We start from the raw sequence: 288,358 nt of genomic DNA, 5'->3' as shown, positions 1-288,358 counted from the left end.
TTCCCCAAGCCAGAATACTGGAGTGGGTAACCTTTCCCTTTTTCAGGGGATCTTCCCAACCCAGGGTTCGAACCCAGGTCTCCTGCACTGCAGGTGGATTCTCTACCAGCTGAGCCACAATTGCAATGCAACTCAGCAATTTCACTGCTAGATATCTATGCAAGAGCTACTAAAAATATATATCCACCCAAATACTCACGGGTATATTAATTACTCATAAAAGTTAGTTGCTAAGAGAATAGATATTAAATGTTCTAATCATGAGGAAAAAAAAATAGAATAAAAGCAGTGACTGTGTATGGTGATGAATGTTAACTAGACTTACAGTGATGATCTCACAATATATACATACATTGAATCATGATGTTAAACAACTGAGACTAATATAATGTTATGTCAGTTACATCTCAATAAAAATGCTGAAAAACAACCCAAATGTGTGCCAACTTCTGAATGAATAAGCTAAATATTATATTGAATATATTTTTAATTGCTTTCTGTTAATAAAGAATAACAAAAGAATGATATTTGTCGCTGTTCAGTCACTCAGTTGTGCTCTACTCTCTTTGTGATCCCATGTACACCAGATTTTCCTGCCCTTCACTATCTCCAAGAGTTTGCTCAAACTCATGTCCGTTGAGTCAGTGATACCATACAACCATCTCAACCTCTGTCACCCCCTTCTCCTCTTGAATTCAATCTTTCCCAGAATCAGGGTTTTTTCCAATTAGTTGACTCTTTGCATCAGGTGGCCAAAGTATTGGAGCTGATATATACACGAAAAATCCTCAAAATCTGAATTCTAAGCAAAAGAAACCAATCACAAAAGACAATATCTAGTAGCGTTCTATTTTTATGGGTGTAGAAATTGAATGTGTAGAGACAGGTTAATCATTGCCTGAGTCTGGAATTGTCGTTGAGATTCGCAGCCTTTTTTTGGAAATGTAGAGGAGATAAAATAGGATCCTGTTGGTGGTTCAATAGCTGTATACACTAGCAAATTTATTAGATTATCTATTTGCAATGCCTGAATTCTATGAGGGATAAATTATATCATGATAAATGTGTTTCAGAAGATTTTGTGAATGTTAGAGACTTTCTTTTTTAAGTTTTGCTACATGTTTATGTTCATATTTTCTTTCTCTCTCTCTCTCTCTCTCTCTCTGTGTGTGTGTGAGAGAGATCTTTTAAGTTCCATTCTGCGAGAAGTCACTGAAATATTGCGTTTCTCAGTCTTGTTGGAAAGGAGCAATTAGTCAAAATAAAAGCTCAGCATATATCTGGGTATGCCCCAAAGGATTCCTCAGTCAAAACTGTGAAACTGATGTCAATGAGTGTTCAACAAAACCATGTCAGACTGTTACTGAATGCATTGATATTGTAATGGTAAATATGAATCTAACATACAAAGAAATGGTTTTAAAATATATTTCAACATTACTAAACTGTTTGAAGAGTATGAATAAAGTTCTAATTAATGTATTGTAAATTTTGAACTCAGGAACATTAGAAAATCTACCTAAGTCGGATATTTTCATTTTTCCCGTTTTAAATATAAACCCTAAACTCAAAAACACACTTCAATTTCATTTTATATTATTCTGACAGAATCCTCCCTTATGAACAATGTGCTTTCATAAAGTTTTCATTCTTAGTTATTTAAAATATTTTCTTCATTATCCAGTTATTTTATATTGTATATATTTTAACATTTTAACTTTTTTTTTTTCTTATTGGAGGCTAACTGTGGTGTTGGAGAAGACTCTTGAGAGACCCTTGTACTGCAAGGAGATCCAATCAGTCCATTCTAAAGGAGATCAATCCTGGGTGTTCATTGGAAGGACTGATGCTAAAGCTGAAACTCTAATACTTTGGCAACCTCATGCAATGAGTTGATTCACTGGAAAGGACTCTGACGCTGGGAAAGGTTGGGGGCGGGAGGAGAAGGGGACGACAGAGAATGAGATGGCTGGATGGCATCACTGACTCTGTGGACATGAGTTTAAGTGAACTCCGGGAGTTGGTGAAGGACAGGGAGGCCTGGCGTGCTGTGATTCATGGGGTCACAAAGAGTTGGACACGACTGAGCGACTGAATTGAACTGAACTGAACTGAATTATTTTACAATATTATATTGGTTGGTTTTGCCATACATTGACATGAATCCGCCCCGGGTGTGCATGAGTTCTTCCTCCCGAATCCCCCTCCCACCTCCCTCCTCCCCTTATCCTCCCTCTGGCTCATCCCCGCATACCAGACCCGAGCATCCTGTAACATGCATCGACCCTGAACTGGCGATTGGTTTCACATATGAAAATATACATGTTTCAATTTCATTCTCCCAAACCATCCCACCCTCACGCTCTCCCAGAGTCCCAAACACTGTTCTATGCATCTGTGTCTCTTTTGTTGTCTTGTATACAGGGTTATCGTTTGCATCTTTCTAAATTCCTTATATATGTGTTAGTATACTTTATTGGTGTTTTTCTTTCTGGCTTGCTTCACTCTCTGGCTCTCGTTTCATCCACCTCATTAGAACTGGTTCAAATGTGTTCTTTTTAATGGCTGAGTAATACTCCATTGTGTATATGTACCAAATGCTCAACATCCCTCATAATCAGAGAAATGCAAATCAAAACCACAATGAGATACCATTTCACACCAGTCAGAATGGCTGCTATCCAAAAGTCTATATGCAATAAATGCTGGAGAGGGTGTGGAGAGAAGGGAACCCTCTTACACTGTTGATGGGAATGCAAACTAGTACAACCACTATGGAGAACAGTGTGGAGATTTCTCAAAAAGCTGAAAATAGAACTGTCATATGATCCAGCAATCACACTCCTGGGCATACACACCAAGGAAACCAGAATTGAAAGAGACACATGTACTCCAATACTGTTTATAATAGCCAGGACATGGAAGCAAACTAGATGTCCATCTGCAGATGAATGGATAACATTAATGCTCAAATAGGACTAGAGAGTGATTTAGGAGTTCCCACAAATGACTATCTTCATTTTAGCAATCATATCTGAATTCATAATACAAATTCATATTCATGCCTTAAGAACTGCCTCAGCCACACATGCAGTAATTGATCCTGGCTGTTCAATAGGTCCTCAGCTGGAACTATCAGCCAGAGTCATAAATATAACTCCTTTCTATGACTTGGCTCTATCCTAGCATGATGGCTGGGTACTAACCATCCTCAGATGATTAGACACTCTATGGCCTTTTTAAACCTAGGTTTAAAAGTCACAGAGCAAAAAACATAAAAAATAAAAAGTAAAATAAAAGTCACAGAGCATAGTTTCCCATCTTTGCATCTTGCTTACACTGCATGGGGGAATTATTACTCCCCAACCCTCTATTAGGGGAATTTTGAAATAAGATATTAATAAGAGCATGTGACACAGAAAATAATGTTGGGATATTTGGAAAACAGAATCTTCTACATTGGTGCACTGAGAACTTCTATTACATATTTTTGAAAATAATGTCCACCACTCCACTCCTCACTTAAGAATACTTTCATTATATTTGAGATATATACAATTTTTAAAAAAATAAATAAATTTTAATTTTTTTCACATGTGTATGTGTTCACCAGTAGTACAAGCAAGTTTCATAAGCAACTTCAGACAGCACAGGAGTCATTTCCTTGGAAGACTAATGCCACAAGCATAAAATATGGAAAATACTGCGATTTCATATATAATTAGCTAAATTACTACTCTTAAACAAAAATACATCAATTTTAAATCCTGTTGACAAAAATAAAGCAATGTTCTGTTTTAAGCTTAACATTTTAGTGGCTTATAATATTTCCAGCTAAATTAGAAAACTCTTAATATGTTTTTAAATTGTTGTGGAATTGATTTTAAATAAATGCTTGATAAATTCTCAATCATTATTTGGGCATAACTCCTAAAATGTCTATTTTGTTTTATAATGAGGATTTTTGGATAGCTGAATGTTTGTGGATGTGTCTGATGATAAAAGTAAAATGCTTTCAAGAGGCTTGCTTTAAAGAACAGTATTGCATAGGAACCTAGAATGTTAGGTCTATGAATCAAGGTAAATGGACATGCTCAAGCAGGAAATGACAAAAAAAAAAAAATGATATCTTTAGGAACTTGTAGACTAAAATGAACAGGAATAGGTGAATTTAATTCAGATAACCATTTTAGGTACTACCTTGGGCAAGAATCCCATAGAAGAAATGGGGTAAGCCTCATAGCCAAAAGAGTCAGAAATGCAGTACTTGGAACCTCAAAAAGAACAGAATGTTCCTTCATTTCCAAGGAAAACTAGTCAAAATCACAGTAAACCGTCTACACCACAACCACTTATGCTGAAGAAGCTGAAGCTGATCACTTTTATAAAGACCTACTATACCTCCTTTGACTGTGTGGATCACAATAAACTGTGGAACATTCTGAAAGAGATGGGAATGCCAGACCACCTGACCTGCCTCTTGAGAAACCTGTATGCAGGTCAGGAAGCAACAGTTAGAAATGGACATGGAACAACAGACTGGTTCCAAATATGAAAAGGAGTACGTCAAGGCTGTATATTGTTACCCTGCTTATTTAACTTATATGCAGAGTACATCATGAGGAACGCTGGGCTGGAAGTAGCACAAGGTGGAATCAGGATTGCCAGGAGAAATATCAATAACCTCAGATATGCAGATGACACCACAGAAAGTGAGGAGAAACTAAAAAGCCTCTTGATGAAAGTGAAAGAGGAGAGTGAAAAGGTTGGCTTGAAGCTCAACATTCAGAAAACGAAGATCATGGCATCTGGTCCCATCACTTCATGGGAAATAGATGGGGAAAGAGTGGAAACAGTGTCAGCCTTTATTTTTTTGGGCTTCAAAATCACTGCAGATGCTGATTGCAGCCATGAAACTAAAAGACACTTACTCCTTGGAAGGAAAGTTATGACCAACCTAGATAGTGTATTAAAAAGAACAGACATTACTTTGCCAACCAAGGTCCGTCTAGTCAAGGCTATGGTTTTTCCAGTGGTCACATATGGATGTGAGAGTTGGACTGTGAGGAAAGCTAATCGCTGAATAATAGATGCTTTTGAACTGTGGTTTTTGAGAAGACTCTTGAGACTCCCTTGGACTGCAAGGAGATCCAACCAGTCCATTCTAAAGGAGATCAATCCTGGGTGTTCATTGGAAGGACTGATTCTAAAGCTGAAACTCCAATACTTTTGCCACTTCATGCAAAGAGTTGACTCACTAGAAAAGACTCTGATGCTGGGAGGGATTCGGGGCAGGAGAAGGGGATGACAGAGAATGAGATGGCTCTATGGCATCACCAACTCGATGGACATGAGTTTGAGTGAACTCCAGGAGTTGGTGATGGACAAGGAGGTCTGGTGTGCTGTGATTCATGGGGTCTCAAAGAGTCGGACATGACTGAGCAACTGAGCTGAGCTATACCTTCCAGAACTAACACCAAAACAAAAAATATCCTATTCATCATAGTGGATTGGAATGCAAAAGTAGGAAGTCAAGAGATACCTGGAGTAATAGGCAAGTTTGGCTTTGGAGTACAGAACAAAGCAGGGCAAAGTCTAACAGAATTCTACTAAGAGAACACACTGGTCATACCAAATACCTTTTCTCAGCAGCACAAGAGATGCTTTTTTGCATGGACATCACCAAATGGTCAATATAAAAATCAGATTGATTACATTCTTTATAGCCAAAGACGGAGATGCTCTATACCATCAGGAAAAACAAGTTCTGTGGTTGACTGTGGCTCAGTTCATCAACTGGTTATAGAAAAATTCAGGCTTAAACTAAAGAAAGCAGTAAAACCAATTTTTCAGTCTGATTCAATGGAAAAAAAAATAAATGAAAAGACTTTATGGTTATACAGCTGACGTGAGAAACAGATTCAAGGTATTAGATCTAGTAAACAGAGTGCTTGAACAACTATGGACAGAGGTTGATTATATTGTATAGGTGGCAGTGAACAAAACCATCCCCCCAAAAAAAAATAAATGCAAGAATACAAATTGGTTTTCTGAGGAGGTTTTACAAACAGCTGAGGAAAAAAGAGATGTGAAAAGCAAGAGAGAACGGGAAAGATGAATAGCAAATAGAGACAAGAAGGCTTTCTTCAATGAACAATGCAAATAATTAAAGGAAAACAACAGAAAAGGAAAGACTAGAGATCTCTTCAAGAAAACTCGAGATACCAAAGGAATACTTCATGCAAAGATGAGCACAATAAAGGACAGAAACAGTAAAAACCTAATAGAAGCAGAAAAGATCAAGAAGATATGGCAAAAATACACAGATAATCTGTACAGAAAAAATCGTAATGACCTGGATAACTAAAATGGTGTGGTTACTCACCCAGAGTCATACATTCTGGAGTGTGAAGTCAAGTGGGCTTTAGGAAGCACTCCTGGCAATAAAGCTAGTGGAGGTGATGGAATCCTATCAGAGCTATTTAAAATCTTAAAAAAGAAATGATGCTATTTAAGAGTTGCACTCAATATGTCAGTCGATTTGGAAAAGCCACAAGTGGTCATAGGAATGGAAAAGATCAATATTCATCCCAATTCCAAAGAAAAGCAGTACTAAAGAATATTCTAACCAATGGATAATTGCACTCATCTCCCATGCTAGTAATGTTATACTAGAAATCCTTCAAGCTAGGCTTCAGCAGTATGTGAACAAATAACTTCCACATGTTTCAGCTAGGTTTAATAAATCAGATGAACCAGAATTCAAATTGACAACATTTTCTGGGACATAGAGAACGAAAGGGAATTCCATAGAAAATATATACTTCTGTTTCATTGACCATACTGAAGTCTTTAACTCTGTGGATCATAACAAACAGTGGAAAACCCTTAAAGAGATGGGAATACAAGACCATCTTACCTCTCTCCTGAGAAACCTGTATACTGGTCAAGAAGCAACAGTTAAAATCTTATATAGAACAACTGACTGGTTAAAAATTGAGACAGGAGTACCACAAGGCTGTATATTGTCACCCTGTTTGTTTAACTTACATGCAGAGCACATCATGTGAAATGCGAGGCCAGATGAATTGCAAGCTAGAATCAAGACTGCTAAGAGAAATATCAGCAACCTCACATATGGAGATGATACTACTCTAATGGCAGAAAGTGAAGAGGAATTAAAGAGCCTCTTGATTAGAGTGAAAGAGGAGAGTGAAAAATCCAGCTTAAAACTCAATATTGAAAAAACTAGACTATGGCATACTATCCCATTACGTCATGGCAAATAGAAGGGGAAAATTGGAAGCAGTGGCAGATTTCACTGCAGATGGTGAGTGCAGCCATGAAATTAAAAGACAACTGCTTCTTGGCGGTAAATCACTGACAAAACTAGACAGTATATTACAAAGCAAAGACATTGCTTTGCTGACAAAGGTCTTTATAGTCAAGGCTATATATGTTTCCAGTAGTCATTTAAGAATGAGAAATTTTGACCATAAAGAAGGCAGAGTGCCAAAGAATTGATGCTTTCAAGGCAGAGTGCCAAGAAGACTCTTCAGAGTCCCTTGAACAGCAATGAGATCAAACAAGTCAATCCTAGAGGAAATCAACCTTGAAGACTCACTGGAAGGACTGATACTGAAGCTGAAACTCCAGTACTTTGGTCATTTGATGAGAAGAGTCGACAACCTGGAAAACACCCTGATGCTTGGAAAGATTGAAGGCAGAAAGGGAAGAGGGCAACAGAGGCTAAGATGGTTGGATGGCATCACCGATTCAACAGACATAAACTTGGGCAAACTCTGGGAGATGTTGAGAGATAGGGAGGCCTGGCAAGCTGCAGTCCATGGAGTTCCAAATAATCAGACTATACTTGGCCACTGAACAGACACAAACACACAAGGAAGAGACAATTTAAGTACCTATAATATTATTTCTACTGTACATATACAATGTTACCATTATATTTTGAAATTACAGTCCCATTATCTCTTCTTTCAATCCACAGACCTAAGATGACAGTTTTCCTTTAGGCTGTTTAAATGAAGTTTTAGGAAACAGTTCTTTACTAAAGATTTACTAAAAATTACTGATTTGTAAATTAACAGAAGTGACCTTGTTATCCGGGCCTATTATATTAGACCATTTTAAATAGCTTCATAGACAATTTTCCACATCATTAAGAAGCACAATTTGTAGTCTTCACACTTTCTTGACTTTTATCTGGCTGCTAAAAGTGAGATCTGTTGGACATTACTGAAGGGCAGTAAACAGGCTCAAAATTTTCAGAATATTCATAGAAGTAGAAAATTGGAAGTTGTAATATAAGAAAACATTAAAAATATATGAAAAGAAGCTTGCACACATGTCACAGATGTCTTCACATTTACAGATGTGCAGTCGACTATATTTTCATCACAGGAATCTAAATGCAAAGTTTCAAAAACATAATCAGTTCAGTCAGTTCAGTCACTTAGTCGTGTCTGACTCTTTGCGACCCCATGAACCACAGCACGCCAGGCCTCCCTGTCCATCACCAACTCCCGGAGTTCACTCAAACTCATGTCCACAGAGTCGGTGATGCCATCCAGCCATCTCATTCTCTGTCGTCCCTGTCTCCTCCTACCCCCAATCCCTCCTAGCATCAGACTCTTTTCCAGTGAGTCAACTCGTCGCATGAGGTGGCCAAAGTATTGGAGTTTCAGCTTTAGCATAAGTCCTTCCAATGAACACCCAGGATTGATCTCCTTTAGAATGGACTGGTTGGATTTCCTTGCAATCCAAGGGACTCTCAAGAGTCTTCTCCAGCACCACAGTTCAAAAGCATCAATTCTATGGTGATCAGCTTTCTTCACAGTCCAACTCTCACATCCATACATGACCACGGGAAAAACCATAGCCTTGACTAGACGGAAAGATGGAGAAGCTCTATACAGTTAGCAAAAACAAGACCAGGAGCTGGCTGTGGCTCAGATCATGAACTCCTTATTGCCAAATTCAGACTAAAATTGAAGAAAGTAGGGAAAACCATTACACCATTCAGATATGACCTAAATCAAATCCCTTATGATTATACAGTGGAAGTAAGAAATAGATTTAAGGGTCTAGATCTGATAGATAGAGTGCCTGACGAACTCTGGACGGAGGTTCGTGACATTGCACAGGAGACAGGGACCAAGATCATCCCCATGAAAAAGAAATGCAAAAAAGCAAAATGGCTGTCTGAGGAGGCCTTACAAATAGCTGTGAAAAGAAGAGAAGCAAAAAGCAAAGGAGGAAAGGAAAGATATAAGCATCTGAATGCAGAGTTCCAAAGAATAGCAAGGAGAGATAAGAAAGCCTTCCTCAGCAATCAATGCAAAGAAATAGAGGAAAACAACAGAATAGGAAAAACAAGAGATCTTTTAAAGAAAATTAGAGATATCAAGGGAACATTTCATGCAAAAACATACTAAACGGTTAAAATTTGACATTTTCAAAAGAGAGTAAAGAGAAACCTCATTACTATATCAATATCTTAAAAGATCCAAACCATTAAGTCAAATTTGATTATAAAGTCAGTCTTATATTAACTTACCAATAAATCTAACCATTATCCCTTTAACAAGATTCTCTTTTCTTTTTTTAATTTATTTATTTTAATTGGAGGCTAATTACTTTACATTATTGTATTGGCTTTGCCATATATTTACAAGAATGTGCCCTGGGTGTACATGTGTTCCCCATCCTGAACCCCCCTCCCACCTCCCTCCCCATCCCATCCCTCTGGTTCATCTCAGTACACCAGCCCTGAGCATCCTGTTTCACTTTTCAATTTAAAATTCTAGTTTCGAGAATTTTAGGGCTAGTATATTTTTGATTCAAATTAGATAAGTAATCAACTTTTTAAAGTATGGATAACATTATATAAATATGGGCTTCTCTGGTGGCTCAGGTGGTAGATAATCTACCTGCATTGCAGGAGAGCTGAGTTTGATGCCTGGATTGGGAAGATCCCCTGGAGAAAGGAATGTCTACCCACTCCAGTAATCTTGCTTGGGAAATCCCATGGACAGAGGAGTCTGCAGGCTATAGTTATGGGGTCACAAAGAGTAGGTAACACTTTCAGTTTCATATAAATATAGGCACTTATGCATTTGTATATGTTTATTTTACTTTTTATCAAATATAATGCTTTGCTGGCTTATTATTATATGTATTCTAGTTGTCTAGAAGGATCTGTTTTAAACTTTATCATCAAATGGAAAACTAGATAGCTAGAGACATTACCATTCTTTAATTTATTGGAATATTATTAATTAATGTATGTAATTTTAAAATAATGGAACTTGTTTTTGAATCCTTTGTAAAGCAAGATTTAGATAAGATGAATGTTCAGTTCAGTTCAATTCATTTGCTCAGTCATGTCCAACTCTTTGCAACCCCATGAACCGCAGCACACCAGGCCTCCCTGTCCATCACCATCTCCCGGAGTCCACCCAAATGCATGTCCATTTTGTTGGTGATGTCATCCAACCATCTCATCCTCCTGACCCTTCTCCTCCTGCCCTCAATCTTTCCCAGCATTAGGGTTTTTCCAATGAGTCAACTCAGAAATTCAAATTGGGTCTCCTTATGTTGGATGAAATAGATCACTAAGTAACTAGTTGTAATAACTGAAATAAATTTAGTTATGAATTTAATATGAGCCCCTATATGTATTCTAATTATGGATGTAGCCCTCATTCTTTAAAATTTACACTAATCACAATATATATTGTACTTGGCTTGAATTGTACTTAATTAAAAATATTGTCTGCCCCTTTGGTTAAATTAGACTAATGATTAAAATGAGAACAGAATATAAGAAAAGTGACAGGATAGTAAAAATACAACTTTTTCAACAAGGCAGAAGTAATACAGTCTAATTTGAATGATGAATGAAAACCAGGGTCTCAGATATAAATAATAATGTAGCGAACAAAAAGTTTCCAGCCCCCAAATTTTCACACCCTCAATCTCATCATTGATAAAGTTGCTAACTCCGACTCAGATGAAGGAATGGTGATAGAATCAGCATAAACTAATAAAACATGAAGTTAAAATAATAAAAAAAAAAAGTCTTAAAACTATTTTTATTTTCTAAAAGGAGATTAAGACAATTGCTGAAAATAATAAGAAAAATAAAATCCCTTTGACTTGAATGCTTTTAATTAAAAATGTAACTGTGCATTGCTGCTTTAGAAAGAATGTGTTTCTGGAACAGTAATTCTCATGGTAGTTGTACCAGACTTTAGCTCCATTAGAATCTCCTGAAACACTGTTTAAACACGAATAGTTGTTCCCTGACCCTAGAGATTCCCATTCAGGAAGTTTGGGGTACATTTCTACGAAATCCTCCTGAGATGCTGAACTGAGCTCCAACAGCATTATAGCAGAGAATCCTCCCACAGTTTCCCCCTACTTTATCCACACATCTCAACCTAAGATTTTACTCTTCTGTTATGAATCCAGGCTAAACGTAGTGGGTTGGGGAAGTACTAAAATGAAGAGAGAAGCACTATCAGTTTCTCGGCCTGAAAATATGGACTATGTCTAATTTTTTTTTTTTTTTTAATTCTTATAGTTAGATTTGGAGAAGGAAACGGTAACCCACTCCAGTATTCTTGCCTGGAGAATCCCATGGACGGAGAAGCCTGGTAGGCTACAGTCCACGGGGTCGCATAGAGTCGGACACGACTGAGCGACGGAACGGAACGGAACGGAACGGATAGTTAGATTAGAGATAAAACTACCTCCTTCAGAAAGGTATTAAAAAATTAGTTACAGGAATTTATTTAGCATGTAATCACCACAAAGAAACTGACAGGAAGTGTTGGTTTCTTGGTCCTGTCGCTCTTTGCAACTCCACGGACTGTAACCCTCTAGGCTCCTTTGTCCATGGGATTCTCCAGGCAAGAATACTGGATTTGGTTTAGTTCAATCACTCACTCGTGTCCGACTCCTTGTGACCCCATGAACCACAGCATGCCAGGCCTCCCTGTCCATCACCAACTCTTGGAGTCTACTCAAACTCATGTCCATTGAGTCGGTAATGCCATCCAACCTTTATCCAACCTCTATCGTCCACTGTCGTCCCTTTTTCCTCCTACCCTTAAACTTTCCCAGAATCAGGGTCTTTTCAAATCAGTCAGCTCTTCGCATTGGGTGGCCAAAGTATTAAGAGTTTCAGCTTCAATATCAGTCCTTCCAATGAACACACAAGACTCATTTCCTTTAAGATGGACTGGTTGGATCTCCTTGCAATCCAAGGAACTCTCAAGAGTCTTCTCCAACACCACACTTTAAAAGCACAAATTATTTGGTGCTCACATTTCTTTGTAGTCCAACTCTCACATCCACACATGACTACTGGAAAAAACAAGCCTTGACTAGACGCCCTTTGTACTGAATGAGGAATTCCCCAGGTCGGTAGGTGCCCAGTATGCTACTGGAGCTCAGTGGAGAAATAACTATAGAAGGAATAAAGGGATGGAGCAAAAGCAAAACCAATACCCAGTTGTGGATGTGACCAATGATAGAAACAAGGTTCGGTGCTGTAAAGAGCAATATTGCATAGGAACCTGGAATGTTAGGTCCATGAATCACGGCAAATTGGAAGTGGTCAAACAGGAGATGGCAAGAGTGAACGTCGACATTCTAGGAATCAGTGAATTAAAATGGACTGGAATGGGTGAATTTAACTCGGATGACCATTATATCTACTACTGTGGGCAGGAATCCCTTAGAAGCAATGGAGTAGCCATCATGGTCAACAAAAGAGTCCGAAATGCAGTACTTGGATGCAATCTTAAAAATGACAGAATGATTTCTGTTCGTTTCCAAGGCAAACCATTAAATATTACAGTAATCCAGGCCTATGCCCCAACCAGTAATGCTGAAGAAGCCGAAGTTAATCGGTTCTATGAAGACCTACAAGACCTTTTAGAACTAACACCCAAAAAAGATGTCTTTTCATTATAGGGTACTGGAATGCAAAAGTAGGAAGTCAAGAAACACCTGGAGTAACTGGCAAATTTGGCCTTGGAGCACGAAATGAAGCAGGGCAAAGGCTAATAGAGTTTTGTCAAGAGAATGCACTGGTCATAGAAAACACCCTCTTCCAGCAACACAAGAGAAGACTCTACACATGGACATCACCAGATGGTCAACACCGAAATCAGATTGATTATATTCTTTGCAACCAAAGATGGAGAAGCTGTATACAGTTAGCGAAAACAAGACCAGGAGCTGACTGTGGCTCAGATCATGAACTCCTTATTGCCAAATTCAGACTAAAATTGAAGAAAGTAGGGAAAACCACTAGACCATTCAGATATGACCTCAATCAAATCCCTTATGATTATATAGTGGAAGTGAGAAATAGATTTAAGGGACTAGATCTGATTGATAGAGTGCCTGATGAACTCTGGACGGAGGTTCGTGACATTGTACAGGAGACAGGGACCAAGACCATCCCCATGGAAAAGAAATGCAAAAGAGCGAAATGGCTGTCTGAGGAGGCCTTACAAATAGCTGTAAAAAGAAGAGAGGCGAAAAGCAAAGGAGAAAAGGAAAGATATAAGCATCTGAATGCAGAATTCCAAAGAATAGCAAGGAGAGATAAGAAAGCCTTCCTCAGTGATCTATGCAAAGAAATAGAGGAAAACAACAGAATAGGAAAAACAAGAGACCTCTTCAAGAAAATTAGAGATTCCAAGGGAACATTTCATGCAAAGATGGGCGCGATAAAGGACAGAAATGGTATGGACCTAACAGAAGCAGAAGATATTAAGAAGAGGTGGCAGGAATACACAGAAGAACTGTTCAAAAAAGATCTTCACGACCAAGATAGTCACGATAATGTGATCACCGACCTAGAGCCAGACATCTTGGAATGTGAAGTCAAGTGGGCCTTAGAAAGCATCACTACGAACAAAGCTAGTGGAGGTGATGGAATTCCAGTGGAGCTATTTCAAGTCTTGAAAGATGAGGCTGTGAAAGTGCTACACTCAATATGCCAGCAGATTTGGAAAACTCAGCAGTGGCCACAGGACTGGAAGAGGTCAGTCTTCATTCCAATCCCAAAGAAAGGCAATGCCAAAGAATGTTCAAACTACTGCACAATTGCACTCATCTCACACGCTAGTAAAGTCATGCTCAAAATTCTCCAAGCCAGGCTTCAGCAGTATGTAAACCGTGAACTCCCAGATGTTCAAGAAGGTTTTAGAAAAGGCAGAGGCACCAGAGATCAAATTGCCAACATCCGCTGGATCATGGAGAAAGCAAGAGAGTTTCAGAAAAACATCTATTTCTGCTTCATTGACTATGCCAAAGCCTTTGACTGTGTGGATCACAATAAACTGTGGAACATTCTGAAAGAGATGGGAATCCCAGACCACCTGACCTGCCTCTTGAGAAACCTGTATGCAGGTCAGGAAGCAACAGTCAGAACTGGACATGGAACAACCGACTGGTTCCAAATAGGAAAAGGTGTACGTCAAGGTTGTATATTGTCACCTTGCTTATTTAACTTATATGCAGAGTACATCATGAGGAACCCTGCGCTGGAAGAAGCACAAGCTGGAATCAAGATTGCTGGGAGAAATATCAATAACCTCAGATATGCAGATGACACCACCCTTATGGCAGAAAGTGAAGAGGAACTCAAAGGCCTCTTGATGAAAGTGAAAGAGGAGAGTGAAAAGGTTGGCTTGAAGCTCAACATTCAGAAAACAAAGATCATGGCATCTGGTCCCATCACTTCATGGGAAATAAATGGAAAAACAGTGGAAACAGTGTCAGACTTTGGTTTTTTGGGCTCCAAAATCACTGCAGATGCTGATTGCAGCCATGAAATTAAAAGACGCTTGCTCCTTGGAAGGAAAGTTATGACCAACCTTGATAGTATATTAAAAAGCAGAGACATTACTTTGCCAACAAAGGTCCGTCTAGTCAAGGCTATGGTATTTCCCGTGGTCATGTATGGATGTGAGAGTTGGACTGTGAAGAAAGCTGATCGCCGAAGAATCGATGCTTTTGAACTGTGGTGCTGGAGAAGACTCTTGAGAGTCCCTTATACTGCAAGGAGATCCAACCAATCCATTCTAAAAGAGATCAATCCTGGGTGTTCATTGGAGGGACTGATGCTAAAGCTGAAACTCCAATACTTTGGCCACCTCATGCGACGAGTTTACTCACTGGAAAAGACTCTGATGCTGGGAAAGGTTGGGGGCGGGAGGAGAAGGGGAAGACGGAGAATGAGATGGCTGGATGGCATCACCGACTCTGTGGACATGAGTTTGAGTGTATTCCGGGAGTTGGTGATGGACAGGGAGGCCTGGCGTGCTGTGATTCATGGCTTCGCGGAGAGTCAGACACGACTAAGCGACTGAACTGAACTGAACTGAACTGACTAGACGCACCTTTGTTGTAAAGTAGTGTCTCTGCTTTTTAATATGCTGTCTAGGTTGGTCATAACTTTCCTTCCAAGGAGTAAGTGTCATTTAATTTCCTGGCTGCAATCACCATTTGTAGTTATTTTGGAACCCCCAAAAATAAAGACAGCCATTGTTTCCCCATCTATTTGCCATGAAGTGATAGGACCATATGCCATGATATTCTTTTCTGAATGTTGAGCTTTAAGCCAACATTTTCACTCTTTCACTTTCATCAAGAGGCTCTTTAGTTCTTCGTCAATCTCTCCCATAAGGGTGGTGTCGTCTGCATATCTGAGGTTATCAATATTTGTCCCAGCAATCTTGATTCCAGCTTGTGCTTCATCCAGCCCTACGTTTCTCATTATGTACACTATGTATAAGTTAAATAAGCAGGGTGACAATATACAGCCTTGATGTACTCCTTTTCCTATTTGGAACCAGTCTGTTGTTACATGTCCAGTTCTAACTGTTTCTTCCTGACCTACATATAGTTTTCTTAAGAGGCAGGTCAGGAGGTCTGGTATTTCCACCTCTTTCAGAATTTTCCACGGTTTATTTTGATCTATACATTCAAAGGCTTTGTCATATTCAATAAAGCTGAAATAGATGTTTTCCTGAAACTCTCTTGCTTTTTCAATGATACAGAGGGTGTTGGCAATTTGATCTCTGGTTCCTCTGCCTTTTCTAAAACCAACTTGAACATCTGGAAGTTCATGGTTCACGTATTGCTGAAGCCTGGCTTGGAGAATTTTGAGTATAACTTTACTAGCGTGTGAGATGAGTGCAATTGTGTCAGTAATTTGAGCATATTTTGGCATTCCCTTTCTTTGGGATTGGAATGAAAACTGACATTTTATAGTCCTGTGGCCACTGCTGAGTTTTCCAGATTTGCTGTCATAATGAGTACAGCACTCTCAAAGCATCATCTTTTAGGATTTGAAATAGCTCAACTGGAATTCCATCACTTTCACTAGCTTTCTTCATAGTGATGCTTCCTAAGGCCCACTTGACTTCACATTCCAGGATGTCTGACTCTAGGCGACTGGATATGGTAGCCATTTCCTTCTCCAGGGGATCTTCCTAACCCAGAGATCTAACCCAAATCTCCTGCACTGTAGGCAGATACTTTACCATCTAATCCATCAGGGAAGAGTTCATTAGCTCATAGGGGAAGCAAGGGAATTCCAGGAAAACATCTGCTTCCTTGACTATGCTAAGTGTTTGTGTGTATCATAACAAGCTGTGTAAAATTCTTAAAAAGTTAGGGATAACAGATCACCTTACCTGTTTCCTATAAACCTGTATACAGGTTAAGAAAAAGCAATTAGAACTGGACTTGGAACAACAAACTGGTTCAAATTTGGGAAAGGAATGCGACAAGACTTTATATTGTCATCCTGCTCATTTAACACATATACAGAGTACATCATGAGCAATGCTGGGTGGCATGGATCACAAGCTGGAATCAAGATTGTCAGGAGAAATACCAATAACCTCAGATATGCAGATGACACCACTCTGATGGCAGAAAGTGAAGAGGAACTAAAGAGTCTCTTGATGAGGGTGAAAGAGGAGAGTGAAAAAGCTGGCTTAAAGCTCAACATTCACAAAACAAAGATCATGGCATTCTGTCCCATTACTTCATGGCAAACAGAAAGGCAAAAAGCGAAAGCAGTGACAGATTTTGTTTTCTTTGGCTCCATAATCAGTGCAGATGGTGACTGCAAACATGTAATTAAAAGACACTTGTTCTTTGGAAGAAAAGCTATGAAAAACCTAGACAGCCTATTAAAAAGCAGAGACATCACTTTGCCAATAAAGGTCCATATAGTCCAAACTATGACTTTTCCAGTAGTCATATACAGATGTGAGAGTTGGACTATAAAGCTAAGCCATGAAGAATCGACCCTTTAGAACTGTGGTGCTGGAGAAGACTTTCGAGAGTCCTTTGGACTGCAAAGAGATCAAATCAGTCAATTCTAAAGGAGATCAACCCTGGATATTCATTGGAAGGACTGATACTGAAGCTGGAGCTCCAGTAGTTTGGAACCTAATGTGAAGAACCAACTCATTGGAAAAGATTCTGATGCTGGGAACGAGTGAAGGCAAAAGAAGAAGTTGGTGATAGAGGATGAGATGGTTAGATAGTATCACCAACTCAATGGACATGAATCTGAACAAATTCTATGAGATAGTGAAGGACAAGAGAACCTGGCATGCTGTAGTCTATGGAATCACAAAGTCAGACACAACTTAGCTACTGAAAAACAAATAGCTACATTGACCACAAACAACCCAGTAAAAGAAAGTAGTTGATTGTTACTGGTTCCTACAAATTGGAGCCAGTGTGACACAGGTGGTATGGGTTGTAAAAAGACTTCCTTCGTGGTCTGGCAGTTGAGACTCCATACTTCCACGGCAGGAGATGTGAGTTTGTGTTTGATCCCTGGTCAGAGAACTAAGCGAAGAAGGCAATGGCAAGCCACTCCACTACTCTTGCCTAGAAAATCCCATGAATGGAGGAGCCTGGTAGGATTCAGTCCATGGGTTCGCTAAGGGTCGGACACGACTGAGCGATTTCACTTTCACTTTTCACTTTCACACATTGGAGAAGGAAATGGCAACCCACTCCAGTGTTCTTGCCTGGAGAATCCCAGGGACGGGGGGGCCTGGTGGGCTTCCGTCTATGGGGTCACACAGAGTCGGACACAACTGAAGTGACTTAGCAGCAGCAGCGGCAGAGAACTAAGATCCTGCCTGTTGCACAGCATGATCAAAATAAATAATAATAATTGACATTTTGGAGTCATTGGACAAGTAGAACACTACTTTGATTATTCCTTGAAGTTACTGAGGGATGTTTTGTTTGAAAGGGCTAATAATTTAAAAATAAGATTAGTTTATGACCTACAGTAATTGCAGAAAATGAGAGAAGTTATTTATAAGAAAACTTTAAGAGTTTCTCTTAATACTAAAAGTCTCTTCTACAGTAGTCCAAAAGAGAAACATAAAATAGACCACTTGCCATTCCCTCAAGAAGTTTACATTTAAGAAGGTAGATGTTGCTTTGAGAAATCTTTTTGACTCCTTTTCCTAGACTGGGATAGTCTTGAATGATCCAAGGGAAGAAATTAGGACACCTGCTAGGAAGCTACTGTATAATACAGACTAGAGATGGTGGTGACAACCACTGCTGCTAGGAAGACATGTGATGAGGGTTTTAAGTAACTAATTTGAAGTAATTTTCTAAAGAAGATCCAGTGTTTTGATAAAGGACTAGATGTGAATCGAGAGATAAAAAGAAACCTAAGTAACTCTAAGCTTTTTGTTCCATTGCAAAGTTGGAATATAATTTCCTAACGAGAAAATATGCAAAAAGAGAAGCATGGTTGGGAAAGGTGGAGTTTGGTTGTTAACTGTGATGCCTAATGTAGGCAAGAATAAGTGTGAGGTGGGAATTCAGAAGTGTCAATTTCCATCCTGGAGGAGACTCTGGGCTTCTTATATACATCTCAAAGCCAGAAACATAGTAATGCCATTTAAAACCAGGAAACTAAATGAGATTATCTTGGTATGAGTCTGTATTAGGAAACGAGAGATTTTCACACTGAGACCTTGGACACTCTTATATTTAAGGGTAACTAAATTATTGGAATATAAACCTGAAAATTAGGAGTCAGTGAATTGAGTCATAAATATCATCATGGACACTATAAAGTACTATAAGAATGCTAAGTCAATGCTAGACTATCTCAAAATATGTGGCTAGATATATTTAGAGAAAAACAAGCTGATTTTTGCAAAAGGAAATTGAAAATGATGATTTCTTTGGAAAGAATGGTTTGATAGAATGATGAGAAAAATATTAATTATGCTCAAAATGGAAGAAAAGAAATGGGCATTTCCTATAATGGAGTGGTGGCTAAAGGAAGTTTAAAATTCACTATTTATTAGTTTATTATTCACTTCTAAATAATAGAATAGATTGGATGGGATGTCGTAGGAGTTGGCTTAGCTAGGATGAGAACCATCTTATCAATTATAATAGGAGGAAAAGTAGAATATTTGTGTCAATTTAAATGTTTTAACATGTGGTGTTGAATCATTTGGAAAGTGTCTTTCATTTGTTTTTATTTTGCAAGCAAAATAAGAACTAAAGTGAGAAGAAAAGATGTAAAATAGTTATTCATATGAATGGGAGGGAAATAGAGTATATTACTGAAATGTAATAATAGATATATCCTTGAAGTTAATGAAATGAATTTAAAGAGAGTTCAGTCTGCAGTAAAGTGTAGCATGCTCAAACCATGTGTAGTTATTCATAGGCTCACATGAAATAGCTTGTATGTTGAATTAAACTACAGCTGGGTCTTCACCAAGCTGCAATAATGGAGGGAAAAAGACAAGTGATTTTAAGGTATATGCAACAAGTCAGTATAGAAATGGGCCATGCCATCTAATTCAGTAAGTAAAGAAGTGAATATATGATGGGACCAGAAGATATTGAAGAGCTGGTAGGCCAATGGATTGTGTAGTTTAAGAATTGCCTTCAATGTGCTAAAAGGATTGAGCTGAAAAAGAATGAGTCTGTCAATGGAAGTACCACATGATGCTTGAAATTAAGATTGTGGAAGGAATGGCACTAGGTATGATGTATGGTATGTAGAATACTGCAGTGGGAGTAGTTTGGAAAGTTAGGATGAAATTCAGATCTTGAGTCACGATGGTCTCCTCCTCTGAGAAGTGAACTATGCAGATGTTGAAATAACTCAGTAAAATTGGGATTGTATTAGAGAAAAATATGTGATAGTCCAGGTGTCAAATGCTGAAAAACTAGACTGAGAGGGAATCACCAGGAGAGTTAGCTGTGGATCCTACAGGAAGTAATATGAGTAGCACCATCTTCAAATTATTGAGATGTTTAAGGAGGAGGATGGGGCACTATCTGCAAGTCACATGAGGAAAAGGAGGACACCTGCTAACAGTCACAACTGATGTGAGTGGGGAGTGAGAGAGAACAGCCATCACATGAGATTATGTTAAAAAAAAAAAAGTGTTTATGAGTCTATTTCTGTTTTGACAGTTAATTCTTTTGTATCATTTTTCAGATTGCACATATAAATGATATCACATGATCTTTGACTTACTATGTGTGACAATCTGTTTATAAAGTTAGGATGAAGATTTAGATACCTGTTTCTGCAAATAGCATTATTTCATTTTTCTTATGATTGCATAATATTTCATTGTATATATGTACAATATCTTCTTCATCCATTCCTCTGTCAGTGGACATTTAGGTTGCTTCCATGTCTTGGCTATTGTAAACAGTGCTGCAATGAACACTGGGATGGATGATGGTTGAGTCCCTAAGTCACGTCCAACTCTTGTGACCCCATGGACTATAGCCTGTCACGTTCCTCTGTCCATAGGATTTCCCAGGCAAGAATACTGGAGTAGGTTGCCATTTCCTTCTTCAGGGGATCTCTCCAACTCTGGAATTGAACCCAGGTGTCCTGCATTGCAGTCAGATTCTTTACCAACCAAGCTACAAGGGATCAGGGTGCATATATCTTTTCAAATGATGGTTTTCTCCTGATATATGCCCAGGAGTGGGATTGTTGTGTCATATGGCAGCTCTGATACTGAAGCTCCAGTAAACTGGTCATATGATGTGAACATCTGACTCATTGGAAAAGACCCTGATGCTGGGAAAGATTGAGGGCAGAAGGAGAAGTGGGCATCAGAGGAAGAGATAGCTGGATGGCATCACCAACGCAATGGACATGAACTTGGGCAAACTTTGGGAAATGGTGAGGTACAGGGAGGCCTGGCATGCTGCAGTCTTTGGGGTTGCAGAGTCAGATATAACTGGGCAACTGAACAGCAGCAACAATAACATGGTAGTTCTATTTTTAGCTTTAAGGAACCTCCATTGTGTTCTACATAGTGGCTGTACCATATTCTCACCCACAGTGTAGGAGGGTTCTCTTTTCTCCACAACCTCTCTAGCATTTATCGTTTGTAGATTTTTGATGTGATTATTCTGAGTGGTGGAGATGATATCTCATTGTAATTTTTATTTGTATTTCTCTAATAATCAGTGATATCAAGCATCTTTTCATATGTTTATTAGCTATCTTTATGTTTTTGGAGGAATATCTGTTTAGGTCTTCTTCCCATTTTTTGATTGGCTCATTTGTTTATCTGGTATTGATCTGTTTGAGCTGCTGAATCACTTGGTTGTATATTTGAAAAATAACATAACAATGCAAATTAACTATGCTTCAATTAAATACACACACACACACACACACACACACACACACGGCTTAAAGATGACACAAAGCTTAAAAAAAATGATTAGAGGAAAGATCCACATAGTGAGGAGTGAGCTGGATAGGCGTCTGGCTTCTTTAGGTACCTGTGGTAGATGATGATAAGAGGTTCTCCTTGATGACCTAGGAGGTGGCTCCTAGTGGGACAATTACAAGTGCTGGCACTGAGTTAGTGGTGTGAGGGTTTGTCAGAAGCTCATTGTACAACCCAGGACCTGCTTCAAAGGCAGTGCTGAAGCTGCAGGTCTCTGTGACCCCGCTCCATGTATATGAGAGGCAAGGTTCAGGATTGCAGAGTCCAGCTGTAGTGAGGCCTTTCAAGGTCTGGGCCTACTCTCTGAAGGAGATGCAGGGCAGTGAAGGTAACAGTACCTTGCTCTGACAAGAAGGAGTCTACGTTCTCCTTTACACATAAGAGAAGGGAGTGCTTGTGTCACCAGGCCACACAAGGGCTTTGAAGACTGTCATGACTCACATTTCTGATATTGCTATCATGTACAATCTCACAATCACACCCATGGGAGGATAAATGTAGATACATACACACACTTATCTATTTTAATATTTAAAAGATGCAATGCCTCTAATGTCTAATGTAAAGACGATCACATTCTGAATATTCAGAATGAAATGAGAAAACACAAATCAGGAAAGAGATGGTAATGAAACCATGTAGTGTCTTTCTCTTATGCTATTATTTTTTCCAATCTCAAAATCAATTGCTTAAAAATATTTATTGAGAGTTATCTTTGTAAAAGATACCATAAACTAGATGTTAGGAAAATAAGTATTTTTTTAATCAGTAATTAGCTATATGGAAATATTTTTGCTTTTTAAAATTTTCATTTTCTCTACTCAAATTCTAAGACATTTCATGGGGTAGAAATATTTTATTTCATTCTCTTAACCTTTTTCTGTTTGTTTTTCCTACCCAAAGTTGCAATTATAGCTTTCCCCCCTTAAGAATCAATTCAGTGTATTAACATACTTTTTATTTTTTTCTTCTCAAGTTAGTTTCAGCCTTTCCTTTGTGTGATAGCTCACCATCTCAGCCATGGGTGGTGTTAGGGCTTTCAATGTCTGTCATGAGTAAACTTAATTAAGCATTGTGACTTTAAAATAGAACACCGTACCACAAAAGTGTATAGATCAACATATTTCCATTAAAAAAGTAATAAAGTTATATTTTCACATTAATATTGAAAAGTTATTTTAAAAATAGCAATTACATTTGGATAAGAAATTTGTTGATTAATGGAAAGATTCCACTTGGTCATTCATTTTTTTTTTTTTATTTGAAGGCTAATTACTTTACATTATTGTATTGGTTTTGCCATACACTGACATGATTCTGCCCCGGGTGTACATGTGTTCCCCATCTTAACTAACAGGACACTTCAATCTCTTTAAGTTAGTTATCTAAAAAACAAGGTTAGTTGATTATCTAAAAGAATTCTCTTTCCTTGGAATCAATAGCCATGTTTATAGGCTAGCTTTTCCTTTGAACAAGTATTTCTGAAATTTAACATGGAAGAAAGTTTGCTAAAGTTTAAAAATTCAGATTATGGCTACAAACTCTATTACAATTGAAAACACCTGGGACACTGTTGACATTTCATCAAGAGCATTTTTTATTTTATTTTATTTTTTTACTTTACATTATTGTATTGGTTTTGCCATACATTGACATGAATCTGCCCCAGGTGTACATGTGATCTGCATCCTGAACCCCCCCTCCCACTTCCCTCCCCATCCCATCCCTCTGGGTCATCCCAGTACATCAGCCCCGAGCATTCTGTATCATGCATTTAACCTGGACTGGTGATCCATTTCACATATGATAATATACATGTTTCAATGCCATACTCAGTTAATATCATTTTCTATTTCCAAAGACTGTTATGGTTGACATAAGTTGCATATAAACCTGGACCCCTAAGTGCTTCAATTTGAGAATATATTTACAGTTTCTATTAGTCCTGAACCTGTTCATTCCCTTGTGAATAATAACTAATAAAACATAATGACAGAAGTCACTACAGAAGTACATACATAAAGATTGAATTCGCATCAAGTAACCTCAAAGTCTTCCAGCTCATACCTGATCAAATGGATTTATCCCCACACTGCTATGTGCAGCCTCTAACACTTCAGTGTCCACTGCTCTCAACTATGCCCTTGAGATCTCCTCTGTCAGCAGCAAATACTCCAACACCATGCTGTTTGTATACCTCCCTTTCTTTCTCAGACTGAAGTCTGAGTACGTGGAATCCTCCTTGGTGGCGCTAACCATTCGCCCACAATCCATGAACATCTGGTGAGGGAGGGTGTGGATAGCTTTGCCCTGGTTGCGGTGCCCAGATTATTCTTCCCCATGGAAAGTCTGCCATCTTGAGAACATGACTATACCATAGGCTATTCTCTCCGTAATGGTATTGCTCTCTCCAGGCTCTTTTCAAGCATCTCCTCTTCTCTCACAGCATCTCCATCCCCCACTGTGTCTCTAGCATCTGGCCTGTGTCCTTTTCTCAACCACAATCGTCATCTTTTTTTGTTTTTTCTTGACCAGCAGCTCGATTTTTTTAATTTATTTTTTAATTTATTTTAATTGGAGGCTAATTACTTTACATTATTGTGTTGGTTTTTCCATACATTGATATGTATCTGCCCCGGGTGTTCATGTGTTCCCCATCTTGAACCCCTAATTGACAGTCCAGGTTCAATTGTCATCTTTCTCGATGATCTCAGTGTCTATCTTCTTAATCTACCCACCTGGTTGCTTAACATTTTTTAACAAATTTTATCTCCATATTTCTCTTCCTTTATGTTCTGTTGGATTGAAATCATGAAACCCGCTTACTCCTATATCCTACCAGGTTAACCTGCATCCATTTTCATCCCTATCTAGTATGGCAACTCACACTTAATATACTCCATAACAATGATTGATATTTCAATCCCTGGATAAACCTGCTTTTCTGTAAGCATTCTTTACTTGATCTTTGATTTATCTCTCTAAAAGTATAGTTCTGGTCTATCAGTAAATATTTTAATTTTGGTGTATGTATATATAATGGATATAAACACTTTTATCATTATGAAGTTAACTCTCTTGGTAAAACCACCAGAATTTCTCATCTGGGAAGTTCATCAGCATCCCATTTTACCTCTTTGATTTGACTCTCCATTCAAGTGTATGTGGGTGGTGAATGAAAGCTTCATTGAGAAAGCTTGTGTTTGGACACTGATTTGAGTGAGGTGATGGAACTGGCAAATATTTACAGAATAGTGTCCATTCACTTCAGTTCAGTTCAGTTCAGTCGCTCAGTCGTGTCTGACTCTCCGCGACCCCATGAATCACAGCACGCCAGGCCTCCCTGTCCATCAGTTCACTCAAACTCATGTCCACAGAATCGGTGATGCCATCCAGCCATCTCATTCTCTGTCGTCCCCTTCTCCTCCCGCCCCCAATCTTTCCCAGCATCAGAGTCTTTTCCAATGAGTCAACTCGTCGCATGAGGTGGCCAAAGTATTGGAGTTTCAGCTTTAGCATCAGTCCTTCCAATGAACACCCAGGATTGTTCACCTTTAGAATGGACTGGTTGGATCTCCTTGCAGTCCAAGGGACTCTCAAGAGTCTTCTCCAACACCACAGTTCAAAAGCATCGATTCTTCGGCGATCAGCTTTCTTCACAGTCCAACTGTCACATCCATTCATGACCACTGGAAAAACCATAGCCTTGACTAGACGGACCTTTGTTGGCAAAGTAATGTCTCTGCTTTTTAATATACTATAATAGTGTCCATAGCAGAGGGAATACTGACTGCAAATTCCCCTGGCCTGCTCATATCATACTAATGAGGTTAGTAGAACTGATCTGCAGGAGAGGAGGGGGTAGTGAGGATGGAGAGAAACCTGGAGATGAAGACAGTGCTGACCATGCCTAACGTTTTGAGGTCTTTGAATTTTACTCTATGTTAAATACAAAGTATTGCAGTATTGCTGGCAAATGAGAGACAGTGTATTGCTTATACTTTAAAATTACACTTTGGTTGTTGTGTTGAAGAGAAACTGTAGGGAAACAGATGCAAAGAGGCCACTTAGGACGCAGTGTAGTATTCCAACTTACTATCAGTTTGAACCTGGATGAGACATGGTAAGAAGTGATTGAATTTTGGATGTATTCTTAAAATTGAATTAAGAGAATATATATATATTTATGCTGGACTGAGTTAAGGAGAAATTAGTAAATAGATGACTCTATAGCTTTTGGTTGAACAAGTAGAAAACAGAGCTGTTATCATTAGATGATAAAATCTGTGGATAAAGGAAATTTATTTTTCCTTCCTTAATCCTATTTTCTCACAAGAGAGTGTATTTGTGATAAAATCATGTTGTCCCTTGGTACTCTCTTTAAATGGGTTCTTATTATATTTAAATAAAATCTAAAATGTTTTAAATGCTTAGAAGACTAGACACATTTTGCATCATTTCCTACAATGATCCCTTTGATTACTCAATTCCTGTCACTTTGGTCTTCAAGAAGTTCCTTGAATACCTTAAGCATCTGCTTCTGCCTATTTTCTATCTAAAGAAAATTTCTCCTAGAAACCACACCAACTCAATATTCATTCATTCAAGGTTTACTGAAATAACATCTCCTCAAAGATATATTTCCTGTTGATTTTAATAAGCATTCCTTAAATAGACATTATTGCAAAAACAGTCAAAGCAAATAGGTGTTTGGGGTATCAAAAGATTACCGTTCGTGTTTGTTTGCTTTTTTAATATTGATGTACTTTACAGCATTGTGTTAATTCTGTTGTTCAGCAAAATGACTCAAAGTGACTCAGTTGTACACATTAACACTTTAATATTTTAATGCTAATTTTCTATATTCTAAGATTGAAGTATATCCTGTTAATTTTAATGACCACACCTAGAGACTTTTTTGTCTAATAACTTTGTTTTAATGATTGAAGAACTATGAAATATGAATCATTTATGTTGAGATCCAGTGACAGAGTTGTCCAGTTGTCCAGCCCTGAAAAAAAAAATAATGTAATAAAAACCTCCTCCAAGTTTTAAACAAATGATAAGAATATTTCTAGAAAACAAAGTCAGGGAAAATAATTTTTAGTTACTTTATGAATTTCTCCTTTCCACTTCCTAGAATAGCATTAAGTTTGAAACAACTGTTTCAGTAGCTGGAAAATGTTAAGCAAAGATATAATAAGTATCCAAAAGTGACATTGCTTTTGAAGCATATTGTCTTTGAAGCTAGCTCTTTAAAATGTCAAATAATGTTTCATTTTCAAGTTTTTATTTGTTTATAGAATGGAGGATTTATTATTTTAATGCATTGCTTTAAGAGTTTTCTGTCAATCATTTGTTATAATAGAATTGAACATTTATTTTTTAATTTTATCAAATTTATAATCTATTTGATATTTTGAAAAATATATATTTAAAAACTTGTATTTGAAGTTTATTAAATATTTGTTCACTGGCTTTATTTTATTTTGTGAGTTTTCCATACTTTTAAAATAAGCACTAATAAACACCAATGTTTCTAAAATACAAGAAGCATTTACTAAAATGTGGGTTATAAAATTTTACTCTAGAATGGCTATCATTATTCTAATTTGTTCAATGCTGTGACCCAACAGAACCCGACACTTCTCTAAAATCAGTAGCATATTGAACAAAGTTTGGGATACTCTGTTCCAGAAATGACCTAAAGCTAATTGTCCCATAAATATTAACCTAATTGACAAAATGCAACCCAATAATGGAGATACATTTAAGGCAGTTATATAAACTTATTTTAAGAAAAAAAAAATGTGAGGATAAAAGGGGCTTTTTTTTCCTAGCTAGATTTTCCACTAATATGTTTTATTTCCTTTATCTTTATTTTCTTTCTTTATGTGTATCTTTTCAGTTCATCTCTGCTTTTCTATGCATTATCTCCCATTTTACCACTAAAAACGATGCCATAAATATTTTTATTACAATTATTTACATACCTCTCACCCTTCAGTTTCATGAAATATTTCATCTTTCCTAACACCATTATGTTTATTACAAAATAGTAGTTTAAATAAAATATAACTATAGTTTGGATGTTCTTGTGAAAAATAGCAGCTCTAGAAAGAGTAAAAGCAATATGTAAAGAAGAAACAATAATCAAATTGTAGACTATTTCTCTGAGTTAGGGCAACAGTCTGCATATTGAAAAGGCTCTCTATCGAAACTAAATTGATACATAGAGAAATATCTGTCAAGCTTCAAGGCACACGTGACAATATACTTACAAAAGAAAAAGTGATCAGAGCAGTATCACATGGTTTATTTGAAATACTGGTAGCTTCAAACAGTGGAAGTTCATTGATAGCCTCAGAAAGCATGTAGAGTACCCATAGATCAAGAGAAAATATTACCATCTCCAATATTGTACCAACTACTGTTTATTTGTTGGTGAGAGAAATATTGGTATGCAGGCAAACTGTTGATACTAAGAAATATATATATTACCCAGGTAATCTAGTTGAAGAAAACAATAAAAAACAAATATGCTTACTAAAGATACACTGTATAAGAATCAGTTGAGTTCAGTTCAGTTGTTCGGTCATGTCCAAATCTTTGCAGTTCCACGGACTGCAGCACACCAGGCTCCCGGTCCATCACCAACTCCTGGAGTTTGCTCAGACTCAAGTCCATTGAGTGGGAGATGCCTTCAAACAATCTCATCCTCTGTCATCCCTTTCTCCTCTTGCCTTCAATCTTTCCCACCATCAGGGTCTTTTCTAATGAATCAGTACTTCACATCAGATGACCAAACTATTGAAGCTTCAGCTTCAGCAATAGTCCTTCCAATGAATATTCAGAATGTATTTCTTTTAAGATGGACTGGTTGGATCTCCTTGCAGTCCAAGAGACTCTCAAGTGTCTTCTCCAAAGTTCAAAAGCATCAATACTTAGGTGCTCAGGTTTCTTTATGGTCCAACTCTCATATCTATACATGAATATTGGAAAATCATACCTTTGACTAGATAGACGTTTGTTGGAGAAATAATGCCTCTGTTTTTAATATGCTGTCTGAAAAATGAAAGTTGCTCAGTCCCCTTTGACTCTTTGCAACCCGATGACCTATACAGTCCATGGAATTCTCCAGCCCAGAATACTGGAGTGGGAATTTGTTCCCTTCTCCAAGTGATCTTCCCAACACAGGGATTGAACCCAGGTCTCCCACATTGCAGGTGGGTTCTTTACCAGCTAAGCCACCAAGGAAGCCCAAGAATACTGGAATGGGTAGCCTATCCCTTCTTCAGTAGATCTTCCCAACCCAGGAATTGGACTGAGGTCTCCTACATTGCAGGTGGATTCTTTATCAACTGAGCTATCAGGGAAGCCCCAGTATGCTGTCTAGGTTGGTCATAGCTTTTCTTCCAAGGAGCAAGTATTTTTTAATTTCATGGCTGCAAATACCATTGGCAGTGATTTTGGAGTCCATAAAAATAGTCTGTCACTATTTCCATTGTTTCCCTAGCTATTTGCCATGAATTGATGGGATCCGATGCCATGATCTTTGTTTTATGAATGTTGAGTTTTAAGCCAGATTTTTCACTCTCCTCTTTCACTTTTACCGAGAGGCTCTTTAGTTCCTCTTCGCTTTCTGCCATAAGGGTGGTGTCATCTGCGTATCTGAGGTTACTGGCATTTCTTACAGCAATCTTGATTCCAACTCGTGTTTCATTCACCCCAGCATTTTGCGTGATGTATTCTGCATAATCGGGCTTCCCTGGTGGCTCAGAGGTTAAAGCGTCTGCCTCCAGTGCGGGAGACCCGGGTTCGATCCTTGGGTCGGGAAGATCCACTGGAGAAGGAAACGGTAACCCACTCCAGTGTTCTTGCCTGGAGAATCCCATGGACGGAGAAGCCTGGTAGGCTACAGTCCATGGGGTCGCATAGAGTCGGACACGACTGCGCGACGGAACGGAACGGATTCTGCATAAAAGTTAAATAAGCAGCGTGACAATAGTAGAGCCTTGATATATTTCTTTCCCATTTTTGAACCAGTCCATTGTTCCATGTCTGGTTTTAACTTTTGCTTCTTGACCTGCTTACAGGATTCATAGCAGACAGGTTAGGTGGTCTGACATTACCATCTCTTAAAGAATTCTCCACAGTTTGCTATCCACATAGTCAAAGGCTTTAGTGTAGTCAGTAAAGCAGAAGCAGATGTTCTGGAATTCTCTTGCTTTTTCTATGATCCAACAGATGTTGGCAATTTGATCTCTGGTTCCTCTGCCTTTTCTAAATCCAGCTTGAACATCTGAATTTTTCAGTCCACATACTTCTGAAGTCTAGCATGGAGAATTTTGAGCATGACTTTGCTAGCATATGAAATGAGTGCAATTGTGCAATAGTTTGAACAAACGCAGCAGTGGCCATAGGACAGGAAAAGGTCACTTTTCACTCCAGTTAAAAAGAAGAGCAATGCCAAAGGATGTTCAAATTACAGCACATTGGCCAGGGAGCTATTTTTAACTGTTCTTCTCTCTTCCCCAGTAACATATTACCCACCTAACCTTGCTAACTTAACTTCTGATGTCATACATTTTTTTTTTCCTTTTTATAATCTTTACGGAGTTCTGCACTAAAGAATACTGGAGTGGGGTGCCTTTTTTTTTCCCAGTGGACCACATTTTGTCAGAAGCCTTCACTATGAACCATCTGTCATGGGTGGCCCTTCATGGCATGACTGATAGCGTCACTGAGTTATGAAATCTCCTTCAACACAAGACTGTGATCTAGGAGTTTAGTTAGTCTTGGCCAATTTAATTCATTCAAGTGTAAAACAAACAGTGAGGTCTGATAGCCATAACTCAAACTAATTTTAGGATTTTCTGGTGCTTCCCCCTTTCTGTCATCCACATCCCAAGGAGGAAAAGGTTAAAATGATCCCTTTCATAGCAAAACGGTATTTGGTATGATTTCTGGATCTCTGATTAGTTCCTCAGGATAAGAAAATCAAGGTAAGGATACCTTAACAAATTTGATCAGTGGAGTAGCAGAATACAATACATTTAGAGTTAAAGATACTTAACTTTAATAACTGCTCCAAAACTAGTCATATTATCAAAGCAACTAACTTCACTGAGTATGTTTCCTCATTTATTATATATTATACTGGCAATAATAAATGTCACACAAGAATTATGAAGATTGAGTTGGAAAATAATAATTTATAAAAGTAATTAACCTAGTGGCTGACAAAAAAAGTGAAATTGCTAAAAAAAAAAAAAAAGTATGGTTACTCATGATAGAGATGAAGCACTGCTTCAGTACTCAAGGTGAGAGTGCAAAACTGAGCATCAAACAGCAGGACAAGTGAAGTACTAAAGTTTTTTCTGACGTAGTTTTACTGGACTGTGTCGCTGTGGTCTTTGATTCTTTCTTTATGAATTTATTCTCTACGCTTAGCAAATTTAACATAATGGATATATAGTTTAACTAATTTTATTATCAAATCAACTAATAACAACTGAAAACAAATCTTATTGTGGGTCTTAATTTGTAAATGTTTAGAGAGATGCATTATCATTTGATTCGGTGCCTCATTCACATGACAACAGAAATTTACTAAATGTGATTTAAATGACAGAGAATGAGATGGCTGGATGGCATCACCGACTCAATGGAGGTGACTTTGAGTGAATTCCCAGGAGTTGGTGACGGACAGGGAGGCCTGGCATGCTGTGATTCATGGGGTCGCGGAGTGTCCGACACGACTGAGCGACTGAACTGAACTGAACTGAACTAAATAAGATTGAGGACAAAGAAACCCTGTATGCATTCTTTAGCATGTTATTCATTACAGCTGAAGCACTGCCGTGGACTTCAATCAAGATTCATTTCCTAAGTTTCTCATTCTTTAGATAGTGGTGCCATTGGCTATCAATTCCAGAGTCCTTCACCTGGCCTACATTGACTGTGGCAACCCCCACACATTTCCCCACTGAGAGCCAGTGCGAGGGTTGGGCTGGCCTTGCGGGTCTTAATATGCTTGCAAGACACACCTCAGGAACAACCATCAAGGAACTTAGGTAAAATAAAGCGTGATAGTATTCATAGGGCATGGAGACTAAACAGCATGGAGAACTCTGTGCCAGGGTGGCAGAGAGAGGCACGGAGTTTTTGTCTTCTTAGAACTGTACATGGAACAACAGACTTGTTCCAAATAGGAAAAGGAGTACTTCAAGGTTGTATATTGTCACTGTGCTTATTTAACTTATATGCACAGTACATCATGAGGAACGCTGGGCTGGAAGAAGCACAAGGTGGAATCAAGATTGTCAAGAGAAATATCAATAACCTCGGATATACAGATGACACCACCCTTATGGCAGAAAGTGAAGAGGAACTAAAAAGCCTCTTGATGAAAGTGAAAGAGGAGCGTGAAAAAGTTGACTTGAAGCTCTACATTCAGAAAACGAAGATCATGGCATCTGGTCCCATCACTTCATGGGAAAGAGATGGGGAAACAGTGGAAACAGTGTCAGACTTTATTTTGGGGGGATCCAAAATCACTGCTGATGCGAATTGCAGCCATGAAATTAAGAAGCTTACTCTTTGGGAGGAAAGTTATGACCAACCTAGGTAGCATATTAAAAAGCAGAGACATTACTTTGCCAACCAAGGTCCGCCTAGTCAAGGTTATGGTTTTTCCAGTGGTCATGTATGGATGTGAGAGTTGGACTGTGAAGAAAGCTGATCACCGAAGAGTTGATGCTTTTGAAATGTGGTGTTGGAGAAGACTTGAGAGTCCCTTGGACTGCAAGGAGATCCAACCAGTCCATTCTAAAGGAGATGGGTCCTGGGTGTTCATTGCGAGGACTGATGCTAAAGCTGAAACTCCAATACTTTGGCCACCTCATGCGACGAGTTGACTTACTGGAAAAGACTCTGATGCTGAGAGGGATTGGGGGCAGGAGAAGAAAGGGACGACAGAGAATGAGATGGCTGGATGGCATCACCGACTCGATGGACATGAGTTTGAGTGAACTCCGGGAATTGGTGATTGACAGGGAGGCCTGTCGTACTGTGATTCATGGTGTTGCAAAGAGTCGGACATGACTGAGTGACTGAACTGAACTCGTGTTGTAGGTGAGACCTAGGATTTCTGAGGGTCACTTACTATTGGTGAATTTAAAACGTGACAATTGGCATTAAAGAGCATGAATGGTAAGGTCAGAAGTTGGGGTTACTCAACAGTTCAGTTACCCAAGTCATTCAAGTGCTCTAAAGGGGGACTCCACGGGACGGTGGGGAGTGGGCCATTGCCTTTCTAGTTCCGGGTAGACTCACACAGCAACTATGTGTTTATTCCAAATACACATTTTCAGTGGATGCCATAGCAACCAAAAGCTTGATGTCAAGCACTTAGTTTACACTATAAAAGGCTAAATGTGAAGCACTGACATTACAAGATTGCTTAAATAAAAATGCAAATATGACAACTGACAAAGAAGCAAAGCTTTATAATTAGCCTATCTATGATCATACATTGTCCACTATAGCTATTTGCACTATGTCTAGAATTCCAGTATGTCATCATTACCTCCTGATAACATATCATCAGTAAAGAATGAGCTCAGTTGCTCAGTAGTGTCCAGCACTTTACAACCCCATGGACTGTAGCCTGTCAGGATCCTCTTTCCATGGAATTTTACAGGAATGAATGCTGGACTGGTTTGCCATTTCCTCCTCCAATAGAATGACTCTGCTGAACATTTAAAACCTCTTCTGTCATTTGTTTTTCATGTTTCAATAAGAGTTTCACTTATTCCAGTAGTTTCCTAAAACCCATATTTTATTTTATTATTATTTAACAATAATATTATTAAATAATAAGATGGTTGGATGGCATCACCGACTCAATGGGCATTAGTTTGAGCAAACTCCAGGAGTTGGTGATGTACAGGGAAGCCTGGCCTGCTGCAGTCCATGGGGTTGCACAGAGTTGGACATGACTGAATGAATGAACTGACCTAATTATTAAATATCTTTAGTCCAAGCTTGATTTTACTCTTACCTCTCAAAATATAATATTAAGATCACTCAGGAAAATATAGTTTATTCAAATACCCTCTAAAAGATAAAATTTTTCTCCTTTGTTAAGAAACACAATTATGCATGGAGAAAATCAATGCATGGACAAAATCAATCAATGATTGAAAACATCATGTGACAATAACTGTTTTGTTGGATTTAAGACGCCATTATTATTTTGAGTAGCCTGTTAATAGAATTCTGTGAAAATATTTAGATTGCAGGTTTTCTCAGTTACCCTTTTGTTAAAGTTGTATGCCAAGATTTACTCGAAAAAAACTGTGAGAAAGTAATTTACCACTGCAGACTGTTCACCATCAACTGTCTGAATGAAAGATGGTGTTTCAACATAATTGGAAGATTCAGAGTAAGTAATTTAATACGTGGGAAAGTAATTTAGCAAGTCAAAATACAACAGCTTCTGGCAATCTCTAGTTCAAATGCTTGTATTAATATAAGCTAGAAAAATGTATCCTTTTCTGTATATTTAAACATGAGTTTAAAAATTTAGTAATAAGAAAATTTTAAGTCATAAGATTTATGTTGGGAGGGCATCATTGAATCTTTTAGGCCCTGTTTTTATTATAAAATAAATATATATCTAGTTGAATATTGATGATATCTCTTCTTATATACAATCACAATGACTAATGCCTCAAGCTCTTGAACAAGCTGGGGAATAAAGTTAGCCTGGTAGTTTTTAGGGCATAAAACATATTATTTGGGGGTATAGTTTTTGAAATGACTTTAAAACCACAGAGTATGTGTGCTACATTAGTTAGGCATACCCTACAACTCAGAAGTTCCATTTTTAGTTAGGTCTGTTGGAGAAATAATCAAATTTGTACTAATAGAGATGCATAAAAATTTTCACTCCAAATGTAGATCAAACGAAAGCCTATGGATAAGAATGGATCAATTTGTCATAGCATAATCATATCACAGAATAGTAAAGAATGATCAAAATAGTGGTCAGGTTTTAAAACTTAAAGGATTTCCCAGGTAAGACGGTGGTAAAGAATGTGCCTGTCAATGCAGGAGATATAGGACATGCAGGTTCAGTCCCTTTGCCTGGAAGGTCCCCTAGAGGAGGAAATTATTATTAAAATTATATACAATGTAATAATAATTAATTAATTTTTAGGCACACCAATAAATCCATATTTGCTATGATCACAATAATCTATAGTAAAATTGTGAACACACCCATGGAAGTTATTTATACTCACTGGCTTTACTAGAAAGACAGCTTAGAGGGATAGGTTGGGGAGTGAAATGGGGCAGTAGGAAATTCCAATGTGTCTTTAATGGTTTATTTTTTTAAAGTTAACATTTGGTGAATAAAGATTACAAGATCTTGTTTATTTTATTAATTTTTCTGCTTTTCTCTATTATAAATTATTTCAATAAAATATCTTGAAAAACATGTGAAAAACATCTTTCACATCTTGAAAAACATGTGAAATCAACTTATGAATGGAGCATGGACACATTTATATGTGTACTTGTACAAACATGTACTAAATATAATAATGTTACTATATAACAATATATAGCATAAGAGTATAATATTTAGTTAACATCTATAATACATTTAACATGATACTGTACAATTTATGATTATTAACTCAATTAATCTTCACACAAATCCCATTTCATTTTATAAACATAGTGAAAAATAAAATTAAATTGGATTTATGTTTTGAATATCTCCTAAAGTTAGCATTCATCAATAGAGATGGATGCAGGGAGGTATGAAAGTACTCTGACTACAGAACTCTTACTTGCAAGCACTACACATATCTATATTCAGTATGTACACCTGGGGCAGATTCATGTCAATGTATGGCAAAAACAATACAATAATGTAAAGTAATTAGCCTCCAATTAAAATAAATAAATTTTTAAAAAAGAATATATCACCATTTCTTTTTCCTTTAAAATGTATCTACACTTTCCTTAGACAATTAGGTAATTGTCTAATTGAAATGCTTCTACCACTTCAGTTTGAATTTGGTTCATACGATCCTATTTATGTTTTATATTTTGGTTCCTGTTTTAGTTCAGGAGAGATTCTGAGTATTTATCCCTGACGTTTGTAAGTTTTTCTTCCTCAACCACCAACTTTCTCTGGGAGATCTCACCTTTTCTAATGCCTCAACAATTATTGGTACATTCCCGTTCCCGATCAGTCGCTCAGTCGTGTCCGACTCTTTGCGACCCCGTGGACTGTAGCCTACCAGGCTTCTCCGTCCATGGGCTTCTCCAGGCAAGAATACTGGAGTGGGTTACCATTTCCTTCTCCAGGGGATCTTCCCGACCCAGGGATCGAACCCGGGTTTCCCGCACTGGAGGCAGACGCGTTAACCTCTGAGACTGTAAATCCAATTTGAACTTTTCCTTTAAGAAATTTAACTGTACTTTTCATCACCTTGCAGTCTTTGCTTTATTTTTTTTCTTCAGTAATTTTACTTTAAATATAGTGATTCAATTCGATAAAATATTTGCAAGAAAGAAATATTAGCAATCTTCCCATGCAGTTGAAATTTAGATGATGATGAGGCTAATATGTATAACATTATAGTAATATTCAAACTTATACTTTTCCATATCCATTAATGATCCAGCTTTTAGTTGTACTGAGTTTTGAAATAATATATATTTAAATTAATTTAACATTAAATTTGACACACATTTATAAATACATTGATCAGATTATATAATAGATACATATGGTGGGATCAGAATTATTTTAATATATTTAATTTCAATATATTAGAGAAGAAATATATATAAATGCATTTTGTTATTATAATAATTTTGGAATTCTATAACTGACATTTTTTTTCTGCTTTGGTGATTGCAGCTTTGGAATATGTCCAATTTCAGAGTATTTGATGAGTTATAATATTTTAAGAAAATATATGAACTATTCCCCTTCTTATTTAGAATAAATGAATATATTCCTGCACTCAATATGCCAGCATATTTGGCAAACTCAGCACTGGTCACAGGACTGGAAAAGGTCAGTTTTCAAACCAATCCCAAACAAAGGCAATGACAAACTACCACAAGGATGTTCAAGGAATACTGGTGGAATGTTATTAATAAATTTGCAGTGTAAGGAAATATTAAAGATAAAGGATATCATTTCAACATAACTAATCAAGGAAAAGTATATATTTAGTAACAGAACTTCAAGGACATGCACAGAAATTGATAGATCACAAAGGAGAACAAGCAAAACTGTGACTGTAGTTCAGATCTGAATCATTTTCTTTCAGTAGTTGCTCGAACACATGTTGAAAAATTTTGGATACACAAGGTCTGAATGACAGTCAAAATCCACTCATCTACTGTCACAATACAATCAACCCACAGCTGAGGATCGTTATTTTTCTCAACACCAGACAGGATGCCCACCCAGATGGACTATATCCTTGGGCATAAACAAGTTTCAATACATTAAAAGTTTGAAATTGCAAATATAGTTTCTGACCACAGGTTTTAAAAAATGTGAAAAATCACCAATATTTCTAAAATTTAAAATCTTCTTGTAACTATCACAGGGTACAAATTTAAAAGTCACAAAGGAAATCATAAAATATCTCAAATATTATGTAAGACAATAGCTTTATTCAGGTTTTTTTATACGAGACAGCAAAAAAGACACAGATGTATAAAACAGTCTTTTGGACTCTGTGGGAGAGGGCGAGGGTAGGATGATTTGGGAGAATGACATTGAAATATGTATATTATCATGTGTGAAATGAATCGCCAGTCTACATTTGATGCATGATAAAGGATGCTCGGATCTGGTGTACTGAGATTAACAAGAGGGGTGGGATGGGGAGGGAGGTGGGAGGGGGGTTCAAGATGGGGAACACATATACATCCGGGGCAGATTCATGTCAATGTATGGCAAAACGAACACAATAATGTAAAGTAATTAGCCTCCAATTAAAATAAATAAAGAAAGAAAGAAACATTTACTCAGAAAAAAAATAAAATAAATTTATTCACTTTATTTTCGTTCTGTAAGGTGGATCTAGTAGTGCTTAGCTGTCCTTACTTTAATTTGAAACTATATTTTTTAGACTGTATTGTGACAGCTGTCATACCACCATGCGTTAAAAAACGTATCAAAATTGATGAATTTTTGTCTAGCCGTTTTAATATTAGAGATGGAAAAAAAGCAACATTTTGGGCATATCGTGTTTACTATTTCAAGAAAGGTAGAAATGCAACTGAAACACACACACACATACACACACACACACACACACACACAAAGATTTCTGCAGTGTGTGGAGAAGGTTCTGTGACTGATTGAATGTGTCACGTGTTTTGTGAAGTTTCTTGACAGAGATTTCTCACTGGACAATGTTCCATGGTCGGGTAGCTTGAAGCTGATAGCAACGAATCCAGATATTAAATGAGAACAATCAATGTTATATCCCAAAGGAGATTGCTGACATACTCAGGATAGCCAAATCACTTGTTGAAAATTATTTGCCTCAGTTTGGTTATGTTTATTGTTTTGATGTTTGGGTTTCACATAAATTAAGTGAAAAAAAACTTCTTTACCATATTTCTCCATTAAATTCTCTTCCTAAACATAACAAAAACATTTCATTTTCCTGTGACAGTCTAGAGAGGCAGAATGGAGTGGGAGGTGAGAGGGAGGCTTAAGAGAGAGGGGGCATACATTTACCTATGGCTAATTCATGCTGAAGTATGGCAGAAACCAACACAACAATGTAAAACAATCATCCTCAAATTAAAAATAAATGAATCTAAACAAACAAGCAAAGACAAAGCAAACCATGATGGGAGATAAAGAATAGATGCTGTATAATAATGTGGGATGGAAGAGATCATGGTTCAGGTGAAATGAATCACCACCAACTACACCAAAAGCTGATCTTCATCCAAAGAAGGTGATTTTCTGTGTATAGTGCAGTTGGAAGGGTGTCCTCTACTATGAGCTCCTTCCAGAAAACCAAACAACTAATTTCAACAAGTATTGCCCCAAAATAGACCAACTGAAAGCAGGACTTGAAAAATTTCTGGAATTAGTCAACAGGAAATGCATAATCTTCCAGCAGGATAAAGCAAGACTATATGTTTCCTTGTTGATCAGGCAAAACCTGTTACAACTTGGCTGGGGAGTTCTGATTCATCAATTGTATTCATTAGACATTATAATTTTTGATGTCTGTTTATCTTATCTTTTCAAAAATTCTCTTAATGGAAAAAAATTCAAGTCTTTGGAAGACTGGGAAAGGAACCTGGAACAGTTTTTTGCTCAAAAAGTTTAAAAAAGAAAAAAAATAAAGTTGGAATTATGAAGTCTCCTGAAAAAAATGGCAGGAGGTAATGGAACAAATGGAGAAGGAAATGGCAACCCATTCTAGTATTCTTGCCTGGAGAATCCCATGGACAGAGGAGACTGGTGGGCTGCTGTCCATGGGGTCGCAAAGAGTCGGACACGACTGAAGAGGCTTAGCATCAGCAGCAGTAGTGGAACAAATCAATGAATATGTTGTTCAATAAAGTTATTGGTGAAAATTAAAACTGTGTCTTTTATTTTTACTTAAAAAACTGAAGGAAATGTTAGACCAACCCAATATGTGATAAAAATCACTTAATATAAAAGTGGGTGTGATGCTGCTAAATTTGTACTCATATGGGGTTTTAAAAATACTTTAATTCTTATATTAAAAAAGAAAAAAAGAAATTTAATTGTATTCTAGTCTTCTGCCATTTGAAGCTCTAAATGCAATACAATAAACATAATGCAACTAGAAAGTGCAATATATTAAGATAGATACATAAATTAGGGAATTAGTAACCAACCTCAAATTTAATTAATAAAGACAATATTTGTGTATTCAAAAGATTGACAAAATGTGTAAATCAGTCACAACTTGATGAGAGAAAGTGAGAGTGCAGAAATCACCAAGATCAAGAACATGAAAGCACGATGATAGATTCTACAGAGATTAAATAATGGCATAACATTATGAAAATGTTTATATATATATTTTGTTGACAACTCAGAATGAAAATTTCTTGAAAAAACAAAAAAGCTTACAGAAGCAAAAGAAGGGAGAAACAATCTTAATAGTCTAGTCCCATATCAAATTAATAAAACATACAGTAATAAACTGTCCTTCTTAGAAAGCTCCCAGACTAGATGCTTCAGGGGTGACATATATCAAATATTTAAAAAAGAAATAGTTAATTATACACAAACTACTTCAATAATAGCAATAATAATATCAATATAGGAGGAAAGAATAAATCACTCATTTTTATGAGGCTACATTAAACCTGATGCTAAATTATGATAGTGATAACGAAATAAAAATACAGTCTCATTATTTTAATAGAATTCATTATTATGAATAGTTTTTATTTATTGGGTATAGTTAAGTTATACTGTTATATTAGTTTCTGTTGTACAACAATGTGAATCAGCCGTATGTATACATGTATTCCCTCCCTTGTAGACCTCCCTCCCACCCCCATTCCACCCCCTACACCATCACAGAGCACTTAGCTGAGCTCCCTATGCTATACAATAACTTTCCACTAGACACTTGCTTCACACATGATAGTGTATATATGTCAATCCCAATCTCCCAATATATCTGATCCACTCTCCTTCCCATCCTATTTCCAGACATCCATTCTCTGTGTCAAAGCATCCTTTATTAATATATGAATATAAATATTTAGCAATAATTTGAATATAGAAGTAGATCAAAATGTCTCAAGCCCAAGAAAGAGTTTTCCGAAGGATGCAATATTTATTAAGAAACCTAAATCAATTACTATATTTCACCATCTAACGGATTACAAAAGAAAAATTCTATGATCTTCTAATTACCTTCAGAAAAAAAAATTGACAAAACTTACCAACCATTCATGACACAAACTCAGTAAACTAGGAATGAAAGAGAACTTCAGTTTGATAGAGGCTACCTAAAAAATCTAAAGGTAACTTCAAATGTACAGGTGAAAGTCTTTTTGCTTTCCCCTTAAAGTTGACAAAGATATGCACAATTCAAAATGTTACTAGAAATAGTTATCCTTCCAATAAAGTAAATGAAAGAAATAAAGATACAAAAAAATAGCTGTAAAGAGGAGTTGATTTACATATCTTTTTATTCATTAAAATCTATCAATAGAAAAGATATATTTAAACAGAGAGTGGGGGGGATCACGGGAAAATGGCTGAGGAATAGGATGGGGCAGCCACTTTCTCCCCCACAAAATCAACAAAAGAACATTTGATCGCTGAGTAAATCCCACAAAAAAACTTCTGAATACTGGCAGAGGACATCAGGCACTCAGAAAAGCAGCCCATAGTCGACAAAAGGAGGTAGGAAATAGATAAAAAGAGAGACAAAAGAGGGAGGGACGGAGCGCCTTCCCGGGAAGGGAGGCTTAAAAAAAAAGAGAGAGAGGGAAGTTTCCAAACACCTGGAAACACTGGCGAGTGGGACCTCAGAGGGCCGCATAACTGGGAGACAAAAGACATAAATAATTAAAGCTCATAGACTAAGTGCCCAGAGGAAACTCTCAGCGGAGAAGCAGCACAGACGCCCACACCCCTCACTAGCGGGCGGGGGCTGGGCAGCTGCGCTTAGAGGGAGAACCGGCGGCGAAGTTAGAGGGCGAATGGCTATGCGCTTAGAGGGAAAACCTGCAGCGGCATTAGAGGGAGAACGGCTGTGAGCTTAGAGGGAGAACTGGTGGCTGTGCTTAGAGGGAGAACCGGGCTTGAATGCCCGAGGGCAGACTGAGGGCTCGAACTTAAGATACCAGAGCAGAGGTTGCAGCTGAAGGGCGAGAGGGCTGGGAAAGCCTGCGAAAAGCTCCAAGCCTGCCCCGCCCACAGAACCTGGCGCTGAGTGGAGCAAGCCGGCAGCGGGCGGCCCAGCCCCCAGCCGCCACTGACGCCAGAGGGAAGGGCAGCCCGCGCCTGGGTGGGGGCAGCCACGGCCCCAGAGAGGCTTCCCGTGCCAAGCTGCAGGCAGGCTTCCTTGCTGGCCAGGACTTCTTGGGTTCAGGCCGGTTGATATCCGCCTGAGAAAGTGCGTCGGTTGTACTCCCAGAAAACCGAGCGTCAGGGACCGGAAAGGTGATAAGTCGCAGCGACCGCGCTCACCAAACGCCTGGTCACCTGAACTGCTAGAACCGGGGAAGGCACAAAACGCAGGCCCAGCCAAGTCTGCGCCTTTGTCGAGTACCTGAGGACCTGAACCTGAGCCGCTCAGACCTGGGAAGTGAATGCAACCCAGCGCCAGCCGTGGACAGCGCGCAGCAGAGCAAACTAAAGCCTAAGAAGCATAAACAGGGAAAGCACAAACGCCTCGAGCAGGAGCATTCCCAGTGTAGCCGAGACACCGCGAGCACTCCCCACAGATGCCAGGGATATTTGTTAGCTGTTCCTCCCTCCCCATAGCAGGACTGAATAGGAGAGCCGTGGGCGGGGGGGGGGGGGGAAGTGTCCACCACCGCATCCTGGTGTCAGGATGGGAATTAGACACTAAGGAGACCAGAAAACAGAAGAGATTTTTCAACAGAAGGAACTTCCTTGGAAGTAACAGAGGGAGAAGCCTTGAGCCTCCTGCAAGAATAAGACTGAAAACCAGAGGCAGAGGCTTAAGGCCAAATCCTGAGAACACCAGAGATCTCCTGTTCCGGAGAACATTAATTGATAGGTACTCATCAAATGCCTCCATACATACACTGAAACCAGGCACTACCCAAGGGTCAACAAGTTTCAGTGAAAGACATACTACGCAAGCTATCCAGCAACACAGGAGAATAGCACTGAGCTTCAATATACAGGCTGCCCAAAGCCACCCCAAACCCACTGATATCTCAGACTCATTACTGGACACTTCCTTGAACTACAGAGAGAAGAAATCCAGCTCCACCCACCAGACGATCGACTCAAGCTTCCCTAACCAGGGAACCTTGACAAGTCACCCATCCAACCCCACACAAAACGAGTTAACTACGTAATAAAGAGAACTCCACAAACTGTCAGAAGACAGAAAGGCCACCCTGAACACAGCAATATAAGCAAGATGAAGAGGCAGAGAAATACCCAACAAGTAAAGGAACAGGATAAATGCCCACCAACACAAACAAAAGAGGAAGATATAGGGAACCTACTTGATAAAGAATTTCAAATTTTAATTGTGAAAATGATTCAAAATCTGGAAAGCAAAATGGAGTTACAGATAAATAAACTGGAGAAAAGGATGGAGAAGATGGAAGAAGTGTTCAATAAGGAATTAGAGGAAATAAAAAAGAGTCAATATACAATGAATAATACAATAGATGAGATCAGAAACACTCTTGAGGGCATAAACAGTAGAATAACGGAGGCAGAAGACAGGATAAGCGAGCTAGAAGATAGAATTGTAGAAAAAAATGAAACAGAGACAGAAAAAGAAAAAAGAATTTTAAAAAATGAGGACAATATTAGAGACATATGGGACAATATTAAACGCCCCAACATTCGAATCATAGGAGTCCCCGAAGAAGAAGACAAAAAGGAAGACCATGAGAGAATACTTGAGGAGATAATAGTTGAAAATTTCCCTAAAATGGGGAAGGAAATAATCACCCAAGTCCAAGAAACACAGAGAGTCCCTAACAGGATAAACCCAAGGCGAAATACCCCAAGGCACATATTAATCAAATTAACAAAGCTCAAACACAAAGAAAAAATATTAACAGCAGCAAGGGAAAAACAACAAATAACACACAAGGGGATCCACATAAGAATAACAGCTGATCTTTCAGCACAAACTCTACAGGCCAGGAGGGAATGGCAAGACATACTTAAAGTGATGAAAGAAAACAACCTACAGCCCAGATTACTGTACCCAGCAAGGATCTCCTTCAAATATGAAGGAGAAATCAAAAGCTTTACAGACAAGAGAAAGTTGAGAGAATTCAGCATCACCAAACCAGCTCTCCAACAAATACTAAAGGATCTTCTCTAGACTGGAAACACAGAAAGGGAATATAAACTTGAACCCAAAACAATAAAGAAAATGGCAACGGGATCATACTTATCAATAATAACCTTAAACGTAAATGGGTTGAATGCCCCAACCAAAAGACAAAGGCTGGCTGAATGTATACAAAAACAAGACCCCCATATACGTTGTCTACAAGAGACCCACCTCAAATCGAGGGACACATACGGACTGAAAGTGAAGGGCTGGAAAAATATATTCCACGCAAATAGAGACCAAAAGAAAGCAGGAGTAGCAATACTCATATCAGATAAAATAAATTTTAAAACAAAGGCTGTGAAAAGAGACAAAGAAGGAAACTACATAATGATCAAAGGATCAATCCAAGAAGAAGATGTAACAATTATAAGTATTTATGCACCCAACATAGGAGCACTGCAATATGTAAGACAATTACTAACAAGTATGAAAGGGGAAATTAACAATAACACAATAATAGTGGGAGACTTTAATACCCCACTTAGATCTATGGATAGATCAACTAAACAGAAAATTAACAAGGAAACACAAACTTTAAATGATACAATGGGCCTGTTAGACCTAATAGATATCTATAGGACATTTCACCCCAAAACAATGAATTTCACCTTTTTCTCAAGTGCACACGGAACATTTTCCAAGATAGATCACATCCTGGGCCATAAATCTAGCCTTGGTAAATTCAAAAAAATTGAAATCTTTCCAAGCATCTTTTCTGACCACAATGCAGTAAGATTATATCTCAATTACAGGAGAAAAACTATTAAAAATGCCAACATATGGAGGCTGAACAACACGCTGCTGAATAATGAACAAATCATCGAAGAAATCAAAAGAGAAATCAAAATATGCATAGAAATGAATGAAAATGAAAACACAACAACCCAAAACCTCTGGGACACTGTAAAAGCAGTGCTAAAGGGGATGTTCATAGCAATAGAGGCACACCTCAAGAAACAAGAAAAAAGTCAACTAAATAACCTAACTCTACATCTAAAGAAACTAGAAAAGGAAGAAATGAAGAACCCCAGGGTTAGCAGAAGGAAAGAAATCGTAAAAATTAGGGCAGAGATAAATGCAAAAGAAACAAAAGAGACCATAGCAAAAATCAACAAAGCCAAAACTGGTTCTTTGAGAAGGGAAATAAAATTGACAAACTACTATCCAGACTCATCAAGAAACAAAGGGAGAAGAACAAAATCAATAAAATTAGAAATGAAAATGGAGAGATCACAACTGACAATACAGAAATACAAAGGATTATTAGAGAATACTATCAGCAATTATATGGCAATAAAATGAATAACTTGGACGAAATGGACAAATTCCTAGAAAAGTACACCTTACCAAAACTGAACCAGGAAGAAATAGAAAATCTGAACAGACCCATCACAAGCACGGAAATAGAGGAAGTAATCGAAAAGCTTCCAGCAAACAAAAGCCCAGGTCCAGGGGGCTTCACAGCTGAATTCTACCAAAACTTTAGTGAAGAGCTAACACCTATTCTACTCAAACTCTTCCAGAAAATTGCTGAGGAAGGAAAACTTCCAAACACATTTTATGAGGCCACCATCACCCTAATCCCAAAACCTGGTAAAGACCCCACAAAAAAAGAAAACTGCAGGCCAATATTACTGATGAACATAGATACAAAAATCCTTAACAAAATTCTAGCAATCAGAATCCAACAACACATTAAGAAGATCATACATCATGACCAAGTGGGCTTTATCCCAGGAATGCAAGGATTCTTCAATATCTGCAAATCAATCAACGTAATACACCACATCAACAAACTGAAAAATAAAAATCATATGATTATCTCAGTAGATGCAGAGAAAGCCTTTGACAAAATACAACATCCATTTATGATAAAAACTCTCCAGAAAGTGGGAATAGAAGGGACATATCTCAACATAATAAAAGCTATATACGACAAACCCACAGCAAACATTATCCTCAATGGTGAAAAACTGAAAGCATTTCCCCTAAAGTCAGGAACAAAACAAGGGTGCCCACTCTCACCACTACTATTCAATATAGTTCTGGAAGTTTTGGCTACAGCAATCAGAGCAGAAAAATACATAAAGTGGAAAAGAAGAAGTAAAATTTTCACTGTTCGCTGATGACATGATCCTCTACACAGGAAACCCTAAAGACTCTACCAGAAAACTACTAGAGATAATCAATGAATACAGTAAAGTTGCAGGATATAAAATCAACACACAGAAATCCCTTGCATTCCTATACAGTAATAATAAGAAAATAGAGAAATTAAGGAAACTATTCCATTCATTGTTGCAATGAAAAGAATTAAATACTTAGGAATATATCTACCTAGGGAAACAAAAGGCTTGTACTTAGAAAACTATAAAACACTAGTGAAAGTAATCAAAGAGGACATTAATAAATGGAGAAATATACCGTGTTTGTGGATTGGAAGAATAAATATTGTGAAAGTGAGTATACTACCCAAAGTAATTTATACATTCAATGCAATCCCTATCAAGCTACCAACTATATTTTTCACAGAACCAGAACAAATAATCTCACAATTTGTATGGAAATACAAAAAACCTAGAATATCCAAAGCAATCTTGAAGAAGAAAAATGGAACTGGAGGAATTAACCTGCTAGACTTCAGGCTCTACAACAAAGCCACAGTCATCAAGACAGTATGGTACTGGCATAAAGACAGAAATATAGATCAATGGAACAAAATAGAAAGCCCAGAAGTAAACCCACGCACCTATGGACAACTTATCTTCGACAAAGGAGGCAAGAATATAAAATGGACAAAAGACAGTCTCTTTAACAAGTGGTGCTGGGAAAACTGGTCAGCCACTTGTAAAAGAATGAAACTAGAACACTTCCTAACACCATATACCAAAATAAACTCAAAATGGATTAGAGAGCTAAATGTGAGACCAGATACTATAAAACTCCTAGAGGAGAAGGTAGGCAAAACACTCTCCGACATAAATCACAGCAGGATCCTCCATGACCCACCTCCCAGAATATTGGAAATAAAAGCAAAAATAAACAAATGGGACCTAATTAAAATCAAAAGCTTCTGCACAGCAAAGGAAACTCTAAGCAAGGTGAAAAGACACTCTTCAGAATGGGAGAAAATAATAACAAATGAAGCAACTAAAATATACAAGCAGCTTCTGCAGCTCAATTCTAGAAAACTAAGTGACCCAATCAAAAAATGGGCCAAAGAACTAAACAGACATTTCTCCAAAGAAGACATAAAGATGGCTAACAAACAGATGAAAAAATGCTCAGCATCCCTCATAATCAGACAAATGCAAATCAAAACCACAATGAGATACCACTTCACACCAGTCAGAAAGACTGATATCCAAAAGTCTACATGCAATAAATGCTGGAGAGGGTGTGGAGGAAAGGGAACCCTCTTACACTGTTGGTGGGAATGCAAACTGGTACAACCACTATGGAGAACAGTGTGGAGATTCCTCAAAAAACTGGAAATAGAATTGCCATATGATCCAGCAATCGCACTCCTGGGCATACACACCGAGGAAACCAGAATTGAAAGAGACACATGTACTCCAATGTTCATTGCAGCACTGTTTATAATAGCGAGGACATGGAAGCAACCTAGATGTCCTTCTGCAGATGAATGGATAAGAAAGCTTTGTTACATACACACAATGGAATATTTTTCAGCCATCAAAAAGAATGCATTTGAATCAGTTTTAATGAGGTGGATGAAATTGGAACCAATTATACAGAGTGAAGTAAGCCAGAAAGAAAAACATCAATACAGTATACTAACGTATATATATGGAATTTAGAAAGATGGTAACCTGAACCCTGTATACGAGACTGCAAAAGAGACATAGGCATATAGAACCGTCTTTGGGACTCTGTGGGAGAGGGTGAAGGTGGGATGATTGGGGAGAACGGCATTGTAGCGGGTATATTATCATAAGTGGCCAGTCCATGTTTGATGCATGATACAGGATGCTTGGGGCTGGTGCACGGGGATGACATGGAGGGAGGATATGGGGAAGAGGGTGGTGGGAGGGGGGTTCAAGAAAGAGAACACATGTACACCAGGGCCGGATTCATGTCAATGTATGGCAAAACCAACCAGTATATTAATGTAAGGTAATTTGCCTCCAATAAAATAAATTAAAAATAAATAAATAAACAGAGAGTGCTTTTAGAAAAGGCAGAGGAACCAGAGATCAAATTGCCAACATCCGTTGGATCATGGAGAAAGCAAGAGATCCAGAAAAAAATCTATTTCTACTTCATTGACTATGCCAAAGCCTTTGACTGCGTGGATCACAACAAACCTTGGAAAATTCTGAAAGAGATGGGAATATCAGACCACCTCACCTGACTCTTGAGAAACCTCTATGCAGGTCAGGAAGCAAGAGTTAGAACTGGACATGGAACAACAGACTGGTTCCAAATAGGAAAAGGAGTACGTCAAAGTTGTATATTGTCAACCTGATTATTTTACTTATATGCATAGTACTAGGAGCTGATTGTGGCCCAGATCATGAACTCCTTATTGCCAAATTCAGACTTAAATTGAAGAAAGCAGGGAAAAACACTAGACCATTCAGATACGACCTAAATCAAATTCCTTATGATTATACAGTGAAAGTAACAAATAGATTTAAGGGACTAGATCTGATAGATAGAGTGCCTGATGAAATATGGATGGAGGTTCACGACATTGTACAGGAGACAGGGACCAAGACCGTACCCATGGAAAATAAATGCAAAAGAGCAAAATGGCTGTCTGAGGAGGCCTTAAGAATAGCTGTGAAAAGAAGAGAAGCGAAAAGCAAAGGAGAAAAGGAAAGATATAAGCATCTGAATGCAGAGTTCCAAAGAATAGCAAGGAGAGATAAGAAAGTCTTCCTCAGTGATCACTGCAAAGAAATAAAGGAAAACGGAATAGGAAAAACAAGAGATCTTTTCAAGAAAATTAGAGATTCCAAGGGAACATATCATGCAAAGATGGGCTAGATAAAGGACAGAAATGGTATGGACCTAACAGAAGCAGAAGATATTAAGAAGAGGTGGCAAGAATACACAGAAGAACTGTACAAAAGAGATCTTCACAACGAAGATGATCACGATGGCGTCATCACTCACCTGGAGCCAGACATCTTGGAATGTGAAGTTAAGTGGGCCTTAGAGAGCAACACTACGAACAAAGCTAGCGAAGGTGATGGAATTTCAATGGGCTATTTCAAAACATGAAAGATGATGCTGTGAAAGTGCTGCACTCAATATGCCAGCAAATTTGGAAAACTCAGCAATGGCCACAGGACTGGAAAATTTCAGGCTTCATTCCAATCCCAAAGAAAGGTAATGCCAAAGAATGCTCAAACTACCGCACATTTGCACTCATCTCACACGCTAGTAAAGTCATGCTCAAAATTCTCCAAGCCAGGCTTCAGCAATATGTGAACCGTGAACTTCCAGATGTTCAAGCAGGTTTTAGAAAAGGCGGAGGCACCAGAGATCAAATTGGCAACATCTGCTGAATCATGGAGAAAGCAAGAGAGTTCTAGAAACACCTTTAACTGTGTGGATCACAATAAACTGTGGAAAATTCTGAAAGAGATGGGAATACCAGACCACCTGATCTGCCTCTTGAGAAACCTGTATGCAGGTCAGGAACCAACAGTTAGAACTGGTCATGGAACAACAGACTGGTTCCAAATAGGAAAAGGAGTACGTCAAGCTTGTATATTGTCACCCTGCTTATTTAACTTATATGCAGAATACATCATGAGGAACGCTGGGCTTGAAGAAGCACAAGCTGGAATCAAGATTTCTGGGAGAAATATCAATAACCTCAGATATGCAGTTGACACCACCCTTATGGCAGAAAGTGAAGAGGAAATAAAAAGCCACTTGATGAAAGTGAAAGAGGAGAGTGAAAATGTTGGCTTGAAGCTCAACATTCAGAAAACGAAGATCATGGCATCTGGTCCCATCGCTTCATGGGAAATAGATGGGTAACAGTGGAAGCATTGTCACACTTTATTTTTTTGGGCTCCAAAATCATTGCAGAAGCTGATTGCAGCCAGGAAATTAAAAGGCGCCTACTCCTTGGAAGGAAAGTTATTACCAACCTAGATAGCATATTAAAAAGCAGAGACATTACTTTGCCAACCAAGGTCCGCCTAGTCAAGGCTATGGTTTTTCCTGTGGTGTTGTATGGATGTGAGAGTTGGACTGTGAAGAAAGCTGATCACCGAATATTGATGCTTTTGAACTGTGGTGCTGGAGAAGACTCTTGAGAGTCCCTTGGACTGCAAGGAGATCCAACCAGTCCATTCTAAGGGAGATCAATCTTGGGTGTTCATTGGAAGGACTGATGCTAAAGCTGAAACTCCAATACTTTGGCCACCTCATGCAAGAGTTGACTCATTGGAAAAGACCCTGATGCTGGAAGGGATTGTGGACCGGAAGAGAAGGGGACGACAGAGAATGAAATGACTGGATGACATCACTGACTCAATGGACATGGGTTTGAGTGAACTCTGGGAGTTTGTGATGGACAGGAAGGCCTGGTGTGCTGTGATTCTTGGGGTCGCAAAGTGTCGGACACGACTGAGGGACTGAACTGAACTGAACTGAAAAATATATATATTTTTTAAGCTCCTAGGGAATAAAAAACAAGCTGGGGACAAAAAGAAAAAAAAAATAATAATACTCATGGTCTTGCACTCAGCAGTGATACAAAATCAATTGATTGTGATATCAGGTGGCCTCAACTGGCAGCAGCTTGAGGCAAGAATTCAGTCCCCCAGCCAGAGATGGCAGTCAGCACACGCAGTGGGAGCACTGAATTCTAGCCACTAGACCACCAGAAATAAATTTCTACAAAAAGATGGAAACCAGTGAAGCAAACACAGTGTTTATTAAGAGGAAAAAAAAGTACATGTGGATAGACACAGGGGTGAGCTCAGAGAAACTTTCTCCTTCATGGTAGTTTGAATCACTTTTATGCAGCATTTCCTTCAGGTTTCCTTTGGCCAATTATCTTGCTTTGCCTGATTCTGGTTCCATATTTGGTTTATCTCAGCATCCTCTCCGGTTTGTGCACACATCTCTTAGCCAAGATGGTTCTAGTTAAGAGGTCTATGGGTAGGTTGACATCATTCCTTTTTTAACCTCCAAGGAGTCTTTTTGCACCTTTATAGTTAGGAGGTTTTCTTGAGAATGAGAAATGTGTATTCTCTTTATCTCTCACCTGGGCAGGGCTCAGTTTCTCTCCCCTCCTGTTATTGTCTTTATCTTGGAGCATCTGTCCATGGGAGAAAAACTCCAGCTGCTCAGCCTGGTGCCCATCTATCCTGTTTCAAATGGACTTCATCAAGTTTACAACTTCTGCTCAACAAAACACGGAAAATGACAATCATACACAAAGATGATCAAACTAAATTTATGTTAAAATGAAATACTATCTAAGTGCTTATTGTTTACATGAGGCAATCTGAATCCTTTACTGAAATAAAATGAAGGAAAAAATATACCGGTGAAATATCAATCAAAAAACTGATCATGCCTATATTAATTTAGGGCTTCCCTGGTGGCTCAGTGGTAAAGAATCCGCATATTATGCAGAAGGCACAGGAGATGCAGATTTAATCCCTGAATTGGGAAGATCTCCCAGAGAAGGAATTTGCAATTCACTACAGTACTTTTGCCTGGAGAATTCCGGGGATAGAGGAGTCTGACAGGCTATGCTTCATAGGATCACAAAGAGTTGGACATGACTGAAAAGAGTAAGCATGCTTACATGCATATTAATTTAATGCAAAACAGATTTTAAAGCATAAATAAGAATTTATGATTTTTAATACAATTATCAATAGAGGAAAATATGAAAACTATAAACTTGCACATACTTTCTTAAGATATTTATTTACATATGTATATACCTCTCACATCCATACATGACCACGGGAAAAACCATAGCCTTGACTAGACGGACCTTTGTTGACAAAGTAATGTCTCTGCTTTTTAATATACTTACTATCAAGATTGGTCATAACTTTCCTTCCAAGGAGTAAGCCTCTTTTAATTTCATGGCTGCAATCAGCATCTGCAGTGATTTTGGAGCCCAAAAAAATAGTCTGACACTGTTTCCACTGTTTTTCCATCTATTCCCATGAACTGATGGGACCAGATGCCATGATCTTTGTTTTCTGAATGTTGAGCTTCAAGCCAACCTTTTCATTCTCCTCTTTCACTTTCATCAAGAGGCTTTTGAGTTCCTCTTCACTTTCTACCATAAAGGTAGTGTCATCTGACTCACTGGAAGACTGATGCTGGGAAAGGTTGGGGATGGGAGAAGGGACAACAGAGAATGAGATGGCTGGATGGCATCACCGACTCGATGGACATGAGTTTGAGTGAACTCCGGGAGTTGGTGATGGACAGGGAGGCCTGGCGTGTTGTGATTCATGGGGTCACGGAGAGTCTGACATGACTGAGTGACTGAACTGAACTGATACATATTAATATATATATATATATATATAATATATAGGTTGATACTTAAGGAGAAATGCAAGTCTAGCCCTAGGCCAAAACTCTATACATGACCTCAAACTTATCACTAGAGGATTAGGGGGAATTTCTTGGCAGACTTCCTAGGGGAAATGGCAAACCCTGTACTGGGTGCCCAGCCAGTGCCCCTCAGTTGCCGGGAAGGAATTGTAGTCGACATTCAGTCATGTCCCAAATTCCTCTCAGTCAGGCTCACATGCATTTTCTTGCCATTCCAAACCCCTTTCTTTGAGGGGCATGGGGCTCTCAGCTGAGACAATACCAGGAGCCTCCAGGGAGACCTCCTTATTGAGGGGCCTTGGCTGAAAGTTTTCCTGCACACTGACAATACTTCTCCACTCCCAGCCCAGCTTTCACTCTCTCCATCAAGTCCAATAAAAGTCAAAGGCTTTTGCTCAGGATCTTTGATATCCTTTCCATGCCACATGGAAGAAAGAGACAGAGTTTTCATATGAAAACTTGGAAAATAGGACTTGATATAAAACCACTGCATGACAATTTAATAGGATATGCCCAAGGTTTTCAACCCATAAACATTCAAAATCTAGAAAAAACTGAAGAAAACAAAATTATATAAAATATGTGAGAAATATTCACTGTTTTGTTATTTACTTTAGAATAAAAGTAATCAAATTAAGTGAAAAAATTGCTAAAAATTATAATGTACACTTATAATAGAAAACACGTCCAATATAAGCTATACTTTTGAAATATTTTGTGATTTTTGAAAAATGCTCAAATAGAATGTTTATTAAAACCATCTGTATTAGTTTAACTAGAATGCGTTTATATATATATATATATATATATATATATATATATATATATATATACACACACACACATTTATATGATATTAACATATTGTTTTTGAACTTTCTGGCTTGTGGGAAAGGTCAGCAATTGAAGCAGATTTTCTCCTACAGCACTCATCCTCCAGATTGCTCAGACATCAGGAGAGCTTGTGTATCAGGCAGCGTAAAGAACAAGAGACAGTGTGAGTCATCTGGCACAAGGTGATATAGCTTCTGATGTCTTCCATTTCTATAATCATTTAGGAAATTATAATACTTCAATAAACATAAAATTTCCCTGAATATATTTGAATTGCTTTTATGGAAATAGTGAATTATTTGAGGTTGGTGACCTGCATGATCCAGGTACAAATTAGTATAGATAGGGACAGAGAAGCAGAGAACGAAATAGTAATATGAGAAATTTTGAGGATTCACAGAGAGGTTCTGGGTTAGGCCTGGATCTAAGGAAAGACCAAAGATTGATCAGAGTTTTCATGACCAGTGGGTTCTGGATGATATTTGCTTTATATAGATGTGTATGTAGTCTAAAATGAAGTAAACCAACAGTTTGACAGTGGTAAACTCCAATTGCTTCCCAGGTAGCTCAGCTATTCAAGAATCTGCCTGCAATGGAGCAGACCCTTGTTGCATTCCTGGCTCAGGAAGATCCCCTGGAGTAGGGAATGGCTACAAACTCCATTATTCTGGCCTAGAGAATACTATACAGTCCACGGGGTCACAAAGAGTCAGACATAACTGAGTAACTTTCAGTTTCACTTTTCAAACTCCATTTAATCATATTGGACTAAAATTATAATCAGAAAAAAAATTCTTTTAAATATTCATTCAATTGAATTAATATAAAACATATCCCATAATGACTTAAATATTAAGAAGTTTATATTAAATAGAGCAGGCTGAATAATATTAGGGGAGAAAAACCCTGTAGGTCAGAACATTAATAGTTCTAAGCCATGCTCTTTATCATGAGTTAAATTTTTCTATTTTCAATTCATTTTCTTTCTAATTGAAGTGGCATAGCATGTTGAATTTTCTTATTGAATATGTGATGAAGAATTTCTAATTGAGTACTTCACAATATCAACTGCATTCTCAGTATTAATAATATAAATGCCCTCATGATAAAACAATTGTTACTTCTTGATTGAGTCAGATTTCTAATAATCACTATGTATGATTAAATCATTGAAGAAATTATTAGCTCATGGCAAAAAAAATCTTACTGTAATTTTTTGTGTATAAAAATAAATGACAGCCAGCCACTAAATTTAGAAGTTTGATTGATATGCACACTATAAAGTAAAAATATAGGCACTTTGCAATTATATACTGCTTACATTGCCTCACAGCAATGACTCAGAATTTTTTTTCCTTAGAGTTCAGTGATTTACTAGTAACCTTAACCTTATTTTTAATAGTCAATGCACATAGAAGCAAATTTTTTGGTTTGTGTCTATCAAATACTTTATAACTTCATGATGCTATGACAGAATTGTTGGTTGTTGCTTGTTATATTAATACCATTAAAGAAAATGTCCCAGAGCTTCATATGCAACCTTTTGTTTCTCTTCTTTTACAACCATTTCAAGAGTACATATAGAAGAAAACAATGTATGTTTTATCTCATCCATGTGTGGGTCTTTATAAGGCTTCACTGGCAAACCATCAACAACAACAAAATTAAACTTTGACTGGTTTAACTTTACCATCTGTATTATTTTTTCTCTTCTACTCTATTTATTAGTTGTTTTTTTTTAAACAATTATTTTCAACAAGGGTGACATGCAAATTTGCATTGAAAGGTATAAATCTCAAATTAAAATTAAATTAGTATAAATTTTATCTGGGATAGAATTTAGAATTCTAAAATTTGGTTTCAACAACAAAAAGTCTAAACAGAATCTCTTTTCATCTTTCTCTCTCTGTCTTTCTCTATCACACACACACACAAATAGAAGAATGTGAAAGCTCACATAATTACACTTCCCTGGGCAAGGGCAGGTAAATGTTTAATCAGAGGCTCAATTAATCTTATTTTTTCTAGCTCCCTCTAAAGCACAACGGTGATATCTTTGAAGTCCCTCGAAGAACTGCAACACGTTTTGCTTCAAGACCTTTGAATTGAACATTTTGACCTAAATGTCTTGTTTGTGTAGTTTTCCATTCTGTTAGGCCTTTGCTCAAATGCTTACCTTCAGTGATACCTTTTCTAGATACCCAATTTAATATGTTGGCATTTTCCCTAGCCATATTTGTAACCTCCTTTTTCTGTGACTTCTATTAATAGCTGTTGACATCCAACTTCCCAGACAACAAGAGTCCTTCATATCTCTCATTTGTCATCTGTCAGACAAGATTAGGGTGAGATGTAAGCTCTATGAAGGCCTATCTCCTTGTCTCTTTGTGTAGGACTAAGTTTCTCCCTAAAAAGGTAGGAAAGTTTCAGCAAAGACAAGTCAGGCCAACTGGAGTGGATCAAACCTCTTTGAAAAGTTTCTATAAAGGAAAAGCCTAGATACCATAAACTAACAGGAAACATTTCTCTTCATAATGTAGTAGTCAAAGCTAGCCTGACCTGAGATTGAAAGAAAGATGCATTTGGTGAAAGGAGAAAGAATTATGTGAAAAATAAAATAGCTACCAATAATTTGTATAATTAGTTAAATCTCTCAGTCATATCTGACTTTGTGTGACACCATGGGCTGCAGCTTGCAAGGTTTTACCATCACCAATACCTGGAGCTTGCTCAAACTCATGTCCATTGAGTCAGTGGTGCCATCAAACCATCTCGTCCTCTGTTATCCGCTTCTCCTCCTGCCTTTAATCTTTCCAAGCATCAGGAAACTGACTCTTTTCCAATGAGTCAGTTCTTCCCATCAGGTGGCCAATGTGTTGGCTTTTCAGTTTCAGCATCAGTCCTTCCAATGAATATTCATGACGGATTTCCTTTAGGATTGACTGGCTTGATCTCTTTTCAGTCCAAGGGTCTGTCAAGAGTCTTCTCCAATACCACATTTTAATTCTTCCACATTCGGCTTACTACTAGACAAAGTTTTGACTAGACAGACCTTTGTCAGAAAATAATGTCTCTGCTTTTTCATATGTTGTCTAAGTTGGTCCTGGCTTTTCTTCTAAGGAGCAAGCATCTTTTAATTCCATGGCTGCCGTCATCATCTGAAGTAATTTTGGAGTCCCCGAAAATAAAAGCTGTTACTGTTTCAATTGTTTAACCATCTACTTGTCATGAAGTGATGGGACCAGATGCCATGATCTTAGTTTTTTGAAAGTTGAGTTTTAAGCCAACTTTTTCACTCTCCTCTTTCACTTTCATCAAGAGGCTATTTAGTTCTTCTTCACTTTCTGCCATAAGGGTGGTGTCATTTGCATATCTGAGATTATTGATATTTCTCCTGGCAATCTTGATTCCAGCTTGTACTTCATCTAGCCCAACATTTTGTATGATGTACTCTGTATACAGGTTAAAAGCAGGATGACAATATACAGCCTTGACAGACTCCTTTCCCAATTTGCAACCTGTCCATTGTTCCATGTCCAGTTCTAAATGTTGCTTCTTGACCTGCATGCAGATTTCTAGGAGGCAGGTAATGTGTTCTGGTATTCCCATCTCTTTAAGAATTTTCCACAATTTATTGTGAGTCACACAGCCAAAGGCACTGGCATAGTCAATAAAGCAGAGTAGATGTTTTTTCTGGAACTCTTGCTTTTTCTATGATCCAACGGATGTTGGCAATTTGATCTTTGGTTACTCTACCTTTTCTAAATCCAGCTTGAACATCTGGAAGTTCTCAGTTCACTTACTGTGGAAGCCTAACTTGGAGAATTTTGATCATTGCTTTACTAGTGTGTGAAGTGAGTGCAAGTGTAAGGTAGTTTGAGTATTCTTTGGTATTGCCTCCCTCTGAGATTGGAGTGAAAATTTTCCTATCCAGTCCTTTGGCCACTGCTGAGTCTCCAAATTTGCTGGCATATTGACCAAAAAAAATTAACAGCATCATTTTTTTAGGATTTGAAATAACTGGAATTCCATTACCTCCATCCATAATTCTACAAGCATTTTGTTAATCAAGTCTAATCCCTTGAATCTATTTGTCACTTCCACTGTATAATTGTAAGGGATTTGATTTAGATCATACCTGAATGATCTCATGGTTTTCCCTATTTTCTTAAATTTAAGTCTGAATCTTGCAATAATGAGTTCATGATCTGGGCCACAGTTAGTTCCCAGTCTTGTTTTTGCTGACTGTTTAGAGCTTTTCCATCTTTGACTGCAAAGAGTGTAATTAATCTTACTTCAGTATTGACCATCTGGTGACATCTATGTGTAGAGTATCCCTTGTGTTGTTGAAACAGGGTGTTTGCTATGACCTGTTCATTCTCTTAGCAAATCTCTGTTAGCCTTTTTCCTTCTTCATTTTGTACTCCAAGGCCAAACTTGCCTGTTACTCCAGTTATCTCTTGACTTCCTACATTTGCGTTCAAGTCACCTATGATGAAAATAACACCATTTTTTTGGTGTTAGTTCTAGAAGGTCTTGTAGATCATCATACAACTGTTCAATTTCAGCTTCTCCAGCATTAGTATTTGGGGCACAGTCTTGGATTACTGTGATATTGAATGGTTTACCTTGGAAATGAATAGAGATTATTGTGTCATTTTTGAGATTGCCCCTAAGTACTGCATTTTGGACTCTCTTTTTGACTATGAGGGCTGCTCCATTTATTCTAAGGAATTTTCCCCACAGTAGTAGATATAACAGTCATCGGAACTAAATTTGCCCATTCCCGTCCATTTCAGTTCACTGATTCCTAAAATGTCGATGTTTACTCTTGCCATCTCCTGTCTGACCACTTCCAATTTGCCTTGATTCACAGACCTAATATTCCAGGTTCTTATGCAACATTGCTTTTTACATCATTGGACTTTACTTCCATCACCAGTCACATCCACAAATGAGCACTGTTTTCACTTTGGCTGCATCTCTTCATTCTTTCTGCAGTTATTTCTCCACTCTTCTCCAGTAGCATATTGGGCACCTACCAACCTGGGGAGTTCATCTTTCAGTGTCCTATCTTTTTTGCCTTTTCATCTGTACATGGGGTTCTCAAGGCAAGAATGCTGAAGTGGTTAGTCATTCCCTTCTTCAGTAGACCACATTTTGACAGAACTCTCCACCAAAGTCCATCCATCTTGGGTGGCCCTACATGGTATGGTTCATAGTTTCATTGCGTTAGACAAGGCTGTGATCCATGTTATCAGTTTGGTTAGTTTCCTGTCATTGTAGTTTTCATTCTGTATGTAAAATATTATAGAAGTCAATATATCAAAGAAAGAAATATGAGATAGGCTAAGTACGATATGAAAATTCAAAATATTAATTTATACAAATAAAAAAAAAATACAAAATTTAAAATTTGCACTGTGCTCCGGCACTAATTACAAAATAAGCAAAAAGGTAAAATCATTTTTATTGGCCCAAGAATCACATTCCTAGCTTTCAAACGTGCTTGCTGATTATTCCCTCCATCAGATAAACACACTTAAAATTTCATTCCTGATCAGTTCTCAGAGAAACTCTCCTCATTTTTAACGACTGAATGAGTGGTTGTCATAATTTATACGGAGACGTCCAGACATCTGTGGGAAAGAACATTTAAGATCAAAACCGAAAGATCTCCAGAGGAACTAAATGTGATGTTCCCACTCAGGAGGTACTTATCAATATCTAGGGACCTTTTGGTTGTCACAAACAGAGATTAAGACTGCTATTGATGTCTGGTGTATAGAGGCCAGGTTTTCTGTTGATCATTCTGCAATGCACATGACAATCTCCTTCAAGAAAGAAATGTCGCGTCCAAAATACCTATTTTGCTGTGGCTGAGATGCCTGCCTCAGAGGGAGTTTAGGATGTGGAGAGTGGAAAATAATAAAACTTGTGCAGAGAAAAAAGAGAAACTTCATGAAAGTTTCAGTAATCTCTAACTTAAAAAGAGAAACTTCTGTCTCACACTGCTGCTGCTGCTGTAGTTAAGTTGCTTCAGTCGTGTCCAACTTTGTGCGGCCCCATAGACAGCAGCCCACAAGACTCCTCCATCCCTGGGATTCTCCAGGCAAGAACACTTGCGTGGATTGCCATTTCCTTCTCCAATGCATTAAAGTGAAAAGTGAAAGTGAAGTTGTTCAGTTTGTCCGAGTCTTCACTACCCTGTGGACTCTGGTCTAGCAGGCTCCTCCATCCATGGGATTTTCCAGGCAAGAGTTCTGGAGTGGGTTGACATTTCCTTCTCCTTCTGTCTCACACTAGCAGATCCATAACATATGATACATTCCAGATTAAAAGCCTTTTCAGTTGGAGGAGATTTGGTTAAGCCAAGATTGTTTTCTTACTATTTCCCTTCCTTTGATGGGAACAAACTAGGTACTGTTGTTTCAGAAGAGGAATACATACTGCTTGATCAACAACTCTGCTTCTCAGTCCTTCCCTCTGAAATACTCAGATTCAATTTATGTTATTGGATATTTAGCTGAAAATTTCGTAGCAGCTGTGTGAGTGCTCTAAGAAAGTTTTTTCTTCTTTGTTTTTTAACTACGGGGAGCATGAGTAGGATTCCGGTAATGACCAATAAGGGGAAAAAAAATCTAAAAATGATTTATGTATAATCAATCACTTTGCTGTGCACCTGAAACTAACATAACATTGTAAATCAACTATACTCCAATATTTTAAAATGAGTTAAAGTAGATTTAAAAAATCATAAAAAAGCTAAATTAAACAGTCATTAATAACCACTTGCAGTAGCTTTTGAAATGCCATTTAATTAGGATTCACTGACTTTATTTTTCTGTGCTCCAAAATCACTGCAGATGGTGATTGCAGCCATGAAATTAAAAGATGTTTACTCTTTCGAAGGAAAGTTATGACCAATCTAGATAGCATATTAAAAAGCAGAGACATTACTGTGCCAACAAGGGTCGGTCTAGTCAAGGCTATGGTTTTTCCAGTGGTCATGTATGGATGTGAGAGTTGGACTATAAAGAAAACTGAGTGCAGAAGAATTGATGCTTTTGAACTGCTGTGTTGGAGAAGACTCTTGAGAGTCCCTTGGACTGCAAGGAGATCCAACCAGTCCATCCTAAAGGAGACGAATCCTGGGTGTTAACTGGAAGGACTGCTGTTGAAGTTGAAACTCCAGGACTTTGGCTACCTCATGCGACGAGTTGACTCACTGGAAAAGACTTTGATGCTGGGAGTGATTGGGGGCGGGAGGAGACAGAGACGACAGAGAATGAGATGGCTGGATGGCATCACCGACTCGATGGACATGAGTTTGAGTGAACTCCGGGAGTCGGGGATGGACAGGGAGGCCTGGCATGCTGTGGTTCATGGGGTCGCAAAGAGTTGGACACAACTGAATGACTGAACTGAACTGATATATATATATATATATATATATATATATATATATGTGACAAGGTCCTACTCTACATCACAGAAACTATAGTCAATATCCTATGATAAACCATAGTGTAAAATAATATATATATATACATATACATATGATTTATCATAGGATAAATGATAAATTGTCTTTTATTCTTCTTATATATAATAGTTTGTATCCCAAACCTCAATACATCCCTCGCACATCTCTCTTCCTCCTTGGAAGCCACAAGTCTTTACTTTTATGTTTTCGAGTTTGTTTCACAGATAAGTCCAAATGTGTGCTATTTTAGATTCCATATGTAAACGATACCATATAGTGTTTCTCTTTTCCTGACTTATTTCACTTAGTATGATAAACTTTAGGTTAGACATATTTCTTGATGGCTTCTGAATCTCCTTCATTAGTCATATAATGTATCTTGCTCTTGTTCAAATTCTTGCCAGGGAAGATTCTTGACTCTTGCCTAAAATGATTTTTGATAGAGAGTATCAACCCCTCACTAGGTTTTAGCTTTTAAATCCTTTACATCAGTGTATGTTACTTCTTTATTTTAGTTCTTCAATATGTGTTAATCATTTGAATCACTGACAATTCGCTTTGACTCAGAAGAAATTTTTCAAAAAAAAAAATATTTTCTAGATTTCATGTTTATATATTTTTCAAACGGTTTTATTCCTCTAAGGTTGTTAATCACACAAAGTGTTAGAAACTCTTTGATTATCAGGTTCATATAGTATTATCTGGGTGCTCTTGACCTTGCTCTCGTAGACAGCAAATAGTAAAAAAGCAACAAATGATTCCAATTTAGGAAGATTTATAGAAATTAAAGTTACCACACAGCTCCTATTATTTGTCAATAAATTTGGATACAGGAAATTTACATGTGTCACGAAAGTAGTCCTAGAACAAAAATTGAAAATTCAAAAATTAGTGTTTATGTCCATGACACATGTACATGCAGGTGTTAATTAATTGGTATAAAATGAGTAGTAATTTGTAACTAATCATAGTCATATCAGTTAGTAGGAAAATTTGAGAGATTTAAATGATGAATATATTCAAAAAGTTCTTCTCTCACACTTATGAAATTTGACTTGACTTTATTTCATACTATTAACCATTTACAAGAACAAGAATGGAGAAGCTATTAAGCATATATTTTATCATTTCTCTTGCTTATTTTCAGCACAATTTTTATATCAAGTGAAACAGTAGGTTAAAATAACTTTATCAGAAGTGACTGTTTGATTCATTTAAATTAGTGTAATTTCTGTGGATGGTTGAAATGTTCAAATTTAAAAGAACCAAATATAATGTGTCTCCATTAATAATGAAAAGAAATTAAGCAGAGAAAATCATGCTTGAAGACATCTTTACAGTTTATAAGTTGCCTCTTAAAAATCAAGGAGAAATCACTGGTGAAACTATTCTCTAAAGTTATATGAATCTAAATAAGATACACCTATATGCACTAACTCTTTATCATGAACATTTTGGATCTTTAAAATAGTTACTTTCCTCCCAAAATGTTCATGATAAAGAGTTAGTGCATATAGGTGTATCAGAAGTAGATGTTAAATAAACTGAAAGCATAAATTTCATGAATGGTTTCTGGGGATCCAAAGTATGGTTATCTAGATAACAGCACCCAAAATATCTCTTGCCTTAAGCCCAAGATCCTACAATTTTCACCTTATTTGGAAAAAGGGACTTTGGAGATGTGACTGAGAAGAGGATCTTAATATAAGTATAATATCCTTAATTATCCAGATAAGCCTAATTTAAACACAGAGATCCTTAAAAGAGGGCAACAGAGGGAGTCAGGGATAGACAAAGTAACATGATGACAGACAGAAATTTGAGTGATATTTTTGAAGATGCAGGAAAAGTCCTCAGAGCCCTACTAAAACTTGACTTGATCCTAGTAGGACAGGTTTCATATATCTGAATTCCGGAAAAATTAAGGAATCTATGTTTTAAACAACTAAGACTATAGTAAATAAATAATAATAATAATAAAAGATTATAGTAATTTACTGCAGCAGCAATAGAAGGTAAACACATAGAAATTTCAAGAAACTTTATTTAACACACAAAAATAAATGTACTAGGTGAAATTGATTAGAAAAACTCTTTGAGCCATATCACTCAAAGTTCAGGTATATTAATTAGTGTCCATCTATGATGACGAATGCTTGTTTTCTCAGACTGCAGAGAAAGTAAGAGACAGAAAGACAGATTCAGATGCTTAATCATATTTAAGTAGACTTAAATAGAGTATGTATATATTCTATCTTCTTTTCTCAGCTCTTTATCATCATTTCTGACATAAATCTGTGATTGGGCAGAAAAGGCAATAAGAATTTCAGGCAGATGGTGGCCACTACAGAAATGTACTATAAAAATTGGAATGTCAGTGTTTTGTTGGTTGTTGCCATTGTATTTTGAATAAGTTTACTGTCAGCAAATCTGTTTTATCTTTTCATCTGTTATGAAAACCAAGAAATGAATTTACTTCACTGATTCTTTGTCAATAACCAAATTTCCTAACCGGGTATCACCTGAGTTCTAACTCCATTTATATTTGTAGTTTGCATTCACAAAATCAGTATGTCTTTTTTGCAAGCATTTCATCTCAACTTGCAAAATTCTGACAATGGCTGAGACTCTTAAAATCAGGTGCAAAGTTTAATTACATAGTTGTACCCAAAGGTGTGATATTACTTAATTAAATTTTCATGCAAAGAAAATTAAAATTACTCCTTCCATTTAAACAATAAATCAGGTAATGTAAAATAAATCCCAGTTTTAAAAAATTAGGTGCCTTTCTTCTTCTTACTCCACAACATTCTAGTAGGCCAATCACATACTTTTAATAAACATTTTCAATTGCTTTAACAATGACGTTAAGAGCTCAGTGGTGTCATCCAGGGCAAATGAGCTAAACTTCAAGTGATTCTAATTGACCTAAATGAGCACATTGTCTTGAATTTCCTCATTTTCTCCTGATATAAAAAGTAGATAAAAGAAACACCAGAAGGGACTATAAAGTTACCTAGAATCATCCCCAAATAGAATGCTGTCATAAAGAATTTTGGGATTTTTAATATGGTTCAACTTGGTCTCTTTTATGAGGATTGCTGCTGCTGCTAAATAACTTCAGTCGTGTCCAACTCTGTGCGACCGCATAGACGGCAGCCCACCAGGAGTAACAGGCAAATTTGGCCTTGGAGCACGGAATGAAGCAGGGCAAAGGCTAATAGAGTTTTGTCAAGATATCGCACTGGTCATAGCAAACAACCACTTCCAACAACACAAGATAAGACTCTACATATGGACATCACCAGATGGTCAACATCGAAATCAGATTGATTATATTCTTTGCAGCCAAAGAGGGAGAAGCTGTATACAGTTAAAAAAACAAGACCAGGAGAGGACTGTGGCTCAGATCATGAACACCTTATTGCCGATTTCAGACTTAAATGGAAGAATGTAGGGAAAACCACTAGACCATTCAGATATGACCTAAATCAAATCCCTTATGATTATACAGTGGAAGTGAGAAATAGATTTAAGGGACTAGATTTGATAGATAGAGTGCCTGATGATCTCTGGACGGAAGTTTGTGACATTGTACAGGAGAGAGGGACCAAGACCATCCCCATGGAAAAGAATTGCAAAAAAGCAAAATGGCTCTATGAGGAGGCCTTACAAATAGCTGTGAAAAGACAGGAAGTGAAAAGCAAAGGAGCAAAGGAAAGATATAAGCATCTGAATGCAGAGTTTCAAAGAATAGCAAGGAGAGATAAGAAAGCCATCCTCAGCATCAATGCAAAGATTAGAGGAAAACAACAGAATGGGAAAGACTAGAGATCTCTTCAAGAAAATTAGAGATACCAAGGGAACATTTCATGCAAAGATGGGCTCGATAAAGGACAGAAATGGTATGGACCTAACAGAAGCAGAAGATATTAAGAAGAGGTGGCAAGAATACACAGAAGAACAGTACAAAAAAAGATCTTCACTACCAAGATAGTCACGATAACGTGATCACTGACCTAGAGCCAGACATCTTGGAATGTGAAGTCAAGTGGGCCTTAGAGAGCATCACTACGAACAAAGCTAGTGGAGGTGATGGAATTCCAGTTGAGCTATTTCAAATCCTGCAAGATGATGCTGTGAAAGGGCTGCACTCAATATGACAGCAAATTTGGAAAACTCAGCAGTGGCCACAGGACTGGAAAAGGTCCGTCTTTATTCCAATCCCAAAGAAAGGCAATGCCAAAGAATGCTCAAACTACTGCACAATTGCACTCATCTCACACGTTAGTAAAGTCATGCTCAAAATTCTCCAAGCCAGGCTTCAGCAATACGTGAACCGTGAACTCCCAGATGTTCAAGCAGGTTTTAGAAAAGGCAGAGGCACCCGAGATCAAATTGCCAACATCCGCTGGATCATGGCGAAAGCAAGAGAGTTCCAGAAAAACATCTATTTCTGCTTCATTGACTATGCCAAAGCCTTTGACTGTGTGGATCACAATAAACTGTGGAAAATTCTGATAGTGATGTGAATACCAGACCACCTGACCTGCCTCTTGAGAAACGTGTATGCAGGTCAGGAAGCAACAGTCAGAACTGGACATGGAACAACAGACTGGTTCCAAATAGGAAAAGGATTACGTCAAGGCTGTATATTGTCACCTTGCTTATTTAACTTATATGCAGAGTACATCATGAGGAACGCTGGGCTGGAAGAAGCACGAGCTGGAATCAAGATTGCCGGGAGAAATATCAATAACCTCAGATACGCAGATGACAGTACCCTTATGGCAGAAAGTGAAGAGGAACTCAAAAGCCTCTTGATGAAAGTGAAAGAGGAGAGTGAAAAGCTTGGCTTGAAGCTCAACATTCAGAAAACAAAGATCATGGCATCTGGTCCCATCACTTCATGGGAAATAGATGGAAAAACAGTGGAAACAGTGTCAGCCTTTATTTTGGGGGCTCCAAAATCACTGCAGATGCTGATTTCAGCCATGAAATTAAAAGACGCTTACTCCTTGGAATGTAAGTTATGACCAACCTTGATAGTATATTAAAAAGCAGAGATATTACTTTGCCAACCAAGTTCCGTCTAGTCAAGGCTATGGTTTTTTCCGTGGTCATATATGGATGTGAGAGTTGGACTGTGAAGAAAGCTGATCGCCGAAGAATTGATGCTTTTGAACTGTGGTGCTGGAGAAGACTCTTGAGAGTCCCTTGTACTGCAAGGAGATCCAACCAGACCATTTTAAAGGAGATCAATCCTGGGTGTACATTGGAAGGTCTGATGCTAAAGCTGAAACTCCAATACTTTGGCCACCTCATGAGACGAGTTTACTCACTGGAAAAGACTCTGATGCTGGGAAAGTTTGGGGGCGTGTGGAGAAGGGGACGACAGAGAATGAGATGGCTGGATGGCATCACTGACTCTGTGGACATGAGTTTGAGTGAACTCCGGGAGTTGGTGATGGACAGGGAGGATTGGCGTGCTGAGATTCATGGTGTCGCAGAGAGTCAGACACGACTGAGCGACTGAACTGAACTGAACTTAACTGCGTGATTGTTCTTTCACTAGGAAAAGTGAAATTTAGCTATAGCAAAAGAAACAAACAAAAAACATTGAGTAATTATGTTATCTTGACAAATAAAACTGAAGCTATTTAATAAACTAATTATTTTATATGAAATTTTACCCTATTTCAAGAAGTTTACACAACAAATTTGAATAAGAATGCTGGATTTCCACACTCATTTATTTGATCAGATGTACGACAAATGAATGTTATCTAGTCCATGAAAAAAAAAAAAAAAAAAGCACGAAGATATCCACTTTAAAAAGGAAGAGTTTTAAGATTATTGTAAATGGTAAGGATAATCATTTCTCCTCTCTCTAAGACTATCAAATACCTTTCTGAAACTGAGTAAAATTTAGCTGTCAAGGATATAAAATGTATAAGACACAACCACTTGGTTTAGTATAATGCAAAGACATTTTTGGGGCTTCTCGTCTGGCTCAGTTGGTAAAGAATCTGCCTACAACACAGTAGTCCGCCTGCAATGCAGGAGAGCCAGGTTCAATTCCTAGGTCCGGAAGATCCCCTGGAGAAGGAAATGGCAATCCACTCCAGTATTCTTACCTGGAAAATCCCACGGACAGAGGAGCCTGGCAGATTACAGTCCACAGGGTTGCAAGAGTCTAACACAACTTAGCGACTAAACCACCACCACCAAAGACATTTTTAAACTGGCAGATGGAAGTTGATTTAGAAGTGAACCGTCATACCTATTTAATACTTTGAGACTAATTTGATTCACTGTTTGTATAAAAATGAGTAACCCCACTCTTTGAAGAATTTCCATGCCTTTTTAAATTTTCCTTATTTATTTAAAGGAATGGTAAGAGTTTAACAATAGACATTGTATTAAAGAAAGAGAAACAAAGTCTGTTAAATGAATAAATACAAAAGTCAATTGGAAGATATTATGCTTCATTCATACTCATTTAAATAATTGATACTGAATAATATTAACAAAATTCATACACTATAAACTTATACATTAAAGTTTTTGACATGTATTCACTTCAGTTCAGTTCAGTCCCTCAGTCATATCCGACTCCTTGCCACCCCATGAATCACAGCATACCAGGCCTCCCTGTCCATCACCAACTCCCGAAGTTCACTCAAACTCATGTCCATCGAGTTGGTGATGCCATCCATTCATCTCATTCTCTGTCGGCCCCGTCTCCTCCTGCCCCCAATCCCTCCCAGCATCAGAGTCTTTTCCAGTTAAATTAAAAAAAAAATTAATGTATAAAATTGATGCTTTATAAATTTTAACCTAACGTATTCATTAACTGTTTGGATCACAACCAAAATTTGAAAATTCATACGTGCAAAATTCATAAAGAGATGGGAATACCAGACCACCTTAACGTTCTCCTGAGAAAACTGTACACAAATCAAGAAGCAACAGTTAGAAGCAGACATGGGGGAAAAAAAAAAAACTGGTTGAAATTTAGGAAAGGAGCATGTCAAGGCTGCATATTATCACCTTGCTTATTTTAGAGTGTATCATGTGAAATGCCAGATTGGATGAATCATAATCTAGAATCAAGATTGTTAGGAGAAATATCCATAACCTCAGATGCAAAGATGACCCCACTCTATTGGAAGAAATTTGAGAGGAACTAAAGAGCCTTTTGATGAAGGGAAAACAAGAGAGTAATCAAGCTGGCTTAAAATTCAAGCCTTTAATTAAAATTAATTAATTAATTTTTAAAATGTAATTAGCCTAGAATTAAAATAAATTTAAAAAAACAAAAAAAAAGTTAAAAAATAATAAAAATAAACAACATTCAGGAAAAAAAAAAAAGACCATGGCATCCAGTCCATTACTTCACAGCAAGTAAGTGAAAAAAAAAAAAAAAGGAAACAGTGACAGATTTTACTTTCTTTGACTCCGAAATCTCTGTGGATGATGACTATAGCCATGAAGTTAAAAGGAGCTTGCTCCTTGGAAGGAAAGCTATGGCAAACCTAGACTGTGTATTTAAAAGCAGAGACATTACTTTGTCAACAAATGTCTCTATAGTCAAAGTTATAAAAAGTTCCAGTAGTCACATATGGATGTGAGAATTGGACCATAAAGAAGGTTGAGCACCAAAGAAATGATGCTTTGAAATTGTGGCACTAGAGAAGACTTTTGAGAGTCCCTTGAACTGCAAGGAGAAAAAATTTGTCAACCATAAAGGATATCAACTTTGAATATACATTGGAAGGACTGATGCTGAAGATGAAGCTTTAATACTTTGGCCACCTGATATAAGAGTCAACTCATTGGAAAAGACACTGATGTTGAGAAGATTGAAGAAGGAAAGAGGAAAACGGGGCAACAGAGGAACTCAAAGATACATGCTTTGAGCAAATTCTAGAAGATAGTGAGAGACAGGGAAACCTGGTATGCTGCAAACACTGAGTGACTGAACTGAAACAATTGTAAATTAAATTATATGCTTGCAATATGTATATATTAAATACATATTTATACAAAATAAATATACATTTATTTAATTTAATATATGTATATATATATATACTATTTATAAATTAGATTTTTTCTAACTCTCAAATAGGAATTTTTATGGCTTTCAGTTCAGTTCAGTCACTCAGTCGTGTCCGACTCTTTGCGACCTCAAGAATGACAGCATGCCAGGCGTCCCTGTCCATCATCAACTCCCGGAGTTCACCCAAACCCATGTCCATCGAGTCAGTGATGCCATCCAGCCATCTCATTCTCTGTCGTCCCCATCTCCTCCCACCTCCAATCCCTCCTAGCATCAGACTTTTTCCAGGGAGTCAATTCGTCGTATGAGGTGGCCAAAGTATTGGAGTTTCAGCTTTAGCATCAGATATTCCAATGAACACCCAGGACTGATCTCCTTTAGAATGGACTGGTTGGATCTCCTTGCATTCCAAGGGACTCTCAAGAGTCTTCTCCAACACCACAGTTCAAAAGCATCAATTCTTCGGCGATCAGCTTTCTCCACAGTCCAACTCTCACATCCATACACGACCACGGGAAAAACCATAGCCTTGACTAGACGGACCTTTGTTGGCAAAGTAATGTCTATGCTCTTTAATATGCTATCTAGGTTGGTCATAACTTTCCTTCCAAGGAGTAAGCATCTTTTAATTTCATGGCTGCAATCAGCATCTGCAGTGATTTTGGAGCCCAAAAAATAAAGTCTGACAATATCTCCACTGTTTCCCCATCTATTTCCCATGAAGTGATGGGACCAGATGCCATGATCTTCGTTTTCTGAATGTTGAGCTTCAAGTCAACCTTTTCACTCTCCTCTTTCACTTTCATCAAGAGGCTTTTTAGTTCCTCTTCACTTTCTGCCATAAGGGTGGTGTCATCTGCATATCTGAGGTTATTAATATTTCTCCCGGAAATCTGGATCCTAGGTTGTGCTTCTTCCAACCCAGCGTTCCTCATGATGTACCCTGCATATAAGTTAAATAAGCAGGGTGACAATATACAACCTTGATGTACTCCTTTTCCTATTTGGAACCAGTCTGTTGTTCTATGTCCAGTTTTAACTGTTGCTTCCTGACCTGCATACAGGTTTGTCAAGAGGCAGGTTAGGTGGTCTGGTATTCATATCCCTTCAGAATTTTCCACAGTTTATTGTGACCCACACAGTCAAAGGCTTTGGCATAGTCAATGAAGCAGAAATAGATGTTTTTTTCTGGAACTCTCTTGCTTTCTCCATGATCCAGCGGATATTGGCAGTTTGATCTCTGGTTCCTCTGCCTTTTCTAAAACCTGCTTGAACATCTGGAAGTTCACCGTTCACGTATTGCTGAAGCCTATCTTGGAGAATTTTGAGCATGACTTTACTAGCATGTGAGATGAGTGGAATTGTGCAGTAGTTTGAGCATTCTTTGGCATTGCCTTTCTTAGGGATTGGAATGAAGACTGACCTTTTCCAGTCCTGTGGCCATTGCTGAGTTTTCCAAATTTGCTGTCATATTGAGTGCAGCCCTTTCACAGCATCATCTTACAGGATTTGAAATAGCTCAACTGGAATTTCATCACCTCCACTAGCTTTGTTCGTAGTTATGCTCTCTAAGGCCCACTTGACTTCACATTCCAAGATGTCTGGCTTCAGGTGAGTGATGACGCCATCGTGATTATCTTCATCATGAAAATCTTTTTTGTACAATTCCTCTGTGTATTCTTGCCACTTCTTCTTAATATCTTCTGCTTCTGTTAGGTCCATACCATTTCTGTCCTTTATTGAGCCCATTTTTGCATGAAATGTTCCCTTGATATCTTTAATTTTCTTGAAAAGATCTCTTGTTTTTCTTATTCTGTTGTTTTCCTCTATTTTTTTGCATTGATCTCTGAGGAAGGCTTTCTTATCTCTCCTTGCTTTTCTTTGGAAATCTGTGTTCAGATGCTTATATCTTTCCTTTTCTCCTTTGCTTTTCGCTTCTTTTCTTTTCACCGTTATTTGTAAGGCCTCCTCAGACAGCCATTTTGCTTTTTTTGCATTTCTTTTCCATGAGGGTGGTCTTGGTCCCTATATTCTGTACAATGTCACGAAGCTCCATCCAGAGTTCAACAGGCACTCTATCAATTAGATCTAGTCCCTTAAATCTATTTTTTACTTCCACTTTATAATCATAAAGGATTTGATTTAGGTCATATATGAATGGTCTAGTGGTTTTCCCTACTTTCTTAAATTTAAGTCTGAATTTGGCAATAAGGTATTCATGATCTGAGCCACTGTCAGCTCCCAGTCTTGCTTTTGCTGACTATAGAACTTCTCCATCTTTGGCTGCAAAAAATATAATCAATCTGATTTCGGTGTTGACCATCTGGTGATGTCCACGTGTAGAGCCTTCTCTCGTGTTGTTGGAAGAGGGTGTTTGCGATGACCAGTGCGTTCTCGTGGCAAAACTCTATTAGCCTTTGCCCTGTTTCATTCTGTGCTACAAGGACAAATTTGCCTGTTACTCCAGGTGTTTCTTGACTTCCCAATTTTGCATTCCAGTCCCCTATAATGAGAAGGACATCGTTTTTGGGCGTTAGTTCTAAAAGGTCTTGTAAGTCTTCATAGAACCATTCAACGTCAGCTTCTTCAGCATTACTGTTTGGGGCATAGACTTGGATTACTGTAATATTGAATGGTTTGCCTTGGAAATGAACAGAATTCATTCTGTCCTTTTTGAGATTTCATCCAAGTACTGCATTTTGGACTCTTTTGTTGACCATGACTGCTTCTCCATTTCTTCTAAGGGATTCCTGCCCACAGTAGTAGATATAATGGTCATCTGAGTTAAATTCACCCATTCCAGTCCATTTTAGTTCACTGATTCCTAGAATGTCGACGTTCACTCTTGTCATCTCCGTTTTGACCACTTCCAATTTGCCTTGATTCATGGACCTAACATTCCAGGTTCCAATGCATTATTGCTCTTTACAGCATTGGACCTTGCTTCTATCACCAGTCACATCCACAACTGGGTATTTTTTTCGCTTTGGCTCCATCCCTTCATTCTTTTTGGAGTTATTTCTCCACTGACCTCCAGCAGCATACTGGGCACCTACCGACCTGGGGAATTCCTCATTCAGTATCCTAATATTTTGCCTTTTGTTACTGTTCATGGGGTTCTCAATGCAAGTATACTGAAGTGGTTTGCCATTCCCTTCTCCAGTGGACCACATTCTGTCAGTCCTTTCTACCATGACCCCCCCTTCTTGGGTGACCCCACATGGCATGGCTTAGTTTCATTGAGTTAGACAGGGCTGTGGTCCATATGATCAGATCAACTAGTTTTCTGTGTTTATGATTTCAGTGTGTCTTCCCTCTGATGCCCCCTCGCAATACCTACCGTCTTATTTGGGTTTCTCTTACCTTGGTCGTGGATAATCTCTGGCTCCGGCTGCGCAGACGCAAGAGACGCTGGCTTGGCACAAAAGACCACCCGCAGAAATGTAGCCAAGTGGAACTACCCCACGCCCAAGGTCAGGGCGGCGGCCGAGAGGAGCTGTCCCACATCCAAGAGGCGGTGACTCTGCGGGCACAGGAGGGCCGAGAGGAGCTACTCCACATTCAAGGTCAGGAGGGGTGGCCTTGAGGAGATATCCCTCGTCCAGGGTAAGGTACAGTGGCTTCACTTTTCTGGAGAAGCTGTGAAGAGATTTTCCACAAGAAAGGTAAGAGAAACACAAAAAAGACGGCTTATGGCTTTATTGACATATAATTGACATGCAGCATTGTACAGGTTTAATATGTACAGCAGAATGATATGATACATGTATATACAAGTATACACCCGGGGTTTAATACATTTGTTTCCAAACCAATGAAGTAAATGTGAATATGGCAATACAGCAAGTTCCATAGATTTTGAAGGATTCTCAGTATATACATAAAATTTATATTTATACTGTTCAGTTTATTTCAGTCATTCATTCCTTTCCAGCTGTTTGGGACCCCATGAATCACAGCATGCCAGGCCTCCCTGTCTATCATCAACTCCCAGAGTTCACTCAAACTCATGTCCATTGAGTTTGTGATACCATCCAGACATTTTATTCTCTGTCGTCCCCTTCTCCTCCTGCCCCCAATCCCTCCCAGCATCAAAGCCTTTTCCAGTGAGTCAACACTTTGTATGAGGTGGCCAAAGTATTGGAGTTTCATCTTCAACATCAGTCCTTCCAATGAACACCCAGGACTGATCTCCCTTAGAATGTACAGTTTGAATCTCCTTACAGTCCAAGGAACTCTCAAGAGTCTTCTCCAACATCACAGTTCAAATGCATCAATTCTTTGGTGATCAGCTTTCTTCACAGCCCAAGTCTCATATCCATACATGACCACAGGAAAAACCACAGCCTTGACAAGACATACCTTTGCTGGCAAAGTAATGTCTCTGCTTTTTAATATACTATCAAATTTGGTCATAACTTACATTCCAAGGAGTAAGCGTCTTTTAATTTCATGGCTAAAATCAGCATCTGCAGTGATTTTGGAGCCCCCCAAAATAAAGTCTGACACTGTTTCCACTGTTTCACCATCATTTTCCCATGAAGTGATAGGACCAGATATCATCATCTTAGTTTTCTGAATGTTGAGCTTTAAACCAACCTTTACACTCTCCTCTTTCACTTTCATCGAGAGGTTTTTTGGTTCCTCTTCACTTTCTCCCATAAGGGTGGTCTCATCTGCTTATCTGAGGTTATTGATATTTCTCCTGGCAATCCTGATGCCAGCTTGTGCTTCTTCCCACCCAGTGTTCCTCATGATGTACTCTGCATATAATTTAAATAAGCAGGGTGACAATAAACAGCCTTGACGTACTCCTTTTCCTATCTGGAACCAGTCTTTGTTTCATGTCAAGTTCTAACTGTTGCTTCCTGGCCTGCGTATAGGTTTCTCAAGAGGCAGGTCAGGTGGTTTGGTATTCTGATCTCTTTCAGAATTTTCCAAAGTTTATTATGATCCACAGAGTCAGAGGCTTTGATATAGTCAATAAAGCAGAAAGAGATATCTTTCTGGAACTCTTGCTTTTTCCATGATCCAGCGGATGTTGGCAATTTGATCTCTGGTTCCTCTGCCTTTTTGAAAACCAGTTTGAACGTCTGGAACTTTACGGTTCATGTATTGCTGAAGCCTGGCTTGGGGAATTTTGAGCATGACTTTACTAGCATGTAATATGGGTGCAATTGTGTGGTAGTTTGAGCATTCTTTTTTTTGGGTGTTAGTTCTAAAAGGTCTTGTAGGTCTTCATAGAACCGATTAACTTTGGCTTCTTCAGCATTACTGGTTGGGGCATAGGCCTGGATTACTGTAATATTGAATGGTTTGCCTTGGAAACGAACAGAAATCATCCTGTCATTTTTAAGATTGCATCCAAGTACTGCATTTCGGACTCTTTTGTTGACCATGATGGCTACTCCATTTCTTCTAAGGGATTCCTGCCCACAGTAGTAGATATAATGGTCATCCGAGTTAAATTCACCCATTCCAGTCCATTTTAATTCACTGATTCCTAGAATGTCGACGTTCACTCTTGCCATCTCCTGTTTGACCACTTCCAATTTGCCTTGATTCATGGACCTAACATTCCAGGTTCCTATGCAATATTGCTCTTTACAGCACCGGACCTTGTTTCTATCATCGGTCACATCCACAACTGGGTATTGGTTTTGCTTTTGCTCCATCCCTTTATTCCTTCTAGAGTTATTTCTCCACTGACCTCCAGTAGCATACTGGGCACCTACCGACCTGGGGAATTCCTCATTCAGTATCCTATCATTTTGCACTTTGTTACTGTTCACGGGGTTCTCAAGGCAAGTATACTGAAGTGGTTTGCCATTCCCTTCTCCAGGGGACCACATTCGGCTGTGGTCCATGTGATTAGATCAGCTAGTTTCCTGTGATTATGATTTCAGTTTGTCTGCCCTCTGGTGCCCCCTAGCAATACATACCGTCTTATTTCGGTTTCTCTTACCTTGGTCGTGGAAAATCTCTTCACAGCTGCTCCAGCAAAGTGCAGCTGCTGTACCTTACCTTGGACGAGGGGTATCTCCTCAAGGCCCCCCCTCCTGACCTTGAACGCAGAGTAGCTCCTCTCGGCCCTCCTGTGCCCGCGCAGCCACCGCCTGTTGGACGTGGGGTAGCTCCTCTCGGCCGCCGGCCCTGGCCTCGGGCGTAGGGTAGCTCCTCACGGCCGCACCTCTTTGCGTGGCTCGTTGCGCCGGGGCCGGCGTCTCTCGCGTCGCGTCTGCGCCGCCGGGGCCGGCGTCTCTCGCGTCGCGTCTGCGCCGCCGGGGCCGGCGTCTCTCGCGTCGCCTCTGCGCCGCCGGGGCCGGCGTCTCTCGCGTCGCGTCTGCGCCGCCGGGGCCGGCGTCTCTCGCGTCGCGTCTGCGCCGCCGGGGCCGGCGTCTCTCGCGTCGCGTCTGCGCCGCCGGGGCCGGCGTCTCTCGCGTCGCCTCTGCGCCGCCGGGGCCGGCGTCTCTCGCGTCGCGTCTGCGCCGCCGGGGCCGGCGTCTCTCGCGTCGCGTCTGCGCCGATGTCCTTTTCATTATAGGGGACTGGAATGCAAAAGTAGGAAGTCAAGAAACACCTGGAGTAACTGGCAAATTTGGCCTTGGAGCACGGAATGAAGCAGGGTAAAGGCTAATAGAGTTTTGTCAAGAGAATGCACTGGTCATAGCAAACACCCTCTTCCAACAACACAAGAGAAGACTCTACACATGGACATCACCAGATGGTCAACACCGAAATCAGATTGATTACATTCTTTGCAACCAAAGATGGAGAAGCTGTATACAGTTAGCGAAAACAAGACCAGGAGCTGACTGTGGCTCAGATCATGAACTCCTTATTGCGAAGTTCAGACTTAAATTGAAGAAAGTAGGGAAAACCACTAGACCATTTAGATATGACCTCAATCAAATCCCTTATGATTATGCAGTGGAAGTGAGAAATAGATTTAAGGGACTAGATCTGATTGATAGAGTGCCTGATGAACTCTGGACGGAGGTTCGTTACATTGTACAGGAGACAGGGACCAAGACCATCCCCATGGAAAAGAAATGCAAAAGAGCGAAATGGCTGTCTGAGGAGGCCTTACAAATAGCTGTAAAAAGAAGAGAGGCGAAAAGCAAAGGAGAAAAGGAAAGATATAAGCATCTGAATGCAGAGTTGCAAAGAATAGCAAGGAGAGATAAGAAAGCCTTCCTCAGTGATCAATGCAAAGAAATAGAGGAAAACAACAGAATAGGAAAAACAAGAGACCTCTTCAAGGAAATTAGAGATTCCAAGGGAACTTTTCATGCAAAGATGGGCTCGATAAAGGACAGAAATGGTATGGACCTAACAGAAGCAGAAGATATTAAGAAGAGGTGGCAGGAATACACAGAAGAACTGTACAAAAAAGATCTTCACGACCAAGATAGTCACGATAATGTGATCACTGACCTAGAGCCAGACATCTTGGAATGTGAAGTCAAGTGGGCCTTAGAAAGCATCACTACGAACAAAGCTAGTGGTGGTGATGGAATTCCAGTTGAGCTATTTCAAGTCTTGAAAGATGATGCTGTGAAAGTGCTGCACTCAATATGCCAGCAGATTTGGAAAACTCAGCAGTGGCCACAGGACTGGAAGAGGTCAGTCTTCATTCCAATCCCAAAGAAAGGCAATGCCAAAGAATGCTCAAACTACCGCACAATTGCACTCATCTCACACGCTAGTAAAGTCATGCTCAAAATTCTCCAAGCCAGGCTTCAGCAGTATGTAAACCGTGAACTCCCAGATGTTCAAGCAGGTTTTAGAAAAGGCAGAGGCACCCGAGATCAAATTGCCAACATCCGCTGTATCATGGAGAAAGCAAGAGAGTTTCAGAAAAACATCTATTTCTGCTTCATTGACTATGCCAAAGCCTTTGACTGTGTGGATCACAATAAACTGTGGAACATTCTGAAAGAGATGGGAATCCCAGACCACCTGACCTGCCTCTTGAGAAACCTGTATGCAGGTCAGGAAGCAACAGTTAGAACCGGTCATGGAACAACAGACTGGTTCCAAATAGGAAAAGGAGTGCGTCAAGGTTGTATATTGTCACCTTGCTTATTTAACTTATATGCAGAGTACATCATGAGGAACGCTGGGCTGGAAGAAGCACAAGCTGGAATCAAGATTGCTGGGAGAAATATCAATAACCTCAGATATGCAGATGACACCACCCTTATGGCAGAAAGTGAAGAGGAACTCAAAAGCCTCTTGATGAAAGTGAAAGAGGAGAGTGAAAAGGTTGGCTTGAAGCTCAACATTCAGAAAACAAAGATCATGGCATCTGGTCCCATCACTTCATGGGAAATAAATGGTAAAACAGTGGAAACAGTGTCAGACTTTGTTTTTTTGGGCTCCAAAATCACTACAGATGCTGATTGCAGCCATGAAATTAAAAGACGCTTGCTCCTTGGAAGGAAAGTTATAACCAACCTTGATAGTATATTAAAAAGCAGAGACATTACTTTGCCGACCAAGGTCCGTCTAGTCAAGGCAATGGTTTTTCCCGTGGTCATGTATGGATGTGAGAGTTGGACTGTGAAGAAAGCTGATCGCCGAAGAATCGATGCTTTTGAACTGTGGTGTTGGAGAAGACTCTTGAGAGTCCCTTATACTGCAAGGAGATCCAACCAGTCCATTCTAAAGGAGATCAATCCTGGATGTTCATTGGAGGGACTGATGCTAAAGCTGAAACTGCAATACTTTGGCCACCTCATGCGACGAGTTGACTCACTGGAAAAGACTCTGATGCTGGGAAAGGTTGGGGGCGGGAGGAGAAGGGGACGACGGAGAATGAGATGGCTGGATGGCATCACCGACTCTGTGGACATGAGTTTGAGTGTACTCCGGGAGTTGGTGATGGACAGGGAGGCCTGGCGTGCTGTGATTCATGGGGTCGCGGAGAGTCGGACACGACTGAGCGACTGAACTGAACTGAACTGAACTTGAGCATTCTTTGGCATTGCCTTATTTTGAGATTGGAATGAAAAGCCTATGGTCTAAACAGTAATGCTGATGAAGCCGAAGTTGAACGGTTCTATGAAGACCTACAAGACCTTTTAGAACTAATACACAAAAATGATGTCCTTTTCATTATAGGGAATTGGAATGCAAAAGCAGGAAGTCAGGAAATACCTGGAGTAACAGGCAAATTTGGCCTTGGAGCACAGAATGAAACAGAGCAAAGGCTAATAGAGTTTTGCCAAGAGAACGCACTGGCCTGGAGAATTCCATCGTAACACAATAGTCCATATGGTTACAAAGAGTTGGATGTGACTGAGTGACTTTGACTCTCATTTTGTTTACATTTCTAGTTTTTCTTTTTTCATTTATAATTTAATTTATTTGAGTCTTTATTTTTTCTTGTAATGTTTTTGTTGATACGTCTAAAAGTTAATGACTTTGGTTCTTTATTCAAAAAATGACATCTGAATTTTGTTCTAACAATTGTTTTTGTTTCTTGATTTTCTATTTATATCTCATAATCTTTATTATTTCTTTTCTTATGTTAGCTTTGTTCTTATTTCACTATTTTATAGTTCCATAAGGCAAAAATTAGGTTTGTTTATTTCAGATCTTTTTCTTGACTTATGTGTTTATTGCTATACACTTCCCACTTAGAACTTTTCTTGCAGCATCTCATAAGTTATGGTATACTGTATTTCTATTTTCATTTATTTAAGGATTTTAAAAATTTGCCTTTTGATTTCTTGTTATGATCCATTAGTTGTTAAAGAGTGTTTTGTTTAACTTCTATGTATATATATGGAAAATGGTGTTTTTTTTTTTTTTCTGTTACCAATTCTAGTTTTGTATCTTTATGCTCAAAAAATACTTGGTATAATTTCCTTGTGTTTGAAAATACTGAAACTTGTTTTGTAATCTAACATATGATCTATCATAGAAAATATTTCATGTACTTTTAAGAGTGTTTTTGTCATTCTGGAATATTATAGGTGTTTGGTAGATCCAACTGATCTATAGTGTTCAAATCTAACGTTTCCTTACAGATTCTGTATCTGGATCTATCCACTGTTGACAATGGGGTGTTAAATTCTCCAAGCATTATTGTATTTCTATTTATTTCTCCTTTTAGTTATTTTTATACTTTCTTTATATATTTACTCCAGTTTTTGGTGCAGAAATATTTATGAATTTTATGTCTTCATAATGATTTGATTCAATATTATATAAAGTTTGATTTTTTGACCAATTTTTATTTAAACTCTATTTTGTTTTACATAAGCATAGCTACTCTCTTTCTTTTGATTACCATTTGCTTGAAATATTTATTCCCATCTCTTCCTTCTCAGTGTGTGTCTGACCTAAAAGCTAAAGTGACTTTCCTGCAGGTAGCATATCATTGGATATTTTCCATTTTTTTTCCTGTTTATTTATCACTGCTTTTTGCAAATCACCATTTTTTAAAACTAGTTGGAATAAGACATTTTACATATAAAATTAGATATCAATAGGATTCTTTAGTAATAGCTCAAGAAGAATGAGTGAAAAAGAAATGATAATATAAGAAGAGGGTGTGATGAAAATAATACAATTTCAGATTCATATGATTTTAGTGATGATATATCTTTAGTGCCAACTAATTAAGACTTGTACAAGTAATACTTCTATTAGAGAATTACAAAAGAGAATAAAAGAAAGTAAAATGATCTGAAACCCAAGTATATGGGTTTATGTCCTGGCCTTTTGAGAACTGAAAGATATGAAATCTTAACAAATCTCATAAGTGTTGCCTTCTTATCTGAAGTATAAATTAAATATAAAATGACATTATCAAGGATGCTGATAATTCAAAAAACTGAATTAGATAAAGCTTTTGAACTAATTTGAATAATGATGACTTACACATATCCAAAGTGGTCTCTTTCTCTCTGTCTCTCTCTCACACACACACAAATACAAACAATGCACTGGAGGGAGAGGGAGAGAGATGTGGTAGCACTATTAATAATATCTTAATTACAAAAAGAGAAGAAAACATCTCTATATTTTTAATACAGTTTCTAAATCCTGGAATAAATGCTTAAAATGAATATACATAGAATCATTAGTGGTTCCATGTGTTGCAATGATAATTATAAGCCATGATTTGGGGTTGCAGTATCTTTGAAAGGGAGAAGTTTAAGATACTTGTATAGCACAGGAAGCAGAATATCTAAAATAAGTCATTATCTTCCCTAAGAAATATAGCTGTTAAGTCAACGGCGAGTTGTTTTTAAATCCTCTTCATACCATCAATCAAAATTATTTCCCTTTGTAAAAAATAAAAGCCTTAAGAAATATTCATCAAAAGCTGTGTCACATGATATGTCAAATCAGTTGGTTAGGGCTATAAAATTGTATGAATATGTATTTTGTGTCAGTCAAGTAGAAGTCACAAAACTTTGGTATTGCAAAATTTGTTCTCACCAATGTAGCGTATGCTGACATGTGACATAAGAAATAAATTGCTTTCCTTTTTATGGATAGTTTTCTTGATTCTCTTGCTTCTTTTTATTGTCATTGTGTAACTGCTTCATCATTGTCTTAATTTCACTGTTTGCTTACCAAAATTATGCTTTCACAATCTTATTGAATTGCAGTGTCAGTTCAAGTTTAGTTTCGTAATATGTGACAGTTAATTAGTTCTCTGTCAACAATAAGATAGATGTTCACTTTCGAATGAATGTTTGTTTATCTCCACCCCTGTCACCTCACTCAATTCCAAAAGAATTAACACAAATTGTGGATTGTTTGCCATTTTTAATTTTTATATATAAACTGGGCAGTTAAATACAAGAGGGACTAACATTGTCATTTTCCATGTTTACTTTAATAACAATTTATAAACACCTATAGTTAACTTCAATAAATGTGGTGTCACTTTGCTTATAGATATGTGAGCTATTAACTCTATAAGATTAGAACTAGCTTCATACAGTTGATAGATACATCATATGTGAAACAATGTTCAGCAAATGTGTTTTCCCTCACTTTTAGAAAGAGAAAACTTCTGATAAGTGTATTAGGTTATGCTGTGGTAATCCCCCCCAAGGATGTGTATTGATACACAAACACATACTTCAGAGATGTAGAACAACAGAAGATCATTTTTCTCTCTCTCATCATATATCAAGTATATCTCTGATTTTCATCTTTCTTCATTTCAGGAATAATATTTTGAATATAATCAGTTTAGGGCAATCAACCATCCAAGTTTGCTGAGGAATGAGTGCCTTCATTAGACACAGGGATTTCAATGTTAAAAAATTAAGTCTCAGACAAACAGGTGAGTCGATCATTGTAAATCCACTTTAGCAATGCAAGTGAAATAATTTTATTTCAGTTATTTCTATTTCTTGGGTCACAAATGGTCAGACATGACTGAGTGACTGAACTGACTGATATTTCTATTTAATGATGAAGGTTGAAACTTATAAATACTGAGATATACGTGTTACTTGGTTCATGAATTCATTTGTAAAGTATTAATTACAATAATTAATTTGGAGATAATTAAAACATAAATTTAGCTAAAGGATCATTTCCATGTAAAATTGTGAGTCCCCTTTGGTCCAAATAAAATTAATGGAGAAAAATTAGTATTACTTCAGTACCTGGAGTCAACCTAGAACTATAGATAACTTAACGACAGAGAGTACTATTAATTCTGTTAGAAATTAACTTTGATGTGAAAGAAAGATATCACTTTAGAGAAACTGAATTCACAAAGACACGGACCTTGTCATCCAAATGATTCTGAATTGTTAAATTATCTTTCTGTTAGGCTTATGAAAATTAATAAAGTAGTGTTCTAATGGACAATAAGTATTATGTTATTCACCATGTCCACAGGAATTCAGAATGATTAATTTCTTCCATTAATGGCATTTTCAAGATTTCTACTCAAAAAGAAAGAATCAATTTATTTAAAACCATCTTGCTTGGAAAAAGTACCACTATGCAGAAAAATATTTATAAATTCATGGTTAAATTATTAAATAATTTTCCACAAAAAAAATCTGATCATTACAGTGTTGTCACTTGTATAACATTCTCCACGATATGACAATTATCTCTAAGCAGTTCATCTGGAAATATAGTTCTTCCAACAAAATAAAATGAAACCACCAAAATGCAAATCTACCTCTTCTAATAAGAAGAACTACACTATTCTCATGGTTTCTATTTTGACTTGTCTGATAGAAAGCTCAGAGTTATTCATAGATGAAGATTTTAGTTTACTTGCCTGAAAACCTCCACTCTTAAATACCCCTATTTTACTTTGTGTTCATGTATGCAAATCATGTCTGATTCTTGAGATACTATGAACTGTGGCCCAACAGGCTCCTCTGTCCATGGAATTATGCAGGAAAGTATACTGGAGGGTGTTACCATTTCCTTCTCCAGGGCAACTTTTTGACCCAGAGATTGAACATACCACATCTTATGTCTCCTGTATTGGCAGGCAAATTCTTTACCACTAGTGCCAGCTGAGAATTTTGTATTTTAACTTCAGTTCAGTTCAGTTCAGTTCAGTCGCTCAGTCGTGTCCGACTCTCCGCGACCCCATGAATCACAGCACGCCAAGCCTCCCTGTCCATCACCAACTCCCGGAATTCACTCAAACTCATGTCCATCGAGTCGGTGATGCCATCCAGCCATCTCATTCTCCGTCGTCCCCTTCTCCTCCCGCCCCCAACCTTTCCCAACATCAGAGTCTTTTCCAGTGAGTCAACTCGTCGCATGAGGTGGCCAAAGTATTGCAGTTTCAGCTTTAGCATCAGTCCTTCCAATGAACATCCAGGATTGATCTCCTTTAGAATGGACTGGTTGGATCTCCTTGCAGTCCAAGGGACTCTCAAGAGTCTTCTCCAACACCACAGTTCAAAAGCATCAATTCTTCAGTGATCAGCTTTCTTCACAGTCCAACTCTCACATCCATACATGACCACGGGAAAAACCATAGCCTTGATTAGACGGACCTTGGTTGGCAAAGTAATGTCTCTGCTTTTTAATATACTATCAAGGATGGTCATAACTTTCCTTCCAAGGAGCAAGCATCTTTCAATTTCATGGCTGCAATCAGCATCTGCAGTGATTTTGGAGCCCCCAAAAATAAAGTCTGACGCTGTTTCCACTGTTTTCCTATCTATTTCCCATGAAGTAATGGGACCAGATGCCATGCTCTTTGTTTTCTGAATGTTGAGCTTCAAGCCAACCTTTCACTCTCCTCTTTCACTTTCATCAAGAGGCTTTTGAGTTCCTCTTCACTTTCTGCCATAAGGGTAGTGTCATCTGCATATCTGAGGTTACTAATGCTCTATTCACTTGCTTCCTTTTATTTTCTTGTTGTTGCTGTTGTGTGTGTATTAGTATGAAATCTGACATGAACACACAATTCATGACACAAGTCCACTGATATTGAAGGTTGGTTAATACCATTTTTAGAGTTTCAATTCTATGTCTTAGTATAAAAATGATGGATTGGGTCCCATTTGTTTATTTTTGATTTTATTTCCAATATTCTGGGAGGTGGATGGCAGATCCTGCTGTGATTTATGTCGGAGAGTGTTTTGCCTATGTTCTCCTCTAGGAGTTTGATAGTTTCTGGTCTTACATTTAGATCTTTAATCCATTTTGAGTTTATTTTTTTGTGGTGTTAGGGAGTGTTCTAGTTTTATTCTTTTACAAGTGGTTTACCAGTTATCCCAGCACCACTTGTTAAAGAGATTGTCTTTTCTCCGTTGGATATTCTTTCCTCCTTTGTCAAAGATAAGGTGCCATAGGTGCATGGATTTATCTCTGGGCTTTCTATTTTGTTCCACTGATCTATATTTCTGTCTTTATGCCAGTACCATACTGTCTTGATGACTGTGGCTTTGTAGAACCTGAAGTAAAGCTTCTGCACAGGAAAGGAAACTATAAGTGAGGTGAAAAGACAGTCTTCAGAATGGGAGAAAATAATAGCATATGAAGCAAATGACAAAGAATTAATCTTAAAAATATACAAGCAACTTCTGCAGCTCAATTCCAGAAAAACAAACGACCCAATCAAAAAATGGGCCAAAGATCTAAACAGACATTTCTCCAAAGAAGACATAAAGATGGCTAACAAACACATAAAAAGACGCTGCACATTACTCATAATCAGAGAAATGCAAATCAAAACCACAATGAGGTACCATTTCATGCCAATCAGAATGGCTGCTATTCAAAAGTCTACAAGCAATAAATGCTGGAAAGGATGTGGAGAAAAGGGAACCCTCTTACACTGTTGGTGGGAATGCAAACTAGTACAGCCACTATGGTGAACAGTACAGAGATTCCTCAAAAAACTGGAAATAGAACTGCCATATGATCCAGCAATCGCACTCCTGGGCACACACACCGAGGAAACCAGAATTGAAAGAGACACATGTACTCCAATGTTCATTGCAGCACTGTTTATTATAGCCAGGACATGGAAGCAACCTATATGTCCATCTGCAGACGGATCGGTAAGAAAGCTTTGGTACATATACACATGGAGTATTACTCAGCCATTACAAAGAATCCATTTGAATCAGTTCTAATGAGGTGGAAGAAACTAGAGCCTATTTATACAAAGCAAAGTAAGTCAGAAAGAAAAACACCAATACACTATACTAATGCGTATATATGGAATTTAGAAAGATGCAAATGATAACCCTGTATACGAGACAGTAAAAGAGACACAGATGTATAGAACAGTCTTTGGAACTCTGTGGGAGAGGGTGAGGGTGGGATGATTTGGGAGAATGGCATTGAAACATGTATGTTGTCATATGTGAAATGAATGGCCAGTTCAGGGTCAATGCATGTTACATGATGCTCGGGGCTGGTGTGCGGGGATGACCCAGAGGGAGCATAAAGGGAGGAGGGAGGTGGGAGGGGGGGTTCAGGAAGGGGAACTCATGTACACTTGGGGCGGATTCGTGTCAATGTATGGCAAAACCAACCAATATACTATTGTAAAATAATTAGCCTCCAAAAAAAAAAAAAAAAACTAGAAATAGAACTGCCATATGACCCAGCAATCCCACTCCTGGGCATACACACCGAGGAAACCAGGATTGTGAGAGCCACATGTACTCCAATGTTCATCACAGCACTGTTTATAGGAGCAAGGACATGGAAGCAACCTATATGTCCATCTGCAGTCGAATGGATAAGAAAGCTGTGGTACATATACACAATGGAGTATTACTCAGCAGTTAAAAAGAATACATTTGAATCAGTTCTAATGAGGTGGATGAAATTGGAGCCTATTATACAGAGTGAAGTAAGCCTGAGAGAAAAACATCAATGCAGTATACTAATGCATATATATGGAATGTAGAAAGATGATAATGATAACTCTGTATACGAGACAGCAAAAGAGACAGAGATGTATAGAACAGTCTTTGGGACTCTGTGGGAGAGGGTGAGGGTGGGATGATTTGGGAGAATGGCATTGAAACATGTATGTTGTCATATGTGAAATGAATGGCCAGTTCAGGGTCAATGCATGTTACATGATGCTCGGGGCTGGTGTGCGGGGATGACCCAGAGGGAGCATAAAGGGAGGAGGGAGGTGGGAGGGGGGGTTCAAGATGGGAAACACATGTACACCCGGGGCAGATTCATGTCAATGTATGGCAAAACCAATACAATAATGTAAAGTAATTAGCCTCCAATTAAAATAAATAATTCTTTTAAAAGGAACAAAAATAAAAAGAAAAATGATGAATTGAAGCTTTTGGTGATCCTAAGGCGTAAACATGTATTATACAACTGTGTTCTTTTGGTAGCCACTCAAAGTAATGAAATGATAATTTTTTCAGGTTATTTCTAATCCTTAGTGTTGATTTTGGTGTGTCCGACTCTCTGCAACCCCATGAATCACAGAACGCCAGGCCTCCCTGTCCATCACCAACTCCCGGAGTTCACTCAAACTCATGTCCACAGAGTCGGTGATGCCATCCAGCCATCTCATTCTCTGTCGTCCCCTTCTCCTCCCGCCCCCAAACTTTCCTAGCATCAGAGTCTTTTCCAGTGAGTCAATTCGTCTCATGAGGTGGCCAAAGTATTGGAGTTTCAGCTTTAGCATCAGTCCTTCCAATGAACACCCAGGATTGATCTCCTTTAGAATGGACTGGTTGGATCTCCTTGCAGTATAAGGGACTCTCAAGAGTCTTCTTCAACACCACAGTTCAAAAGCATCGATTCTTCGGCGATCAGCTTTCTTCACAGTCCAACCCTCACATCCATACATGACCACGGGAAAAACCATAGCCTTGACTAGATGGACCTTTGTGAGCAACTGAACTGAACTGAACTGATGGCTATTTATTAATTTATGTAAAGACTAATACTATAAGATTCATAGTTCGTCAGCCGTTAGGAATTATATACTGTGAGTCTAGGTAGAAGACTGTCATAACCTGAAACAATGAGAACAAAGCTTGCTTAGTATAATAATTGCATTAAAGGAAATATCAGATGCTAGTGGTTCTTTGTGTCTCATGATTCAGCTGTGCTTCCTTCTCCCAAACTCATAGGGAATTCGCTTGTTGGAAATCAAGAGAAGTAGAAATGACTTATGGTGTGTTCTAAACAGAATATATGGCCATAGTCTGTCTCCAGGGCTGAAATTTCTCTTTTTGGATGTCTTATGTAATCCTAAGATTTCAGTGAAGTAGCGTGCGTTAAAACTTAATGATGGCTTGTGTGTGTGTGTGTTGTCCAACTCCCTGCTACCCCATGAACTGTAGCCCACCAGTCTCCTCTTTCCATGGAATTTTCCAGGCAAGAATACTGGAGTGGGTTGTTCTTTCCCCTTCCAAGGGATCTTTCTGAACCAGAAATTGAATCTGCATCTCCTTCATTAGTAGGCAGAGTCTTTACCACTGAACCACCAGGGAATATATTGATACCTTGAGTGTGACTTAGCATTGTTTATATTTAATTAATTTTATTGTGGATATAACTATATATGAATTATATCTTTGAAAATACTATAGATTCCTATGTATAAATCATATTATTGGAAGATATGACCTGATCATATTAAAATATTTTCAAATAATATACATTTAAGAAACCAAGTTTGAACAGTAACCACGAAGAAAGATGGTATAGAAAGAGAAGTGAAAGGAAAGAAAAATAAAAGAGTGATATAAAAGGCATCTCCTATGGACATTTATTAAAATCTTCAGTTCAGTTCAGTTCAGTCTCTCAGTCGTGTCCGACTTTTTGCGACCCCATGAATCACAACATGCTAGTAGTTGTCAAAATTATCTGTGTGTTTTCCTATGCAAAATTTTCTATACTAAAGCATGTTTCAATAAAGTTTTTAACCAATTTATTACTTCTCTTTTCTAGTATATATACACCCCACGGTGCACAAGAAATTCATGTTAGTTTGTGAAGAACACTTGTTACTTCATTTGTATGCCCGCTACTGTGGAGCCATCAGCCATGATATTTATCAAGATGAAGTTACTAGCCCTCCTCAATTTAAAAATGTATGGAAATTAATATTTACAGATAATTCAGTTAAAGTGCATTTTCTTTTTAATTTGTTTAAGTCAGTTAAAAAATTTACAATGTAGGTATGTATTTTCTAATCATACAAAACACTTTATAACTCAGAACACAAAATAAAGTAAAAATGCATTTAATACTCTGTTCTCTCATGTACTCCATTAAAAGACATGTATATGCTTAACATCTAAAATATCCCAGGAATTCTGCTTGGTGAAAGATATATAATTTTGAAGAAAATTAGAATTATCCCCTACTTACACAGATCTATTTTTATAGGGACTTATTGGACAAATACTCACAATGATATATGTGTGTGTGTGTGTATAATTGAAATAAAATGTTCATACAGAAAGAACTGTATGATCCTGAGCAGATCAAGCTCCCACAACTGAAGTTACAGCACTGGAGTTGGGCATCCCCAAGGTCTCCATAGCTAGTGCTGGGTAGGGTTTTGTCCCTAAGCAGGGGTGTCAGATAGGTCTGAATGGAAGGAGTGGCTCTCCTCAGCTGGGAACAAAAAGCAATCCACACCTATGCTTTGACACTTGAAACCTGGCAAAATAATCATTAATTTCTTCCCGTAACCCCTTATAATAACAGTTGAAGTGTTCTAATGGTAGACTGGGTGGAGTTACATCACCTGCAGAGAGGCTGATGATTCCAAAGACAGATCTGTATTAGTTAAACTCACAAGCTTAAATCAGACAAGCTGATTTCTATAGAACCATCAGAGATCTCACAGTTTTCCTGCTTGAATGTAAAATAACACTTTTTTTTTTCTTTTCTTTAGTTAGGGGAATTTCAGATGAACCAGTCAGTTCCTGAGAACTCAGGGAGAATAGTTACCTTACAAAGACAAAGGAGAAGATATAAACCCTGAATCTATAGAGGAATTGAGGTGTTAAATGGTGAATTGGTGGGAACCAAGAGCCCACAAGTAAGAAACTTGTTTATTAGAGGTTGCAGTCCTTCTCAAGCTTATTTTTGAGGGAGTATAGCTTCCGATTTTGAAGAAGGCAATGGCACCCCACTCCAGTACTACTGCCTGGAAAATCCCATGGGTGGAGGAGCCTGGTAGGCTGTAGTCCATGGGGTCACTAAGAGTCGGAAACGACTGAGCTACTTCACTTTCAATTTTCACTTTCAGGCATAGCAGAAGGAAATGGCAACCCACTCCAGTGTTCTTGCCTGGAAAATCCCAGGGACGTGGGAGCCTGGTGGGCTTCTGTCTATGGGGTGGCACAGAGTTGGACATCACTGAAGCGACTTAGCAGCATCAGCAGCAGCAGCTTCTGATTTGGAAACTGAGTGGCATCTCAGAGGACAATGACAATAAGTTTAGCTCAGTGTGCTCATCTAAGAGTTGGTCCCACACCTGGAGGTTATACTTTTCTTCCCATAGTTTTTGGTACCTTACTATTGGAGGGCCACAGTGAGTTATTTTGTGGCAAGTAGGAGTTGTACAGCTCTGGAGGCTGAAAATATTCCCACCATAAAGGTGGTCCCCAGCTTAGTAAGTATATCTCTTCCCAATAAGGGAGTAGAGCACTCAGTGACCACCAGGAACTGATGAAAAAATATCTGTCCATCCCAGCAACAAACAACAGCTTGGGTGAATCTTTTTGTAACTGCTTTCTCTATAGCAACCAAAATGGTACAGGTTTGGGGGGAGAAGGTTCCAGAGTAAGAGGTCAGGACAGAGTAGGTAGCCCTGCTGCTGCTGCTGCTAAGTCACTTTAGTCGTGTCCGACTCTGTGTGACCCCATAGATGGAAACCCACCAGGCTCCCCCGTCCCTGGGATTCTCCAGGCAAGAACACTGGAGTGGGTTGCCATTTCCTTCGCCAATATGTGAAAGTGAAAGGTGAAAGTGAAGTCACTCAGTCGTGTCCGACCCTTAGCGACCCCACGGACTACAGCCCACCAGGCTCCTCCATCCATGGGATTTTCTAGGCAAGAGTACTGGAGTGGCTTGCCATTGCCTTCTCCGGAGGTAGCCCTAGTGTCAACAAATAAATTCTTGGACCTACCTGCCAAATTCAATTGCACCCTCGGCTCCAGCCCCATCATGGTTATCTGTGACAGGGGGCTTGCTGGAATGGGCCATTCAGTCATGTTGAACCATCATGGGGGAAGGAAATCTCAAGGATCTCGTGTCCTGAGAGTACAGTGCTACCCAATATCCTGATTGTTGGCATTTGTAGCAAGCTATTTTAGGAGTCTGGTCAGGATTTGGAGTATCTCTAGACCAATATCCCTCCTGTTTACAGATCTGACATTTATCCTGTGCCATGTCCTTTAAGGACTCAGAGTTTGCCATAGGACATCTCTGGAGGGTGACGAGCATCTGGGCAAGCTTAGTTTCTTTCCTTCTTTCCCTTTCCTGATCTTTGACCTCCCTATCTTGTTCTCGGTTATAAAAGGCTTTGGTGGCTGTCTGGACCCGTTCCAGAAAGGCAATAGGGTTCTCATTAGGCTCCTGAGTAATTGCTGAGATCCAGGCATAGCTAATTTTTGTTGGGCTTCTTTTCATCCTGCCTTTACACAAGTTAGAAAATGGTCTCTTTCCCAAATGTGCTCAGGATCATTAGAGTTCCATTTGGGATCTGAGGGGACTACAGTTTCCGCACTGGATATGTATTGCTTGATGTGTGAAGGCCTGTAGCATATTTTGGGGACTTTTTTTTAAGATTCTAATGTACTCAGGGTCAGATAAAGTTTGATTGAATATGACCATGGCATCCTTCCACATCAAGTCAAAAGCCTAAGTAAGGTGTTGAAATGTATCTATATATTTTCCTGGTTTATTTGTATAATTTCTCAAGGTCTGGGTTTATCTGTCATAGGTCTAGGAGGGAGAAGGTCTTATTGACACTCGTCAGTCCAAATTCCCTTCTTGTTTCAACCACAGGACATACCTGGGCTGGATTTTCTGGAGGGGCTGTTCTGGGATGAAGGGACTATTTGAGGTACAATAGGGAAAACATACCAGGCACCAGACATCTTGGGAGCCATTGGAGGTGAGCCTTCCTGGGTACTTCCTTTTCTTGGTTATATGAAGTCTAATGCCATTTGCCTAGTAAGTTCGTTTTTAGGGTATACTATGCCTACTTAAGGCATAGTCCCTTCATGTCCTTAGTTGAAAAATGTTGGACACAGGGGACCTCTATCCATTTCCCCTGCCTTTTGCAGAATAGTTCTAGCTGCAAGATGGGGGACTATGGCACATCTCTCTCCTGAGAGCCAGCCAATGACCCGCCCCACTTTGTAGAGAATAGCATACATATAAGAGGAGCAGAAGGATGGGAAGTTAAAAGCAGTGGAAGTAAACACAGAGGAGCCCCCGTTATAACCTATCAGCAAAATGGCACCCAGGGAAAATGGGCTCAGTGTTTTTCTTGAACCATTACGTAGATAACATGCAGCACAAATGTTGTCTTGCTACCAGCAGGCAAGTCTGGTCCATTCTGTGAACCCCTTAACCTTCCACAGGAGCCTTCAACCAGCAGACTCCCTAATCGTTTTTAAGTGCCTGACCAATGCCTACATAGTTTCAATTTTCCTTTTCCTCAACACCAAGGAGGCAGAGGAGAGAGTCCCTTCACCAACTTGGGCAAAAGCTATTGGGGCATAGCAGACATTGGAATCTTCAGAGCGTACCAGGGAGTAGTCCCGGCCAGAGCCCCTCAGTTGCATCCACATCTATCTGCCTATTAACAAATGGTTTGAGGAGACTAGAAGCAAGAAATCACAGAGGAGAACTCAGCAAGAATTGTGGACTTCCCTCAAGGTAAAGAGTCTGCCTACAATGCGGGAGACCTAAGTTCGATCCCTGGGTTGGGAAGATCTCCTGGAGAAGGAAATGGCAGCCCACTCCAGTACTCTTGCCTGGAAAATTCCATGGACGGAGGAGCCTGGTAGAGTACAGTCCATAGGGTGGCAAAGAGTCGGACACAACTGAGCGACTTCAATGTCTTGTCATGTCAGCAAGAATTATGGTCCTTCCAGCCAAAAGGGTGAGGACCCTTATCTTTTTCAGAAACAGTTAGCAATCCAAGTAACATACTCACAGCAATCTGAGTCAGAGCAGTAAATGTCAGATTGGCTAATTTCTCTTCCTCGATTCTTGCATTGTTGCAACAAAATTTTGGAATGATGGACTAAAGGGTTTTCAACAACAAATTACAGCTCAGTTCAACTCAAGCAGACAGGTATTTTATTAGACAGACACTTTCAGACATGGGAGCAGGTTGATTTCAAATTAGTCAGCCTCCTCATGCCAAACCCTCTTGGCTTCCCCCTTTTTATGCTTCCTGTCTCCTTCTTCTGGATATGCCCTATACAAAACAGGGCTTGTACCCACCACAAATCAATGAAAGGTAATGCAAATGGGTGTGTGCTCAAGGCAAATAGACACTTATAAGTTATATAACAGGCTCTGTTGTTTATATCTTCCCATAGTTCAGTCTGTTACAATCAGTTGAGTATATATTATAATTATGAATATAAATTAATAATGTTTATCTTATATTTATGAATATTTATTAATGCTTAATGGACTCCTAACTGCCTAAGGTTACTTAGAAAACTTCTGTAGTTAGTTTGTTTCATTATGTGCTTAGGGCGCATGTGCAGGAATTGAAAAAATCTCTGTGGTCATCTTTGCAGTGTATCTGTGAGCTCTTCTGGGTTTGTAGGCTATGGGGTTTAGAGATCAACTAGCATCCCTTAAAGCCAGGCCACCCCTCATTTCTCATGACTAACTTCCAATCTAACACTTCCATGCAAACATAACCAAAGCAACTGTTTAAAAAAAAAGAAAAAGAGAAGAAAATATGGACAATTAAGAGACTGGGTTAGAAGGTCAGACAAAGTTTCTATTTAAAAAGTTGACACTTTAATAGAGATATAGAGAATGAGGCCATGAGAGAGAAGTTGAAGGCCTGATTCTAGATTGAGGGAATTTTGTTTTTTTTAATTAAAATCTTTCAAAAGGTACAAAGCTTCAGTTATGCAAGATAAGTTTTGGAAATCTGTATAAGATGTGTTCTATGAGTAGCAACGATATATGGTATGCTTAAATCTTTTCTAAGAAGACAGATCTTAGGTTGAATGTTCTCACAACAAAAAGGGAAAAAACATGAAACAAACAAAAAATGGACAGAATGGGAGGAAATTTTTGGAGGTGATAGATGTTTATGAAATTGATTTTTTTAATAAATTTATTTATTTTTAATTGGAGGCTAATTACAATATTGTAGTGGTTTTGTGGTACATTGACATGAATCCACCATGGGTGTACATTTGTTCCCCATCCTGATCTCCCCTCCCACTTCCTTCCCCATCCCATCCAACTGTGTCATCCTAGAGCACCAGCCCTGAGTACTCTGTCTCATGCATCGAACCTGGACTGGCGATTCATTTCACATATGATAATATACATGTTTCAGTGCCATTCTTCCAAATCTGATGTGTTTAATGACTTTATGGCTGTATCAGTCAGTCAGTCAGTCAGTTCAGTCGCTCAGTCGTGTCCGACTCTTAGTGACCCCATGAACCACAGCACGCCAGGCCTCCCTGTCCATCACCAACTCCCGGAGTTCACTCAAACTCATGTCCATCGAGTCGGTGATGCCATCTAGCCATCTCATTCTCTGTCGTCCCGGTCTCCTATACTTATGTTTAAAGACATAAGGTTTATACATTAAGTATCTCCATCTTTTAGTATGTCAATTAAGCTCCAACAAAGTACATTAAGGATAAAAAACAAAAAAATCCTAGGAAGAGACTGTCCTTTGAAGTCCTGGCTGAAACTCTGAGAACAAGAATAAAAATAAGACATGGGGAAGAAAGTAATGCCAAAACTAAAATGCTGGGTTAACTTTAAATATTTCTGAAAAGGAATAGAAGGCCCTTGTAAACTTGATAAACTAGAAAAAAGATCAAGCAGAGAAACAGATTGGGGGAATGGTAGATTTACTAATACTTGTGGTCATACTGTGAGGTGATGGGAGGTCTTGTTTATGATTTGTATACAGATAGAACATGATAGAGCCTTCAAGAAGAATTCCGGCTTGTTGGTTTTAACTCTTGAAAGAAAATAAATGCAACACATATTTGATTAACTATATTACTAATTATTTTATACAAAGACAATTTCTATTCTAAATCTATTTTGATAAGCATAATTTTCTGTTTGATTACACTTTGAATGCTATTTGACTTAACAGGAAAATTGATCTGTATTCTTGAAACTGCATGGCACTTCAATTAATTATTTTCAAAAAAAAAAATTTCCTCTGTCAATGATTTTTTGGCTTTACAGTTTATTAACAATAAGCATATTAATGTATTTGTTGTATTTGTTATCAAGCAATGACTAGTTTTATTCAACCTCCAACAGCTGCACTTATATGAGTACCATTACATTAAAACAGTGCTAATGTCAATTAACAGATCAGCCTTTTAAACAGAAGACATGGTAATTTATTTCAACATTCTCATAAGATGGTGTGCTGGAGAGTTAACACCTCATGACAGAAACAGTTAGTGGTTAATTAAGCAAATCACACTCAAAACCAGAAGTGATGGAAAAGAGCAATGACTTGTTGATTTTATCATCATAGTGCAAAAAGGAACTTTCAGAGGCTCTGGTACCAGTTCAGTTCAGTTCAGGCGCTCAGTTATGTCTGACTCTTTGTGACCCCATAGGCTGCAGAACACCAGGCTTCCCTGTCCATCAACAACTCCTCAAGCCTACTCAAACTCATGTCCATCACATTGGAAATGACATCCAATCATCTCATTATCTTGGCATGAATACCTACCATTCGCAAGTGTTGTGAATCAAAATCAAACCAAACAAGCAAGAATAACATATAAGGCTGGAGATGTTACCTGAAATATCTGGTCGCAGGACTGTTCAGGCATTTTTAAATTTTCAGTGGTCTTCAAATTCTGGTCACATAGCATGAGCACCCAAAAAGTGTTTCAAACATACTCCTAGACTTTCACTATGAAGGAGTCAAACTGGAATTCTGCAGTAGCGAAGTGGACCTAGATCTTTAAGTCTCCATAAAATATATTTTATATGCAGGATGAGAAATATACCCTACTATTACCAGCCAAGTCATTTCATGAACTTCAGAATCTGCAGTGTTTTCATACTTGATTTTCCTTTCTCTCAAAGTACACATAATGCAATAAGAACAATCACTTAATTTTAAACAATGAACTTATTTGAAAACTAAAAATGGATAAAAAGAACATACAACAATAACATGACAAATATAGATTTTAAGAAAAATAAGGGGAGTAATAGAAAGTCTAATTACTAGTGGATAAGTCATCTCTGGACAAATGTAGTTATTTTATGAGTGAGAGTAGTATGATGTATATATCTTAGGACACAGGCAATATGAAGTCAAAATTGTTCATGGGTAAATCAGCTTTGAGCAATTATCATAGAAGTAGTGAAAAAATATTTAGTCATTACTGCTTCATGAATCTAAGTTCTGAACTTATGGAACATAGCTAATTATCACAAAATATGTATTATATAACCTCCACATGTGAGTATTTAATGTCCTGGGCTGTCCAAGTGAAAGAAGCCAGAGTGATAAAGCTCAATAGTCAAAAAAATATTTGAGAAGAGCCACCCGAATTCTTTTAAACATCAGTACGGCATCACCGACTCTGTGGACATGAGTTTGAGTGTACTCCGGGAGTTGGTGATGGATAGGGAGGCCTGGCATGCTGTGATTCATGGGGTCGCGGAGAGTCGGACGCCACTGAGGGACTGAACTGAACTGAACTGAACTGAACAGAAAGTGTAGTTATTCTCAGTAAAGTTTTGAAAGTAAAACAGAGTTTAGGATAAGTTTTTTTTATTTTTAATATGTAAACAGAATTACACATTTTATGTAATTCCTTTTTCTATTTTTTTATTCTGGTTATTGTTAAGATCTTATTTTCTCATAAAATATCATTGAAAACAAACATTAAAAATCAAACTGGTAAATTTGCATGGGGTGCATTACTTTTACCGACAATAAGATTATTTTCAATAAGAGATTTTTCTACCAACTAAATGAAACATCTTACACGCCCAATCAATTCTTGCCAATGTGACTGCTCTACAAAGAAAGGATGGTAATTAGTTAGAAGTCCCTTCAAGGACAATCGGTATATGGTACACAACTTGAGAAAGAGCTGACATGCACTGTTTCTTTTCAATGTCATCATCTATGTTCATTCTATGTATTATTAGATTTGGAAAAGGAGATACTGACAGAGTGGATAATGAGCTGTGACATGAAATAAGATAATTTGAATCATGGTTATGAAAAGATGAAATCATAGCAAAAAAAGAAAGATAAGTTCACTTTGAATATCTTTCTTTTTAAAGCTGATGGCCCTTATTGTTTGGTTAACTACATTAAAAATTTACATTTACAACATATAGTATATGCCAGTGAACTGCTCCTAAATGACTAGTGATTGATGTCTTTGTGAATTAACATTGCAAGCCAATATTTACTTTGAATTCTCTCTCTCTTTTTTTTTTTCTTCATGAAGTAGTGGATCATATTTGTGATAGAAGATGCTTAAATATACTAATTATAATCAACTCATTATTAGTTACTTTTGCAATTTTACAATGATTACTGTGAAAGTAAAAGATCTTAAATCTTCAAATAAATATTTATCAAAAGTAGTTTTTCTCACCATACCACTCCACTTTTAAGCCTGTTTTTGTTAATTACCTTCTGTTATTTCTATATATATCAAAGATGTTAGGTCTTTATTTCAAGAATGAAAAAACATATCTCAGTTTTAAAAACCAAGTATATTTTACATCTTTTCACATATATTACATATAATAATGCTTTCAAAACAGTTTTCAGTAACAGAATTATGTCAATTGATTAATATATTTTTTCTCATGTAAGTCTGAAAAATTTTAAAAGATTGACAACTTGGTGATTTTCTTTATTGTTGATGAAATAAAAAATCACTGTAATATCTGAGCAGAGTAATTCTACAGTATTTATCAGATAAACATATATCTGCTTAACTTAGCTCTCCCACCAAACGTGTCCCATCCATCTGCTGAGGAACACAGATCCAATGATGTCATTGGCTCGTTGATCAAAAGAGTGAACACAGATATAGACATGGATGTGAAATACTGCTATTACAATTTATGAGATGTATGATATAGGAAGAAGAAAGGAAGTCATACAATACTGAATAACTGTGTATATAATATGATTCTTTGTATTCCACTTCAGGATTATACTACTTGAAGACTTTTATACTCTTTTTGTCTCAGTGTTCTAAAATTTTACACTATTGAAACTTTTGAGGATTATATTCTTTTCGAAAAGAATGAAATTTCTTTTAAAAAAAAAGCAGTATATGAGTTTCCGGTGTACAATACAATTGTTCTGTAATTTGTATGTATTGTTAAACTATCAGCAAAAAAGTTCAGTTAGCATTCATCACAACACATAGTTATGCTTTTTCTTGTAATGAAACTTCTTAAGATTTACTTCAGCAATTTTCAAATCTATAATACAGTTCTATTAACCATAGTCACCATATTGCATCCATGGTACCTATTTATTTTAAAAATGAGGTTTAGAACTTTTGCCCACCATACCCCATTTCACCCACCCCCCAACCTGCAATTATGGCAATCACTAACTTGTTCTCTGTATCTATGATTCATTTTTTGTAATATTACACATGTAAATGAGATCATACTGCATTTGTGTTTCTCGGACGTATTTCACTTAGCATAATGCTTTTGAGGTCTATTCACGTCAAAAGGCAAAATTCCATTATTTTCTGTGACTGAGCAGAAAGTGAAGAGGAACTCAAAGGCCTCTTGATGAAAGTGAAAGAGGAGAGGGAAAAGGTTGTTTTGTAGCTCAACATTCAGAAAACAAAGATCATGGCATCTGGTCCCATCACTTCATGGGAAATAGATGGGGAAATAGTGGAAACAGTGTCAGACTTTATTTTTTGGGGCTCCAAAATCACTGCAGACGCTGATTGCAGGCATGAAATTAAAAGACGCTTACTCCTTGGAAGAAAAGTTATGACCAACCTTGATAGTATATTAAAAAGCAGAGACATTACTTTGCCAACAAAGGTCCATCTAGTCAAGGTTATGGTTTTTCCCATGGTCATGTATGGATGTGAGAGTTGGACTGTGAAGAAAGCTGATCGCCAAAGAATCGATGCTTTTGAACTGTGGTGTTGGAGAAGACTCTTGAGAGTCCCTTATACTGCAAGGAGATCCAACAAGTCCATTCTAAAGGAGATCAATCCTGGGTGTTCATTGGAAGGACTGATGCTAAAGCTGAAACTCCAATACTTTGGCCACCTCATGCGACGAATTGACTCACTGGAAAAGGCTCTGATGCTGGGAAAGTTTGGAGGCGGGAGGAGAAGGGGACGACCGAGAATGAGATGGCTGGATGGCATCACCGACTCTGTGGACATGAGTTTGAGTGAACTCCGGGAGTTGGTGATGGACAGGGAGGCCTGGCGTTCTGTGATTCATGGGGTCACAAAGAGTCGGACACGACTGAGTGAATGAACTGAACTGAGCATATATTAGATTGGTGCAAAAGTAATTGCACTTTCAGACCATGAATTTCAAATCATTATTCCTAGACTCAAACATTTTTATTAATCAAAATAGAAATAATTGCAATCAACACACTTTATTGACAACAAGATATAAGTATGTTTGCTCCTGTAGCATGAAAATCCATGCTCAAGGAATGAATGAACTCTTGGGAAGCTTTTTGACCTCCTCTTGTGGAAGAATTATGCAAATGTTTTCCCCATGAAAAGCTTTTAAGATGCTTGAAGAAGTGGTAGTTGGGTTGCGAGTGGTCATTTGAATATGGTGAATGATTCAAAACTTTGTTAGCCCAATTGGTTCAATTTTTGCAGTGTTGCTTGTGTGACCTGCGGTTGGGTGTTATCATGGAGAAGAATTGGGCCCATTATGTTGACAAAAGCCAGCTGCAGACACTGCAGTTTTTGGTACATCTCAATGATTCGCTGAGCATACTTCTCAGATCTAGTTTCACTATTTCTAGCTGTACTGGTTTAGACCCACAGCAGACAACAAAACAGTAACAATGACCTATTTTGGTGTAAGATTGATTTTGGGAAGTGCTTAGGAGCTTCTTCTTGGTCCATCCACTGAGCTTGTCCTTGCCAGTTATTGTATATAATCCACATTCCATCACACATCACAATCGAATTAAGAAGTGATTCTTGGTTGTTGCATAGAATAAAAGAAGACAACCCTTCAAAATGATGAAATTTTTTGATTTGTTGCCAGCTCCTGAATCACACACTTATTGAGCTTTTTCACTTTTCCAGTTTGCTTCAAATGCCAAATGACAAGAATGGTCTACATTGAGCTTTAGGCAACTTCTTGTGTATTTGTGAGAAGATCACCTTCAAGGACGGGTCTCAGTTGGCCATGTCAACTTCTGATAGTCAGCCACTATACTCCTCATTTGCAAGGCTTTTGTCTCCTTTGTAAAACTTGTTGAACCACCACTTCATTGTACATTCATTAGCAGTCCCAGGATCAAATGTGTTGTTTTTGTTACTTGTTGTTATTGTTGCTAGCTTATGACCAATTGCTTTATGACCCATTTTGAACTCAGATAAGAAAATCACTCGAATTTGCTTTATGTCTAATATAATATTCTATGTCTAAAATAAATATAAAACAAACAGCAATGTCATTATCCAAAAAAGTATAAAGCAAGAAATGCACATTAAAAATAAGTATAAAATAATCACATTAACTAAGAATATGTTCCAATATCAAATGGGAAATTTCAACAATAAAAAAAACCGAAATCACATTTATTACCAACCTCATGTGAAGAACTGACTCACTGGAAAAGACTCTGATGCTGGGAGGGATTGGGAGCAGAAGTAGAAGGGGACGACAGAGAATGAGATGGCTGGCCTGGCGTGCTGTGATTCATGGGGTCACAAAGAGTCGGACATGATTGAGCGACTAAACTGAACATAAATATATATAAATATATATAGTGGAAATTTCTTCAAGAGATGGAAATACCAGAGCACCTAACCTGCCTCCTGAGAAATCTGTATGCAGGTCAGGAAGCAACAGTTAGAACTGGACATGGAACAACAGACTGGTTCCAAATAGGAAAAGGAGTATGTCAAGGCTGTATATGGTCACCCTGCTTATTTAACTTATATGCAGAGTACATCATGAGGAACATTGAGCTGGATGAACACAAGTTGGAATCAAGATTGCTGGTAGAAATATCAATAACCTCAGATATGTAGATGATACCATTTTATGGAGGAAAGTGAAGAAGAGCTAAAAAGTCTCTTGATGAAAGAGAAAGAGGAGAGTGAAAATGTTGGCTTAAAGCTCAAAATTCAGAAAACTAAGAAAATGGCATCCAGTCCCATCACTTCATGGCAAATAGATGGAGAAACAGTGGAAACAGTGACAGACTTTAGTTTTGATGGCTAAAAAATCACTGCAGATGTTGACTGAAGCCATGAAATAAAAAGACGCTTACTCCTTGAAAAAAAGTAATGACCAACATAGACAGCATATTAAAAAGCAAAGACATTACTTTGCCAAAAAAGGTCCATGTACTCAAGGCTATGATTTTTCCAGTAGTCATGTATGGATGTGAGAGTTGGACTACAAAGAAAGCTGACCGCCAAAGAATTGAAGTTTTTGAACTGTGGTGTTGGAGAAGACACCTGACAGCCTGTTGGACTGCAAGGAATTACAACCAGTACATTCTAAAGGAAATCAGTCCTGAATGATCTTTGGAAGGACTGATGTTGAAGCTGAAATACCATACTTTGGCCACCTGATGTGAAGAACTGACTCATTTGAAAAGACCCAGATGCTGGGAAAGATTGAGGGCAGGATGAGAAGGGAATGGCAGAGAGTGTTATTGTTGGATGGCACCACCAACACAATAGAAATTCAGTTCAGTCAGTCGTGTCAGACTCCTTGCGACCCCATGAACCACAGCACACCAGGCCTCCCTGCCCATCGCAAACTCCTGGAGTTCAATCAAACTCGTGTCCGTTGATTCGGTGATGCCATCCAGTCACCTCATTCTCTGTCGTCCCCTTCTCCTCCTGCCATCAATCCCTCCCAGCATTAGAGTCTTTTCCAGTGAGTGAACTCGTTGCATCAGGTGGCCAAAGTATTAGAGTTTCAGCTTTAGCATCAATCCTTCCAATGAACACTCAGGATCTATCTCCTTTAGAATGGACGGGTTGGATCTCCTTGCAGTCCAAGGGACTCTCAAGAGTTTTCTCCAGCACCACAGTTCAAAAGCATCAGTTCTTCGGCAATCAGCTTTCTTCACAGTCCAACTCTCACATCCATAGAGGATCACTGGAAAAACCGTAGCCTTGATTAGATGGACCTTTCTCGGCAAAGTAATGTCTCTGCTTTTTAATATACTATCTAGGTTGGTCATAACTTCCTTCCAAGGAGTAAGCGTTTTTTAATTTCATGGCTGCAATCAGCATCTGCAGTGATTTTGGAGCCCACAAAAATAAAGTCTGACACTCTTTCCACTGTTTTTCCATCTATTTCCCATGAAGTGATGGGACTAGATGCCATGATCTTTGTTTTCTGAATGTTGAGCTTCAAGCCAACCTTTTCACTCTCCTCTTTCGCTTTCATCAAGAGGCCTTTGAGTTCCTCTTCACTTTCTGCCATAAGGGTGGTGTCATCTGCATATCTGAGATTATTGATATTTCTCCCGACAATCTTGATTCCAGCCCAGCGTTCCTCATGATGTACTCTGCATAGAAGTTAAATAAGCAGGGTGACAGAATTCAACCTTGACGTACTCCTTTTCCTATTTGGAACCAGCCTGTGGTTCCATGTCCAGTTCTAACTGTTGCTTCCTGACCTGCATACAGGTTTTTCAAGAGGCAGGTCAGGTGGTCAGGTATTCCCATCTCTTTCAGAATTTTCCACAGTTTCTTGTGATCCACACAGTCAAAGGCTTTGGCATAGTCGATAAATCAAAAATAGATGTTTTTCTGGAACTCTCTTGCTTTCTCCATGATCCAGCGGATGTTGGCATTTTGATCTCTGATGCCTCTACCTTTTCCAAAACCTGCTTGAACATCTGGGAGTTCACGGTTCACGTATTGCTGAAGCCTGGCTTGGAGAATTTTGAGCATGACTTTACTAGCATGTGAGATGAGTGGAATTGTGCGGTAGTTTGAGCATTCTTTGGCATTGCCTTTCTTTGGGATTGGAATGAAGACTGACCTTTTCCAATCCTGTGGCCACTGCTAAGTTTTCCAAATTTGCTGGCATATTGAGTGCAGCCCTTTCACAGCATCATCTTGCAGGATTTGAAATAGCTCAACTGGAATTCCATCACCTCCACTAGCTTTGTTTGTAGTGATGCTTTCTATGGCCCACTTAACTTCACATTCCAAGATGTCTGGCTCCAGGTGAGTGATCATGCCATCGTGATTATCTTGGTCTTGAAGATCTTTTTTGTACAGTTCTTCTGTGTATTCTTACCACCTCTTCTTAATATCTTCTGCTTCTGTTAGGTCCATACCATTTCTGTCCTTTATCGAGCCCATCTTTGCATGAAACGTTCTCTTAATATCTTTAATTTTCTTGAAAAGATGTCTTGTTTTTCCTATTCTATTGTTTTCCTCTATTTCTTTGCATTGATCGCTGAGGAAGGCTTTCTTATCTCTCCTTGCTATTCTTTTGAACTCTGCATTCAGATGCTTATATCTTTCATTTTCTCCTTTGCTTTTCGCTTCTCTTCTTTTTACAGCTATTAGTAAGGCCTCCTCAGACAGCCATTTTGCTTTTTTGCATTTCTTTTCCATGGGGATGGTCTTGGTCCGTGTCTCCTGCACAATGTACGAACCTCGATCCAGAGTTCATCAGGCACTCTATCAGATCTAGTCCCTTAAATCTATTTCTTACTTCCACTGTACAATCATAACGAATTTTATTTAGGTCATATCTGAATGGTCTACTGGTTTTCCCTACTTTCTACAATTTAAGTCTGAATTTGACAATAAGGAGTTCATGTCTGAGCCACAGTCAGCTCCTGGTCTTGTTTTTGCTAACTGTATACAGCTTCTCCATCTTTGGCTGCAAAGAATATAATCAATCTGATTTCGGTGTTGACCATCTGGTGATGTCCATGTGTAGAGTCTTCGCTTGTGTTGTTGGAAGAGGGTGTTTGCTATGACCAGTGCGTTCTCTTGACAAAACTCTATTAGCCTTTGCCCTGCTTCATTCCGTGCTCCATGGCCAAATTTGCCTGTTACTCCAGGTGTTTCTTGACTTCCTACTTTTGGATTTCAGTCCACTATAATGAAAAGGAAATCTTTTTGGGGTGTTAGTTATAAAAGGTCTTGTAAGTCTTCATAGAACTGTTCAACTTCGGCTTCTTTAGCGTTACTGGTTGGGGCATAAACTTGGATTACTGTTATATTGAATGTTTTGCCTTGGAAACGAAAAGAAATCATTCTGTCATTTTTAAAATTGTTTATACCTATATGTTAAATTAATATATTTATAAAAGTTATGTATAAAAAGAAAATCATTTATAAAATGAGGTAGAGAAGAATAATTAAAATCAAGTCTATTGCTTTGAATATATCAAAGCATTTACTTCACTGCTTGCCATTAATAATCTCTGCAATATCTGGCAAATTGCACTAAACGGCCAAGTTTTTTACAATGTCAAGAAGAAAATTTTGAAGTAACTCAACTTTAATATTCTTGCTGGTTCCAAATAACTGCCATCATATACATTTATGAGTGTAATGACTTAGGTTCACTAAGCCAATTTTCATTGATAATAACAGCCAGATTGATTTGACATTGCAGTTTAACTCATTGTTATTCTTATATGAGTATTTTGCGTCCTTTGAATACCATATCTGAAAATCATAACACTTTAGACCAAAATTATTACTTTTTTTTTAGGCATCTTTCTCACCTTAGGCTTTCTTTTTCTTATGAATTATATGTACATATATGCAAAATCCAAAAGAATATATGTACCATATTATATAATATATAATCATTAAAAGATATCTTTAATCTACATTACCTAAGTTGATGCCTAGCATATAAAGAAAACCCCAAAATACATTTATTTAATGCATTCAATAAATAACTAGATACTGAAAGTGCTGTGTGTTGATCACTCAGTTGTATCCAACTTTTTGTGACCCCCATGGACTGTAGCCTACCAGTGTTTTCTGTCCATGGATTTCTCCAGGCAAGAGTATTGCATTAGTTTACCATTTCCTTTTCCAGAAACAAATAGTAGTAAGACATACAACCAATGTTTTAGAAAGATAAAATTAAGGAACAAAAATGGTTCGTAAAAAGGAGCCTAGGTGTGAGAACGCAGCAAAAACACAGGAGTATAAATGGGAATGGAGTGAAAAATTCAGATTTTGTTTAAAACAAAGTATTCTGAACTTACAGATTGGATATGAAGGGAAAAGGAGAGGGCAGAACCAGAGATAAAGCTGCGGTTTCCAGCTCAAGTGAATGAGCAAATGAAGTGCCTTTCAATGGAATAAGGAAACCAGAGGAGAGGGCACGTACAGTTGATTCCTAAACAGTTGGGGTGGGGAAGGGAGTTAGAGGCTCCACTCCTCCAGAGTTGAGAAGGGGGAGATCGCTTTACAGTCAGCATCCATGATTCCACAACCGCAGGTCCAAACAACCACGGATCATATAATAATGTAGCATTTATTTTAAAAATAGACATATAAGAGGACCCCTGCAGTTCAAACCTGTCATTGTTCAAGGGTCATTATAGAGAGTACACAATATGTGTATACTAAATGAAGAAAAAAAAAAGCAAAAACAAGTTAGAAACCAGTATCTATCTAACATCAGAAAGAAAAAAAAAAAAAAAACACTCCTTTTTTGTTGTCGACTAAAAAAAGATGTACAGCTTAATAGCTGCAAGTGAAGTTTTATTTGGGGCAAAATGATGGCTGCATCCCTGGAGGCAGCGTCTCAGATAGCCCTGAGAGACTGCTCCAAAGCAGCAGTGGGGGAAGGTATATATAAGGCATTGGTGAAGGGGGAGTTCAACACCATGATGTAATAATTTTACAAAAGTTTTTTCTGTTAGTCATGAGTTTCTTATGTTTCCATGAAGGGATTTAATATTTTTCTAGGTATGAGGAGGTGCAAGGATTGAGATAATAAAATCTGTTCCTAAAAACATCCAACTATCTACAGACTTGTCGCACCAGATTCCCTGGAGCACAGAGTGCCTCACTCTGCAATGAGCTCCCTCAAAGGATGTTGAAGGTCAACAGCTGTAGCAGTATAGGGTCCAATTTCTATAGAGGCAGATGGCAAATGCCTTGGTTGCTTGGTCTTTGGAAATGTTCTTGGTAAGTGTCAATTTATAGCTGACATTGTCATCATTAAACCTACAGATATTTCAAATACGTTTAGGTGAAACACAAAATGTACTTCACAAGTATCTTAAAATAGAGAAAACCACATTAAAGACTACTAGAAAATATTGACTAAATTGAAAGTACCGTAGGCATTGATTTTGTGTGAATGTTATTAAAACAAAGATTCAAATTCATTGAAATTTATATTTAAAAATTTTAAATGAATCAATGAATTATATTCATGTAGCCAAGAAACATAGACATTTAAAAATTCCAATATAGCGTTTAATGAATTATCTGAAAATGTATGGCATTACCCTTCATGTATATGTTAGATGAATAATTGTTCTGAGGGAAAAATTGAGACTGTATAATCCATTAGCATGAGAGTACACATATGCACAGACAAACACATTCAACATACCATAATTCTACCCCTGCCACATTCTCCAATCATGTGAAATGGCAACCCACTCCAATATTCTTGCCTGGGAAATCCCATGGACAGAGGAGCCAGTTCAGTTCAGTTGTTCAGTCATGTCCGACTATTTACGACCCTACGAACTGCAGCATGCAAAGCTTCCCTGTCCATCACCAAATCTGGAGCCTTCTCAAACTCGTGTCCATCCAGTTGGTGATGCCATCCAACCATCTCATCCTCTGTCATCCTCTTCTCCTCCCACCTTCAATCTTTCCCATCATCATAGTCTTTTCTTAGCGTCAGGTGGCTAAAATATTGGAGTTTCAGCATCAGACCTTCCAATGAACATTTAGGACTGATTTCCTTTATGATTGGCTTGTATGATCTTGTGTCCATGGGACTCTGAAGAGTCTTCACCAAACCCACAGCAAACATTATCCTCAATGGTGAAAAATTGAAAGGATTTCCCTTAAAGTCAGGAACAAGACAAGGGTGTCCACTCTCACCACTATTATTCAACATAGTTTTGGAAGTTTGAACACAACCATCAGAGCAGAAAAAGAAGTAGAAAGAATCCAGATTGGAAAACAAGAAGTAAAAAATTCACTGTTTGCAGATGAGATGATCCTCTATAGAGAAAACTCTAAAGACTCCACCAGAAAATTACTAAAGCTAATCAATGAATATAGTAAGTTTGCGGGATATAAAATTAACACAGAGAAATCCCTTGCGTTCCTATACACTATCAATGAGAAAACAGAAAGAGAAATTAAGGAAACAATTCCATTCACCATTGGAACAAAAAGAATAAAATACTTAGGAACATATCTACCTAAAGAAACAAAAGACTTATATATAGAAAACTATAAAACACTAATGAAAGAAATCAGAGAGGACACAAATAGATGGAGAAATATACTGTGTTCATGGATTGGAAGAATCGATATACTGAAAGAGAGTATATTACCCAAAGCAATCTATAGATTCAATGTAATCCCTATCAAGCAACCAACAATATTTTTCACAGAACTAACTAGAACAAATAATTTCACAATTTGTATGGAAATAAAAAAAAAACTTGAAAGGCCAAAGCAATCTTGAGAAAGAAGAATGGAACTGGGGGAATCAACCGACCAGACTTCAGTCTATACTACAAAGCTACAGTCATCAAGACAGCATAGTACTGCCACAAACACAGAAATATAGATCAATGGAACAAAATACAGAGCCAAGAGATAAATCCATGAACCTATGGACACCTTATCTTTGACAAAGGTGGCAAGAATATACAATGGGGAAAAGATAATCTCTTTAACAATTGGTGCTAGGAAAACTGGTCAACCATTTGTAAAAGAATGAAACTAGAACAATTTCTAACACCATAGACAAAAATAAACTCAAAATTTATTAAAGATCTAAACCTAAGGCCCAAAACTATAACACTCCTAGAGGAAAACATAGGCAAAACACTCTCCGACATAAATTACAGCAGGATCCTCTATGACCCATCTCCCAGAGTAATGGAAATAAAAGAGAAAATGAATAAACGGGACCTAATTAAACTTAAAAGCTTTTGCACAATGAAGGAAGCTATAAGCCAGGTGAAAAGACAGCCTTCAGAATGAGAGAAAGTAATAGCAAATGAAGAAACTGACAAAAAATTAACCTCAAAAATATACAAGCAATTCTTGCAGCTCAATTCCAGAAAAATAAACAACCCAATCAAAAAATGGGCCAAAGAACTAAACAGACAATTCTCCAAATAAGACATTCAGATGGCTAACAAACACATGAAAAGATGCTCAACATCACTTATTATAAGAGAAATTCAAATCAAAACTACAATGAGAAACCACCTCACACCATTCAGAATGGTCATCATTAAAAAGTCTACAAACAATACATGCTGGAGAGGGTGTGGAGAAATGGGAACCCTCTTACATTGTTGGTGGGAATTTAAACTAGTACAGTCACTATGGAGAACAGTGTGGAGATTCCTTATAAAACTGGAAATAGAACCACCATATGACCCAGCAGTCCCACTCCTGGGCATACACAAAGAGGAAACCAGAATTGAAAGAGATACTTGTACTCCAATGTTCATCGCAGCACTGTTCATAATAGCCAGGACGTGGAAGCAACCTAGATGTCCATCAGCAGATGCATGGGTAAGCAAGCTGTGGTACATATACACAGTGGAGTATCACTTAGCCATTAAAAGGAATATATTTGATTCAGTTCTAATGAGGTGGATGAAACTGGAGCCTATCATACAGAGTGAAGTAAGTATACTAACATACAGTATACTAACGCATATATATGGAATTTAGAAAGATGGTAATGATAACCCTATATGCGAGACAGCAGAAGAGACACAGGTATATAAAACAGTCTTTTGGGCTCTGTGGGAGAAGGCGAGGGTGGGATGATCTGAAAGTATAACATTGAAACATGTATATTATCATATGTGAAACTGATCACCAGTCCAGGTTCAATGCATGAGACAGGGTGCTCAGGGCTAGTGCACTGGGATGACCCAGAGGGATGTGATGGGGAAAGAAGTGAGAGGGGGGCTCAGGAAGGGAAACCTATGTTCACTCGGAGCAGATTCATGTCAATGTATTGCAAAACCACTAAAATATTGTAAAGTGATTAGCTTCAATCAGCCTCCAATTAAAATAAATAAATTTTTTAAAACTTTAGAAAAAGGAAAAAAAAAAAAAAGAGTATTCTCCAGCACCACAGTTGAAAAGCATCAATTCTTAGGCTCTCAGCTTTCTTTACAGTCCAACTCTCACATCCATACATGAAAACTTGAAAAGCCATAGCTTTGACTATATGGACCTTTGTTGGCAAAATAATGTCTCTGCTTTTTAATATGCTGCCTATGTTGGTCATAGCATTTCTTCCAAGAAGCAAGCGTCTTTTAATTTCATGGCTGCAATGACCATCCGCAGTGATTTTGGAGCCCCCCAAATAAAGTTTCTCACTGTTTCCACTGTTTCCCCATCTATTTGCAATGAAGTGATGGGACCAGGTGCCATGATCTTCATTTTCTGGATGTTGAGTTATATTTATTTATTTTTTAAATTTATTTTATTGGAGGCAAATTACCTTACATTAATATATTGGTTGGTTTTGCCATACATTGACATGAATCCACCCTGGGTGTACATGTGTTCTCTTTCTTGAACCCCCCTCCCACCTCCCTCTTCCCCATATCCACCCTCTATGTCATCCCCGTGCACCAGCCCCAAGCATCCTGTATCATGTGTCGAACCTAGACTGGTCACTTATGATAATATACATGCTACAATGCCGTTCTCCCCAATCATCCCACCTTCACCCTCTCCCAGAGTCCCAAAGACGGTTCTATATGCCTATGTCTCTTTTGCAGTCTCGTATACAGGGTTCAGGTTACCATCTTTCTAAATTCCATATATATACGTTAGTATACTGTATTGATGTTTTTCTTTCTGGCTTACTTCACTCTGTATAATTGGCTCCAATTTCATCCACCTCATTAAAACTGATTCAAATGCATTCTTTTTGATGGCTGAAAAATACTCCATTGTGTATATGTACCAAAGCTTTCTTATCCATTCATCTGCAGATGGACATCTAGGTTGCTTCCATGACCTGGCTATTATAAACAGTGCTGCAATGAACATTGGAGTACATGTGTCTCTTTTAATTCTGGTTTCCTCGGTGTGTATTCCCAGGAGTGCGATTGCTGGATCATATGGCAGTTCTATTTCCAGTTTTTTTTGATGAATCTCCACACTGTTCTCCATAGTGGTTGTACTAGTTTGCATTCCCACCAACAGTGTAAGAGGGTTCCCTTTTCTCCACACCCTCTCCAGCATTTATTGCATGTAGACTTTTGTATAGCAGCCATTCTGACTGGTGTGAAGTGGTATCTCATTGTGGTTTTGATTTGCATTTCTCTGATTATGAGGGATGTTGAGCATTTTTTCATGTGTTTGTTAGCCATCTTTATGTCTTCTTTGGAGAAATGTCTATTTAATTCTTTGGCCCATTTTTTGATTGGGTCACTTAGTTTTCTGGAATTGAGCTGCAGGAGCTGAACCTGCCAGACTTCAGGCTCTACTACAAAGCCACAGTCATCAAGACAGTATGGTACTGGCATAAAGACAGAAATATAGATCAATGGAACAAAATAGAAAGCCCAGAGATAAACCTACACATCTACGGACACCTTATCTTCGACAAAGGAGGTAAGAATATAAAATGGACAAAAGATAGTCTCTTTAACAAGTGGTGCAGGGGAAACTGGTCAGCCACTTGTAAAAGAATGAAACTAGAACACTTCCTAACACCATATACCAAAATAAACTCAAAATGGATTAGAGAGTTAAATGTAAAATCAGGTACTATAAAACTACTAGAGGAGAAGGTAGGCAAAACACTCTCCGCCATAAATCACAGCAGGATCCTCCATGACCCACCTCCCAGAATATTGGAAATAAAAGCAAAAATAAACAAATGGGACCTAATTAAAATCAAAAGCTTCTGCACATCAAAGGAAACTCTAAGCAAGGTGAAAAGACAGCCTTCAGAATGGGAGAAAATAATAGCAAATGAAGCAACTGATAATGGATGTTGAGTTTTAAGCCAACTTTTTCACTCTCCTCTTTCAATTTCATCAAGAGACACTTTAAGTCTTCTTCACTTTCTGCCATAAGGGTGGTGTCATCTGCATATCTGAGGTTATTCATATTTCTCCCAACAATCTCAATTCCAGTTTGTGATTTATCCAGCCCAGAATTTCTCATGATGTACTCTGCATATAAGTTAAATAAGCAGGTGATAATATACAGCCTTGATGTACTCCTTTCCTAATTTGGAACCAGTTTCTTGTTCCATTTCAAGTTCTAACTGTTGCTTTTTAACCTGCATACAGATTTCTCAGGAGGCAGGTCAGGTGGTCTGGTATTCCCATCTCTTGAAGAGTTTTTCACAGTATGTTGTGATCCATACAGCCAAAGGCTTTGGTGTAGTCAATAAATCAGAAGCATCACAGGGCAGCAACTAAACAACAAACCACAAGATTAGATTAATTTCCTCTGTTAAGAACTCCCAGAATATTTGTACTTAATCCAAGCAGAGAGATAATGTGTTAATCTATCTGTCACCTTACCACAATCCTTGCAAATTCTCAGTGCTGTTCCAGCGCCTCCTTTATTTATTCAATCATTATAAATTAAATAAATTTTCTTGGGCTCCCTCTTGGTGCTAGGAACTAACATATATATTTGTGTAGGGATTCAGTGGGAACAAGACAGCCTTCAGGGAATTTACACTATAAACATCTAAAGAACCGAGCTATTCAAGCATTTGCAATAAAATCTATTAGTGTTATAAGGACTGATGCTGAAGCTGAAACTGCAATATTTGGCCACCTCATGCGACGAGTTGACTCACTGGAAAAGACTCTGATGCTGGGAAAGGTTGGGGGTGGGAGGAGAAGGGGACGACAGAGAATGAGATGGCTGGATGGTATCACTGACTCTGTGGACATGAGTTTGCATGAACTCCGGGAGTTGGTGATGGACAGGGAGGCCTGGCGTTCTGTGATTCATGGGGTTGCAGAGAGTTGGACATTAAAGAGAGACTCAACTGAACTGAAATGAACTGAAGGTAATCAGAGGGTTCTTCCTTGAGTGAAGCCAAAACTTGTTCACCTTAACATTAATCCATTTAGGTCAATTTCAATCACATAGACAATGCAAACTAAGTATATTTATACTTATAGAATAAATGTAGAAATTAATGAATGAATACTACCAATAGAAATTAGTATTAATTTAAAACCTATTATTTTAAGCATGAGATTAAATACATCAAATTTGTTTTTGATGGATCAGCCAATCAACAGTGATGCCATTGGGCAGGAACACCTGGGAATCTCATCTGGTCCACACTACCAGGGCAGCCCCCCACAAACCCTTCCCCAACTAGAGCCAATATTGCAATAGGAGTTGACCATGTGGTTCTTATTATGTTTGTAAGACATACCTCAGCAATAATTTCTACTACCATAGATTGTGGAGGGGGAACATGGCATTTCTGGGGCCATACAGAAATGTCACATCTCAGATAAACAGATGGAGCAGACCTGGTGTTCTGCCTTTGTTGGGGTTGTGGGTGGGGTGCCTAGGGTTTCAAATTTCATTCTATTGGTGAGATTAAAGCTAAAACAGTGGGAATTAAAGACTAGGAAGGGAAAAGCAGAGTCCGCACAAGGCTAGTTATCAAGGTCAAACAGGACTTTCTGAAAATGGGTTCTTGATGGGTGGGGCAACTTGACTTTTATCTAGTGTAGCCTGTGGTATGTTTATTTGAGATGAAATTCTTTGAAATGATTTCCTTGGTAATAAAAAGCTTAATGTCAGGCATTTATACTACCGTCAAAAATTGTCATAATTTTCAGGCACTCGTGTTAGAAAACTTTACAGCACACTTCATAAATCCTGAAACACATGCTCCCTGCCATCTTGCCTCAGTAGGTCACATAACAATTAAATGGCAGAACTGTATTTGAGTCTAGATCTGTCTGTTGCCAAAGGTCAAGTATCATTTTGCACAATAAGTAAAATTAAACTTTGCCAAAAATGGACACTTTCTACAAGGATATTTTAAAACTATATCCCACAACCGTCTTTAATATTATTCTCATCCTGTGGATTAAAGTAAATATGAGGCAAACATTTAAACATGTTAAACTATATGACTAATTAAGTTTTGTTGTGTTTCAGCTGCAGCTGCTCTCTTGGTCACATGGCTAGTCTGTACCCTCAGTGTTGACTATTGCTTAGGAAATCATAGTGCGTCAGAGCATGGGCTCTGCCTAGTCCATTTGCACACCTGCAATTGTAGCTGTCTGCAAAGATGTAAAACACACATCTGTGAGACAAAAACAAGACTGTAAGTCTGCACCCTGCAAAAATGGAGTAACACATACATATTTAAATGGCTATCTCTTTGTCAAATGGTCCCAGGATTTGAAGCAAATATTTCCTGAGAAATCAAATAATCTACTGGGTAATGTGGTTAATATGTTTATTTAGCATATGTCAAATATGTCTAATTGGTATTGTAGTCAGCTTTCTCATTTTGGAAAGAAAAAATATTTTCACTTGAAATAGTAGGATTGCTTCTTTGGGCAATGACATTGCTGACTACACAGCTTTGGTTCATGCAAATGAGGCTAATAAGGCCAATCTGCACCGCTGAGAATATAATGTATATGTTCAAAGGTCTGAAGTGAAAACAGGCAACCATAACCTTTCAATAATTGCACCTAAGCAGCTTCAGAATTTTCTTCAATCTTCTTTTTGGCTGCCTAAGAAAATCTATTGCCAACTTCTTCTTAGGTTAAAAACAAATCTTCCTTTCAGTATTTTTTAGATCAGTTTAATGTTCTTGCATTAATAAGATTTAAAAAAATAAAATCACAATGATACTATATTCTCTGTAAAAATCATAGAGGAAAGATTTACAGTGGCTGCAGAGTAAAATACAGCTTTTGGTATAAAATATCAGAAATTAAGCATTCTTTATGTTACTTGAGATTGTATGCTTTATCTTACATTGGAGTGATTGTTCAAAATAATTTCAAAGTTAATTGATTATAATTGCCTATAAATATAAGTATGTAGGCAACGCAGAAAGGAAATTACACATAATTTTAAGTAAAACAATGAAAAGCAATTTTAGGCAGTTTGATATCCCACTTTATTAAGCAGAATTAAATCTAGAAATTATTTGGATTTCCATCTTACAATGAAAACAAATATATTTCCTATTTGACATTAAAATAATATGCTGAAGCTTTGGAAGGAAATTTAAAAAGATAAGTTCTAAAAATGGAAATAATGCTCTCATTAGAATAAACATATAGCCATCCAGACTGGCTTTTTAAAGACGAAAATACATTTGAATGCACAAATTCTGGTAAGCTTATTAAAAGTTGGTCCCTTTAATTTCACATTTCTAGCATGATTTTAGAAAGAATAAAGTAGCATAAAAAACACTAGTGTTGCTGAAATTGTTGCATATGTCTTAGTAAAAAAACATATATTTTTACAACATAATGTATATTGAAAAATTCAGTGAAAATATAATGGTAACCATCAATTATACATAAAATAGAATAAAGAATGAAACTCAACTCTTCTTAAAACAATTAGTAAGAGAAAATGTCATTTATTATTTTCATAATGTATATATATATATATATGCACACATATGTATTCTGATGTTGCTGTTTAGTCGCTAAGTTGTGTTCAACTCTTGGTGATGTCATGGACTAGAGCCTGCCAGGCTCCTTTGTCCTTGGGATTTCCCAAGTAATAATACTGGAGTGGATTGTAATTTCCTTCTCCAGGGACACTTCCTGATCCAGGGATCAAACATGAATCTCTTACTTGGAGATGAATTCTTTCCCATTGAGCAATCTGGGAAGAATGCATATGTATATATACACATATATAATCAATAAGCAATCTATTATTTTATATTTCAGGACTAAAATAATTACAGTTGCCTATTCTGTGAGAAGCTGTATACAGTTAGCAAAAACAAGACTAGGAGCTGACTGTGGCTCAGATCATGAACTCCTTATTGCCAAATTCAGACTCAAATTGAAGAATGTAGGGAAAACCACTAGACCATTCAGATTTTACCTAAATCAAATACCTTATGATTACACAGTGGAAGTGAGAAATAGATTTAAGGGACTAGATCTGATACATAGGGTGCCTGATGAACTCTGGACGGAGGTTTGTGACATTGTACAGGAGATAGGGACCAAGATCATCCCCATGGAAAAGAAATGCAAAAAAGCAAAATGGCTGTCTGAGGAGGCCTTACAAATAGCTATGAAAAGAAGAGGAGCAAAAAGCAAAGGAGAAAAGGAAAGATATAAACATCTGAACGCAGAGTTCCAAAGAATAGCAAGGAGAGATAAGAAAGCCTTCCTCAGCAATCAATGCAAAGAAATAGAGGAAAACAAAAGAATGGGAAAGACTAGAGATCTCTTCAAGAAAATTAGAAATACCAAGGGAATATTTCATGCAAAGATGGTCTCGATAAAGGACAGGAATGGTATGGACCTAACAGAAGCAGAAGATATTAAGACGAGCTGGCAAGAATACACAGAAGAACTGTACAATAAAGATCTTTACGACCGAGATAATCACAATAATGTGATCACTGACCTAGAGCCAAACATCTGGGAATGTGAAGACAAGTGGGCCTTAGAAAGCATCACTGCAAAGAACACTAATGGAGATTATGGATTCAAGTTGAGCTATTTCAAATCCTGAAAGATGATGCTGTGAAAGTGCTGCACTCAATATGCCAGCAAATTTGGAAAACTCAGCAGTGGGCACAGGACTGGAAAAGGTCAATCTTCATTCCAATCCCAAAGAAAGGCAATGCCAAAGAATGAACAAACTATCACACAATTGCACTCATCTCACACGTTAGTAAAGTCATGCTCAAAAATTCTCCAAACCAGGCTTCAGCAATATGTGAACTGTGAACTCCCAGATGTTCAAGCAGGTTTTAGAAAAGACAGAGGCACCAGAGATCAAATGGCCAACATCACCTGGATCATGGAGAAAGCAAAAGAGTTCTAGAAAAACATCTACTTCTGCTTCATTGACTATGCCAAAGCCTTTGACTGTGTGGATCAAAATAAACTGTGGAATATTCTGAAAGAGATGGGAATCCCAGACCACCTGACCTGCCTCTTGAGAAACCTGTATGCAGGTCAGGAAACAACAGTCAGAACTCTACATGGAACAACAGACTGGTTCCAAATAGGAAAAGGAGAACGTCAAGGCTGTATATTGTCACCTTGCTTATTGAACTTATATGCAGAGTACATCATGAGGAACCCTGGGCTGGAGGAAGCACAAGCTGGAATCAAGATTGCTGGGAGAAATATCGATAACCTCAGATATGCAGATGACACCAGCCTTATGGCAGAAAGTGAAGAGGAAGTCAAAAGCCTCTTGATGAAAGTAAAAGAGGAGATTGAAAAGGTTGGCTTGAAGCTCAACATTCAGCAAACAAAGATCATGGTATCTGGTCCCATCACTTCATGGGAAATAGATGGGAAAACAGTGGAAACAGTGTCAGAGTTTTTTTTTTTTTTGGAGGGGGGCTCCAAAATCACTGCGGATGCTGATTGCAGCCATGAAATTCAAAGACGCTTACTCCTTGGAAGGAAAGTTATAAGCAACCTAGATATTATATTAAAAAGCAGAGACATTGCTTTGCTAACAAAGGTCCGTCTAGTCAAGGCTATGGTCTTTCCAGTGGTCATATATGGATGTGAGATTTGGACTGTGAAGAAAGCTGATCACTGAAGAATTGATGCTTTTGAACTGTGGTGCTGGAGAAGACTCTTGAGAGTCCCTTGGACTGCAAGGATGTCCAACCAGTCCATTCTAAAGGAGATCAATCCTGGGTGTTCACTGGAAGGACTGATGCTAAAGCTGAAACTGCAATACTTTGGCCACCTCATGCGAGGAGCTGACTCACTGGAAAAGACTCTGATGCTGGGAAGGATTGGGGGCTGGAGGAGAACGGGATGACACAGTATGAGGTGGCTGGATGGCATCACCAACTCGATGAACATGAGTTTGCGTGAACTCTGGGAGTTGGTGATGGATAGGGAGGCCTGGCGTGCTGTGATTCATGGGGTCGTGGAGAGTCGGACACGACTTAGTGACTGAACTGAACTGAACTGATTATGTGATCAGTAAATATATGTTTTATATACATTTTTCAAGTAGTTAGACAATACCTTACATAATACCTACTATTGGTAACTTATTGGTACCTACTATTGTCAACATCCATTGGATCATCAGAAAAAGCAAGAGAGTTCCAGATAAACATCTATTTCTGCTTTATTGACTATGCCAAAGCCTTGGACTGTGTGGATTACAATATACTGTGGAAAATTCTTCAAGATATGGCCATACGAGACCACCTGGTCTGACTCTTGAGAAATCTGTATTCAGGTCAAGAAGTAACAGTTAGAACTGGACATGGAACAACAGACTGGTTCCAAATTGGAAAAGGTGTGTGTCAAGGCTGTATATTGTCACCCTGCTTATTTAACTTATATGCAGAGTACATCATGAGAAGTGTTGGCCTGGATGAAGCACAACCTTGAATGAAGATTGCCAGGAGAAATATCAATAACCTCAGATATGTTATTGATGACACCATCCTTATGCAAGAAAGTGAAGAATAATTAAAGAGCCTCTTGATGAAATTGAAAGAGGAGAGTGAAAATGTTGGTTTAGAACTCAACATTCAGAAAACTAAGATCACGGCATCTAGTCCCATTACTTCAAGGCAAATAAATGGGTAAACAATGGAAACAGTGAGAGACTTTATTTGGGGGGCTCCAAAATCAATGCAGATGGTGAATAAAGCCATGAAATTAAAAGACACTAGCTACTTGGAGGAGAAGGCAATGGCAAGCCACTCCAGTACTCTTGCCTGGAAAATCCCATGGATGGAGGAGCCTGGTAGGCTGCAGTCCGTGGGGTCGCTAAGGGTCAGACACGACTTCACTTTCACTTTTCACTTTCACACATTGGAGAAGGAAATGGCAACCCACTCCACTGTTCTTGCCTGGAAAATCCCAAGGATGGGGGAGCCTGGTGGGCTTCCGTCTATGGGGTCACACAGAGTGGGATACGACTGAAGTGACTTAGCAGAAGCAGCAGCTACTTGGAAGAAAAACTGTGACCAACCTAGAAAGCATGTTAAAAAGCAGAGACATTACTTTGCCAACAAAGATCCATCTAGTCAAAGCTATGGTTTTTCTAGTAGTCAGGTATGGATGTGAGAGTTGGACTATAAAGGAAGTTCAGTGCTGAAGAATTGATGCTTTTGAAATGTGGTGTTGGAGAAGACTGTCGAGAGTATCTTGGACTGTAAGGAGTTCCAACCAATCCATGCTAAAGGACATCAGTCTTGAATGTTCCTTGGAAGGACTGATGCTGAAGCTGAAGCTCCAATACTTTGGCAACCTAATGTTAAGTACTGACTCATTGGAAAAGAGCTTGATGCTGCGAAAGACTGAAGGTGGAGGAGAAGGGGATGACAGAGGATGAGATGGTTGGATGACTTCACTGACTCAGTGGACATGAGTTATAGTAAGCTCCAGGAGTTGGTGATGGACAGGGAGGCCTCGTGCTGTGGTCCATGGGGTCACAAAGAGTCGGACACAACTGCATGCCTGAACTGAACTATTGGTATATAGTAAAAATTAATTATTATGACTCACTTATCAGCTCAGGGAAGATCCCCTGGAGAAGGAAATGGCAACCTACTCCAGTACTCTTGCCTGGAAAATCCTATGGATGGAGAAGCCTGGTAGGCTACAATCCATGGGGTCACAAAGAGTTAGACAGGGCTGAGCGACTTCACTTCACTTCACTTCTCAGCTGAGAATAATAATCATGCCATAACTCTTTGACTGATTTTCCAATTTGAAATACAAAGTTGTATTTTAATTTTATTTTCATTTCTTGGAGTAATAGAAAAGGTTGAGTGTTTGTAATTTCAAATTACATTTGTAATGCATTTTACAGGATTTTTATTATTTTTGTCTATTTTTTTTTCCCTAGGAAATGTGCTTTACTTATCTCAGTTCTCTAAAAGTTAAAGACAGTTTCATTGATCTCTTTCCAAGGAGATAATAGTATTATTTGGAAATAAGAGCAAATTTTTAACATTTACTTAATTGGTTTTTGGTCCTGTTTGGTCAAATTTTTAGGATAAAATACAACATTAGTGGTGACAGTGGATCTCTTTTTATTCCTGAATTTCATGAGACTTTATGTTATTATGCCACATGGTGTTGCCTTTATATTAACTAGATCATAAATAAAGTGATATCTTTCCATTTCCAATTTAAAACATTTTGAATAAAAACTGAAAGGGGAAATAATAATATGGCATATTAGCCATTTAATAGAGTAACATTTAGGAGAAGGCAATGGTAAGTCATTCCAGTACTCTTGCCTAGAAAATCCCATGAATGGAGAAGCCTGGTAGGCTGCAGTCCATGGGGTCGCTATGAGTCGGGCGTGACTGAGCGACTTCACATTCCCTTTTCACTTTCACACATTGGAGAAGGAAATGGCAACCCACTCCAGTGTTCTTGCTTGGAGAATCCCAGGGAAGGGGGAGCCTGGTGGGCTGCCGTCTATGGGGTCGCACAGAGTCAGACACAACTGAAGCAACTTAGCAGCAGCAGCAGCAGCAGAGTAACATTTACTTTTATAATTGTAAAGACTTGCATCCACATACAATAGTGAATTCTTTTGTGTGTTTTTATGTATTTATTTTTGAAATATTTATTTATAAATGTTTCAGTTGCTTGTATATTAGTATGTTGAGGGACATTCAGAAATGCAGCAACCCCACATCACAACCTCTTTTGCTAGAGGGGGAAATAAGATTTGTTTTGTTTTGTTTTAATGTTAAGGCTGGGTGAACAAAAAGCTTTCAGAATGAGTGGATTAAGATTATTTCAGTTCTCCTGGTTATGCCTGTCCTAGGAGGGTCATCCAGTTGACTGAGCAATAACCTGTCAATTAAGAGCACTATCAAAGGTCTTCTGCTCTGATCTATAGAACTGTCTACCTTCATTAGTTCATAAAGTAAAGGGATTACCTTTTTTAAAGACACATTTCAGACTTTGTTTTATTTTAGTTAGCAATAATCTAAAATAAATATGAACATATAAATGTGCAACTGGGCAGTGTGAGCCAATGATTTCTACAGCATCAGGACCTGCTGAGTGGGGACTGCAGGAATTTCCATCCTGAGGGCTTGGCCTGCAGCAACCACCCAGTACCATTCGCTATTACCCTGCCCTAGTGGTGAGGAAGGGCATGTCAATGTCATATCTCCTGTTTTGCTTTGTACTTTATCACCCACAAACCAGTAGTTTTGTTGTGTAGCCACCAACACTACCTAAAAGCTTACATGTGTTTCAAGAAGGTTTGTATTCACCTTTACAGTCTTCTGCTGGTTTTATATAAAGACATATAAAACACTTCTTGCTCTATACTCTGAAACATTTAAAATAAAACAATAGGAAATAATGCAAAATTCCTTGGAGTTTACTATCAGCAAAATAAACATGCTGCTTATACTCTTAGGAAGCTTAGTTTGCCTACAAATTTCATAATGCCTTTCAGCGCTTTATTGAGTACACTAAAGTGCATAACTTGAAATAATTATTAGTATCATTGGTATTTAAATAATTTTATCTGAATTAATATTTATTCCTTAATTATATTCTAATTTATATAACATATTTTCTTTCAAATAAGAATAGCCAGAGTTTTATACAATTATTGTTATTTTCAAGGAACTTATTTACTATATGCATTTAATTGCATATAGTAATATATAAAAGGTAGATAAAAATGAAAATTGATAGATACACAAATAAGTTCCTTGAAAATAACAATAATTGTATAAAACTCTGGCTATTCTTAGTTCGATCCCTGGGTCGGGAAGATCCCCTGGAGAAGGAAATGGTAACCCACTTCAGTATTCTTGCCTGGAAAATCCCATGGACGGAGAAGCCTGGTGGGCTACAGTCCACGGGGTCGCAAAGAGTCGGACACGACTGAGCGACGGAATGGAAAGGAACGGATATGCATTTAATTAGAGAATTCCTTTCTCTAACTGTTTCTCTTTAGTTAATTTATCGTTTTCTTTGTTATTTGATAATGAAAAACTAGGGGCTAGAAATTTTACTCTGGATATTACTTGCCTGTACTCAAGAAATTTGATATACTATTTTTTTCACTGCTTTCTAAGTAATCTTTTATTTCAGATTTGATTTCCAATTTCATTCATGAGTCAATAAGACATTTTAAGAGATTCTTTCAAAGTTACTGGCAATTTTGTTTATTCTTTGGTTATTAATTTTCAGTTGATGCATTATTAATATAGAATATCATCAATAATTGCTCTTTCATGCATTTTTCTTTGATTTTGAAAGCATATAGAAAAGTGAAACTTATCTTTTTACAGTTTTCCCAACTGTAGCAGTTATCTAGGGTCTACTGACGGTCTGAAAGGAAAGGGGCTACGAGAAATCCTTACAATCAATCAGAAATAATTCTGTATTTTTTTGTAGTGAATGTACTGAAGAAAAGAGTGAGAAGTGTGGGACTTCTATGACTCATCTGTCATAACTGGTTTAAGTTCAGTTCAGTTCAGTCGCTCAGTTGTGTCCGACTCTCCGCGACCCCATGAATCACAGCACGCCAGGCCTCCCTGTCCATAACTGGTTTAGTATATCACAATTCTTGAAATAATAATACTTGGGCATTTACTCTTTAAAAGTTCATTTTCTGTGATTTACTTATCAGGTTACGGATAAGAACGATCTCAACAGTTTTCCAGAAAAAAGATTTTAAGGTGCCATTTCACATGTAACAAATACAAATGTTTAGAAGAAATTTTTAGGAGTAGAAATGTTTCAGTTGAACATTAGGCCCCCATGTGGTTTTCATGGAATCACTCCATTATATTTCTTCGTAGATGTCATATTACACATAAACATAAATGAATTTATATACATATATATATTATCCATATGGTTATGTCAGAGGTCCTCATGACAATTATTTCTTAATGAGTTCAAACTTGTTTTTCTAAAATTTAATATTTTTAATTTGAGCTTCGTCATTTAGCATATATTCAAAAATTTTAATTTTGTCATATAATCCACATTCCTATAAAAATACATGTTTTTTTATTTAATACATATTTCTGAAAGATTCCTTTATCTGACAATGTACCTTTGTCATTAATATGAAGATTTTAGTCCAAATTTAGTGTAATTGCTTTGTATTGGAGTTAAATATATCTCACTCTATGATTTATTTTGTTCCAACTGTCCTGTTACATTATTTCCATTCTTATATTCTTTTGGATGGATGAAGCATTTTGTCACTGCATTTCTCTGCTATTAAGTTGACATTAACAAGCAATTTCACTATTTTTTACATGCTTACCTTATGGGTTACATTTATAATTTAGTTCAGTTCAGTTCAGTTACTCAGGTGTCCGACTCTTCGAGACCCAAACAATCACAGCATGCCAGGCCTCCCTGTCCATCACCAACCCCCGGAGTTCACTCAAACTCATGTCCATCGAGTCGGTGATGCCATCCAGCCATCTCATTCTCTGTCGTCCCCGGTTCCTCCCACCCCCAATTCCTCCTAGCATCAGACTCTTTTCCAGTGAGTCAACTCGTCGCATGAGGTGGTCAAAGTATTGGAGTTTCAGCTTTAGCACCAGTCCTTCCAATGAACACCCAGGATTGATCTCCTTTAGAAAGGACTAGTGGGATCTCCTTACAGTCCAAGGGACTCTCAAGAGTCTTCTCCAACACCACAGTTCAAAAGCATCAATTCTATGGTGATCAGCTTTCTTCACAGTCCAACTCTCACATCCATACATGACCACGGGAAAAACCATTGCCTTGATAGACGGACTTTTTTTTGGCAAAGTAATGTCTCTGCTTTTTAATATGCTATCTAGATTGGTCATAACTTTCATTCCAAGGAGTAAGCGTCTTTTAATTTCCTGGCTGCAATCAGCATCTGCAGTGATTTTGGAGCCCAAAAAAATAAAGTCTCACACTGCTTCCACTGTTTCCCCATCTATTTCCCATGAAGTGATGGGACCAGGTGCCATGATCTTCGTTTTCTGAATGTTGAGCTTCAAGCTAACATTTTCACTCTCCTCTTTCACTTTCATCAAGAGGCCTTTGAGTTCCTCTTCACTTTCTGCCATAAGGCTGGTGTCATCTGCATATCTGAGGTTATTGATATTTCTCCCGTCAATCTTGATTCCAGCTTGTGCTTCTTCCAGCCCAGCATTCCTCATGATGTACTCTGCATATAAGTTAAATAAGCAGGGTGACAATTTACAACCTTGACGTTCTCCTTTTCCTATTCGGAACCAATCTTTTGTTCCATATCCAGTTCTAACTGTTGCTTCCTGACCTGCATACAGGTTTCTCAAGAGGCAGGTCAGGTGGTCTGGGATTCCCATCTCTTTCAGAATGTTCTGCAGTTTATTGTGATCCACACAGTCAAAGGCTTTGGCATAGTCAATGAAGCAGAAATAGATGTTTTTCTGGAACTCTGGCTTTCTCCATGATCCAGATGATGCTGGTAATTTGATCTCTGGTGCCTCTGCCTTTTCTAAAACCTGCTTGAACATCTGGAAGTTCACAGTTCACATATTGCTGAAGCGTGGCTTGGAGAATTTTGAGCATGTCTTTACTAGCCTGTGAGATGAGTGCAATTGTGCAGTAGTTTGAGCATTTTTTGCATTACCTTTCTTTGGGATTTGGAATGAGGACTGACCTTTTCCAGTCCTGTGCCCACTGCTGAGTTTTCCAAATTTGCTGGCATATTGAGTGCAGCACTTTCACAGCATCATCTTTCAGGATTTGAATAGCTCAACTGGAATTCCATCACCTCCACTAGCTTTGTTCTTAGTGATGCTCTCTAAGGCCCACTTGACTTCACATTCCAAGATATCTGGTTCCAGGTGAGTGATCATGCCATCATGATTATCTTCGTCATGAAGATCTTTTTTGTACAATTCTTCTGTGTATTCTTGCCACATCTTCTTAATATCTTCTTCTTCTGTTAAGTCCATACCATTTCTCTCCTTTATTGAGCCCATCTTTGCATGAAATGTTCCCTTGGAATAGAGATTTTCTTGAAAAGATCTCTTGTTCTTCCTGTTCTGTTGTTTTCCTCTATTTCTTTGCATTGATCGCTGAGGAAGGCTTTCTTATCTCTCCTTGCTATTCTTTGGAACTCTGTATTCAGATGCTTATATCTTTCCTTTTCTCCTTTGCTTTTAGCTTCTCTTCTTTTCACAGCTATTTGTTAGGCCTCCTCAGACAGCCATTTTGCTTTTTTGCATTTCTTTTCCATGGGGATGATCTTGGTCCCTGTCTCCTGTACAATGTCATGAACCTCCTTCCAGAGTTCATCAGGCACTCTATCTATCAGATCTAGTCCCTTAAATCTATTTCTTACTTTCACTGTATAATCATAAGGGATTTGATTTAGGACATATTGAATGGTCTAGTGATTTGCCCTATTAGCTTCATATATTTTGACAAAAATTGATACTTATATCACATTCTAGACCATACAAATATCTGAAACTTTTTAAGTACATTGAACCCTTTCTACCGGAGAAGACAATGGGACCCCATTCTAGTACTCTTGCCTAGAAAATCCCATGGATGGAGGAGCCTTGTTGGCTGTAGTACATGGGTTCGCTAAGCGTCGGACACGACTGAGCGACTTCAATTTCACTTTTCACTTTCACACATTGGAGAAGGAAATGACAACTCACTCCAGTGTTCCTTCCTGTAGAATCCCACGATGGGGTAGCCTGGTGGGCTTCCGTCTATGAGGTCACACAGAGTCGGACACGACTGGAGTGACTTACCAGCAGCTGTAACCCAGTCTACATATATGCATGTTTTTATATGATTTTCTGTATTTATTTAAAACTGCACAAGGCATTACTATTATTATATTGTACAGCTAATACTTATCTAGTCTTACCCACATTGTCACATTTTATCACTTTTATTTCTTATCTACATCTCCAAGCTTCCAACAGGTTTATGTTACCGAACTTATGATAATCACTACGTAGAATATTCTTCTCAGCATTTCTGCTGTGATGAATTCTCCATTTTCTGTTTGTCTGAATGCATTTGTATTTCACCTTTATACTCAAAAGATGTTTTAGAGTAAAGAACCAATAAATTATTTAAAGGAAGGAAGGGGCTATAACTACAAGTTAGATATCTTTGCAGGTATATATTTAAATATGTATGTCTTTGTATGTATATATTTCATACTGCTATTGTTCAGTCACTTCAGTTCAGTTCAGCTCAGTTCAGTCACTCAGTCCTGTCCGACTCTTTGCGATCCCATGAATCACTACACACCAGGCCTCCCTGTCCATCACCAACTCCCAGAGTTCACACAAACTCACGTGCATTGAGTCGGTGATGGCATCCAGCCATCTCATTCTCTATCATTCCCTTCTCCTCCTGGCCCCCAATCCCTCCCAGCATCAGAGTCTTTTCCAGTGAGTCAACTCTTCTCATGAGGTGGCCAAAGTATTGGAGTGCCATCTCTGGCATCAGTCCTTCCAATGAACACCCAGGACTCATCTCCTTTAGAATGACTGATTGGATTGCCTTGCAGTCCAAGGGACTCTCAAGAGTCTTCTCCAACACCACAGTTCAAAAGCATCAATTATTAGGCAATCGGCTTTCTTTACAGTCCAACTCTCACATACATACATAACCACTGGAAAATCCATCGCCTTGACTAGATGGACCTTGGTTGGCAAAGTAATGTTTCTACTTTTTAATATGCTAACTTAGATGTTATAAATAAGACTTTCAGTTTATAAAAATGTGAAAAGTATCCCTGGTGGCTCAGAGGTTAAAGCGTCTGCCTCCAATGCGGGAGACCTGGGTTTGATCCCTCTGTCGGGAAGATCCCCTGGAGAAGGAAATGGTAACTCACTCCAGTATTCTTGCCTGGAGAATCCCATGGACCGAAAAGCCTGGTAGGCTACAGTCCACAGGGTTGCAAAGAGTCGGAAACGACTGAGCGACGAAACGGAAGGGATCATTCCTGAGCGTAAGATATTACTATATTAGCTGATATCCTGTGCATAATAAGGATAAAAATGTAATGTGTGTGTGTGTGTGTGTGTGTGCATGTGTCTTGAGGAATGCTATTTATACTAGGTTAATTTCAACATCATGATCTTTTGAAGGGTTAAGGATTTGACAGAAAAGTCATCCCTTCTTTCTTGAATAATTTAGATTATACAATTAAAAAGATTCCATAATTCGTAGTAAGTGTATTTTTGTTTGATTGTTTCGATATCATCATTTGGGTATGTAGATTCTCAAATACATATTCTGGATTAGAATTCAGCTGGCTACTTGGTAGGTAGCAAAGGGGATTGTTAGAAATGTTTGTTCCTGTGCTGTATTCAAATAATTTTTGATTTATTCTGTCTGGGATGAAGCCTTATTGGCAAATACTATCTGAATGACTGGTTACCTGTCCTATAGATATTGTACTATGGTTATGAGTAATAAATTATTTTTCCAAGTTTGGGCCTCTTGACCTGAGGCAGACTCTGGTTGGTACCATTGACAAGGATGTTCTCATAGTATTCTTTCACTTTTATCTGGTTTGGCATTTTTCCCATCTAAAGATAATTTTTATCTTTCATTGGAAATTTATTATAATGCAGAAAATTTGGAAAGAATATAATACTAAGTATTATGATAAATATTTACTTGTGTGTGTGCAAAGTAACTTCAGTTGTTTCACATTCTTTTTGACTCTATTCATAATTAAAATTTGGAGCTTTTAATATTCTCACATTAAACAAAAGTTCCAAATCTGCAAGCCTATATCACAAGTACTGCTAAAAAGCCAGAGTTAAAGTCATGCCTGCTGATGCATGTGCAGAACATTTCTGGAGGTAGTAAGACTTATTGGGGAAAAAAAAAACAACTTAATTTCACATTATTACATGTACATGGGCTGTGCTATGCTGTGCTTTTCTCGCAGTTAAGTTCAACTGTTTGCAAACCTTTGGACTACTGTAGCCTACCAGGCTCGTGTGTCCTTGGCATTTTTCAGGCAACAATACACGAGTGGATATTTCCTCCTCCAGGGGATTTTCCTGATCCAGGAATCGAACCTGCATCTACTGTGTCTCCTGCATTGCAGGCAGATTCTTTACCCACTGAGAAATTGAGGAAGCTCCATTACATGGATATACTTGTTCAAAATAAAATATTGAAAGTTTTTTCATGTATTCACTTCTTTCTATAAATGCCTGATATTATTATATAGATTTAAATAGTTTTTGCAATCTGTTAGTATAAATAAAAGATTTTCCTTTTATTTTATTTCTGTAGATTTAAAATATGAATGAAATAGGCTATTAAAAGATAATCTTTCAATCATTTGTTAATCCTTAGAGTGTAATCTGTATTACTTTGAATATTAAGGAAGTGATATAGTGTTGTCTGCTCATGGGGTTCTCAAGGCAAGTATACTGAACTGGTTTGCCATTCCCTTCTCCAGTGGACCACATTCAAAAGGCAAAATGATAGGATACTGAATGAGGAATTCCCCAGGCCCAGTATGCTACTGGAGATTAGTGGAGAAATAACTCCAGAAAGAATGAAGGGATGGAAAGAAAGCGAAACAAATACCCAGTTGTGGATGTGACTGGTGATAGAAGAAAACTCTGATGCTGTAAAGAACCTTATTGCATAGGAACCTGGAATGTTAGGTCCATGAATCAAGGCAAATTGGAAGTGGTCAAAAGGAGATAACAAGAGTGAAGGTGGACATTCTAGGAATCAGTGAACTAAAATCGATTGGAATGGGTGAATTTAACTCAGATGACCATTATATCTACTACTGTGGGCAGGAATCCCTTAGAAGAAACGGAGAAGCAATTATAGTCAGCAAAAGAGTCCGAAGTACAGTACTTGGATGCAATCTTAAAAACTACAGAATGATTTCTGTTCATTTCCAAGGCAAACCATTCAATATTACAGTAATCCAAGTCTATGCCCCGACCAGTAATGCTCAAGAAGCCGAAGTTGAACAGTTCTATGAAGACCTACAAGACCTTTTAGAACTAACACGCAAAAAATATGTCCTTTTCATTATAGGGGACTGGAATGCTAAAGTAGGAATTCAAGAAACACCTGGAGTAACAGGCAAATTGGGCCATGGAGCACGGAATGAAGCAGGATAAAGGCTAATAGAGTTTTGCCAAAAGAACGCACTGGTCATAGCAAACACCCTCTTCCAACAAGACAAGAGAAGATTCTACACATGGACATCACCAGATGGTCAAAACGGAAATCAGATTGATTATATTCTTTACAGTCTAAAATGGAGAAGCTGTATACAGTTAGAAAAAAAAAAAAAGACCAGGAGCTGACTGTGGCTCAGATCATGAACTCCTTATTGACAAATTCAGACTTAAATTGAAGAAAGTAGGGAAAACCACTAGACCATTCAGATATGACCTAAATCAAATCCCTTATGATTATACAGTGGAAGTAAGAAATAGATTTAAGGGTCTAGATCTGATAGATAGAGTGCCTGATGAACTCTGGACGGAGGTTCATGACATTGTACACGAGACAGGGACCAAGACCATCCTCATGGAAAAGAAATGCAAAAAAGCAAAATGGCTGTCAAATAGCTGTGAAAAGAAGAGAAGCGAAAAGCAAAGGAGGAAAGGAAAGATATAAGCATCTGAATGCAGAGTTCCAAAGAATAGCAAGGAGAGATGAGAAAGCCTTTCTCAGCGATCAATTCAAAGAAATAGAGGAAAACAACAGAATAGGAAGAACAAGAGATCTTTTCAAGAAAATTAGAAATATCAGGGGAACATTTCATGCAAAGATGGGCTCGATAAAGGACAGGAATGGTATGGACCTAACAGAAGCAGAAGATATTAAGAAGAGGTGGCAAGAATACACAGAAGAACTGTACAAAAAAGATCTTCACGATGAAGATAATCACGATGGTGTGATCACTCACCTGGAACCAGATATCTTGGAATGTGAAGTCAAGTGGGCCTTAGAGAGCATCACGACAAACAAAGATAGTGGAGGTGATGGAATTCCAGTTGAGCTATTCAAATCCTGAAAGATGATGCTGTGAAAGTGCTGTATTCAATATACCAGCAAATTTGGAAAAGGCAGCAATGGCCACAGGACTGGAAAAGGTCAGTCTTCATTCCAATCCCAAAGAAAGGGAATGCCAAGGAATGCTCAAACTACTGCACAATTCCACTCATCTCACACGCAAGTAAAGTCATGCTCAAAATTCTCAAAACTAGTCTTCAGCAATATGTGAATCGTGAACTTCCAGATGTTCAAGCAGGTTTTAGAAAAGGCAGAGGCACTAGAGATCAAATTGCCAGCATCCGCTGGATCATGGAGAAAGCAAGAGAGTTCCAGAAAAATATCTATTTCTGTTTCATTGACTATGTCAAATCCTTTGACGGTGTTGATCACAATAAACTGTGGAAAATTCTGATAGAGATGGGAATACCAGAGCACCTGACCTGCCTCTTGAGAAACCTGTATGGAGGTCAGGAAGCAACAGTTAGAACTGAACATGGAACAACAGACTGGTTCCAAATAGGAAAAGGAGAACGTCAAGGTTGTATATTGTCACCCTGGTTATTTAACTTTTATGCAGAGTACATCATGAGGAACGCTGGGTTGGAAGAAGCACAAGCTAGAATCAAATTGCTGGGAGAAATATCAATAACCTCAGATATGCAGATGACACCACCCTTATGGCAGAAAGTGAAGAGGAACACAATGGCCTCTTGATGAAAGTGAAAGAGGAAAGTGAAAAAGTTGGCCTGAAGCTCAACATTAAGAAAACGAAGATCATGGCATCTGGTCCCATCACTTCATGGGAAATAGATGGGGAAACAGTGTCAGACTTTATTTTTTGGGGCTCCAAAATCACTGTGGATGCTGATTGCAGCCATCAAATTAAAAGACGCTTACTTCTTGGAAGGAAAGTTATGACCAGCCTAGATAGCATATTAAAAAGCAGAGACCTTACTTTGCCAACCAAAGTCCGTCTAATCAAGGCTATGGTTTTCCCCGTGGTCATGTATGGATGTGAGAGTTGGACTGTGAAGAAAGTTGATCGCCGAAGAATTGATGCTTTTGAACTGTGGTGCTGGAGAAGACTCTTGAGAGTCCCTTGGACTGCAAGGAGATCCAACCAGTCAATTCTAAAGGAGATAAATCCTGGGTATTCATTGGAAGGATTTATATAAAGCTGAAACTGCAATACTTTGGCCAACTCATGTGACGAGTTGACTCACTGGAAAGACTCTGATGCTGTGAGGGATTGGGGGTAAGAGGAGATGGGGACGACAGAAAATGAGATTGCTGGATGACATCACCGACATGATGGACATGAGTTTGCATGGACTCTGGGAGTTGGTGATGGACAGGGAGGTCTGGAGTGCTGTGATTCATGGGGTCGCAAAGAGTCGGACACGACTGGCCACTGAACTGAACTGAACTGATAGTGTTGTCTATAAGTGTTAGCAATAAGATAAATTATTTTGAAATAAAATATGCTTAGATGGATTTCAAAATTCTCCAATTCACGTTTCAACAATTCATGAACCATGTACTTCCAGATGTTCAAGCTAGATTTAGAAATGGCAAAGTAACCAGAGATCAAATTGCCAACATCCATCGGATCATCGAAAAAGCAAGAGAGTTCCAGAAATCATCTAGTTCTGCTTTATTGACTATACCAAAGACTTTGTGTGGATCACAACAATGCAAACAGCTGACTCATTGGAAATATCCCTGTTTCTGGGAAAGATCAAAGGCAGAAGGAGAAGTGGGTGTCAGAAGATGAAATGGCTGGATTGCATCATTGATACAATGGACACGAGCTTGGGCAACTCTGGGAGATGATGAGGTACAGAGAAGCCTGGTGTGCTGCAGTCCATGGCATTGCAAGGGGTCAGGCATGACATGCCAACTGAACAACAATAAAAAAGTGCCACTCAAACACATAATGTACAAACTTAAGCATATTTGGAGTGTGGCATTTTGTCTAACTCTGAAAAAGTGACACATAAAGATATTTCTGTGCAGTTTAGATCCATAGAATTCAAAAACAATTGCCATTCCCCAATGGAAATTTCATCATGTGCAGTCGAGGTCTCAATAACAAATAACAAGATGTCATTTTCTAAGTGACTGAATTAATTTGTTTTTGGTTTGAGATGGATGTTATATATGAATTTATATATGACCCCTCTTTTAAAGCAGAGAGTATATTATATTCAATGGAACATTCATTATTCAATAACTCAGTTATTCATTTGTTTTCTAACCGTTACATTTGATTGGCTAATATATGTTTGATCTTGATATATAATGTGTTTGACAATGTGTTTAACAATGATATATAATTTACTGGCAATGAATATTATGATGATGATCATACTAGAATTCTTCAGTTCTAAGTATTACAAATACCCCTGGAGAATTTAAATCCAGATAAGTTACTGGAAAGTATAATGAACTATCAGAATTTACTGAAAGACTTGGGGAAAACGCCTTGGCACTATATAGTACTAAGTCAGCTATGGAGATCCCAGGATTGAACACAAGATGGGTTTCATCCAGCATTGAAATAGACACATGTACCCCAATGCTCATCGCAGCACTGTCTTTAATAATCAGGACATGGAAACAACCTAGATGCCCATCAGCAGATGAATGGATAAGAAAGCTGTGGTACATATACACAATGGAATATTCAGTTCATTTCAGTCGCTCAGTCGTGTCCGACTCTTTGGGACCCCATGAATCACAGCACGCCAGGCCTCCCTGTCCATCACCAACTCCCGGAGTTCACTCAAACTCATGTCCATCAAGTCGGTGATGCCATCCAGCCATCTCATTCTCTGTCATCCCCTTCTCCTCCCGCCCCCAATCCTTCCCAGCATCAGAGTCTTTTCCAGTGAGTCAACTTGTCTCATGAGTTGGCCAAAGTATTGGAGGTTCAGCTTTAGCATCAGTCCTTCCAATGAACACCCAGGATTGATCTCCTTTAGAATGGACTGGTTGGATTTCCTTGCAGTCCAAGGGACTCTCAAGAGTCTTCTCCAACACCACAGTTCAAAAGCATCAATGCTTCAGCGATCAGTTTTCTTCACAATCCAAATCTCTTATCCATACATGACCACTGGAAAAACCATAGCCTTGACTAGACGGACCTTGGTTGGCAAAGTAATGTCTCTGCTTTTTAATATACTATCTAGTTTGGTCATAACTTTCCTTCCAAGGAGTAAGCGTCTTTTAATTTCATGGCTGCAATCAGCATGCACAGTGATTTTTACTCAGCCATTAAAAACAATATATTTGAATCAGTTCTAGTGAGGTGGATGAAACTAGAGCCTATATACAGAGTGAAGAAACCCAGAAAGAAAAACACCCATACAGTATACTAAAGCATATATATGTAATTTAGAAAGATGGTTACCATAAACCTGTATGCGAGACAGCAAGTGACACAGATGTACAGAACAGTCTTTTGGACTCTGTGGGAGATGGCGAGGGTGGGAGATTTGGGAGGATAGCATTGAAACATGTATGTTATCATATGTGAAAAGGATCACCAGTCCAGGTTTGATGCATGATACCGGGTGCTCGGGTCTCGTGCATTGGGATGACCTAGAGGGATGGGATGGGGAGGGAAGAGGGAGAGGGGTTCAGGATGGGGAACACAAATACACCCATGGTGGATTCATGTCGATGTATGGCAAAACCAAAACAATATTGTAAAGTAATTAGCCTCCAATTAAAATAAATAAATTTGTATTAAAAAAAAAAAAAAAAAAAAAACAAGATGGGTTTCATGACAGGCACAGTCTACGCTTTGTTTCACTTCACCAATATCACGGTCTTGGGAGGGAATCTCTGACTGAAAAGTTTAATCCACTGTCCATGGGAGGATATGTCTTTGATATGGTCTCAACTGAATATGTTCAATTGAAAGATATAATTCCATAACATAATTTTGGAGTGTGGGGCTATGAATGGCTGTGGAAAGGGCTATGGACGGCTTCACAGTCAGAAAAGAGTGAAGATTTGCATCTAGAAAACAACTCTACTTAATTAGTATGTAAGTTTAACTATTTAAAACTTTATTGTGATACACACAATCAAAGGATTTGGCATAGTTGATAAAGCAGGAATAAATATTTTTCTGGAACTCTCTTCCTTTTTCCATGATAAATCGGATGGATGTTGGCAATTTGACCTCTGGTTCTTCTGCTTTAAAAAAAAAACCAGCTTGAACATATGGAAGTTCATGGTTCATGTATTGCTGAAGCCTGGCTTGGGAAATTTTGAGCATGACTTTACTAGGTTGTGAGATGAGTGCAACTGTGCAGTAGTTTGAGCATTCTTTATCCGTAGTGATGCTCTCTAAGGCCCACTTGACTTCACATTCCAAGATGTCTGGCTCCAGGAGAGTGATCATGCCATAGGGATTATCTTAGTCATGAAGATATTTTCATACAGTTCTTCTGTGTATACTTGTCATCTCTTCTTAATACCTTCTGCTTCTGTTAGGTCCATGCCATTTCTGTCCTTGATTGAGACCATCGTTGCATGAAATGTTCCCTTGGTATCTTTAATTTTCTTGAAAAGAACTCTTGTTTTTCCTATTCTGTTGTTTTCCTCTATTTCTTTGCATTGATCGCTGAGGAAGTCTTTCTTATTTCTCCTAGCTATTCTTTGGAATTCTGCATTCAGATTCTTATATCTATCCTTTCCTCCTTTGCTTTTCTCTCCTCTTATTTTCACAGCTATTGGTAAGGCCTACTCAGACATCCATTTTGCTTTTTTGCACTTCTTTTTCATGGGAATGGTCATGGTCCCTGTATCCTGTACAATGTCACGAACCTCCATCCAGAGTTCATCAGGCACTCTACCGATCAGACATAGTCCCTTAAATCTATTTCTTACTTCCACTGTATAATCATAAGGGATTTGATTTAAGTCATATCTGAATGGTCTAGTGGTTTTCCCTACTTTCTTCCATTTAAGTCTGAATTTGGCCAAATTTGCCTGTTACTCCAAGTGTTTCTTGACTTCCTACATTTGCATTCCAGTCCCCTATAATGAAAAAGACATCTTTTTTGCGTGTTAGTTCTAAAAGGTCTTGTCCGTCTTCATAGAACTGTTCAACTTCGGCCTCTTCAGCATTACTCGTTGGGGCATAGACTGTTCATGATCTGAGCCACAGTCAGCTCCTGGTCTTGTTGTTGTTAACTATATAGAGCTTCTCCATCTTTGGCTGCAAAGAATATAATCAATCTGATTTCGGTGTTGACCATCTGGTGATGTCCATGTGTAGAGTCTTTTCTTGTGTTGTTGGAAGAGGGTGTTTGCTCTGACCAGTGCGTTCTCTTGGCACAACTCTATTAGCCTTTGCCCTGCTTCATTCCGTGTTCCAAGGCCAAATTTGCCTGTTACTCCAGGTGTTTCTTGACTTCCTACTTTTGCATTCCAGTCCACTACAATGAAAAGGACATCTTTTCTGGGTGTTAGTTCTAAAAGGTCTTGTACGTCTTCATAGAACTGTTCAACTTCGGCCTCTTCAGCATTACTCGTTGGGGCATAGTCTCTAATACTGAATGGTTTACCTTGGAAACGAACAAAGATCATTCTGTCATTTTTGAGATTGCATCCAAGTACTGTATTTCGGACTCTTTTGTTGACCATGATGGCTACTCCATTTCTTCTAAGGGATTCCTGCCCACAGTAGGAGATATAATGGTCATCTGTGTTAAATTCACCCATTCCAGTCCATTTTAGCTCACTGATTCCTGGAATGTCGACGTTCACTCTTGCCATCTCCTGTTTGACAACTTCCAATTTGCCTTGATTCATGGGCCTAAAAGTCCATGTTCCTATGCAATATTGCTCTTTACAGCATCGGACCTTGCTTCTATCACCAGTCACATCAACTACTGGGTATTTGTTTTGCTTTGGATCCATCCCTTCATTCTTTCTGAAGTTATATCTTCACTGATCTCCAGCAGCATACTGGGCACCTACCGACCTGGGGAATTCCTCATTCAGTGTCCTATATTTTGCCTTTTGTTACTGTTCATGTGGTTCTCAAGGCAAATATACTGAAGTGGTTTGCCATTCCCTTCTCCAGTGGACCACATTCTGTCAGACCTCTCAACCATGTCCCGTCCGTCTTTGGTGGCCCCACATGGAATAGCTTAGTTACATTGAGTTAGACAGGGCTGTGGTTCATATGATCAGATCAACTAGTTTTCTGTGATTATGACTTCAGTGTGTCTGCCCTCTGATGCCCCCTCGCAATACCTACCGTCTTATTTGGGTTTCTCTTACCTTGGTCGTGGAAAATCTCTTCACAGCTGCTCCAGCAAAATGCAGCCGCTGTACCTTAACTTGGACGAGGAGGACACCCTCCTGACCTTGAATGTGGAGTAACTCCTCTCGGCCCTCCTGTGCCCGTGCAGCCACTGCCTCTTGGACGTGGGACAGCTCCTCTACAAACAAAGCTAGTGGAGGTGATGGAATTCCAATTGAGCAATTTCAAATCCTGAAGGATGCTGCTGTGAAAATGCTGCACTCAATATTCCAGGAAATTTGAAAAACTCAGCAGTGGCCACAGGATTGGAAAATATTGGTCTTAATTCCAATCCCAAAGAAAGGCAATGTCAAAGAATGCTCAAACTACCTCACAGTTGCACTCATCTCACACACTGGTAAAGTCATGCTCAAAATTCTCCATGCCAGGCTTCAACAATATGTGAAGCGTGAACTTCTAGATGTTCAAGCAGGTTTTAGAAAAGGCAGAGGTACCAGAGATTAAATTGGCAATATCCGCTGGATCATGGAGAAAGCAAGAGAGTTCCAGAAAAACATTTATTTCTGCTTCATTGACTATGCCAAAGCCTTTGACTGTGTGGATCACAATAAACTGTGGAACATTCTGAAAGAGATGGGAATACCAGACCACCTGACCTGCCTCTTGAGAAACCTGTATGCAGGTCAGGTAGCAACATTTAGAACTGATCATGGAACAAAAGACTCATTCCAAATAGGAAAAGGAGTACGTTAAGGTTGTATATGTTCACCGTGCTTATTTAACTTATATGCAGAGTACATCATGCGGAACGCTGGGCTGGAAGAAGCACAAGCTGGAATCAAGATTGTTGGGAGAAATATCAATAACCTCAGATATTCAGATGACACCACCCTTATGGCACAAAGTGAAGAGGAACTCAAAGGCCTCTTGATGAAAGTGAAAGAGGAGAGTGGAAAAAGTTGGCTTAAAGCTCAACATTCAGAAAACTAAGATAATGGAATCTGGTCCCATCACTTCATGGAAATAGATGAGGAAACAGTGGAAAAAATGTCAGACTATATTTGGGGGGGCTCCAACATCACTGCAGATGGTGATTGAAGTCATGAAATTAGAAGACACTTACTCCTTGGGAGGAAAGTTATGCCCAACATAGATAGCATACAAAAAGCAGAGACATTACTTTGCCAACCAAGGTTCAACTAGTTAAGTCTATGGTTTTTCCAGTGGTCATGTATGGATGTGAAAGTTGGACTGTGAAGAAAGCTGATTGCCCAAGAATTGATGCTTTTGAACTGTGGTGTTGGAGAAGACTCTTGAGAGCCCTTGGACTGCAAGGAGATCCAACCAGTCCATTCTAAAGGAGATCAGCCCTGGGTGTTCATTGGAAGGACTGATGCTGAAGCTGAAACTCCAATACTTTGGCCACCTCATGCGACGAGTTGACTCATTGGAAAAGACTCTGGTGCTAGGAGGGATTGGGGGAGGAAGGAGAAGGGACAACAGAGAATGTGAATGATGGATGGTATCACCTACTCGATGTACATGAGTTTGAGTGAACTCTGGGAGTTGGTGATGGACAGGGAAGCCTGGCACGCTGTTAATTATTGGGTCACCAATAGTCAGAGAGAACTGAGAGACTGCACTGAACTGAGCTATTAAACAGAGCTAAAAAATATAAATTCATTCAGTTCAGTTCAGTTGCTCAGTCGTGTCCGACTCTTTGCGACCCCATGAAACACAGCACGCCAGGCCTCCCTGGCCATCACCAACTCCCGGAGTTCACTCAAACTCATGTCCGTCGAGTCGGTGATGCCATCCAGCCATTTCATTCTCTGTGGTCCCCTTCTCCTCCCGCCCCCAATCCCTCCCAGCATCAGAGTCTTTTCCAGTGAGTCAACTCTTAGCATGCGGTGGCCAAAGTTTTGGCCATGACAAATTTGATGTTACACTTATTGGAGAAAGAATACAGTGTATATAGATTAGAATTAAAAATCTTAGACTCAAATCATTACTTTAGATCTTTTATCAGCTCGTTTTGGGGCAAATAGTTTAATCTTCTCTCCATATTTCTTTACAGATAAATATTTTAGATATATGGTATATGTTTTATCTGTCTAATTATTACATGAATATTAAATATAACATTATGTTAGGAAAAAAAGAAAACTTTTGTTAACCACTATGCTAATCAAGATTGAGTTAATAGCACTTGAAAATTAAAATACCATTCTTTTTTTATACATGAAGTATCTCTTTAGAGTGTTCTGGATATCTGCTACGTAAACATTCAGGTACAGAAGAATGCTGAAGACAGGCACAAGCATGGATATTGTCTGTGTTTTGTTATCTTTCTGTTCACCTAGTAAATGTTTTGAATACATGTAGAAACTATATTTATATCTGTCTGCTTTTCAAAATACAGAAACTTTGAAACTAAGAAATATATGTCTTATCAATATCTAGAAACCAAAAGTGACCATTAACTGAACTTTATCTTTTTGATTCTACAGTATAACAATGGGCAATGTACAATAAAATCAAACGGAATCTGAATGAGATAGATAAGATTTTCTGCTCTCAAAATTATTTTAATGCATTTAAAAATATTATTGTTCTCTATTCTTTAAGGATCTGTGATGTGTAAAGTTCTCCAAGTAAAGCAACTCTAAAGAATGATTACTTAGTAACTCTAAGACCTAGATTAGGTAAAAGTTCTCTGATTTTAGATAATAGAAAGTAAATAGAAATGCAATATTTGGGAAAATGAATTAATAAAGTAAAAGAAAAAATGATGGAATACAAGTAGTTGTCCCTTTCTGATAGTACTTATAGGAAAATAATTCAGTAGATGTCTTGCTTCAACTTTTCCTTTCCTTGTATTTGTCCTTAGGTACTTTTGGGCATTTTTTGCTCATTGTTCTTAAAAATATGCTTAGAGCATATATAACATTAAAGACATTCTAGTAAATTGTCTGTGGGATAATGCTTGTAAGCACATATTGTGCGTTTTAGAGAAACTAAATGCATTTTAGAAAAATAAGTAAAATATGAATATAGATTATGAGCAAATTAAAATGATAATAAATGCCATGTGTTAATCACTAAGTTGTGTCTCTTTGAAACTCCATGGACAGAGGAGCTGGGAATTCTCCAGGGAAGAACACTGGAGTGGGTCACCATTCCCTTCTTTAGGGGCTCTTCCCAACTCGGGGATTGAACCTGAACCTGTTGCATTGCAGAAAGATTTTTTTTTTTTTTTTACCAACTGAGCCACCGCGGGAGCATGAAAGGCTGTTTAAAAATGTAGAAGATATGTAGTTTAACAGAGATAATTTTTAATAGGAAATAAATGAAAGCATTGTGGAGAAAGTGACATTTTACTGGGAACCTGAAATGTTGATAAGCCCTAGAAGCAATGAAGTAGGAAGAAGAGATAGATCAGGGAGATGAAACAACAGACACATGCAACCACATGCACACACAAAACGGGCCTCTGTGTGCTAAGTAGAGCAAATATTCAGGGATCTGCAGGTGGATTTTCTTTGGAATTGAGTAATTGGTAGAAATCTGCTATCTATTCCTTGAACTATATCTATGATCCGTTGCAGTAAGATCCTGTGAGTTTTCCAAAGTCACTGTCTGCTTGAGGTGAGACAGAGCTAGAGTGATACTCGCATATCCTAGCTTTAAACCATTAATTTGCCTACACTTTTCGTCAAAGTGCTTGAAAATTAGTTGGAGAGCATTCCCACTAATAGTAGTAAGAATGGAAAAGTATATTTCATTGAGTCTTAATTCCTGGCAAATGTTGGTCATTTTTACCAATCTTTCATATGGAATCAATGGAGATTTTGAATAACCGACAGTTTTGAATTGTGTGTTTGGAGCTGGCTTTGTTTTGTTTTCCTTTTCTAATTTTAAAAATGAAATTTTCATTTTCCTTAGTATTTGATGTTTTAATTCCTACATGGGCATTTTACTATTTAAATTTACATTCAAGTAGAAAAACACATCAACCAGTTTTAAATAATTTATTGAATCTCTCTTAGAATAGGATATTTTATGCTGTGGTGCACAAAGACAAAATCTCAGAAGATTAACAGCACAGACACATAGTTCCTGCTATAAATAAGTGGGAAATTCTGAGGCAGATTTCTCCTACTTAGTGGCTTGATATCCCCAGCTGCCTCAATATATAACACCTCCATTTGTTACCTGCAAGGAAGAAGACAGGGATCGGGCGGTAACTCTTAAATATTTCTCTCCTGAAATGAGGTACATTACGCCCTCACTTTTCACTGATCTAAGAAAATCTCAAATGACCTCAGCTTACTTCTAAGGGTCATATGCCTAAAAGGAAAGAATACAGGTAATTGGTAATGATGTCTACCACTTATGACCTCTTTCTAATTTTTATTTATAAACCTATTTAAATTACTTTAATCTCTCTTCATCAAATTTCACAGATGTGTGATAGCAGTTATCAGGTACCCAGGACATCATAAAAGTTAATTTCTATCTTCACTCCAAGTTTGCAATTTTTACATGCAGAATTTTCCCACTTCTATCAAGTTATTGTTATATTTTTTTAAGATTTCTTTACAGGAGATTTTTACAATTATGTCATTTCATGAATGATTTACCAATTTTAGTGAATTTAAAATTGTAAAAAGACATGTAGATAAATTGTTCATAAACTTTTGGCCATAATTATGTGATAGATTCATGTTTTGAGAAACTTAGTATACATTATATCTCCTACAAGGGCATGCTTATATTAATATTCATTTATCATAGTCTGAAAACATTTCTCCATAAGTACTAGGAGACCCAAACCACATTGCTTTAATATCTGTTAGGAATTTTATTAGTTTTTGACCTATGCAAAAAAGATAATTTCTGTAATCCTTAAAATTACTTACTAGTCAGAATACATATTTCCCTCCCCACCACCAAATCTTGAGTCATATACTGCACCAATATTTACATGGAAACAATTTTTTCCTTTGTTGATATTAAAATAAAGCTAACAAACACACACTAGATAATACACATTTTCATTGTGCCAGAAATCAAAACTTCATAAAAACCACAGTTCCATAAAATGTATGCAAATTTTTAGAAAAAGGTCACCTACAACCTAGGAAAACTTAAAATTGTGGAAATGTGGACTAAATGATTTTGAAATTGTTGCTTTCTCCTCCAGTGTATCAGTACTTCTTCCTTTCTTTCAATCTATACTAAAGTATATTTTTCCACTGCTAAATTATAGCCGTATTTTTTCTATAACTCACTTCAAAATGAAATCCATGTAAATAATAGCACTCATTTTTAACTTAGTTATTTGTCAAAGTAATTTAAGTAATATATTTGTTCACTAATGTTTGAATATTATGGACATGGGTTACTTAAAAATGTGTAAATTAATATGATTTTTTACGTGAAATTAAAATCATATTAATATCTTTACCAAAATATTACTTCATACTATAGAAATCTGTGATTTCTTTTCTTTTTTGTACCGTTTCAAATGACCAGTGTCTGGTTTGGAAGGAAAACAATATTAAAAGAAACAAACAGGATATTCTGCATGACACTAAATATTTACTTAGACAAATAGCTCTTTCAACTATTTTCAGCAGAAATAAATTTGGAGGGCCTTAGTAAAATACTAATATTTTGTACAAAATTCAACCTTTTACTATAGTCTTGCTTCCAAGGATGTTATAGATTTAACAATTATTTCTACAACCTAGAAATCTAACACTATAGTTCCACTTCTATCAATTTCTCCTTGTACCAAACTTAAAAAAAATTATCTAGGAGGGGCAGTCCTAAGATGGTGGAGGAATAGGACTGGGAGGCCACTTTCTCACCCACAAATTCATTGAAAGAACATTTGACTGCTGAGCAAATTCCATGAAACAACTTCTTAGTGCTGGCAGCACCCAGAAAGGCAGTCCATTGTTTTTGAAAGGAGGTAGGACAAAATATAAAAATAAAAAGAGAGACAAAAGATGTAGGGACAAAGATCTGTCTTTAAAGGGAGTCTTAAAAAAGAGAAGTTTCCAAACACCAGGAAACACTCTCACCAGCAAGTTCTGTGGCGAGCCTTAGGGCAACATAACCGGGAGGAAAAATAAATAAATAATTAAAACACACAGATTATGTGCCCAACAGTAACACCCAGTGAAGAAGCAGCACAGAGGCTCACATCTGCCATTAGCAAGCTGGGACTGGACAGGGAGGCACGGGCTGCATTGCTTAGAGTAAGGACAAGGCCTGAATGCACTGAGGGCAATCTGAGGGAACTAACTAAAGATAGCAACACAGGCTGTGGGATAGCTATCCCAAGACATTGCCAAACGTAAGACACTGCCAGGCCTGCTCACAGAACAAAGGACTGAGCAGAGCTAGCCAGATGTGGACTGGTCCATCCCCTGCTGGAGACAGCTAGGGGAGGGCAGCCAGAGCCAGAAAAGGGGAAATTGAGCCCCCAGAGAAGAATCATCTACCAAACTACAAACAGGCTCCATTGCTAACCAAGACTTCTTGGGATTCTGAACAATAGACATCTTCCGGGAGGGTCGCAGCCAGAGACCAGCCCCTCAGGAGAGATACACGGCACCCTTGAGACGGTGCCTCAGTTGTAGACCCAGAAAACCGAGCAGCTGGGACAGGGGCGGTGATAAGTTGCAGCCCCACCTGGGGGCGACTGAGCTCTACAAGCACCTGGCCACCTGAGCTGCTCGGACCTGGGAAGGGCACAAAACCCAGGCCCAACCAAGTCTATGCCTCTGTGGAGTACCCGAGAACCTGAACCTCAGTGGCTTAGATCTGGCAAGCGTATGCAACCCAAGGCCCACCTGAAACAGTTCCCAGCAGAGCAACCTAGAGACTGAACAGTGTAGACTGGGAAAGCACACATGCCATGAGCAGGGACAAACCCAGTGTGTCTGAGACTCTGTGAGCACTCCCCACAGATGCCAGTGATATATGCTTGCAGTGTTCCTCCCTCCCCATTGCACGAATGAACAAGTGAGCCTAATAAAGTGACCACCACCACCACCCTGCTTGTGTCAGGGTGGAAATTAGACACTGAAGAGGCCAGCAAACAGAAGAAGCTAAAATAAACAGAGGGAAACGCTTTGGAAGTGACAGGTACAATAGATTAAAACCCTGCAGTTAGCACTGACTACATAGGAAGGGGCCTATAGATGTTGAGAAGTGTAAGCCGGATCAAGAAACTCTCTGAAAATGAACTGCCCCACACAGTCTACAACAACACAAGAGAAAGTCCTAGATATACTTTTACTATTATCACTTCTTAATTTTGTTTATTTTTTTTAAATTTTAAGTCCTCTATTACGCCTTTAATTTTCATTTTTATAACCTACTATTACTTTGCAAAAGAAAAGACCCTATTTTTAAAATAAACTTTATATATATATAATGTATATATAATTATAATATATGTATATATATAATTATAATATATAATATATATATATTATAATATATATAATAGTTTTTGTGAATTTGTTTTTTCTTTAATATACTATTTTTTAGAATCTAACCTCTACTCTAGATTTTTAATCTTCGGTTTTTGGTATATCAGTTATGTACCTTTAGGTACCCAACCTTCAGTAACCATTTTTAGTTGGGAGTCAGATTACTGGCTTGATTACTCTCTCCCCCTTTTGACTCTCCTTTTTCTCTACCAGGTCACCTTTATCTCACCCTTCCCCCTTTTCGGAGAACATTTAGGGAACTGATTATTGGCTGGATCTGTCTCTCCCCTTTTGGTTCCCCCTCTTCTCCTCCTGGCCAACTCTCTCTCTCCTCCCTCTTCTCTTCTCTGTGTAACTCTTTGAAACTCTCTGGCTGTCCCTCACTGTGGAGAATCTTTTCATCATTAACCTACATGTTTTATCATCAGTGCTGTATAAATGGAGAAGTCTTGAGGCTACTGCAAGTATAAAACTGAAGACCAGAAGCAGGAGACTTAAGTCCAAATCCTGAGAACATCAGAGAACTCCTGACTCAATAAAAGCTCATCAAACGCCTCCACATCTACACTGAAACCAAGCACCAGCCAAGGGCCAACAAGCTCCAGAGCAAGATATACGACACAAATTCTCCAGCAACACAGGAACATAGCCCTGAGCCTCAATATACAGGCTGCCCAAAGTCACACCAAACCCACTGACATCTCAAAACTCATTACTGGATACTTCATTGCACTCCAGAGAGTAATCCAGCTCCACCCACAAGAACACAGACACAAGCTTCCCTAACCAGAAAACCTTGACTAGCCGCCCATCCAACCCCACCCACAGCGAGGAACCTCCACAATAAAAAGGAACGACAAACTGCCAGAATACAGAAAGGCCACCCCAAACACAGCAATATAAATAAAATGAAAAGGCGTAGAAATACTTAGCAGGTAAAGGAACAGGATGAATGCCCACTAAACCAAACAAAAGAGGAAGACATAAGGAATTTACCTGATAAATAATTCCAAATAATGATAGTGAAAATGATCCAAAATCTTGAAAACAAAATGGAGTTACAGATAAATAGCCTGGAGAAAAGGATTGAGAAGATGCAAGAAAAGTTTAACAAGGACCTACCTGGAAGAAATAAAAAAGAGTCACTCTATAATGAATAATGTAATAAATGATATAAAAAACACTCTGGAGGGAACCAACAGTAGAATAATGGAGGCAAAAGACGGGATAAGTGAGGTAGAAGATAGAATGGTAGAAATAAATGAAACAGAGACGAAAGAAGAAAAAAAGAATTAAAAGAAATGAGGACAACCTCGTAGACCTCTGAGACAATGTTAAATGCCCCAACATTCAAATCACAGGAGTCCCAGAAGAAGAACACAAAAGAAAGACCATGAGAAAATACTTGAGGAGACAATAGTTGAAAACATCCCTAAAATGGTAAAGGAAATAATCACCAATGTCCAAGAAACCCAGAGAGTCCCCAACAGGATAAGCCCAAAGCGAAACACCCCAAGACACATATTAATCAAATTAACAAAGACCAAAAGACCAAACACAAAGAACAAATATTAAAATCAGAAAGGGAAAAACAACAAATAACACACAAGGGGATTACCATAAGGATAACAGCTGATCTTTCAACAGAAACTCTTCAGTCCAGGAGGGAATGGCAAGACACACTGAAAGTGATGAAAGAAAGTAACCTACAGCCCAGATTACTGTGCCCAGCAAGGATCTCTTTAAAATATGAAGGAGAAATCTAAAGCTTTACAGACAAGCAAAAGCTGAGAGAATTCAGCACCACCAAACCAGCTCGCCAACAATTACTAAAGGATCTTCTCTAGACAGGAAACACAGAAAGGGTGTACAAACTCCAACCCAAAACAATAAAGTAAATAGCAATGGGATCATACTTATCAATAATGACTTTAAACGTAAATGGGTTGAATGCCCCAACCAAAAGACAAAGACTGGCTGAATGGATGCAAAAACAAGACCCCTGTATGCGTTTTCTACAAGATACCCACCTCAAAACAAGGAACACATACAGACTCAAGGTGAACTGCTGGAAAAAGATATTCCACACAAATAGAGACCAAAAGAAAGCAGAAGTAGCAGTGCTCATATCAGATAAAATTTACTTTATTTTTTTTCTGATAAAATACACCTTTATTAGAAATTTTTCAGCAGCATCATTTACATTTGCTTTCCTAATCAAAGTACATTTCAAAATAATGACAATAAGCACTCAAAATATGAGCAAAAATTATTTTGAGAACTCGGGAATAAAATCATCAGTAGTACAGGTTTCATTCATCCATTTGTCCATTCATACACTCATTCATTCATTGTTGTAAAATGTGCATTATTAGCACAGAGAATGGGGAATGCTATCTAGTGTGAAACTGTATTCTTGCCACAGTTCCGGCTGTGGAGATTAGAGTCTAGATTCAGGAGGAAGGCTAGACTCTGCAAGACATTCTGATACAAACATACGATTTTGCTAAAGAATCTAAGCGAGGCTCAATAAGAATGGTTTCCCTTTCTATTCATGTTCAACTGAGAAAATAAATAGTCATTATAAGGAAAATTTTCACACAGGGAAACACAAAATCCAGCTGAGGCTTTGCTCTGCTGGTATTTGCTTTGCACCTTTTTTTATGAAGACAGATTTGCTTTTCATTCATTCAGCTCCAGATTCTAGAGGAGGTGATGACCTGAGATGCCAGGAAAGGATGTCAATCACCCTATGGTCCATCAAATCAAAGTTCATGCAACTAGATTACAAACCCTTTGCAGGATACTTAGACTTAAGGACATGAGATTTTTCTCAGACTTTAACATAAAATATTGACTTGGTAGTTACGGAGATAATAGGAAACAGAGTTCTGGTTGGACAATGCCAACATGCAGAAGGGTGGAACGGAATAGTTTTTTCAACCTTCTGTATCATCTGAATCTCTGCTGCTGCTGCTAAGTCACTTCACTCGTGTCCGACTCTGTGTGACCCCATAGACGGAAGACCACCAGGCTCCCCTGTCCCTGGGATTCTCCAGGCAAGAACACTAGAGTGGGTTGCCATTTCCTTCTCCAATGTGTAAAAGTGGAAAGTGAAAAGTGAAAGTGAAGTCGCTCAGTCGTGTCCGACCCTTAGCAACCCCACGGACTGCAGCCTACCAGGCTCCTCCATCCATGGGATTTTCTAGGCAAGAGTACTGGAGTGGCTTGCCATTGCCTTCTCCGTCTGAATCTCTATGGATATGTTATTCATCAGGTCAAATTGAACACTAAGTGCTGATGCGTGAAAACAGACCTATGAGTGTGGACTGGATTCCCTTCCTTGATAAATCTATAGGGTCTTACGGTGGTTTTAAAACAAAAGTTGTGAGAAGAGACAAAGAAGGACACTGTATAATGATCAAAGGATCAATCCAAAAAGACATAACAATTATAGATATATGGAGAAGCTCTATAAAGTTAGCAAAAAAACGACCGGGAGCTGACTGTGGCACAGATCATTAGCACCTTATTGCCAAATTCAGATTTATATTGAAGAAAGTAGGGAAAACCATTAGACGATTCAGATACGACCTAAATCATATCCTTTATGATTATACAGTGGAAGTGAGAAATAGATTTAAGGGACTAGATCTGATAGATAGAGTGCCTGATGAACTATGGACGGAGGTTCGTGACACTGAACAGGAGAAAAGGACCAAGACCATCCCAATGGAAAAGAAATGCAAAAAAGTAAAATGGCGGTCTGAGGAGGCCTTAAAATAGCTGTGAAAAGAAGAGAAGCGAAAAGCAAAGGAGAAAAGGAAAGATATAATCATCTGAATGCAGAAATCTAGAGAATATCAAGGAGAGATAAGAAAGCCTTCCTCAGAGATCAATGCAAAGAAATAGAGGAAAACAACAGAATGGGAAAGAATAGAGATCTCTTCAAGAAAATTAGAGATAACAAGGGAACATTTCATGCAAAGATGGGCTCGATAAAGGACAGAAATGGTGTGGACCTAAAAGAAGTAGAAGATATTAAAAAGAGGTGGCAAGAAAACACAAATGAACTGTACAAAAAAGAGCTTCAAAAGCAAGATCATCACGATGGCATGATCACTTACCTAGAGCCAGACATCTTGGAATGTGAAGTCAAGTGTGCCTTAGAGAGCATCAAGACAAACAAAGCTAGTGGAGGTGATGGAATTCCAATTGAGCTATTTCAAATCCTGAAAGATGATGCTATGAAAGTGCTGCACTCAATATGCCAGCAAATTTGGAAAACTCAGCAGTGGCCACAGGACTGGAAAAAGTCAGTCTTCATTTCAATCCCAAACAAAGGCAATTCCAAAGAATGTTCAAACTACTGCAGAATTGCACTCATCTCACACGCGAGTAAAGTCATGCTCAAAATTCACCAAGCCAGGCTTCAGCAGTATGTGAACCATGAACTTCCAGCTGCTTAAGCAGGTTTCAGAAAAGGCAGAGGCACCAGAGATCAAAATGCCAACATCCGCTGGATCATGGAGAAAGCAAGAGAGTTCCAGAAAAACATCTATTTCTGCTTCCTTGACTACGTCAAAGCCTTTGACTGTGTGGATCACAATAAACTGTGTAAATTTCTGAAAGAGATGGGAGTCCCAGACCACCTGACCTGCCTCTTGAGAAACCTGTATGGAGGTCAGGAAGCTACAGTTAGAACTGAACATGGAACAACAGACTGGTTCCAAATAGGAAAAGCAGTACGTCAAGGTTGTATATTGTCAGCCTGCTTTTTTAACTTACATGCAGAGAACATCATGAGGAACGCTGGGCTGGAAGAAGCACAAGCTGGTATCAAGATTGCCGGGAGAAATATCAATACCCTTAGATATGCAGATGATACCACCCTTATGGCAGAAAGTGAAGAGGAACTCAAAAGCCTCTGGATGAAAGTGAAAGAGGGGAGTGAAAAGGTTGGCTTGAAGCTCAACATTCAGAAAACAAAGATCATGGCATCTGGTCCCATCACTTCATGGGAAATAGATGGGGAAACAATGGAAACAGTGTCAGTCTTTATTTTGGGGGGCTTCAAAATCATTGTGGATGCTGATTGCAGCCACGAAATTAAAAGACACTTACTCCTTGGAAGGAAAGTTATGACCAACCTAGATAGCATGTTAAAAAGCGGAGAAATTACTTTGCCTAACAAGGTCCGTCTAGTCAAGGCTATGGTTTTTCCCGTGGTCATGAATGGATGTGAGAGTTGGACTGTGAAGAAAGCTGACCGCTGAAGAATTGATGGTTTAGAACTGTGGTGATGGAGAAGACTCTTGAGAGTCCCTTGGACTGCATGGAGATCCAACCAGTCCGTTCTGAAGGAGATTGATCCTGGGTGTTCATTGCAAGAAATGATGCTAAAGCTGAAACTCCAATACTTTGGCCACGTCATGCGACGTGTTGACTCACTGGAAAAGACTCTGATGCTGGGAAGGATTGGGTGTGGGAGGAGAAGGGGACGACAGAAAATGAGATGCCTGGATGTCATCACCGACCTGATGGACATGAATTTAAGTGAACTCCGGGAGTTGGTGAAGGACAGTATATATAATCTGAAAATAAGATAGGATAAAAAACTTTGTTCCAAGCCCTGTACCATATCAGAAAATATTACAGGTTTATTATATTAATTTCAATAGCAAGAGATTCAGTATAAATATAGCCAAGCTATATTCATCTTTGTCTGGTTCCTGTGGTTTCTTTTTTATATGCCTGACATGGTTATTTGGGGAGTTTTGCTTTGACTAAATTTTTATTATTTGGAGTTCCCTGCATTTCTTGAACTTTTAGGTTTACTTGTTTCAGCCTACAAAAGTACAGGGAACTTTTTCAGTCATTAGTTTTCTATTTTTTCTTTTTTTCCCTAACACTATATTCTTTGTCCTTTTTTTAAATTTTCATTTGAGACTCTTATGGCACAAATGTAAATAATTTGTTACTGCCCAAAGATCTCTGATGGTCTATTAATCTTTCATTTTTTCCCACTACTTTGTCTCTCTTTATTCAGATATTCAATTTCTACAGATCTATGTTCAAAGTTTACTAACATTTTACCTTGTCATCTTAATTCTGAATTGAGCCCACCCAATGAAATTTATTTATTTCATTTTTCATTTGTGAAAATTCTATTTGATCCATCTTTCATAGCTTTTATTTATTTGCTGAGATTTTTCCATTAGTTTCAGAAGTGTTTGTTACTGTTTGAACATTTTTAATAGCTGCTATAAATTCTCTGTTAGATAAATCCAGCATCTCAACATTGGTATCTATTGATTGGATTTTCTCATAAGTGTTGAGATTTTTCTTATTCCACCTATATTAACTGTATATTGTAATCTGGCCTTTTAAAATACTATGTGTGACATGCTGATCTTATTTAAATCCTGTTAAGAATATTGGTATTTTATTTGTTTTAGCATGTAATTGATCCGGTTAATTCTTTCAGTTCCAACCTGGCTTCTGGGGTTTATGTTTTAACTGTTTCTTCAGTTTTCTAAGGTTTTGTTTTACTATTCACATCTGGATGTGTTCTGCCAATGGCCAAACTGGGAGATGAATGGTGCTCTATCTGTTATTTCAATTATTTCTGTCTTTGGTATGCTGAATAGGACTAGATCATATCTTGTGTAGCCCAGGGATGAGTCCAGAAACTTTCTAAAGGTCACTTTTCTGATCTCCTTCTTTTCTGCCATCTCCCCTGTACATTCTAATTCCATAAGCCACCTTTTAATCCCTCTTGCCAAGAAGCTGGGGGCAGTTACTGTGCTTTCCAGTTGGCAATTGCACTCACACCTGGAGTCAAGCAGCAAAGAGACAAAATGGAAAAATAACCACAGGATTTGTCCAAACCCTCTTGGAATAATAGTTATTCCAAAAGGAAAATTCCCTACCTTCAGAGTTTTGCCAGCTACTCGTACCTTCAGTTGCCCCTACCACCATGCAATTGTTTAGAAGCTAGGGTGCACACTAAGGAAGAAGCCAAAATCAAAATACTGGGAACAAGGGTTACTATAAGCATTAGGAATCTCCTTCTCCACTGTGAGTTGGACTAGAATATTTCCTCTGTCACTCTGTATCCACCTCAGTGCCCAGGTCTCACACATTATGCACAGACTGTGGACACCAGAGGGAAAATAATGCCATCAGAGGGGGGAAAACTCACTGTTATTTTTGTGTAGAGATGTGGACTTCTACCCATTCTGTGAGCTGTCAGAAAGATGCATACTTTCTTGTAGAGGTTTTGTAGTTGTTGCTGTTATTGTTCAGTCACTCAGTCATGTCCGACTATTTGTGACCCCATGGACTGCAGCACACCAGACTTCCCTGCCCTTCACTATCAAGCTTTCCAAAGCTCATGTCCATTGATTCAGTGATATCATCCAACCATCCTCTGTAGCCCCCTGCTACTCCTTTCCTCAATCTTTCCCATCATCAGGATCATTTCCTATGAGCCAGCTCTTCACATCAGGTGGCCTGTATTGGAACTTCAGCTTCAGCATCAGTCCTTCCAATGAGTATTCAACGTTGACTGGTTTAATCTCTCTTCTCTAGCACCACACTTTGAAAGCATCACTTCTTCTGTCCTCAATCTTCTTTATGGTCCAACTCTCACATCCATACATGACTACTGGAAAAAACATAGCTTTGATTAGAGGGACCTATAAGGTGATGTCTCTACTTTTTAATACACTGTCTACATTTTTTTACAGCTTTTCTTCCAAGGAGCGAGCCTCTTTTAACTTCATGGCTGTAGTCACCATCCACAGTGATTTTGGAGACCAAGAAAATGAAGTTTATCACTATTTCCATTCTTCTCCCTGTCTATTTGCCCTGAAGTGGTGGGATCATATGCCATGAGCCTGGTTTTTTAAATGTTGAGTTTTAAGTCAGCTTTTTCACTCTCCTCTTTCACCTTCATCAAGAGGCTTTTTAGTTCATCTTTGCTTTCTGCCATGAGGGTGGTGTCATCTGCATGCTTGTGTGCATGCTCACTCGCTTCAGTCATGTCCAAATCTTTGTGAACCCCATGGATTGTATCCTACCTGGCTCCTCTGTCCATGGGATTCTCCAAGCAGGAGTACCAGAATGGGTTGCCATGCCCTTCTCCAGGGTGTCTTCCTGACATAGGGATCAAACCTGCAACTCTGAGGATTCCTGCATTGCAAGTGGATTCCTTACCCACTGAGCCACCTGTGAAGTCTGTCATTTGCATGTCTGAGGTTATTGACATTTCTCCCAGCAATCTTGATTCCAGCTTGTGACTCATTCAGTCTGGCATCTTGCATAATGTAATTTTAAGAAGTAGGTGACAATATACAGCCTTTGCATACTCCTTTCCAAGTTTCGACCCAGTCCATTGTTCATGTCCAGTTTTAGCTATTGTTTCTTGACCTGTATAAAGGTTTCTCAGGAGGTGGTGTGATATTCCCAGACTCTGTGATCCACAAAATCAAAGGCTTTAGCATAGTCAATGAAGCAGTAGATTTTCTGGAATTCCCATTTTTTTTGTATGATCCAAGGGATGTTGACAATTTGATTTCTGGTTTCTCGGCCCTTTCTAAATCCAGCCTGTACATCTCGAAGTTCTCAGTTCATGCACTATTGAAGCCTCACTTGAAGGATTTTGAGCATGACCTTGCTAGCATGTGAAATGAGTGTAATTGTGCATAGTCTGAACATTGTTTGGCGTCACAATCTTTGAGACTGAAATGAAAACTGATCTTTTCCAGTCTTGTGGACACTGTGTTTTCCACATTTGCTGTATTTTTCCAAACTTGTAGCTCTATTCAGTAGGAAAGACAAGATGGAATATGCTTTTTCCTGTTCCCACGAACCACAGATTTTTTTTTTTAATGTTTTCTTGAGAACAGTGTCTCTATCTTTATTTTTATATTCCTTAAAAGTAACTAAAATTCATTTCTGTTGTTTTAAAATCTTGGGAATTTGCAGGATTTTTCAAAAGATATTGAAAATAATTTTGGCCCTTTAAAATATAATTCTTATCATCTGTGATAATCTGCTCATTTAAATCAATTTTCATGGTTCATTTTTCATAATACATCAATTTTTCTTTCTAATGCAAAATTTTCTTGAAATATATTTTCAATTAATTTCTTCAGATATCTATCTTTTTTCGGTTGGATAGCCCATTTTTGTCTTTTTAAATTATAAAGTACTTCAAAAAATTCCACTTAATAGGGGTACATATATCTGGATTTTCAATGCTATAACAGTATATATTTGTCTACTTAAAGACGTATTTTTCGGTATCCACAAACGTTAAGGTAAATTATCTTTCCATGTTTTCTACTATTGTTGTTATTATTGTCTGTTCCGGACATTTTTCATATACCTTTGTAATAAAAATATATTAACCATTTTACAAAAAATAATTGGCATTATAACTTTCATTTATGAAATTTTATGGCATGAGGCCTGAAGCCATTATGATAGAGTCTTTCTCTAAGAAGCATAATCTAACAAGGTCTGGTAAACTCTAATTCCTATGGATGTTGATTCTTTCTTGGTGTTTCATATGAAAAGTGATTTACTTATTGAGCTAAGATATCTATCAATAATTTTGATAAAGTGCATGAGTTTAACTTCAAACGTACTTATATTGTTGAATTTATTATAAGAGTGCTTTTATGATATAACTTTATCTGCTTCAGAGTCTTTTTGTTGTTGTTGTAGGTTTTACAGTGTTGTGTATTTCTGCCATACAATAACACGTATTAGCCTCATATGTCCCCTGTCTCTTGAACATCTCTCACACACCCTATCTCATTCCATCCCTCTAGGTTTTCACAGAGCACCAGGTTGAGCTTCTTGTGTTATACAGCAACTTCCCACTAACTATCTATTTTATACATAGTAATATATATGTTTCAAGGCTCTTTTCTTAATTTGCCCCACTCTCTTCCTCCCCATGCTGTGTTCATAAGACTGTTTTTATATCTGCATTTCTATTCCTACCATACAAGTAAGATAAAGTGTAATATTTTTCTCGATTACATATATATGCATTAATATACAATATTTTTTTTTTTCTCTTTCTGACTTACTGCACTGTATACAACAGGCTCTTGGTTCATCCCCCTCACTATAACTGACTAAAATTCATTCATTTTAATGGCTGAATAATATTCTATTGTATAGAGATACTATATATTCATTATACATTCATCTATTGATAGAAATCAAAATGGTTTTCATGACTTGGTTATTGTAAATAGTGTTGCAATAAACTTTGAGGTACGTGTGTGTTTTTCAATGATTTTCTCACAGTATATGTGTAGTATAGGGGATGCTAGGTCATACAGTAATTTTAATTCTAGTGTTTTTAAGGAATCTTGATGCTGTTCTCCATAGTGGCTGTATCAGTTTGCATTCCCATAAGCAGTACAGGAGGGTTCCCTTTTCTCCACAGTCTCTTTAGCATTTATGGTTCGTAATATTTTTTTTTTTATGGTGGTCATTTTGACATATCATTTTGATATGTGGTATGAGGTGATATCTCATTGTAGTTTTGTTTTGCATTTCTCTAATAATGAGTGATGCTGAACAATTGTTTCATGTATTTATCAGTCATCTGTAGGTCTTTGGAGAAATCTCTATTTAGGTCTTCTGTCCATTTTTTGACTGGGCTGTTTGTTTTTTTGTTTCACACAGTAATTTTCTCCATTGTGAGGGTGGTCTTTTCATGTTATGTATAGTTTCCTTTGCTCTACAAAAGCTTTTAAGTTTAGTTAGGTCTCAATAGTTTATATTTGCTACTATTCCCATTACTCTAAGGGTGGGTCAGAGAGGATCTTACTGCGATTTATGTCAAGGAATGTTCTGTCTATGTTTTCCTTTAGGAATTTGACAGATTCTGGCCTTACATTTAGGTCCTTAATCCACTTTGAGTTTACTTCTGTGTGTGTTGTTAGGAAGTGTTCTAATTTTATCCTTTCACATATAGCTTTCCAGTTTTCCCTGCACAATTTTTTGAAGAGACTTATCTTTTCTCCTTAGTATATTCCTGCCTCCTTCATCAGTTTAGTTGCAATAGGTGCATAGGTTAAACTCTGGGTATCTATCTTGTTCCATTGACCTATATTGATTGTTTTGTGCCAGTACCACACTACCTCTAGGACTGTAGCTTTGAAGTATAATCTAAAGTCAGGAAGGCTGATTCTTCCAGTTTCATTTTACCATCTCAGGTTTGCTTTGGCTATTCAGGGCCTTTTGTGTTTCCATACAAATTGTAAAATGTTTGTTCTAGTCCTGTGAAAACTTTGACTAGTAATTTGATAGAAGTTGCATTGAGTCTGTAAATTACTTTGGGTAGTACAGTCATTTTGACAGTGTTGATTTTTCCAGTCCAAGAACATGATATATGTCTCCACTTGTTTGTTTCTGCTTTGATTTCTTTCATCAGTGTCTTGTTTACTACACACACATCTTTTTTCTCCTTAGGTAGGCTCATTTCTAGTTATTTCATCCTTTTTGTTGCAAGGATGAATGGGATTGTTTCCTTAAATTCTATTTCTGATTTTTCAGTGTTAGTGTAAGGGACTTCTGGATATTGATTTTGTATCCTATGGCTTTACTAAATTCACTGATAAGCTTTAGTATTTTTCTCACGATATTTTAGGTGTTTCTATGTATGACATCATGTCATCATCAAACAGTGAATTTTACTTCTTTTTCAAACTGGATTTTTTAATTTCTTTTTCTTCTCTGATTGCTATGGCTGAGACTTCCAAAACTATGCTGAAGAATAATGGTAAGAGTGAGCACCATTGTCTTATTTCTGATTTTAGAGGAAATGCTTTCAATTTTTCACCACTGAGAATAATGTTTGCTATAGCTTTGTAGGTTTTCACATATTTGGGCTTTATTTTGTTGAGAGAGGTTCGTTCTATGTCAATTTTATGAATAGTTTTTTTTTAATCATAAATGGGTGTTCAATCTTGTTGAAAAATTTTATGCATCTATTATCATATGGGTTTTATTTTTATATTTGCTAATATGGGGTATCACATTGATTGATTTGTGTACATTGAAGATTTCTTTCGCTCCTGGGATAAACCCTACTTGATCATCATGTATGATCTTTTTAATGTGTTGTTGGACTCTGTTTGCTAGTATTTTGTTAAGAATTTTCACATCTGTGTTCATCAGCAATAATGGTCAGTAATTTTCTTTTTTGTGATGTCTTTTTCTGGTTTTGGTATCAGGGTGATCATGGCCTCATAGAACGAGTTTGGAATTGTTGCTCCTTCTGCAATTTTTTTCGAAGTGTTTGAGAAGGATAGGCATTAGCTCTTCTCTAAGAAGAACTTTAGAGCTAACATTTGATAAAAATTTGCCTATGAAACCATCTGGCGCTAAGCTTTTTTCTTGAGGGGGGGGCAGTTTTGATCACAGTTTTGATTGCAGTGCCTGTTCATAATTTCTATTTCTTCCTGGTTCAGACTTGGAAGATTTTATTTTTCTAAGAATTTATCCATTTCTTCCAGGTTCTCCATTTAATTGACAAATCGTTTCTTAAAGTATTCTCTTATGATTATTTATATGTCTGTGTTTTCTGCTGTAACCTCTTCTTTTACATTTATAATTTTATTGATTTAAGCCTTCTCCCTTTTTTATTTTTCATAAGTCTCGCTAAAGGTTTATCAGTTTTATCTTCTCAAAGAACAAAATTTAGTTTTATTGATTTTTGCTATTGTTTCCTTTATTTCTTTTTTAGTTTTTTCTGCTCTGATTTTTTATGATTTAATTTCCTCTACTAACTTTGTGGTGTTTGTTCTTCTTTTTTCCAGTTGATTTAGTTATAATGGTAGCTTAAATATTCCATGTTTTTCTTGTTTCTTGATGTAGAATTTTATTACTATCAACTTCCCATTTATAACTGCTTTTGCATCATCCCATAGATTTTCCTTCATTATGTTTTCATTGTCATTTGCTTCTAAGTTGTTTTTTTTTTTAATTTCCTCTTTGATTTCTTCAGTAATCTCTTGGCTACAGAAAAGCTTATCTTTTAATATCAATGCGTTTGTGTTATTTACATTTTTCCCTGTAATTGATATCTAGTCTCATGGTTTTATAGTCAGAAAAGATGCTTGATACAATTTCAATTATGTCAATTGAAGAATAGAAGCATATTCTGCATTTGGATGGAAAGTTCTGAAGAGATCACTTAGGTCCATCAGATCTAATGTGTCATTTAAGGCTTGTATTTCCTAATTATTATTATTTTTTCTGTATGTTCTGTCAATTGCAGTAAGTGGGGTGAGATTAGTTCTTATGCCATGTTGGAAATATTGTAGAAAATAAGTTGGGATAAAATGAAAACAGACAGTGTATTTTCAATGTTGACTGATGATCACTCTTGAGTCACTGTTCTTGTGGTTTTGTAGTCACCAAGTTTGTTTGATTCTTTTCACCCCATGGACTATAACACATCCAGTTCCTCCATCCTTGGGATTACACACACACAAGAATACTGGAGGGGATTATCATTTCCTTCTCCATTTAAAATATTATTGCATGTATTCCAAAAAATTTTAGTTAAGATTCATGCTGCTCACTAATGACTCCAAAAGATCCATAAAGGATTGATGCTTTGGATTACAGGAACTGTCTCATAAATGTGGAAGCAATACGAATTGATGTCATTTCTTGTGATGATAAGGCAATACAATGGATGAATTTGTTCAAGGCTTATTTCAAATTTCTTAGAAAAAAAAAAATACAGGAACTGAGAGGGAGAATTTCTATTGTGTTGGATTATATGGAACATTCTCTAGTATCCACCATGATGTTGGTGATGAATCGTACTTTCCACATGCTTATCCCCTTTAAGCTTTGGTGGCTTCACCATCTACTCAGTTGTTCAGGACAAAATTTCACTATATGTTGTCCTCAATTACAATATTTACCACACAATACACAGGCATGTCTTTGAGCAATGCATCTCTACCATCTTTGGAAGCTGACATCTTCCATTGAATCCTTTATTCTTCAGCCCAACGTTGTGACTTCTATTTGGATTCCAGCATGATTATCCTAACGTTTATCTCCACCAACAATGGTATATCACCAATGATGCCATTCAGTTTATCAGCACCTTTGCTGCAGTAGCCTGCTAAGATCGCTCGCTATTAATTTAATAAATGCCTTTAACTGAGAGGCTATCTCAGGGACCTTACCATTCTAGTTAAAGCAAGCACTATGACTGGCCAACATTTTCTATACAGAAGTCATTATTCATTCTTCTTCAGTTCATCTTTCATTCAGTAGTTTTCTACATATTATGACAGAAGCAGAACATATTACAAGCAGTTGTACATCACATTTAACTTTTTTTTAAGTCTCACATAGAAAAAATTTACTAATGCTTGTTTTACAATTTTTTATCTTTTTTTTTTTTTTTTTTACTGTTTCTCTTCTTTGTCAGTTTTTAAAGACCACAGACTTTTATTTATTGCCCTGTTATTTTTCTAACACTATTCAAACCATTTTTACCACAACTAGATAAATAAGTATTTATTTAATTTTTTGTGGATTTGGATCTTTTGTTATTAAGTGAGAAATTTCAAAAATAGAATTCTAAATACTTAGAACTGCATAAAATAATGAATTAAAAGTTGCACATTTAAATTTTTTTAAATTGAAGGCTAATTGTTTTGCAGAATTTTGTGGTTTTCTGTCACACATCAACAAAAACGAGCCATAGGTATACCCAGGTCCCCTCCCTCCCAGATCTCCCTCCCATCTCCCTCCTCACCCCACCCTTCAGTCTGTCACAGAGTCCCTGTTTGGGTTCCGTGAGTCATAAAGAAAATTCCCATTGGCTATCTGTTTTACACATGGTATTGTAAATTTCTATATTACTCTGGCCATACAGCTCCCCTCCTCCCTCCTCTCCTTCCACTTTGTCGGTAGGTCTGTTCTCTATGTCTGTTTCTCCACTGGTGCTCTGAAAATAAATTCATCATGCCATCTCTTCAGATTCCATATATATGTGTCAGAAATATATGTTTCTTTTTCTGACTTACTTCACAATGAATAATGGGTTCTAGTTTCATCCACCTCATTAGAACAGATTCAAATGTGTTCCTTTTTATGGCTGAGTAGTATACCATTGTATATATGTACCAGGACTTCTTTATCCGTTAATCTGTTGGTGGACATATAGGTAGCTTCCATGTTCTAAGTATAAGAACAGCTATAAAGCTGCAGTGAACATTGGGATACATGTGTCTTTTTCAGTTTTGATTTCCTCAGGATATATGCCTAGGAGTGGAATTGCTGGGTCATACGGTGGTTTTATTCCTAGATTTTTAAGGAGTTTCTATAGCATCTTCCATAGTGACTGTATCAGTTTGCATACCTACCAGCAATGCAGGAGTATTCCGTTTTCTCCACATGCTCTAGAGCATTTATTGCTTGTAAACTTTTTGATGATGGATATTCTAATTGGTGTGAGGTGATATCTCATTGTGGTTTTGATTTGAGTTTCGCTGATAATGAATGTAGGAACCTGGAATATTAGGTCCATGAATCAAGGCAAATTGGAAGTGGTCAAACAGGAAATGACAAGAGTGAACATCGACATTCTAGGAATCAGTGAATTTAAATGGACTGAATGAGTGAATTTAATTCAGATAACCATTATATCTCCTACTGTGGGCAGGAATCCCTTAGAAGAAATGGAGTAGCCATCACGGTCAACAAAAGAATCTGAAATTCAGTACTTGGATGCAAACGACAGAATGATTTCTGTTCGTTTCCAAGGTAAACCATTCATTAGAGTAATCCAAGCCTATGCCCCAACCAGTAACACTGAAGAAGCCGAAGTTGAACAGTTCTATGAAGACTTATAAGACCTTTTATAACTAACACCGAAAAAACATGTCCTTTTCATTATAGAGGACTGGAATGCAAAAGTAGGAAGTCAAGAAACACCTGGAGTAATTGGCAAATTTGGCCTTGGAGCACGGAATGAAGCAGGGCAAAGGCTAATAGAGTTTGGCCAAGAGAACGCACTGGTCATAGCAAACACCCTCTTCCAACAACACAAGAGAAGAGGCTACACATGGACATCACCAGATGGTCAACACCGAAATCAGATTGATTATATTCTTTACAGCCAAAGATGGAGAAGCTGTATACAGTTAGCAAAAACAAGACCAGGAGCTGACTGTGGCTCAGATCATGAACTCCTTATTGCCAAATTCAGACTGAAATTGAAGAAAGTAGGGAAAACCACTAGACCATTCAGATATGACCTAAATCAAATCCCTTATGATTATAGAGTGGAAGTAAGAAATAGATTTAAGGGACTAGACCTGATACATAGAGTGCCTGATGTACTCTAGATGGAGGTTTGTGACACTGTACAGGAGACAGGGACCATGACCATCCCCATGGAAAAGAAATGCAAAAAGGCAAAATGGCTGCATGAGGAGGCCTTACAAATAACTGTGAAAATAAGAGAATGGAAAAGCCAAGGAGAAAAGGAAAGATATAAGCATCTGAATGCAGAGTTCCAAAGAATAGCAAGGAGAGTTAAGAAAGCCTTCCTCAAAAATCAATGCAAAGAAATAGAGGAAAAAATCAGATTAGGAAAAACAAGAGATATCTTCAAGAAAATTAAAGATACCAAGTGAATATTTCATGCTAAGATGGGCTCGATAAAGGACAGAAATGGTATGGACCTAAAAGAAGCACAAAATATTAAGAAGAGGTGGCAAGAATACACAGAAGAACTGTACAAAAAAGATCTTCATGACGAAGATAATCACGATGGTGTGATCACTGACCTAGAGCCAGACATCTTGGAATGTGAATTCAAGTGGGCCTTAGAAAATGTCACTACGAACAAACCTAGTGGAAGTGATGGAATTCCATTTGAGCTATTTCAAATCCTGCAAGATGATACTGTGAAAGGGCTGCACTCAATATGCCAGCAAATTTAGAAAAACTCATCAGTGGCCACAGAACTGGAAAATCTCAGTCTTCATTCCATTCCCAAAGAAAAGGAATGCCAAAGAATGCACAAACTGCCACACAATTGCACTCATATGACACGCTAGTAAAGTCATGCTCAAAATTCTCCAAGCCAGGCTTCAGTAGTACGTGAACCATGAACTTGCAGATGTTCAAGCAGGTTTTAGAAAAGGCAGCAGCACGAGAGATCAAATTGCCAACATCCGCTGGATCATGGAGAAAGAAAGAGAGTTTCAGGAAAACATCTATTTCTGCTTCATTGACGATGACAAAGCCTTTGACTGTGTGGATCACAATAAACTGTGGAAAATTCTGAAAGAGTTGGGAATACCAGACCGCCTGACCTGCCTTTTGAGAAACCTGTATGCAGGTAAGGAAGCAACAGTTAGAACTGGACATGGAACAACAGACTGGTTCCAAATAGGAAAAGGAGTATGTCAAGGTTGTATATTGTCACCCTGCTTATTTAACTTATATGCAGAGTACATCATGAGGAACGCTGGGCTGAAAGAAGCACAAGCTGGAATCAAGATTGCTGGGAGAAATATCAATAACATCAGATATGCAGATGACACCACCCTTATGACAGAAGGTGAAGAGGATCTCAAAAGCCTCTTGATGAAAGTGAAAGAGGAGAGTGAAAAGGTTGGCTTGAAGCTCAACATTCAGAAAAGGAAGATCATGGCATCTGGTCCCATCACTTCATGGGAAATAGATGGGGAAACAGTGGAAACAGTGTCAGACTTTATTTTTTGGGCTCCAAAATCACTGCAGATGCTGATTGCAGCCAGGAAATTAAAAGACGCTTGCTCCTTTGAAGGAAAGTTATGACCAACCTTGATAGTATATTAAAAAGCAGAGACAGTGCTTTGCCAACAAAGGTCCGTCTATTCATGGCTATGGTTTTTCCCATGGTTATGTATGGATGTGAGAGTTGGATTTTGAAGAAAGCTGATCGCCGAAGAATGGATGCTTTTTAACTGTGGTGTTGGAGAAGACTCTTGAGAGTCCCTTGGACTGCAAGGAGATCCAACCAGTCCATTCTAGAGGAGATCAATCCTGGGTGTTCATTGGAATGACTGATGCTAAAGCTGAAGTTCCAATACTTTGGCCACCTCATGCGACGGGATGACTCACTGGAAAAGACTCTGATGCTGGGAGGGATTGGAAGCGGGAGGAGAAGGGGACGACAGGAATTAGATGGCTTAATGTTATCACCGACTCGATGGACTTGAGTTTGCGTGAACTCTGGGAGTTGGTGATGGACAGGGAGGTCTGGTGTGTTGTCATTCATGGGGTCGCAGAGAGTCGGACATGACTGAGCAACTGAACTGAACTGATAATGAATGATATTGAGCATCTTTTCAAATGCTTTTTAGCCATCTGTACGTCTCCTTAGGAGAAATGTCTCTTCAGGTCCCTTTCCCACTTTTTAATGGGTTGTTTGCTTTTTTGATGCTGGATTGAATAAACTGCTTGTATAGTTTGGAAATTAATCCTTTATCAGTTGTTTCCCTTGCTATTATTTTCTCCCATTCTGAGGGCTGTTTTTTCACCTTTTTTGTAGTCTCCTTTGCTGTGCAAAAAATTTTAAGTTTAATTAGGTCCCACTTGTTTACTTTTATTTTCCAAACACTAGGAGGTGGGCCATAGAGGATCTTGCTTTGATTTATGTCATTTAGTATTCTGCCTATGTTGTCCTTTCAGAATTTAATAGTTTCCAGTCTTACATTAGGTATTTAATCCATTTTTAATTTATCATTTTATGTGGTGTTAGGTAGGGGTCTAATTTCATTCCTTTGCTTGTAGCTGTCCAATTTTCCTAGCACCACTTATTTAAGATGCTGTCATTGACCCATTGTATATTCTTGTCTCCTTTTTCAAAAATAAGGAACACATAGGTACTTGGGCTTATCTCTTGGTTCTCTATATAGTCCCATTGGTCTATATTTCTGTTTTTGTCCCAGTACTATACTGTCATGATTACTGTAGCTTTATAGAATAGTCTGAAGTCATGAAGTTTGATTCCTCCAGGTCCATTCTTCTTTCTCAAGACATCTTTGGCTATTTGGGGTCTTTGTGTTTCCATATGAATTGTGAAAATTTTTGTTCTAGTTCTGTGACAAAAGTCATTAGTGATTTGATAGGGATTGCATTGAATCTGTAGATTGCATTTTGTAGTATAGTAATTTTCACAGTATGTATTCTTCCCACTCAAGAACATGGAATACCTCTCCTTCTGTTTATTTCATCTTTGATTTCTTTCATCAGTGTCTTATAGTTTTCTGTATGCAGGTCTTTTGTTTCCTTAGGTAGGTTTATTCCTGGGTATTTTATTATTTTCATTGTAATGATAAATGATATTGACTTCTTAATTTCTCTTTCTGATATCTCATTGTTAGTCTGTAAGAGTGCAAGTGATTTATGTGTATTGATCTTATTTCTCGTGAGTTTGCTGAATTCGCTGATTAGCTCTAGTGATTTTCTGATAGTTTCTTTTGGGTTTTCTACGTATTGTATCATGTCATCGGCAAACAGTGAGAGTTTTACCTCTTCTCATCTGGATTTCTTTTATTTCATTTTCTTCTCTATTTCCTGTAACTAGGACTTCCCAAACTGTGTTGAATAATAGTGGTGAGAGTGGACACATTTGTCTTGTTCCTGATCTTAGAGGGAAAGCTATTTAGCGTTTCACCACTAAGAATAATTTTTGCTCTGGGCTTTTCATATATGGCCTTTACTATGTTGAGGTAGGTTTCCTCTATGCCCATTTTTGGAAGCATGTTTTATCATAAATAGATGCTGGATTTTGTCGAAGGTTTTTTCTGCATCTATTGAGATGATCATACAGTTTTTTATCTTGCAATTTGTTGCTATGGTGTATCACATTGATTGATTTCCATATATTGCATCCCTGGAATAAATCCGACTTGGTCATCATGTATGAGTTTTTAAATGTTGTGTTGGATTCCGTTTGCTAGAATTTGGTTGGGGATTTTTTCATCTATGTTCATTAGTGATATTGGTCTGTAATTTTCTATTGGTGTGTTGTCTTTTCCTGGTTTCAGTACTAAGGTGATTGTGATCTCCTAGAATGTGTTTGGAAGTGTTCCTTCCTCTGCAGTTTTTTGGAAGAGTTTCAGAAAAATAGACATTAGCTCTTCTCTGAATGTTTGATAGAATTCACCTGTGAAGCCATCTGGCCTTGGGCTTTTGTTTTTGGGGAGATTTTTGACCACTGTTTCAATTTTAGTGTTAGTAATTGGGTTGTTCATGATTTCTATTCCTACCTGGTTCAGTCTTGGGAGCCTGATCTTCTCTAAGTATCTGTCAATTTCCTCTAGGTTTTCAACTTTATTAACCCAATGGCACCCCACTCTAGTACGCTTGCCTGGAAAATCCCATGGACGGAGGAGCCTGATGGGCTGCCGTCTACGGGGTCACACAGAGTCGGACACTACTGAAGTGACTCAGCAGCAGCAGTTTCTCATAATATTCTCTTAAGATCCTTTGTATTTCTGTGTTGTCTGTTGTAACCTTTCCTTTTTCATTTCTAATTTAATTGATTTTGTTTCCCTCCCTTTTTTCTTTATGAGTTTGGCTAGTGGTTCCTCAGTCTTGTTAATCTTCTCAAAGAACCAGCTTTTAGTTGAATTAATTTTGCTATTTACTTCATTTCTTTTTCATTTATTTCTGCTCTGATTTTTATGATCTCCTTCCTTCTGCTGACTTTGGGGGCATTTTTTTTTCCTCCTTTTTGCAACTGCTTTAGATATAGAGTTAGGCTGTCTATTTGATGCTTTTCTTGCTTCTAGAGGTATGATTCGGTCACGATGTATTGCTCCCTCTGAGAACTGCTTTTGCTGAATCCCATAGGTTTTGGGTCGTAATGTTTTCATCATCATTTGTTTCTATTAATTGTTTGGTTTCCATTTTTTTTTAATTTCTTCAGAATCTTTTTGTTATTTAGCAATGTGTTGATGAATCTCCATGAGTTTGTGTCTTTTGCTATTTTTTACCTGTAGTTGATATCTAGTCTCATAGCATTGTGGTCAGAGAAGATACCTGATACAATTTCAATTTTCTTGAATTTACTGAAGCTTGATTTGTGGCCCAAGATGTGATCTAAACAGGAGAATGTTTCATGTGCACTTGAGAAGAAAGTGTATTCTTTTGCATTTGGATGGAAATAAGAAAATATCAATTAGTTCCATTTGGTCTAATGTTTCATTTAAGGTTTGTGTTTCCTTATTGAGTCTCTGTTTGGATGATCTGTTCATTGATGATGGTGAGGTGTTAATGCCCCCTATTATTATTGTGTTGCTGTTGATTTTTCCTTTTATTCCTGTTAGTGTTTACCTTATGTATTGAGGTGCTCCTATGTTGAGTGCATAGATATTTACATTGTTAGTCTCCTTCTTCTTGGATTGATCCCTTGATCATTATGTAGTGTCATTCTTTGTCTCTTATGATATTCTTTATTTCAAAGTCTATTTTGTCTGAAACAAGGATTGCCACTTCAGCTTTCATTTGGTTTCCATTAGCATGGAATATCTTTTTCCATCCTTTCACTTTCAGTCTGCATATTTCTCTAGGTCTGAAATGGGTCTCCTATAAGTAGCATATGCAAGAGACGCCGGCCCCGGCGGCACAGACTCGAGAGACGCAGGCCCTGGCGAAACCGACCACGCAAAGAGGCATGGCTGTGAAGAGTTACACCATGTCCAATAGGCGGTGGCTGCGCGGGCGCAGGAGGGCCGAGAGGAGCTACTCCACGTTCAAGGTCAGGAGGGGCGGCCTTGAGGAGATACCCCTAGTCTAAGGTAAGGTGCAGCGGCTGCGCTTTCCTAGAGTAGCTGTGAAGAGATATCCCACGCCCAAGGTAAGAGAAACCCAAATAAGACGACAGGTATTGAGAGGGGGCATCAGAGGGTAGACACACTGAAATCATAAACACAGGAAACTAGCAGATCTGATTACATGGACCATAGCCTAATGTGGTCCACTGGAAAAGGGAATGGCAAACCACTTCAGTATACTTGCCTTGAGAACCCCATGAACAGTATCACAGGGCAAAATGACAGGATATTGAATGCGGAATTCCCCAGGTCGGTAGGTGCCCAGTATGTTACTGGAGACCAGTGGAAAAATAACTCTAGAAGGAATGAAGGGATGGAGCAAAAGCAAAACCAATACCCAGGTGTGGATGTGACCAGTGATAGAAGCAAGTTCCGGTGTTGTAAAGAGCAATATTGCATAGGAACCTGGAATGTTAGGTCCATGAATCAAGGCAAATTGGAAGTGGTCAAAAAGGAGATGACAAGAGTGAACATAGACATTCTAGGAATCAATGAATTAAAATGGACTAGAATGGGTGATTTTAACTCAGATGACCATTATATCTGCTACTGTGGGCAGGAATCGTTTAGAAGAAATGGAGTAGCCATCATGGTAAACAAAAGAGTCCGAAAGGCAATACTTGGATACAATCTTAAAAACGACAGAATGATTTCTGTTCATTTCCAAGGCAAACCATTCAATATTACAGTAATCCAGGCCTACGTCCCAACCAGTAATGCTGAAAAAGCCGAAGTTGAATGGTTCCATGAAAACCTACAAGACCTTTTAGAACTAACACAGAAAAAAGATGTCCTTTTCATTATAGGGGACTGAAATCCAAAAGTAGGAAGTCAAGAAACACCTGGAGTAACAGGCAAATTTGGCCTTGGAGCACGGAATGAAGCAGGATAAAGGCTAATAGAGTTTTGTCAAGAGAACGCATTGGTCATAGCAAACACCCTCTTCCAACAACACAAGAGAAGACTCTACACATGGACATCACCAGATGGTCAACACCGAAATCAGATTGATTACATTCTTTGCAGCCAAAGATGTAGAAGCTCTATAGAGTTAGCAAAAGTTACAAGACCAGGAGCTGACTGTGGCTCAGATCATGAACTCCTTATTGCCAAATTCAGACTTAAATTGAAGAAAGTGGGGAAAACCACTAGACCATTCAGATATGACCTAAATCAAATCCCTTATGATCATACAGTGGAAGTGAGAAATAGATTTAAGGGACTAGATCTGATAGAGTGCCAGATGAACTATGGACGGAGGTTCGTGACATTGTACAGGAGACAGGGCACAAGACCATCCCCATGGAAAAGAAATGCAAAAAAGCAAAATGGCTGTCTTAGGAGGCCTTACAAATAGCTGTGAAAAGAAGAGAAGTGAAAAGCAAAGGAGAAAAGGAAAAATATAAGCATCTGAATGCAGAGTTTCAAAGAATAGCAAGGAGAGATAAGAAAGCCTTCCTCAGTGATCAATGCAAAGAAATAGAGGAAAAAAAAGATTAGGAAAAACAAGAGGTCTCTTCAAGAAAATTAGAGATTCCAAGGGAAGGTTTCATGCAAAGATGAACTCGATAAAGGATAGAAAGGATATGGACCTAACAGAAGCAGAAGATATTAAGAAGAGGTGGCAAGAATACACAGAAGAATTGTACAAAAAAGATCTTCACGACCAGGATAGTCACAATAATGTGATCACTGACCTAGAACCAGACATCTTGGAATGTGAAGTCAAATGGGCCTAAGAGAGCATCATGACGAACAAAGCTAGTGGAGGTGATGGAATTCCAGTTGAGCTATTTCAAATCTTAAAAGATGATGCTGTGAAAGTGCTGCACTCAATATGCCAGCAAATTTGGAAAACTCAGCAGTGGCCACAAGACTGGAAAATGTCAGTCTTCATTCCAATCCCAAAGAAATGCAATGCCAAAGAATGCTCAAACTACCACACAATTGCACTCATCTCACACGCTAGTAAAGTCATGTTCAAAATTCTCCAAGCCAGGCTTCATCAATATGTGAACCATGAACTCCCAGATGTTCAAGCAGGTGTTAGAAAAGGCAGAGGCATCAGATATCAAATTGCCAACATCCGCTGGATCATGGAGAAAATAAGAGAGTTCCAGATAAATATCTATTTCTGCTTCATTGACTATGCCAAAGCCTTTGACTGTGTAGTTCACAGTAAACTGTGGAAAATGCTGAAAGAGATGGGAAAACCAGACCACCTGACCTGCCTCTTGAGAGACCTGTATGCAGGTCAGGAAGCAATAGTCAGAATTGTACATGGAAGAACTGACTGTTACCAAATAAGAAAAGAAGTACGTCAAGGCTGTCTATTGTCACCTTGCTTATTTAAGTTATATGCAGAGTACATCATGAGGAACACTGGGCTGGAAGAAGCACAGGCTGGAACAAGATTGCATGGGAAATATCAATAACCTCACATATGCAGATGACAATAACCTTATGGCAGAAAGTTAACTCTTGATGAAAGTGAAAGAGGAGACTTAAAAGGTTGGCTTGAAGCTCAACATTCAGAAAACGAAGATCATGGCATCTTGTCCCATCACTTCATGGGAAATAGATGGAAAAACAGTGGAGACAGTGTCAGATTTTATTTTTTTGGGCTCCAAAATCTCTGCAGATGCTGATTGCAGCCATGAAATTAAAAGATGTTTACTCCTTCGAAGGAAAGTTATGACCAACCTTGATAGTATATTAAAAAGCAGAGACATTAGTTTGCCATCAAAGTTCCATCTAGTCAAGGCTATGGTTTTTCCCGTGGTCATGTATGGATGGGAGAGTTGGACTGTGAAGAAAGCTGATCGCCAAAGAATTGATGCTTTTGAACTGTTGTGTTGGATAAGACTCTTGAGAGTCCCTTGGACTGCAAGGAGATCCAACCAGTCCATTCTAGAGGAGATCAATCCTGGGAGTTCATTGGAAGAACTGATGCTAAAGCTGAAACTGCAATACTTTGGCCACCTCATGTGACGTGTTGACTCACTGGAAAGACTCTGATGCTGGGAAAGGTTGGGGGCTGGAGGAGAAGGCGCGACCAAGAGTGAGATGGCTGGATGGCATCACCGACTCGATGGACATGAGTTTGAGTGAACTCCGGGAGTTGGTGATGGACAGGGAGGCCTGACGTGCTGTGATTCATGGGGTCGCGGAGAGTCGAACACGACTGAGCGACTGAACTGAACTGAATTATTTTTGTATCCAGTCAGTCTATATCATTTGGTTTGTGCATTTTATCCATTTACAGTTAAGGCAATTATTGATATATATGTTCCTAAAGACATTTTCCTTATTTCTTTGGGTTTGTTTTTGTAGTTCTTTCCTTTCTCTTGTCTTTACTAGCTGTGTACATCCCTTTAATATTTGTTGCAAGGCTGGTTTGGTGGTGCTGAATTCTATTAATTTCAGCTTGTCCATAAATCTTTTATTTCTTCATAAAGTTTGAATAAGACTTTTTCTGGGTATAATAACCATGGTTGCAATTTTTTTCTCTTTCAGTTCTTTAAATATATCCTGCCATTCCCTGTAGAGTTTCTTGTGAAAGATCTGCTGTTAATTGTATGGGTTTTCCCTTGTATGCTACTTGTTGCTTTTCCCTTCCTGTTTTTAATATTCTTTATTTGTGCTTAATCTCAGTTAGCTTGATTAATATGTGTCAGGATGTGTTTCTACTTGGGTTTAACCTATAGGGGCTCTTTGCACTTCTTAGACTTGATTGACTATATCCTTTCCCATGTTCCGGAAATTTTCAACTATAATTTCTTCAAAAATTTTCTTAGTGCCTTTCTTTTTTTCTTCTTCATCTGGGATCCCTATAACTAGAATGTGGGCTCATTTAATATTGTCCCAAAGGTCTCTGAGGCTTTCCTCAATTTTTTCATTCCTTTCCTTTTATTCTGTTTTTCAGCAGTTATTTTTACCATTCTATCCTCTGACTCATTTATCCATTCCTCTGCCTCAATTATTCTGCTATTGTTTCCTTCTAGTATATTTTCAGTTTCAGTCATTGTGTTATTCATCTCTGTTTGCTTACTCTTTATTTCTTCTATGTCCTTGGTGATTTGATTAACTGTGTTAAATGCTTCTTGCATTTTCTCCATTCTGATTTCAATTCTTCAGAGCATCTTTACTATCACTATTCTGAATTATCTTTCAGGGAGGTCATTTATTCATTTATTTGCTCTTATGAGTTTCTACCTTGCTCTTTCATTTGTGTTGTATCTCTCTCTATTTTTCTTTTTTTCCTAACTTGCTCCACTTTAGGTCTCCCTTTTCTCGGGCTCAAGGGTTGCATTACTTCTTCCTTTTGATTTTTGCCCTTGGAGGGAAATGTTGGTTGGATGGTTTGTGATGACTTCTTGTTGGAGATGACTTGTGCCTGTGTTCTAGTGGGAGGAGATGAAGTAGGTAATTACAGAAATTCTGGGACATGTACACACACACAGTTCCACACATACAGTTATAAAGAAAGTGTTCTAAAGGAAAGAGTACAGAGATTGACTTCGTGTGCAAGGGAAACCAGAGGTGATATCAACCAATTGAAAGCAGAGTCAGCTAATGGTTAATCTGGAAATCTGAGCATGAGCAGAAGGCCAACTGGGGAATATAGCATAGAAAGCTCAAAAATTAACTTACTGGGTGAAAGAAGAGTGAAAGAAAAAAGGGAGAAGAAAAAAAAATGAGAAGAAAAAAGAGAGAGGAGAAGGGAGGGAAAAGAGAAAAAGAAGGAAATGGAAAAGAGGATTAAAAATGTAAAAAAGAGAGAAAAGAAAAAATAGAAAAGCAAAGATGAATAGAGGTGTGTGGAAAAGAGTTATATATATTCAGGTATAGCTACGGCAGATAAAGATCAGTAGGAAAAGCAGTTGAATATATTTTTTAAAAAATCCAAAAAATCTCATCAAGAAAAAAGAAAAGTGAGGAGAGAAAAAAAAGAAAAACAAAAATGAATATTTTTTCTTGCTGTTTTTTGAACAAGAATCACAAAGAGGAAAACTCCACTGCACCACAAAAGGTTAATGTGGAAGTGGAAATATACAGGGAAGATAAACCATGTGATTTATAAGAAAAAAAAAAAGTCTTAAAATTAATTTCTTTTTTTTAACAAGGAAAACAAAGACGAAAACTCCAAAGCACCACAAGAAACCAATGTAATGGTGGAAATACCCTGTGAAATAAATAGTGTGCCTTATAAGAGGGAAAGAAAAAAGAAAATTAAAAGTTCTCAAGGTCGTAGTTCTTGGTTGTGGAGTTTGCCCCTGTCAGTGGGGTTGGATTAGTGTCCTGTGATCTTTTCCTGGTTAGTGGAGCTTGTGCTTGTGTTCTGGTTGATGGAGCTGGATCTCCTCTCTCTGAAGGGCAGTTCAGTGTCCAGTAGTAGGTTTTGGAGTGTCTATGGATTCAGTATGCCTTTGGGCAGTCGTTATAGCTTTTGCGGTGTTCAGTCAGTTCAGTCGCTCAGTCATGTCCGACTCTTTGTGACCCCATGAATCACAGCACGCCAGGCCTCCCTGTCCATCACCAACTCCCGGAATTCACTCAAACTCATGTCCATTGAGACGGTGATGGCATCCAGCCATCTCATTCTCTGTGGTCCCCTTCTCCTCCCACCCCCAATCCTTCCCAGCATCAGAGTCTTTTCCAGTGAGTCAACTCGTCGCATGAGGTGGCCAAAGTATTGGAGCTTCATCTTTAGCATCAGTCCTTCTAATGAACACCCAGGATTGATCTCCTTTAGAATGGACTGGTTAGATCTCCTTGCAGTCCAAGGGACTCTCAAGAGTCTTCTCCAACACCACAGTTCAAAAGCATCCATTCTTCGGCGATCAGCTTTCTTCAAAGTCCAACTCTCACGTCCATACATGACCACTGGACAAACCATAGCCTTGACTAGACGGACCTTTGTTGTGTTGCTGCTGCTGCTGCTAAGTCACTTCAGTCATGTCCGACTCTGTGTGACCCCATAGACGGCAGCCCACCAGGCTCCCCCATCCCAGCGATTGTCCAGGCAAGAACACTGGAGTGGGTTGCCATTTCCTTCTCCATTTGTTGTGTTAGGTGCGTCTATTTCTGCAGTTGCTTCAAAGTGGCCCTCTCAGCATAACTGCAGTGCTGCCAGTTCCCTACTTCTCCCTGGGATAATTGCTGGTCCGTCTGTTCTGTTCCATCTTGAGCTGCTGGCCCAAACTTGCTAGGTGGGTGCTTGTGTAGATCCTTCTATGTCTGTGCAACTTGTGTGGACTTCCCTCAGCCCCCTAAGCTCACCGTCTGTATCACAGGGCTGTGTGCACTTGACTCCATTTCTGAGGTCTGCCCTGTGTGTCGTGGGCTTGTGTGCACTTGTCTATGCTTCCTGGTCTGGCCTCGGCATCGCAGGCCTAGTGTGGACTTGTTTCTTTGTCGTGGGGCTTAATTGTTCTTTTTCATCATTGCTTGGAGGGTTGTGTGCCCTGCGCAAGTTTGCATTCCTTCCCTCTAACAGCATCCCAGTCCCGACCACTGGGTTTGTCTGTCAGCAACCTGGGCTACCTGGGCCCGCCCTCTGTGCTGCAAGTGTTGGGTGCACTGGCTGTGTTTGTATTCCACGCCACTCTCGTTTCCCCTAGCCACCTGCCTGTTTGGGGCCAAAGTCGACGAGTTGTTAACAGGCTGAGAAGTACAGCTTTTTCTGTTTACTGCCCTCCAAGTCCCTGCTTTGCCTGGTTTTCCAACTCTTTGCATCTCCCTTTTGGGCCCGACCGTGAGGGAGTTTCCCTGTGCAAGGGAATTCCTTTCAAGGCTCCTTCCCTCCTTTGCGGCACAAGCTCCTGCCCAGAAGTTCTCCGTCTTTCCTTTTTATGTCTTCCTCCTCTCTCCTGCCTTATTTCAGGGAGCTTAGCCTGTCCCCCTGGAGGCCTGGGTTCTTCCGCTGTCGCCTAGAGGTTGCTTTGTAGGAGTTGTTCCAAAGCTTGAGGCATTTTTGATGTATTTGGGGGGAGGTTGGCAATCTCTCCATCTTACTCCTCCACCATCTTCTCTCTAAAAGTTGCACAATTTTGAATAATATTGAAGATGTTCTAATTTTTGTCTTCATACTAAGATGCTTAGTTTTTGAATTAATATGATTTAGTGATTTTAGTCCATGGTGTCACTTCAGTCATGTCTGACTTTTGTGACCCATTGTCTGTAGCTTGCCAGACTCCTCTGTCCATGGAATTCTCCAGGCAGGAATTCTGGAGTGGGTAGCCATTCCTTTCTCCAGGAAATCTTCCTGGCCCAGGTATTGAACCCAGGTCTCCTGCATTGCAGAAAAATTCTTTACCGTATGAGTAATTTTTCAGTTTTATACAATCATTAGTCAAGTATCTGTATTTTTAATTATTGTGATTTTGAGTTTTGGGAGTCTGACATTTTTCCAAACTAGACTATTATTCTTATTTTCTAATGTGACCGACGTAATCATACTTTGAGAACTATCAGTAGTTGCATTTTCTTTTTCACTTGAGTTCTCATTTCTACTAATTTCATTCTACCATTGTTGGTGTTTTTCTTACTTTGTTTTGTGTTTTATTATGATTTTGCTTGTCAGTTTTAAGGGGCAATAAAATCAATTAAGGGAAAATGTTGTTAAATCCATAAAATATCCTTAAATAAACTTATTTAGACACACTCAACAATGGAAAACATCACAATATACTGAAATGTGACAAGCACTATGAGGTCCAAAATGGTATCAGGAGACACTGTGCATGCCCTTTTAGTCCCAAAGTATCTAGGGCATGGAATGCACTATATTTATTCCCTGTAGGGTACATATGCACACCTACATTGATTTGAATATTTTAAGGCATGATATTACTTTCCCTTTTATTTAGATAAATACACTTTCATAGGAGGTTCTGATATTGCTTTCTGCATATTGAAATTATGTTCCTGCCCTATTGCAGAATGTTTGAAGACTTACACTTGTTATTATTGCATTCAGCATGCCTCAATAAGCAAGTCAAAGAAAAGAATATAGATTAATTCACTGAAAGATACATGGATATATTCTCAACTAAATTATTCAAATGTTATTGCAATGATTATGAAAATCACAACATAAAATAGAATATATCTGTCTTAATAATAGTAGGCAATTAAATCAGTTACATGTCTCTTAGCTCTCTTGCGAGTGGTAAAATTGAAATGCCAAACCATTGGGGGTGAAGAAAATATGAGACGTCTTTCTCTTTTTAAGAGTACATCACATGGAGAAAATGTAAGCAAACTAGAAACACAATATATGTTCTTTCATATTTTAAAAAGAATTTGTAATACATGTAACCTTCTTTTCAAAATAAATATGATTAAGAAGATTTATCTGAAAAAATAGTGCTGACATAAAAATTATTTTGTTGATTTTTATTCTGATTTATTTTAAAATATTCTTTCCACTGTAGCAAAATTTTAATGAATCCATAGCTAATTACAAAAACCTTAATATTTGGGCTATGGAAAAAAAATCAAAAGGGATTTGATTTAGCTCATACCTGAATGGTCCAGTGCTTTTACCTATTTTCTTTAAGTCTGAATTTTGCAATGCAGAATTCATGATATAAGCCAGTCAGCTCTTGATCTTGTTTTTGCTGGCTGTATAGACATTCTTTATACAGGCAAAGGAGAAAAGGAAAGATACATCCATCTGAATTCAGAGTTCCAAAGACTAGCAAGGAGATATAAGAAAACCCTGTATACGAGACAGCAAAAGAGACACAGATGTATAGATCAGTCTTTGGGACTTTGTGGGAGAGGGTGAGGGTGGGATGATTTGGGAGAATGGCATTGAAACACGTATGTTGTCATATGTGAAATGAATCACTAGTTCAGGGTCAATGCATGTTATAGGATGCTCGGGGCTGGCATGCGGGGATGACCCAGAGGGAGGATAAAGGAAGGAGGGAGGTGGGAGGGGGGTTCAGGAGGGGGAACTTATGTAAACCCGGGGTGAATTCATGTCAATGTATGGCAAAACCAACCAATATAATATTGTAAAATAATTTGCCTCCAATAAAAAATTAATTAATTAGAAAAAAAAAAAAGAAAGCCTTCCTAAGTGATCAATGAAAAGAAATAGAGGAAAGCAATAGAATGGGAAATACTAGAGATTTCCTCAAGAAAATTAGAGATACCAAGGGAACATTTCATACAAACATGGGAACAATAAAGAACATAAATGATATGGACCTAAAAAAAGAAGAAGATATTAAGAGGTGGCAAGAATAAACTGAACTACACTAAAAAAAAAAATCTTAATGACCAGGACAACCACAATAATATGATCACTAACTAACGATGATGTAATCACTAGAGCCAGACATCCTGAAGTGCAAAGTCAAGTGGACCTTAGGAAGCATCACTGTGAACAAAGCTAGTGAAGGTGAAGAAATTCCAGCTTCATTTCAGTTAAGTTCAGTTCAGTCCCTTAGTCGTATCCGACTCTTTGCGACACCATGAATCACAGCACACCAGGCCTCCCTGTCCATCACCAACTCCCGGAGTTCGCTCAAACTCATGTCCATCGTGTTGGTGATGCCATCCAGCAATCTCATTCTCTGTCATTCCCGTCTCCTCCCACCCCCAATACCTCCTAGCATCAGACTCTTTTCCAGTGAGTCAACTCGTTGCATGAGGTGGCCAAAGTATTGCAGTTTCAGCTTTAGCATCAGTCCTTCCAATGAACACCCAGGATTGATCTCCTTTAGAATGGACTGGTTGGACCTCCTTGCAGTCCAAGGGACTCTTTCAAGAGTCTTCTCCAACACCACAGTTCAAAAGCATCAATTCTTCGGCGATCAGCTTTCTTCACAGTCCAACTCTCACATCCATACATGACCACGGGAAAAACCATAGCTTTACTATATGGACCTTGGTTGGCAAAGTAATGTCTCTGCTTTTTGATACGCTATCTAGGTTGATCATAACTTTCCTTCCAGGAGTAAGCGTCTTTTAATTTCATGGCTGCAGTCACCATCTGCAGTGATTTTGGAGCCCCCCAAAATAAAGTCTGACACTGTTTCCCCATCTATATCCCATGAAGTGATGGGACTAGATGCCATGATCTTCGTTTTCTGAATGTTGAGCTTCAAGCCAACCTTTTCACTCCCCTCTTTCACTTTCATCAAGAGGCTTTTGAGTTCCTCTTTACTTTCTGCCATAATTGTGGTGTCATCTGCATATCTGAGGTTATTGATATTTCTCCCGGCAATCTTGATTCCAGCCTGTGCTGAAATTCCAGCTTAGCTATTTCAAATCCTAAAAAAAGATGCTGTGATAGTGCTGTACTAAGTATGCCAGTAAATTTGGAAAACTTGGCAGTGGCCACAGGACTGAAAAAGGTCAGTTTTCATTCAAGTCCCTAAGAATGGTCAAGATACTGCATAGTTTCACTCATCTCACATGCTAGCAAAGTAATGCTCAAAATTCTCCAAGACAGACCTCAACAGTACATGAACCTAGAACTTGCATTAAAGCTGGATTTTAGAAAAGACAGAACTACAGATCAAATTGTCAACATCTAATGGATCATAGAAAAAAAAAATTCCAGAAAAAAACATCTACTTATGCTTCATTGACTACAATAAAGTCTTTGACTGTGTGGCTCACAACAAACTGTGGAAAATTCTTCAACAGATGAGGATACCAGACTGTCTTCCCTGTCTCCTGAGAAATCTGTATGCAGGTTAAGAAACAACAGTTAGAACCAGACATGGAACAACAAACTGGTTCTAAATTGGGAAAGTAGTACGTCAAGGTTGTATATTGTCAACCAGTTTATTAAATTTCTATGTAGAATGTATCACACAAAATAACAGGCTGGATGAATCACAAGCTAGAATCAAGATTACCGGGGAAACAGTAATAACCTGAAATATAGAGATGACACCACCCTAAAGGCAGAAAATGAAGAGAAGTTAAAGAGCCTCTTGGTGAAAGTGAAAGAGGAGAGTAAAAAAGCTGGCTTAAAATCAACATAAAAAAAAAAAAAAAACCCAAGATCATGCCATCCAGTCCCATCACTTCATGGAAAATAGATGGGAAAACAATGAAATCTTAGAGAGACTTTTTTTTCTTGGGCTCCAAAATTGCTTCAGATGACTATCGCCAGGAAATTAAAAGACATTTGCTCCTTGGAAGCAAAACTATGAATAACCTGGATAGCATATTAAACAATAGAGGTATTACTTTGTTGGCAAATGTCCATCTAGTCAAAGCTATGGTTTTTCTAGTAGTCATGTATCGATGTGAGAGTTGGATCATAAAGACAGCTGAGTGATGAAGAACTGATGCTTTTGAACTGTGGTTTGGAGAAGATTCTTGAGAGTCCCCTGGAGCAAGGAGATCAAACTAGTTAATCTAAAGGAAATCAGTCCTGAATATTCATTGGAAGGACTGATGCTGAAGCTTAGGCCCCAATATTTTGGCCATCTGATGCAAAAAAAATTGCTCACTGGAGAAGATTCTGATTCTGGGAAGGATTGAGGGCAGAAGGATGAGATGTTTGGACAGCATCACCAACTCAATGGACATGAGTTTGAGCAAGCTCTTAGAGGTTGTGATGGACAGGGAAGCCTGGCGTGTTGCAGTCCATGAGCTCACAAATAGTCACACACAACTGAGCGACTTAGTGACAACTGAACTGATGGGCAAAAATAACTATAGTTTTCCACTTGCTACAATGTGTTATCTGTAATATCCTGTTAGCAACAACAGGAAAAATAATATCTGCAAGGAAACAGAACAAACAGAGAAAGCAGTCAACAGAAACTGGCTCTGAGAAGGCCTGGAAACATGGAAAAGTTTCTGCTGATACCCACAAAACCCACATATGGTTAGTTTTCATATTTGACATACACAGAAGATTCCAAAGTCTATGATGACAGAAAACTAGTCACAGTGCCTAGATCTGAAGTGGGAACCTGGGGATGGATGCTAACAGGTTCTGTTGTGATAGCAAACTGTTCTAAAATCAGATTTGTAATGACTGTTGCATAAATCTCTTAATATACAAAAAACACCTAGTTAAATATTTTTTTAATTATACATTAGTTATATGAATTATACAGCTCAATAAGAATTAAAAAATATACATAGTGATTTTGAACATAAGGTTATTTTTGATATTAGAATGGGGCCATTGTACTAAAAGTCCACTTAACATTTATTTTGGTATTATCTGTAGGAAATCTGCAACTAATACGCAGTTTTCTTTAATTCACTTTATATCTGATCCCATATCTTTGCTATTTCAACTGCTTCTTTTTGGAGGGTTTCCAGGTGGTAGTAGTGGTAAAGAAACTGCCTGCCAATGCAAGAAATGTTCAGTCCCTGATTTGGGAAGATCCCTTGGAGGAAGGCAGGGCAACTCACTCCAGTATTTGTTGCCTGTAGAATCTCATGGACAGAGGGGCCTGGCAGGCTATGGTCCAAAACATCCAATAGGACAGAAGCAGCTTTGCATGCACACAGAGGGGCTTCTTTTTAACAAAGTGTATTACAGAACCAGCAGTCAATATTCCTTAGAAGTAATCCCTAAAATACAAGATGACACCTGAGTTACTCTTCCTTGATCCAAGCAACCGAAGACAAAACTCTAAGGAATGTCTTCCACGTCAAAGAGAGAATCAGGTATAGAACCATAAATAAGAAACAACAGAACAAGAGAGTGATTCTGGGATTCCTTTAGTGAATCAGTAGAAATACAATAGAGCATAGATAGAAACTACTGAATAGCATGATTATGTTAAAAACTGCTGCTGCTGCTGCTGCTAAGTCACTTCAGTAGTATCCAACTCTGTGTGACCCCACAGACGGAAGCCCACCAGGCTCCCCCATCCCTGGGATTCTCCAGGCAAGAACACTGGAGTGGGTTGCCATTTCCTTCTCCAATGTGTGAAAGTGAAAAGTGAAAGTGAAGTCATTCAGTCATGTCCAACCCTTAGCGACCCCATGGACTGCAGCCTACCAGGTTCCTCCATCCCTGGGATTTTCTAGGCAAGAGTACTGTTGTGACTTGTCATTGCCTTCTCCACTAGACCAAAGCAAAACAGAAAATTACGTGATTCTTAGTTAAAAAAAAAAAAAAAAAACAACTGTGAGATCTAGATCAGATTATGAGTTTTGAAAGACACCAAATTTTTGAAACATTTATCAGTTCAGTGCAGTCCCTCAGTTGTGTCTGACTCTTTGCAACCCCATGGACTGCAGCATTCCAGCCTTCCCTGTCCATCAAAAACTCCCAGAGCTTGCTCAAACTAATGTCCATTGAGTTGTGATGCATTCCTACCATCTCATCTTCTACTGACTTCTTCTCCTCCTGCCTTCAATTTTTCCCAGCATCAGGGTCTTTACTAACTTTTATAAATTTTCATTTGCTATGGACCTTTTATGGACTGTAGCCAGCCAGACTCCTCTGTCCATGGAATTCTTCAGTCAAGAATATGGGAGTGGTTTGCCATGCCCTCCTCTGGGGATCTTCCTGACCCAGGAATGGAATCCTCACATCTTTTATTTCTCCTGCATTGGCAGGTGGGTTCTTTAGCACTAGCGCCACCTGGGAAGTCTTTAGCACACATGTACCCTCTCATCCCCTGGAGAAGGAAATGGTAACCCATTCCAATACTCTTGCCTGAAAAATCATATGGACGGAGGAGCCTGGTAGGCTACAGTCCATGGGGTCGCAAAGAGTCGAACACAACTGAGCGACTTCAGTTTCATTTACCCTCTCATCCAGAATAAGACTAGAGCATAACACTTACAAAACAAAAGGTGTGTGTGTGTATGTTAGTTGCTCAGTTCAGTTCAGTTCAGTTGCTCAGTCTTGTCCGACTCTTTGCAACGCCATGAATCACAGCAAGGCAGGCCTCCCTGTCCATCACCAACTCCCGGAGTTCACTCAAACTCATGTCCATCGAGTCGGCAATAACATCCAGCCACCTCATTCTCTGTTGTTCCCGTCTCCTCCCACCCCCAATCACTGCCAGCATCAGATTCTTTTCCAATGAGTCAACCCGTCACATGAGGTGGCCAAAGAATTGGAGTTTCAGCTTTAGCATAAGTCCTTCAAAGGAACATCCAGGATTGATCTCTTTAGAATGCACTGGTTGGATTTCCTTGCAGTCCAAGGGACTCTCAAGAGTCTTCTACAGCACCACAGTTCAAAAGGATCAATTCTTCGGCGATCAGCTTTCTTCACAGTCCAACTCTCACATCCATACATGACCACGGAAAAAACCATAGCCTTGACTAGATGGACCTTGGTTGGCAATGTAATCTCTCTGCTTTTTAATATGCTATCTAGATTGGTCATAACTTTCCTTCCAAGGAGTAAGCGTCTTTTAATTTCATGGCTGCAATCAGCATCTGCAGTGATTTTGGAGCCCATAAAAATAAATTCTGACACTGTTTCCACTGATTCCCCATCTATATCCCATGAAGTGATGAGACCATATGCCATGATCTTCGTTTTCTGAATGTTGAGCTTCAAGCCAACCTTTTCACTCCCCTCTTTCACTTTCATCAAGAGGTTTTTGAGTTCCTCTTCACTTTCTGCCATAAGGGTGGTGTTGTCTGCATATCTGAGCTTATTGATATTTCTCCCGGCAATCTTGATTCCAGCTTGTGCTTCTTCCAGCCCAGCGTTCCTCATGATGTACTCTGCATATAAGTTAAATAAGCAGGGTGACAATATACAACCTTGACATACTCCTTTTCCTATTTGGAACCAGTCTGTTGTTCCATGTCCAGTTCTGACTGTTGCTTCCCGACCTGCATACAGGTTTCTCAAGAGGCAGGTCAGGTGGTCTGGTATTCCCATCTCTTTCAGAATTTTCCACAGTTTATTTTGATCCACACAGTCAAAGGCTTTGGCATAGTCAATCAAGCAGAAATAGATGTTTTTCCGGAACTCTCTTGCTTTCTCCATGATCCAGCAGATGTTGGCAATTTGATTTCTGATGCCTCTGCTTTTTCTAAAACCTGCTTGAATATCTGGAAGTTCACGGTTCACATATTGCTGAAGCCTGGCTTGGAGAATTTTGAGCATGACTTTACTAGCGTGTGAGATGAGTGCAATTATGTGGTAGTTTGAGCATTCTTTGACATTGCCTTTCTATGGGATTGGAATGAAGACAGACATTTTCCAGTCCTGTGGCCACTGCCGAGTTTTCCAAATTTGCTGGCATATTGAGTGCAGCCCTTTCACAGCATCATCTTGCAGGATTTGAAATAGCTCAATTGGAATTCCATCACCTCCACTAGCTTTGTTCGTCGTGATGCTCTCTAAGGCCCACTTGACTTCACATTCCAAGAGGTCTGGCTCCAGGTGAGTGATCACAGCATCGTGATTATCTTCGTCATGAAGATCTTTTTTCATAGTCCTTCTGTCTATTCTTGCCACCTCTTCATAATATCTTCTGATTCTGTTAGGTCCATACCATTTCTGTCCTTTATCATGCCAATCTTTGCATGAAAAGTTCCCTTTCTATCTCTAATTTTCTTGAAAAGATCTCTTGTTTTTCCTATTCTGTTTTTTTCCTCTATTCCTTTGCATTGATCACTAAGGAAGGTTTTCTTTTCTCTCCTTGCTATTCTTTGGAACTCTGCATTCAGATGCTCATGTCTTTCCTTTTCCCCTTTGCTTTTCACTGCTATTTGTAAGGCCTCTTCAGACAGCCATTTTGCTTTTTTTGCATTTCTTTTCCATGGGGATGGTCTTGGACCCCGTCTCCTGTACAATGTTATGAACCTCTGTCCAGAGTTCATCAGGCACTCTTTCTATCAGATTTAGTGCCTTAAATCTATTTCTTTCAGTCTGAATTTGGCAATAGAGAGTTTATGATCTGAACCACAGTCAGCTCCTGGTCTTGTTTTTGCTAACTGTATAGAGCTTCTCCACCTTTGGCTGCAAAGAATATAATCAATCTGATTTCGCTGTAGACCATCTGGTGATGTCCATGTGTAGAGTCTTCTCTTGTGTTTTTGGAAGAGGGTGTTTGCTATGACCAGTGCATTCTCTTGGCACAACTCTCTTAGCCTTTGCTCTGCTTCATTCCGTGCTCCAAGGCCAAATTTGCCTGTTATTCCAGATGTTTCTTGACTTCCTACTTTTGCATTCCAGTCCCCTATAATGTAAAAGACATCTTTTTTGGGTGTTAGTTCTAAAACGTCTTGGAGGCCTTCATAGATCCGTTCAACTTCGGCTTCTTCAGCATTACTGGTTGGGGCATAGACTTGGATTATTTTAATATTGAATGGTTTGCTTTGGAAATGAACAGAGATCATTCTGTCGTTTTTAAGATTGCATCCAAGTACTGCATTTTGGACTCTTTTGTTGACCATGATGGCTACTCCATTTCCTCTAAGGGATTCCTGCCCACAGTAGCAGATATAATGGTCATCTGAGTTAAATTAACCCATTCCAGTCAATATTAGTTCACTGATTCCTAGATTGTCAACGTTCACTCTTGTCATTTCCTGTTTGACCACTTCCAATTTGCCTTGATTCATGGACTTAACATTCCAGGTTCCTATGCAGTATTGCTCTTTACAGCATCGGACCTTGCTTCTATCACCAATCACATCCACAACTGGGTATTTGTTTCGCCTTGGCTCTATCCCTTCATTCTTTCTGGAGTTATTTCTCCACTGATCTCCAGTAGCATACTGGGCACCTACGAACCTGGGAAATTCCTCATTTATTATCCTATCATTTTTCCTTCTGATACTGTTCATGGGGTTCTCAAGGCAAGTATACTGAAGTGGTTTGCCCTTCCCTTCTCCAGTGGACCACATTCTGTCAGACCTCTCCAACTGAAATCATAATCCCATAAAACTAGTTGATCTGATGATATGGACCACAGCCCTGTCTAACTCAATGAAACTAAGCCATGTTAGTTGCTCAGTCCTGTCCAACTCTTTGTGGCCCCTTGGTCTGTAGCTCATCAGTCTCTATCCATGGAATTTTCCAGTCAAGCATACTGGAATTGATTACCATTCCCTTCTCCAGGGAATCTTCCCAACCCAGGTCTTCTATATGCAGGCAGATTCTTTACCATCAGAGACACCGGGGAAGCCAAGGGCATGATGAGAAATAAAGCCAAGAATGTAAAACAATAGTTACTCAGTCATACAGGTAACCTGCATGAAGGAAGAAGACTGGTAAGTGACCCTTGCCCAGAGGAAACAGCCACATTAATTCAAATAACTACATGATTGGAGAGAATGGAATTGTAGCATGTATATTATCATAAGTGACCAGTCCAGGTTCGACGCATAAATTTTCCTCTGTTCATTTCTTTGCATTTGTGCTTTTTTAATAAAATTCTTTTTTAGAAATAAAAAAAAAAAAAACAAATAACTACATGAAGGTATGTATTTCATAATTTTGATTTCAATAACTTCCCTTACAATGCCATTAAATAACACCATTAAATTCCATCAATAAGGAATAGCTAATGTGTAGATAAGAAATCACAAAGTTTTTATGTAAGACTAAATTTCAAAATTCTTAAATACAATTAAAAAGCAATCATTTTCTATAACTTAATGTGAAATCTATTAAATAATTGTCCTCATAATTTAAAAGTCAATAATTATTTATTTGAGGAAAATATCTCTTTATATACTTATTTAGTTTTAAATGATTTAGGAAACTACTATATGGAATTCAAGTAGATGAAATGGCAACCCACTCCAGTACTTTTGCCTGGAGAATCCCAGGGATGTCGGAGCCTTGTGGGCTACCGTCTATGGGGTCACACGGAGTCGGACACGGCTGCAATGACTTTGCAGCAGCAGCCTGCTAAAAAAGGGAAAGCCTATAAAAGTTTTAGGAAAATGCAATAAATAAAGTCTATGTTATCCTTCAGTAGTTTTTCTTTTTCAACCCATTGTAACGTTGAGCTAAATGAAACAAATAGACTACCCATTATTTTTCCAGCAAAAATAGGTTTATTTATGATCAGCAAAGAATCACAATTCAGGGTCTTCAAGCATGGTGAGACCCATGCGTGTCCCCAGAAGAAATGAAGAGAAGCCTTTAATAGAGAGGAAAGGGGGATTGGGAGAGCAAAACCAAGAGTCCAAGGCTTTTCATTGGCTTAGATGTGACCATTTCTTACTAGATGAGTTCTCGCCAGGAAACAAGGAGTCTCTCTCTTTCCTGTCGGGCTCTGCTATCTTAGTTAGGTATGACAGCTCCCTTTTCTGGTCTTCTTACATTATTTTAAATGAAATTTCTGCTAATTAAATCTGTTCAATAGCAGCTGTTTGCTATTCTATAAATCTTCCATGAATTTTTTATCAAGAATATTCATATAATTCAGTTCAATATAATTACTTTACTTTTATTTCCATTATGTCTTGTAAGTGACCTCAGAGTACCCTGGTATCTCAGCTGGTAACGAATCCACCTGCAATGCAGGAGACCCCAGTTCAACTCCTGTGTCTGGAAGATCCACTGGAGAAGGGATAGGTTACCCACTCCAGTATTCTTGGGTTTCCCTGGTGGCTCAGCTGGTAAAAAATCTGCCTGCAATGTGCGAGACCTGGATTCAAACCCTGTGTTTGGAAGATCTCATGGAGAATGGAACTGCCACCCACTTCAGTATTCTGGCCTGGAGACTTCCATGTCTGTATAGTCCATGAGGTCACAAAGAGTTGGACACAACTGAAGGACTCTCACTTTCAGAGTACCTATATTTCTGCACACCTGTTCTTCTCAATTATCCTGCCATAACTTAAACGTTTCCTATTCATGTGTGTTGGTAATTAATTTGAATGAAATTGTATAAAAATAAATTTTGTAATCAATATGTGGTTGTTCACCTTATAAAAAAGAATGAAATTGAGTCAGTTGAAGTGATGTGGATGGCCCCTGAGTCTGTAATACAAAACAAAATAAGTCAGAAAGAAAAATAAATATTGAAATGAAATATATATATATATATGAATATGTATACAGAATCTAGAAAAAAAGTACTAATGAACAAATTTGCAGGGAAGGATAGAGGCACAGATGTAAATAATGGATTTTTGAACATAGCAGAGGAGAGAGGGGGTATGAATTGAGACGATAACTGACATATATACACTTTCAGGTGTAAAATAGATAGCTAGTGGGAAGATGCTGTATAGCACAGGGAGCTCAGTTCAGTGCTCTGTGATGACCTGGAAGGATAGGATTGGATGGAAGGAGGGAGTCTCAAGGAAGAAGGAATATATCTATATGTATGGCTGATTCACAATGTTTTATAGCAGAAACTGATGCAACATTATAAAGCAATTATATTCCAATAAAAAAATTTGCCTGTTGCCCATATGTCACACTTAAAGTTGAACACATATTCGGAGCTTTTGATTACTTTTGGGGCAGATTTCAAAACTATGAAAATTAGTATTCATTTTTATACTACTAATAATGACAACTCATGCGACGAGTTGACTCACTGGAAAAGACTCTGATGCTGGGAAGGATTGGGGGCGGGAGGAGAAGGGGACGACAGAGAATGAGATGGCTGGATGGCATCACCAACTCGATGGACATGATTTTGAGTGAACTCCGGGAATTGGTGATGGACAGGGAGGACTGGCGTGCTGTGATTCATGGGGTCGCAAAGAGTCGGACATGACTGAGCAACTGAACTGAACTGAAGAATGACAACAGTATGATGAATTATTGTTTTAAATACATTCATGCACATTAATTATATTCCTTCTTTCTCTCTCTCACATATACATGCACATATGGACATACACAAAGAGGAATTGACCTCTATTTTTACAAATGGAGAATTATGAACAAAGAGGTCTAATAATTTGAGCAAAATGAAACCAAATCTAACAATTTAGACATTAAAATTTGATGTGTTTTCAGAAAAACCATGGTGATGTTTTGAATTATTTCTTCGGCAAGGGATATAGCAAAGTGTTAATTCAAAATGAATAAAAATTACTTTTATTTTTATTGATTAGTGCATAAGCTGTGCCTATTCTGAAAACGATGAATATAATAAAATACAGTAATATTATCACATAGAAAATATTAAATAATACTATTTTAAAGGATTATGCTGTTTTCCTGGTAATAATATTTATATAATTCTGAGTATAGAAAATGTAGCAGAAATTAATTAAAAAAAAAAACTAGCAAAAGTGTTTCTTTGTAAATTTTTTTTTTTTTTGTAAAGACAGTCACACTTTCAGTCTTAAAAGTTATGGGAATTTCAGTTATTAAAAACATACATTAAATATTGGTATAAAAGAATATGTTTATTTTCTACATGTTTCTAAATATATAGAAAAATTAAGACTACGTGATACTATACCATGAACTAATCTTGAAAATTGAGGAAGAACTGAATCTCCATGGTTTCACATGAGTCTTTTTATGATCATTGTAAATTTCAGTACTTTTTATCATCTTAATCTGTCATGTTGTGACTCTTGCCAAAATTATCTTAACTCACTATAACTAGTTACACACAATGGTTTATCTTTTCCTCAAATATTGTATATTATGCCCATTTCCCATACTTATACATCACTCCATGTATAATTACTAGTTAAAAAATTAATAATTTGTATGACACTACTCCAGTATTAACAATGGGTCTTTAACAGAAGACTTTGTTCATTGTTTATGAACATTTTATAAATATTGGCTCATTTAAACTCCATAATCTTAGATGAACTTACCATTATTATCATGATCATACATATGAGAGTGTTTCAAAAAGCAGAGCACAAATATTTTTTCAGCATCATACAATTACACAAATGTGTTATACAGTGCTAACATATTCCTACTTTAATTTTTTTTCCTGCTAAAGTTTCTCAATTCTCCTCTTTGCTAAGTAGCACAAATGCCACTCCTTTTAGGTACTTAAAACTAGTATAAAAAATCTAGGAAGAAATTGCATTCAATTATAATTATATAACTATTCTAGCTTCTATGGGAAATCCCAAAATGTAGTAGTATTTTTCACACTTATATTTTGAAATTTCAAGTAGTTCCATTAAGTGTGCATGGCAAGAGACTTTCACAGAATTTTTTGTGCATTAGTTGTATCTGGTTAGCTGTCAATAGTAATATAGCAAACAAAGTATAAAACTAGTTATCACAAAGTACAGTTTTGTTTTTGTTTTTCTCAGAAAGGAATCTTCAGAGTCTATGGAAACTATAAGCATATAGTCTAGGCTTAACTAGATCTGTATTATGTATTTTATATTAAGGGTTTCATTTTATATCTAGTATAAATAATAAAAATGTGTTTGAGTGTACTTGAGAGAGATTGAGATTGAAAAATAATAAACATAACTAAATCTTCAGTGTGCTTACCTTATACCAAGTTTACTCAGTTTTAATGTATTCATTTGAATTATTATAGAAAATGTATATAGAAAATTTAATATATTCATTTGAATTTGTGTTTGTGACTACTCACTTTAGCAGAAAACCAACTATATTAATTGTATCATCTATAAGAAATGCAAGCCTATGATATGCATGCCAAGTTTTATGTTTGTATATTTTAAATAGCATCATAGAAATTTTTGTAAAAATATGAAAATTTAAAGCAACAGTTTGGATCTTTAAGAATTTTCCTTTAAAGCCATGTTTAATCTATTAAAGAAATAAAGACATAGCCTAAACTAACAAATTTAAATAATATTTATTATAAAATAGTATGTTATATTCCTGATTTATTTACTTAGATGATGTACAAATATTTCAAATACCAACAAGCAAACTTTTACTAAATTATCTATAATATAAATTAATCAGAATCACACAATATCTCCATCTTAAATTTTAAACTAAGAGACTTGTCTGAAATGACAAAATTGTTATAAAAAGCTGGATGGAAACCCAAATCTTCTAATTCATAATTCAATATCTGACTATTACTGTCAACTTGCACTTCTTATCATTATTAATTACATAAAAATAGTGTATGAAATAATTGTAATAGACAAATTGCCATAACTTCATGATAAATACTTTTCTATGGCTTCTTCCCTTATAGTGTCTTATGCAGTTTAACCACGTATTTTCATTGCATATATATGCATTCCACTCTTCAGAGTGCCATTTATATTCCATTTATTTCAATTTACTTCCAGCAGATTAAATGTGGTTCAGTCATAGGATGACTGTGGATGACAACCTCGCTCCATATTTCAGAGAATGTTGAACAATGTAAATCAGTTATACTGGTTTCCATGTTAAAGAATGAAACCTTGTCATCCTCTGTGATAACCATGACAAATTTCCTCAGCAATACTTTAAAGCAGAACTAGTTCAAATGCATATGCAGAATATTTTTTGCAATACTATCTGATGCTTCTTAGTTTCTATGACAGTTTGAGTTCTATAAGGGTGGGATTTTAAGCACCTTAAAATATTTTTCCCCACCCTTAACGTTTATTGTAGCCATACTGAACTATTTTTATTTTAAAATTTTTAATAAGCATAGTTGATTTGCAAAGTTATTTTAGTTTCAGGTGTACTATACAATAATTCAGTTATACATATATATGAGTATGTCCTTAGTTGGTCAGTCATGTCCAACTCTTTGTGATTCCATGGACTGTGGCCTGCCAGGCTCCTCTGTCCATAAGATTCCCCAGGCAAGAGTATGATAGTGGGTTGCCATTACCTTCTCCAGATATAAGAGTGTATATATATATATATATATATATAGTTTGTGTGTGTATGCTAATCTCTGTTGAACTAATTTTTGTTACTTTAATATGTCATGCCCCAAATCCCTCTATGTTTAGTTTATTTTACATGCTGATGGCATGAATTTTTACTCATTCCACTTCTGATTTCTGGATAAATATCTGCATAAATTGTTAAACACATCAAAAGTCAGCGGGTATAATATGCTTTTAAATTATGGAAGTCCAAAGTATGGGTCTGCTCTTCTTTGATGCCAAAACTTTTCATACAGTAATCACCATATTACACCAACATTTGTACATATTCATCAACTAACTGACCAAATAAATCAGGTAATTAATCTGTTTTTATTTCTATATGCTACATTAAAACAGAAAACTTTTGGACTCAAATGTTGTGTCCTATTCATTTTGGAATTTCAGTAAAAGGAAGAGTTAAATTAATTTTTTTTGGAATATTATGCAGCCTTTATTTCTTTTTCTTTTTTTTTAAAATAATTTATTTATTTTAATTGGAGGCTAATTACTTTATATTATTGTACTGGTTTTGCCATACATTGATGCATTTTTATAAATTAATTAATATAAGTCAAAAAAATATATAACTCAAATTGGGAACTTTTCTTTAATGCTGCAAAAATGATAGCAATTTCAACCTGTAACTCCAAATGTAGGTTCACTGTAGCTACACTTGGACCTATATTTGAAGCTATAGCTCAACTTCTCATATGTAGAAGCTAAAAATATCTAAATCAATGTCTTAAGTATAAATTCATATAAATTTTATATTAAATAATTATGAATTTATATAAAATAATATAAAATTTTAATTCAATTCTCTGTTGATGGGCAGGGCTCTGTCCCTTCTCTTTTGTTTGACCTAAGACCAAACTATGGTGGAGGTAACGAAGATAACAGAGACCTCCTTCAAAAGGTCCCATTGCACGCACTGTCAAACAGTGCTCCCAAACCTGAAGCAGGCCACCATCGACCCACGCCTCTGCTGGAGACTCCTGGACACTCATTCAAAGCTATGGTTTTTCCAGTAGTCGTGTACAGATGTGAGAGTTAGACTATAAAGTAAGCTGAGCACTGAAGAATTAATGCTTTTGAACTTCAGTGTGGAGAAGACTCTTGAGAGTCTCTTGGACTGCAAGGAAATCCAGCCAGCTAATCCAAAAGGAAACCAGTTCTGAATATTCATTGAAATGACTGATGCTGAAGCTGAAACTAATATTTTGGCCACCTGATGCGAAGAACTGACTCATTGGAAAAGACTCTGATGTTGGGAAAGATTCAAGGCAGGAGGAGAAGGGGACAATAGAGGATGAGATGGTTCGGTGGCATCACCGACTGGATGGACATGAGTTTGAGTAAGGTCTGGGTGTTGGTGATGGACAGGGAGGCCTGATGTGCTACAATCCATGGGGTTGCCAAGAATCGGACACGACTAAGCAACTGAACTGAACTGAATATAAAATTTATGTAAAATAAACAAACTATTCTTACTTGATGTTTCTTAGTTTCTTGAAAATTTTCTTTTTAGTAATTTAAAAATTACAATGGAAGGAGCAATATTTAAATACAGTAGGTAAGGTGAAATTTTTCATTATATTCCAAAAGCTTGACAGTAACTAACGATACCCTAAGATTTGCTGGTGCTGCTAAGTCGCTTCAGTCGTGTTCAACTCTGTGGCACCCCATAGATGGAAACCCACCAGGCTTCTCCATCCATGGAATTTTCCAGGCAAGAGTACTGGAGTGGGGTGCCATTGCCTTCTCCAAAGACTTGAAGAGATACCTAAAATAATTTAATAAATATATTAATACTTAATATACTGCAGTAAGTTGCATCAGTTTTCATTCCAATCCAGAAGAAGGGCAATGCCAAAGAATGTTCAAACTATCGCACAATTGCACTAATTTCACATGCTAGCAAAGTAATGTTCAAAATCCTCCAAGTTAGGCTTCAAAAGTACATGAACCGAGAAATCCAGCTGTATAAGCAAGATTTAGCAAAGGCAGAGGAACCAGAGATCAAATTGTCAACATCTCTTGGATCATAGGAAAAGCAAGGGAATTCCCAAAACATCTACTTTTACTTCACTGACTATGCCAAAGCCTTTAACTGTGTGGATCACAACACACTGTGCAAAATTCTTAAAGAGATGGAAATACCAGATCACCTTAGCTGCCTCTTGTGAAACCTGTGTGCAATTCAAGAAGCAACAGATAGAACCAGACATTGAACAATGGACTTATTCTAAGTTGCAAAAGGAGTACATCAAGACTGTGTATTGTCACACTGCTTATTTAACTTATATGCAGAGTACATCATGGAAAAATGCTGTGCTGGATGGATCAAAGTTTGAATCAAGATTGGTGGGAAAAATATCAATAACCTCAGATATGCAGATAACACCACCCTAATGACAGAAAGTGAAGAGGAACTTAAGAGCCTCTTGATGAAGGTGAAAGAGGAGAGTGAAAATGTGCCTTTAAATCAGCATTCAAAAAACCAAGGTCATGGCATCCAGTCCCATCACTTCATGACAAATAGATGGGAAAACAATGGAAACAGTGAGAGACTTTATTTTCTTAGGCTCCCAAATCATTGCAGATGGTGACTGCAGACATGAACTAAAGTATGTTTGTTCCTTGGCAGAAAAGCTATTGGCAAACATAGTCGGTTCAGTCACTCAGTTATGTCCAACTCTTTGTGACCTCATGGACTGAAGCACGCCAGGTTTCCCTTACCATCACCAAATCCTTGAGCTTGCTGAATCTCATGTCCGTCGAGTCAGTGATGCCATCCAACCATCTCATTCTCTGTTGTCCCCTTCTCCTCTTGCTTTGTATCTTTCCCAGCATCAGGGTATTTTCCAATGAACCAGTTCTTCACATCAGGTGGCCAAAGTATTGGATCTTCCACTTCAGCATAAGTACTTCAAATTAATATTCAGGACTGACTTGTTTTATGATTGACTGGTCTGATCTCCTTGCAGTCCAAGGGACGCTTAAAAGTTTTCATCAACACCACTGTTGAAAAGCATCAATTCTTTGGTGCTCAGCTTTCTTTATAGTCCAACTCTGACATCCATACATGACTACTGGAAAAACCATAGATTTGACCATATAGACCTTTGTTGGCAAAGTAATGTCTCTGTTCTTTCATATGCTGTCTTGGTTGACCATAGTTTTTATTCCAAGAAGCAAGTATCTTTTAATTTTATGGCTGCAGCCACCATCTGCAGTGATTTTGGAGCCCAAGAAAATAGAGACTGTTACGTTTCTATTGTTTCCTATACAATGGCAAACCTAGACACTGTATTAAAAAGCAGAGACATCTCTTTGCCAACAAAGAACCATGTAGTCAAAGCTATAGCTTTTCCAGTAGTTATGTATGGATATGAGACTTGGTCCATAAAGAAGTCTGTGTTCTGCACAATTGATGCTTTCAAACTGTGGAGAAGACTCTTTAGAGTCTCTTGGATTGCAAGGACATCAAGCCAGTCAATCCTAAAGTAAATCAACCCTAAATATTCATTGAATGGACTGATGCTGATGGAAAAGACAGAAGGCAGAAGGAGCAAGGGATGACAGAGTTTGAGATGGTTGGCATCATCAACTTGGTGGACATGAGTTTAAGCAAGCTCCAGGAGATGATGAACAACAGGAAAGCCTGGTACACTGCAGTACACAGGATTGCAAAGGGTCAGACACTACTGAGCAACTGAATAACAAGTTGGATCCAAAATATAACTCTTGAAAATGTAGGATCTATAATCTGAGTTCAACAGGCAGACCTGAAGTGAACCTATGCCACAAATTAGTGAGATACTGAGGCTCACGACCATCAGGCAGTTCATCAAGCTTTATTCACATTAGGGATGATGCTGGTTCCTAGGTTTTTGCAGCTTTCAGTTCAGTGGTAATAATCCTAATAATCTTCTGGTTGCACATGCTCAATATCTCAGTTGTGTCTGACTCTCTGGAACCCCTTGGACTTCAGTCTATAAGGCTCCACTGTCCATGGGATTTTCCAAGCAAGAATACTGGAGTGGGGTTCCATTTTCTTCTCCAGGGCATCTTCCTGACCCAGGGATCAAAGGCACATCTCCTGTGTCTCTTACTTTGGCAGGTAGATTCTTTACCACTGAACCACCTGGAAAGTCCTAGATATTGACAAATGTAGCTGACTCTGGCTAATTTTAAACTAAGGAAATTCAAATGGAAATTAACTCTCTACCTCCATTCTCAAGGAAGGATTCTGATATTTGTCTACATGGACAGACTTATGATAAGATTTTTCAGCTCAGCCCTTTTAAGAGCAAGAGCTGGATCAAAACTGGGAGACAATCGTGGATCTACTTATACAAGATTTTTGTGTAATCTTGGGTCACATTAGCTCAACTAGCTACTACCATTGCATTTACTATGTACCTACTACATTATGGCAGTCAAGAAAACTAGTACTGTGGGAATGCAGTAAGAACTTAGAAAAAAAAATTCTTCTCTTAAAAGAGCTATCAATCTTCCCAGAATATGGAAGTAAATATACTAACACAAATAATGAATTAAGACTGACATCCAAATTTGCAAATATGAAGCGTTTTCTATGAGAGCACTCATTGGTCTAGCCTGGGTCAGAGAATGTTGTTTAAGTTGTTCTCAGAAGGCAGAGTAGAAGTTAATCAGGTGAAGCACAGAGCATGAACAAAGATAATAAAACAAAAGATATATATAAAATATCTGGGACTTCTGCAATGCAGAGTATTCTCAATGGAACTTAGTGGACCCTCCCCCATAACAATCAAAGTGGTTAAAATTATTTTAATACATCATTCACAGCTACGAAAATTGTCCTAAAAAGATACAACACGAAGATCAGCAAATAAATGATCTACTGAACCTTGAGGGAAGCAGCAAGAATTTGTGGAAACTGAGCCATAAATTGTCAGACCCACCACACCATCATCACTCAATTCTATTTAACACAAGCCCAACCCTAAGTACTCTACTCCAGGCAGGTGTAGCCAAGACGACCTTTATTCACTCTCTGCCTAGTTCCCTGTGAAGGACTGCGGTTTTACCTCTGGAGAGATAGGCTGCCCTTTTTTCTCATCACACCATCCGTCCCTGATACCAAAGCTCCATTCCAGGCAAGTGAGACAGATGAACAGATCTTCCTTCTTCTATATGGTCCCCACTAGTAAGAAGGAAATTATTCCTTAGGGATCTTCATGACAGATGCTAGAAATCTGGGGCCTTGATTGAACACTCCCTAGCTTAGGGATAGGTGGGGGTTTGCTGCCAGAAGGGGCAATGCAGAAAGACCAAGGGCTGTGTCCTGAAAACCATACACGTCCTTAGGACAGGAGTATTGCTTCCTGGTGGCACAGTGGTAAAGACTGCCAATGCAGGAGAGGTAAAAGACCTGGGTTTTATCCCTGGGTCAGGAAGATCCCCTGGAGGATGGGGTTTCCCTGATGGCTCAGTGGGTTCCCTGGCATGGCAACCCACTCTAGTATTCATGCCTGGAGAATCCCATGGACCGAGGAGCATAGAGGGCTACAGTCCATAGCGTCACAAAGAATTGGAAACAACTGGAATGACTTAGCATGCATGCACTCATCATTGATAAAATAGGATCCTTACCTCCAGTTCTATGCAGTAAAAAGGGGTTCTGGTTGTGGGAGAGGTGAACCATAGTACAAAGTATTCTACAGCTTTGCCTGAGGAAACTGACTTTTTTTTTTTTTTAACAGAGAATGGACAGTTTCATGCTTGATGATATTGTCAGAAATAATGGTGATCTTTGTGAACAGCAATTACAAAGAAAATACTAGGTTCATAATACAAACAAACAACAGAGGAGCCAGAAGTTTAATAGAAGAGAATCTAGACGAACTCTCCTAGAAATTGAAAGTGAAAATCACTCATTCATGTCTAACTCTTTTTTACAACTTCATTCAAATTAATTGCCAACACACATAAATAAGAAATGCTTAAGTTATGGCAGAACAATTGAGAGGAACAGGTATACAGAAATGTAGATACTCTGAAAGTTAAAGTCGCTCAGTTTTGTCCAATTCTTTGTGACTTCATGGACTATACAGTCATGGAATTCTCCAGGCCAGAATACTGGAGTGGGTAGCCTTTCTTTTCTCCAGGAGATTTTCCCAACCCAGGGGTTGAACCCAGAACTCCCGCATTGCACGTGGATTCTTCACCAGCTGAGCCATGAAGGAAGCACAAAAATCAAGGTCAATTCTGGGGACTGGAAAGACTGTGTGCAAGTATTAGGTGCATTTAGACTCAGAGTACTTAGAGCAGGATGTGGAGTAAAATTGTAGACTTTCTCTAAGCCACAAGCAGACCCATCAACACAGGACAGACGTCTCACTGGCATAAGGGCCTTAAACACAACTTCTAAAGAAATGCTTACTGAACAGTTAGCTACTTTAACTCAGTTAAGTTCAGTTCAGTCGCTCAGTCGTGTCCGACTCTTTGCGAACCCATGAATCACAGCATGCCAGGCCTCCCTGTCCATCACCAACTCCCGGAGTTCACTCAAACTCATGTCCATCGAGTCGGTGATGCCATCCAGCCATCTCATTCTCTGTCGTCCCCGTCTCCTCCCACCCCCAATCCTTCCTAGCATCAGACTCTTTTCCAGTGAGTCAACTCGTCGCATGAGGTGGCCAAAGTATTGGAGTTTCAGCTTTAGCATCAGTCCTTCAAATGAACACCCAGGATTGATCTCCTTTAGAATGGACTGGTTGGATCTCCGCCAAATGTAAGAATAAAATAACACTTATCCCCAACAATCTGGAAGACTGGGCCTAAGTCCAAAGGTGGCACCCTCCAAGGAGCCCTCAAAGAGGGAATCTCTGAGCTAATGGTCTCTGACTGAATGTGAGCCAAAAGCACTTAACTTCTCTGTTTCCAAACCACAAACACACTCAACAGCAAAAGGGTAAAAATCGACCAGGCAGACAGCAATAATAGAGGTGGGGTCTATATTGAGAAGCTACAACATATTATCTAAGACATACAATTTATAGCCACAAATATAAGATATGTCAAGACAACGAAAACATTACCCATATACAGGAAAAAAAAAGCAATGTAAGCAGATGGTGGGTTAAGCCCACAAAGACTTCAAAACAGCTATTATCAATCTGTTCAAAGACTAAAGAAACCAAGATTTAATAATTCATGAAAGATATGATGACAATTTTTCACCAAATAGTGAATATCAACGATAGATAGATGCTATAAAGAAGACTCAATGGGAATTCTGTAGCTGTAAAATTTAATGATTGAAATTAAAAAATCGCTAGAGAGGCTGAACAGTACTGACACAGGATGCAATATGGCTCAGTCAAGTCACAACACCACATAGTGTGATTTCACTTATCTGAACTATCCAGAACAAGCAGATGCATAGAGGCACAGAGTAGATTAGTGGTTGCCTAGTACTTTGAAGTGTATAATTGAATTTTTCCTTCCCAAACTTCAAATTTCACTTCTAAATCCTAAACCTTGGTATTTCAGAATGTGCCCTTGTTTGGAAAGAGGGTAGAGTAGCATTCTTAGTGGGATACTAGAAAGGACATTAGGTAAAAACTAAGTAAAACTGAATAAGATATGAATTTTAACAATAATGTATTAATATTATTTCATTGGTTGAGATATGTGGAAACTGGCTGTGGGTGTACATATGAACTCTGAACTATTTTTACAACTTTTCAGTAATTCTAAAAATATTCTGAAATTAAATTTTATTTTAAAAATGGGTCTAGGAATGGAATTGGTGGTAGATAAACCTGAACATTCGGGGGTATTTAAGGAATTTTAGGGCTTCTGGGTGGAGCTAGTAATAAAGAATTCTCCTGTCAATGCAGGAGACATAAGAGACACAGGTTCAATCCTTCAATTGGGAAGATCCCCTGGAGTAGGAAATGGCAACCCACTTCAGTATTCTTGCCTAGAGAATCCCATGGACAGAAGAACTTAGAGGGTTACAGTCAATAAGGTTGCACAAGTCAGCATGACTGAAGTGATTTAGGATGCACGTACACACAAGGTATTTAAACTTTAAGAAATTTGGAAAATAACTGAAAAATTTAAATTATAACACTCAAACTTATGTCCATCAAGTCGACGATGCCATCCAGCCATCTCATTCTCTGTCATCCCCTTCTGCTCCCGCCCCCAATCCTTCCCAGCATCAGAGTCTTTTCCAGTGAGTCAACTTGTTGCGTGAGGTGGCCAAAGTATTGGAGTTTCAGCTTTAGCATCAGTCCTTCCAATGAACACCCAGGATTGATCTTTAGAATGGACTGGCTGGATCTCCTTGAAGTCCAAGGGACACTCAAGAGTCCTCTCCAGCACCACAGTTCAAAAGCATCAATTCTTCGGCGTTCAGCTTTCTTCACAGTCCAACTCTCACATCCATACATGACCACTTGCTGTAATTCATGGGGTCACGAAGAGTCGGACATGACTGAGCGACTGAACTGAACTGAACTGAAAGCAGCATAATCAGTTGTTAGCTCACTCATCCAGAAAGGGGATATCCATGGTATATAGGGATATAAATAAATAAAATTTCTCCAGAAACTATTTTAAAAATGAGAGGGTGATATGTATGGAAAGAGTAACTTGGAAACTTACATTACCATATGTGAAATAGATAGCCGATAGGAATGTGCTGTATGGCTCAGAAACTCAAACAGGGGCTCTGTATCAACCTAGAGGGGTGGAAGAGGGAGAGAGATGGGGGGAGGTTCAATAGGGAGGGGGTATTTGTATACCTGTGGCTGATTCATATTGAGGTTTGACAGAAAGCAGCAAAATTCTGTAAAGCAATTATCCTTCAATAAAAAATTAAATAAATTTTTAAAAATATCATAACTACTATCTTTAGGGAAAATAAAGTTAATTGAAACCACAAATCAAAATATAGCAAATTGAAATATCACTATTTCAATGATTAATATTAGACTATGTGGACTAAAATAAAATTTCCCCACTCACTGGAAGCATCCATTAAAACTTCACCTGTCAGCAGTATTAAAATAATAAATGATCATCCTATAACTAGGTAACTGATTAGATCCCTTGTGGATGTATCGGTTATCCTCTTCTTGCAGAAACTGCTTAGAATTTTTCTATCTTTATTCAAACAAGAAACAAATTTGGACTATTTCAATAATAATATGGGATTCCCTGGTAGCTCAGATGGAAAAGAATCCGTCTCCAATGTAAGAGACCCTGGTTTGATCCCTGGGTGGGGAGGATCTCCTGGAGAAGAGAATGGCAACATACTCCAGTATTGTTGCCTGGAAAATGCAATGGAAAGAGGAGCCTGGTGAACTACAGTCCAGGAAATGGCAAAGGGTTGGACATGACTGAGTGACTAACACACACAGTGATGCTATAACACCTTTTCATGAGTCTTCTACCTATCTATGTAATAATGGTAGTTTCAAGACACAATTTTTATTGTTTTTCTTGCCTGTTTTTCCTTCTAGTCTATGATGTAGACATTTATTTATATTTTAAATTTAGCTCAGGTACTCACTTACCTCTTAAGCCTTTATTCATTACTTGTCCTACTAATGAATGCAATTTATTATATTTAGCTGATTTATGTTTTTAAAGAATTGGATAAGAGCAAAAGCAAATTAGGCACATTTTGAAATATTCCTATGTAACAATTTAAACAGTTGCTATAGGAAGTGCAAGATATTCCAACATGTCTTAAATTACTCAGGCTGTCATAACAAAATACTGCAGGTTGGGTGCCTTGAACAAAAGGAACTCACATCTTTGAAGTCCTGGGAGGTGGAAATCTGAGATCAAAAAACCGACACAGCTTGATTGTAGTGAAGTCTCTCTTGCTGGCCTATAGCCCCTTGCCTTCCTGTGTGTCCTTACCTGGGCTTTCATGAGAGAGAGAGAGAGCTCTTCTTTTTCCCTCTTTTTGTAAGGCCAATAATACTATTGGATTAATGTCCCACCTTTATGTCTATTTTTATCTTAGTAATTCCAAAAAGTCCTACTTCCAATACTGTCATACTGGAGTTAGTTAGGGCTTCAACATATTAATTTGAGGAGGGACATTTCAGTCTGTAACTAATTTTACATATTAGATTTTGTGGTCTTCTGCATCTTTCTTCTTTTTTTGCCTTTTCCTCACACTGCAAACCATGCAGGATCTTATTTAACTAACCTGGGGTATAAACCGGCGCCCCTTTCAGTAAAAGCATGGGTTTTTAACCACTGGATCACCAAGTACCCTACCCTGTTTCTAAATTGGCAACATGCTATGATTGCTTTTATACCTGGACTAATTAACACTTCTTCTCCATCTGATCACTACTTTCTTTTTCTGTCTTGTGACTTAAGTTGGTGAACATATAATACATGATTTCATCTGCTTAGGCTTACTCACAGACCAGTTTATACTTTAGCTTCTCCTACTAATCTCAAAACCGACAGAATGATCTCTGTTCATTTTCAAGGCAAACCATTCAATATTACAGTGATTCAAGTCTATGCCCCAACCAGTAATGTTGAAGAAGCCAAAGTTGAACGGATCTATGAAGACCTACAAGACATTTTAGAACTAATACCCAAGAAAGATGTCCTTTTCATTATAGGGGGATAGAATGGAAATGTAGGAAGTCAAGAAACACCTGGAGTAACAGGCAAATTTGGCCTTGGAGCACAGAATGAAGCAGGGCAAAGGTTAATAGAGTTTTGCCAAGAGAATGCACTGGTCATAGCAAACACCCTCTTCCAACAACACAAGAGAAGACTCTACACATGGACATCACCAGATGGTCAACACCGAAATCAGATTGATAATATTCTTTGCATCCAAAGATGGAGAAGCTGTATACACTTAGCAAAAAACAAGACCAGGAGCTAACTGTGGCTCAGATCAGTTCAGTTCAGTTCAGTCGCTCAGTCGTGTTCGACTCTCTGCGACCCCATGAATCGTGAACTACTTATTGACAAATTCAGACTTCAGTTGAGGAAAGTAGAGAAAACCACTAGACCATTCAGATATGACCTAAATCAAATCCCTTATGATTATACAGTAGAAGTAAGAAATAGATTTAAGGGTCTAGATCTGATAGAGTGCCTGATGAACTCTACAAGGAGGTTCCTGACATTGTACAGGATACAGGGACCAAGATCATCCCCAAGGAAAAGAAATGCAAAAAAGCAAAATGGCTGTCTGGGGAGCCCTTACAAATAGCTGTGAAAAGAAGAGAAGCATAAAGCAAAGGAGAAAAGGAAAGATATAAGCATCTGAATGCAGAGTTTCAAAGAATAGCAAGGAGAGATAAGAAAGCTTTCCTCAGCTATCAATACAAAGAAATAGAGGAAAACAACAGAAAGGGAAAACCAAGAGATCTTTTCAAGAAAATTAAAGATATCAAGGGAACATTTCATGCAAAGATGGGCTCGATAAAGGACAGAAATAGTATAGACCTAACGGAAGAAGAAGACATAAGAAGAGGTGGCAAGAATACACAGAAGAACTGTACAAAAAAGATCTTCACAAAGAAGATAATCACAGTGGCGTGATCACTCACCTGGAGCCAGACATCTTGGAATGTGAAGTCCAGTAAGCCTTAGAAGGAATCACGATGAAGAAAGCTAGTGGAGGTGATGGAATTCCAATTGAGCTATTTCAAATCGTGCAAGATGATGCTGTGAAAGTGCTGCACTCAATATGCCTGCAAATTTGGAAAACTTGGCAGTGGCCACAGGACTGGAAAAGGTCAGTCTTCATTCCAATCCCAAAGAAAGGCAAAACCAAAGAATGCTCAAACTACCACACAATTGCACTCATCTCACACACTAGTAAAGTCATGCTCAAAATTCCCCAAGCCAGGCTTCAGCAATACGTGAATCGTGAAGTTCCAGATGTTCAAACTGGTTTTCAAAAAGGCAGAGGCACCAGAGATCAAATTGCCAACATCCGCTGGATCATGGAAAAAGCAAGAGAGTTCCATAAAGACATCTCTTTCTGCTTTATTGACTATGTCAAAGCCTATGACTCTGTGGATCATAATAAACTTTGGAAAATTCTGAAAGAGATCGGAATACCAAACCACCTGACCTGCCTCTTGAGAAAACTATACTTAGGTCAGGAAGCAACAGTTAGAACTTGACATGGAACTAAGACTGGTTCCAGATAGGAAAAGGAGTACGTCAAGGCTGTATATTGTCACCCTGCTTATTTAAATTATATGCAGAGTACATCATGAGGAACACTGGGTGGGAAGAAGCAAAAGGTGGCATCAGGATTGCCAGGAGAAATATCAATAACCTCAGATAAGCAGATGAGACCATCCTTAAGGGAGAAAGTGAAGAGGAACCAAAAAACCTCTTGATGAAAGTTAAAGAGGAGAGTGAAAAGGTTGGCTTAAAGCTCAACATTCAGAAAACTAAGATCATGGTATCTGGTCCCGTCAATTCATGGGAAATAGATGGGGAAACAGTGGAAGCAGTATCAGACTTTATGTTTTGGGGCTCCAAAATCACTGCAGATGCTTATTGCAGCCAGCAAATTAAGTGACACTTACTCCTTGGAAGGAAATTTATGACCAGCCTAGATAGTATATTAAAAAGCAGAGGCATCACTTTGCCAACCAAGGTCCGTCTAGTAAAGGCTATGGTTTTTCCCGTGGTCATGTATGGATGTGAGAGTTGGACTGTGAAGAAAGCTGATTGCCGAAGAATTGATGCTTTTGAACTGTGGTGTTGGAGAAGACTCTTGAGAGTCCCTTGGACTGCAAGGAGATCCAACCAATCCTTTCTAATGAGATCAATCCTGGATGTTCATTGGAAAGACTGATGCTAAAGCCGAAACTCCAATACTTTGGCTACCTCATGCGACAAGTTGACTCACTGGAAAAGAGTCTGATGCTAGGAGGTATTGGTGGTGGAGGAGACGGGAATGACAGAGAATGAGATGGCTGAATGGCATCACCGACACGATGGACATGAGTTTGAGTGAATTCCGGGAGTTGGTGATGGACAGGGAGGCCTGGCGTGCTGTGGTTCATGGGGTCGCAAAGAGTCGGACACGACTAAGCGACTGAACTGAACTGATTCTGCCTGAGGACAGTCTCTGGATTAAACCCTCTGGCTAATCCTGATATCTTAAAATGTAAATTATGGAAGTAGGTCTGGTGAGCTCTTTACAAACTCCAGACATTCTTTTGATTCTTTGTAGAGTATGTGACTCCATTGCTAACACTAGCAAGTGGGTACACTTTCTACCCTCTTCAGATGTCTATGTCAGAAGCTTTCTCTATCTCCTTTGTAGTTTCAGATTAGTTCAGTCGCTCAGTCGTGTCCGACTCTTTGGGACCCCACGAATCACAGCACGCCAGTCCTCCCTGTCCATCACCAACTCCCGGAGTTCACTCAAACTCATGTCCATCGAGTTGGTGATGGCATCCAGCCATCTCATTTTCTGTCATCCCCTTCTCCTCCTGTCTCCAATCCCTCCCAGCTTCAGAGTCTTTTCCAGTGAGTCAGTTCATCGCATGAAGTTGCCAACGTATTGGAGTTTCAGCTTTAGCATCAGTCCTTCCAATGAACACCCAGGACTGATCTATAAGAATGGAGTGGTTGGATATCCTTGCAGTACAAGGGACTCTCAAGAGTCTTCTCCAACACCACAGTTCAAAAGCATCAATTCTTTGGCGATCAGCTTTCTTCACAGTCCAACACTCAGATCCATATGTGACCACTCGACAAACCACAGCCTTGACTAGACAGACCTTGGTCGGCAAATTAATGTCTGTGCTTTTTAATATGCTATCTAGGTTGGTCATAACTTTCTTTCCAACGAGTAAGCGTTTTTTAATTTCATGGCTGCAATCAGCATCCGCAGTGATTTTTGAGACCCCAATAATGAAGTCTGACACTGTTTCCACTGTTTCCCCATCTATTTCCCATGAAGTGATGGGACCAGATGCCATGATCTTTGTTTTCTGAATGTTGAGCTTCAAGCCAACTTTTTCACTCTCCTCTTTCACTTTCATCAAGGGGCTCTTTAGTTCCTCTTCACTTTGTGCCATAAGGGTGGTGTCATCTGCATATCTGAGGTAATTGATATTTCTCCTGACATTCTTATTTCCAGCTTATGCTTTTTCCAGCCCAGCGTTCCTCATGATGTAGTCTGCATACAAGTTAAATAAGCAGGGTGACTATATACAACCTTGACGTATTCCTTTTCCTATTTGGAACCAGTCTGTTGTTCCATGTCCAGTTCTAACTGTTGCTTCCTGACCTGCATATAGGTTTTTCAAGAGGCAGGTCATGTGCCCTGGTATTCCCATCTCTTTCAGAATTTTCCACTGTTTCTTGTGATCCACATAGTCAAAAGCTTTGGCATAGTCAATGAAGCAGAAATAGATGTTTTCCTGGATCTCTCTTACTTTAACCATGATCCAGCAGATGTTGGCAGTTAGATCCCTGGTGCTTCTGCCTTTTCTAAAACCAGCTTGAACATCTGGAAGTTCACGGTTCACTTATTATTGAAGGCTGGTTCGGAGAATTTTGAGCATAACTTTACTAGAGTGTGAGATGAGTGCAGTTGTGCGTAGTTTGAGCATTCTTTGGCATTGCCTTTCTTTGGGATTGTAATGAAAAGTTACCTTTTCCAATCCTGTGGCCACTGCTGAGTTTTCCAAATTTGTTGGCATATTGAGTGGAGCACTTTCATAACATCATCTTTCAGAATTTGAAATAGCTCAACTGGAATTCCATCTCCTCCACTAGCTTTGTTCATAGTGATTCCTTCTAAGGCTTACTTGACTTCACATTCCAAGATGTCTGGCTCTAGGTGAATGACCACACCTTCGTGATTATCTTGGTGGTAAAGATCTTTTGTGTACAATTCTTCTTTTTATTCTTGCCACCTCTTCTTAATATCTTCTGCTTCTGTTACTTCCACACCATTTCTGTCCTTTATTGAACCCCTCTTTGCATGAAATATTTAGTTGTTTTTTTCTAATTTTCTTGAAGAGATCTCTTGTCTTTCCTATTCTGTTGTTTTCCTCTATTTCTTTGCATTGATCGCTGACGAAGGCTTTCTTGTCTCTCCTTGCCAACTTTTGGAACTTATTGTAATGATTCCTATATTTATTAATAAAGATGTCTCTGAGCCTAGCTATAATGACTTACAATTTATGGTCAGAAAACTCTATTTTTGTACCAACCTAATATAAAATATGAAGTACTGTATCTCTGTAAAATACTTTTGTTTCAGTTCCTCACATAATATCTGGTGAATAGAAGCTATTAAATACATATGGATTGAACCAGAAACCAGAAGTAATTTGCCAATATATAAAGGATGGAAATTCTTGGTCTTCTGGGTGGTCCAAACTCCTTTGAGAAGTTGTTGAAAGTTTTGGACCCTCTTTTCAGAAGAAGCTCAAGCACTCACAATTCGGTGGTATTCTAGAGAACTCCTTATATGCCGTGCATCACCCACGAAGGATCTGTGCTTCCTGAGAACCCCAAATAACGATGTTTAGCTCATGACTGTGTTTTGAGATCAAGAGCAGAATAATACTTCAGGGTTAGATTAGTTTTTAAATTCTCCTGCAAATCCCAGGATTCTAAAAGTGTGGTGCTGGAAAGGCAGAAGCAGAGATGGAAAGGTGTAACTGTCTGGTATCTGTTTAGCATTATGTTCAACTGAACAATGGGGCAACTTGAACATTTTAAATAACGCTGTCATTTGAATGCCACAATAATCAGTGATGATGACACAGCAGCACAGAGAGACTCAATCATTTGGCTAAAAGGATTCAACCGGTATGCTCTGGAAATGAGACTTGGAAACAGCTTTCCAGAGTGAACACAAAAGTTCTGATCGTTCAAACCTCGTCTCTCGCCCCAGATTGAATTCTTCTCCTCCAGAGGCTACAAATCCCTGCGTCTTTGCATTGTTCAGCAACAACCTTTCAACAAGAAAGTATAAACTCTTAAAAGAAAATATAGGCACGACATTGTCTGACATAAATCACAGCAAGATTCTCTATAACGTACCTCCCTGAGTAATGGAAATAAAAACACAAATAAACAAGTGGGACCAAATTAAACTTAAACACTTTTGCACAATGAAGGAAAGTACAAACAAGGGGAAAAGACAGCCATCAGAATGGGATAATATAATAGCAAATGAAAGAACTGACAAAGTATTATTCTCCAAAATATACAAACAATATATACAACTCGATACTAGAAAAATGAACAACGCAATAAAAAACTGGTCAACCACTTATAAAAGAATGAAACTAGAACACTCCCTAACACCATACATAAAAATAAACTCAAAGTGGATTAAAGATCTAAATGTAAGAGCGAAACTATAAAACTCCTAGAGGAGAACATAGGCAAAACACTCTCCGACATAAATCACAGCAGGATCCTCTATGACCCACCTCCCAGAATATTGGAAATAAAAGCAAAAATAAACCAATGAGACCTAATTAAAATGAAAAGCTTCTGCACAGCAAAGGAAACCATAAGCAAGGAGAAAAGACAGCCTTCAGAATGGGAGTAAATAATAGTAAATGAAGCAACTGACAAATAATTAATCTCAAAAATATACAAGCAACTGCTGGAGCTCAATTCCAGAAAAATAAACTATCCAATCAAAAAATGGGCCAACGAACTAAAGAGACATTTCACCAAAGATGACATACAGATGGCTAACAAACACATGAAAAGATGCTCAACACCACTCATAATTAGAGAAATGCAAATCAAAACCACAATGAGGTACCATTTCACGCCAGTCAGTATGGCTGCTATCCAAAAGTCTACATGCAATAAATGCTGGAGAGGGTGTGGAGAAAAGGGAACCCTCTTACACTGTTGGTGGGATTGCAAACTAGTACAACCACTATGGAGAACAGTTTGGAGATTCCTTAAAAAACTGGAACTAGAACTACCATATGAACCAGAAATCGCACTCCTGGGCATACACACCGAGGAAACCAGAATTGAAAGAGACACATGTACTCCAATGTTCATCGCAGCACTGTTTATAATAGCCAGGACATGGAATCAATCAAGATGTCCATTGGCAGTTGAATGGATAAGGAAATTGTGGTACATATACACAATGGAATATTACTCATCTATAAAAAGAAACACATTTGAGTCACTTCTACAGAGGTGAATGAACCTAAAGTCTATTATATATTACAGAGTCTATTATATTATACAGAGTGAAGTAAATAAAAGATAGAAAGACAAATACCATCTATTAATGCATATATATGGAACCTGGAGAATCCCATGGACGGAGAAGCCTGGTAGGCTACAGTCCATGGGGTCGCAAAGAGTCGGACACGACTGAGCGACGGAACAGAACAGAACAGATGGAATCTAGAAAGATGATGATGATGATCCCACATGAAAGGCAGTAAAAGAGACACAGTTGTAAAGAACAGACCTTTGGACTCAGTGGGAGATGGAGAGGGTGGGGTGATTTGAGAGAATAGTATTGAAACATGCATATTACTCTATGTAAAGTAAGCAGTGCGGGTTTAATGTGCGAAGCAGGGCACCCATGGCTGGTGCTCTGTGACGGCCTGGAGGGGTAGGGTGGGAGGGATGTAGGTTCAGGATGCAGAGGACAAATGTACGCCTATGGCTTATATGGATTGATGTATGGCAAAAATTATCATAATATTGTAAAGTAATTATCCTCCAATTAAAATAAATTTAAAAAAATAAAAGAACAAAGCCAGGTGACAAGATACAGCCTTGATGTGCTCCTTTCCCAATTTTGAACCAGTCCATTGCTTCATGTTAAGTTCTACCTGTTGCTTCTTGACCTTCATACACGTTTCTCAGGAGACAGGTAACACGGTCTGCTATTCCTATTTCTTTAAGAATTTTCCACATTTTTTTGTGATTCCCATAGTCAAAGGTTTTAGCATAGTCAATGAAGCAGAAATAGATGCTTTTCTGGAATTCCCTTGCTTTTTCTATTGTGCAACAAATGTTGGCAACTTGATATCTAGGTCTTCTACCTTTTCTAAGCCCAGCTTGTACATCTGGAAGTTCTTGTTTCATGTACTGCTAAAGCATACCTTGAAAGATTTTGAGCATTACCTTGATAACATGTGAAATGAGTGCAATTGAATGGTAGTTTGAACATTGTTTGACATTGCTCTACTTTGTGGTTGGAATGAAAACTGACCTTTTCCAGTCTTTTGGTCACTGCTGAGATTTCCAAATGTGCTAACATATTGAGTGCAGCCCTTTAACAGCATCATCTTTTAGAATTGGAAATAGCTCATCTGGAATTTCATCACCTCCAATAACATGGTTCATAGTAACGCTTCTTAACACCTACTGGACTTTATAGTCCAAGATGTCTGGCTCTAGGAGAGTGACCACACCATCATTTATATTTGGGTCATTAAGGCTTTTTTTTTTTTTTTTTTGTATAGTTTTCCATGTATCCTTGCTATCTCTTCTTAATCTATCATGCTTCCATTGGGTCCTTACGGTTCCTGTCCTTTATTGTTCCCATCCTTGCATGAAATGTCCCCTTGATAACTTAAATTTTCTTGAAGTGGTTTCTAGGCTTTGCAATTCTATTGTTTTTCTCTGTTTCTTAGCTTTATTTACTTTAGAAAATTTCTTATCTCTGTTAGCTAATTTTTGAAACTCTACATTCAATTAGGTATGATTTTTCCTTTCTCTTTTGCCTTTTCACTTTTCTTTCCTCAGTCTTTTATAAGGCCTCCTCAGAAAACCACTTTGCATTCTTCCATTTCCTTTTCTTTGAGACAATTTTGGGCACCACCTCCTGTTTAATGTTATGAACCTCTGTCCATAGTTCTTCAGTTTCTCTGTTTACCAGATCTAATCCCTTGAATATACTCATCACTCCCACTACATAATCATAAGATTTGACTCAAGTCATACCTTAATGGTCTTGTGTTTTTCCCTATTTTCTTAAATTTAAGTCTGACTTTTACAATAAGGAGCTCATGACCTAAGCCACAGTCAGTTCCAAGTCTCCTTTTTACTAACCACATAGAGTTTCTCCATTTTCAGAATGTAATCAATCTGGTTTGCGTATTGACCATCAAATGATGGTCATGTGTAAAGCTGTCTCTTGTGGCATTGGAAAACAATGTTTGCTATGACGAAGTGCTTTCTTCACAAAACTCTGCTATCTTTCCCCTGCTTCTTTTTGAACTCCAAGGATAAACTTGTCTGTTACTCCAGGTATCTCTTGACTTCTTATTTCTGCATTCCAATTCTCTATGATGAAAAAGACATATTTTTGGTGCTATTTCTAGAAGGTCTTTTAGGTCTTCATAGAATTGGTCTACTTTACCTTCTTTGGTATTAAGTCTTGGTGCATAGACTTGGGCTACTGTGATTTTGGATGGTTTGTCTTAGGGGAAAACCAGTTATTCTGCCATTTTTGATATTGCACCCAAGCGCAGTTCAGAATTTTGTTGACTATGAGAGTCACTCCATTCCCTCTAAGGGGGATTCTTGCCCACAGTAGTAGATATAATGTTCATCTGAATTAAATTTTCTCATTCCCATCAATTTTAGTTCACTGATTCCTAAGATATCAATATTCACTCTTGCCATCTCATCATTAATCACAACCAATTTACCTTGATTCACGAACCTAACATTCCAGATTTCTATGCAACACTGTTCTTTAAAGCATCAGACTTTACTTTTATCATCAGATACATCCAAAACAGAGCATCATTTCTGTTTTGGCCCAGACATCTCATTCTTTCTGGAACTATTCCTAATCACTTTTCTACTTTTCCTAAATAGCATTTTGAACACCTTCTAGCCTAGGCCGTTAATCTTCTGGTGTCTTTTTTATTTATTTATTTATTTATTTTTTCTATTCATACTGTTCATGGGGTTCTTGTGGCAAGAATACTGGAGTGGTTTGCCATTCCCTCTTCCAGTGCACCACATTTTGTCTGAACTGTCCACTATGATCCAATCATCTTGAGTGACCCTGCATGGCATGGCTAACAGCTTCATTGAGTTATACAGGCACCTTCACCACAACAAGGCTGTGGTCTATGAAGGTGGAAAACATGACTAATTGGAATAGTAAGTTTATCTTATTAAATGATTGCTAAATCCATGTAGAATACTCAATGCTTTGATATACACCAAATATTTGTATTTTTCCATTTTGGCTTTAAAATCTGTCCAAATAGGGAACAAGATACAAGAGAAAAATGTAATTAATCTAGGAGAAAATTATATGAGAGTAATGCAAAGGAAAGAACTGTGATTCATTCTGTCAAGAAACTGATCACTTAATAGATTGCTTCTATTGTGTTATGAGAAGAACAGATGTTTAAACTGCAAGTAACCTGTGATGCATTCTACCCTTTATTACTCAAATGATTGTTGTACAAATATTCTCTTTTCATAGTTCATTGACCCCCATTTTTCCAACCAACTCATCAACACTTCCTTTATTCTAATTTCTCCTCATGACTTAGATTACATGGTTGATGATTTTAAGAATACTCCTCTAAGATTCTTTGACAATTTACATATGTGTCTCAGATCTCTAGCAAATTCTTACTGTCTATTTTTTCTGTGCCTTCAACTGGACATTTATATAAGCTATATTATTGCAGAATAAAGTTGAATTCTCTTAGAATAAATTCATGTTTCTCAATATAAAATGGACCTGACAAACTACTCAGATAATATACTAGACTGCTTAGATATACTAGTCAGTTTCTAAAATAATTCTGTTCACTTTTCCTCTAATTTCTGCTATTTGTCACCCAACTCCAATCTTAGAAAGAAAGGAAAATCATTGTCAAATAATCGTCTCCTCTTTTTCCCATCAGGGTTTAGATATATCTACCTGCACAGCAAGGTGATTGGGGCAGTTATGATTCAAGATAAGGATTTTTTTCCAGATTATTCTATGTTTCTTTCATTTAAGAACCAATAAATACCCAGACATCTTCTCACAGCAGATGGAATAAACACATAAATGTTGAGTGGCAGTGCGTAAAGCCTCTTAAGACCTGAACTCAGAACTGGCACATGCCATCTCCATCTATATTTTGTTTGGTAAAACAAGCCATATGCTCGAATTCCACATCATTCATTTCATAATTAAACTCTTACCTCAGTGAAGTATTACTAAATTAGGGAAAGAGAGAATATGAGCAATAAAAATGTCTCATATCAACCATATGTCAACATAAAAAAGTATTTTCCTCCCATTTATTAGTTTTAGGGCCAGTCTCACAGATCACATTTGATACCTCTCAGTAATAATTTCATCAGATAAATGAAACACTCAATGCCAGAAATAAAACAATGATGCTGCACCACTATCTCTCATATTTTGCTTGCATTTATTCTGTTAGTTCAGTTCATTCGCTCAGTCGTGTCTGACTTTTTGCGACCCCATGAACCGCAGCACGCCAGGCCTCCCTGTCAATCACCAACTCTGTCAGTACACCTAAACCCAAGTCCATTGAGTCCTCAATGCCATCCAAACATCTCATCCTCTGTCGTCCCCTTCTCCTCCTCCTCCTTCTGTTAGTACACTTATATTTTGTCACCCAAAAATTGAAGGACAAAACAAGGGAATTTTATTGATGCATTTTTCTTACTCAGTTTTAAGTATCAATAAATATTTTCAAGAACCGCTTCTAAAACCTAGTTTATTGTTTTAAAATTAACTCTCATGCTATTCATTTTCTCCAGTTTAGCTCTTTCATTGTTAAGGATACCAATATCTCTCAACTGAGACAATGCAATTTATCTCACAGCTGATCTCCATGTTTATAATCATCCCAGATCATCCATCTTTCATATAAGAGTCAAAGTATTCTTAGTGTGTATTTAAATCAGACAAAGTTATTAAACTAGGGGGAACTCCGTACTTCAGCGTGGCATCTAGACATCCTACCGTGGTCCACAAAATTCTAAGTGTTCTTTCCTTGGCTTATTTTCCAGTTTAGCTTTATTTCTCTGTCTACCCTTCACCCACTTGGTCATGAAGATCATTTACATTCCTTACTCTGAGGTACAGAAGACTTTTTGCGTGATCATTTTCATGTGCTTTCTTGCTCATTAGCTAGGTGATAACTGAATTATCATATTCTCAAAAATACCTTCTAGGACTTTCCTAACTAAAAGAGCCCCATTCCTTTGAGGTTGCTACTGTATATTACATCACCAAGTCCCAGGTCTTCTTTGATCACCACTAAAAACGAACAATTAGAGGCAAGCATTGTAAGTATTTACTGACATTTAAAAATAATTATCTTAATAATAGCTCATGTTATTAAATACATGAAGGAAATATATATGTACATATTATATATATATATATATATATATATATACTTTTTCTTACGTTTCGCAATTTTTATAGTAAAACATTTAAAACATTATTAATAGTGATAATAGAAATTTTAGCATTTTAGATTTACCACATTTTTTGAAAGAGACTTTGCTTTCCATGATAGCCCTGTATTCACAGAATGAAATGACCATGATGTTGTACAACCACTAAGTCATGTCTGACTCTTTGAGTCCCCATGGACTGTAGCACAGCAGGCTTTTCTGTCCTTCACTATCTCCCAGGGTTTCCTCAAACTCAAATCCATCGAGTTGATGATGCCATCCAATAATCTCATCCTCTGTTGCCTCTTTCTTCTCTTGCCCTCAATCTTTCTGAGCATCAGGGTCTTTTCCAATGAATTGGGTCTTCCCAACCAGTGGCCAAATTATTGGAGCTTCAATTTTAGCATCAGTCCTTACAATGAATATTCAGAATTGACTGAATATCTAGGATTGACTGGTTTGATCTCCTTGCTGTCAAAGGAAATCAAGAACTTTCTTCAGTACCACAATTTAAAAGCATAAATTCTTCAGCACTCAGCCTTCTTTACAGTCCCACTCTCACATCTGTGCATGACTATTGAAAACGCCATAGCTTTGATTATACGGAGCTTTGTCAACAAAGTAATCTCTCTGCTTTTTAATACACTGCCTGCTATCTAGGTTTGTCAGATATTAGATTTAGACAGTTGTTTAAAATTGATGCTGTCAATTTATACATGTAAAAATGATCAAGAAATTAAAATATGTCTACTTTGGCTTCTAGATGACAATCACAAGGGCACAGCATACCGTGAGATGGACACCAGATAACTTAGCATTCTCCTATTTCTCCTGTGTATTTGTGTGTGTGCTGGGGGAGGGATGTGTGTTAGTCACTCAGTTATGTTCTACTCTTTGTGACTCCATGGACTGTAGCCCACCAGGGTCCTCTGTCCATGAGATTCTCCACGCAAGAATATTGGAGTGGGTTGCCATTTCCCTCTCCAGGGGATCTTCCCAAAACAAGGATTGACCCCAGGTCTCCTGCATTGCAGGTAGATTCTTTACCAACTGAATTAATAGGGAAGCCCCCCTATTTCTCCTAATTAGATGCAATATTAAGTCATTTTGATTGCCTTTCTCATCTAGTTCTGCTTCAGTTCAGTCAGTTCAGCTCTTCAGTAATGTCCGACTCCTTGCAACCCACTGACTGCACCACACCAGGCTTCCCTGTCCATCACCAACTCCCAGAGATTGCTCAAATTCATGCCCATCACTTGATGGTGATGTCATCCAAACATCTCATCTTCTGTTGTCCCCATCTCCTCCCAAATTCAATCTTTCTCTGCATCAGGGTCTTTTTCAACGAGACAGTTTTTCACATCTGGTGGCTAAAGTTAAGTATTAAGCAGCATTTCTTAGGGTCATACACTCAGTTAATCCAAGATTGGTTGGTTAATTAATTGATCAATGTGATTCATCAATTAATTTGTAAATGTAGATTAAATTCAAATAAGAATTTCACTGATTTTGAGATAAATAGATATATACTGAATCCTAGACAAACTGGAAAATTATTTTGTACTTTATTTGCCCTAACATAGAGTCTATAAATGGAGAAGGAAATGGCAACCCACTCCAGTATTCTTGCCTGGAGAATCCCAGAGACGGCAGAGCCTGGTGGGCTACCATCGCACAGAGTTGGACACGACTGAAGTGACTGAGCAGCAGCAGTAGCAGCAGAGTCTATAAAAATGTCATCAAAAATAAATTCTTAGAAAAAAGTCTTTATAATTAATATATGTGTTAGGATTATAGAATATATTAGAATAGAATAGAATATATTAGAGTCAAAATATTTCGCAGTTTAAGAAAATATATTTTTTATTATATATATACTATGTACTATTGAGTATTGATCATAAAATAGCTTTGACATTCCTGGTTTTGTGTTTTATATTGAATTTCAAAACACTTGTATACTATGTACTTATTCCATTTTTGACATTGAATTATTTTTAGTTAAAAATTTTTAATATTCAAAAATGCCTTCATGACTATAACAGAGTGGTAGTTATATTATGTTTTGAAGTTTACAAAAAACAAATGTTACTTTACTTTGACCTATGTTTGTTGGCAAATTTAATGTATTTTTCTATATTATTTTTATATATTGGTAAAACCATTTATATGGGATTCCCTGGTAGCCCAGACTGTAAAGAATTCCCCTGTAGGGCAGAAGACCCAAGGCCGATCCCCAGGTCTGGAAGACTCCCTTGTGAAGGGAATGGCAACCCACTCGAGTATTCTTGCCTGGAGAATCCCATGGACAGCAGGGTTTCCTGGGCTATAGTACATGGGGTTGCAGAGTCAGACACAACTTAACAACTAAGCATGACACACAACACAATTTATATTCCTTTTGCAGAATTTTATAATTTTATGCAAATTAATATTTCATGATACAAACACATGTTAATCCTTTATGATGGGTTTCCTAGGTGACTCAGTGGTAAAGAATCTGCCTGACAATGCAGGAGACACAGGTTCAATCCCGGAGTCAGGAAGATTTGATAGAGGAGGAAATGGCAAATCACTCCAGTATTCTTGCCTGGAAAGTCCCATGGACAGTGGAGTCTGGTGGGCTATAGTATATAAGATCACAAAGAGTTGGACAGGACTGAGTTACTGAGCAGTCACATGTTTATATTTGTATTCACAACTTGTACATATGAGTGAATATTCACATATTTTGATGTTTTAGTGCCTAGATATATGTGAAGAGATACACACTCTTCATTTGTATAAATTTGTTCTACTTATTTAAACCAAACTTCTCAATAAATTACTGCATAATATAAAACATATATGTAAACATAAACTAAAAGGTTAATTTAAGTATATCATCAATGGGGCTTCCCTGGTCGCTCAGATAGTAAAGAATCCCCCAAAATGCAGTAAACTGAGGTTCGGTCTTGGGTGATGAAGATCATGAGATGAGAATGGATACCCACTCCATGTTTTTGCCTGGAACATCTCATGAACAGAGGAGCCTGGCAGGCTACAGTCCATGAGGATGCAAAGAGTCGGACAGGTTTGAGCATGCACATGCACACACCATTTCTTTTGACCTTTTCATACTGCTCACGGGGTACTCAAGACAATAATGCTGAAATGGTTCACTGTGTGTTTTGTCACAACTCTCCACCAAGATGGGGTGGCTGTATATGACATGGCTTATTAAGTTACACAAAGCTGTGATCCAAGTGATCATTTTTCTTAGTTTTCTGTGATTGTGGTTTTCATTCTGTCTGTGCTCTGATGGATCAGTATAAGAGACTTGTGCAAGCTTCCTGATGAGAGGGGCTAGCTGTGGAATAACTGGGTCTTGCTCTGGTGGGCAAGGCCATGTTCAGTAAATCTTTAATTCAGTTTTCTGTTGAGGGTGGGACTGTGTTCCCTCCCTGTAGTTTGGACTCCAGCTAAACTACAGTAGGGATGATGGTGACCTCCTCCAAAAGGATTTGAGCCATCAAACCTCGCCTCCCAGGATTGCTGCTGTCAGCAGGACCCAGTGTCCCTGACCCTACCACAGGCCACTGTAAACCCACGCCTCCACTGCTGCTGTTGCTGCTAAGTTGCTTCAATCATGTCCAACTCTGTGCGACCCCATAGACCACAGCCCACCAGGCTCCCCCATCCCTGGGATTCTCCAGGCAAGAACATTGGAGTGGGTTGCCATGTCCTTCTCCAATGCGTGAAAGTGAAAAGTGAAAGTGAGGTTGCTCAGTCGTGTCCGACTAATGACCCCATGGACTGCAGCCTACTAGGTTGCTCCATCCATGGGATTTTCTAGGCAAGAGTACTGGAGTGGTTTGCCATTGCCTTCTCCGATGCTTCCGCTAGAGACTCCCAAACACTCACAGATGTGTCTGGATTAAAATTCAGCATTCAAAAAACTAAGATAATGGCTTCCAGTCTCATCACTTCATGGCAAATAGATGGAGAATTAATGGAAACTGACAATCTTTGTTTTATTGGGCTCCAAAATCACTGTGGACAGTGACTGAAGCCATGAAATTAAAAGATGCTTGCTCCTTGGAAGGAAATCTATGACAAACCTAGAAATCATATTAAAAAGCAGAAACATCACATTGCCGACAAAGGTCTATATAGTCAAAGCTATGGTTTTCCAGTAGTCATGTTCGAATGTGAGAGTTGGAGCATAAAGAAGGCTGGGCTTCAAAGAATTGATGCTTTTGAACTGTGGTGTTGGAGAAGACTCTTGAGAGTCCCTTGGACAGCAAGGAGATAAAAGCAGTCATTCCTAAGGAAAACTGATGCTGAAGCTCCAATACTTTGGCCACCTGATGCGAAGAACTGACTCATTTGAAAAGATCCTGACTGCTGGTAAAGATTGAAGGCAGAAATCCCTTTCTCCAAAGGGGCAACAGAAGATGAAATGGTTGGATTGCATCGCCGATTCAATGGATATAAGTTTGAGCAAACTCTGGAAGATAGTGAAGGACAGGGAAGGCTGGTGTGCTGCAGTCCATGAACATGAAAAGAGTCGGACATGACTGAGCGACTGAACAACAGCAACAACAGGGACTACTGTATGAGAAAGTTCATAAAATATAAAACAATAGGGTGAAATGTTTCAAGCTTTTTTAGCTGTAATTAAAATGCTGTATTGAATTGTACAGATTCCAAATGCCCTCTATTTTCTTCTTAAACAAAAGTGTCTTTTGATCATTTCTTCCCCTCTTCCCTTTCAATTCTTACTTCTTCATGTAAATAACCTATAACTATCTACATTTTAATAGCATCATACTGCAATATCATCCCCATTTTTTCCTACTGTATCTTCTGTTTCATTGCAGATATTTGTTGATATTTTTATTCTTCATCTGAAATAGAAACATTTTCCTCCAGGAGTCTTCATGACTGGGTTACCTCTTCCTTGATTTTTAATAAACCCAGTGGCTGATTTACCACTCACTTGTCCATAAACAAGGGACCATTATCCACCATGACTTGATCTTAGCCAAAGACTGCTCATGTGAATGATATTTGTGTGATAATTGAGGCTAATATCATTTAGACAAGGAAGTAGATTAATATTCAGTGCTCCTGTTCCAGTTTTCTGCAAACCATGCATTCATCTAAATGTAGTTCGCCTATATTGTGGAGGACCTAGCTCCTTCCAGAATCTATGCTTTAGTGCCATGGGATACACACACAAAAATCACAATCCCATGTTTGAATTGCTATCCGGGCTATTCTTGCCTGTTCTTTTGCTACAGACATCCATGTCTATCTGTGTTTACCAGTACACAATTCTTAACAGCAAGCCATACTCCAATTTTCTGTCACTCTGATCTCTGGTAGTTTCCCTACCTAAATGGATATGGTTAAATGTAAAAGTATTCTGGTGAGATTAAGATCATAAAATCTTTAAAAACACTTTTGTGTGTCTATAAGTGTAATGGGACAGTCAGAACAACCCAAAGTCTCTAGGATAGATTTTTCATTAAAAATTCCCCTTAGATTATGCCAGTAAGTTGTCTTCCAGTGTTTTGTCTGTAACTTCTCAGAAACAATATCAGTTTTATAGACCTTCTCTTTGATTGTTGTTTTGGGACTCTGTACGCTGCGTTTTCTGATGAAAGTGAAAGAGGAGAGTGAAAAGGTTGGCTTGAAGCTCAACATTCAGAAAACAAAGATCATGGCATCTGGTCCCATCACTTCATGGGAAATAGATGGAATAACAGTGGAAACAGTGTCACACTATTTTTTTGGGCTCCAAAATCACTGCAGATGCTGATTTCAGCCATGAAATTAAAAGACGCTTACTCCTTGGAAGGAAAGTTATGACCAACCTAGACAGCATATTAAGAAACAGAGACATTACTTTGCCAACAAAGGTCCGTCTAGTCAAGGCTATGGTTTTTCCCGTGGTCATGTATAGATGCGAGAGTTGGACTGTGAAGGAAGCTGATCGCCGAAGAATTGATCCTTTTGAACTGTGGTGTTGGAGAAGACTCTTGAGAGTCCCTTTGACTGCAAGAAGATCCAACTAGTCCATTCTAAAGGAGATTGATCCTGGGTGTTCATTGGAAGGACTGATGCTAAAGCTGAAACTGCTATACTTTGGCCACCTCATGCGACGAGTTGACTCACTGGAAAAGACTCTGATGCTGGGAAAGGTTGGGGGCGGGAGGAGAAGGGGACGTCAGAGAATGAGATGGCTGGATGGCATCACCGACGCTGTGGACATTAGTTTGAGTGAACTCCGGGAGTTGGTGATGGCCAGGGAGGCCTGGCGTTCTGTGACTCATGGGGTCGCAAAGAGTCGGACATGAAACTGAGCGACTGAACTGAACTGAACTGAAGCTGCATTTTCTAGCTTTCTTTACTAACTGACATTCTATTGGTATCTAGAAATACAAAGAATACTCAAAGGTACCAGCTGAATTTTCTCAAGCCCTCCCCTGGAGGTCTGACTATTTATTACTCTGTGAGAGTCTTCTGTGCTTTAAAATTCTGGTAACCACACCTGCTTCTCATGTTCCCCTGTCCTTAGGAGTAGTAACTACTCTTGTTGATACAACCATTTTTTAACCTCAGTTCAGTTCAGTCGCTCAGTGTGAAATCTGTGTAGCTGATTTCCAAATTCAGATTCACTTGGGATGACCTAGTGTAATGTCTGTGTTTCCAATTAGCCATTGATTGATAGAGTCACCTTTCAGACTTCAGGGTCCTCTGTGTTTTGCAGTGTATGTGTGTGAATTTGAGTTTCCCACAGGACTACAGGAAAGATTATGTGTGGGGCTTGTTAGGTAGATGCCATTTTAAATGTGTACTTAAAAGCCTCCTTTGATAAATACAAACTCTCATTGAAAAATGTAAGAAAATTTTTAGCAAAATTTATATTTTTCATGTCACAAATCATTTTCCATTTTCACAACTGTCACTTACATTTAAATTTGTATCCATTTTATCTTTTTACACATGCTTCCTCTCAGGTTTTTTCTTCTGCCAAACATTGCTATTTATTGTCTCTGCTTCCATATATTTACAAACCTGCTTACTTCTTCATTTCCTCTATCTGAGATCATGCCAATTGGTTTTATGAGAGCATTCTCCAGTGTACTCATAACTGCAGTTTCTCTTTATATTAAAAAAACAATCCTCTAGGTCTTAGTGGAATTATTAAATGTGATCATTAAATATAATTAATTACACCAGATATTAAGTCTATGTTCATAAATAGGAAGGTAATTTAGCCACAATTCCTGTATTTTCTCATTATTTAAAAACCTTTAAAGGAGAAGAGACAGTAGGATTCCAATGGGAAAGTTCACATATATAATCACTTCAAATAAGCATTTTGTTCTACAGGGACCTGAAACAGTATGCCAATGAAACTTTCATGAGAATAGGTGAGAGATTATACATATAATTATTAGTATTACATCATTTGTCAATTCTAAAACACTTACAAATTTAAGAACTCAATCCTGTGCCTGTGTTTATATTCTTATGTTTGAAAAGTTTATTATTTGGTAGCATATCTTACTCTGCTGTTTTTTCAGTTGTCATTAGCCTTATTCCTCCCTCTATTAATTTAGGGCTTGGTCTCTCAAATCCAAAGTCTATACTAAGGTTTACAATGGGTGCTTTGAGCACTTCCTTTCTGCTCTTTCTGTTTGCTCATTGTATTCAAATCTTATAGGCTTTCTCACTTTCCCTACATCGTCATGTGGCTGCTTCCTTTCAGTTCAGTTCAGTTCAGTTCAGTTCAGTCGCTCAGTCGTGTCCGACTCTTTGCGTCCCCAAGAATCACAGCACACCAGGCCTTCCATCACCCACTCCCGGAGTTCACACAAACTCATGTCCATCAAGACGGTGATGCTATCCAGCCATCTCATTCTCTGTCGTCACCGTCTCCTCCCACCCCCAATCCCTCCTAGCATCAGACTCTTTTCCAGTGAGTCAATTCGTCGCATGAGGTGCTCAAATTATTGGAGCTTCAGCTTTAGCATCAGTCCTTCCAATGAACACCCAGGACTGATCTCCTTTAGAATGGACTGGTTGGATCTCCTTGCAGTCCAAGGGACTCTCAAGAGTCTCCTCCAGCGCCACAGTTCAAAAGCATCAATTCTTCGGTGATCAGCTTTCTTCACAGTCCAACTCTCACATCCATACATGACCACGTGAAAAACAATAGCCTTGACTAGATAGACCTTGGTTGGCAAAGTAATGTCTCTGCTTCTTAATATGCTATCTAGGTTGGTCAAAACTTTCCTTCCAAGGAGTAAGTGTCTTTTAATTTCCTGGCTGCAATCAGCATCTGCAGTGATTTTGGAGCTCAAAAAAATAAAGTCTGACACTGTTTCCACTGTTTTTCCATCTATTTCCCATGAAGTGATGGGACCAGATGCCATGATCTTCGTTTTCTGAATGTTGAGCTTCAAGCCAACCTTTTCACTCTCCTCTTTCACTTTCATCAAGAGGCTTTTTTGCTCCTCTTCACTTTCTGCCATAAGGGTGGTGTCATCTGCATATCTGAGGTTATTGAGATTTCTCCCAGAAATCTTGATTCCAGCTTGGGCTTCTTACAACCCAGCGTTCCTCATGATGTACTCTGCATATAAGTTAAACAGGCAGGGTGACAATATACAACCTTGACGTACTCCTTTAACTTTATTCAATTCTCTGCTGAATTGCTAGCTCTCCAGAGATGTGACCCCTGATCACAGTGTATTTGTTCTCTAGTCACTTCCTTGCACGTATGTCTTCCAGAAGATAGAATATGTTATATTTTTTGGATTATGGGTCATCGACACTAGCATGCACACTCCATCAGGCAGGTTCAGAACTTTTTCTATCCAATTACCACTGCATGCCCCATACCTGATATGCAATGGAAGTTAAGTAAATCAATATTGATGGGTTAATAAATACATACCATTTAATAAGGTCAGCGATCAAGCTTATGACTCAGGGCTATAAAAGTAAATGATACTTTCCCTGTCCTCTCCCATACCTCCTATTTTAGAGAAGCAGTATCATTGGCAAGGGTGGTGTGGTGGGTGGTGGTGGCTCTTATGAGGAAGGGGAGAAGGATGGTATGAACAAAACCTAAATGATTAGAGCAAGCATCAATGTTTGTTTTATTTTCACAAGCTCTGTAATCTAAGTCTGGTGAAATTTGGGGGTATTTTTCAGTATTATTCTTAGCTTAATTTACTGAGTATCAAGTAATAAATGGAGCTAAGGAAATAAAAATTAAGAAAAAAATCTCACACATCGTGTTTTGCTGCTTATGACAACCTTCTAATTATTCATTGATTCATTTCTCATAAGATCCTCCTGAAAAAACAAAATTATTATTCATTATTTACAGATTAAAAATGCAATCTTACATTGAATAAGTTACCAATGGAAATGAAAGTAAGGCCTCATTTCAGAAGCCCTGATGCCCTTTAGTAAGATATTGACCCACAACTTAATTGTGGGTCATTATCTTATTTGTAAATATTTCTAGCCTGTAGGTGCTCATGTTTTACTATTAAGTCCTACATTTCTGGGGTATTATGAATAATTTATCTGACACCAGGAATCAACTAACTACTGAAAACAGACCTAATTATTTCAAGTTAGCAGTTATGAGCCAACACATAGCACAGACAGGTGACTTATCCCAAGAGAGAGAGCCTTTCTTTATCATACTATATCCCTGGACACATGTGTTTCTTATTGAAGACTGAGTTAGCAAATCAATCTACACCGGTCACTTGCCTACAGACAGCTCTTTGTCATTCAGGGCACCAGTCCATCAGCCAGAGCTATATACAAACTGATTCTCTTTTGGCAAGTCACACTTTTATCTCTTTCCCAATGATGCGTGTGTAATTTTTATTGTGGTTTAGTTGATTGCCTTGAAATTATTTTCCATCTCATGTAAATTTCCAAGTTTCTCTGTGTGATTGATGTTCACAGTTGAAAGAACATAAATTGTTTCCATTTCAGAAGGTGATATGTGAACATATTTCCCTGAGTTCCTTGAAAGAAAGTCAGTTTTTGAGAAATCAAGTAATTGTTATTTATGTTTCTAGAAGTACGTGTTACTGCGGTCTAAAATACCCACCTCATTTTGTGTACATGCCACAACAAAACCTGTCTTCATTAGGTCAAACTATGTTTAACCTAATTGACATTCTTACCACATTTTAGAATTTTCCTAGGAAGTAAGTGTTATTTTGGCAAGCTTAAGCTTATACATTTAACATAAATGCAGAAGGTCAGTTTAATTCAGAAAAAGTGAGGCAGGTATTGTAAGAAAACAAAATTATGGATTATTTTAAATAAACATGTCTTAGTCTAGACAAAAATGCTTAGCTTGCTGCACTGTTTCAGTATGAAGTCTACATTTCAGGATCTTCTAATTTAACTAACTTATCTACGTCATGGCCCACTGATGGAGAATTTTACTAAGGCAGAAATGAAATGAGTTTAATGTTCACAAGTCATTTCTATCAGTGCAATTTTTCAGAGCACATATGAGCTGTCATTTTCCATTATCAGTTCTTCATTTATACCACTGATGTGGACAGTTTTGGAATTTTTCTATGAGTGATGTTCCTGCACACAGGTGTTATTGTGCATGCCTTGGCTTGACTAATAATGTCATTTTCATTTTTCACTTATCTTGTTGAATAATGATAAATGCAAATTGCAGAATATTTTCATAAGTTACTCATTATTTTATATAATTTTACACTGTAAATAAAATAAGAAAATAAACAATCATTATCTTAGTGCTTATACCCATATACATAAATAATTTATTCTGAGCCCATTCAGAATAAATGAATTTTATGAATTTTAATTAATTATTTTGTCTATATTTTCCCATGGTTAATTTACTATATCAAAAATTAAGAACTGGAGAAATTTGAACGAACATAGAATTGTTGATGTTATTAATGTTTATTAATGGAAGTCTCACCCTTGGAGCAGATGCACTGTCCGGGACGTTTTTCCAACTGGGACTCCAGATGTGCTGTGACACTGGACTTCTCAGTGCTGTTTAAGTCTGGGATGTTGGTCAAAACCCAATCTGGTGATATATCCTCTGCTGTTTCTATTTCTCTTTTCTTTTAATGTTAGTATATTGAAATCAGGGGCTTCCCAGGAGGTGCTAGTGGTAAGGAAACCACCTGCCAATGCAGGAAATGTAAGAGATTGGTTTGATTCCTAGATCTGGAAGATCCCCTGGAGGAGGGCATGGCAACTCACTCCAGTATTCTTGCCTGGAGAATCCCATGGACAGAGGAACCTGGTGAGCTACAACTCATAGGGATGCACAGAGTCAGACAAAACTGAAGTGACTTAGAACAGCACATTTATGGTTATGAACACCAGGGATAATTTTTCCACCAGATGTAGTAAGCATAGTTGCCTAAAGCTCACCCTTGGTAATTTTATGAGCCTGTGAAAACGTTTTAATTTTAAACTGTTTTTAAAAACAAATGAAAATATGCATGATAATAATGAATAATAGTATTATAAATGCATATAGCCTGGATTATATTATATAATGTACATTATCTATGAGTCACTATCTATATATATACTTATCTATATCTATCCAGCTATCTAGAAAGAGAGAAACAGAGAGAGCCACAAAGGGAAAGGTATCTGGATCAACAATAGATCTTAGACAAAAAGCCACTATTTTTAGAACATTATTACTTACTTCGTTTATTTTCATCCCCATCATTGCTGCTGCTTTGGATATTGTGGTCCTTCATTTACATTATGTACACATGATTTTATTGCATCCATCTGCCATTTTTCCTTAAACTGGAACTTTAGTAACAGATCATGCAACACGCTAAGGAATATCATCCCGACAAGGTTGGCAATAATAGTGCAATCCATCTGCATATGGGCATCTCCCACATGACTCTTGACAGAAACACATTCACCATCTCATTCAAATTTTCTAAGATACTCTTGAGTAAATGTATCACCAAAAGCAGAAATAGTTCTCACCACTTCTGTACAAAATTATCTTGAGCTGTCTTTATAAGGAACCCCAAGTGCGCAAAACTGTCCGATGAACCATTTTCTCTGACTTCAGGATCTGTGGACTCTGATGGCAGGTGTCCCAGTGTGTCTGGTCCTTGTGTTTCAGAATAACAGGAGCTACTGGGTCTGGCCTGAATGAAAGTAGCACAGGGATTTTGGGGGGGATTCCTTGTTTGTTGTTTTGTTTTCCTTTCTAAACTGGTCTGCAAATACTTTCAACTTGTCCTTTTTATGTTTTGGTTGCTTATTTACTTTCATGGTAAACATTCACTTTCCTTCAAAAAGTCATTAAAAATACATGCTTTTTAATCATTAGATTTATTCATCCAGATTTTTGGTTACTAGTTCTCTTCTTTCATGCTTCAAGCCAAGAATGGTGAGTTTGTACATTGCATCACTCTGACCTCCTCTTCTGTCTCGTTCCACTTTTGGGGAGTGATTATATTGAATCTCTAGATAATCCAGGATAGTACACTTCATTTAAGACCATTGGATTAGACCTTTAATTTTATCTAAAATCTTAAATCCTCTTTTTCACTTATATTCATGTATATTTAATTTACATGTTCTGGAGGTTAGTTTGTAAACATTTATGTTTGAAGGCCACTGTTCTGACCACCATAGATATGCACTGTGAAGCGTTTACTTTGGCTGAAATAAGGATAGTTAATACTTCAATTAAACATATATTTTGGATAATACCCTTTATTTTGTTTACAGTACAAAACTGTTTTTATGCAAATAGAAGAGAAATGAATAAAGTGACTTTGAACTTTTTAAAGCTAATATCATATATACTATAATGTATGAAGATTTTAGGAATCAAGGTTATACTTCAATTTCATTAAATTATATAGTTTATATCATGATGGGCAGATTAATAACATTTTTCCCAGTGAAGATTGTTACCTTCCAATAAAACTGAGACCAGAAAAAAAAAAAATTCCTAGAACTAAGTTCATGTTAATTGAGGAACCTGTGACATATTTGATGGGCCTTCTATAGTGTTTCAAATAAGATTGATACAAAAATATTTAATTTTAATATTTACTAGAACTAAAAAGCCTCTTGATGAAAGTGAAAGAGGAGAGTGAAAAAGTTGGCTTGAAGCTCAACATTCAGACAACAAAGATCATGGCATCTGGTCCCATCACTTCATGGGAAATAGATGGGGAAACAGTGGAAACAGTGTCAGACTTTATTTTTGGGGGCTCCAAAATCACTGCGGATGCTGATTGCAGCCATGAAATTAAAAAACGCTTACTCTTTGGAAGGAAATTTATGACCAACATAGACAGCATATTAAGAAGCAGAGACATTACTTTGCCAACAAAGATCGGTCTAGTCAAGGCTATGGTTTTTCCCGTGGTCATGTATGGATGTGAGAGTTGGACCATGAAGAAATCTGATCGCCGAAGAATTGATGCTTTTGAACTGTGGTGCTAGAGAAGACTCTTGAGAGTCCCTTGGACTGCAAAGAGATCCAACCAGTCCATTATAAAGGAGATCAATCCTGGTATTCTCTTGAAGGACTGATGCTAAAGCTGAAACTTCAATACTTTGGCCACCTCATGCGACGTGTTGACTCATTGGAAAAGACTCTGATGCTGGGAGGAGTTGGGGGCAGGAGGAGAAGGGGACAACAGAGAATGAGATGGCTTGATGGCATCACCGACTCGATGGACATGAGTTTGAGTGAATTCTGGGAGTTGGTGATGGACAGGGAGGCCTGGCCTGCTTTGATTCATGGGGTCGCAAAGAGTCGGACAAGACTGAGCTACTGAACTGAACTGAACTGAGGATTAATTTTCAGAATTGTGAAAGCACTTATTTTAAGAGTACAAAGTAGAGGTAGTAGGAAAGATGGGACTTTTTGAAGAACAGTTCTAGAAGAAAACATGGGCACTGCATTCTATGACATCAGTCTCAGCAATAGATTTTCAGAACTTTATGTGTAGGCAAAGGTAACAGAAAAAAATAAATAAATAAACAAGACTATATTAGACTAAAAGGCTTTTGAACAGTGAAGGAAACTATCAACACAGGAAAACACTGCCTGCTGATTGTGAAAATATTTGCAAACAATACAGCAATTAAAAATTTTTAATAGTAGATTTTTATATTCAAAATATTCAAAGTACTCATACAGTTCAATATCAAAAGAACTAATAACTCAATGAAAAAGTGGACAAAAGGAGACATCCCAGGTGGTTCAGTAGCTAAAACTCCACATTTCCTATGAAGGGGATGTGATTTCAATGCCTGGTCAAAGAAATAAGATCCCACATGCCATGGGGTGCAGCCAAAATGAAAGTTGGCAAAGGATCTGAATATTTTACCAAAGATGACATGCAGATGGCCAGCAGGTATATGAAAAGATGCTCAACATCACTGATCATCAGGGAGTGCAAATCAAGGTCACTATATAATATCACCTGACACCTGTCACAATGACTATTTTAAAAAGACCACAAACAATAAAAGTTAGAAAGGTTGTAGACAAAAGGGAGCACTCATATATTGTTGAAATTTAAATTGGTGCAGCAACTATGAAATACAGTATGGAGGTACCTCAAAAGTTAAAAATGCAATTGCTGTTTGATTCAGCAATTCCACTCTTGGGTATTTATCTGAAGAAAATGAAAACATTAATTTGAAAATATATATGCGACCCAATGTTTGTGGCACCACTATTTATAAAAGTAATGATATATAAGCTACCTACGTTCTCATCAATAGACAAATGGATAAAGATGGTGATGATGATGATGTGTGTGTGTCCACAGAGATGAAAGAACATTACTCAATCAAAAAGGGAATTAAAATGTGCCATTTGCAACAACATGAGTGGATATAGGGGGTATTGTACTAAGTAAAATAAGTCAAACAGAGGTAGACACTGTATGGCTTCATACATGTGGCTTTAAAAACCACACAAATGAGTGGTAATAACAAAACTGAAATAGAGTCATAGGTGATACAGGGAATAAATAGGTTGTTTTCAGAGAGAAGAGTGATGGATAGATGAGAGTAACTGGAGAATAAGATTGAGGAAAAAACTTTTAGTACAAAATAGAGGAATCACAGGTATGAAATCGACAATGTGGGGAATATAGTCAATAACAATGTAATTTATTTATATGGTGACATATAGTAACTAGAATTATTGTGGTGATAATTATGAAATGTACAGAAGTATTGAGTCACTATTCCATGTAATAGGAACTAACAGTGTAGATCAGTTACATTTCAAAAAGAAACAAATCAAGAAATTCACAGAAAAACATTCAGATTTGTGGTCAGCAGAGGTGGGAGTTTGGGAAAGTGGATTGTATATAGGCAATCAACAGATAAAATTTTCCAGTTAGAAATGAGTACTAGGGATGTAATGTAAAACATTATAAATAAAATTAAAAGTATTGTATGCAACATATAAGAATGTTAAGAGAGTAAATCCTAAGCTTTCTTTAAAAAAAGAAACAGAAAAAATCTTTTTAAACTCTGAGAAAATAGAATATGATATTAAATTTGATTATGATTTTAAATGGAGAAGTTTAAAATAATGTCAGTTGAGAAGAAAAATCTAATTTCTTAAGATTAAATATATGCAGTATAAAATTCAATTTAATCCTGAAAATAAATATAAAAATGATTTGTTACACATTAGAATAGTAAATCAGAAGATAGAACATGTAGTTTTATCTGCTTTCATGTGATTTTAAATAAATTGCAAAGCCAAAAATTAATTTGTCAAAAATAAAATTTGCAATATCTTTATAAGAATGCATTCATTCCCAGTAAAGTTTCAAAATAAATGGTAGTCATCATTATCAAATTGATTTTTACCTTTGGAAAAGCTCTTTCTCAATAGACATATCTCTTTACTAGGGAGACTTTTTTCTTTCAAACTGATTTTGTCTTATTCTTTTTACCTAGGTTTCAAAGTGTGGGAAGTTGCATTTATTTAACCTACTTAACTGACAATATTGTATAAAATATATAGCAAGCACAAAACAGCAACTGAAAAGACATTGGCACCCAGCAGAATTGAAAACTGAATAAAAGAGTTGAAATTATTCATATTTTGACAAGAAATGTCTGTCACTCTGAATATACTATTATTTTCTTTCCTATTCTATACCTTTAAAATGACATGTTGACATGAGTTATTTTTACCAGTAGCAATTGAAGCTAGAACGTATTGGAAAGCATTTTGTATGTTATTTTACTACTTGACATAAAAACTGTAAGTTGAAATCTTGAAATTGTTGTATTGCCTCTATCTTTTGATCCTACCCTCCCCTCATCCATTTGTGATTGCTTTATTCCTTGTTTGAAGGTCCCAAGCTATCATATGCATTATATTTGTTTATTGACTATTTCATGGAATTTTGTATTGCTCAGAATAAATGCAATGCAAATCTAATGCATACAGTATATATTTAAATGATACTTTAAAAGAATTCAAAGGTGTAACATGGCCGTACTGCTGACTTTTAAATATTATACTAAACATTAATATACAGTCTCAAATAGTGCCCCCATGTAAAGTCTGTTTGAATGTGTTCAACCCTGAAGGTGATGAGCTCTTACTGTAAAAATGAAGGCGGCTTTTCAGATATGAAAATTTAAAAAAAAAGAGAGAGCTACCTGCCTCAGCATACTTTCAATATGAATAAAACTTTGGTATGGGGAGAAAAATGTAACTGATTGATCTGATATCATTAAGAAGTGTTAAGACTATGTCAAAATTTAAAGTTTCATGAGACAAACTAACACTCTCAGTACCCATTTTTTTGCTCATTTGCTAAGAAATTGCTTTCAGGAACCCTGATATTACACTATAGTCTCAGAATTGTCACCCTATCCCGAATCGTCTTAACAACAGTCTCTTAGAGGAGGTAAATGATTTCCATGAGACTCTATATTTTTAAGTAGATAGTTGTGAATCCCTCTGTCCATGGAATTTCCTGGCAAGAATAGTGGAGTGGAATGTTATTTCCTTCTCCAGGGGATCTTCCCAACCCAAAAATCAAACCACTGTCTTCTGCAGTGGCAGGAGGATTCTTTAACACTAAGGCACCTGAGAAGCCCTGTGAATTTTGCTGGTCTTTAATTTTTAATGAATTCTGTCATGTTACTTCCAAAGTATCTTTGTCAGCAAGATTTCATCTATGTCATCATTTTATTTGGAATTTCCTCCCTCCTGTATTCTACCATGTGCAGAGTTCATTCCCCAGTGTAATGAACTTTACTAAGTAGCCTCAGTTACAGCTATGAAGTCAAAAGTAACCCAAGTACAGAGTAAGATCAACCAGTCTCCTAAGACATAACACAATCTCCCAGTTATTATCCTAACATAGTGATACCTTGTTCTGATTTCTACACATTTGAAGAGTATTTTGTTTTTCTCTAGAAATTGTGCGATATTTATTGAAATAAAGTTCTCTCAAAAGAAGAATTTCAAGACGGAAGTTGATAGATATTAAGTTGCCTAATACATCCCTAATAATCAGTAAACATTAAGCATCAAGGTAAAAATGCAATTAATTACCTGTCATACCAGAAAGAAGCTAGTTTCTTGGATGTTACTAACATAGACGTTTCCACTGTAGGAATTGGAGAACACTGATACAGAGGGAAAATAATGTGTGAGGGGTGTGTGTGTGCTTAGTCACTCAGAAAATACTATATTTCCTTCAAATTACTTTGAAATAGTAAAGGCTATACTTTCAAACATTTATATGAGTATGCTGAAGTTACAAATAAAATTCTAAGAAAATACATAGGGAATTGAAGAACTACAAATCAAATTATTAATAATAAGTAAATTGTTAAAAAGTTTTTGAGATAAAAGGATAATATATCCCACAAGTCATATAATACTTAATGAGAACTTTGAAACATAATAAATTCACAATACAATCAAGATATAAACATATTACAACAAATTTGTTATCTCAGAAACATGCTCAAAATAAGAAAATATGGTATTACAATAAGGAGATAAGACATAACTATTCAATGCATTTTCGTGGAACAACTGAGTATATAGAAAAATCGTATTCTTCATCTCCCAACATTTAGAAATTAAATTGTTAAAAGATTCAAATTTTAAATATAAATGCAACAGAATAAAGAATGTAAAATATTGAATAGTTAGTGATCTGAGACTTATCAAGGAAAATTACTTACAAACCATAAAAGCAGGAGAAGCTAGAAAAGATGGATATAACTGACTATACAAAATTACGATATATATCGATCACAAAAAGAGATCCATAAACAAAACAGACTAACAGATACTTAAGATGGCATCTAAAGTACAAACGAGTATATGTTTTCATAACGGGAAAACATTCTAAATATGTTGTAAAATACAAAATCACAGAAGGAAAAATGTGCTAAGGCAACTACCCCAAGAAACAAAACATCTGTATGGAAATAGATTAAAATTTAATAGTATATATTCATTAATAGACAAATTAAAGCAAATAAACAACATCACTTGGATGAAGTTTCAAATTTTACAAAATAATTTCTTAATCATTTATTCACTTAATTCTCAAAATCTTTGCAATAGTAATTACTAGTCCCCAATCTGTGAATGAAACACTGAGGACCAAGTTGTTGAAATAGCTTCTTTAATTTTCACACAGTAGGCAAGAAGTAAAGAAATTTAATCCAGGATTTTATCTGGACAAAAACTGGAAGCTGACAGAGACAAAGTTCTTCTTTTAGGTGATATATATATGGGTTATTATTTCAATATATTGTTTAAAATTTTAAATAAAATATTACATTAAAAATGTATTTTTAATCTTGGCACTTTTCACTAAACCATTTTGCCATTTCTGTTACAATCTCTTATTTTCACCTGGGTAGTCAACATATAGGTACTCAACATACAGGAGCTTCCCTGGTGGCTCAGAGGGTAAAGAATCTACCCATAGTGCAGAAGACCTGGCTTTGATCCCTGGGTCAGAAAGATCCCCTAGAGAAGGCAATGGACAGAGGAGCCTGGCAGGCTACAGTCAAAGGGATCAAAAAGATTCAGGCATGTCTGAGCAACAAACTTCCATTTAATAAACTTTTCAGGAAAACTGTTCCAGGGAGCAGAGTCCCTCATCCAATCATACAAGACTCTACAGCTTTCAGGTTTAGAGATGAGGTATACTATAACCAGGACAACTGGCCTAACACTCTTTAGTAACAAGCACAAATAGCTCAGTGTGCACATGTTCTGTGTGTAGGTTCATGAATTCTGTAAAGGTTACAGTATGTGTCTGTTGACTCAACTAAGTTTGTCCATTTTAATAAATAATAAGAGTGCTCTCTCACACAAAATTTTCCCCTCCAAGTCATTCTTCATCGGTGATGTTGTTTCATTCCACATAGATTATATTCAAGTTTCCTGATCATAATCTTCAGCTTCATATATAATTTTAAATTCAAGTATCTGGTACCTGAGCTTCCATATTTGCTTCTTATTTGCAATTCCAGTGAGAAATCCTTTACCGATTCACCTTCTAGCCATTCACACCCATAAACAATGTTCTCATTCTTTATGTAATACAAGTTCTGCTCAAATGTCCTTCCTTGCCCTTTTTCTATTTCTCCATTTTTTGTCTGGGATACCTTACTTATTTTGTAAATCTAACTATGACCTTTACAGTGTATGCACTTTAGAAATGGAAATTCCTATTGCATTTCTAAATGGTAATTAACCACAGGTAACTGAATGTTATATCAATGCTTCAAATTTGGAATACACAAATTCTGTCAATGCCTCATATTATCTTACCTTTAAGCAGCTCTCTTTTTTTACTTTAATATTTAGTTTGGAGTAAGACTATTTGATTCATTTTAATGTATCTCAATGTTATTTTTACCAAAAAATTAAAAGCAACTCCTTTCCTTCAGTCAGTTCAGTTCAGTCACTAAGTCGTGTCTGACTCTTTGCGACCCCATGGACGACCCCAGGGCTCCCTGTCCATCACCAACTCCCAGAGTTGACTCAAACTCATGACCATTGAGTCAGTGATGCCATCAAACCACCTCATCCTCTATTGTCCCCTTCTCCTCCCGCCTTCAATCTTTCCCAGCATCAGGGTCTTTTCCAATGAGTCAGCTCTTTGCTGGAGAAGGAAATGGCAACCCACTCCAGTGTTCTTGCCTGGAGAATCCCAGGGACGGGGGAGCCTGGTGGGCTTCCATCTATGGGGTCACACAGAGTCGGACACGACTGAAGTGACTTAGCAGCTTAGCAGCAGCAGCAGCTCTTTGCATCAGGTGACCAAAGTATTGGAGTTTCAGCTTCAACATCAGTCCTTCCAATGAACATTCAGGACTGGTTTCCTTTAGGATAGACTGGTTGGATCTCCTTGCAGTCCAAGGGACTCTCAAGAGGCTTCTCCAACTCAACAGTTCATAAGCATCAGTTTTTGAGCATTCAGTTTTCTTTATATTCCAATGCTCACATCCGTTCATGGCTAGTGAAAAACCATAACCTTGATTAGATGGACATTTGTTGGCAAATATTATCCCTGCTTTTTAATATGCTGTCTAGGTTGGTCATAACTTTTCTTCCAAGGAGCAAGCATCTTTTAATTTCATGGCTGCAGTCACCATTTGCAGTGATTTAAAATCACTTTCCAAAACTCCTTTCCTTAGTAGTCTTTTAATTGTATTTGTTGGCTTTTTAAAAACTAATCAAACTGTCCATAAGGATAAATTTTACAGTTGTTGTTTATTTAGATTTAAACACTTGGAGGGAAAAAAACCCACAAAACTTAATTAAGGATATATTATATCCTTAAATAGATATATTGTTGATATTAACTGATATTAAACTTTTAAATTTCTGAAATTGAATAAAATATTTTACCAATGTTGAGTTGCAATAGGATGTTTATAATACATTCCTGTAGATGTCGAAAGGAATTTTCACTCTTTATACATTTTAATTGTTCCACTTAAACTTATTGAAACAATTATATGTATTAGTCAAGACTACAAAACTTAGGGAAAAATTGTTTGCTAAGAAGAAAATCAGTTCTTTTCTCTGTCTTTTACATTCATCAGATGAATTTAGAAAGAATTTAGAAAGATCAAATTTTAATTTGTCTTTAACAGATTTTGTTATTTGTATAATCCACAACCATTTTCAAATTATGTTGACATATTAACTAACATATACGGAAACTGATCTGGATTTACCATCTGTCTGGTTGAGGTAGGTTTTAGCATTTTAAATCACCCAAACTTTGTTCCCATAATAGCAGTTCTGTTTTGCAGCTTTTATTGTTTTGTACTGTGCGTGGGTGTGTCCTTTTTCCCATATTATTATCCAATCTCTGTGAAGTGAGAATTCATGTGCTATCCTTAAAAAGAGTGTTTTGTATTCAATGTAACTGCTGAAGGATATAGTTAAGTTATGGATGAAATTTTAATTATAATATTTTTTTCTGTCAACATAATTATAACACATTGTTTTAAGCTTTGGCCTTGTTGAAATGAATCTTAACTATTACTTTGCAAGATAATTAATTCAAGAATGGAATACACAAGTTTTCTTCATGCTAATTTATTTATATAATTTTGTCAATAGAAAGTTAAGCTTTATTTCATGTCTGACAATGTTAAATCTGCAGGCAACATTCATTAATGTCTTTACCAAAATTTAAAATTGCTAACCAGAATTGTTTACTTTCTTATACAAAAATGAAAGAAATAGTTGCATGACTTATCATTGTATTTTATAATAATTGCTTGAAACACATTTTTATATGAAAGTATTTCAGAGCATATACTATTTTAACAAATATAATACCAGTATTATAAGTCAAGGAAGAATTACTGATGTTCAATAGTACATGATATTTTTGTAACACTTAATTTGATGTATCTCCTGCTCTATCTTGGTGTATATTCTATTCTTCTGATTTATATTTTGGAATGGGTAGTAGATTTACAGTGAAGGAAAAAGAAATTCTCCCTGTCTCATTCACTGCTGCTAAATATTTTACAGTTTTATAAAACATGATCTATAAACCATCATCTTTTTCAAGATGCATGTTCCAAAAGAACCAAAGAAATGAGAAAATCAATGAAGTTTAACATTTTCTATAACATAACAAGCAGTATGTCTTACAGCATCAAAGTATTTTAAAATAGGATGAAATTATCTATTCTATCCTATAAACCAACAATATAAAATCTACAAAAACATTGGCAAATGAATTTCTCTATTCTCTTTTATTATTCTCATCATAAAGCTGTAAATTACTATGGGGCAAATTTCAATTCAAAGTAATATCCCTCATACAAAGCTAGGGCTCAGATGGTAAAGGATCTTCCTGAAATGTGGGAGACTCAGGTTCAATCCCAGGGTCAGAAAATCCACTGGAGAAGGGGATGATGACCCACTGCAGTATTATTACCTGGAGAATTCCATGGACAGAGGAGCCTGGTGGTCTACACTCTTTGGGTTCTCAAAGAGTGAGATATGACTGAGTGACTAACACTTTCATTCATACAAAATTATAAACTGTGTGTGTGTGTGTGTGTGTTTTGGCTTTGTTGCTGTGCATTGCTTAGTCATGCCTGACTCTTTGCAACCCCATGGACTGCAGTGCACCAAGATTCCCTGTCCTCCATCATCTCCGGGAGTTTGCTCAAACTCATGCCCACTGAGTCAGTGATGCCATTGAACCACCTCATATTCTGTCATCCTTATCCTACTGCCTTCTATCTTTCCCTGTATCTGGGCCTTTTCCAATGAGTCAGCTCTTCATATCAGGTGGCCAAAGTATTGGAGCTTTAGCATCAGTCTTTTAAATGAATATTCAGGGCTGATTTCCTTTAGGATTGATTGGTTTGATTTCCTTGCAATCCAAAGAACTCTCAAGAGTCTTCTTCAACACCACAGTTCGAAAGCATCAGTTCCTCCACACCCAACCTTTTTATGGTCCAATTTTCACATCTGTACATGACTACTGGAAAAACCACAGCTTTGACTATAGGGGTCTTTTTAAGCAAATAATGTTTCTGCTTTTTATTATGCTGTCTAGGTTTGTTGCAGCTTTTCTTCCAAGGATAAACCATCTTTTGTTTTCATGGCTGCAGTCACCATCCTTAGTGTTTCGGACTTACATTACTTTCTTAAACAAACTGAACGTGTTACTTGCTCAGTAGTGTCTGACTCTTTGCAATTCCATGGACTGTAGTCTACAAGGATGCTGTGTCCATGGAATTCTCCAGGCAAGGACACTGGAGTTGGTTGTCATTCCCTTCTCCAGTGGATCTTCCTGACCCAACCGTCAAGCTGAGATACCCTACATTACAGGCAGATTATTTATTGATTTAGCCAAATTTGATTCTTTGACTGCATTGTGTTAATATTTTTTCTTATGTTCTCACGGCATATGTAATGCATTCAATATCTTCTAAATCATCATGGTGATATTAAAGACTTTATACACTTTTTATGTAAGTTCACACATTTTTTTTTTTTTTCTTTTCTATCCACATCACAAGACTTACAGAATCTTCGTTCCCTGACCAGAGGTCAAATCCAGGATTGGCAATGAAAGACTGAAATCCTAATCACAGGATGAACAGGGAATCCTGTTTGGCATACTTTTAAGATTTTTCTCTGAAGGTCACTATTACCTACTTCAAGTTCAGTTCAGTTCAGTCGCTCAGTCGTGTCCGACTCTTTGCGACCCCATGAATCAAAGCACGCCAGGCCTCCCTGTCCATCACCCACTCCCGGAGTTCACTCAAACTCATGTCCATCTAGTCGGTGATGCCATCAAGCCATCTCATTCTCTGTCGTCCCCTTCTCCTCCCACCCCCAATCCTTCCCAGCATCAGAGTCTTTTCCAGTGAGTCAACTCGTCACATGAGGTGGCCAAAATATTGGAGTTTCAGCTTTCACATCAGTCCTTCCAATGAACACCCAGGATTGATATCCTTTAGAATGGACTGGTTGGAGCTCCTTGCAGTCCAAGGTACTCTCAAGAGTCTTCTCCAGCACCACAGTTCAAAAGCATCAATTCTGTTTTGTTTTTTTTTTTAATTTTTCCTAAATAAATTCTTAAAGACCAAAATTAGAAGCTATTTTCAATGTAGTGTGATCTACATAGTTGGCAACAGAAAATTAGTCTTCTCTATAATAATTAGGTAGTCAGTGACAAATCTCAGAGATTCAATATATAAAGTATTATCTTTTGCAAAATGCTCCAATTGTATTCAATTATATTGCTCAATTGACTGAAATGTATTATTTTGTCCTTGTGAGGATTCAGCTATATCATTCTCTACTTGATTTGCTGTTCAGTTGCTCCTTCATTTCTGACTCATTGTGACCCCATTAACTGCAGCACACCAGGCTTCCTTGTCCTTCACCAAAATCATGAGTGTGTTCAAACTTATGTCTGTTGAGTCAGTGATGCTATCCAACCATCTTGTCCTCTGCCATCCCCTTCTCCTCCTGTTTTCTATCTTTCCCAGCATCAGGGTCTTTTCCAATGAATTGACTGTTCGCATAGGATGGCCAAAGTTTTGGAGCTTCAGCTTCACCATCAGTCTGTCCAAAGAATATTCAGGATTGATTCCTTTAGGATTGACTGGTTTGTTAGAAATATAAAGTGATGCATGTCATAACAGACATATGGAATATGCATAAATCTTAAGGAAAATGTAAGTATTATACATGTTGTTTTAGCAGTTCAAAGACATATAGTGTTAAAATATAGGCATGATTTCTCATTTATTTTCTTCTTTTCATGTAGTAGAATGGTCGATAGAATGGGCTTTGAGTGGGTGTTAAGTTGCTTCATTCACGTATGACTCTTTGCAGCCCTATGGATTATGCCCCCACCCCCACCCCAGGCTCCTACTTCCATAGGATTTTCTAGGCAAGAATACTGGAGTGTATGGCCATTTCCTCCTCTGGGGGATCTTTCTGACCCAGATATCAAACCCACATCTCTTGAATCTCCTGCAATTTCAGGCAGGTTCTTTACCACTAACGCTACCTGGGAAGCCCATGGGCTTTGGGAATCTTCAAATAATATTTTGTAAGGTTATATGTGTGTACGCATATACTCACTCATTAATTCATTCAATTACATTTTAATTGAAGTATAGTTAGCATTCTTATTTGCATATATCTGTCCCATTATGTAAGTCTCGGACTGAAAACTCAGAATAGAACTGAAGAAAGAATTTCAAAGGGATTAGTGAGTCCATCTTTTCTATGTCAGCTAACTTCAAGCAGGATTTCCAAAGCTCTAATGTTCCTATTAGAGACACAGACATACAGAACAAATGTTTGGACACCAAGGAGGAAAAGGGGATGGGATGGGTGGGATGAATTGGAAGATTAAGTTCAACATACATACTGATAATATGTATAAAGTAGATTCCTAATGAGACTTTACTGTGTAGGTCAAGGAACTCTGTTCAAGGTTCTATGGTGACTTAATGGGAAGGAAGTACAGAAAAAGAGGAGATGTTTGTATAGCTGACTCACTTTGCTATACAGTAGAATCTAACACAACATTGCAAAGCAACCATACTCCAATAAAAACTAATTTAAAATATTTTTAAAAATAAATAAAAGATGAGGCTAGACAAATATTTTCCCATTTACCTTCTATGAGTTAACAGATTTATTTTAAATTATTTTAGTAAAAACTACAACAGTCCAACGAATAAGTGATCAATCAAATCGTGATGCATAAGGAGAAATTCCATGACTATTCAGGTTTTATGTGAGAGCAAGATAAGTCTTTAAAAGTCAGTTTGCCATTAGTTTCTTCTATAAGATTTAAAACAAAAAGGTAAGCTGAACTTTGGATATTATTACTAATTTCTATCACCATATAGCTTTCTGACATTTTATTATTACTTTCCAAGTTGATATAATTTGGTTAGTGTACAATGTTCATAGTATATTATACTGTCTTATAAAGCAAATGTGAAATAAAGTAAAAAACTTATTATAATGATAAAATTCTAAAAGTAATCAAGCAATTTTTCACTATATCCTTTAAAAAAAATACTTGCAGCTATGCATACAATTACAGTCTCAAGAACTATTTTTATGGAAACTTTGTTTAGCTTGACTTGGTGAAATTTTTCATATTGCAAACATGTGTGAGCAATGCACCTGTTAATAAGGGGAAAGATCTCTCTCGCTCTTGCCCTGGAGGGGTTGGTGAAAAGTTTTTTTTTGTTTGTTTTTGTTTTTTGGTTTGCTTTCATGCATATGCTGCTGCTGCTGCTAAGTCGCTTCAGTGGCGTCTGACTCTGTGCGACCCCATAGACTGCAGCCCACCAGGCTCCCCCGTCCCTGGGATTCTCCAGGCAAGAACAATGGAGTGGGTTGCCATTTCCTTCTCCAATGCATGATAGTGAAAAGTGAAAGTGAAGTCGCTCAGTCGTGTCCGACTCTTAGCAACCCCATGGACTGCAGCCTACCAGGCTGCTCCGCCCATATGATTTTCCAAGCAAGTGTACTAGAGTTGGTTGCCATTGCCTTCTCATTCATGCATATGAGACTGTTTCATTTTCGGCACCAGAAATTGCTTTATGAAAAACTGAGGTAGTATAATTCAGTGATGGGCTTTACCAAATATATACGAATACACATCTAGCACTGTAGAATATTATATCTGAAATACTTTTGGTTTCTGCTTCACTTCAATATTATGGATAACATAGTAGACTTTTGTGATGAATAATTTTAAATTAAAATGTTGAAACCACTATTGTGGGATAACCCACCTAGAGCCAGACATCCTGGCGTGTGAAATGTGAAGTCAAGTGTGTCTTAGGAAGCAATACTATGAACAAAACTAGTGGAGTTGATGGAATTCCAGGTAGCTATTTAGAATCCTAAAATATGATGCTGTTCAAGTGCTGCATTCATCATGCCAGCAAATTTTGAAAACTCAGCAGTGGTCACAGGACTGGAAAATGTCCGTTTTCATTCCAGTTCCAAAGAAGGGTAGTGCCAAAGAAATTTCAAACTGCAATGCAATTCCTTTCATTTCACATGCTAGCAAGATAATGCCCCAAATCCTTCAAGGTCAGCTTCAAAACTACTTGAACCAAGAACTTTCGGATGTACAAGATGGATTTAGAAAATTCAGAGGAACCAGAGATCAAAGTGCCAAAATTCATTGGATCACAGAAAAAGCAAGGGGATTCTAGAAAAACACTTACTTCTGCTTCATTGATTACATTAAAGCCCTTCACAATGTGGATCACAACAAACTGCCAAAAATTCTTAAAGAGATGGGAATGCCAGACCACCCTATCTTCATCCTGAGAAACCTGCATGCCGGACTAGAAGGAAACAGATAGAAATCAGACAAGCAACAATGGACTGGTTCAAAATTTGGGAAGGAGTACATCAACGTTGTAGATTGTAACCCTGCTCATTTAACTTATATGCAGGGTATATCATGTGAAATTCTGGACTGTATGAAGCTCAAGCTGGAATAAAAATTTCCAGGAGAAATATCAATAACTTCAGATATGCAGATGACACCACCCTAAAGACAGAAGTGAAGAAGAACTAAAAAGCCTTTTGATGAAGGTGAAAGAGAAGAGTGAAAAAGCTGGCTTAAAACTCAATTAAAAACAAAACAAAACTAAGATCATGGCATCCAGTCTCATCACTTCATGGCAAATAGATGGGGAAAAAAATAGACACTATGGTAGACTTTATCTTCTTAGGCTCCACAATCACTGCAGACAGACTGCAGCAATGAAATTAGAAGACACTTGCTCCTTGGAAGAAAACTGTGACAAACCTAGGCAACATATTAAAAAATAACAGAGACATCACTTTGCTGACAAAGGTCCTTATTTGTCAAAATTACTTTTTTTTTTTCCCAGTATGCATGTACACATGTGAGAGTTGGACAAAAGGGTTGAGCGCTGAAGAATTTATGATTTCACACTGTGGTGCTGGAGAAGGCTCTTGAGAATCCCCTGGACAGCAAGATTAAATCAGTCAATCCTAAAGGAAATCAACCCTCAATATTCATTGGACAGACTGATGCTGAAGTTGAAGCTGCAATACTTTGGTCACCTGATGCGAAGAGCCGACTCATTGGAAAAGATCCTGATGCTGGACAATATTGAGGGCAGGAGGAGAAGGGGGCAACAGAGGATGAGACAGTTGGATGGCATTACCAACTGGATCAATTCGAGTTTTAACAAACTCTGTGAGATAATAAAGGACAGGGAAACCTGGTGTGCTGCAGTCCATGGGATCCCTAAGAGTCAGACACAACTGAGCAACTGAGCCGCAGCATTTTTATCTCTGTCTTCAATTCTTATCAGTTTGCTTGCTGTGTGTCTCGGTGTTTTCCTCCTTAGTTTTATTCTGCCTGGGAATCTCTGTGCTTCATGGACCCGGTTGATTATTTTCTTTCCCATGTTAGGGAAGATTTCAGCTATTATCTCTTCAAATATTTTTTCAGGTCTTTCTCTCTCTCTTCTCCTTCTGGGACCCACCCCTATAATGTGAATGTTCATGCATCTATTGTTGTCCCAGAGGTCTCTGAGACCGTCTTCATTTCTCTTCATTCTTTTTTCCTATATTCTGTTCTGTAGCAGTAATTCCCACCATTCTGTCCTCCAGGACATTTATCTATTCCTCCTTCTCAGTTCTTCTGCTATGGATTGTGTTTTGTGTATTATTAATCTGTTTGTTTGTTCTCACATTTTTCTAGGTCTTTGGTAATATTTCTTGCATCTTCAGCTTCCCTGGTGGCTCAGATGGTGAAGTGTCTTCCTGCAATGCGGGAGACCTAGGTTTGATCCCTGGGTCAAGAAGATCCTCTGGAGAAGGAAATGGCAGCCCACTCTAGTACTCTTGCTTGGAAAATTCAGTGGATGGAGGAGTCTGGTTAGGCTACAGTCCATGGGGTTTCAAAGAGTTGGACACGACTGCGTGACTTTTTTCCTTTCCTTGCGTCTTCTCAACCTTTGTCTCCATTCTTTTTCCAAGATTCTGAATTATGTTCACTAGTACTACTCTGAATTATTTTTCTGGGAGGTTGTCTATCTCCACTACATTTAGTGGTTTTTCTGAGGTTTTATCTTGTCCCTTCATCTGGGACATGAGTTTCTTCTTTTTAGTGCTGTTTAACTTTCTATAATGTGGTTTTTGCTTTAGTCACTGTGGGATTGCAGTTCTTCTTTCTTCTGTCTGCCATCTTGTAGAGGAAGCTGTGAAGCCTGTGCAAACTTCCTGATGGAAGGCGCTGGTGGTGGGAAAAACTGGACCTTGCTCTGGTGGGCAGAGCCTTGCTCAGTAAAGGTTTAATCTAATTATCTCTTCCCTGGTAGTTTTTTGGCCTGAGGTGACCCAGCCCTTGGGTCTATGGACTCTATGGTTGGTTATTGGTAACTTCCAAGAGGGTTTGTACCAAGGGGGTCATTCTTGGCCTGATCCTGCCAGGGCCCAATCCCTGTAGTGAGCCCCTGTCAACACACACCACCACAGGAAACCCTCCAATGCTAGCAAGTGGTTTTGGTTCAGTCTCTTGTTTAGTCACTTCTCATTTCCTCTGAGTCTTGGTGCATGCAAGGTTTTGTTTGTGCCCTCCAAAATTGGAGTCTCTGTATTCCTCAGTCCTATGAAGTCTTGTAATCAAATCCCTCTGGCCTTCACAGTCATATTCCCTGGGGATTCCCAGTCACTTTTTTGGATCCCCAGGTTGGGAAACTTGACGTGGAGTTCCAAACCATCTCAGCAGTTGGAGAATTTCTTTGTTATTATTGTTCTCAGTTTCTGGCTGACTCATCTGGCTAGCATGAAATTTAATTTTATTGTGATTGTACTTATCCTACTGCCTTGATGTGGCTTCTTGTTTGTCTTTGGGCATGGGTTGTCTTTTATTGGTAGGTATCCTCCTGTCAATGGTTGTTCCACAACTGATTGTGACTTTAATGCTCTCACAGGAGGAGATGAGCACACGTTCTTTTACTCCACCATGTTGAACCGAAAGTCCAAAACATTGAAAATTTAAAAGTTAAGTTTTAGTCCTTGAAGAAGTCAGCTATTAATACAAGAATTATTTTATATTGCTTCGATATCATTCAGATTATTTAATGGGTTAACTATGAATAATCCACAATTATATTTTATGTACTTTTCTACAAAGAGAGATATTATAAATTGCAAAGGCAATGAGAAAAGTGCTTAATAGCCAATAACTATGAAATGAGTGACATCTAAAGAGTATTCTTGAGAAACATTTACTCTGGATTGCTAATTCTATGCATACATTCCTGAAGCTATCTATAATTGTTTTAGATCACAAGTTTAAATTAGTGACATTGCCACGTAATTTTCTCATGTTGTGGGGTTCCTACTCAGAATTTAATTAGAATCATGATTATTCATTGTCTTTAGAAAATTCCCTGAGGAGAGAAAATACTTGAACATTTCACAAGATAAGAGAGATTTGCTGCTTAAAATATTGAAATCATTGGAAAATTTATGGTGGGATCTTTTATCATTTGCTGAATATCCTTGTGTTTTAAAATACATTATTTAATTCTGTCACAATTACTAGCTTAAAAACTTTAACGATAAATTATAATAGAATTTCTATGACTACTTTTGTTTCTTCTGATGGATACGTTACAGTTTTCTATAACCTTGCTAGTTTGTGGTAATTCTTCTATTGCCTTTGTTGGTCACCTGTATTAAAAGTAACTCTGCACTTTGGATTACAGGTATTTTTATAGTGTTTTAGGGTGAGGAAATGGGCCATTGGCTATTTTTAGGATTTGGTCTTGAAGCTATTAATATTCTTGGCTTATATATATTGGTAATATTAAAGCAATAGAGCTTCTCTTTTCTTTATTCCTTTTTTTTTTTTTTTTTTACTGCTTATTGTGAAACATAGAATCTTAGCTCCCTGACCAGGGATGGAAACCTCACCTTTGTAGTAGAAGTTCTAATCACTGGACCACCAGTGAAACCCTATTTTGCAAATTTTTAATTGGTTGATTTCAGTTTATTAAATGGATTATTGATATCCACTCCAGTCCAAATCATTGAGACCCCATGAACCACAGCACCCCAGCCCTCCCTGTTCATCACCAACTCCCATTCATTCCGTTCCGTTCAGTCCCTCAGTCGTGTCCGACTCTTTGCAACCCCGTGAATCACAGCATGCCAGGCCTCCCTGTCTATCATCAATTCCCGAAGTTCACCCAAACTCATGTCCATTGAGGCGGTGATGCAATCCAGCCATGTCATTCTCTGTCGTCCCCGTCTCCTCACGCCCGCAATCACTCCCAGCATCAGAGTCTTTTCCAATGAGGCAACTCAAAGCATGAGGTGGCCAAAGTATTGGAGTTTCATCTTTAGCATCAGTCCTTCCAATGAACACCCAGGATTGATCTCCTCTAGAATGGACAGGTTGGAACTCCTTGCAGTCCACGGGACTCTCAAGAGTCTTCTTGAGCACCACAGTTCAAAAGCATCAATTCTTCAGCGATCAGCTTTCTTCACAGTCCAACTCTCACATCCTTACATGACCACGGGAAAAACCATAGCCTTGACTAGACGGACCTTTGTTGGCAAAGTAATGTCTCTGCTTCTTAATATGCTGTCTAGGTTGTTCATAACCTTCCTTCCAAGGAGTAAACGTCTTTTAATTTCATGGTTGCAATCAGCATCTGCAGTGATTTTGGATCCCAAAAATATAAAGTCTAACACTGTTTCCACTGTTTCCCCATCTATTTCCCATGAAGTGTTGGGACCAGATGCCATGATATTTGTTTTCTGAATGTTGAGCTTCAAGCCAACTTTTGCACTCTCCTCTTTCACTTTCATGAAGAGGCTTTACAAAAACTAATGTCCATTGAGTTGGTGATGCCATCCAAGCAGCTCATCCTCTGTCGTTATCTTCTCCACGTGACCTCAATCTTTCCTAGCATCAGGGTCTTTTCAAATGAGTCAACTCTTTGCATCTGTAGGTCAAAGTATTGGAGTTTCAGCTTCAGCATCAGTCCTTCCAATGAACACCCAGGTCTGATTTCCTTTAGGATGCAGTGAATGGGTCTCCATATAGTCCAATTCAGTTCAGTTCTGTTCAGTACCTCAGTCTTGACCAACTCTTTGCGACCCCATGAATCACAGCATGCAAGGCCTCCCTGGCCATCACCAACTCCCGCAGTTCCCTCAAACTCATGTCCATCGATTTGGTGATGCCATCCAGCCATCTCATTCTCTGTCATCCCCGTCTCCTCCCACACCCAATCCTTCCTAGCATCAGACTCTTTTCCAGTGAGTCAACTCATCGCATGAGGTGGCCAAAGTATTGGAGCTTCAGCTTAACATCAGTCCTTCCAATGAACACCCAGGATTGATCTCCTCTAGAATGGACTATTTGGATTTCCTTGCAGTCCAAGGGACTCTCAAGAGTCTTCTCTAGCACCACAGTTCAAAAGCATAAATTCTTCAGCGATCAGCTTTCTTCACAGTCCAACTCTCACATCCATACATGACCACTGGAAAAACCATAGCCTTGACTAGATGGACCTTGGTTGGCAAAGTAATGTCTCTGCTTTTTAATGTGCTATCTAGGTTGGTCATAACTTTCCTTCCAAGGAGTAAGCGTCTTTTAAATTCCTGGCTGCAATCAGCATCTGCAGTGATTTTGGAGCCCCCCAAAAAATAAAGTCTGACACTGTTTCCACTGTTTTTCCATCTATTTCCCATGAAGTGATGGGACCATATGCCAGGATCTTTGTTTCTGAATGTTGAGCTTCAAACCAACTTTTTCACTCTCCTCTTTCACTTTCATCAAGAGGCTTTTTCGTTCCTCTTCAGTTTCTGCCATAAAGGTGGTATTATCTGCATATCTGAGGTTACTGATATTTCTCCTGGCAATCTTGATTTCAGCTTATGCTTCTTTCAGCCCAGCTTTCCTCATGATGTACTCTGCATATAAGTTAAATAAGCAGCATGACAATATAAAGCCCTGATGTACTCTTTTTCCTATTTGGAACCAGTCTGTTGTTCCATGTTCAGTTCTAACTGTTGCTTCCTGACCTGTATACAGGTTTCTCAAGAGGCCGGTCAGGTGGTCTGGTATACCCATCTTTTTCAGAATTTTCCACAGTTCTTGTGATCCACACAGTCAAAGGATTTGGCATAGTCAATAAAGTAGAAATATATGTTTTTCTGAAATTCTCTTGCTTTTTCCATGATCCAGCAGATGTTGGAAGTTTGATCTGGTTCCTCTGCCTTTTCTAAAACCAGATTGAATATCTGGAATTTCATGAATCACATATTACTGAAGCCTGTCTCAGAGAATTTTAAGCATTCCTTTACTAGTGTGTGAGATGAGTGCAATTGTGAGGTAGTTTGAGCATTCTTTGGCACTGCCTTTCTTTGGGATTGGAATGAAGACTAACCTTTTCCAGTCCTGTGGCCACTGCCGAGGTTTCCAAACTTGCTGGCATAATGAGTGCAACACTTTCACAACATCATTTTTTCAGGATTTGAAATAGCTCAAATGGAATTTCCTCACCTCCACTGCTTTGTTCATAGTGACGCTTTCTAAGGCCCACTTGACTTCGTATTCCAGGATGTCTGGCTCTAGGTGAGTGATCACATCATCATGATTATCTGGGTCATGAAAACTTTTTTTGTACATTTCTTCTGTGTATTCTCACCACCTTTTCTTAATATCTTCAGATTCTGTTAGGTCCCTACCATTTCTGTCCTTTATTGAGCCCATATTTGCATGAAATGTACCCTTGGTATCTCTAATTTTCTTGAAGTTATTTCTAGTATTTTCCCTTCTGTTGTTTTCCTCTATTTCTTTGCATTGATCGCTGAGGAAGGCTTTCTTTTCTCTATTTATATAAATTTCATATAAGTGTATTTATAAATATTGCAGCAAAGTCTTAGAACTTTCACTACCTAAAATTATATATTTTAATATCAGGCAATTCTTTTATTATAATATAATGTCCACCTTTAGTAGACACCTTAATGATAAAAGACCTTTTGGCCTTTGGAAATTATTTATGAAACGTATACTCCATGAAAATGTCAGTTTATTATTTTTAAAAAATGGCTTCCTTTATGCTATATGATAATAATCCCCAGTTACCTTACATTGTAGAATTACAGATTCTATTATACAACTGATTCTGTGAATGTGTGCGTGTAAAATTTTATTTTAAAACTTATAAAAACCTAACCCTTTCACTGTGAGATTCTTTATTAATTGATTCATTTAGCTGTTCTGCAAACTGAGTCACTCTTATTAGGAAAATATTCCAGTAATTTTTTATAGCACCATCTTTGTCTTGTTATAAAAAGTTACTGCAGTAAAAGATATCCCATTTTTAAAAGATTGCACTTAGAAAGATACTTGTTTTTTCTCTTCCATTTTCCTACATGCAATACAAGCCAATACACTTTATATTTGTATTTTTTTCATAACTATGCTTTATTATGCTTCATTTAATCTCTTTTTATTATGAATAATACTGTCACAAATTGTTCCAACACTTCAGTGAGGTTATTTAGTGAAGAATTCATGAATATGTAGCAGGAATCAGGAAGACAGGAACAAATATACTTGAAATTTGAGAAAATTTAAGGAAAAATATAAGCATCTGAATGCAGAGTTCCAAAGAATAGCAAGGAGAGATAAGAAAGCCTTCCTCAGTGATCTATGCAAAGAAATAGAGGAAAACAACAGAATAGGAAAAACAAGAGATTTTTCAAGAAAATTAGAGATATCAAGGGAACATTTCATGCAAAGATGGGCTCGATAAAGGACAGAAATGGTATGGACCTAACAGAAGCAGAAGATATTAAGAAGAGGTGGCAAGAATACACAGAAGAACTGTACAAAAAAATCTTCACGACGAATATAATCACGATGGCGTGATCACTCAGCTGCAACCAGACATCTTGTAATGTGAAGTCAAGTGGGCCTTAGAGAGCATCAATACGAACAAAGCTAGTGGAGGTGATTTAGTTCCACGTGAGCTATTTCAAATCCTGAAAGATGATGCTATGAAAGTGCTGCACTCAATAAGCCAGCAAATTTGGAAAACTTGGCAGTGGCCACAGGACTGGAAGAGGTCAGTCTTCATTCCAATCCCAAAGAAAGGCAATGCCAAAGAATGATCAAACTACCGGACAATTGCACTCATCTCACACGCTGGTAAAGTCATGCTCTAAATTTTCCAAGCCAGGCTTCAGCAATATATGAACCGTGAACTTCCAGATGTTCAAGCAGGTTGTAGAAAAGGCAGAGGCACAAGAGATCAAATTGCCAACATCCGCTGGATCATGGAGAAAGCAAGAGAGTTTCAGAAAACCATCTATTTCTGCTTCATTGACTATGCCAAGGCCTTTGATTGTGTGGATCACAATAAACTGTGGAAAATTCTGAAAGAGATGGGAATCCCAGACTACATGACCTGTCTCTTGAGAAACCTGTATGCAGGTCAGGGAGCAACAGTTGGAACTGGACATGGAACAACAGACTGGTTCCAAATAGGAAAAGGAATACGTCAAGGTTGTATATTGTCACCCTGCTTATTTAACTTCTATGCAGAGTACATCATGAGGAACGCTGGGCTGGAAGAAGCACAAGCTGGAATCAAGATTGCTGGGAGAAATATCAATAACCTCAGACATGCAGATGACACCACCCTTATGGCAGAAAGTGAAGAGGAACTCAAAGGCCTATTGATGAAAGTGAAAGAGGAGAGTGAAAAGTTTGGCTTGAAACTTAACATTCAGAAAACGAAGATCATGGCATCTGGTTCCATCACTTCTTGGGAAATAGATGGGGAAACAGTGGATACAGTGTCAGACTTTATTTTTTGGGGCTCCAAAATCACTGCGGATGCTGATTGCAGCCATGAAATTAAAAGACGCTTACTCCTTGGAAGGAAAGTTATGACCAGCCTAGATAGCATATTAAAAAGCAGAGACATTACTTTGGCAACCAAGGTCGGTCTAGTCAAGGCTATGGTTTTTCCCGTGGTCATGTATGGATGTGAGAGTTGGACTGTGAAGAAACCTAATCACCGAAGAATTGATGGTTTTGAACTGTGGTGCTGGAGAAGACTCTTGAGAGTACCTTGGACTGCAAGGAGATCCAGCCAGTCCATTCTAGAGGAGATCAATCCTGGGTGTTCATTGGAAGGACTGATGCTAAAGCTGAAACTGCAATACTTTGGCCACCTCATGGGACGAGTTGACTCACTGGAAAAGACTCTGATGCTGGGAGCGATTGGTGGTAGGAGGAGACGGGGACGACAGAGAATGAGGTGGCTGGATGGCATCACCGACTCGATGGACATAAGTTTGAGTGAACTCCGGAGTTGTTGATGGACAGGGAGGCCTGGCGTGCTGTGGTTCATGGGGTCGCTAAGAGTCGGACACGCCTGATCGACTGAACTGAACTGAAGTGAACTGAGTTAATCTCTCTCTTTCTTTTTTTTTTTAATTTTCCTCATACATTCTGTTAAAATTAAACATTTGAAATAGATTGAAATAAATACATACATTTATATTTGTGTCTCTAAATATTTTCGGAATAATAGCTAAACATCCACTTATAATATTTATCTTTACCACTATCAATCCTAAAAGATGGTGTTTTTAAGTTGCTGCACTCAATATGTTAGCAAATTTGGAAAGGTCAGCAGTGGTCACAGGATTGAAAATGTCAGTTTTCATTCTAATCCCAAAGAAAGGAATTGCCAAAGAATGCTTACACTATCACACGATTGCATTCATTTTACATGCTAGCAAAATAATGCTCAAAATTCTCCAAGCTAGGCTACAACAGTACGTGAAACAAGAACATCCAGATCTTCAAGCTGGATTTAGAAAAGGCAGAGGAGCCAGAGATCAAATTGCCAACATCCATTGGATCATAGAAAAAGCAAAATAGTTCTAGAAAAACATCTACTTCTGCTTTATTAACTATGCCAAAACCTTGGACTGTGTGGATTACAACAAACTTTAAAAAATTCTTCAAGAGATGGGAATGCTATACCACCTTACCTGCCTCTTGAGAAACCTGTATACAGTTCAAGAAGCAACAGTTAGAACTGGAGGTGGAACAATAAACTGGTACACACCCCAGTCTGCTGGTGCTCGGAATGTGGCTGGATGGCTTGGACTGAGTAGGGTTTTCCTTGCTCGTGAATCATGTAGAGTACACTGCCAGCCTCTTGTCTTCTCTTCACAGTGGCTTCTTCTGATATCTAGGTAAAGGAACAGGAGAAACATGCCTCGGGCCAGGCTTTTCTCTCCCAGAATTTCCCCTGTTCCCTCCTAAGAACAAGGATCTTTCCCTGGAGGAAATTCAGAAGAAATTAGAAGCTGCAGAAGAACGACACAAGTTCCATGAAGCTAAGGTCTTGAAGCAGCTTGGTGAGAAACGGGAGCACGAGAAAGAAGTGCTTCAGAAAACAATAGAGAAGAACAACAAAGTCAGTAAAATGGCGGAAGAGAAGCTCACCCACAAGATGGAAGCCAACAAAGAGAACCAAGAGGCACACATGGCTGCCAAACTGGACCGATTATGAGAGAAGGACAAGTACAGCCAAACTGGACCGATTATGAGAGAAGGACAAGTACACTGAAGAAGTGTGGAAGAATAAAGAATCCAAAGATCCTGCTGATGAGACTGAAGTCAACTAATTTGTTCTGAGGACTGACTTTCTCCTCTACTCCTCCCTAAATATCCTAACACTGTACTGGTCAGTGTCATTTTACTTTTGCCCCCCTAACAAATATTCTAGAAGCTGATGTAGGACTGTATAGGTAGATTTAAACCGTATGAAGTTGATTTAGGAACAAAAGGGGAGAAATGAAAAGTGTATTACTCTTTCTCTAAAGTTTTGAAGTCTTTCTAATGTAGTTATTTTTCTTGTTCCTTTTTTTTCTACTTCAGTACACCTGGTGTGCTGGGTTAATGGCTAGTACTGTATTGGTTCCATGAAAATATGCCTGTGAAAAGAGTATGTAGTGGCTTCTTTTAAATTGTTAGGTGCTGAATATGTATTCTCTTTTAAATCCCAATTGTGTCCTGATCTTACAGATGCTGCAGTACTTGAATGGTCAATAAAACCGCACAGTGTTGTTAAAAATAAAAATAACAGACTGATTCAAAATTAGGAAAAGTGTACTACAAGAATGTATATTGTCACCCTGCTTATTTAACTTATATGCACAGTACATCATGTGAAATGCCAGACTGGATGAAGCACAAGCTGGAATCAAGATTGCTGGGAGAATTATCAACAATCTCAGATACGCAGATGATAAAAAGAGAAGAGAAACTAAAGAGCCTCTTGATGAAAGTGAAAGAAGAGAGTGGAAAAGCTGGCTTAAAACTCAACACTCAAAAAGCTAAGATTGTGGCATCCGGTCCCATCACTTCATGGCAAATAGATGGGGAAACAGTGACAGACTTTATTTTTTTTGGACTCCAAAATCACTGCAGATGGTGACTGCCACCATGCAATTAAAAGACTCTTGCTCCTTGGAAGAAAAGCTATGATAAACCTAATCAGTTCAGTCACTCAGTTGTGTCTGGCTCGTTGCGACACCATAGAATGCAACATGCCAGACTTCCCTGCCCATCATCAACTCCTGGAGCTTACTGAAACTCATGTCCATCCAATTGGTGATGCCATCCAACCATTTCATCCTCTGTGATCCCTTTCTTCTCTGGCTTTCAATATTTCCCAGCATCAGAGTCTTTTATAATGAATCAGTTCTTCACATCAATCGGCCATAGTATTGGAGTTTCAGCTTCAGCAGCAGTCCTTCCAGTGAATATTCAGGGTTGATTTATTTTAGGATTGACTGGTTTGATCTCCTGATAAACCTAGACAGCATATTAAAAAGCAGAGACATTACTTTGCCAACAAAGGTACGTATGGTCAAAGCTATGTGTTTTCATCAACTACTCATGTATGGAGAATGTGAGGGTTGGACCATAAAAAAGGCTGAGTGCTGAAGAATTGATGCTTTTGAACCATGGTGTTGGAAAAGATGCTTGCGAGTTCCTTGTACTGCAAGGAGATCAAACCAGTCAGTCCTAAAGGAAATTAGTTCTGAATACTCATTGAAAGGAATGATACTGAAGCTGAACCTCCAATAATTTGGACACCTGATGGGAGGAGCTGAATCACTGAAAAAGACCTTGATTCTGGAAAAGATTGAAGGTAGGAGCGGAAGGGGACGGCAGAGGATGAGGTGTCTTGATGGCTTTGCCAACTCAATGGACATGAGTTTGAGCAAGCTCTGGGAGATGGTGAAGGACAGGGAAGCCTAGAATGCTGCAGTCCCGGGGGTCACAAAGAGCTGGCACGACTGAGTGAGTAAACAACAACAGCAACATCATCAAATTTGCTATGTACTGTGTAAACCATGGAACTTACACTTGATTTGACTGTTATGCAGATACAGTGTACTTACCCAACTCCTGAGAGCTTCCAATTTTACTTCAACAAGAATAAAATCATTGACTATTCAAAAATTTTAGAATGTATTTCTTCTACGTATAAGAACAAATTCTGAAAATAATTGAAAGATTATATGTGAATTAAAAATTCTTTCTTCTTAAACTCAATTTCATAGCAATTAGAGTGTACTTGTGCATAAATTTATGTTTAGTGATGTTTATTCCAGAAATAATTTTAAAGAAAAAAAAATACAATATTTATCAAGAAGTCTGTGGTTGAATAAACAGTGAGACACACACATCGTAGGCTACTGTGAGACAGATATATTGGAATAAGATCAACTGGTTGGATAGACTGTAGGGCTAAGAAGGTCCAGTGGGTAGCAGGATTCTATTCTTATGAAACTGAAATTGTGATAGTTTCACTCCCAACAGAAAAACTCAGACTGCTTGTAGATCAACTTTCTTTAGAACATTGAAAAAATCTGAGAGAAAAAAAAGAAATAGTTTGTTTTAAAACTTGTGAGGAGTATTTTTCACCAAACCAAGGTTTAGAACAAGGCAGATATCCAGAGTAATAAATCATGGCATGCACTTGGTGCATTTGCCAGTTTAAAAAATTTTCTCATAAGGTTAAGTACCTAAACAGCACTTAGGACAGTCTCACAAGACTAAATAGGAAAAGTCACCATCTGGTTTTTAATTAAAATAGGTTGCATAGTAAAATTCTTTGTTCAAATGGACTGAAACCTCAAAGTGAAAGCAACTTAAGAGAAAGAGTGACTTGGAAAGAGGTAAAACTATAGATAGACTTGGATGATAGTCCTATTTTAAGCTATCTCAATTGTTGAAATATGTTCTGGTGATACTCAGTAGCTACTCTGTTGCCTGGATTTGAAGAAGAGAACGTATGAAATTGAAAGAAAGATTAAATTACTCTCATGCCTCATATGAGAGAAAGCTATTTTTCTTATTCTTGTAATTTTCTACAGGCAATTTTGAATACATAGTAACAACCGATACATAAATAACCGTAGACACAAGGAGAAAAGACAACTTACTTTTCAATAATAACAAAATAGAGATATCAATTGTCCCCAGGGATTTGAAATATAAGGATTAACCTTTAAATTAGTATGATTTCTCTGTTCACAGGAATAAAGAAAAGATGAAGAAGCTTTTAGAAAACTGAGTAAAATTTCTAAAAATGGAAAAAGTGGTAATCAAGTAAAAACTAAATATAGAACTATAATACCAAATAAACACAGATGAATACAGAGGTGTGTGTGTGCTCAGTCATTTCAGTCATGTCTGACCCAGTGACCCTATGGAATGAAGCCCGCTAGGCTCCACTGCCCATGAGAATCTCCAGGCAAGAATACTGGAATGGGTTACATTTCTTCCTCTAGGAGAGCCAAACACAGAAGTATAATGATTTATAATATGTAATATAGAATGAAACTCAAAAGTTGAATGAGTGGGAAATATATGAGACAGTGTGAGTGTTATAGAGGATAAAATAATGTGTAGCAAACTGACATTTGGAATCCCAAAAGGAAGGGTGTAGAAGCAGTATTAGCAGAAATAATATACAACGATTGTGCACAAAGGGTAAGCAAACTCAAATAAGTCTCAAAAAATGCTTAACACCAAGGAAAGCTTTAAAATTTCTACATTTATCTCTATTCTGTATCTTTTCCTGTCTATGTATTTATGTGTCTGTGTATCTACACCATGTATCTACTTGTATTATCTATTTATATACCACTTGACATGTCACAGCAAAACTGATGAAAACTAATAAGGAAATGAAAACTTTTTTAGAAAAAAAATATTTTTCTTAAAATATAATTTGCATACCATAATATTTATTCTTTTAAACTCTACAATAAAGTCATTCAAAGTAATTTCACAATGTCTCACATTCCTCATTATTAATTCCAGAACACTTTAGTTACTCCCAATTTTACTTCCTCTAAGCCTCTTTCAAGCATTGATCTATTTTCTGTCTCTAAAGAATTACTCATTCTGGATATTTCATATAAGTGAAACCATAAAATGCACGATAAGTTGTGCATGGCAGTTTTCAGTTAGCATAATGTTCTCAAGATTCATTCATGTTGCAGTGTGTATCAAGAGTACAATCTTTTCTTATTCTTGAAGAATATTCCATTTCATGGATGTATAACATTTATTTATCCAACTGATTTGGGCTATGACAAATGATGTGTAAGTTTTTGTGTAGATAAAACTTTATTTTCTTTCAATATATTCCAAGAAATAAAGCTGCACTGTTAATGCCATTTGAATTGTACATAATTTTCATGTGTCAGAAGTAGTATTCTTTTTTTTTTCTTCAACTATTTGAAAATGTAAAAATATTTCTTAGCTCATGGGCAGTGATAGAATAAACAACAAGCATTCTCTAGTGTAAATGCCGGGATGAACCAATCCTTACACTACATTCCTAGAGGAGAAAAGCTACACTGCTGCTCATCTTAGGCAGCAAACCGTGTCCTTTATGTTCACTTCAGTTCAGTTCAGTCAGTTCAGTCGCTCAGTCATGACAGACTCTTTGCGACCCCATGAATCACAGCACACCAGGCCTCGCAGTCCATCATCAACTCCCGGAGTTCACTCAAACTCACCTCCATTGAGACGGTGATGGCAACCAGCCATCTCATTCTCTGTCTACCCCTTCTCCTCCAGCCCCCAATCCTTCCCAGCATCAGACTCTTTTCCAGTGAGTCAACTTGTTGAATGAGGTGGCCAAAGTATTGGAGCTGCAGCTTAACATCAGTCCTTCCAATGAACACCCAGGATCGATCTCCTTTAGAATGGACTGGTTGGATCTCCTTGCAGTCCAAGGGACTCTCAAGCATCTTCTCCAGCACCACAGTTCAAAACCATCAATTCTTCGGCGATCAGCTTTCTTCACAGTCCAACTCTCACATCCATACATGACCAACGGAAAAACCATAGCCTTGACTAGACGGACCTCGGTTGGCAAAGTAATGTCTCTGCTTTTTAATATACTATCTAGGTTGGTCATAACTTTCCTTTCAAGGAGTAAGCGTCTTTTAATTTCATGGCTGCAATAGGCATCCACAGTGATTTTGCAGCCCCCCAAAAACAAAGTCTGACACTGTTTCCACTGTTTTTCCATCTATTTCCCATGAAGTGATGGGACCAGATGCCATGATCTTTGTTTTCTGAATGTTGAGCTTCAAGCCATTTTTTTCACTCTCCTCTTTCACTTTCATCAAGAGGCTTTTTAGTTCCTCTTCACTTTCTGCCATAAGGGTGGTGTCATCTGCATGTCTGAGGTTATTGATATTTCTCCCAGCAATCTTGATTCCAGCTTGTGCTTCTTCCAGCCCAGCGTTCCTCATGATGTACTCTGCATAGAAGTTAAATAAGCAGGGTGACAATATACCACCTTGACATACTCCTTTTCCTATTTGAAACCAGTCTGTTGTTCCATGTCCAGTTCTGACTGTTGCTTCCTGACCTGCATACAGGTTTCTCAAGAGGCAGGTCAGGTGGTTTGAGATTCCCATCTCTTTCAGAATGTTCCACAGTTTATTGTGATCCACACAGTCAAAGGCTTTGGCATAGTCAGTGAAGCAGAAATAGATGTTATTCTGGAACTCTCTTGCTTTCTCCATGATCCAGCGGATGTTGGCAATTTGATCTCTTGTGCCTCTGCCTTTTCTAAAACCTGCTTGAACATCTGGAAGTTCACAGTTCACATATTGCTGAAGCCTGGCTTGGAGAATTTTGAGCGTGACTTTACACCACCATAAATCTGCCCAGGCCTTCCTTCTTTGATTTTTTTTAAAAAAGAAGATCGAATTTTAATGTTTGAACATGGGAAACAAATTGACAACTGTTTCTGTTTAATTTCATCCTAGAGTCTTTAATTTTACGAAAAAAAATGATAACTTTGTTTTAGCTCATTTTACAGATAAAATAAATTATGTTAAATGGAAATACTTTAAACTCTACAAAAGGTATATTCAAAAGAAGATAACTTAATTTGTTTAAAAGTAAAATTGTAAATGCGTTGGGAAAAAAAAAAACAACCTGATAAAACAGTAAAAATTAGTTAAAAATAAATAAACACAGAAAAATGAACTCAAATAATGGAGACCTCAAGGAGTGCAAAATGAGGTTTTAAAATCAGAGTTGAGAAATAGCATTGAGAAATTTGGAGTCAAAAATAACTGTGGTAATGACACAAAATCCTTAACTTTAAATTTCGCGGTTCAGTTTGGAAGGGATTAGATTGCAGACAACATAATATGTATTCAAAAACCAGAGAGCATAGAGAATGAAATAAAATTTGAGTTAGATTGGAAAAAAATGGAATGCTAACATAGGAGGAGACTGCATTGCAGTGAAGAGAAAAGGGAGTTGAGGGTTTCAGTGCGGAAGTCATGGCTGATTAACTATTTCCAGATGCTACCTAGCTTCAGGAAGAGGAAACTCATTTAAATTCAAAATCTCGTCTGAAAATTTAGCACTAGGGCTCAGGACACCTCAGCACCTATGTAAACAATCTTAATAAAAGGAAAAAAAAAATCATCACCCACCACTCCTTGACAGCAGGACTATTCAAGAGGATAAAAATATAAAGAATATAAAGTATTTATATAGTAGTATTAATAATCTATTAACTGAGAAAGGGAAACTTGAAACAGTACATCCTCATTATGTGTGTCTAATACATGTGCTTGTGTTTGTCAATGTGAAAGATCAATTGAAATTTTTACAGACATAACAACATCGGCTTGAGGACAAATAGAGATGGTCTTTCCCATGTTACCTCAGTTGGTAAAGACTCTTCCTGTAATTCAGAAGACCCCAGTTTGATTCCTGGGTCAGGAAGACCCGCTGGAGAAGGGACAAGCTACCCACTTCAGTATTCTTGGACTTCCCTGGTGGCTCAACTGGTAAAGAATTCACCCGCAATGCGGAAGACCTGGGTTCGATCCCTCGGTTGCCAAGATCCCCTGAAGAAGTGGATAACTACTCATTCCAATATTCTTGCCTGGAGAATTACATGGACTGTAGACTTCATGGGGTCACAAAGAATCGGACATGACTGAGCAACTTTCATATTTCCAAAGACCTTGAACCATGCCTTGTCAAAGAATTACTAAGGTTTCCAAGTGTATCTCACACTATAACTTTTTCCCTACATTTCAAGCTTAAGAAGACAAAACCTTAAGCTTCAACTACTATAAGCTTCATTGATTTTCAAAGTTGTCACACAGATGACCTCATTTGTCTCATACAATCGGGAGAAATGACAGTGTTAGGTGAGCTAATACATGTTGTGAAAATACTCACAGAAGTATTAACAAGAGAATAAAAGACAGCTAACAGTAACGCTGAAGCAGCCGAAGTTGAACGGTTCTATGAAGACCTACAAGACCTTTTAGAACTAACACCCAAAAAAGATGTCCTTTTCATTATAGGGGACTGGAATGCAAAAGTAGGAAGTCAAGAAACACCTGGAGTAACTGGCAAATTTGGCCTTGGAGCACGGAATGAAGCAGGGCAAAGGCTAATAGAATTTTGCCAAGGGAACGCACTGGTCATAGCAAACACCCTCTTCCAACAACACAAGAGAAGACTCTACACATGGACATCACCAGACGGTCAACACCGAAATCAGATTGATTATATTCTTTGCAGCCAAAGATGGAGAAGCTGTATATAGTTAGAAAAAACAAGACCAGGAGCTGATTGCGGCTCAGATCATGAACTCCTTATCGCCAAATTCAGATGTAAATTGAAGAAAGTAGGGAAAACCACTAGACCATTCAGATATGACCTAAATAAAATCACTTATGATTATACAGTGGAAGTAAGAAATGTAAAACGAATCGCCATTCCAGGTTTGATGCATGATACAGGATGCTCAGGGCTGATGTATTGGGATGAACCAGAGCGATGGGATGGGGAGTGAGGTGGGAAGGGGGTTCAAGATGGGGAACACATGTACACCTGGGGCAGATTCATGTCAATGTATGGCAAAAACCAATAAAATAATGTAAAGTAATTAGCCTTTAATTAAAATAAATAAATTTTAAAAAAAAGAAAATTGGAGGTATCAAGTGAATATTTGAGGTAAGGATGGATACAATAAAGAACAGAAATGGTAAAGACCTAACAGAAGTAGAAGAGATTAAGAGGTGACAAGAATACAGAGAAGAATTATACAAGAAAGATGTTAGTGATTCAAATAACCACAATGGTCATTCAACTAAACTGGATATTCTAGGGTGTGAATTCAAGTGTACCCTAGGAAAAATTTACTATGAGCAAAGATAGTGGAGATGATAGAATTCCAGCTGTGCTACTTCAAATCCTAAAAGATGATGCCGTTAAAATACTGTAATCATCATTCCCGCAAATTTGGAAAACTGAGTAGTGACCACAGGACTAGAAAAGTTAAGTTTTCATTCCAATCCCAAAGAAAAATAATGGCAAAGAATGTTCAAACTACCATACAATTGTGCTCATTTCACATGTTAGCAAACTTATGTTCAAAAATCCTTCATGATAGGCTTCACCAGTATGTGAACCTAGAACTTCCAGATGTACTTGTTGGATTGTGAAGAGGTAGAGGAACCAGAAACTGCCCAAATTTGTTGGATCATGGAGAAAGCAAGGGAATTACAGAAAAATATATATCTACTTCTGCTTCACTGGATATGCTGAACCCTTTGGTTGTGTGGATTACAGCATTGGAAATTTCCTAAAGAGATGGGAGTAGCAGATTGTCTTACCTATCCCCTGAGAAATCTGCATGTAGGACAAGAAGTACCAGTTAGAACCAGATATGAAACAACTGGCTGGTTTCAAATTGGTAAAGGAGTACAATAACCTTGTGTATTGTCACACTGCTTATTTAATGTATATGCAGTGAACATCATAATAAATTCCAGACTTGTGAATCACAAGCTGGGAACAAGATTTCCAGGATAAATATCAACAACCTCAGATATTCTGATGACACCAATCTAATAGAGGAAAGTGAAGAGGAACTAAAGAGCCTCTTGATGAGGGTGAAAGAGGAAAGTGAAAAAGGTGGCTTGAAAATCAACTTTAAAACAGCAAAGATTACGGCATCTGGTTCCTTCACTCATGGCAAATTGAAGGGGAAGAAGGGGAAGCCATGGCAGAGTTCCCCGCCCCTGCCCTTGGGCTCCAAAATTACTGCAGATGGTAACTGCAGCCATGAAATTAAAAGACACTTGTCTTGGAAAGAAAGGTATGACAAACCTAGATAGTATATTAAAAAGCAGAGACATCATTTTGCTGACAAATGTTCATATAGTCAAAGCTTTGTTTTTTCCAGTAGTCATGTATGGATGTGAATGTTTGACCATAAAGAAGGCTGAGCACTAAAAAGCAGATGTTTTTTAATTGTTCCTGGAGAAGACTCCTAAGTGTCTTTTGGACTGCAAGGACATCAAACCAGTCAACCTTAAGGGAAATCAACCCTGAATATTCAGTAAAAATATTGCTGCTGAAGCTCAAGCTCCAGTACTTCCTTCACCGGATGAGAAGAACCGACTCATTGGAAAATACTCTGTTGCTGGAAAAAAATGAAGGCAAAAAGAGAAGGGGGTAGTAGAGAATGAGATGGTTAGATAGTATCATCAGCTCAATGAACATGAATTTGGGCAAATTTGTCCTCCAGGAAATAGTGGAGGACAGAAGTGTCTAGTGTGCTACAGTCCAAGGAATCACAAAGGGTTGGACACAACTTAGCAACTGAAAAACAACACATAATAAATATAGAGATATTTGGATCAGAGTTTCTGGAAATATCGGAGAGACGGACTTTAAATACTCATCTCTTGTGCATTTCATAGGATTCTGGGAAATAATTTTTTAATTTAGAATATAGAGGCATCTGAGAAAGTTGAAGAAAAAGAGTCAAGTTTAACTTAAGGAAAACAAAACTCTGAATAAAGAACCTGAATATTGACATTTAAGACTAAATGTTAAGATGTCTACAAAGAATATTGAGAAGAAATGACCATGAAAAAAATAACAGAATTCACATGGTGCCAGTCAGCACTGCCAGAGAGTCAGCAAATAAAAAGAGTCGGTTTTTGAGATGGAGCCTTGGCAGGGGACTGGTCTAATTTTCTGCAATTGTGCAGTTTTATGGCCTTGGACATGCTCTGTCTCAGATTCTTAGGTTAAAAAATAGGGAAAAATAGTGTTGCAACATAATGTTTCAAAGAAGCTAATCTAAAACCATTGCAAAGTATCTGGAACAGTCAAAATTTAAGAAATGATAGCCAAAAGTTTCTGTCCAATATGTTGCCTGTGCCCAAAATCTGGGACTGAGATGAGGAGAAGTAATAAACCAAAGGTTCTATAAACCAAGACTGGCCCAACTGTCCAAATTTTACATTCACTAATTCATAGTTAATTTTATTACATGTTTTGGCAATGTAAGAAATAATTACACTGGGGTTTTACGAATCTATAACATAAAGAATATATTGGTAGCAGAAGTGGTGAAAAGGGTGAGAGAGGTTCTGGGCTCCTCATTCTTACTCATTTCCTATGTCCAAACAATCACCTTGAACTGAAATCCTTTCACTCTGCTTCTTTTTCTCACTTCTCATTTTTTATTTCAAGATAATGAAGTGAAGACATTTTTATTCCTTTCTTCTCTGTCCCTGTCTCTCTTTTCCAATTGTGTGAATATTCAAGTAGAGGAAATAAATCCATATTCCTTTCTTTTTATAAGATTAAAACTAAGGAAAGTAAATACAGTTCTATCTTTGGAAAAACTAAAACATCTACAATACTAAACAACAATATGAGTGAACAGAGAGCAGAGGGAGGGTTGTGAGAGCACAAGCTGAGAAAGGGCTTACAGACTCAGATACCACTGAAAACAATTGGATTTGCTGGAAAAACTCACAATGGGCTTGATCATACAAACAGCTAGAGGTACTGAAAACAAGGCCTTGTTTGAAAATATGTTTATTCATTTATTTATTTATTTGTTTTAATTTCATGGGTCATCTGAGTTAATTTAGTCAGAAGGATGCCTGTTCCCCACACATAGAAGACTACAGGTACAGAAATAAAGCCAAAATGCCAAAAGATTCTTATAATAATTGATTTTTTTAGTTTTATTGAAGCATAATTACATATAAAAACATTTAATAAATATATTTTGATGAGTTTGCATATATGTAACCAGTCATGATACCATCACCAGAACCAAGATTCTACATAGCGATCATCTCCAAATATTTCCTTTAGTTCTTTTGCTTATTTTTTTCTTTTTCAGGTAAGGATACTTAACATAAGCTATATCCTCTTTACAAATTTTACAGTGCACAATGCTGTTAGCTACAGGTACTATGTTGTACAGCCAATCTCTAGAGCTTGTTTATCTGGGATACCTGAAACCTTATATACATTCAAAAACAGTACATTCCCACCTTCTCCAAGCCCCTGGAAACCATTCTTCCACTCTTTGCTACTAGGAGTTTAGCTGTTTTAGAAACTGATAGCAGTGATATCACATAGTGTTTGTCCTTCTGTGACGGGCTTATTTCACTTAGCATAATCTGTATATTCATCTTTTTTTTTTTTTTTTTTTGCAAAAAACAGGATTTCCTTTAGTAAGGTTGATAATATTCCATTGTATGTATATGCAATATTTTCTGTATCTGTTCTTTATAGATGGACTTTTGAGTTGTTTTCATATCTTGACAATTGTAAATAATGTGGTAATTAATAGAGGGCTGCAGATAATTTTTGAGATGCTGATTTCAATTCTTCTGGCTATATGTCAAACAGTGGAATTGCTCTGGTAGTTCTATTTTTAATTTTTTTAGAATGTCAATACTATTTTCCATAGTGACTGTAACATACTACATTCCAGTGTATAAGGGTTTCAATTTCTCCACATGCTCACCAACACTTTTTTTTTTTTTTCCAAATAATAACCACCCTAACAACTGCAAGTTGTAATTTAGAGTGGTTTTGACCAGCATTTCCCCAGTGAAGAGTGATATTAACCACCCTCTCTTATGCCTGACCTGCCATTGGCCATTTGTATAGCTTCTTGGGAATAATGTCTATTCAACATCCCTGCTCATTTTTGTACTGGATTTTAAAAATATTTATTGGTAGATGATACTTACATATTTTGGATATCAACCTCTTGTCTGAAACATGGTTTACAAATATTTTCTCTCAATCTGTTGCTTACCTTTTCACTTTGTTGATTTTTATCCTTGCAGCACAGAGCTTTCTAGTTGGATGAGGTCACATTTGTCTGTTTTTTACGTTGTTGCCTGTGCATTGGTGTCAAATTCAATAAATCAATAAATCAATTCAAAAATCAACTGTCAAAAAGTTTCCTCTGAATGTTTTATTTGAGGATTTTTATAGTTTTCAGTGTTACATTTAAGTCATTAGTACACTTTTGAATTGTTTTTGTGTGTCTGTTATGTGAGAGGAATCCAATTTCATTCCGTTGCATATGGATATTCAGTTTTCCCAACACTGTCTTTTAAAGACAATATCCTTTCTCCCTGTTGTATTCTTAGCACCTTGCCAAAATTACATTGTGTTTATAATAATAAACTTATTTCTGAGCTTTGTTCTGTTCTGTTGGTCTATGTATGTATCTTTATGCCAGTACTGTACCATTTTAATTACTAAAATTTTGTGGTATATTTTGAAATCAAGAAGTATGCTGCCTCCAGCTTTGTTCTTCTTAATCAAATTTGCTTTGGCTATTTAGTTTCTTTAATTATTTCACATGAATTTTAGAATTATTTTTCTATTTCTGTAAAAATATTGTGATCTTGATAGACATTGCATTGAATCTGTAGATCACATTGTGTAACATGGACATTTCAACAACATAATTCTTCCAATATGTTAACAAAGATGTCTTCCATTTATCAGTGTGTGCCTTAATTTATTTTGCTAGTGTTTCATAGTTTTCATGTACAAGTCACTTAACTCCTTGCTGAAGTTTATTCTGAGAATTTATTCTTTTTTGCTGTTATTGTAAATATTATCATTTCCTTAATTTCCTTTTGTTAGTATATGGAAACACCACTGATTTGTATATATTTATTTTGTATTCTGTTTATTAGTTCTAACAGTTCATTGTTGCTGTTATTGGTTGTGAAGTCTTTAGAGTTATCTATATGTAAAATCATGTCTCTGTAATTTGAATGCAAACACAAAGGAGCTGAAACAGGGGCAATAACTAGTATGACATACCTAGAGCTCTCTTCTCGCATTCATGTCAGAATACCCAACTAAGGCACTGGATATCTTATCTAAGGAAATTATAAAAGTTCAGAATCAAAAAGCCTACAGATTTTGATAGTAGAGGTTCTCATATAATAAGTTTGACTGTTTAAGCTAGCAGTAATAAAACTCAAAAATCAATGAATTTTTCCCAGTCATGGAGTTCCCTCAAAAGGTTTTTTAGTGACTTATACTGAAATTGAAGAGAGGGGCAAGGATCATGTGGTATGTGAAGAGGATTTTCAACCTGAAGGGGAGATCCCAAAGTAGAGAACTAAAGAGAACTCAGAATTTTCCCAGAAGTATTCAATGAGACTTCTTTACTCTTTAAAATATCAACAGATATTAACAATTCTCCTAGGACAAACTTAAAAATTACCTAGTTGCAAGGTTTGCCATTAGGAAACAAAATGCTCAATAGGTAAGTTCCTTCTATAGTTTGTCAAGAGTTTTTATTATGAAAATGTGTTGAATTTTGCCAGATATTTTCTTAGCACTTGACATTATCATGTGATTTTTAATCTTCCATTCTGTTAATTTGATGTATCAGATTGATTGATTTGTGTATACTGAACCATCCTTGCATGCTTTATGATTCTACTAATGTGCTGTAGAATACAGTTTCATTGTGAAATTTTGCAACAATGTTCATTGTTTCTTTTCAGTCACCCAGTCATATTTGACTTTTCATGACCCCATGGACTTCAGCACAATATTGTAGTTTTTCTTTCCTTGTAGTGTCTTTTTCTGGCTTTGGTTTCAGGGCAAAGATGGCTTCAAAAATGAGTTGGGAAATATTTTCTTCTCTTATTTTTTGGAGGAGTTTGAGGAGGATTGGCATTAATTCTTCTTAAAATGTTTGATAGAAGCTGGCCTTGAACCAGCTTTATTCTGAAATGTAAATGATTTATTCAGTCTCCTTATTCGTTTTTTGTATGTTCAGATTTTCAATTTCATGGTGACCAGTTTTGCAGTTTGTATATTTCCAGAAATGCATATATTTCTCCTATATTTTCTAACTTGTCTAATAATTATTCCTAATAATCTTTTATGATGGTTTCTAAAAAATATTTCTTTTGCATGAGTTGTCAAGAAGACACGACTAAGTGAAATAAGCCAGTCTCATAAAGACAAATATTTCATGACTCCACTTATATGAGGCATCTAAATTGTTCAAAGTGCTAGAAGCAAAGAGTAGAATGGCGGTTGCCAGGGGGTTGTGGGGAGAGGAAAAAGAGAAGTTGCTATTTAACAGGTACAGAGGTCCAATAATGCAAGATGACCAAATTCTAGAGATCTTTACAACATTCTGCCTGCAGTTAAAATTGCTGCATTTTGCCCTTAAACCTTTTTTAGGGGTGTAGATCTCATGCTAAATGCCATTACCACAATAAAAAATGCTCTAGAGCCCTTTCATTGTTGGAATATAATAATGACTCATTGTTTCTAAATTAGAAATGATTCCATAATGCAGATTTATAAAAGTAGAAAGAGGGCATTGTGTTACGCATAGAATACATATTTGTGTTGAAAATAAAATTAAAAGTAAAAATAGAAATCATTCTTGTGATTTAACTGGGGTTAAAATTTGAGAACACTTTTTCTCAAATCACAATACATTCTTCTGGAAATATTCAGTTTATGAACACTTTTTAGGAGGTTTTAAATCCGATTATGTTTATGTCCCACTAAATAGACCATATTTGAATTGAATTAAGACACTATTATTGAACTATTTTTTAAAAACAAAGTCATCTACAAATGTCAACTTGTTTTTATGAACAACAGTCTGTGTATACAAAGGACAAAACATCAGTAGTAAGCCAACACTTGGCAGCTGAGAGCCTTAGTGACTAATAAGATCTACATTTCTTTTATATTATAAAATAATATGACAAGGACAATTTTTCAATATTTGCATTTATTATTAACTAAATAATTTTGAAATAAATATTTTGGGTTTAACATTTCTCAAACATGCTGTGGAGCTAAGCAGACATAGTAAGGGTAAGAGCTTCTAACTGAGTCAGAGAAGCAAGGGTATGTATACCATATAATGCTTCTTCTTCCAAAATTTTGCTTAATTTTGCTTTGTGCAGGTATCAAATTAGGGGTTTACAGTTTTATCAATGGGTTCTTAAAGAGTGAAAATTCAACTGAAGTAATATTCAGCAATGATGATGAAGTTAAATTGGTTAACTGTGGGATAAAGTTTTAAGAGAGCAGAGTGGAAAACTTTGGGGATGAAAGTAATGGAAAGAGGTTGAAACTGGAAAGAGAAAATCCTAAAAATATGTGAATAGGAGTATATTAGAGAATACGAGAGAATAGGAATGTATGAGAGACTTATAGTCATACATTTGGGGTAGAGACCTAATATTATGAAAATATAAGGTATAATTAAAGGAGACAAATTTGGCAACTGAGCCGGTCAGTAGTAGTTTGTAGGAATTGTCTCTCTGATCTTTGAGGATTTGATTTTTCTGGAATACAATATTATCTCGTAAGGTAAAATTAGCATATGGAGTACCATTATTCCATTATTATTATTATTTAAATTATTCTTCCATTTCTGCAATCAAGTTTAAATAAGCAATGTGTGTGTGTGTGTGTGTTAGTCGCTCAGTTGTGTCTGACTCTTTGTGACTCCATAGACTATAGCCTGATAGGCTCCTCTGTCCATGGAATTCTCCAGGCAAAAATATATTGCTGGCAGACTCTTTACCATCTGAGCCATCAGAAAAGCCCTTAATTAGGTGTTAAGTTCTGTTAATTGCATCTTTTATCTCTAGTCTCTCTCTTCTCCTCTCACCATTTTTCTGACACTGGTTTAAAAAGGTGAAGCTAAGAATAACTAAAAATCATCATACAAATGATCGCTTGGTTTTTCTAACACCCAAATCTTCTAAGTTGTTTTCTTGCTGAACTTGTCTTCTTACAGTCAGTGAAATATCTGGACATTTTATATAAGCAATGCTTATGATCTGGAAAGGTTCTAGTATCACTTCTAGTTATATTCATTAAAGCAAGGTTTTGACACTACCAAACTGCAATTCTCAACAAGGTACTGAAGTCCCCAAGCCCTAATGCTTTAGAAAATGCCTTTGCTCAAAGTTCTCTCTACTTGTTTCTAACTTTGAACATGCCATGTAGACTTAGGCTCACTCTTTAAGATGTAACACATTTTATTCTACATTTTTTTTTTTTTTACTTATCTATTTCTCCTATTCCATGAGCTCATTGACAGGTTATTTTCCTTGCATAATTTTTATCTACAATCCTATTCCTGTTACACAGTAGATGAATAACTCTGTGTTGAGTCAATAATTGCAAAAAATGATCTTTATTGAAATTTGTCACTTAAAAATCTGAGGACAATTTTTGCAAATTTTTTTAAATGATCAAAGAAAATCAATTAGCTTACAAAAATTATTTGTATAGAGTTAACAACATATATTATAGACAATGTCTGCAAAGCTACTCAACAAAATTGATCCATGAATTTCAATAAGTGCTTCTAATATCCATTTAATCTCACACTCTCCATTTGGAAGGAAAGGATTCAGGACAAAATTCTACTGATCCATTTGGCATGCTGAGTAATAGTAAACACTTCAAGATTGTAGGTGGTGAAACTGCCTGTTCAATGTCAAATTTGAAAACTATGAAGGAAATAATGATACCTGTTGGGTGTGGGCAGGACAGTCATTCCTTTGTTTTTTCATCAGTTCCATTAGAATCAGGCACTACATGTCAGGATAGTAGCTTTGATGAAAGAGTTATGTTAAGGCTTAATCTCGATAAAGAACAGATAATACTGAACTGTCAGTGAAAACAGAGAATGTGAACTGAAATAAAGCCATCATTCCTCTGCAATGGCATGGTAACTTTCTGAAATTCTGAAGACATGGAATGATTTTTAATTCCTCAGACAATTTGCTTGTGTAATTACAGCATACATACTTTGAAAAATCAAGCACACCTATGTTGTACTGCTTATGTTTCAACATGTAATGTGTGCAATTGTTTTGATTTATAAACCCAGGTATCAATTACTCACGGCACCTCCATTTTTCCTGTCTTGAAATAATATTGCATTTTTTGGCTAAAGTGACCTCTTTAATTCCTTATGAACTGTTAATTTTGGTTGCATGACTTATCTCACTTAAACACAAAAATAAGTCACCCTAAAAGAAGCTATTTTACTAATCAGTAGAATTATATACCATGATGCAAATCTCAAAATCTGATGTCAATTTTTTAACATTTCTGTTGGATAAAATAATCTGCTCGTGTTATCAACCAATGGGAATGCTTAATGGGTATAATTAAATAGTACTTAGTCAAGGGACTACTCGAAAGCTATGGTGAGTATGAAAAATTATTCTATTCTCTTCACTCCTCCTTTGTTCAAATACTATTGCAAATTAGAAGAGATATGTCAATAATCAGTGAGTAACAGGACCTATAATATGATCTTTAAAAATATTAAATTCATAATTACAAAGTTGCTCTTTATATAAAGTCAATGAAGTTATTCAATAAAAAAAAAAAATCTTCACAGATGGCCTGCTTTAGCATTAACTTTAATAAACCAATCATTTAAATGTAGAAGATGAAACTATGAAGGCATTTTTTCCTTTTTGTATTTCCTTCTATTGCCACTCCTTTCTTCTTCCCTTACATCCTTTCTTTAGTCCTTACTTCCTCCTTTCTTTTGTATATTTTTCTTTTATATTTCCCACATTTGCTTGTCATTTTTTTTCCCTTTTACCTTTCATTACATGGTTTTCTATTTTTTTCTTAAAAATGAAAGTGCCTTAGGATTTCTGAAAGTAATAGATTATTAAATATTAATTATGTAATCACACTTCCCTGGTTGCTCAGTGATGAAAAGAATGTGCCTGCAATGAAGGAGAGGTGAGTTCAACCCCTGGGTCAGGAAGAACCTCTGGAGAAGGAAATGGTAGCCCACTCCAGTAACTTAGGTGTGAAATCCCATGGCCAAAATAGCCTGGGGGGGGCTACAATCCTTGGAGTCACTAAGAGTTGAATACGACTTAGAAATTAAAGAACAACAATTATGTGATCACACAAGGAAATCATTTACTTAGCTATATCTTTATAATTGTTGGCACTATGCAGTTTGAAAGAAATACAGAACTTAAACCCTATATTTGAATTTATATTATGAACTTATATACTAGTAAGCAATTAAGACGTGAGAGAGGACGGCCCCGGCGGTGCAGACGCAAGAGACGCTGGCCCGGCGGCAGAGCCGAGAGATGCCACCCCGGCACAACTGACCACGCAAAGAGGCGCGGCCGAGAGGAGCTACCCCACACCTGAGGCCAGGGCTGGCCGGCAGCCGAGAGGAGCTGCCCCACGTGGAATAGGCGGTGGGAGCGAGGGCGCAGGAGGGCCGAGAGGAGCTACTGAATGTTCAAGGTCAGGAGGGGCGGACTTGAGGAGATACCGTTCATCCAAGGTAAGGTACAGCAGCTGCGCTTTCTTGGAGCAGCTGTGAAGAGATATCCCACGCTCAAGGTAAGAGAAACCCAACTAAGATGGTAGGTATTGAAAGGGGGCATCAGAGGGCAGACACACTGAAATCGTAATCACGGGAAACTAGTCGATCTGATCACATGGACCACAGCCGAATGTGGTCCACTGGAGAAGGGAATGGCAAACAACTTCAGTATACTTGCCTTGAGAACCCCATGAACAGTATCAAAGGGCAAAATGATAGGTTACTGAATGAGGAATTCCACAGGTCAGTAGGTGCCAAGTATGCTATTGGAGCTCAGTGGAGAAATAACTCTAGAAGGAATAAAGGGATGGAGCAAAAGCAAAACCAATACCCAGTTGTGGATGTGACCAGTGATAGAAGCCAGGTCCGGTGCTGTAAAGAGCAATATTGCATAGGAACCTAGAATGTTAGGTCCATGAATCAAGGCAAATTGGAAGTGGTCAAACAGGAAATGACAAGAGTGAACATAGACATTCTAGGAATCAGTGAATTAAAATGGACCGGAATGGGTGAATTTAACTGAGATGACCATTATATCTACTACTGTGGGCAGGAATCCCTTAGAAGAAATGGAGTAGCCATCATGGTCAACAAAAGAGTCCTAAATGCAGTACTTGGATGCAATCTTAAAAATGACAAAGATTTCTGTTCGTTTCCAAGGTAAACTATTCAATATTACAGTAATCCAGGCCTATGCCCCAACCAGTAATGCTGAAGAAGCTGAAGTTGAACGGTTCTATGAAGATCTACAAGACCTTTTAGAACTAACACCCAAAAGAGATGTCCTTTTCATTGTAGGGGACTGGAATGCAAAAGTAGGAAGTCAAGAAACACCTGGAGTAACAGGCAAATTTGGCCTGGGAGCACGGAATGAAGCAAGGTAAAGGCTAATAGAGTTTTGTCAAGAGAATGCACTGGTCATAGCAAACACCCTCTTCCAACAACACAAGAGAAGACTCTACACATGGACATCACCAGATGGTCAACACCAAAATCAGATTGATTATATTCTTTGCAGCCAAAGATGGAGAAGCTGTATAAAGTTAGCAAAAACAAGACTAGGAGCTGCCTGTGGCTCAGATCATGAACTCCTTATTGCCAAATTCAGACTTAAATTGAAGAAAGTAGGGAAACCACTAGACCATTCAGATATGACCTAACTCAAATCCCTTATGATTATACAGTGGAAGTGAGAAATAGATTTAAGAGATTAGATCTGATAGAGTGCCTGATGAACTCTGGGCAGAGGTTCGTGACATTGTACAGGAGACAGGGACCAAGACCATCCCCATGGAAAAGAAATGTAAAAAAGCAAAATGGCTATCTGAGGAGGCCTTACAAATAGCTGTGAAAAGAAGAGAAGCGAAAAGCAAAGGAGCAAAGGAAAGATATAAGCATCTGAATGCAGAGTTCCAAAGAATAGCAAGGAGAGATAAGAAAGACTTCCTCAGTGATCAATGCAAAGCAATAGACGAAAACAACAGAATAGGAAAAACAAGAGATCTTTTCAAGAAAATTAGAGATTCCAAGGGAACATTTCATGCAAAGATGGGCTCGATAAAGGACAGAAATGGTATGGACCTAAGAGAAGCAGAAGATTTTAAGAAGAGGTGGCAAGAATACACAGAAGAACTGTACAAACAAGATCTTCACGCAAAAGATAGTCACGATAACGTGATCAGTGACCTAGAGCCAGACATCTTGGAATGTGAAGTCAAGTGGGCCTTAGAAAGCATCACTACGAACAAAGCTAGTGGTGGTGATGGAATTCCAGTTGAGCTATTTCAAATCCTGAAAGATGATGCTGTGAAAGTGCTGCACTCACTATGCCAGCAAATTTGGAAAACTCAGCAGTAGCCACAGGACTGGAAAGGGTCAGTCTTCATTCCAATCCCAAAGAAAGGCAATGCCAAAGAATGCTCAAACTACCTCACAATTGCACTCATCCCACACGCTAGTAAAGTCATGCTCAAAATTCTCCAAGCCAGGCTTCAGCAATATGTGAACCGTGAACTTTCAGATGGTCAAGCAGGTTTTAGATAAGGCAGAGGAACCAGAGATCAAATTGCCAACATCCGCTGGATCATGGAGAAAGCAAGAGAGTTCCAGAATAACATCTATTTCTGCTTTATCGACTATGCCAAAGCCTTTGACTGTGTGGATCACAATAAACTGTAGAACATTCTGAAAGAGATGGGAATCCCAGACCACCTGACCTGTCTCTTGAGAAACCTGTATGCAGGTCAGGAAGCAACAGTCAGAACTGTACGTGGAACAACAGACTGGTTCCAAATAGGAAAAGGAGTACGTCAAGGTTGTATATTGTCACCTTGCTTATTTAACCTATATGCAGAGTATATCATGAGGAACGCTGGGTTGGAAGAAGCACAAGCGGGAATCAAGATTGCTGGGAGAAATATCAGTAACCTCAGACATGCAGATGACACCACGCTTATGGCAGAAAGTGAAGAGGAACTCAAAAGCCTCTTGATGAAAGTGAAAGAGGAGAGTGAAAAAGTTGGCTTATAGCTCAACATTCAGAAAACAAAGATCATGGCATCTGGTCCCATCACTTCATGGGAAATAGATGGAAAAACAGTGGAAACAGTGTCAGACTTTATTTTTGGGGGCTCCAAAATCACTGCGGATGCTGATTGCAGCCATGAAATTAAAAGACGCTTACTCCTTGGAAGGAAAGTTATGACCAACCTTGATAGTATATTAAAAAGCAGAGACATTACTTTGCCAACCAAGGTCCATCTGGTCAAGGCTATGGTTTTTCCCGTGGTCATGTATGGATGTGAGAGTTGGACTGTGAAGAAAACTGATCACCGAAGAATTGATGCTTTTGAACTGTGGTGTTGGAGAAGACTTTTGAGAGTCCCTTGGACTGCACGGAGATCCAACCAGTCCATTCTAAAGGCGATCGATCCTGGGTGTTCTTTGGAAGGACTGATGCTAAAGCTGAAACTCCAATACCTTTGCCACCTCATGCGACGAGTTAACTCACTGGAAAAATCTCTGATGCTAGGAAAGTTTGGGTGCGGGAGGAGAAGGGGACGACAGAAAATGAGATGTCTGGGTGGCATCACCAACTCTGTGGACATGAGTTTGAGTGAACTCCGGGAGTTGGTGTTGGATAGGGAGGCCTGGGGTACTGTGATTCATGGGACACGACTGAGAGTCAGACACAACTGAGCGACTGAACTGAACTGTTTTGAAGCAATTAAGATACAGAAAGGAGTAGATTCAGCTTCAAGCAATCTGTGATGGACACCAGTGGCACAAAGTGCAGTTAGTGTTAAAGCAAGAGATCTCTTTAGGCTGTCATTCTGATGGGATTGATGCAAAATTAATAAAAATACTCTGAATGACATCAGATGATAATATATCTTTTAATGATGTGAAGGTAATTTGTGGGCTGAAGAAAAGACCATAATAGTTTAATCTATTTAACACTCACATGTAAAAGGCAGAGTACAACAGTTCATGTAATTAACACTCTAAACAGTCTTTGGTATGAATACACTGTGTTTAAAAAATAACCAAGAATTATTCTTCTCAATCTGTTTATTGGATTTTAAACATAAATGTCACTAATAATCACCTTTGCCATTTTACACTGTGTTTAACAATTGAATGCAAAAGACTGTATATTAGAAATCAAATCAATACTGTTGTAAAAAACATGGTAGCATCAAGAATAGCTTTTATAAGAAAAAGAATTTTCTCTAGATTAAAGAAAGATAAAAGAACAGTCATCTTTCTGGCCACCAAGGCAGAGAGAGTTAAAAACAGATATTCATCTGTGCAGTTTTACAATTGTGCACTCATTGTACTTATTTCTCTTGCTATCAAAGTAATTGATGCACAATTGCACTAGCTCACACGCTAGCAAAAAAATTGCTCAAAATTTTCTAAGCCATGCTTCAACAGTACGTAAACCATGAACTTCCAGATGTTCAAGTTGAATTTACAAAAGGCAGAGGAACCAAAGATCAAATTGCCAACATCTATTGGATCATTGATAGAGAAGGCAATGGCAAGCCACTCCAGCACTCTTGCCTAGAAAATTCCATGGATGGAGGAGCCTGGTAGGCCGCAGTCCATGTAGTTGCTAAAAGTCGGACACGACTGAGCGACTTCACTTTCACTTTTCACTTTCACACATTGGAGAAGGAAATGGCAACCCACTCCAGTGTTCTTGCCTGGAGAATCCCAGGGACAGCAGAGCCTAGTGAACTGCCGTCTATGGGATCAAACAGAGTCAGACACAACTGAAGCAACTTAGCAGCAGCCGCAGCAACATTGGATCACTGAAAAAGCAAAAGAGATCCAGAAAAACATCTACTTCTGTTTTAATGACTATGCCAAAGTCTTTCACTGTGTGGATCACAACAAAATATGGAAAATTCTTCAAGAGATAGGAATATCAGGCCACCTTACCTGTCTCCTGAAAAAGCTATAAAGAAAGCTGAGAGCCAATGAATTGATGCTTTTGAATGTGGTGTTGGAGAAGAGTCTTGCGAGTCCCTTGGACTGCAAGGAGATCAAACCAGTCAATCCTAAAGCAAATCAGTCCCGAATATTCATTGGAAGGACTGAATCTCCAATTCAACGCTGAAGCTGAATCTCCAGTTCTTTGGCCACCTGATGGGAAGGGTTGATGCATTGGAAAAGACCCTGATGCTGGGAAAGATTGAAGGCAGGAAGAGAAGGGGACAACAGAGGATGAGATGGTTGGATGGCATCACCAGCTCGATGGACATGAGTTTGAGGAAACTCCAAGAATTGGTTATGGACAGGAAAGCCTGGTGTGTTGCAGTCCATGGAGTCACAAAGAGTCAGATATGACTGAGCAACTGAACTGACTGAACTGACTAAGATAAAATACTTAGCTAACAACCTTATACAATACATGAAGACAGGCACTGTATTTACCATGTACTGGTACATGATGATGTTACCACGTATTTAGTGATTTAAAACAACACACATTTATAACTTTACAGTTTCTGTGGGTAAAAAGTTCATGGAACAGCTCAAATGAGTCCTCAGTTTAGGGTCTGACTGAATCAAAGTGTTAACTGGGCTGTGAGCTCATTCAGGCTCGATTCAGGAAAGATCTACTTCCAATCTCCCTTAGGTTGTTGTCAGCATTCAGTTCCTTCCAGGCTGCTGAACTAGGGACATCTCTTCTTTGTTGGCTGGTTCTCTCCATACATTGGTTCACAGCATGGCAGTTGCCTTCTCCAAAGCCGTCAGACTAGAGTCATAACAACCTTCATGTTTCAACCTTATATGACATTATAACAAATTATATATATATATGAGAAATATCAATAACCTCAGATATGCAGATGACACCACCCTTATGGCAAAAAGTGAACAGGAACTCAAAGGCCTCTTGATGAAAGTGAAAGAGGAGAGTGAAAATGTTGGCTTGAAGCTCAACATTCAGAAAACGAAGATCATGGCATCTGGTCCCATCACTTCATGGGAAATAGATGGGGAAACAGTGGAAACAGTGTCAGACTTTATTTTTTTGTGCTCCAAAATCACTGCGGATGCTAATTGCAGCCATGAAATTAAAAGACGCTTACTCCTTGGAAGGAAAGTTATGACCAGCCTAGATAGCATATTAAAAAGCAGAGACATTACTTTGCCAACCAAGGTCCGTCTAGTCAAGGCTATGGTTTTTCCCGTGGTCATGTATGGATGTGAGAGTTGGACTGTGAAGAAAGCTGATCGCGGAAGAATTGATGGTTTTGAACTGTGGTGCTGGAGAAGACTCTTGAGAGTGCCTTGGACTGCAAGGAGATCCAACCAGTCCATTCTAGAGGAGATCAATCCTGGGTGTTCATTGGAAGGACTGATGCTAAAGCTGAAACTGCAATACTTTGGCCACCTCATGCGAAGATTTGACTCACTGGAAAAGACTCTGATGCTGGGAGGGATTGGGGGTAGGAGGAGACGGGGACGACAGAGAATGAGGTGGCTGGATGACATCACTGACTCGATGGACATGAGTTTGAGTGAACTCCGGGACTTGGTGATGGACAAGGAGGCCTTGAGTGCTGTGGTTCATGGGGTCGCTAAGAGTCAGACACGACTGAGCGACTGAACTGAATTTAACTGAACTGATACATACATATGTATGCGATTGTATATATATACAATCGCATACATCTTTTCATCTTTGCTTTATTACTGGTGAGTTCTTATCCATATTTTTAGTGTAGAGATGTAGTTTCAATGCATGAGATACAGGTTCCATCCCTGGGTTGGGAAGACCCCTGGACTAGGAAATGGCGACCCACTCCGTTATTCTTGCCTGGAAAACCTCATGGACAGAGGAACCTGGAAGGGTGCAGTCCACCGAGTCACAAAGAGTTGAACATGACTGAGAAACTGAACACACATATATCCTTACTCACACTAAAGTTAAAATGGATCATGCAAGTGTGTGAACATCAGGAGACTGGGGCCATAAAGCTCACCTTAAAGTTTACCCACCACAGACATTATAAATCAGTTATAATCAAAACATGAGCAAAAACAAATTGCTTGTGTATGAATATTAATTCAGTTCAATAAGAATTATTGGACACTCAGAATTATTGGACACTATACAAAATATAGTCCTACAAGCTGAGTGATTTGCCAATAGTTTACTTTAAAATTGCTTATGAACGATTCCCATAATTATCTCTAACATGGAAAAAGCAGCAAATATGAAGTAGTAATAATATTCAACCTAGAGAATCCACAGAGAGAGTCTTCAACTTTATGGTTTCACTTAGTATGGATATGTAAATTGATTGGATAGTACATAGGTAGTTGGAAAATTGTTTACAAAATGATTCAACTTTTATATTTATAGAATTGATAACCTTGAACTCTAATCTTTTGGGGAAGTCCTTGTACCACAAGGAGATACAATCAGTCCATTCTAAGGGAGATCGATCCTGGATGTTCATTGGAAGGACTGATGCTAAAGCTGAAACTGCAATACTTTGGCCACCTCATGCGACGAGGTGACTCACTGGAAAAGACTCTGATGCTGGGAAAGGTTGGGGGCGGGAGAAGAAGAGGATGACCGAGAATGAGATGGCTGGATGGCATCAGCGACTCTGTGGACATGAGTTTGAGTGAACTCTGGGAGTTGGTGATAGACAGGGAGGCCTGGCGTGCTGTGATTCATGGGGTGGCAGAGAGTCGGACACGACTGAGCGACTGAACTGAACTGAACTGAATGCCAATAATTATTTGTAGTTCCATTTTTTGTGCTCTATATTATACTTGGAAATATTAATTTAATTCTTGGGAGAGAATCAAATATAGAAAACAAGAATATGGACATCAAAGATATAAGATGATAAGAAAAGATGCTTCAAAAATTATAAGCATAACTTTTGTTTCATATACTTAGCTTTGTTTTGTTTCATTTTTTCAGATTCATGTTGCTGCTGCTGCTGCTGCTGCTAAGTCGCTTCAGTCGTGTCCGACTCTTTGCGACCCCATAGACGGCAGCCCACCAGGCTCCACCATCCCTGGAATTCTCCAGGCAAGAACACTGGGGTGGGTTGCCATTTCCTTCTCCAATGTGTGAAAGTGAAAGTTAAGTTGCTCAATTGTGTCCGACTAGTAGCCAACCCATGGACTGCAGCCCACCAGGCTCCTCTCTCCATGCGATTTTCTAGGCAACTGGAGTGGCTTGCCATTCCTTTCCCACAGACTAATATTCCCTGACAACAAATGATTTGTGTTAAGAAGAAAAAGAAAGTTTACTCAACTTATGTATTATGAATTTTGTCTTTAAATCAGTACAAATACTTTTACTGAAGAATTTTAGTTTTTTTTTTTTTCAGGAGAAATTGGACAATTAAATAAATATCAAGTAACAGAAAACTTATAGTGATACTTCAATTGTTTCTCTCTAAAAACTGAAGAGTGAAAAAATGGTCATTCAGAATTTTACTAGACATTTCTCTTGTGATTTAGAACTCATGATTTTTCTTGACAGGTTGTCTACTTGAGAAAACATTAATGGTCAATAAGCATTCCTTTACGTGTTTTTATTTTCATACATAACTTCCCAAGAGTTTTTAACCTTTTGTCATGTAACACCATTTTTAGTCTTCAGTTTAACTGACATCCTTGGAATGCTGTCTAGTTTTCACAATTCCGTGTAAACTTATAAGTATCTACCAAATTCATTCTTCATGACATCTGGAGTGCAAAAGTCAGTCTACATTATTACTTTTAATTTAACCTAATATTACATATGCTTTTAAGCAGCATTTCATTTTATATTGTATTTTTGTCAACCAAAAGTTTCTTTTTTTCCACATAAACTTTTGCCAGTCCAGATATCCCAATTTTATGTAATTGGTATATGAATGCTTCAAAGAGAAGTAATTATTCATCTTTGCTAAACTTCAATCTGCTGGTTCAATATTCTGTTTTGCTTAGATTTTTCAACTCAGCTGTTGTCTAGCACCTTAATTTCTCTAGGGTGACAATAAACATGGACTTCTTTATTACCAGGTATACTGCAGACAACTAAATACCTACCAACTGAATGGGAAAGGAAACCCATGACACTGAAGATCCATCTGGTCAATGACATCAGTTCAGTTCAGTCACTCAGTCATGTTTGACTTTTTACAAAACCATGGACAACAGCACAACAGGCTTCCCTCTCCATCAGCAACTCCTGGAGCTTGCTCAAGCTCTTGTACATCAAGTCAGTGAGACCATATAACCATTGCATCCTCTGTCATCCCTTTCTACTCCTGCGTTCAATCTTTCCCAGCATCAGGGTCTTTTCAAATGAGCCAGTTGTTCACATCAGGTGGCCAAAGTATTGAAGCTTCAGCTTCAGAATCAGTTCTTCCAATGAATATTCAGGACATGATTTCTTTTAGGGTTGACTGGTTGGATATCTTTGCAGTCCAAGGGATGCTCAAGAATCTTCTCCAATACCACAGTTCAAAAGCATCAATTCTTCAGCGTTCAGCTTTCTTTATAGCCCAACTCTCACATCCATACCTGACTACTGGAAGAAAACATAACTTTGACTAGATGGACCTTTGTCAGCAAATGAAGCTTCTGTTTTTTAATATGCTGTCTATGTTGGTCATTCATGGCTACAGTAACCATCTGCAGTGATTTTGGAGCCCAAGAAAATAAAATATCTCACTGTTTCTAGTGCTTCCCCATCTATATGACATGAAGAAATGGGGCCAGATGCTATGATCTTAGTTTTCTGAATGTTGAGTTTTAAGCCAGCCTTTTTGCTCTCCTCTTTCACTTTCATAAAGAGGCTCTTTAGTTCCTCTTTGCTTTCTGCCCTAAGGGTGGTGTCATCTGCATATCTGAGGTTGTTGATATTTTTCTCAGCAATCTTGATTCCAGCTTTTGCTTCATTCAGCCTAGCATTTTGCATGATGTACTTACTCTGTCTATAAGTCAAATAAGTTGGTTGACAATATAGGAGAGGAAATTTGCAGAGTATAGAGATAGAAAATTAATACTGATTATATTGTTGAACTAACTGCTGCTGCTGTTGCTGCTGAGTCACTTCAGTCGTGTCCGACTCTGTGTGATCCCATAGATGGAAGCCCACCAGGATCCCCATCCCTGGGATTCTCCAGGCAAGAACACTGGAGTGGGTTTCCATTTCCTTCTCCAATGTGTGAAAGTGAAAACTGAAAGTGAAGTCGCCCAGTCGTGTCCGATCCTTAGCGACCCCATGGACTGCAGCCTACCAGGCTCCTGCATCCATGGAATTTTCTAGGCAATAGTACTGGAGTGGCTAGCCATTGCCTTCTCCGGTTGAACTAACTACTGGGTCCTTAAACCTCAGCTCGCTTACCTTTGTACTTTAATTTTTGTGAGGTGATTTGTTTCTTTAACATTTATGTCAGCTGGCAATGAGCTTTCTCTGACTTTCAGCTAAGCTCCATGATTCAGGATACTGAGCATAGGTAAAATGGGGTCTTGTTTCAGCGTTTCACAAACGATACTCACATGTGAGCTGGGAGCACAGTCTCATCTGAGACTCAAGGGACTGTTTGATGAAATCAGTTTCTTATGATTGGAATAATAAGGCTCACACTATCTTGCTAGCTCACGTAAGAACCACTCTCAACTCTGAGAGTTTTCTTTCAGTTCCTGACTACAGGACTCTTCTACAGAGATTTTCACAGCATAGTGTTAACTTCATTAAAAGTCCTTCTGATATTGACAAGTCCATCCAAGGTGTCTCCTTAACTCAAAGTTAAATGATTATAAACCTTACTTACATCTTCAAAATTATGTCCCCATTTCTGTGCATACCTTAATAATGTAGTATTCTGTATTTTTATAGGTTCTATAGGCTCTCAATGGAAGAAGATTATATAGGGGTGAAAGCTTAGAGATGGTAATCTTAAAGCCATTTAGAATTCAGTCTACCACAAGATTATTTTGAGCATATTTTTTATTAACTTTATTTAAAAGGTGTGAACATGAGCTGATTACACTTTTATTCCTAGGTTAATTTGCTACTTAATAGATATAAATAGTACAATTGACTACCAAAGGAATACTTTTAACTAATACTGAAGTAGCATGAAATATCCTGTGCATTCTATTTTGCAATAACTCATGTTTTACTGATTGTATCTTTTACTATACATGTTATATTTTGTATATTTGGTTAATCAGAGAGATTTCATATAAGATCTGATCTGAAAATGTCTTCTCATTGGCCAGAATGAAAGACAACATGAAAAATGTTATAATCAATTATAGTTCCTACTTGTCACAGTTCATGGATTAACTATTAACTATGTACTCCTACGGAGAAGGCAATGGCAACCCACTCCAGTACTCTTGCCTGGAAAATCCCACGGATGGAGGAGCCTGGTGGGTTGCAGTCCATGGGGTAGTTAACAGTTGGACATGACTGAGCGACTTCACTTTCACGCCTTGGAGAAGAAAATGGCAACTCATTCCAGTGTTCTTGCCTGGAGAATTCCAGGGACAGGGGAGCCTGGTGGGCTGTCATCTGTGGGGTCGCACAGAGTCAGACACGACTGAAGTGACTTATCAGTAGCAGCATGTACTCTTAATACTGAATAGGCTATACTAGCAATTTTCTTTCATTTTCTTCTGAAATTTTTCCTTGAACTCCATTCCAAAAGATTTAGGTTGATAGAAATTAGCATACAATGGCACATGGCTAGGTGGTGGTGGTGGTTTAGTCACTAAACCATTTCTAACTCTTGAGACCCCCATGATAGTAGCCCACCAGGCTCCTCTATCCATGGGATTTCCCAGGCAAGAATACTAGAGTGGGCTGCCATTTCCTTCCCCAGGGGAACTTCCTGACCCAGGGATCAAATCAACATCTCTTTCAATGCAGGCAGACTCTTTGGAGTTGAGCCAAAAGCAAGTCCCATGTGTCTGAGAATACTGATACTAACCACAGATTCCTCTTTCTGAGCAAATTCATCTATCAAAAATTAAATTTTTAATGTGTTTGCTTTCAATAGATATGCAAGAACAAATTATACAATCAACACAAAGAAGTTAATGTACTAATAGCTTGTTTTACAGTTGTTCTTCATGGTATAAGATTTGGCAGGCAGTATGAATAAGTCAATACACAAAAATATATAATCTAGTTTAGAAAAATGTTTAGTATTTAAAACTATATCTTTGCTAGACTAATAGTATAAACTTGAAAAAAAAAATCCTAAATTATTTATACTTAAATATTGACTTAATCTTGCCATAGTTTACAAATTTTATTGCCTAAAATACAAAAAGGTTTTCTGTGGAGGCCTTACAAATAGCTGAGAAAAGAAGAAAAAATAGATAAAGGAGAAAAGGAAAACTATATCGATCTGAATGTGGAGTTCCAAAGAATATAAAGGAGGGATAAGAAAGCATTCCTAAGTCATCAATGCAAAGAAATAGAGTAAAACAAATAGAATGGGAAAGACTAGCGATCTCTTCGAGAAAATTAGAGATACCAAGGGAATATTTTGTGCAAAGATGGGCACAATAAAGGGCAGAAATTATATGTACCTAACAGAAGCAGATGATTTTAAGAAATGGTGGTAAGAGTACACAGAACTATACAACAAAATCTTAATGACTCAGATAACAACGATAGTATGATCACTCATCTAGAGCCAGGCGTTCTGTAGTCAGAAGTCAAGTGGACATTAGGAAGCATCACTATGAACAAAGTTAGTGAAGGTGATGTAATTCCAGCTGAGCTATTTTCAAGTCCTAAAAGATTTCAAGTCCTGATAAAGTGTTGCATCAATATGCCAGCAAATTTGGAAAACTCAACAGTGGCTACAGGAGTGGAAATCTCAGTTTTCACTCCAACCCCAAAGAAAGGGAATGCCAAAGAATGTTCAAACTACTGCACAGCTGGACTCATCTCACACCCTAGCAGAGTAATTCTCAAAATTAGCCAAGTCAGGCTTCAACAATACATTAACAAAGAACTTGAAGATGCTCAAGGTGGATTTAGAAAATGAAGAGGAACCAGAGATTAAATTGACAACACCCGTTGGATAATAGAAAAAAGTAAGAAAGTCCCAGAAAAAAACATCTACTTCTCCTTTATTGACTATTCCAAAACCTTTAACTGTGTGGATCACAACAAACTGTGGAAAATTCTTCAAGAGATATGAATACTAAACCATCTGACCTGTCTCTTGAGAAATCTGTATTCAGGTCAAGAAGTAACAGTTAAAATAAGATATGGAACAATGGGCTGTTTCTGAAATGGAAAAGGAGTACGTCAGGGCTATATACTGTCACCCTGTTTATTTAACTTATATGCAGAATACATCATGTGAAATACTGATGGATGAGTGTGAGTTGGATAAGGCATAAGCTGGAATCAAGATTGCTGGGAGAAATATCAATAACCTCAGATATGCAGATGATACCACCCTTATGGCAGAAGGCGAAGAAGAACTAATGAGCCTATTGAAGAAAGTGAAAGAGAAGAGTGAAAAATCTGGCTTAAAACTCAACATTCAAAAAAATTAGGATCACGGCATCTGGTCCCATAACTTCATGCCAAATAGACTGGGAAACAATGGAAACGGTGAGAGACTTTATTTTCTTCACTGCAGATGGTGATCTCAGCCATGAAATTAAAAGACGCTTGCTCCTTGGTAGACAAGTTATAACCAACCTAGACAGCATATTAAAAAGCAGAAACATCACTTTGCCAACAATGGTGTGACTAGTCAAAGTTATGTTTTATCCAGTAGTCATTTATGGATGTGAGATTTGGACCATAAAGAAGGCTGAGCATGGAACTATTGATACTCTTAAACTGTGGTATTGGAGAAGACTCTTAAGAGTCCCTTGGACAGCAAGGACATCAAACCAGTCAGTCCTAAAGGAAATCAGTCCTGAATATTCTTTGGAAGGACTGATGCTAAAGCAGAAGCTCTGATACTTTGGTCACCTGATGCAAAGAACAGACTCATTGGAAAAGAGCCTAATGCTGGGATAGATTAAAGGCAGGTGGAGAAGGGGATGACATAGGATGAGATGGTTGGATAGCATCACCAACTCGATGGAAATGAGTTTGAGAAGGCTCTGGGAGTTGATGTTGGACATGAAAGACAGGCGTTCTGCAGTCCATGGGGTTACAAAGAGTTGGACACGACTGATTGCATGAACTGACTACCTGAAACAAGGTAGTATTTTCATAATTTCTAAATAAGCTAGTAGACTCAAAATGTTTATAATATATGTTGCATGCCAAGTTGAAAAAAGGAATTTCATTTTCCTCTTGATTACAAGATCTACTCTTCAAACTTTCTTAAAAAATACTCTACGATAAACATGATGGGAAAAAAATATAACTACGTCTAATTGTCTCTCTGAAACATGGAATAAAATGGTTAGTATGTCTACAGAAAGATAAAGAGAAAATCTCATACAAGGAAGTACATCATTCGTCGTGAATGGTCATATAAATCAGATTGTTGCATAATAATTGCCGAAGCAGCAGAAAAGTACCTGTTATAGGAAATCTTAAAGCACAGTAACATTTATCACTGAAGCGAGAGATGCCGGCTCCGGCAGCGCAGACGCGAGGGATGCCGGCTCCGTGCAACTGACCACTCGCAGAAGCGTGGCTGACAGGAGCTACCCCAACCCCAAGGTCAGGGCGGTGGCCGAGAGGACCTGTCCAAGAGGCGGTGGCTGTGCGGGCACAGGAGGGCCGAGAGGAGCTACTCCACATTCAAGGTCAGGAGGGGCAGCCTTGAGGAGATACCCCTAGTCCAAGGTAAGGTACAGCGGCTACCCTTTGTTGAAGCAGCTGTGAAGTGATATTCCACGACCAAGGTAAGAGAAACCCAAATAAGATGGTAGGTATTGGGAGCGGGCATTAGAAGGCAGACACACTGAAATCATAATCACAAAAAACTAGTTAATCTGATCATAGGGACCACAGCCCTGTCTAACTCAATGAAACTAAGCCATGCCAGGTGGGGCCACCCAAGATGGACGGGACATGGTGGAGAGGTCTGACAGAATGTGGTCCACTGGAGAAAGGAATGGCAAAACATTTCAGTATACTTGCCTTGAGAACCCCATGAACAGTATCAAAAGGCAAAATGATAGGATACTGAATGAGGAATTCCCCAGGTCGGTAGGTGCCAAGTATGCTGCTAGAGATCAGTGGAGAAATAACTCCAGAAAGAATAAAGGGATGGCTCCAAAGTGAAACAAATACCCAGTTGTGGATGTGACTGGTGATAGAAGCAAGGTCCGATGCTGTAAAGAGCAATATTGCATAGGAAGCTGGAATGTTAGGTCCATGAATCAAGGCAAATTGGAAGTGGTCAAACAGGAGATGGCAAGAGTGAATGTCGACATTCTAGGAATCAGTGAACTAAAATGGATAGACATGGGTGAATTTAACTCAGATGACCATTATATCTCCTACTGTGGGCAAGAATCCCTTAGAAGAAATGGACTAGCCATCATGGTCAACAAAAGATTTTGAAATGCAGTACTTGGATGCAATCTTAAAAATGACAGAATGATTTCTGTTCATATCCAAGGCAAACCATTCAATATTACAGTAATCCAACCTATGCCCCAACTGAAGAAGCCGATGCTGAATGGTTCTATGAAAATCTACAACACTTTTTAGAAATAAAACCCAAAAAAGATGTCCTTTTCATTATAGGGGACTGGAATGCAAAAGTAGGAAGTCAAGAAACACCTGGAGTAACTGGCAAATTTGGCCTTGGAGCACGGAATGAAGCTGAGCAAAGGCTAATAGAGTTTTGCCAAGAAAATGCACTGGTCATAGCAAACACCCTCTTCCAACAACACAAGAGAAAACTACACATGGACATCACCAGATGGTCAACACCAAAATCAGATTGATTATATTCTTTGCAGCCAAAGATGGAGAAGCTGTATATAGTTAGCAAAAACAAGACCAGGAGCTGACTGTGGCTCAGATCATGAACTCCTTATTGCTAAATTCAGATTTAATTGAATAAAGTAGGGAAAACCACTAGACCATTCAGATATGACCTAAATCAAATCCCTTATGATTATACAGTGGAAGTAAGAAATAGATTTAAGGGACTAGATCTGTTAGAGAGAGTGCCTGATGAACTCTGGACGGAGGTTCATGACTTTGTACAGGAGACAGGGAGCAAGACCATCCCCATGGAAAAGAAATGCAAAAAAGCAAAATGGCTCTCTGAGGAGGCCTTACAAATAGCTGTGAAAAGAAGAGAAGTGAAAAACAAAGGAGAAAAGGAAAAATATAAGCATAAGAATGCAGAGTTCCAAAGAATAGCAAGGAGAGAAAAGAAAACCTTCCTCAGTAATCAATGCCAAGAAATAGAGGAAAACAACAGAATAGAAAAAGAAGAGATATTTTCAAGAAAATTAGAGATATCAAGGGAACATTTCATGCAAAGATGGACAGAATAAAGGACAGAAATGGTATGGACCTAACAGAAGCAGAAGATATTAAGAAGAGGTGGCAAGAATACACAGAAGAACTGTACAAAAATATCTTCACGACGAATATAATCACGATGGCGTGATCACCCAGCTGCAACCAGACATCTTGTAATGTGAAGTCAAGTGGGCCTTAGAGAGCATCAATACGAACAAAGCTAGTGGAGGTGATTGAGTTCCACGTGAGCTATTTCAAATCCTGAAAGATGATGCTGTGAAAGTGCTGCACTCAATAAGCCAGCAAATTTGGAAAACTTGGCAGTGGCCACAGGACTGGAAAAAATTAGTCTTCATTCCAATCCCAAAGAAAGGGAATGCCAAAGAATGCTCAAACTACCGCACAATTGCGCTCATCTCACACGCTAGTAAAGACATACTTAGAATTCTCCAAGCCAGGCTTCAGCAATATGTGAGCCATGAACTTCCAGATGTTCAAGCAGGTTTTAGAAAAGGCAGAAGAACCAGAGATCAAATTGCCAACATCTGATGGATCATGGAGAAAGCATGAGTTCCAGAAAAACATCTATTTCTTCTTCATTGACTATGCCAAAGCCTTTGACTGTGTGGATCACAATAAATTGTGGAACATTCTGAAAGAGATGTAAATACCAGACCACTTGACCTGCCTCTTGAGAAACCTGTATGCAGGTCAGGAAGCAACAGTTAGAACTGGACATGGAACAGCAGACTGGTTCCAAATAGAAAAAGGAGTACGTCAAGTTTGTGTATTGTCACCCTGCTTATTTAACTTATATGCAGAGTACATCATGAGGAATGCTGGGCTGGAAGAAGCACAAGCTGGAATCAAGAGTGCTGGGAGAAATATCAATAACCTCAGACATGCAGATGACACCACCCTTATGGCAGAAAGTGAAGAGGAACTCAGAAGCCTCTTGATGAAAGTGAAAGAGGGGAGTGAAAAAGTTGGCTTGAAGCTCAAAATTCAGAAAACAAAGATCATGGCATCTGGTCCCATCACTTCATGGGAAATAGATGGGGAAACAGTGGAAACAGTGTCAGACTTTATTTTTTGGGGGGCTCCAAAGTCACTGCAGATGCTGATTGCAGCCAGGAAATTAAGACACTTATTCCTTGGAAGGAAAGTTATGATCAACCTAGGCAGCATGTTAAAAAGCAGAGAGATTACTTTGCCAACCAAGGTCCGTCTAGTCAAGGCTATGGTTTTTCCCGTGGTCATGTATGGATGTGAGAGTTGGACTGTGAAGAAAACTGATCGCCGAAGAATTGATGCTTTTGAACTGTGGTGTTGGAGAAGACTCTTGAGAGTCCCTTGGACTGCAAGGAGATCCAACCAATCCGTTCTAATGAGATCAATCCTGGATGTTCATTGTAAGGACTGATGCTAAAGCTGAAACTCCAATACTTTTGCCACCTCATGTGACGAGTTGAATCACTGGAAAAGAGTCTGATGCTAGGAGTGATTGGGGGTGGGAGGAGACGGGTACGACATAAATGAGCTGGCTGGATGGCATCACCGACTCGATGGACATGAGTTTGAATGAACTCCTGGAGTTGGTGATCAACAGGGAGGCTTGGCGTGCTGTGATTCATGGTGTCGCAAATAGTCGGACACGACTGAACGACTGAATGACTGAAATGAACTGAACTGAACTGAAGCTAATAGTGTTAATAATTTCATAAATATAACTTAATATTATGTAACTACTATTATCAATTTGATATCTTATTTTAGTTGAACAATTAAAGTAAATGTAAAAAAATATTTAAAAGTACCTAAGTAAATGTACTATTCATTTTGCTAGATATATTAGTTTTCTTAAGCTGCCATAATAAAATTCTGCAGGTAGGCTAGCTTAAGCAAGAACTGAGTTTAAATTCTCACAATTCTGGAGATTGTAAGTCTAAGATTAAGTTGGCAGCAGATATGGTTTCCTCTGAGGCCTCTCTCCTTAACATACATATGGCCCACTCTCTTGAGGACTTTTGACGTGACTCTTCCCTCTGTGCATAAAGGCCACCTCTGCTTCCTCTATGTGAATGTCCTAACAGGCTTTTCTTACAAACTCTCCAGGCAAAATAGGTTAGGACCTGCCCCGGTTGCTTCATATATATAACTTAAGTATATACTTATGTCATCATGGAAAATTTAACTACAGTTTGGAAAACACTGCTAGTTAAATTTTAGAACTAAGAGAACTCTTGAAATATCTAGGAAGCAAGTAAAGGTAGACCAGGTCATAGTAATGTTTATGGAAAACAGTGAAAGATGTTCCCACATGAAATATTGGAAACTCAGATGATGTCACCACTTTAGAACACAGAGAAAAAAAAATCTCTACACTTATTTTGGAAATTAAAAGTCACAATAGAGAATTAATAAAAATGAAATTTAACAATAAATAGAACTCCTCAAATAATTAAAGGTTAATGAAAAAAATATTTTGCTTTAAAAGACCTATCAGATAGACACATTCGTTGGGAATCTAATTTAACAAAGCATAAAATGCACAAGTTGATCAGCATAATAATACAAAGATAGATTGTCACACAGAAATGGAAGATAATAGTAACACTGACCACAGCAAATTTGATAGACTAACAAGATAGATGATTTCCCAGCAAAATATGACAATTGATACACAAATAAGTAGAATAACTATAATGATTGAGGCGTTTATGCTATCAGATAATCTCCTAGTTAGTATTCCCTGAAAGATATATATGTAAATATATGTTAAATACATATAATATATACTATATATATTTATATAATATGTGTAGCAATGTTCACAGTTCATAAAAGAAAAAACCAAAATACTCATTTAGTACTGACTATTATCTTTGGAAAGTACGAGAAAAAGTGACCAGTTTGCTTCCATATTTTCTTATCACACATTTTTCATTTCCTCCCTTGTAATATTTTAAATATTACTTATTCCTAACTGCTAATGAGAAGAAATTCTCAATGGACTAACATTATTTTTGCTATTTTGTTTTTTATGTCAGTGACTTTCACTTCCAACGATAAGATGATTTTCCACTTTGGACTCAAACACTTGCTCTTCCTATTAATATTTCAAACATCAAATAAAGAGCTCTATCTTTTGAGTAAAGTTCAGGAAGTATTTATTTTTCAAATAGTGAATTTTTTTATGTGCCAAACTCAAGAAATAAGTGCATAAGAGCTTTGAAAACCTTAAAATAAGGAAATGAATATAGTCAAAGTAGTGAAAATGTTTTTTCCCCATCAGCTTGAAGGGTTAATCAGGGAGAAATCTAAATTGAATTCAAAGTCATTAAATTATTGTGATTATTCTAGGATATAAAGGGAAAGAAATATAGGGGGAAAAATCAAATGGGAAAGAGTAACCAAAAAGAAACAAACAAAACATTCAAACCTGGTAATACATTAATTCAATTTATCTTCCTTTATGAAATAGATTCATTTCAGTAACTTTGGCTTCAAATTTCTAAATTTCTTCTTACATAAGTTATGAAATCAAGATGCTTTCCTGCAGAGAGTAACTTTTAGAAAAACTGGGGAAATCTGGCAAGAAAGACCAAGGAATGATGTATACTCAAGAGGAAGCAGTGTTGTAGAATAGCAATAGTGTAAACCTTCCTGGGAGATGTCACTCATTTAATATTTAGGTTTTCATTTATACAAGTTTTAATACTTTGCCATGGCATACTGATGATAAAACTTCCCTTTAGGCCTCACCCAATCCCTGAACTAATTAGGTTATCTTTCCAAATGCAGAAAAACAGTATTTTCTAAAGTGGATGTTTTTAATCTCTATTTTCTTGAGACAAAGAAATTCCATAGCAGAAGTAACAAATTGGTTTCTCTCAGACCAGAACAAGAAAAGATTGTAACATGTTTGACATAGATATTAAGACAAAATATGAAACTGGAACTGGTAGGTAAGAAAGAGCTTAAGATCTTCTCTAGATGTTGTGAAGCTTTGAATATTCAGTTCACATTCCTATTGTTGTGGTTATACGTTGTAAGATGTGTCCGGCCTTTTGCCACCCCAAGGACTTATCATGCCAGGCTCCTCTCTCATCGACTATTGCCTGGAGTTTGCTCAAATTCATGACCATTTTAACGGTGATGCTATCTAACCAACGCATTCTCTGCTGCCCCTTTCTCTTCTTACCTCAAATCTTTCCCAGCATCAGGGTCTTTTCTAATGAGCTGACTTTTCATATCAGGTTTCCAAAGTGTTGGAGCTTCAGTTTCAGGAACAGTCCTTCCAATGACTATTCAGAGTTGATTTCCATTCAGATTGACTGGTTTGATTTCCTTGCTCTCCGAGGGAATCCTAAGAGTCTGCTCCAGCACCGCAAAATGAAAGGGTCAATTATTTGTAACTCAGCCTTCTTTATGGTCCAACTCTCATATCCATACATGACTACTTGAAAAACCATAGCTTTGACCCTATGTACATTAGATTCATGGGGTCGTGGAGAGTCGGACATGACTGAGCGACTGAACTGACTGACTGACATTTGATGGTAAAGTGATGCCTCTGCTTTTTAGCATGCTGTCTAGGTTTGTAGTATATTTCCTTGAAATATACTTTTTAATTTCATGTTTCTAGATGACGACACAGGAGGACTCGGAGGGTGGAGCATATATTGTTCCTTTTAGACAAAACACAAACTTCTCCAGTTTGATATATATTCAGAAATTTTTGGCTATTTCCATTTCACTCATTGTTATTAACTGGACTCTATGGGACATTTGAATTTGTGATCCTTTATTTTAACCTCAATGGTGGAGAACTCACTGTTGTACAATACTTTTAAAAGGATGTAATGAATGTTCTGCTTAATCTTTGATGACTATGTATTTCATTGCTGACCATTTACAGGAGAAAAGAATCCTAGAAGAGTTTGGAATGTGCAGTAATAGACATACAAAGAGGAAATACTGTGGAACATGCACCCACAAGATACATTTGGAACCCATAAGATAAATATATATTGGAGATGGCAAAAGAGGCAATGTAGGGAGAAACTGTCTTAGAGGATAATGAAATAATAAATTAAGAAAATGAAGGAATCTTTGAAAAGCAAGTCAGTACCTAAGATTTTCATCATATTATCTAGTCTCAATTCTCTGGTGCTAAATTTTTTATATAGAAATTCCAATGATGCAGTTTAATTCAACAAAATTATTGTTTTATTATGTAAATAAAATCATTTTATTACTTTTTGTATCAAGTGGATTACTATTGGATCATGATAAATGCATATGCCTATAATAATACCGTCTGAATATATAGAACATTATAGATATTCCAGGAAGTTCCACTGGATCTTTTACATTTGAACCCCTTCATCTAGCTCCCAAATGACTGCTGTTTTAAATTTTTTTTCCAACACTTTACTTGCTTGTTCTAAAATTACATATATATGAAATAAATGCACTATATTATTATTACAGTGTGTATAATTTGTGTATGTTACATAATAATACCCTGTATGTATTTTTACAGTGTATTAATAACAGACTGTACATATGAAGTGACAGACTTTATTTTCTTGGGCTCCAAAATCACTGCAGATGGTGATTGTAGCCAAGACACTTACTCCTTGGATGGAAAGTTATGACCAATCTATACAGCATATTAAAAAGCAGAGACCTTACTTTGCCAACAAAGGTCCTTTTAGTCATAGCTATGGTTTTTCCAGTAGTCATGTATGGATGTGAGAGTTGGACTATAAAGAAAGCTGAGTGCCAAAGAATTGATGCTTTTGAACTGTGGTGTTGGAGAAGACTCTTGAGAGTCACATAGACTGCACGGAAATAAAGACAGTCAGTCCTAAAGAAAATCAGTCCTAACACAGTCTTTGGGACTCTGTGGGAGAGGGTGAGGGTGGGATGATCTGGGAGAATGGCATTGAAACACGTATGTTGTCATATGTGAAACTAATCACTAGTTCAGGGTTGATGCATGTTATAGGATGCTCGGGGCTGGCGTGCGGGGATGACCCAGAGGGAGGATAAAGGAAAGAGGGAGGTGGGAGGGGGGTTCAGGAGGGGGAACTTGTGTAAACCCAGGGCGAATTCATGTCAATGTATGGCAAAACCAACCAATATAATATTGTAAAATAATTTGCCTCCAAAAAAAAATAAATTACTTAAAAAAATTAAAAATTAAAAAAAAGAAAGAAAATCAGTCCTAAATGTTCATTGGAAGGACTGATGCTGAAGTCAAAGCTCCAATACTTTGGCCACCTGATACGAAGATCTGACTCACTGGAAAAGACCCTGATGCTGGTAAAGATTGAAAGCAGGAGAAGGGGACGACAGAGGACGAGATGGTTGAATGTCCACTGACACGATGGATACGAGCTTGAGCAAGCTCCTGAGAGTTGGTAATGGACAGGGTAGCCTGGCATGCTGCAGTCCATTGGGTCTTAAAGAGTAGGACATGACTGAGCCAATGAACTGAACTGAACTCAACACTATATCTATTATATAAAATATATTTCACCAACTATAGTATCTCTTAGGAACATCCATGTTGTTACATGTATCTATTGGTCATTCTTTTTTATCACCATATATTATTCCATTGAAAAAAGTTATAATAGTATATATCTATTTTTCTATTAACAGACCATCAAATGATTTTTGTCATTTATGAAAAAGTTACCATGAATACTGATGTACATGTCTTTTTGTGAATATAGTCCATCCCCTTTGTATAAATATATAGGTGGAGATTTACTAGAAAGGTGCATGTTTATTTTAATAGCAAAGTGTCCTATATTTTTCAGAAGT

General features: G+C 38.0%; 1 pseudogene; it reads left to right on the top strand.

Annotated features, from left to right (window-relative positions):
• Positions 1-104,560: 104,560 nt before the first annotated feature.
• Positions 104,561-246,928, top strand: LOC129561270 (stathmin pseudogene; annotated as a pseudogene).
• Positions 246,929-288,358: the final 41,430 nt, after the last annotated feature.

The sequence above is a fragment of the Moschus berezovskii genome, chromosome 10 (genome assembly GCF_049115385.1).
Source record: "Moschus berezovskii isolate FMDL1 chromosome 10, NW_MosBer_1.0, whole genome shotgun sequence".
NCBI classification, from domain to species: Eukaryota; Metazoa; Chordata; class Mammalia; order Artiodactyla; family Moschidae; genus Moschus; species Moschus berezovskii.
Note: the sequence above shows the minus strand (reverse complement) of the source record. Positions and strands in the feature narration are given on the sequence as shown.